Source organism: Anabrus simplex, chromosome 1 (assembly GCF_040414725.1).
Source record: "Anabrus simplex isolate iqAnaSimp1 chromosome 1, ASM4041472v1, whole genome shotgun sequence".
Taxonomy (NCBI): domain Eukaryota; kingdom Metazoa; phylum Arthropoda; class Insecta; order Orthoptera; family Tettigoniidae; genus Anabrus; species Anabrus simplex.
In genome coordinates this window covers 867,117,316-867,386,818 of record NC_090265.1, presented here as the reverse complement: position 1 = coordinate 867,386,818, position 269,503 = coordinate 867,117,316, and the positions used below count along the sequence as shown (strand labels likewise).

At 38.5% G+C, this 269,503-nt stretch overlaps 1 protein-coding gene across 5 annotated transcripts; it reads right to left on the bottom strand.

Moving 5' to 3' along the window:
- Nucleotides 1-53,209: 53,209 nt before the first annotated feature.
- CycK (cyclin K) lies at nucleotides 53,210-268,484 on the bottom strand. 5 transcript variants are annotated; one of them, XR_010858551.2, is made up of 9 exons: nucleotides 268,051-268,484; nucleotides 267,666-267,797; nucleotides 229,907-230,012; nucleotides 183,914-183,971; nucleotides 164,864-165,036; nucleotides 149,450-149,614; nucleotides 148,521-148,641; nucleotides 102,815-102,900; nucleotides 72,487-72,548 (listed from the first exon to the last, which is right to left on the bottom strand). XR_010858551.2 is itself a non-coding variant. In XM_067136494.2 (8 exons), exons 1-7 carry the CDS (start codon nucleotides 268,267-268,269, stop codon nucleotides 102,848-102,850), a joined length of 906 nt encoding a protein of 301 aa, XP_066992595.2. In that variant the 5' UTR covers nucleotides 268,270-268,484; the 3' UTR covers nucleotides 72,075-72,548; nucleotides 102,815-102,847. The 5 variants fall into 5 exon arrangements, 3 of the variants coding, with proteins under 3 accessions (XP_066992595.2, XP_066992594.1, XP_066992593.2); XR_010858552.2 differs by lacking the exons at nucleotides 102,815-102,900; nucleotides 148,521-148,641 and adding an exon at nucleotides 53,210-55,109 and having other exon boundaries at nucleotides 72,357-72,548; XM_067136494.2 differs by lacking the exon at nucleotides 148,521-148,641 and having other exon boundaries at nucleotides 72,075-72,548.
- Between the last annotated feature and the right edge of the window lie 1,019 nt (nucleotides 268,485-269,503).

The window sequence follows — 269,503 nt, the reverse complement described above, 5'->3', positions numbered from 1 at the left end:
AAATGAAACTGTATTGGGCACAGTTAAGAAGATTGGACGGGCTCTGAACATAAGAGGTGAAAGAAGAGATGGTGAACGCGTGTCATCATCTCCCAAAATTCCCGCACCAACAACACAGCGGGATTATAGTGAAGCTGGTAAGGCGGGTGGAGAAAGATCTGTTCATGGAACTACGACGAGTGAAGAGAAACCTCTCCACCAGGCATGCAGATCTTCCAAGAGAGTGTCATCTACATCAGCAAGAGTCTGTCACTGCAGAAAAGGAAACTGCTAGCCCAGGCCCGAGTCATCCGCAGAGTGAAGGACTACGCGTACATATGGGTAAGAAATGGAGTCTTTCAAATGTGTAAAACTCAGGGTTCCAAAGTAGTTGTTATTAACAACCAGGATGACCTAAATAAGCTGTAAATTAATGCATGACACTAAGCTTAATGGTAAAAATCAAAACTTGATCAACTGAGTCCATTCAGGCCAATGAATATCAATTTGTGGCCCTAACAGACCTGGCTGGACTCTACTGTGTTCGATAGTGAGGTCTGCAGTGAGCAGTACAGAGTGTACAGGGCTGGCCATAGCACTAGGAGGGGCAGGGGTGTGCACACTGCTGTTAAGAAGATTAACTGCGTTCAAGGACGAGCAGGTCACAAATACGGTAGTTGTGAAGGGCTCTTACAGAAAGTTGTCATTCAAAGAAAGGTATGGTATATCAGTAATGCGTATGTACCACCTTCCTCAAAATCAACTGTCTATAGTGAAATATTTGGATGGCTGGCTAGATTCTTATTACGAGCTACACAACAGTAACATCGCTGTCGGAAATTTCAACATACCATCAATTAGTAACATGAACAGTGATTTAGCACAAATACGCAAAGTCAGCAGTTAAGAAATATTACTAATCTTCATAATCTGTTCTTATGTAATTCAGTTCCAAACTATAACGGAAAAAATTTAGACTTGGTAACGACTAATCAAAATAATTCAAATACTGAATGCACAAAGAGCACAGTCCGGCTACTGCCAGAGGATGTACACCACCCGACCCTAGAAATAGAGCTAGGAACTATATTGCATTGGGCCAAACCTAACAATACTCCCTGGACTTCATATAATTTTTAAAAAGCGAATTACGAACGGCTGTTCATAAGGCTTAGAGACACGAATTGGAGCTCTCTCTACGAGTGCACTGAAGTTGATACTGCAGTAGACTGTTTTTAAGGCAACCTTTATTCAGCTATAAACGAATCAGTTCTCACACACACACACACACACACACACACACACACACACACACACACACACACACACACACACACACACACACACACACACACACACACACACACACACACACACACACACACACACACACACACACACACACACACACACACACACACACACACACACACACACACACACACACACACACACACACACACACACACACACACACACACACACACACACACACACACACACACACACACACACACACACACACACAAAATTTTGGTTTGCCGATAGCATAATTCGAAAATTGAAAGAAAAAGAATAATACAGAAAGCGGAAACACATTACGGAACATTATGTTAGTCAATATAAAATGCTGAGAGCTCAAATTAAATCTGAAATTAAATTCACACACAAAGGTACACTGAGACAGTGGAACAAGGTATCAATAATGACACTAGATCTTTTTGGGCGTACATTAAAAATAGGAGAAGGAAAAGTAGGAATTGCGACACAAATATGAAAACAATGTATTAAATACGAAGGATGAAATTGCAGAAGGTTTTGCGGCCTACTTCCGATCAGTATATTCCCCGCATAAGGCACAATATCGCATACCTAACGCTCCAACTTTCTGTAATGATACATTGCACATTAACAACTTTGCTTTAGAAGAGGTTGAAATAGCACTTAAAAAGCTGAAACCTAAAGCATCTGCAGGACCAGGCCAAGTACCACCGTATGTGATACATTTTTTTTGCTAGTTGTTTTACGTCGCACCGACACAGATAGGTCTTACGGCGACGATGGGACAGGAGAGGGCTAGGGGTGGGAAGGAAGCGGCCGTGGCCTTAATTAAGGTACAGCTCCAGCATTTGCCTGGTGTGAAAATGGGAAACCATGGAAAACCATCTTCAGGGCTGCCGACAGTGGGGTTCGAACCCACTATCTCCCGAATACTGGGTACTGGCCGCACTTAAGCGACTGCAGCTATCGAGCTCGGTGTATGTGATACAAGGTTGTTAAGATGTTCTTAAGCACCCACTTCTATTCATTTATAATTTGATTATCAGAATATCCATATTTCCATCCGTCTGAAAGTTATCAAGAGTGTGCCCTATACTTAAATCAGGAAATCCCACATTAATAAACAACTACCAGCCTATTTCTATATTATCTGCAATAGCAAAAGTTTTTCAAATTTATATTATATAACAACATATCTAAAGACCACCGGGCGAGTTGGCCGTGCGACTATGAGCTTGCGTCCGGGAGATAGTGGGTTCGAATCCCACTGTCGGCAGCCCTGAAGATGGTTTTCCACGTGGTTTCCCATTTTCACACCAGGTTGTACCTTAATTAAGGCCATGGCCACTTCCTTCCAACTTCTAGGCCTTTCCCATCCCATCGTTGCCATAAGATCTATCTGTGCGACGTAAAGCCACTAGCAAAAAAAAACATATATCTAAAACCTCTTATATCCGACAAACAACATGATTTCCTTTCACAACGTTCCAAAGTCACAAACTTGGTTAACTCCACTCAGCGAGTATCCACAGAACATGACATGGTGGACAAAATTAATCACGATGCCCTACCAAGTAAGTTAAACCTATTCGGTTTCTCGAAACAACTGTTGCATTTTTTCAGTTCCTATCTGGGTGATAGGAAGCAGTTTGTTTCTTTCCAGAAACATTTTTCTTGGGAATACTCTGTAAATTCAGGAATAATTCAGGGGTCAAATTTAGGTCCTTTAGTTTTTCTTGCATTTATCAATGATTGGCCTGAACAAGTGAAATATTCCAGCTGTCTGCTTTACGTGAATGATTTCAAAGAGTTCAAAGCCACAGAAAATACGAATGATTGTAAACAGCTTCAGCTAGACTTGAAAAGTGTATTAGAGTGGGCGACTGAAAATGTACTTAAATGCAGAAAAATGTGTTTTATACAATTTTGTAAGAAAAATGCGTATCGATGTCGCTCACCAGAAGGAAAACTCCTATCCACTACACTTACAAGCCAGGTGACAGTGATTTACAATCGGTTTGCGAGATGAAAAACCTCAGAGTTTTATTTGACCTCAAGCTTACTTTTAATTACTATCAAAGGGTAGAGAAGGCTCCACCCATTCAATACCATTAACTTGTATGGTGTCTTATACAATTGATAGTGATCAATTGTCAATACGGACCATAATGAAATCATAACCTATGATTACTTTCAATTTGCATATATTTTATTTTATGAAATACTTCCTCTCATGCAGAGGCTGCCTTGTAACAAAGTATACTTTTACATTTATTTTTAGAAGAGAAATAGATATACTTGAGAAATTTTGATCGTAACCTAATTGTAACGATTATTTTGTAGAATTATCAGTGAACCCCTTAAGGCTATGATGGCAATCTCCCGTAACGTTGTAAATGGCAGAGACATCTGTTTCCAGAAATTGGCAGCAAAAATGGGAATTGTTCCCCTAGCTCCAATCATCAGACTCACTATGTCAATTTCCTCTAGCTGGTATTTCTCCCTATAGTAAGGAATTGTTGGTAGCTGAGTCATACAAGACCCTGGGATTCATTATCAGGAATATAAAACCCTCAAAAACACACAAAACTTGCATTCATCTGTTCAATACCATAGTAAGACATAAAATAGAATATGCCACCATTGTTTGGAGCCCTAGGTGTCAATCATATGTCTTTTATATTGAAAAATTGAAAAAAATATTTTTAAATACTTACAATATAAAAAAACTGGCTGCTATCTTTATATGGTACTCTATAGTGATCATCATCATCAATGTCCCACTCCAGTTGCCCGGGTGTGGTTAACAAGCCTCTTCCACTCCTTTCTGTCCTTCCACTTTGCCTGCTCCATTACTTCTGCCTCATACAATCCAGCTTCTCTAATGTCCTTCCAAATCTGATCCATTCACTTTCCTCTCTATCTTCCAACTGGTCTTTTTCCCTTAACTTCTCCAATTCCCTTCTTGCTACCCATTCCTTTCCCATTCTTTTTACATGTCCGAACCATGTCAGTCTTGCTTTCTGTATGTTCTGTATTAACGGTTCCATATTTAGCTGTTCTCTGATTTAAATTTATGGATTCTATCTCTTCTTGTCTTTTTAACTGATGTTCTTAAAAATTTCATTTCTACTGCTTGGATTTTACTATGTTGTCTCTTATTACTATTAATTACCAGCGTTCCTAGTCCGTATGTTACAATTGGTATGAAATACTGTTTATACAGTATAATGAAATACTGTTTATACAGTATAATGAAACACGTTTTATGATTTCATCCATCAATATAATAAACAATAATGGCGACAGTGCACTTCCTTGCTTGAGACCTTTTTTGTATAAAATGTTTGTCACCATTCCCACTTGTACACTGCTTTTACTCTCATGATACAACATTTTTACCTTGTTAATTAATGATTTTGGTACATTCCTTTTTCATAGGCATTCCCATACACGTTTTCTCTTAACTGTATCATAAGCTTTTTCCAAATCCAAAAATACGATGATGATTTCCTTGTTCCTTTCCAGGTGTTTTTGCAGTATCATTCGCACTGTAAATATCAAGTCTATTGTTGATCTATTTGGTCTAAAGCCATTATTGTTCATCCTCTAACTGTGTTTCTATTATATTCCTTAGTCTTTTGTCTATGACTTTCTCCATTATTTTTAGCCCATGCGATATTAGGGTTATACCTCTATAATTTTCACATTTCTTCCCATTTCCTTTTTTGAATAATGGTACAGTGCTACGTTGTTCCCAATCTTCAGGTATCCTTTCATCCTTCCATATGGCATTGAGGGCTCGGTATAACCACTGTAGTCCACTACTTCCTGCTGCCTTAATTATCAGCATTGAATTAGTCTTTTCCACTTGCTTTACCTTTGGTCATTGCTTTCACTGCCCTTTCAAGTTCCAACCATGTTATCGGGTTCTCTTCTTTTACTCCATCTATTATTTCCATTTTCATATCTCCTTCCTCCTCCGAGCAGTCAACCTCATTATAGTTTTTGAAAATATTTAGCCATCACGTTCTGAAGACCCTTTTCGTCATGTACTATGGATCCATCTTCTCTCTGTAATGGCTTGATTTTTCTTGATTTATTTTCAATTTTATTACTCTGTATAATAGTTTCTGATTTCCTTGACTATCCATTTTGTTCGTAAACTCTCCCCAATATTTCTCCTTTTCCTCCTTGATACTCCTCTTTACTTGTAGTTTCTATCTTTTGTTTTCCCATGTAAGCTTTCTATCTTTTTCTCATCCCTCTAATACGTTATTTGCTTTTCCTTATTCATTTCTTTCTTCACCTTCTTCCTTTCTTTCATTTCTTTTTTTATTTTGTCTGTCCACCACCGGGTCTCCTTTCCCTTAACTCTTGCTTTGGTTTCCCGCATACCTCAATTGCTGCTTCTACAAATGTCTGTTGTAAATTATCCCACTCTTCTTCTCCACTTGGTATTGGTGTTAGGCAACTTCCTTTTTATACAAACTTGGAATGCCATTCTTTTATCCTCCTCCAATTCCCAAATCCTGATCTTTGGTTTCTTCTTCAGTACAATTTTTGGGGATTTTTACTTGTTTTAACCCTGGAAACGGCAATCGTCGCGATCGCGACTCATTTCCGTTACTCAACTGGCAGAGTCGCTATCGAGATGCATTACGCCAGCGCTGACTAATTTCGAGATAGCGCCTTGACATTCAACATCTTTATGACATATCTTGCATCATGTTGAAGAGGAAACTGTACTCTATAATACAGCACAATTCTGAAGTAGTTTAGTGTGACAGAGTGTGCGGTATGCACGCGGAAAAAACGAGAACGCTTTGCAGACGGTCATTCTGTTGTGCTTGCTATGGTTGTCCGATGTGCATTAGCTTTCGTGGCGCAAAATGAGTGAATTGTCAGGGAAGTAGTGAAATTCGTAAATGTTTGTTTGATCTGGACGGCGAAGGTGATAGTGACGTATTTTTAGAAGGAAATGACGATGATTTTGACAATAATTCGTCAGGTAGTGGCGAGTTATATGAGCCTAGGCTAAGTGATTTCGACACTTATATTGACGATGATGTGGAACACCATGAACCAGCCACTGATGATGATAATGATAATGATGGTAATTCATCTGACCAAACAGAACCGAAGTGGACAAGAGTTTATCCTCCAGAGCCAAAAATAAAAGTGGAAGAGAAGTTCAAAGTTCGAAACGCGGGTGTACAAAATTGCCCTCCGGGAAACAGTCCTCCTCTAACATATTTCTATTTGTTTTTCTCTAATGCTGTCTGGAATCATTTAGTGACTGAAACTAATAAATACGCACAGAAAATTATTCGAAATAAAACGAATTCCGGAAATATGGGTCCGTATTCTCGTCCGCAAAGATGGGTTGACATTACACTATCAATAATAAAAAAAGTCATTTCTCTAGTTATAAATATGGGTCTGAATCCTAATAACAATATTGCAAAATAGTGGTGCACTTCAAAATCGCAAATATTTCCATATTTTTCTAAAGTCATGTCACTAAAACGCTTCGACTGGAAAGAAATATTCTATAACCTGTTGGTAATGGTAATTTTTGATGCCTACATACTCTAGTTTGAACACAGACAAACCCTTGAACATGAGGAATTTATGGTTACTATTGTCGAAGGTCTTGAAGATGAAGAAACTCTTCAAAACATTCCACCTGGACCTTCAGGAGATATGGGACATCAGCTGGTACGCCTCCCAGGGAAGAAATTGCGGTTGTACCCTGTCTGTTCGACTGCAGAGAAAAGTCACATACCACTTCTGGTGCCTAGGATGTAATTGTGGTGTCCATAAATAGTACTACCATAAATTAAAACATTTTTGGAGGCCTATGAAAGCAGGAAGAAAGAGGAGCCACTCCGAAGGTAGCGAGGAGGAATCTGACTAAGTAGACTCACATTTTGGTGCGATGTGCTTGTGTTATTTCAGTTCTCTTTGACTTTACAATACTTCAATGTAGTGAAACCTTTCTACATATTTTAATCAGCATAAAATTGTGCAAATTTTGTATATAGTAAAATCTTCATATAATGTTACTTTTTACATACACGCTGCCCAGAACTTTCGGATTATTTTGGAATACTTAGCGTGTGTTGAATACTTCGCCCATACTGCTTCAGGATACTAAATTAGTAAGTTTAATTTCCTACTATAGTAATCTTCGTCCTTTTCTGAATAAAATGACATGTTATACATGAAAATAAATTGGAAAAAAATATTTTTATGAATTTTTTAAAAGTTGCCTGCAAAACTCGCCTAAATGCTTGCCGCTTGAAGGTAAACCGCTTGCCGGTTCCAGGGTTAATTCAACAATTAATAATCTATGATCACTTTCCGTACTTTCACTGGGGATTATCTTCATATTCATGACATATCTTCCCCATTCTCGGTCTGTTATTATAAAATCGATGAGTGTTCCATATTGTCCATCCCAACTATATCGGCTGATCTTATGGATATTCCTCTTCATAAACCATGTGTTCTTTATTATCAGGTTATTTCTGATACAAAAGTCCAACAGTTCCTCCCCATCTTCATTTCTATCGCCATACCCATGTGGGCCCAGAACATTTTCGTATCCCATACTATCAGTTCCCACATGGGCATTCAGATTTCCCATTATCATGATCCTATCTCCAACAATATATGTTTCCAGTTTATTGAGGAAATCATCTTTTTCTTCCATGCTACATCCTGTCTGTGGAGCATACATCTGTGCTGTCTTCAGTAGTTCCTTCTTTACATGTATGTGCATTATTAATATTCTTTCATTTACATACTCAACTTCAGCTATTGATTCAACATTCTCATTCACTATAAATCCCACTCCATTTCTTTTCTCTTAACTGTTACCCATCCAGTACAAGGTGTACCCCTTTCTTAGTTTCTTCATTCCTTTCCCTTTCCATTTTACTTCACTTAATCCTAAGATGTCCAGTTTTTGTCTCTCCATTAGGTCAATCAATTCATTTTCCTTCCCATTCATTGTTAAAATATTTATTGTTCCAAATCGGGTTTCATTCTCTGATCTAACACTTGCAAGGACATAAGCATTATCATCATACTGTGCAACTGTAACCAGAGACTTGTCAATTCCATTTTCATCTTTAAACTTCCAACCGAGCCCTGTATTATAGTTGAAAGCAAGTACAAGTTTACTCATCTGTTGATCTGAGGATTTTCTATCGGGGTTTACTCCCTTAGCCTTTAAAGATCCCTCTTCTCCACAAGGCAGTGGTTTTCTATTCTAATTTTCCCCAGAGAGGATGGGTTGCCTTATCCACCATCTTTGCCATTCCGAAGGTCTCGTTCTCTGCCTAAGATTATGTTAAGGTCTTCACCCGTAACTCTGGGCTTGAGTTCCATGTTATACCCCGCGAGACTGGGTCCCTGACTGAACTTAGCTCTCCTTCACACATCCTACTGATGTGGAGAATACCCACCCCTGCAATGTGGATGTGCCAGACAAGAATTACTCAAGTGACCCTATTTCCCTTGAGCCAGGTTGATGGTTCTGTATGATGCCACAACTGATAGTAATATAGTGATATCCTTTTAAATTTCAGAGTGGAGAGTTTAGAAATTTGCATACAGAAGGATGCAGTAAAACTTTCCTGAATTACTGTCTCTCTTAAATTTCCACATACCTTGCTTCAATTCCAGAAATAACATAACATTTTAAAATGAAAAAACTGTGACGTGTGTCCATGATAACTTGCCGGTGAACAGACGCTGTAATATTTTCAAGTGCCATTCAGAAAAATAATGGCCTTGACTTCAGTCTGCCAATGCAAAACTTTCCAACTGAACTTCATTGCGCCATTGTATGAATTCATAGGGGAAATCGTAAGGTGAAGTTCTCTAATATTATGCTTGTACGTGAATTACTTCATTTCTTTTGTCATTTTACTTTGTCATGTGTTTTTTAACCATATTAATATAAGGCTCTTTAGATTTTAGAGAAATACTTTGATATGTTATATTAATATTATAGGTGATTAGATATAGTTTAGATATAAGTACTGCCATGTTAATTGTAGTTTATAGTTTTATAGTTGCCACGGTAATTGAGACACCAAGTCCTGTAGTGTGCAAATAAACAAAGGTAAAGCCACTGGATCACTATGGATCCAGCAGGTAGAGAAGATTCTTGGAGAACTTAATGCCATACTTATTAACCTATTCACATACCATTTAACTGAACTTATTTATACCTTGGTGTACCATTTATTTTTATTACTTTACATGATATTATCACCGACACTGAAAAAGCATGTTTTACAGCAACTTAATGAGAGGAAATATCCAAACTACTGTCAGATATTATTTGTGATGCCTTTATGTGTATGGTAGATCATAAAACAGTCATATACGTGCAGTACACCGTGCACCGATGGCATTCAAATAAAGATTCCTTCCTCAGACCCCGTGTCACAAAGACTTTGCATCTCCATGAAGGGACAATCTTCTTCATTGTTGGGGGTATTTTAGTTGGAAAGTGTCCCCAGTGCCTCCCCTGAAGTGTCAGTGGTGTATTCCCAGGGCTTGGACGTCCTCATTTTGGATAGTCAAGCAAGGTCATACTTGCCAACAGCTGTTCGGCCAAATTGATCCGGAAGCTGGTAAAGCCTACTCGCTTCTTGTCAGGGTTGAGGAGGTGATGAATGATTTTGGAATTCAGAAGTGTCATTTCTAGCATGTAGAAGTATATTTTTTTGTATCCCTTTACATACTTCCTCATCAAGGGGAATGATGTGAGTCTCTGGTCATGGGAATCAACACCACCCATTCCACAGTAGTAGTCAACAACAAGATTGGGTCCAAACTTCTTTTTTCCATCATACTTTACCCCTTCAAGGTATTCTGACCTTCATTTCATCCACAGAACAGGAAACCAGTGTTCCTTTTCATATGACATTACCCTGATACAAGTTCGTGTGATAGTGACGTGAGCGCTGGTAGGGGTGAACAAAGTGCTGTTTTGCCATCAGATATGTCACTGAATACAAGCTGATACAAGACATTTACTTGCATAAGCATTTGTCTCATTGGTTAGATATTTCCAAAAGTCTGCTGTTAAAAATTTGTTTACAACTTGCAGTTTGTTTGGGCAGTGTCCTAGCTGGCTTTGAACAACACTACTTATTTCACCAGTTGCGATGCATGAATGATACTCTGGAGTATTACTTATGTGCTCCAAGTTCCATTCCCTATCATGTAAAATATGATTAGAAGCCGTTGGTGGGGCATCAGTTGTAGGGCTATAATTCAGTGACATATTTGACGGTAAAACAGCACTTTGTTCACCCCTAGCAGCGCTCACGTCACTATCACACGAACTACTGTAACTACTTTCATTTCCACTAAATTCTCCATTGCTTATTTCTATATCAATGTCCCTTTCTTCTAAAAATTCCCTTATAATCACTTTGTCACTCAACTTAGAGGCAGCCATGATTTCGCTTACGATGAGGTTGCTAAGATACAGGTTATTCTTTCCAAGGAATAACTGCACTGAAGTGTTTATCGAATACATCAATGGAATAAAACAGTGGTTCCATCTGTCAAGAGGTTACCTTACTAACATCAATGGAATAAAACAGTGCTTCCATCTGTCAAGAGGTTACCTTACTAATATCAAATCCTTTCACAAAGGAAACTGGCTTGGAGCGGGTCCGGAAATAAACACTACGCGCGGACAGAGAGATCCGTCTTTGTACTGGAGTGCAGTCGAGAGCCGGGACGGAGAAATCCGTCAAAGTACGTCAAGTGGTTAACAGAAGTAATTACAGTTTAAATATTCAAAATAGATCCTTCCTACTACAGTTTAAATATTCAAAATAGATCCTTCCTAACATCCCTTATAGAAGTAAACCACAATGAGACCACGAAATGGACTGAGGATTGCAAGATAGAGTTCAGCAAGAAAATGAAGGATTACTGGGTCAAAAGTAAAGCTCAAGGTACCAAGAAGAAAACAGCAGCCAACCCACCATCAAGAACACCAGAAGCAGCAAACATTGACATCAACACAGCTAAAACATGAGCACCGTAGTCCTAAAAGAACTTAAAAAATAAATAATAATGGCATGTGGCGTGGTGTATGTCTTTCAAGTTGACACCATATCGGCAACCTGTGCTTCTATCTTCATAGGGAGGGCCCTACATATGGTGAATTCTAATGACAGCACCTATACCCAGCCCCCTGAACCATCGGAATTAACCAGTGAAGATTAAAATCCCCAACCCAGCTGAGAATTGAACCTGGGAGCTCCTGAAGCCAAAGCCAGTAAGCTAACCATTTAGCCATGAAGCCGAACAGCTAATAGTAACATGTCAGCAAATACCGGTATAAATGGCAGTCATATGAAGTTTAAAGAAAATGGAAGGTTATATAGGAACTTCAAGGCAGAAACAGTGTGACAGTACATATATCACACCCTCACACTGTATTTAGAAGTGAGAGATATTATTGTCACTATTTGATTTTTTATTATTATTATTACCAGTATTTCAGTTGTATATTTTGTCATGAATATGTGTAAGCTGGGAGGTCTCCATATGTGGTCTGAGTAATTTGTTTTGTACAAACTGATGGGAAAATCATTGCTATCATAACTCAAGGAAATTGTATGACTCATGTGTATATCTCGAAGTCTGATGAGGTGGACTTGTTATTGTAGTAGAAAACTTCTGATGTCTCATACTACAGACATTTCGATAAATTATTTTTATTAATTTAATTCATTCCAATTATTTTATTTTTTCAGTAATTTTATTTATGATTATTTTATTGACATTAAGTTGCAAATGGCTGCCCAATGTGGAGCTGAATGATTGGTACATCTGTTAGACTTACAGGCATAGGTGCACTTGTCAGTTGTGGATGGAATTCTAAAAACTATGTCAGTGAAGTGTTTTATATGTACGTGATATGTATTTTGGAGTATGGAGAAATGTTTTAGCAAGTCGAGTACTATAAAATTGAGAAATAGAGGGTTGTTAAAGTTGCTGGTACTAAGAATCAGGATAAGAGAAGTCAAAAGAATTCCACCACATTGAGTCTATCGAATTTAAGTGAGAGTAGCGAAATGGCTGATAGTAGGAAAGATCAGTTGGCAACAACAGGTGAGGAACCGAGTAACCCATCTCAAATTCAGAATATAGGGGATCAAGGCGAGGCTTCAATGTTCAGTATGCTTAAATCGCTACTTGATAGTAAGAGTGAAGAGTTGAAGAGTGAACTGAGTTGTTTAAGTAATGAAATATACAGTAAGATGAATAGTCAGAATAAGGAGTTAAATTCAGTGAGTGTGGAATTAAATGTTGTTAACAGTAAGATTGATAGAGTGTTGAACTATCCAGTACAGTTGAATTGTCCAGTAAGATTGATAGTCAGAGTAAAGTGTTGAAGAGTGAATTAAATTCAGTTAGTACGGAACTATCCAGTAAGATTAATAGTCAAAGTAAGGAGTTAAATTCAGTGAGTGTGGAATTGTTTTGTAAAATTGGTAGTTTAAGCAGTGCTGTGAATGGTAGAATAGATGAATTAAACCAGAAGTTTGACCATCAAAGTAGGGAAATTCAGGAAGTCAGGAGTAAGGTAGAATCTCAATGCTTGGAACTGACTGAGAAAATTGAATGCTGAGTTAATGTAGTTCAGAAGGAATTTGTTGAAAACAGTAAGGAATGTGATAAGAGAATAAAAATAGTGTAAGATAAAGTTGAAGAAATAGATAGAATTAAAACCAATCAGAATGTCTGAGTGAAGCGAATAGATGAAAAGACTGAGAAATTGGAGAAAGACCTCAAGTCAGTAGAAGGGAATGCCAGAATGGTAGTGGAAGAAGGAATTAAATAATGTCATGTGAAGTTAAGGCAAGAGATCAGTCAAATCCAAGTAGGTAGCTGTATTTGTAGTAGGTACGTACCTTGTACGAAGGACTCTGAATTACCCAAATTTAATGGTCGACAGTTTAATCCAATGGAATCCTTGAAAACGGTGGAGAAACGGTTTTCCAAGATTCTTGACAATGGTTTAATTGAGTGCAGTATGGTTGATGAAATGGTGGATTTGGTGGATTTGTTGGAGAAGCAAGATCTTGGTTTCAAGTTTATAGACATGGTACTTCGAGTTTGGAGGAATTTAGTTCTAAATTTTGGAGTGAAGCTATTCAGGGAAGGGAAAGAGATCGTGTTCTATTTGGCAAATATAGACCTCAGAAAGGTGTGTCTATGACAGAGTATTTCTTGGCGCATGTTCTGATCAGCCAGAATATTGAAAGTCTAGCATCGGAGAGAGATACAGTCCGCCAGATGTTGAGGCATTTTCCTGAGAAGGTCGGATTAGCTGCATGTATGCAGAATATGCTTTTAGAGAGGTTTGATGCTGTGGAAGGGCAGAGGAGGACTAGGCAAAGTGAAGGTAGGAATTATGGGGATAATGGGAGACAAGGTAATCAGATAGGGGGAGATAGGAATAATAAGAATTTCAATCATTCTAGTCAAGAGAATCAGGGTGTTAATTCCGGAAGGGGAAACAGACACTCTAATCAGGGAGTTAATCACCAGGAATATTATGGCTAAAGACCGAATCAAGGGGAATTGGAAAGTAGGGGGCGTACAGATCAAAGACCTCCAGATCAAGTGCAGAGACATGATAATAGTGAAGAGGCCATGTCAAGTAATTTAAACTGGAATCAGACTTCTTAGTTGGGTCAGATGGACAATCCGATACCGAAATTCCTATTCACGCGATGAAACAGGTAAGGTACAATGTAGACGTGAAAGAGGAATTATTGTATGACTCTGTGTTTTGTGGTCGGGGAGATTTTGAGAATAGGGGGTGTGGTGAAAGTAAGGAAGATGTGTCGGATGGCTTACTTTGTGCTAGTGGTGATGGTAATAGCAGTGTTACGATCAATAATCTTGTGGAAGTTTCTGAAACTGAAGTTTTCCGTGAGTGAAGAGTTTTTACAGAATATACATCAGAATGAGGATGTTTTTGTTGATTTAAGTGTACGGGAGGAGATTAAGGTTACGACGATTATGTGTGAAAATGGTGACTTTGAGATTAATGAAACTTCTAGTAAGAGAGTCGAGAGTAGCAGTGTTATTGGCATGAAAGTGGTGCGAGTAGGAGCTGATATGAAAGGCAGTGAAGATGGATTAATTGTTGGGGCATTAAGTAGTAATGATAGCGATTTCAAAGTGAAGTCTGGTAATAATCTCAGCAATCAAGAGCGTGAGTAAGAATGGAAGTGTGCGTGAGATGAAAGAAAGTCTATTCAAACGAATGTGTAACGTTTTATTTAAGGCTGAGAGTTGTGTGAATGATTTGAATGACTTGCTGAATGATATCGATGTGGAATGTGTGAAAAAGTATGTGATCTATTTGCTTGCATTAATTATGGGTTTGTGGAAGAGAAAAAGTAGTGAGATTCATGTGCATTTAAGAAATAAGGATTTTTTTAATGTGAACTTTGTTATGAATATTCTGTATGAAACTTTGTATGATTCTTGTGTGACTGGATGGGATGAATGTTTGTGTGTGAGCTAGATTGGATTCTAGATGTATTTAGTTTTTATTACGGTATGTATTCCTCGTCTATCGATGCTGATGTTAAGTTTATATATAGTTTTTTCATTTATATCAGGGTCAGTATACTGTAGTCAGTAGAATAGACAAGTGTGCTTATCGACTTCTAACTTCTGACGATAAGGTCCTTGGGACTTATTATATCCATTGTCTTTGCAGATATAAGAGATAGGATCTGCACCTTGGATGTAAATATTATCAATTATGAATTTAGTGTTCAGTAGTAAGAAATTGTGTTCAAGGAGATATGAAACAATCAGAGTTGTTTGTATATAGCCATATTATTATTAATGTTTGGACAAATGGTATATCGCGTGTGCGAATACAATGAAGTAGACACACTGTATACACCATTATTACAGTTTTATGGTGAATCATAATATGTGATATATCGATTCATCAAGGGGGCGTTATGTGATAGTACATATATCACACCCTCACACTGTATTTAGAAGTGAGAAATATTATTGTCAGTATTTGATTTTTTATTATTATTATCATCAGTATTTCAATTTTATATCTTGTCATTAATATTTGTAAGGGGATGTGGTATGAGTAATTTTTGTACAAACTGATGGAGGAAAATCATTGCTATCATCCACGGTATGCACTAGCCATGCGTCTTGGTGAGTGTGCTCTTTACCAACTGATGAGCCCAACTTAGCAGACTGGGGCGAAACGCTGGCAAATTTATAATGTCCAATAACAGACCAATTATATTGGTATTGCTATCATAACTCAGGAAATTCATATGACTCATGTGTATATCCCAAAGTCTGATGAGGTGGACTTGTTATTGTAGTCGAAAACTTCCGATGACTCATGTGAAACACCCCAGAGGTTGATGATCTTGTAATTGCCTTGTGACACTGGAAGAAGTTCAGGGCGCGGTCTTGACTAGAGGATCTACTCATGATTGGCTGGCCAGGATCAATCTAGATGTATCATCTGAGAGGAAGGGGGACGCGGAGGTCTATATAAGCTTGTGTGATCACAGCAGAAGTGAACTGGATATACAGTACTGGAGTGACACTGCTGCACTATACTGGACTGGACTTCAAATGTTCGTGGAACGTAGTCTTATTATGTTTGTGGAACGTGACTGACCTACAACTGTGGAGTCCTTAAGCACTTGGTATTGTATCACTTGTGGCGGTTTGGTATTATATGTTGGTGATAGCTGTGAAGTGATATATCTTGGACTTTTCAGAATTTACATTTTAGAATGACAAGGGTGTGTTGCTCAAGTGAATGTATCTTTAAAACAAGTGTTAAGAGTCAGTGAACACAGTATTATGAGGTACAGTATCTTTGTGATATAATAAGTGCCAATTATGAGTGTACCGGGCGGTACACCTCCACGCCGCTAATTTAAAATGTGCGCCAATTGAAACTCCTCTGCTGGAGGAAGTCTGAACTTTATCGACGGTATTAATTTTCAAGTTTCTCGGAAGATGTCACTACGTGGAAAGTTTGGAGTTTTTGAACTGTGCCACTTTTGATGTATTTTTGTTTTACCGGTAGTAAGAAGTGTGAACTTTCTCTTCTAGAGGACACTACTGAAGATCAACAATAGTGCACCCTAGTGCGGAGTGAAAGAACTGTTTTTTTTTTTTTTTTTTGGAGAAATTTTTATTTCAAAAGTTTGTTTCTTGTTAAATTTCTTTCTGTTATTGTTTAAGTTGGCTGTATACCCCTCTCTTTCCCCTTGTTTTGTATTTAGCCAATCCCGAATTTCTTTTATTAATTTCTGACCAATCGGATGTATTTTCCCCCAACTTGAATATGTTGCTGTATCCTACCCAATAAAGTGTTTGTGGGAGGGTGTTCTCATTCCCCTAACGCCTCGAACTTTCCGCGAGAGTATATAAACTGCTGATTTTAGGGTCTCCGGGCCACTTCTGTTCCATCTTTTCGTGTGTAAAGTACATAGCAGGGGGCGGGAAGCGCCTCTTTCTCCGGCAGCGGTCAACAACAAGGTAATGGCCATTTATTACTTCTTTTCTTGCTTACTCAGCAGTTTAACTCTCGGGGCGGGTCCGAAGTTTTCCCACTATGTAACCTTGCGTAAAATGTAAAGAAACTTGTATCTATTCTAGCTTTTAAACTACATATTGGGATAGAGAGTGCTTAACCCTCTCGAGCTCCCACTCATATTGTTTTGAGGTGAACTTATTTTCTCAACCTATTCTTCCTTAACATTATGTAAAATTGTTTCCTTCTTAAGTCACCTCTTTAGTATGGGATTAGCCCTTGTATTAACGGCCTAGTGCCAAGTAGGTTTTAAACAAAGCGTATTTGGAGCGCAAGATCGCCTCCTCTCAAATTGTTATTTTAGAGGTCATTGTAATTACCCTTTTTCATTTAATTGACCTCAGTAGGTTGGGTAGGTTACCCCTGTGTCTATGTCCTGAGAGGACAACTTGAAGGTGGAGTTTGGTGTGGCCTTTGAGAGGCTTAAAGTTTGAGAGCGTGTGGCTCTTTCTTGAAAATTAAGTGTTGTATGCCTCGAGGAGGCTTTTCTGTGTAATTTGGAGCAAGTGATCTTGAACATGAATGGGGTTTTCTGCCCCTCTGGTAAAACTTATTTTGGAGTAAAGCTGGGCTAATTGCCCTAGAAGTGTGAATTCGGGGCTCGAAGCCCAAATACTGTAAATACTGTAATTGCACCTTTTGTTGCCTTGCTACTCTGTACCTGCCGTACTTGTTATTTCTTAATTATGAAAAGAAAATATAACCTTGTTAAATTTTAAATTAATTTTACTTTCGTAGCTTGAGACCTGTTCACCACCCCGCACCTTCTTTCACGCATAACTACCGCAAAAACACGGTAACAATGAGAATCTGCAAGTGGTGTTGATACAGAGACAGTGACGGGTACTTATCTACATATATGTGCATTGTTCAACGGACTAACTGCAAATGGTGGCTTAGTTCTCGCTTTTGTTTTCCCACTGTTTTCATTGTTGTTGTTGTAAATATGGAGTAAATTTTGTGTGTGTATTACATGTATATTTTGGTGTGTTGATGAGGTGCTCATGCACAGATTTTATTGAGAATGTAGTTAGTTATTTTAGAATCAGTGGAGTTATGGATGAACCTAGAGGTCTGTAGCAGATGTACCAGTACACAGCTTTTATGTACATGCCCTGGGAGAGAAAGAAATATTATCATGCTCTACCAAAATTCGAGCGATCCATTCTGTTGAACTTTGGTACCCATACTATGGACATTTCAATCAATTATTTTTATTAATTTAATTTTTAAATTATTTTGAGTAATTTTATTTATGATTATTATATTATTATTATTAACATAAAGTTGCAACAGGTTCCAGAAAGGATATTCTAGGGACCTTTAATGAACAAGGGGAGTGTATATATGAGAACTTACAGACGACAGAAGTATTCAGTCAGCAGTATGTAAACATAGTTGGGTGTAAGGATAATGTCAAAGTAGAGGAGGTACTGGTAAAGTACTGAAATTTACCTATGATAAAGTTATTTACAAAAAAAAAAAAAAAATACAAAAGTTGAAAGCTAAAAAAGCAGCTGGAATTGATACATTTTCTGGTGATGTACTAAGGGCAATGGGTTGGGATATAGTGCAGTATTCAAAATACACTGCAAAAAAAAAAAGTACACCCTCATAGAGATTTCCAATTCATTCAAGATTTATTTTTGAAACAGTGCATATGGAGTACATTAAATGATTACATTTACAGATCAATAGCTCACGTGGTACTGAGGTACCAGGTGTCGATCCATGCTGAAACACCCATATTAGTATGTGGCGTATCCTCCACAGGCGTCAATGCAGGCGCTGATTCTGGCATCCATTCAATCATACAGATGGTGAATACTGTCTTGGACTATATTATTCCATGCCTGTTCGACCTGTTCACATAGTTCTGCAAGAGTTGTGGGTTAACGAGTTGCACTGTCAGTTGTCTCATCATATCCCAGATGTGCTCGATGGGAGATAAGTCCGGAGATCATGCTGGAAGTTGCTGCACGTCTTACAGAGCACGTTGAGTTTCATGCACAGTGTGTGGGCGAACATTATCCTGTTGGAACAACACATCACCTTCCCGTTGCAAGAATGGCAAAAGAACGGGTCTTACAACATTCTGCATGTACCGAGCGCTGGTCAGCATTCCCTCCACAAACACCAAAGGTGAACGGGAGTTGTAGCTTATCGCAGCCCAGACCTTTAGGCCTGGGGTGGGGCCAGTGCGTCTAGGACGAATCCACTCTACGAGACAGAGCTCGCCAGGTCTACGTCGTACGCGCAAAGACCATCACTTGCATGCAGGCATAATCTGCTTTCATCGCTGAAGACCATGGCCCGCCATTCCACCTTCCAAGTGATTCTCTGACGGCACCAGTCGAGCCGTGCACATCGATGATGTGGTGTGAGTGGAAGACAGGCTAGAAGTGTACATACCCCTAGTCCCACTGCTAGTAACCTGTTGGCAATAGTTCGTGCTGACACTTCTGGGCTCACAAACCCTCTTATCTGTGCTGTGGTAGCTGTACAATCTGCCACCGCTGCCCTTACAGTATAACAATCTTGGTGTACGTCTGTGCTGTGTGGACATCCAGAACCTCGTCTACGGGTGTGAGAATGTTCACGTGACCATTGCAACCAGCATCGTTGCACAACTGTCGCAGCATGTCCAACTTGTGTGGCAATTCTCTGAAAGGACCATCCCGCCACTCGGAAGGCTGCACTTTGACCCCTGTCAAACTTGCTCAGTTGGCTGTAGGAAGCATGAGTGTGTCTCCGTGGCATGGCGCCCGTTTGCTTCACACATTTACATAATACTGACCCTTATGGCTGTAAACATTCCCTATTAAAGAGTACAAACAGATGCCACTCTGGCAGCTATGTCACTACGCTATCTATTGGCGGACGACGTTGAAACCATTATCAGTACATCTACTATCCCCCAGGTGCCAATTGCCATCATCGGATTAAAATCAATGTTGTCTTTCCAGGTGTACTTTTTTTTTTTTCTTCCCCAGCAGTGTATATACTTGATTACTGTTTTCATGAAAGAGCTATACCGAACGAATGAAGAGTTGCTATAGTAGCCACAGTGTACAAAGGAAAGGGTGATAAACATAAAACAGATAATTACAGGTCAGTCAGCTTGATATGTGTTGCATGTAAGCACTGAGAAATCATTCTTTCTGATTATATTAGACATGTTTGAAAAATTACTAACTGGTTTGATAGAAGACAGTTCGGGTTTCAGAAAGGTTATTCCAATGTAGATCAATTTGTAGGATCGCAGCAAGATATAGCAGATATTTTAGATTCAGGAAGTCAAAAGGACCTTATCACAATTGACCTTATTCAAGGCTTTTGATAGGGTAGATCATGGGAGACTGCTCACGAAAATGAGGGTTGTTCGACTACACAAAAAGACTGGTTGAATGGGTGGCTACATTTCTAGAAAATAGAACTCAAGAGAATTAGAGTATGTGACACAACAAAAGCCCAAAAGCTTATCATCATGACTTCGACAATGTTGGGAGATGGACAGCAGATAATGGTGTGATTGTAAACGGGATGGAAAATCAGATTGTAAGTTGCACCAAGAGGAAGAGTCCTCTTAGTAGTTATTGTATTGATGGGGTGAAAGTACCTCACGGGGACCACTGTAAGTGATGATGATGTCACCCATTCAGTCTAATTCGAGCATCAGTGATTCTATGAATTAGCACTCTCCAAGTTGTCCTGTTCCACACTGCCTTCCTTAGTTGTTCCTGGGTAAGGGTGGTGTCTGTTTTAATGGTGTCTAACCAATGAGTCCTCTGGCGACCTGGTCTTCTTGTACCACTGATCATTCCTAGCATGATTGCTTTTTCCAATGCATCTGATCACATAACGTGGCCAAAGTATGCTAGTCTCAGCTTCATAATCTTACCAAGCAATGACATACAGGGCTTAATACACTCTAAAACGGCCTTATTGGTGATTTTTGCAGTCATTGGTATTCCTAAGAGTCTTTGCCAACACCAGAGGTCAAAAGCATCGATCTTCCTTTTGTCTCCGTGTTTCAGCGCCCAGCTCTCACATCTATACATGAACAGTGGGAGTATAATCGAATTGACTAATCTGTACTTGGTAGCCAAACTGATATCTTTGCTCTTCCAGATCGGGGACATAAGTCATCATAGCGATTCATCCAAGCAAAATCCCTCTTTTGATATCAAAACTACAATCTCCATTTTGACTGATTTTGGCTCTTAAGAAGATGAAATCCCCCACACACTCTATCTCCTCCCCATTTAGCTTTAGACAAACTGTACCACACTCATCCGTAGTCATAACTTTGGTCTTTTTAATATTGAGATAGAGGCCCATTTTTTTACTTTCATCTTTGAGGTAGGAAATTAAAAGCTTTAGATCTTCTGTTTCTGCCAGCATGGTTGTATCATTAACATATCTCAAACTGTTTATAGTTCTTCCTCCAATCTTTACACCAATATTGAGTTCCTCTAAATTTAACTTTAGCATAATTATTTCTGCATACAGATTGAAAAGGAATGGTGAAAGATTTCAGCCTTGACGGACACCTTTCCAATTTTAATCAATAAAACACATGTAGACTGTTTTCTGGTATTAACGTGCTTTCTCCATGATCCACCGCAGATTAGCAATATGATCACGGGTGCCACAACTTCGTCAGAAACCAGCTTGAACATCAGGTAACTGAGCTTCAAGCTTGGGTGCAAAGTGTTTCTGTATGATTTTTAGAAGAACTTTGCCAGCGTGTGGAATCAAAGCTATAGTACGACAATTAGCAATAATAATATAAGCAAATATCTTCACTGGGGTAATCACATTAACGAGGTTGTAAATGAAGGTTATAGATCTGTTCATAGTATAGTGATTACTTGGATTTGATTATTTGGACTTGGAAGACGGCGAGGAATTGTATATGTTTATGGACAGTTCCCATTTTGTTGTTTTCATAAATTGTGTGTTCAACGCCTTTCGATGTAATGATAACCTATTAATTTCCCCTTGGGGCTGTCTCTCACTTCTGCATAATCCTAGAAGTATTCACTTTTAGTACAGGCACCTACCTCAGAAGTGTTTTTGAGGAGGCTGCCTACTAAGGGTGCGCTGCACTAGGATAATTATCTTAAATGTATTTTCTGTATTTCCTATGAATAGCCTTCTAACGGTATTATATTACCTAAATTTTATTCCTTCTGACAGTTTTTGTGGCCGTTCTTGAACAGCAATGAACAGAAAACAGTAAAACAACAGAAGTCCTTGTGATATAAATTTTGTCTTGTTATCATTTAATTTTGTCCTGTTATCATGTTGGGTAAACAAAAACATTTAAAGAACTGAAGTGTTTATGCAAAGTAATTGTATGAAGCTTTCTTATTTAAAAATTATTACACCTTTAGGCATATGAAGAAATGGACTATGAAGAAGATTTATGGTATTTACATTTCCTGATTTAAATTGTATTTTTCTGTAAATTATAGAAAGGGATTTGGAACTTTTATTCATGACTTGTGAGGCAGGGTGTGCCACGTGTAAGTGGCCCTTTCCTGTCGTTTTGTAATATCTGTTAATATGTAATATGCAATTCCAAAAGTACAAGTGTTTTATTGGCCGGTATATTAGAATTTTTAATTGGTGAATGTGGCAAACTGGTGTGTTGCTATTGGTCATTTCTAATCACTGTATTTCCTGTTTGTGGCTCCTTGCGTGTGCGAATCACTTTGTCCACGTCTTTGAATTTGGATCACTACAGCGGGCGGGCGCGTTCAGCGTCCGTCCCGCAATGGGTCTTCAGCCGGCCAAGGTAAGCGCTTTGTTTTTCCCTTATGTTATTTAAATGCATTCTTATGTTTCGGACAATTCCCCCTTAATGTAAATTCAGTAATTATGTAGAATTTCATCTCGTGTGCCGGAGTTTCCTCTAGGTTTCCACATTTACCAAAATAGAGCATTTATATGACTTAGCAATTATACTAGTCCGCAACGTGTTGTTTTCAGAGGCAGACCTTCTTTCCTAAGTCTAGTTGTAATTGTAAGTAACTGTAACACCTTCATGAATTGTGTAATTAATTTTGTTTCGCTCGAGGTTGCCTCCTTTCAATCTGTAAATTCTGAAACTCTACCGTATGTCAAAGTTTGTTTGTGACCGAAGAGCTTAATTGTTTCCCTTACACATCTTTTGTGTGTATCTCAAGTATCAGTTAATCCGCAGTTCATTCATTTGTTCATTTATTATTGTATGTTCATTTTCTCAATAATTATTTGTCTGTTGGGTGTATTATTGTAAGTCTTTTCTCCCCGTAACGTCATACGTTCCCATTGACCTCGTAAGGCCCTTGCACCTTCCACTCTCCTGTCTTAGTTGTCATTTTTAGGCCTGTAAATGTTCCCTATATTTGATTTAATATTGCGTATCGAAAGATACTCGTCACGTTTCCATGTTTTGATGTGAATACACCGCCACTGCATTATTTATAATTTCCTTAGTCATTATTAAGTATTATATTATTTACTACTGGTATTACTTTATTATTATTATTATTATTATTATTATTATTATGTGTAAGCGTAATTGTCCCGATTACGGTTACAGTTTTATGTAATTTAAACGTTACACCATGTGTGAAATGTTCCGACCTAAAGTTGTATAAAGTAGAATCAGTGAATTGGAATCTTTTGGGTAATCATTGTAATTATTGTCTATTTCCGATTTTTAAAAGGTGTACCTTTGTGGATCATTTGAGCTTTCATTTCAATTTAATTTTAAGTAAACTAAATTAATTTTGAATCATCACTGACTTTGCTTCTTCAGCAATGCCAATACCTTCCACCGCCTGGATATGGTTCCCAGCCACCTTCCACTTATCCTTTCTTAGCCGTCATGTTTGTTAACCTGTTTGTTTTGATTTTAATTTCGTGCTATTTATTATCATTCCTCCTTGCGTCAAAATGTGTTTCTGTGTAACGATGCGTTTGCACAGTGGTAGCAGATATAATTATTATTGTTATTATAAACTATTACTTGTAACCTTACTTATTAGGAGGTTACACATAGGTTTATGAGAGTATTTAAGGGTTGTAGTAAGGATGTAAAGGAGAAGGTGTACAAGTCTTGAGTGTCTGTCTGTTAGGTCATCAGCCCAGAGGCTGGTTGGATCCTCAAATAGCACCACCAAAAGTTATGCGGTTATAAGGAAACCGCAAAAACCAATGGCAGCACCAAAATGAGGCGTACTAGGCAAGATGACGAGTGAGGTATGTTGCCATTGCTTTCCTCACTGGGTCAGAAAGTGCTATTGCAGCACGACTGACCCTACAAGTAACACCTTTCATAACACTCAGATGCACTAGTCGTGCTCTGAATGTCATTACTCAGCACCATCCATACCCCTGCAGCTTCCATATTGTTACAGCCATGGATGAGACTGGGACTTCGGTGAAAGCTACACTTTACTCTGGCCTGTGCCAAGAGATGGATACAAAAGTACTGTATCCATCAAGAAATGGCAGCAGGCAAAAGTCTTGAGTAAGACCCCATTTAAAGTACGGTTCCAGTGTATTGGACCTATACCAGGATTACGTGACACGAGAACTGGAAAAGATCCAAAGGAAAACAGCATGATTTTTCTGGGTGATTTCTAACAAAAGAGTAGTTTTATGAAAATGTTGCAACTTTGGGCTCGGAAGACTCGGAAGTAAGAAGCAGAGCTGCTCGATTAAGTGGAATGTGATATAGACTTATTATTATAATTAATCCTCTCCATAGAGAAAGCTTCTTGGCACGCTGCAGCAAGGTGAGTTTCACACTGAAACTCCCTATACCTTTGCTTTCTATTACTTGCCCTTTATTGAACACCGTATTAAAATCAGCTGCCCCTTTTCTCTAGGCTTCATGTTCCGCTTGAACTGAGGAATCTTGGTCCTACACATCATCTAGGACCTACATGTCCACTGAAACCCACCTTTCGACGTGCTAGTACAATCTCAAGCTATGAAAACTATGCCACCAACTGCGCTCAGATTATTTCTCAGTGCCGCATTTCATTACGAATCAAGTATCTATCAAGATTTTAACGTGATATTTTATATAAACTATTTTAAATGTGTGTCGTTATACGAATATTACCAGTGTGTGTATATTGTTGCTATATGTGAATTCATTCTTTTGCTTGGTTTTATGAAAGGCTGATGATGACATTGAAAACATGTCAAAACTGGTACCTTCATAATAAAAACAATGTTGTAGTATAATTTGTAACAGTTTTGTATGTATTGAAAAAGTGGAATTCCTTATAGTAGAATCAATTTTGTGATTCTCAGTTCAATATGGAACAGCTATGAAGTTTTATATGATACAGCTTACCAGGCAAAATCAAAGACCCACTATTACATGGGACTTAAAATCAAGGTTGCTAAACTGGGCAAAGATACTGATTTTCTTAAGCAATGTATAGTATACAACTTAACACCTAATTTCCTTAAAAAACAAAAACAAAAAAATCATTGGAATAGCTCCCAACATTAGAAGACTCAAATGAAAGTCAACAAAATTTGGCTAAAAAATGAAATTAAGCTTTTGTACAAGAAGAAATCATTTTTAAACAACTGACTCTCCGAGACTTGCCATGAAGCAGCTTGCTGTTTACCGGCGCCCAATGGAACTTGTTTCAGACCCAAGTTAATAATAGATAATTGAGGTCCTACCTATAAAACAGCTTACTCTTGAGATGAAGCTTAATACACTCAAGAATAATCAGCATTTAATAACAACATTGCAAGAGTAACTAAAAAACCCTCTATCCCTTACCGCTTCATTAATCAATTTCATCCCCTGGTAGTTAACTTATCAAAAACACAATTAAATGATGAGGAAAATGCAATCATTGCAAAAGGCCCTAGACACAACTGGCCCAATTTATATAAAGTCAACACAGCATCCAACTTAGTCATAGAATCAGAAGTTACCATTAATAAAATGCCTTTAGATTTACAAAAGGAAGTAAGACTAGACGTAAAAAGGGAATTGAGTAAAATAAAGTTCCTTCATTGAATTGCAACAAGTCCTTAAGCTTAAGGGGAAAATCAAGGATAATGGCCTCATCATCACCAAAGCGGACAAAGGGAATATGACCGTCATTATGGACAAAGACAAGTACATAAATAAAACAAAGATCTTTTTTAACAATAGTTTTTTTCTATAGTTAAGAAAGATCCTACCCAGCAAATCTAATGCCATTTGAAACAAACCCTAAAAAAACCCTTGTTTCTTTTCACTGATCAGGAAAAAGCAAAACTTTACAACATGAATCCAGGTCTGCCCACCGCTAAAGCTTTCCCTAAGATCCACAAGGCCGGTGCCCCCATCTGCCCCATTATTAATTATAGGCCTAGCCTACTTTATAAACTTTGTCAGTTCATTCAGAAATTCTTAAAGAACTGAAGTTTTTTGTCAAATAAATCTGTAAAAAATACTATAGAGCTGATTAAGAAATTAGATAACTTTGAAATACAACCCCATTATTCCATCCACTCGATCGACATTACTAATATGTATCCAAGTATTAATATCAAAAAATTAATTCCCATCATTGAAAGGAATCTAAATACACACAGATCCCTAAGCAAACTTGAGATCCAAGACTTTATGAAGATCCTGAAATTAGTAGTCAATAATAACGTCTTTATCTTTGGCAGCATCATATATCAATACGATTCCCTGGCAATGAGGTCATCAGCTTTGGGGTTCTTAGCAGAATTATATCTAGTTTTTTTTAAGAATATACAATAATTTTCAACGATGACACTTTTGCCAATATTCTATTTTGGTCTAGATACGTCAATGATACATTGGTAATACTAGATGACAGAACTACTAGTGTTACCTCTACTCTTGACAACCTCAACAATATAGATCCAGATATTAGATTCACTCTCGAGTCGGAATCCAACAAACAAATTAACTTTCTAGACATCACGATAAGCTGGGTCCCATCCTCTCTAACATACAGTATATAGAAAACCCACACAAACTGCTACAACTATACAACTATAAGACAGGATTCTACACATCCATACACACAAAAATGTGCTACTTATAATAGCATGGTCGACCACGCATTTAAAATACCAATGTCAAAAACAAATTTAAAGAAAAATTAGACACCATCCGTTCCACAGCCAAATTTAATGGATAGACTGTTTCATAGAAAGAATAATAAATAAAGTCAAGCATTGACTAAAAACAATGTAAGAAAAAGAAAAACCCAACCCTATTACATATCCTACCTTCACTTTCAACGAAAACATTTACAGTGTCATCAACATTTTTAAGAAACATAATATCAAGATATCCTTTCATACCAATAATAGGAATGTGGAAATAATACATAACTCTAACACAGTAAACAAAAATAACACCTTCTCAAGGTCATGGGTATACCGGTTTAGTTGCAATAACTGCAATTCCTCGTACACAGGGCAGACCAGATGCAACTTCAAAATTAGGTACATGGAACACGTCAATACTATTAAATACAATAGGTTTTCGGCAGTGGGCCAACATACGCAAGACATGAAACATAATTTTACCACTATAGACCAAGACTTGGAGATCTCAGGACCTTAGGAAAAGGCCCTCTCCTAAATGTCACCAAAAATTGCTTCATACACCTCAATCAGTTTTTCAACCCCAATTTAAACCTAAATGAAATTTCTAAGAAACCCAAGGTTTCTTTACGACTTTCTTATTACGGTTTTTAAAGGTATTAAGTTTTCGTGTAAGCGTTCGATCTTCCACGCATTACATAACACCCTCTCATGCCATAGTCCCTACCGCATTGACCTCCAGACCCGACCCCAACACCTCCTCCGTAGCTGGTTCCTCCTCAAGCCCCACCCTTTCCTTCCTCCCCTCTCCCTCTACTCTATCCTCACAAAACCAGCTCCAGTTGTCAACTCCTCTCCACAGAGTAACCTTCTTGGCATCCTGTGGCAAGGTGAGTCTCACACTATAACTCTCTATACCTTTGCTTCATATGACTTGCCCTTAATTGAACACCATATTAAAATCAGCTCCCCCTTTTCTCTAGGCTTCACGTTCCGCTTGAATTGAGGAACCTCGGTCCTACACATCATCCTAGGACCTACATGTACACTGAAACCTGCCTTTCGACGTGCTAGTACAATCTCAAGCTATGCACACCTCCTCTTCAAGGCTTCTGTAGAACCTCATCCACCCCACTCCTCAGTCACACCTCACATCCAGCTTTGCTCCACACGTTGCAGCAAGAGGTGATTCCCATACAACATATTTATTTATATTCTTCCCCCTAGCATAACTCGTTCTAATTTCGGCTATTATTTATTCAGACCAACTTTGCGGTCCGCACTGAACTGCGAACTTCCAGGAACTACCAATATATTTAGACATCCATAAGCAACAATCATCAGCATTCAAGAGTTTTTAAACAGGAGAGCCCTTCTAATATCATGTGTCGCATTCATGTGTATTGAATATGTTCGTGTACATAACTCAAATATTTTTAACATCTTGAGAAGACACCTTGACTTCAGCTCAACTGAACTTTTAATTGAATGCAACATATTTAAGGAACCAGCATTAATCAAATTTCTATGCGCCAACTTTAACCAGCATTTTATGAATCTCTATCAAAAACAACTCTTAACATAGTGCAATGCATTTCTTGAACCTTAATTTGATGCACACATGGTATGTACATATCATTTTAATGTCGTTGACACTGCACTGTATCTTAAATCGATTGAACTTTTAACATAATGTTTTTATGTAACCAGTCTCAACTTGAATTGTATGGATTGTGGATACAATTTTAAGGCCATTGTGTCTGTACATTGTTTATTTTATTCGGTGTATTTGTATGATTTGCTTTATGGCTGATGATGACCTACAGTTAAGTCGAAACTAGTCCCTGAACGAAGATGTAATGCAAACATGGCATAGTTTATATTGAAAAGGTGGACCTTAAAAATAAAATATTTAACTATTATTGTAAAGCAGATTGTAATGTAGTATTTATTGATATGACCAATAATAATATAAATATTTGAGAATTAAAGTTTAGGCCATCTCCTAAACTACCATTTCACTCAGCGTGAATAAAATGATTTATAGCCTAGATTGTAGTGGCTCGTCCCCTGATTTTACATACCGATTTTCAATAAATTCTTTTCAGCTGTTTTCTCGTGGTGCATGTACGTACACACACAAATTACGGAAAAGTAAAAAGTGAATTTCCTTGTTACCATGGACATGACCGATACAGAAATACCATTCTTTTCAAATTCTGAGCAATGTACAGACAAAACTCTTATTTTATATTATACAGTATATAGATGGTATCCTATTGTTTTGCTTGATGTATTTTTTATTATTATTTTATATCATTATGATGCAATGGGTAAAGTTCCCTGGATTATTTATTTAATGTCATTACCACAGCTTCTGATACGAGTAGCAGCTGGCTTCTCGACAAGGGAGAGTGTAAGTCTATAAACTCAGTAAGCTACTTGAGTGAACACTGAAAATTTATTGTGATAATGATGATTACAAATTTCCTATTCTTTTGACCCTGCACTATACTGTGTTCTACTGCAAGTATTCCTGCACAGTTGCATATCTATATTCTTTAATGGCATCAATTCTTTCCATACTGTGTTCAGTGGAGGCAATGGTGAGTGACCACTATCAAGCTGATCTTGGATGCTCATGTTTCCATCTCTGAACTGTGTTGTCTACATACTTTTTGCTAGTTGCTTTACGTCGCACCGACACAGATAGGTCTTGTGGCGATGATAGGACAGGGAAGGAAGCGGCCGTGGCCTTAATTAAGGTACAGCCCCAGCATTTGCCTGGTGTGAAAATGGGAAACCATGGAAAACCATTTTCAGGGCTGCCGACAGTGGGGTTCGAACCTACTATCTCCCGAATACTGGACGCACTTAAGCGACTTCAGCTATCGAGCTCGGTGTCTACATACTAACAGTGCTAGTGCCCATGTACACATCTCTAATGCATGCCGAAGTCTGTGATTAATTTCTGTAGCAGGATGTCCTCTTGGACAAGAATTCAATGGCAGCATGTTGCCAAAATGAAACACCACTGCTATTTCAGTGCTCATGCTATCATGGCTAATGATATCAGAATACCTCAAAGACACAGATGTTACGCGTGCAGGGTTTTGGGTAAGCAGTCGAAGGAGAATAAGGGTAAGGCCACACAGAAAGCGTTTTGAAGCAGCAAGCATTAACAAGCGGTCCTGAGCAGTTGAGCGTGAAAAATCAAGCCGGCGGTTAATTGTGGTCATGGCCAGACAGAGAGCAGAACCGGCTCTACTGCTCACATGCTTACTGCCCAACGCTGCTTCAAGTCAGATCACTTTGTTTCTTGCTGCTCAACTGTAAGCATGTTGTCCTGAGCTCACAGAGGAATTGAATTCATCAGTTTTTAAACAATCATACTCTGGGATGTATCTCACAAATATTTTAAAGACGTGAATGTTACCTGACTCAAGTTGTTAATGATATTTAGGACAACGGATAATAATGATAATGCATTTTCTACCTTTATATGAAACTATACTATGCACCTTTCAGTTAACCAAAAATGCAATAATTTCTGTAGTGATGTAATGTTATTTTCTTATAGACTTCGTTTCCTCTCTTAATGGTTTAAAGTTTAATTTCCTTACTTTCTAGGAAGTTCCACACAAATATGATTTAATATATCCATTTTCTAATATATGGAACTACTTTAATGATATAATATCTGTACTTTCTTACTTTATACAAAACTATGCTTCTCTCAATCAATAAAATACTAGTTGACCTGTGTAGAAACCATAACTTAATCTCAAAATCTACATGTTTTAACCCTCTTAGTGCCGGCTCCCTTACTGCCGTGGTTGCTAAGATTGCCACAGAGAAAATGCCTATTATGCACCACCGAAGATAAAAGCATATCCTATTCTAACTTTTCAAGATATCTCATTGTAGTTTACATTTCCTTGTAGCTAAGGGATCCCTCTCTTCACTCACTGCATTAACATCATGAAAATAATTCATACTGCTGAGTAAAAAAATGAAATTTTTTTTCATGCAATTTTTGAAACAAATTTAAAGTTGAATCTCATTATATCCTAGTATTTCGATTGTACTCACCTAAGTTTGGTATTCCTGTGCACATTGATGCATTGTTTACTATTTTGTAAAATATAAATGTTTTAAGAATAATAGTTCTTCTAAAAATAGATATAAATACCGACTTGGTCTGGCATCAGGAGGAGGTGCACGTTCAGGGCCAGGCGTCTCAAGAAATGCAGGAGCGTGTTGAAATTGTACATTGTGATCGGACTGGATTTCACTGATATCGGGAATCTGGTCATTATCGTCATTACTGTCCCCGTCAACACCATTCATTATTCCCGTCACTATCATTACCATCTGAATCGGAAATTTCATGCATCAGTATCACACGAGTAGGACGGGTGACATCACCACTATCGCCATTGTTTGAAACGTTACCGGTATTATCACCACTCTCAGTATCATCTGAATCATCGCCTGATTCGATAGAATCAGAATCATCACTCAATTAATTAACATACTCTACCAAATTATCGTCAATTTCAAACACAATAGGAGGACTAGTCGCCATTATTACGAACACATGGTCTACGCGCCAAACAGCTGAAATAGAAAAATCATAACATCAACACAACATGCCACACAGAGATTCTGGTGGTAGATTTAGAAACTATGTAGTATCTACTACAGAGTGATGCCAACTGGAGCCGCCATCTTTCAGATGTGTGCAAACTATTATAACTTACATTGACAATTGCAACATGGAGCGCGATGGCGCTCCTGGCACTTTTCGCTAGCCTACAGAGGAGCGCAATCACGCTCCCCGGCACTCTAAGAGTTATGAGAAAACCTCAAAAACTCAAAACATGGAAACACCCCGACTACACTAAAGGAGAATGGCAACTGGATCACATCTGCATGGACAAATACCACCACAAAGAGATATAACGTTAAAGTTCCCTGAGGAATAGACACAGGTTCAGATCACTACGTAGTTAAAATTAAATTCACTCCCCAGAGGAGACAACCAAAGCAAGTCCCTAAAACAAAACAAAATCAATCAACAATGAAAATTACCAAAAAGCAACTGCAAAAATAAAAATCACAGATAAACTTGAAGACTTAGTACACAACCTTAAACAAATTGCAGAAGACCTGGCTCCAATTAAACTACATAAAAAACACCAATGGTGGAACAGCAAATGTGATGAAACAGCAGAGAAAAGCCATCAGGCATGGCTATTACATCAGTCCCAAAAATCAGAAATATTCAATCAAAATCTAGTAAAACAGAGAAACGAAACTACCCAAATCTTAACACCAACACCCCAATAAAAACACCACCAGAGGACATCAATCCCCCCCACAATAAAGGAAGTCTACCAAGCACTGAATAAGTTAAAAAACTACAAAGCGCCACGAGAAGATAAGACCTTTGCGGAAATCTCGAAATATGCAGGAAGATCAGCAAAAGTTGCCCTCCATCACCAACTTGTCTCTAACTGGATTAAAGAAGAACTACCAGAACACTGGACAACAGCCCTCATTCAACCACTGCACAAAAAAGGAGACAAAACTGACCCCAATAACTATAGGGGAATCTTGCTTCTAGGCATAACATACAAAATCTTTGAGAAAGAACTAGAAGAATATCAAGGAGGTTTCAGACGCTGGAGGAGCTGTCCTGATGCGATCATGAGTCTGAAGTTGATAATGGACTATAACAGGAGAAGAAACAGAGATATGGTGATAACATTTGTATATTTCAAGAAAGCTTACGGGTGGATCCACAGAGAATCTCTGTTTAAAATTTTAAGACACTTTGGACTACACCCCAAATTAATAAACATGATAAAACTGACTCTCACTAACACCAAATCGAAAGTGAAGTTTAGGTGTGAAATATCAGAGTCATTTGAAATTAAAACTGGATTATGGCTGAGAGATGGGCTCTCACCACTATTATTTAACTGTGCTCTAGAAATGGTAATGAGGGAATGGTTTAGGAAATCTCCCTCAAAAATAAAGACTGGCCAAAAAATCAAAACAAATCACCTGGGTTTCGCTGATAATTTAGCGTTACTAGCAGTTGACATAAAAGAAGCAAAAACCCAGATATCAGAACTTCAAAACATTACAAATAAAATTGACCTCAAAAATAAATTGAAAAACAAATTATGCCCCAAAAACCAACACAACTAAAAGAAGTTACCATAAATGGTAATAAAATCAAAATAGTAACTCAATTTAAATATCTTGGAGAAGTAATAACTAGGACCTGGATTTTTAGGTGGCATAAACCTTCACTTTAGGTTTTTTGAATTCTTAAAATAGGTTATTTTAGGTTTTTTTGTTTTCATAGTTCTGTAAAATTTATTTATGTACTTATTTCACAAAAGTTTACATTGTCATATTCATAAAAATACACTGTACTGTTTCCTTTGTAAGTTATTTTTTGGCATTGCAGTAAATAACAACGTACATACCCAAATTGTCTGGCGTAAATCATTTCCTGTTGTCACGCAACACAGTTTTATATGACGAAAAAGTTCTTTCAACGGAACATGACGTCATTGGAGCGTAGTACATAGATGCTAATGAATTAGGTAGGGTAATTTTCCTGAATACTTTTCACCCTGTAATACTGAATTGTTGACTTTCATATCTTCAAAACCAGGATTGCGTTGAAGAATCTTCTGCAGCTTCGAAGAACATGCCACTCCCAATGGCCCAGGTATTTCTCTTCTGGAAACACTGCCAATGATATCTAGGGAATCTTTGAGTGGTAAGGTTGCACCATCCAACTGGAGAATAGCTTCTGGTATAAAACAATATAATATATGCTAGGGAAGCGACGAGGGTCGGGCACTCGAGCGATTTCTTGGCCTTTGCGATGCAGGAAGCTTCTCTTTCATCCAAGTCATTGACAACATTTTTAATTTCTTCTTGGTGCTCAGCATAGTAAATAGCAGCAGACAGCCAAGTTCCCCAGCGGGTAAGTATCGGCTCAGGTGGAAGAGGTGTTGTTGGTAGTTTCTCTTTGAACACCTGTATACATGTTGGGGCTTTGAGGAAAACTTTCTTGCCTGAAGAAACCACGCTGTTGACGTCACTGAAGTTGCTTCTAATCTCCTCCGCAAGGCGGTGCAGGCCGTGGGCCAAGCACGTAACGTGTAGCATGCTTGGGTAGAAGGACTGTAGAACCTGCCCTGCCTTCAACATGTAGGCAGCACTGTCTGTCACTAACAAAACGAACTTACTATCTTGATTTTCTGCTGGCCACAATATGCATGAAGCATCCCTCACAGCGCAGGCTATTGTGCTGTTGTTAGTTTGTTCTATTCATTTACAAAGAATTAGATGAACGTTACCTGGTTCATTTTGTTCCAGCTTACCTGCTACCACATTCACAATGAAGCGACCGCAACTGTCAGATGTTTCATCGACAGAACACCAAATATAGTGATTGCCTATATCTTCTCTTATTTCATCTAATGTCTTCTGGTAAACAGGATGCAAATAATTCTTCCTTAAAGTGGATTCATTAGGTATACTGCGGCCGCTGATGTCTCCTAAGAATGTTTTCATGGTCAGGTTACTTAGCACGTTCCATGGGACGTTTGCAGACACCAACGCCTGACATAGGCGAAAGTTAAAGTATCTTCAGGCTTGCCAACAGTGGAAGAAATAAACGTTTGCTTCCTGTTGTTGCTGGACTTATTTCTCCTCGCTATGCTAGCCATGTGAGCAGCTGCAGATTTATGCTGCTCAAAATGGGATTTCTGCTCACATTTAACCTGAAATGAAGAATCCAAATCCTAAGTACTCTTCAGTAAGCGAGCTAGGGTATTGCAATGCAGGTTTTAGATCAGTTACGGGAAACTTACTTCTTTGGAGCATGCCTGACAGAAGACTACTTGACCGTCTGTAGTGAAGTGTCAATCTGTAGCAATCCATTTTCTCAATAAGTGTGATTTAGGCATTGTTTTGCTATACAGCAATTATGGTTAGAAAATACTGCAGGAACCAGTCACCACACACTCTGCCGGCTGTACTCTATGGACGACTTGATACGAAACTCTTTACGTTCCTCCTGACCTATCAGACGCATCAAGGAGCCACCAGATGTCACATATGTAGTGGGAAGCATGAGATGTGCTGCATTTAACGGTAGTAAAATGAACTACCTCCGTCCTACTGCTTGTAATTGCGGGGAAATAATTTTACAATGCAGGGAAAATAACATTCTTTATTTGAAGAAGTTAAAACAGCTATTTAGGTTATTTTAAGTGACAACCCCTCATTTAGGTTTTTTTAGGTGCAATGAAATTCACACATTCTGCTCCAGAAAGTGTGAAACGAACAAATATATCAAAATCTGTTAATTAAATAGCGAGGAAAAAAATAGGATAAAACCTAAAAATCCGGGCCCTAATAATAACATATAACCTAAATGAAAAAATCTCAATCCAGACAAGAACAAATAGATTAGCTAAAGTACAAATATTACCATGGGATATCTACAAAAAGAAATGTCCACCAATAAATGCAAAAATAAAACACTACAACACAGTTATAAAACCAGAAGCTACATATGTAGCAGAAACACTTTTTCACCTGTATAAACAATCAAAGACTGACAGACTTCAGAAAATTGAAAGAAGGATTGGAAGGAACTGCATCAACAAAAAATCCCAGAAAGATGGACAGTGGCGGATAATACCTAACAGTCATGTACAAAGGCCTAGAACCCATCACAGATACTATGCGTAAGACGAGACTGGATTCTTTGGACATATCAAGAGGATGCAGAATTCGAGACTTCTGAAACAATTAGTACAACACAATCTCGTCTCAAAAAATACCACGACAGGATGTAAATGGATCAGAGAAGTAAGAGAGGATCTGAAGGAAATAGGCCTTACAACAGAAGACACCACAAATAAGATAAAATTGAATACAAAACTAAAGAATACAAACCTCAGCTTTACCCTTAAGCGAAACAAACCAACACCACGAATATTTTCAACTGAGGAAAGGGCTCAAAGATAGTGTTACTATTTTATTTATCTCAAGATAACAACAACCTCTCCTTTGCTATTATTTAGTTCCATTCTCTGCAACCTAGATTTCAGTTTATGTAATAATTTATCAAATGTCTCTACAGACATTTGCAAGTATTAAAAAAATCGTTCACTGTAGTTATATAATCATTTACACAAGTTATGAAATTCGCAGAGTGCTTCCCGTCGTAAATTAATTTCATGAGTCCAGTCCCTGTCTATCAATCAGATCAATCCACACTGGAGAACCCTCACTTAGCAATAATAATCTTGTAAATCGTGATAGCACTGGCAGCACGTTGTTTGTACAAATTGCTGTTGCAATACTGCTTTCTGACCGGTCAATGTTCCAACGCTGCTTTCCTGCTTGCTCTCGCTCGTTACTGCTCCAAGCTTAAACCTGTGTTCTGTGTGGCCTTAGCCTAATAAAATGAAAGACAGGCACATGGATAGGAATGTATATTAGGGTAAACACAATAAGATATGAGGAGGAGTTCAGAAAGAATAAGATTATTCTATCCTCCACTGATGAAGGCTGCAGCTAAAAATTTTGGGCCCGTATTTTTCTTTTATTCTTATTCTATCCTCCACCAACGACGGCTGCAGGTGAGTTTTCATCTCACAAGGGAAGTGCCTGTTTACGTTGTAAGTCGCTGTTCTCCAAATGTTTCGTATATGAATACATATTTCACATCTGTTAGCTTTCTTACCTGAGCCTTTATATTGAAGTTTTGGTTGTGGTGGAAAGCACTACATAACATGGAGAAGACCGTAGTTGTTTTTCATGTAATCAAAAGATTGCCCCAAACACTGGATTCAATATGTCTTGTTTGCCACAACCATTCCAATTAAAGTTTTCATTTCACAAGGGAAGTGTCTGGTTAAGTGGTAAGTCAATCTTCTCCATTTCCTATATGTATATACAGTATATATTTCACTTCTGTTAGCTTTCTTACCTGAGCATTTATGTTGAAGTTGTGGTGGAATTAACATAGAGAAGACCTAAATGAAACATCAATGCTCTGAAGGATGATGCAAAGTAACTGAATTGAAACTAATTAGAAGCATTCTTCACAATACACAATACAGATGCAGGAAAGTTGTCTATTACACATCCTGTTGCAGAAATTGTCACAGAGATGTTGAGAAATCTCCACCAAAAGCTATGGATTACTGAGAGGATACTTAAAATAAAATAAAATAAAATAAAATAAAATAAAATAAAATAAAATAAAATAAAATAAAATAAAATAAAAAAAACCAGGAATAAAGGACATGGAAAAATAATGACAATTATGTAGACAGCTTAAAAATATATTAGAATACAATAGTTTTAACATATAGCCTAAGATGTGGAACAAATAACCTCATACAATGTACATGATTGTTGTAATACAGGCCTATGACTTTTCATCTCTTATTGTCTATATAACACCATGGCAATTTATCAACAACCAAAGAATAGAAAGGAACCTAAGAGAGAAAGAAGAACACACATGGGGGTGCTGATAAAAGTGATGAATACAACCAAAGAATAGAAAGGAACCTAAAAGAGAAAGAAGAACACACATGGGGGTGCTGATAAAAGTGATGAACACATCATTCTATGAGATAGCCTAAAAATATGTATTACAAACTAACATGAAAATAAAACATACAAGATATGAACACTGAATTATCCTCAACATTCTCCTGCAATATTCATACACCGGTAGTTGTTTTACATGTGGTCAAAAGATTGCCTCAAACAATGGATTCAATTTGTCTTGTTTGCCAACCATTCCAATTAGAGTTTTCATCTCACAAGGGAAGTGTTTGAACCAGGAAATCACACATTGTGCTGAAAATTTGCACATACGCTGGGCGAGCTTTGGTGAATGCAGTTTCGTATGAGAACAAGTCTCTTGCACCTTCATTTTAGACTATAGTGCCCCCACGGTAAAGTATCTATACCATTTTCTAGAATTTTTATTTTGTTGTCGTGTGGACCGAGTGTGATTTTAATTACTTCGATGGTATAAATTTCATGTTTTTCGGTTCTAAATACATTCATTGTCCGATATTCTTCTTGGTTACTGAATAATAATAATAATAATAATAAAAATCTGTATAATCTTTTAATGTATTTCTCTTTTTAACTACATAGGTTTTAATCCCTTAGATTTTTTCAGTGTTCTAACTTCAAACGCAACCAATACGCCATCTACTACTTCAATTCGAAACTATAAGAAATAAGCCATCTCTCGGTTTGTACAGGAACTACTTAAGAGTTACACAGATATCTCAATTCATATATGTACCGGGATGTACACCTCTATGCCGCACATTGAAATCTTGCGCCTAAAAGAACTCCTCTACTGGAGGAAACACCTCGTCAGCTTGTTGCCTGCGTGATCAACATTGCTGTAGTAGGCCTTTGTTACTGAATTAATTGTTTTTCTGTATTGAATTCCATTGTCAATCGTTCCCTTCTGATAACAAAGAATCCTATTTACCAAGTTTACATAAGCTTCAGTTGGAGCATCTTCAGTTCTTGAAGCAAGATTGACAGCATAAGTTAAGGTCTGATCCTGTTGCTAATGTCAGGTAGATCAGACTACCGATCATTTCACAATAAGTTTCAGCATCAGCAGCTAGTGGTGACTCACCAGGTTTCCATTCACCTTCAATTGGTAATGAAATCAGTTTCAAACATATCCAGTACTCTCTTCACATATGCAATTTTGTTAACCTTGATGCCATCATCAAATCAATTTGCAGGCCCAGATAGCAGTCCATCTCTCTTTATAAACATATGCTATTTGCTTTATGTCGCACCGACACAGATAGGTCTTATGGCGTCTTTATATACAGACCCACACACAGCTGCCTCGGCAATCATGGCTAGGCATCTTCCCTTGAAGGCAAACCTCTTCCACAACTCAGCCATCATCCCTAGTATGGTACTTCTCTCACCCACTAACAATCTTTAGATGGTGACAAAGTTCACAATATTTTTCCACGACGTAATTGGATACTGGAACGTATAATCTACACCACCACCCAGCCCTAACGCACACAAAATACCTTGTTGACCGGTCAGAACAGGCTACAGACAGCCAGGAGCTGAATTTGTGCCTCTTAAACTTATGAAAGGAAGTAGAAAAGGCATCTACCCACAATAAAAGATTGGGATCACAAGAATAAGGTTTATTAACATAACATGAAATTCAAATGAATATGCAAACAGAAGAAGAAGTAGGGGATACAGAGAAAAAGGTACTCACATTTACAGACGTAAAGAGTACTGTACACATAGTCACATATTTTTTCCAATCACAGAATTCTGCTTTGCAAACATCAACGAGGATGCAACAGAGGCGTTATGAAATGTGATAACAACTGTGATCAAAATAGATCTTATAAATTAACTCTTGCCGCAAAGCATTTCTTTCTACAGAGTGAGAAGTTGGACACACGTGAAAGAAACAAACATTACTTTAAAAGCCACACAATCAAAGCATTCAGTAATGCAAGATTTGAACTCCAATCATACGTTCAAAGACACGAACAAAACAATTATCTCCAAAGAGACAGCATCCCCAGATACAAAAACACCGAGAAGTAGGTCCGACAAAGAAAACAAAACAAATCCCTTTGTTGGTCAGTTTCATTGTAGCACGATAAACGCATTTTATAATGCAATGTACTAGACCTATATTCGCTTTCCATCTCGGCATGACAGGTTATCATAGATTTGATGTAGATAACAAAAAATTCACTGGAAAACTATTAATTTTTGTATCGTTGCACGTTCAGCGAATGCTAGCTGAAGTTGTTGATAGCTTGTGCGGTAGCTCCCAACAAAGGGATTCTCAAATGTCACAGGACAAAGAAATAATGACTTCACAAAGACAAAGGGAGTCATTTTTCTACAAATTCACTGCCCAAGTTCATGTATATTACTCAGTATAGACAGCAGTCAATAGTGAAACTGTTCATTACCCTACAGAATATCTGAATTCTTTAGATACTACCAGCTTGTTATGTAATCTACACCCGCTGAAGTTATGCAATGGGACTTGATTGGTAGTGAAAATTTTGAAAAACTGTTTGGTTGAAGCTACTAATTTAACTGGCTGTGGCACAGGAGAAGTGGTCTTAATGGCGAGAATCCCTGTGATTCCTTCAGATTTGCCTTTTGATTTCAAATGAATCCAATTCCCAGTAAGAGTCTGCTTTCACATGACAAACAACGCACAGAGTCAGACACTTAGTGTGGCTGGAGTTGCTTTTCTCTTGGACAGCTTAAAGGTCCCTTTTGCGTATTACACCAAAATAAAATCTTTTCATGTCCATTACTGGAAAAAAAACGGTTAACATTGTATAGAAGGAAATCTTATAAATCCTCGGTTAAAAGTAACCTATTGCCTTAAATTCATAACTGCTCCCATGCGAAGCCTGGGCGGGTAGCTAGTTAGTTATAAATCTCAAATCATGGCTACAATTCTTGTAACTGGTGATTAACTGGCTTTAACCCATTATTAATCCATTCATCATCATCATTTTCCAACTCCAGTTTCCCAGGTGTGGTGTATAAGCACTCCAGTACATCTTCCCATTTGAGACCTCTCTCCTCCACATCTGATTTCACTGTGTCTATCCAGCGTTTCCTTGGCCTTTTTCCTTGGACAGTTATGTCCATTCCTGTTGCCTGAATTATGCTGTAGTCATTGTTTAGTAGAGTGTACGTCTCTAGACCAAATGTGAGAATCAACACTAAGTAGGTGTGGTACAGGGTTGTTTTGGCTTCTTGTGGTATTTTGCAGTCCCAGAGTAGATTTCTGTCTTGACTGTAAGTTTGATGCTTTCTGTGTCCTGCTGAGTATTTCTTGCTTGACAGTATTGTCTTTGAAGATTGTGCGTCTGAGGTACTTGAAGCGAGAAAGTGATTCTGATTTTGCTCCTTCCCAAAATAGGTTTCAGTTTGTTCTATTCCTGTTGATGGTCATTTCTACAATATTTGTTTTACTTATCTTCATCTCAAATTTACTGAACATATTATTCCACATAGTCAGTTTTTTCTGTACTTTAGCTTCTGTTTCACCCCATAACAGCACATCATCAGCAAATACCAGAGTATATGGTCTGCTGTCCATTCTCTTGATAGATTTTATGATCTTGTCCATTACTATTATCAACAAGAGTGGTTGATAGGGCACTTCCTTGTCAGGCACCTCTCTTTGTCTCAAACCATTTTGATCGAGCATTGTCTATCTGAACACAGCTGTAGTAATTCTGGCATAGCATCTTTACTTTGTAAGTCAGGTACTTTGGCACCTAAAGGTCTTCCAGACATTCCCAGATCTTGTTCTGAGGGACACTGTCATAAGCCTTTTCAATGTCCAAAACTGTAACCACAAGATTCTTTCCACGTTCCCAGTACTTTTCTGTAAAATGAGATCCACAGTACTTTGATCTTTCTCAAATCCGTGTTGTTCTTCCTCAAGCAAACTACCAGTCTCATTTTGATGATCTTTTCCAACAGCTTCAGTGTGTGTGACAACAACGTTATGCCCCTATGGTTCCCAATTTCTGTCTGTTGCCCTTTTTAAAAAGTGGGATGATGATTCCTTTTCTCCAATCTTCTAGAATTTTATTTTCCTCCCAGATCACCAAAAGCACTCTATATAGCCAATTTAAACCTGGTATTCCAGCTGCCTTTATCATATCTGAGGTGACATCATCAAGCCTGAGGACTTTCCGTTTCGCATGTTCTTTAGCGCTGTTTCGATTTCAAGCCATGTTAATGGCTACTTTTTCTTGATTTCATCTATTCTACAGTTGTTGGTGGTGGTGTCATCTTCATCTGCATTTAATGCTGAAGTACCTCTTCATTTCATCTCTGATCCCTTTGTATCAAACTACCATCATTTGTTTCCAGGGCAAGAATGTTTCCATATTCACTTCCGTTACTTTTTACTACCTTATATACCGTATTTACATGAATCTAATGCGCCATCGAATGTAATGCGCACCCCAATTTTAAAAATTAAAATCATAAAAGAAAGAGTTTGTTGGTGCATCACTGGTAGGGTCAATTTATTTTATACAACAATGGATATATACATGAACTATCAAAACAACAATTTTAAGTGGGCAATTGTTAAGTGACACAGTCATTATTGACTAATGTCATCATTAATGTATCCTCAGAGGATTCTACATCAGAAACAGATTAATTTCCTCTTTTCCCATCATCCTCAGGGTCTTTCCGGAATACACCATCTTCACTGCCGTCCAGAGTATTTGAAATGCAGCATTCCTTGGACGATTTTACGATCATTGGTGCTTTGATGCTCTTCCAGGCAGCCGAAACCCAGTGTGCAATAATGTGGGCTGCAGCACACTTAATTTTTTCTGTCAGAGTCAGCTCATGGCTTGATTCGCAAAACCATTTTTCGTATTGTTTCTAAACGTAACCTTTCAAAGGTTTATTTATACTAACGTCCAGGGGTTGTAACATAGAAGTCATTCCTCCAGGAATAATAACAAGGTCACTGGTTCGGTTGTGGATCATCTGTTTTAAGTTGTCAGTGAGATGACCACAAAATGCATCAAGACAAAGCATTGATGGTAGTTTGGAAAGCCCACAAGGACGGAGTCCCCATACGTTTTGGAGCCAGTCAAGCTTTAATGTTTCAGTCATCCATCCATACCTTCTCTTGATTTCGAACAATGACGTCATCAGGGGACAACTTTTCATTTTTAGGGGTCTTGGGGCTTATTTTCCGCTAGAAGATTAAGAAAGGGGGAAGTCTGTGCCCATCTGCTGTAAGTGCCAGCATTACAGTTACGTGCTATTTTTCACATCCTGATGTTTTGATGGTAACTTCTTTTGCCCCCTTCTCATCAATTGTGTAATTACCTGGTATATCAAACCAAACTGGTGTCTCATCAGCATTTCCCATCAAAAAATTCTAATCTTTCTGCAGTGTGATGACATACCACTGAAATTCTTTTTTTTCTCTCAAAATCCTGTGGAAGCTATTGACGTACTGTTGTATGGCGTTGTAGAGATAAGCCTACCCGTTTCATAAAAGCGGTCAGTCCATCCACAGCTAGCCTTAAACTCTAACATCCGTATATTAAGAACAGCAGTCGCCTCTTTTGCTTAGTTTCTTATGGTGTCAATAGTCACAGGCTGCCCATTCTTCCTCCTTTCACAGATGAGTTCCAAAACTTTTATACTTCAATTGTCGTAGGTAAGACATCGTAATTGGTGTAAAACCTTCAATTAGTATGTTTAATATATTTTAATTATTGTTTATTTAATGCTAAATTATCTTTTATTAAGGTTAAACATGACGAGTACCGTATATGGTTTCTCTGTAAATATGTAATATAAAATTGTATAACCTCAAATACGTATGGTTTAACCTCAAAATCTAGATAGTCGAAAGCGGTAGAAAATTCCATAATATTCGTATGTTAGACTTATTGTACTATATTTGGTATGTATGAAAGGATCTGGAAACTTACTGTAAGGTTTTATTATCTAGATACATGCAGAGACATTACGAATGTTGTAGATATTTCCATAGGTGTTTGTAAATACTGAAGGAAAGTTTGAGTACCCATTCAACTAGCTGGTCAATCAATATTTCAAGTGTGTTTCATTAGAGTGTTGTAAGAACTCTTCCAGAAGTCGATCATTCTAGATGGTTGATCGAGTAGTATAAATATCGAGCTGTCAGTCAGTGAAGTCGCTTCTAAGTTCGCAGTTCTTAGTTCTTGGGACTCCGGCAAGTGATGACTGGGAGTGACTGTTGGGCTCCGAGGTGGAGTCTGAGTATTGGACTCAAGTGAGTGAGGCGGTGAATTCAAGAGAGAGTATGTTATAGTGCGCGCATCAGTGTTGTTGATATCTGTACTTGTCAGAATCGACTTCAGGGTAACTTACTCCACTACTGAGTTTTGTATATAGTGTCATTTGCTACTGTGTATAATTGTGTGTTGTGATGTACAGTGTAAATAAAGTAGTTTATACAAGGAAGTGAACGTGTTCTGTGTGATATTTATTTACGTCAAATAAAATCGCATCGCAGAACAATACAATGTCAAAATGTCTTCCTTTGCGACAGCCAGCGACTTTCTTTCCATTAGCGATAGTTTCAAATAATGCCAATTTCTGTTTCTTCAATAAGCAAACGTTACTCTCAGCTACATTGAACTCTCGTCCCGCCCTCCTTTTACCATATTTTTCAACATAAAGAATTACTTTATGCTTGAAAGTAGCATCATACAATCTTCTCTGCTTGCCTTCAATTTCGTGACTACCTAATACAAACGTACTACGCACTAATAGGCCAACAATAATGTAACAAAGTTGAGAATTAGAACAATGCACTGTGACATAAGGAACAATAAATTTCAATGATGTTGTTGGTGAATGACAAATTCATGTTTGTACTCGAATGTAATTACCTACTGAATCTTATGCGCACCCCATTTTGAATACTGCATACGGTAAGAAAAAGTGCACATTAGATTCGCATGAATACGGTAGTAGCTTCCTACTTCCTTGGCAGTCTTCCTCTATCCTGGTAGTAAAGTCATCCCAGCACTTTTTCTTATCTTCTTGGATTAGTCGTTCTACAGCAAACTTCTTGGTCTGATATTCCTGAGCTCACCCTTCACTTTCTACCTCATTTCTTCTATTACTCATTTTTTGTTTTACTTGATCTAATTTTCTTTTTAGCATATTTATTTTCTTTTACAGTTGACTTAACCCTATCGTTCCACCCAAGTGTTTCCTTCTCTATCGGTTTTGCATTTGTTTTCCCCACATATTTCCTCTGCTTCCTTTACAAGAGTTCCTTTGAACAAGGTCCATTCTTCTTCTACCCCTCTGATCTCAGTTTTGGGTAATTTTGTTGTTATCCCTTCTTGGTATTTCTCTTTTTTCTCTGAGTCCTTCAACAACCAGGTCTTGATCTTTGGCATTATCCATTATCTACATTAAATAAAAGAACCAAGTCCTCACTGAAGAACATATAAGGATTGGTGCTACTCTCCCGCAAAATTACAATTTCCAAGGTATTCAAACAAGCATCTGTACCAACATTTCAACGATTGTTCCAACCCATATAAACTTCAAAATTACTTCCATACACAACTTGCTCAATCTTCATAAACCTATAGCTGTTTCATGTGCCATTCAAAAATGCAGTTTTAACATCAAATTAATACTCTAGTTTCCTTGAATAGCAACACAAAGGACAGCTATCATCGTTTCAAATCGAGCAACTGGGCTGAAAGTTTCAGTATAATTGATTTCTAGCTGCTGACTAAATCCTTTTGCAACTAGTCTTGCCTTGTAATGGATTACTTCACTGTTGTTAGTTAACTTTGTTGCAAATAACCATTGAGTATGGTACTGATATAATAAATAAAATAGTTTCCAGGTCCCAATCTTATGGTGTAATTCCATTCCATTGTTCATCACAGCTTTTCACTACTCAGCATCTTCACATTTCACTGCTTCATGATAATCTCTTGGTGTTTCTCTCAGCAGCAGCAGAGCCTGAACAATGATGAGTTACATACCAAGATGAAAATAAAACATACTAAATATAAATATTGAATTATCCTCAATAAAAAGAACTAAATAGCTCTTGCTTACAGGAAAGTCAAAGAGCAATGGATCTCAAATCAAAGTAAGGTTACAGAAGAACTGAAAGGGACATGGGATCGACAGTGTATCAAAGGGAAAAGGAAATATGGCATTCATCTAAAGTGAGTCAAATAAGCTGAATTATGATAACATAGCCCCTGTCAAAACAGATAAATAACCATTGGAAACTAAAGACATATACAGGGCGTATCATAATTAATAGCGCAAATTAAAACAACTATAAGTACGACTAAGCAAATGTCGTGGGATAATCACCTAATAGCGTGTGGGGCCTCCTCTGGCCCTGCGAACTGCAGTGAGACGTCGTGGAAGTGAGTCGACAAGTCCCTGGTAGTCCTCTGGACGCAGCTGACACCAAATTTTTTGCAGAGCGACCGCCAATGCTGGTCTGTTCGTGGGTGCAGGATCCATTGCACGGAGCCTGCGCTCCAGGACATCCCAGATATGCTCGATAGGGTTCATATCGGGGCTCCTGGGTGGCTATGGCAGTCATTGGACCTCCGCTGCATGTTCCTGGAACCATACCCGGGTGACGTGAGAGCGATGTGCCGGCGCATTATCATCTCGAAACACCGCAGAACTGTCTGGTCGCTGGAAGGCCAAAAATGGGAGGAGATGGTCTCCGAGCAGCTCAACATACCACGTACCATTCAAAGTCTCTTCCAGAATAACTAGGGGGCCCATTCCATACCAGGAAAATGCACCCCACACCATAACAGAGACACCGGCACCCTGGATCACACCTTCGAGGCAGGTGGGATCCATCGCTTCATGTGGTCTGCGCCATACACGTTGCCTCCCATCGGCATGGTGCAGTTGAAATCGTGATTCGTCCGACCATGTCACGTTACACCATTGTTCCAGTGTCCATCCCTGGTGACTGGTGACAAATGCGCGTCGTCGTGCCCGATGACGTTGGGTTAACAGTGGCACCTGTGTGCGGCAGCAGCTCCCATACCCCATAGAACCCATGTTCCTACGGATTGTCCACTGGGAGACGTGTCTAGCACGGCCTGTGTTGAATTGAACCATGATTTGTTGCACGGTTGCCTGTCTGTCACTATTGACAATCAGTCTCAGATGTCGCGGTCACAGTCATCGAGGGTGGCTGGACGACCGGTCGTTCGTCTGTTGTGGACGGTGACACCCGCATTCAACGATTCACGATACACGCTGGACACGGTTGATCATGTGAAGTCAAATTGCCGCACCACTTCCGAAATCGCACTTCCCATCCGTCAGGCACCGACCACCATACCCCGTTCAAACGGTGTCAGCTCACGACGACATTCCATGTTACACCTGTCACATGCACAGCCACTGTTCACAAGGTCTCCTATACAACTGCCGCTGGCACAGGGGGCGTGTGGTGCGCAGACAACACACCTGCGCATCAGTGCTCCGCTATCCCATGACATTTGCTCAGTTAGTGTACATGATACTAGAAGCAAAAAAGTCTTAGTAAACATGGCTCTGCAAATGAGCGGTTTGAGAGATAATTTAGAATTTTTGGTTACCAGCCACCACTGACTTGATTGTGTGTAAACGTCATCCTAGTTAGGAAGAGGTACAAATACAACATTAAGATACTTTGGTAGAAGTGCAGTTGTTTTTAACAAACAAGAAAACATGCATGGTAGAGCACCGGCACATTTTACTGCTATTGTGAGAAGACATCTAACACGTTGATATGGCCAGAGATGGACTGGGTGTGCAGGATCTGTACCGTGGCCTTCAACATCACCTGATGTGAAACCTTGGTATTTTTGTGTTTAGGGCCACCTTAAAGTTATTGTGTATGAAACTCCGGTTATCACGGTTGAAGAATTGGAGTACAGACTTGTAAATGCTTGTCAAGAATTTCAAAGTTATCCAGGCATGTTTGAAAATTTGAAACTCAATGCAGCGAAGAGTAAGTACATTGAACAGTTATTGTAACATGTAACTGCAACATACTAAGTAAGACTGTTTTCTTGTTCATTAAAAACAATTGCACTTCTACTAAAGTATCAAATAACTTTTCTTAAAGTTGTGTGGTACCTTTTCCTAACTACGATGATGTTTACACGCAATCAAGTCAGTGGTGGCTAATTACCACAAATTATAAATTATCTCGAAAATGGCTCATTTGCGGACCCAAGTTTACTAATACTGTTTTGCTTCTAGTATTGTGTACTTACAGTTGTTTCAATTTGTGCTATTATTATACACCCTGTATAAACATATAGGAACAAGAAAAGCAACACATAATGGGACAAACACAATGGCAGGTCAAGGTAGGAAGAGGCAGACACATAGAAACACAAAAGGACAAGGACGATCTCCACATCTTCAAATAGATAGTCTCTCTCCTCATCAATCCCAGTTCTTCTACATCCATCTCTTCTCAGCCCCTGAAGAGCTTGTGTCTGCTTTCCAGTTCCATCAGGAGGGTGGGCATCATCACTCATTGAGGGGCCATCCTGATAGATCTTTAGAATTGTGTTCATCCAACACCTCCTAGATAATAAGGCCTCACAACAGCGCTGTGACGTCACGCTAAGGAAGCGATCGCAATCCAAAGAAACACAAAGCATGGTCACACACAAACATAATTTTAATACTTTTAGCTTTTGGAATAACTTATTTACCAACAAATAAAGTTTAAATTTTAAAGGACATTGAATTATATTGCCGTTATTACCGTATCTTGGAGACTCTGTCATTAAAGATAAACAACACACTGTTTTAAATCACGGCAGCATTTTACAATGTTAACTTACTTCAGGCTGACTTGCTAACACACAGAACTGAAATTCACAAACATATTTCAATTTAAATAGGCACTGAATAGACAGTAAATGATTTTAAAATAAAAAGAGAACACATAAAATTAGTTTAGGCCTAACATGTAGACTGTACTACAAAAATATGATACACTAACTTAACATTTATTTACAGACTTCCATTTTGCAAAAATAACAAATTTTCTTAACTTGTATCGTCTTTTGTGCATGCAATGACTATGTTTATTTTTAAGTTAAAGTAAGTTTATAATAGTAGTAAATTTAGAAAGACACTGAGTTAATAATATTAAGGAAGCAGAACATAACATTCACCTGGTCTGTAGGTAGGCCTAGGTCCAAATTATAACACATTGGCATTAAAGTTAATAAGATATACATCATCATATATCAAGCATGCTAGTAATGCAAAAAGACTTCAATACTTTTGCCTATTACATGAGTACTGTACATACCTATTTTGAGAAAATGACAGACTTTCTTGAATTTGTACAATGTTTTATGGATTCATTAGTTTTGTTCCTGCAGTAGTTATTTATTAGAATAGTTGTACACTTCCAAATAATGTTGTAATACAAATATTCTGAAGTGTGCTCCCTACATTCATTCCTGTCACCTATACATTCATCAGCTGAGAGAACAATTTCCAGGGTCACATCACTTACATACTTCTTATGGTTATTTAAGCTAAGAAATTTTCTCTCACTTTCTGGCCTCAACATCTTTTTTATGATGACATGTGTATGTCACTAAGTGTACAGCTGTTTCTGCAGGATATTTCAAATTACACCTATTGAGGCTGTCAATAACATTATGATGACTATTTCTAACAGTAACATCTTTCAAAACTAAGAAATCTGCACAGTAATTACAATTTAATTTCTTGAGAAGAGAATGACAATAACCTGCTATGTATGTTAAAACACTTGCAACACCAGATTTGCTGTCAAGATCTGAGCCACCGGGCGAGTTGGCCGTGCGTGTAGAGGCGCGCGGCTGTGAGCTTGCATCCGGGAGATAGTAGGTCCGAATCCCACTATCGGCAGCCCTGAAAATGGTTTTCCGTGGTTTCCCATTTTCACACCAGGCAAATGCTGGGGCTGTACCTTAATTAAGGCCACGGTCGCTTCCTTCCAACTCCTAGGCCTTTCCTATCCCATCGTCGCCATAAGACCTATATGTGTCGGTGCGACGTAAAGCCCCTAGCAAAAAAAAACAAAAACAAAGATATCTGAGTCTGTTACATTGAGCTCGCCTGTAAATGTTTGAAATGAGAAAACTGCACAATAATTATGATGTAACAGTATATCTTCATCAACAATATCATTTACAACAATTTTCCTACCATTAGAAATGGGCAGTTCAATTGAATTCAAGATTCTGATTTTTTCTCAATTTCAAACACCTGTCTAACAGAAATATGGTAGTGGCCACCTGCAAGTTGCCTGTATTCACCAAATCGTGCCTCCAATGCATCTGTCTGAAACTTTCCAGGAAGAAAATATGACCATTTCAGTACTTCAGAACAAAACTCTGTTAGCTGTATAAGGCAGCAAGTTGTTTGAGTAAGAGCCCTATGCGTTTGACTAGACAATTTGCCACATTTCAGACCTAGATTATCACAGTGATCTAACCACTGAATAAACTTCATTAAAAAACCCTTCCGTTCATCACCAGGTTTGCTGGCGAGAGGTTGTTGAAATTTATCATTAAGTCTTACACCTTTGAAAGAGGTCTTTACATTAACAATACGCCACCAGGTAGTGATTACTTTTACAAATTCAACTGTGCCCTCATATGATGTTAAATTGTGCTTTTCCCCTACAACTAGTAAAGCATTTACTATATGGTCATTAAACAACCGACACACATATTTCACATTTTGTCTTTCAAAACTTGAAGGCCACAGAGCTTTGACAGTCAAACCATGCCCATGCTTACAAGGTCATTCCCTTCAGCCTCAAACAAGTCCTGTATAGGTTTGAAAAATGCAACTTTAACTTTAGAAAAATCATCAAAGTCAGGATACACAAATTCCAAACCATCAGTTTTCTGGTTGAGCCAATTATTTCTGATGCATTTAAATAAATGCACAGTGTCAATGAGATAAAAAAAAGAGACTTGTTAGGATTTCCAGGATTAAAATACTCAGTTTTAAGTTGAGGTGGATTTGAAAATTTTGACATTGCTTTGGTGTTGAGAGCATTATTATCAGTCACAACAGCCAGAACATTAAATCCCATAGATTCCAAACCAACAATAACCTTTAGCATGATACTGTGTAAATCATCACCTGATAACTTGGACACAGGGAGAATATGAACTACTTCCTTCTTTGATGATAAAATGCTCTGGATCATAAATACATGTGCTGATGTAGCAACATTAGTAGTGTTAGCACATGAGCCTACAATGTTCCCTCCCTTGAAGTCCATGTATGGTTTAATGTTAATTTCATCTACCATCAATGTTACAAATTTGTCATTCTGTTGAAAACCCTGAACTTTCTGTTTTATGTATTCCAGAAAATATGTAGGGTTCTGTTCTAATATTGGGCTACCATTCAGACTGGAACATACTCTGTTCAAAGTATTAACATGTGGAAAAATTAAATTACTTCTATGTCTCATAAATTTGTAAGCATGAGGAGAAATCGGTTGGAAGATTGAACAAATAACAAGAAAATCATTATCATACTCCCTTTTGTGTTTAGGAACTAAGGAAAGTTTTAACTGTGATTTTATTAAATTAAACATGGGGTCTTCCTCAGTGATCAATTCACCCACTAGGCCTAGAATTAACTTATTTGTTATATCTTTCTGCACACTGTTACACTCATTCCCTGTAATGTAGCTATGGAATTTTGTAACTAAAGAATGTACTTCATTTGTGTTGGTAATTTTGTCTACATTAGAAAATTTACACTGCAATAAAACCCCTTTAGAATACACTTTTGAGGTCATGTCCTCTTCAATTATTACATATGCTATGCAATGTGGTTGCTTTAATGTATCCATGTACAGAAAATTTACTTGCATTTCCTTCACCACAGTACACCAACCATCAGGTAACATCAACATGTTTATTTTACTTTTCAGTTGTGTTAGACTGTGGACTGAAATTCTGTCTGTATGAGGCATGACTGTTGATACTATCTTCAATTGCTCTGTTTATTGATTCCCTCTCTATTCTACTTCTCTTTTTGTCCGGTTCTTCTCTTGAACTGGCAGAATGTGAAGATAAATATGATGGACAGTTGGGAAAGATACAGGGGACTGCATTCTCTGACAGTTGTGGTCTTGGAAGAGGAGCAGTTAAAGTTTTTCCTGTCTTTGAATCAGTAGCAGTTACTTCCCACAAAACATCACTGGCTTTGAAATGTCTGTGGCATACCTATAAAATAAGATACCACTGTGAGCCAACTTCATGCATTTACAGAGTGAATAGACCTACATATGTAGGCATGTAGTTTAATGTATATAATAAATCTAATTTGAGTAATAATAATAATGTATCCCTTGATTGTAAGCTAACATAACCTCATATCTTACGAGAGTAAACATACCTATATATCACCAGTTGCTGCGTGTAGTTTAATACCTAATAGGCCTATGTGCATTATGATTATGTGAGAATGTAAAAGTAACAGTTACTCACCACTGAGTAATTAGTAACTTGGTAACCTTGTCTTGGAATTGCACGTAACCATCTCTGCTGCATAACCTCATCTTTCGCGAACTTAAACACATGCACTTTGTTATCATTATCGTAATTTCCCTTGCAGTTGGGCACACAACACTTTAGCACCATTGTACACAATGATTCGCAACTGGTACAATTAAAATAATTAAAACACTTCTACATAATTGCACCGACACATGGCTACACTCATTACTTTCTTAACACTGAGAAGGTTCAAGCTTGCCTCCCGGTGCTGATGTCACAGTAGACATCTGGAACAGTTGTGAGGCCTTATTATCTAGGTGGTGTTGGTTCAACCTATTATGTGTTCTTTTCCTTGTTCCTATCTCTCTGTATATGACTGGATTTGACACTTGCTTGTTCCTTTCCAATATCATTTTTCCATTGGAATCCTTTTCTCCGTTTGTGTTTGTCTGTGTTCCTGATTTTTTTACCACCTTTATTTAAATGTCTTACCATTTCTTCCCTTTTCCTGTACTTCTCCAGCTTTTGCTGAAGACCTGTCAGGATGGCCCCTCAATGAGTGGTGATGCCCACCCTCCTGATGAAGCTGGGAAGCAGAAATGAGCTTGTCAGGGGCTGAGAAGAAATGGGTATAGAAGAAATGTGATTGATGGAGAACCCATCTATTCAAAGGCAGCAGAGTATGAAGATGTGGAAATAATCCTGTTGTGTTTTTATGTTTGTCCCTGTATCCTCTTTCTGTTGCTACCTCTTCCTACACTGACTTACCATTACATTCGTCCTATTGTGTGTTCTCTTTCATATAAGCACTGGAGACTGTATATTAAAACGGTATTAAAGGACTTCAAATACTAACACATATGTAGAGTCGCTGAAATAAAAGAATGAGTGCATGGTATTGTATGTTTCCCACAATTAATATTTTATCACACTTAATTATACTTATTATCAAAATATAATTCAACTCTCAGGTACATACAGACCAAGTGGATACGTCACGATCATTACATTTACACATTCAATTGATTCTGAGAGAAGTGCACCTGTGAGGAACTTACACAACACTATGTGTTCATTAATTTTTTAAGGACCTGTACTTCTGACGTACTTCCTGGAGACAAAAGATGAATTTGAGACAGCAATGAAATCATTCCCCTGTAAAACACACCCAAGTAATGATAATCTTCCAATATAGTCTAAGCAATCTTCTGAATGAACCATACTCTAGACTTGTTTCATCCATCTAGCTTCAAGGTGCCTAGGCGCGTGATTCTTTGATTCGGTTATATCAACGTAACAAGATACAATTGGTAGAGAAAAATAAGCTTAGATCCTGAAGTATCCAAGACATTACTGCATATCATAGAAGTGATTGCAAAAAATGTCAGTAACCACCTCACAGTGAAACTAATTTTGATTTCTGCCAGGGTGTTTACATTGAATGTTATTGATCTTCTCAGAATACATAATCAGGGAAAATCAAAGTATCCTGCCGTTGGTCTTGTTGTTTTGGTCATCAGTCGACAGACTAGTTTGATGCAGTCATCCATATCACACAGTCCTCCTTTCTTTCCTTTAATATTTGTTTAACGCTGCATTAACTATATATATTTTCGGCAATGATGGAATAGGAATAGAGAAACATCAGGTGTTGCCTTATGGTACAGCTCCGGCATTTAGCTTGTGTTAAAATGGAAATCGACAGAAAACTACCTACAGGGCTACCAATGGTAAGATTCGAGCCTACAATTTCCTGAATGCACACTTATAGCTACTGTACACAACCTGTACAACACACGCAACCTGCTTGGTCCACCCTATCCTGTGCTTAATCTCTTCATCTTTATGCAACTATTGAATCTACTAAAAAAACTGTTTATCACATTCATCACATCTTGGTGTCCTATGACTATTCTTATTCTTATAAACCAGCTGAACAAGTCCTGAATGTCTGAAGATGTTTCCAATCAATCTCTCTCTTCTTCTAGCACATTTTGCCAACAAGCTTCCTCTCTCAAATTTGATTCAATATTTGTGATCCAATTTACCTGTCTCCTTTTAAAATTATTTTGTAACAACACATAAGTGGTGCCTATTCTACTTCTTTCAGCACTAGTTATTCTTCATGTTCCACTTCTTTATAATCCCACACTCCACGAAAATCTTCAGAAATACAGGGTGCATACGGCACGTGAGAACAAATTAGAGGCAGTACAAAAAACAATCATATCTGACAAGTAATTAAATATATTGATGCAGAACTTGTACACAGATTCAGTAAAGGTTGAAGTACAGGTTTATTTGAAGTAACAGCCTTTACCCGCAATAATGGCTTCAATGTGGGACCAGAAGGCTTGACATGCATGAATCACAGGCAAGTTAGGTGACCATCAACCAGTCCAGTGTCATCACAGATTTGTGCAGCATAGGTACACAGTCCAGCTGGAACATATATGGCCTTCCATTGCATACGCTATTTAGGTAAGGTAAGGTGTGCGCGCACACGTACTGATATGAACTTCCATTTCCTCATAGCATATGACTTTTATAGAATGTTATAAAGTACCACAATGGGCAGAGTGCCGTCGGACACCTGGAGATCTCTGGCAATAACCCCCCTGAACGTTCATGAGTTCTCATCAACATTAATGTTCTACACTTGCTGTATTAACCGATGTCCTACTGTAAAAAGACCGTGAATGCATTTTGTGCTTGGCTACATGCAACGTCTCTGCTGAAGGCTACCAACTCCTTCTGAACTTTGTTTACAAATGCCTTGTTGACTTTCAGACACCACAGAATCTCAATATTGCTGTGCTTTGAATGTATCACAACAATCGCAGCATGCCTTTTCACCTCTTGTGTTAGCTGATGCTCTGAAAAGATAGAAGTACAGCAATTACTTTGCACATAACTGCAGGTTCACAATTTCATGTTATCAAATACCTTACACATCCTATTGTGGCATGTGTTAGCAGAAAAGCATCACTACCAGTTCCTCACTAAGGCAGCCAGGAATCGACTCCCAACCAATGCATGTGGAATTTTTGAACCGGAAAGTCATGTCTCTGTGGGTTTGATTCCATGTAAAACTACAGGTCTCAGCTATGATTATATATTTAAAAAATAGCAAGCTAGCTTATCTTTGTAATGTAGCAATATCTATGTTTGAGTTGAGCCAATTTATTTTCCTCCTGCCTTGGTCTAGTCTACAATTTATATCCATACATCACCCATCTTTAGTTATTACACAAACAAGCTAGCGATATTCATCTACTTCCTTTGATAATTTTCTATTCTGATATTTCTTGCAGCACACGACTCCATTTGACTACATCCCTTTATTTTTGACACATTTATTTAAATCTCCCCACCACAATTTTTATTCCCGTCTTCAAGAATGTATTCGTACTATTCAGCAATTTCTCCCAATTCTCTGCTCTCAGATAAGGTAATAACATCATCTGACAATCTGGACCTTTTGAACACCTCCAGTAGAACTGCAATTCTTTTTCTACATTTCTCACAGATTTCCTTTACTGCCTGTTTTATATAAACAGACAGCAACCCAACCTCACCCACTTCTGGATAGTTGTTTCTCTTTCATGTCCCTCGATCCTTATCACTGCAGTGGGATTATTTTCAGAGTTGGGAAGTAATGGATTAAAAGTAACCGAATTACTTGTAATTAATACTTTTTGAGTTTTTTTTATTTGTAATCATTACTTCATATAAAATGCAATTTTTATTCATAATTTACTTCTTGAAATACAACTGTAATCACTCAAGCTCTTTAGGACTTGTCAATTATGAAATTACCAGCATTTCTTTCAGTGAAATTAAATTTTTATATACGTAATAGCCAAAGGCAGAATTGTAATCATTACATCATAGTAATCATTATATTCTAGTGATCATTACATTATAGTAATAGACATACATTGCATGGAAGCACACACGGAAAAGATAACCTTTTCAGTTCTTCTATAGCATAACAAGTAGCTTCAGCGGTGCTACATGAAGTTCTTTCTTACCTCTCTAGGACTTCTACAATATCCATCACTGCTGGGGATGTTCTTAAAACTAAATACAGTACAGGCATTCCTTCAATTGCACCTGTCGAGCATCTCTTCAACAAATTTAAAGGTGTACTTTAGTTTAACGATGAGAGTTTGAAGAACCAATTATTTTATAAAGTAACAGACAAATTATTTGAAATGCTACATGTCACTAACTAAAATAATAATAATAATCAGGCCTATGGAAAAAACATTTAAAAAGTTCCAAAGTTACATGCTCTGTCTCAATTAGTGATGAAGGCCACTTACATTGTCTATGTTTAAAAAAAAAAAAAAAAAAAAAAAAAAAAAAAAAAAAAAAACACACACTTGGTATCATTGCAGCCCCATGCAAAAAGAATGTCGATGATATTTCTTGCAGCACACGACTCCATTTGACTACATCCCTTTATTTTTGACACATTTATTTTAATCTCCCCACCACCATTTTTATTAATTAAGGCACAACCCCAGCATTTGCCTGGTGTGAAAATGGGAAACCACGGAAAACCATCTTCAGGCTGCCGACAGTGGAATTCGAACGCACTATCTCCCAAATGGTAGCTCACAGCTGCACAACGCTAACAGCACGGCCACTTGCTCGATCAATTGAAAAAAAAAAAGTAATTTGATGTAAATACAATACTGCTAAGACTATCTTAAATTATTCATTCGTATATAAACAATGTACACTGCCGGAAAAAAAAAAATAGTACACCTGAAAAGACGACATCGATTTTGATCCAACAACGGCAGATGCCACCTGGGGGATAGTAAATGTACTGAAAATGGTTTCAACGTCGTCCGCCAACAGATGGTGTAGTGACATAGCTGCCAGAGCACCATCTGTGTGTACCCTTTAATAGGGAATGTTTACATCTATAAGGCGCAGTGCAATGTAAACGTGTGAAGCAAACAGGCTCCATGCCACGGAGATGCACTCATGCTTCCTACAGTCAACTGAGCGAGTTTGACAGGGGTCAAAATGCGGCCTTCCGAGTGGTGCGGGATGGCCCTTTAGGAAACTGCCACACAAGTTGGACGTGCTGCATCAGTTGTGCAACAATGCAGGTTGCAATGGTCACGTGAACATTCTCACACCCGTAGACGAGGTTCTGGATGTCCACACAGCACGGAGGTCCCCCAACATCGTCGTATTGTAAGGGCAGCACTGGCAGATCGTACAGCTACCACAACACAGATAAGAGGGTTTGTAAGCACAGAAGTGTCAAGACGAACTGTTGCCAACCAGTTACTAGCAGTGGGACTACGAGCACGCACACCTCTAGCCCGTCTTCCACTTACGCCACAGCATCGATATGCACGGTTCAACTGGTGCCGTCAGAGGATCACTTAGAAGATGGAATGGCGGGCCGCGGTCTTCAGCGATGAAAGCAGATTCTGCCTACACGCAAGTGATGGTCTTTTGTGCTTATGACGTAGACTTGGCGAGCGCTGTCTCGTAGAGTGCATTTGTCCAAGATACGCTGGCCCCAACCCAGGTCTTACGGTCTGGGGTGCAATAAGCTACAACTCTTGTTCACCTTTGGTGTTTGTGGAGGGAACGCTGACCAGCGCTCGGTACGTGCAGAATGTTGTAAGACCCGTTCTTTTGCCATTCTTGCAACAGGAAGGTGATGTGTAGTTCCAACAGGATAATGCTCACCCACACATTGTGCATGAAACTCAACGTTCTCTGCAAGACGTGCAGAAACTTCCTTCGCCAGCACGATCTCCGGACTTGTCTCTCATCGAGCACGTGAGGGATATGATGGGACAACAACTGACACGTGGGACTCGTCAACCCACAACTCTTGCAGAACTATGTGAACGAGTCCAACAGGCGTGGAATAATGTATCCCAAGACAGTATTCGCCATGTCTATGATAGAAAGGATGCCAGAATAAGAGCGTGCATTGCCGCCTGTGGAGGATACACCACGTACTAATATGGGTGTTCCAGCATGGATCGAACCTGCTACCTCAGTACCACTTGAGCTATTGATCTGTGTAATCATTTCATGCACTCCATACGCACGGTTTCAACACTAAATTTTGAGTGAATTGGAAAACTTTAAGAGGGTGTACTAATTTTTTTTTTTCTTCTGGCAGTGTATATTTTGAGTTTTGCTGAATTTTAGCACTGATCTGCTCCAGGAATGAAGTTATATTATTTTGCAAAAATATGTTACTCCAAAAACAGCACAAATGTCATTGAACTATTTTACCAGTATAATGTAGTTTGTGAAATTGTTATTGTAAGTTTACTGCAACCACAGTTCATTGATAAATACAACAAGACAAACAAACAAACAAACAAACAAACAAACAAACAAACAAACAAACAAACAAACTAATAATAATAATAGTAATAATAATGTGGTGGTGATGATTATTGTTTTAAGAGGAAGCACAACTAGGCAACCATCCTCTATATAACATTAATCAGACAGAAAAATGGAAGGAATCCGACACTTCGAAAAATGAAGGTATCGGCCAAAGAAAGACAAGGGCCACGAAGGGCGTGAAAATGAAAGACTCCCTAGCCCTCGGAAACCTAATAGCGTCGGGGTCGGAAAAGAACGAGTTGACCAAGTGAGGTCGAATAAGACAGATGAAGGTAAGGAGCCTGGCACAAGTAAGTGGAAGAAATGTCATGATTCAGCTAAGGGCCCCGTGGTCGCCAACACATGCTCCAAATTTTAGAGCCCCTGGGGCCCCTATTAGTCACCTTTTACAACAGGCAGGGGATACCGTGGCTGTTAATCTACCGCCCCCACTCATAGGGGGAATAATAACAAAAATAATCCTGAAAATAAGCTATGCATAGTTCTGAATTTTGTTAACACCGTAATAATTGTTCACTGAATAAATACCACATTGAAGAGACAGTAATAATAAGAAGAAGAATAACAACAATCACCACATCAATAAATGCTTTCATGCCTGAAACACTTGGGGGAGACCACGATGCAATTCTTGCCCTTTTAGTCCAGGGTGTTGCTTTCTCTTATTTGTGTTTCCCTGAATACAAGTTTCATTTTTAATTATCTCAAAAATCTCATCATCACTCTAGTGGATCAGTATCTTGATAAAAATGTGATGGTAATATAGGGCCCGGTAGAATATTATATACTGGAATCTTAGTTGATGGGCTAGTATAAAAATTACTCACGTCAGTCCAGGCAGCGCTGAGTGTATGTGCACTATCGTCTGTACGATCACTTGTGTCGCTCTAGCATTCACTGCTGCTGCTGGAAGAAATCTCGGGAGATTGACCTTCACTGTCACTAAAATGACAATTCTGACACTTTGCTGCCACTTCCATTAACTATCTCATCACTTGTGATTTGTTTTAACTATTTTGCCAAAAACGCAGAGGAAAAAACAGAAAATGTAAACCACAATATTTGTAATCATGCACGGTCAACAAACTCAGCTGATAACTCTCAAAGAAATGTGCCTAATGTAATAGTAATGCCATCATCCAGCTTTAAAATGTTTGGAAGTGCAGCTGTGTCATCTGTTGACTATTTGTGTAACTAGTTGAACTCAGAAAGCCGGTAACATTTAAAAGTATTATGCAAGCCCATATATGAGTTTCCACCTGTGATGATATAGGCAGGTATATATGGGTTTTCGCCCGGATAAGGTTAAGATAAATTTGGATGTATTTACAGAGAAAATTAATTACATTTTATAAACAGTCCACAACATACGCATTCCACTACTTTTTGTGAGTGCAGGCCAAATAAACAGAAGTTTCATCAACGTAAGTGCCAGTACTTTGAATTGAACGAGGATGTCTTGGTTCATGTAGATGCTCGTATACAAGTGTGATTTCTGTGCTCTAGCAACAAAAGGTGAGCAAAGATTTGCAAAGAAGGCAATGCATATGTAAAGCATCACCAGAAAATGCTATTGCAGGGAAAAATTGTTGTCACCTTAATATGAACAGTCCTAGATGTCCTCTTGGAATGACCGTTTGGCTGCCCAGTGTCTGAGTGCTGCATGTTTGCCATCTCTTTTCAAAAATCAACAGTAGTTGGCCAACACTGGTACATCCCACCACCTCTGGTATCTTCTTTCTGCTTCCTTGATGTCTTGTTGAAACCTATCTTCCCTCTATTCACTAACAGCTCCAAGATTTTACAGAAAGTGATTGAGATGGGAATGAAAGAAGTGCAGTTTCAAGCTCATTCCACTTCCTAACTCTTTCATGTGATCCAACATCGTTTTCAATATTGTTTTGAACGGTTCATCCTTTACATTTCCTGGGAACTTCATCATAACGTCCCTCATTGAAATCCATGCTGCAAGTTCCATGGCATTCAAAGTCTGTTCAAAGTTTTGGTCTTTCAGAAGATTTCAAATTTGTAGCCCATCAGAAATGCCTTCCTTGACTTTTGCATCTGATAAATGTGGAAACTTGCATACTGAAAACAGGAGCTACTTTTGTCCAAGACCTAAGCAAATGTTTCACGATCCCCAATTTGATGTATAGCAGTGGTAAAATAACTTTTTTGTGGGTCAACTATGGCAGCATTTGTAACATTTCTTACACCCGGTGTCAACACTAGTTTCTTGGGCCAGGTAGGTGAAGACCAGTGTTTATTTCTAACTCTGCTGTCTCATTCACATAAATGAAGAACAAGTTTAGTGTAGCCTGCTTCTTTTTCTAACAGAATACCACACCCTTCATGTCACCACACACATCCCACCTGTGTTGAAGATATTTGTCCAATAACGGACCAACTATATTGGTATTATATTTGATTTTGTTGAAATAGTTTGTACTGTGATGTAATTTTCTTTTAGTGAAATGGAATGTGTCACAGGTATCAAACCTCAAATGTTTCTGTTATGAAGTAGTACAGCCTTTAAGTTCCTTTGAGAGAAATCCACAAACAGTCTCCAATCTTCCAGCTTGTAATCACTCCTCAGCTGTTCTATCAGTCCTGGAATATCACAGCAGGTCAGATCTTCTTCTTATAATGATGATGATGATGATTGTTGTTTAAAGGGGGCTAACAGCTAGGTCATCGACCCCGATCATCTTTCTTGAAATGCTTCCTCAACTCCTTACCTCTACATCTATATGAAGAAAAGGTAGTTTCAGGCGCAAGAAGATTTTCTTTTCTTTCAATCATGACCCTAGCAGTTCACTTTTTTCCTTTGTGAGACCGAGATCTTGTATCAGATTACTCAACTCCAGCTAGTTAAACAATTGTGAACTTACTGCTTTACTGGATGCTGAAAAAATCCAAATCAACTTGCTCGTTATCAGGATTTGAGGAAGCTTCAGAGTCAGGTAAACTGGTAGGAGGTGAAAGTATTGAAATTTTTGGTCCATAAGGAACTTTAAAATTTGGGTACAAAATACTGTCCTTATTTTTCTTATTACATCCAGCTACTTTACAAAGGCAAAAGTATCAGTCACTGGCATGGTTTTGGGGCTCGCGCCAAACCATCCCTATCCCGAATGAAAGGGTGTAAGGTTTCCAATGGCTCCACTGTCGTAGGTTTTCAAGACACGTTTTACAAATTACGTGGGAAGCCCACACCTTGACCAAGTCTCCTAATTTTACTTTACAATACCTATGCATTTTTTTAAAAATTAAAATAATTGGACCAATTACAGACTGCTTGGAACCTAAGACCATTTGTTTTTCTTTTCTTCCCAGAACTTCTTCATACGTTGATTTATTGCCTGCCTCTGTTTCTCCAAGGTTGATGTTGAATTTACAAAAGCAAAAAATCCCCAGATGTGATCCGTCACCAGAAGTCTACCCTGATAGTCATGGTTAAAATATGCATAATATAAACGTTTCAAAAATGCAGTTATAGGTCTACTCTGCCCCTTTATTACATAACCCCATACATGCAACAGAATGGGTCTGGCTTATTCACACATCTTTTTTCTAATTCCCGACACATTTACCATTTTTACAATACAACACAACATTAGCAACAGGTCAAACTTCTACCACACTCAGAATGCAACTGACTGCCCCTAGACTAAGCCACAAAATTCAATGGAGGGGACAAATTTGGTGGAGGGGGGTTGATCGACAAATGCACATAACAATAATAAAGCAAACCGCAGCCACACTAACAAGAGCTGATTTGCAAAGCAGCACGAAGCGCAATATCACATTTTCAGACAGTAAACGGTAATTAACACTAAAACTAGATATGATACAGGGAAAAAAAGCAGCATTTCTGAAATCAGGAGACCTTATTTAGTTAAAATCATTCATCAGATGCAATGCCACAAAAATCAGGCTGGGGAGTGTAGTCTTCCAGTCTGTTGAAACATGAAATGTAATGCTATAACATACCAGTAAAAAATGAACAATTCCCACAGGAGGTTACACTGATGGAAAATATCCCTGGAATGTTGATCAGGTTAACATGTTAACCACCACAATGTTAAGAAAAATGCCAGCACATTATGTACGTCAGGGTGACTAAAGTAATTCAGAGGATTCAGAGAGTGATTTCAGTACTGTGTCGTGGCATGCTGTTAGCGGTACTCACCTAAAGAACTTTGAATTTATGTGTATCCACTTTCATTTTATCAGAAAAAAAACCACCCTTACCTCACTATACAAGATAATCACTTTTAAACCAGAAATACTCATGGGAACTCTCATATATATATATATATATATATATATATATATGATCAGTGGTAATCCTGTATAGTGATGTTCTAAATGTTGTTTTATGTAGTTCTATGTTGTGACAGTGGATGTTGTTGACACACGTGCACGCTCACGCACACACCCACACACACACAAACACACACGCATTGGAAGAGGGTGTGTAAATGTTGTCCAATTTTATGAAGGTAGATGTTGTGGGCATGTTTCATGCATATATATGTAGAAAATTTTGAAAGTATATTTATATTTTCTAATTCTTGGTGATGAGTGGTAATCCTGTATAGTGATGTTCTAAATGTTGTTTTATGTAGTTCTATGTTGTGACAGTGGATGTTGTTGACACACGTGCACGCTCACGCACACCCACACACACACAAACACACACGCATTGGAAGAGGGGGGGGTGCACCCATGTCGAGTAAGTGTACCTGCTAAAACTTAAGAAATATTTGGCTGATGGACCACCTGCTATACATTATCATCAGCAAATCCTATTCTAATAGAAGGGGTGAGGGCGAGTACCTGGCACCTTAAAACTGGGACTACTTGGCTAAGGTATGGCAACCCTGACAGGAAAGTTTCTGGCCCTCCAGGTTGGGTGCTGCACATAGGGTTAACGGCTCTATTGCGGGGGGGGGGGGGGGAAGATTGTAACGAATATCTTACATTTGCCTCGGATGAATAAGAATGTATATCAAAATATGACAACCCGGCAATGGAAATCGGCTTTACGAATAGGAACTTGGAATGTAAGAACCCTGCATAAACCTGGCTCCTTCAAAATCATCAGTCAACGGTTGGAGAAGTACGGAGTGGGAACTGCTGCAATTCAAGAGCCTAGATTATTAGGTAATGGTATACAGGACATGGAGAAGTATACACTTTTTAAGAGTGGTAAAGAAACTGGACCCCACAAATTTGGTACTGCATTTTGTGTCCAAAATTCACTAGTATCGTCAGTGCTGTGAACATGTGAATGAAAGACTATGCTATTTGAGGGTACATTCTAAATGGTTTAACATATCACTGGTGAACTGCCATGCCCCCACAAATGACAAGGATGATCACGTTAAAGACTCCTTTTATGAGGATTTGTTAGAACTGTGGAATAAATTACCCAAACATGATGTCAAAATGATTTTGGGTGATATCAATGCAAAAGTTGGAAAGGAAGAAATTTTTGTGCCAACAATAGGAAGGGAAAATCTGCATGACGAAAGCAAAGATAATGCCATTAGACTAATTAATTTTGCTACATCCACAAACATGAATGTGCAGAGTACCACTTTCCCAAATAAACAAATATCTGTACATAAGGAAACATGGTATTCATGTGACGGTAAGACTGCCAATCAGATAAACCATGTACTAATTGATAACAGGCATAGAAGCACCATAACTGATATCAGAGCTTACCGAGGAGCTGAGATAAAATCTGATCACAATATGATAATTGCTTCTGTTAAAACTGAAAACCTCTTGTAAGTCACAGACTGAGAAAAGATGCAAAGTTAACACTGAGAAACTGAAGCAGGAGGATGAAAGATTAAAGTATAATGTGGAAATTACAAACAGATTTGATATTCTGGGAGAAGATCCTATAGAAGACATTGATGAAACAAATTATGAAGTTTGTGACGAATGTTGAATAATATGGAACAAATCATGATAACAGTAGCAATGAAAGTGATACCAAAAGGTGTTAGTAAGAAAAAGAAATAGTTCGATGAGGCATGTCAAGATGCAGTTAATAAAGTGGCAATATGGCATAATAAGTGGCTGTAGTCTAATAAGAATGTAGATGTTGAGGAACTATACAGAAAAAACAGAAAGAATGTAGTAAATTAATTTGTAGAAAGAAAAAAGTCTACCTGAGACAACAAATAGCATCAATCCAAGATGACTACAGAAACAGGAACATTCTCAAGATGTATGGAACTGTCAACACAATTAAAAGGGGATTTCAACCAAGATCGAGTATTATGAGAGATAAGTCTGGAAATTTAATTGCCAATCAGGACAAATTATTAAATTACTGTAAGCAATACTTCGATTCCTTGCTGAATTGTGCTAATCCAGAAACCTGTTTTGGTAAACCACCTAGTTCCCCATCAGAAGAACAAATACCAGAGCCATCATATCAAGACGTATTACAAAGTATTATAAATCTAAAAAACAATAAAGATGCTTGATGATGATGCCTTTTGTTTAAAGGGGCCAAAAAAAAAATAAAGCTTCAGGTAGTGACAACATTCCTGCTGAGTTTATAAAATATGGTGGAGAAAGATTACATAAATCTATATATACATTGCTCAGAATTTGAAAAGAATGGTATTTCTGTATCGGTCATGTCCACGGTAACTAGGAAATACACTTTTTACTTTTCCATAATTTCTGTCTGTATGTATGTACACGCATCACTAGAAAACGGCTAAAGAGAATTTAATGAAAATCGGTATGCAAAGTCGGGAAATAAGTCACTACAATCTAAGCCATAAATCATTTTATTACGCTGATAGAAATGGTAGTTTAGGGGAAGGCCTAAAATTTAATTTTCAAATATTTATGTTATTAGCGATCCTATCTTAATAAAAATTGGTATGCGAAGTTGAGGAATAAGTCGCTATAATCTAGGCTATAAATAATTTTATTCACGCTGAGCAAAATGGTAGATTAGGGGAAGGCCTAAAATTTAATTCTTAAATATTTACTTATTAGTGGTCCTATCTCATTGAAAACTGGTATACAAAGTCGGAGAATGAGTCACTACAATCTAGGTTATAAGACAGTTTGTTCACACTGAATGAAATGGTAGTTTAGGGGAAGGCCTAAAATTTAATTCTCAAATATTTATATTATTATTAGTCGTATCGATAAATACTACATAACCAACATTATATAGAATTAAATGTCCGACCACTTATGTCTTATACATTTTTTCTGTACCAACTATGATAACACAAATATTCATGAATTTGTATTTGTGTTGCTAAGTCCATATCCACACCGAGCCATGAGAAAATGAGAGAAATGGGCTAACAGAATTTGATGAAAGTCGGTATATAGAGTAAGGGAATACGAAAATACAGTCCAAGATATAAACAATTTTATTCAACCTCAATGAAATTGCAGTTTAGGGGAAGGCGCCTAAAATTTAATTTTTAAATACCTATATATTTGGTCCTATCGAAAAGTACTACATAACAAAAGTTACAGAGAATACAATTTCCGATCATTTATGTTATATTCAGTTTTACCATACCGACTATGATAAGAGTGGTATTTCGGAGTCGGAAGAAAACTAAATGTGAAGGCCTACAATATCGAAAGCACATAACATTGATCAATAATAAGATAACATTGACCATTGTTTGTTGTGATGTTATTTGTCTCATATGCTGCCTCTCAACTCCGATACATGGGATTACTGCTGAGTACCGAGTATAATAGCCTGACTGAATATTGGCGGGAAATAGCCGGGGAGTTAGAAAACTTTCTTCCTTAGCATGCCATTCCTCTGGTTCATACATTTTCTGATACAGCTGGTACGTTACAGACCGGTTCTTCATAGTATTCCAGTTATTCGATCCCTATCCTGACGTGCTGTTTGAATGAGCAGTGTGCATACTTAAGGCAGAGGCTGACTTAGTAGTTGTAGTAGTAGAAGTAATAGTAATAGTAGTAGTATGGCCTGGTCTAGAATAACAATTTAGGTCTATTCCAAATTATAGCACCACAATTCACTAAATAACTCAAAATTCAATACTGAAAAGAGCCGTTCCTTAAGAAAAGTGTCTTCCTCTTCACTTTTATAAAATTCTACTTTCATTTTATTCCAAATTATCAGTGAAGAAAAATTTGCATCCAAGTCAAATAGATTTTTCCGCCGCCAGTGTAGTGAATTGATATTTTCCGACTCATCGGGTACTCCTAGGAAATAAGTAAAAGGACGTATCTTTTGCCCTGCGAATCTCCATTATTCGATCCTCTCACCGCCCAAAAAAAAAGATGAAGAGTGTTCACGAATCATGGCTGTCTGCAGCTTGGTCATTCCAGCTCTGGAACTTTGGATTGTTAGATCGGCAGTGAAGTGAAGTGAAGAACTTCAAAATTATCATGGTATATCTCTTGTAAACACGGCCTAAAAAATTCTGTCTTTTATTCTTTTACAGCGTTTAAAACCATTTGCTGAAAATGTTATTGGGAACTATCAGAATGATTTTCGTAGTAACAGATCCACTACAGACAACATATTTGAAATTAAGACTATTAATGACAGAACACAAGGAGGCGGTTCATTACCTCTTTATAGATTTCTTCAAGGCATATGATTCAATCTACAGAGAAGGGCTGTGGAACATCATGATGGAGTTTGGCTTTCCCATAAAATTAATTAACATCTGCAAACTGTGTATGGATGTGTTTTGCTCAAGGGCAGAAAACCAAGTTCCTTCCAGAATAAAACTGGTCTGAGACAAGGGGATGCACTATCTCCTATTCAACACTGTAATGGAGGAGATTATCAGAAAATTAGCTCTTGTACCTGCTGGCATCATAATGGTAGACAACATAAAGTCCTTGCATATGCGCATGATATTGTTCTTATTGGCCGCAATGAATTAGAAATTAGGCAGTTATTTGTGGAACTAGAGGAAATGGCAGCAAAAATTGGCTCACGGGTAAATGATAAAAAGACACATTACATGGTTGTACAGAGACCGAATCATGAGGAGGTTGACAGATTGCCTTTGAAAATTGGGAAATATATATTTAAAGGAGTAGAGGAGTTTAAAATCCTTGGTGTATTAATCGATGAGCAAAACCAAAGGCAACAGGAACACCAAGCTAGAATTAAGAATGCAAAGAAGGCATTTCACTCTATGAGCCCTATATTAGGCTCCAAGTTTTTAACAAGGAATGCAAAAATGGTTATCTACAATACAATCATTCGACCAGTACTTCTGTATGGTTCCGAGACATGGAGTATAACCAAGAAAAAGCAGCAGCAGTTGCAAGTCTTTGAGAATAAAGTTTATAGAAAAATATTTGGCCCATTTTTCGATCCTATCTCACAAAGCTGGCATAAAAGATCTAATTATGAGATTTACACCCTCTCTCAACAACACATTATAATGGGTGTGACAGAATCCAACAGACTGCGCTGGGCTGGACATGTGTTGAGGATGCAGGATAATATAGCACCAGTAGATCTATACAAGGGATCTCTTAATGGGAGAAGACCTTCAAGAAGACCCCGAAGCACCTGGAAGAAGGAGATCAACAAGGTATGCTGGACCCTCCAAATTAATAACTGGGAAGAGCAGGCGCAAGATCGAAAAAGATGGAAGAGGATCGTGAGATTGGCATGGGAACTTCACATCTCTCAGAAGCCTACAGAGTGAGTGAGTAATTCTTGGTCTGTCATTTGAGGAGAGTATAACCTAGCCAGCATATCCTCATACCATTTCAGTTCAACAGGTCGTCAGGTTAGGTAAGCAAGTCAAGATATCGTCAGGCTATGACCCAACCTGGTAGATGTATTAGTCTCATGTTATGTTTATATTGTGTATAATAAAGTACACTGGTGACCAATCAGTTACTTAAAATTGAATTCTGCAGTACTGTGTTAATTAAGGAAACGTAAATGTATTGGGGAGTTCAGACGCCTGTGATGCCGCTTGGGTGCTGTGGCAGTTTAACATTCATATTTTAATAATAATGAATTTATGAGAGTTGCCGTGAATGTTTCTGATTTAAAAATGAATGTTCTGAGTTCATGAGTCGTTGTCATGTTGTGATCACGTTGTGGAGCTAGTGATTGAAGTGTACCAGTTCAGTCTTTGTCTTTTCCAGTAAGAATTATTTATTTGTTAAGCGGTTTCATTAACAGTCCATCTGTCCTTTGATAACATGGTTTTCCAAATCATTAATAACAAACTGCACCGTAACCAATTCCGCATTAAAATGTTAACATTTTAAGCAAATAAGATACAAGACTTCATTTGACACTTGCTTCTTTTTTCAATAATATTACCCCACTGTGATCCGTTTCTCCTTTTGTGCCTGTCCTGTATTCCTACTTTTTTACCACCTGTATTTATCTTTTTCTTATGTTTCTTCCCTTTTCCTTTATTTATCTGGCTTTCTTCTTCCCCTACACTTCCTACATGAAAACTGAAGATCTTTCCCAGATGACCCCTCAATGAGCATTGATACCTGTCCTCATTGATACCTGCCCTCCTGATGAGGCTGGGAAGCAGAAACAAGCTAGTTGGGGGCTGAGCAGAGAGGTAGAACATGTGCAAGTGATTTATTCATTGGATTACTGTACTTATATAATTTAATGCTAGATTTCTCCTTGTCTTTTAACCATGTAGGGGTTTTTTCCTTTACTACTGTGAGGTTATGTTTGCCAGTATATGGCGCTGTCTTCTGAGTTACCGAAGTGCAGTATTTGAATAAATGCACCTTGTTGGATATATTTCAGAAATATAGTTTTAAAATAGGTTTAAACTGTGAAACAAAATCTAAGTGACTGCATGCATGAGTAGGTCACATAATGTTTTGTGATATGACAAAGGTTGACATTTCTGAACTACGAATTGGCAGCGGTTAATTCAAAATCACATCATTCAAAATCCAATTTAATGAGGTTTCACTGTAGCTGCTTTAGTTTTCCACAAATTTTACTGTAAATCTTTCAATTTCTATACTGTTATTTTTTCTCTTCAATCTGCCAATCTACTTTGAACTATAATCTAGCATCGATGGACAAAGTTCCTAGCTTTCTGTACCCAAGATTGCAGAACTGATCAGAACTGCGTTTGGTGTAATTTTTTTAATGATGGGAAAATCCAAAGCATAGCATGGCATTTATGTCAGCATGTAAAGGAACAGAAGCAAATACAGCAGAGACAATATGCGACACTTACGGATTTGGCCTTGTTAAAATGGGAGACAATTCGCAAGTGGCGCTCTCAGTGACTTGACCTGAAAATTAGTGCTAAATTCAAATATCAATGGAAATTCATATACGAAAATGGATAAATAAATTACGTCTAGAAAGAAAGTGTTATTGAGATATTAACTTCGAAGTTGCTAAAGCAATTCTGGATAAATGAGTGAAGAATTATTTTAAAGGTTATTATTTAAAGACTGAAATTAGACATATAAACAAGATGTGAAATGGACTGCTGTGAAATGGCTTGATCTTTCATTTATGCATTACTTTTTTTTTTGCTTTAGCATTCCTGCCTGAACTTTTACGGTTAGATTTGCCTTTTTTTCTCATTTAAAAAACATTTTATAACCACATTAAGACACTTGTCAATAAAAATATCGGCACATTCCATACACACATGATGCAATGAATTAACATTTAAAAGCTGGACAATTTTCCTCTTAACATGAAGCCTACTAACAGAAAGAAAATCTATAAAATTAGCCTCAAAAACATTCAAAACTTCCCTATCAGCAATACTTGCTATTACACTAGGATAAAGCAAATTTGCATCATCATACTGCTTCAACAAAATGTGTACATTTCTTAAGTCACCCATAGTTTGTTCAGTGCTTGACAACACATTACGACATTCCAAATGGGGTAACTTGGAGCACAACCAGCCACATACGTATGCATTTTCCTGAATTAAATCAAACCCACAGCTCACACCTACAGCAACACATCGGTATTGAAGGTTAACTGCTGCACTATACAATAATTTATGCATATTATATTTTAAGCCGGTTAAAATATGGGTCGAGCAGGTCAGAAGATTATGAAGTACTATAAAAATCTCTTTGTCACTGGAAGAATATATATGAAAACACAATATTACTTACATTTTCTTGTCACGAGGGAAACGAAAGAAAGACCACGCATTCTTCTCTACTTCATAGTTATTGCAGCCAAACACAGCAAATACCTTTCCCCTCATGTTGAGAGGAGATATCAAGGAATGACACACGCTACTATTTAATTATGTCAACTCGCTGAAAACGCATAAATAACACCAAAAACTTCACACACAAATACACGTGCTCTTATGACAGAATCAGTAGTTCTCAGGTCAAGCCGCTAGAGAGAGCTCTAATAGCTGTACCTCGATATCTCGCTGAGTGTTGCGTATTTTCTCTACTGTATTTGACGGAAGTAAACACCCTGATGTTGTACAGCTATGTAAAATTCTTTCGTCACGCTATCCTCCCATACAAGTAAGCACTTTGCTATTTAAGAGTGACTTTAATGGTGTTACCTGTCAGCCAGAGGAGAACATGAAAATTGATATGCAAATTGTCCACTAGACACTAATTCAAAATATTTATAATTCGGTAGCCAGGATCATTCAATATTTTTATAACTTTGCAACTAGTCTTCTGTGATAAGTATTAGAAGCTTCCTTGTGTATGACTGTAACACAGACAATTTCTTTGCAATTTGGTTACTTTTTATTTTTCTGAACATGTTCAATAAAGATTTTATTTCTATGTTTCCACTCATGTCTAGTAATCATATTAATACTCTTCTTCAGAATATACCAGTGTTTTTCCATTTAATGACAGATGGACTTTTCAAAATTTGATTCTCCATTATTAGCTCTTTATGGTTTATATAGCTCACTGTACATAATTCCTCTTCGTTTTTAATTTTAAAGACCAGCTGCACTAAGAATAGTTTTGACAAGTAAACTGAAAACATAAGTTATGAGGTTAATCAGGCTTGGAAAGAAAACCAGGATGACTTACCAAGGCAAGATGCACAAGTAAAGTAATATGAATCAAAAGAAAACAGATAGGTACACGCTACAGTGGAAGGATGGGACTCATCAGGAAAGGGAGAACTAGCACAAGCAAGTCACTGAATTTTCATTGCATGTTGATACTCATGATTATGTAGAACTACAGACCTATATTAAATTGATATTACATTTGTACAGATGCAAACAAGCATTTAAATGCATTTTAAAAAGTAAAAGAAGTTTGTACAGATAGCTCACTTTGATTCACAAGACAGAAATTAAAAATTCTGTCCCCAAATATGAAATTAATAGGAATTAAAGGATCCTAAAAATTTCCTAATTTTACCAATTACAGAAATCACAGTTACAAGTCCTTAATAATTTTCATTATTCAATTGCTGAATGTGTTGAAGGTTTCAGAGATTGCTGTTTTAATTATCACCGTTAAAGAGTATGACAATGACAACAACAAAAATAATATGACTTCAACAATTAGTGCACAACTGACTAATTCAGAATGTTTTATAAGCAAAAAATTAACTGAATTATTCATGAAGAACGACTTTATACTAGGCTTACACTGCAACAGATATATCTTCAGTAGTATCCTGGTAACATACAGTACATAATATTAGTGAAAAATATCTGGTACTAACTTACAGTGTTTTCTTTTGTAGTATTTACACCACCTCATTTGCCCGATACTCCTTATTTTTTTGTTAGAACTCTGTTCCAAGAACTATCTTGCATCCCTGACAATGGGCTGTATTTACACGGGTAAGTTCTTTTTTGTTGCAACCTTACTCTTTCCTGATGTTTCAAGTACTGGCTGCAGATTCTCTTCAAAGGGAACTGAAAGCAAGAAGAGAACAACATAACAGGACTACTTTAATTTCAATACTAAAACTTTTAAGCATATACAGTTCAATACAAAGCAATAAAACAGAATGGATCACATCATTAGTCTCAGTATTACAAAAGGAATAATGAGGGAAATATTTCTTCAGCATAATTATATTTAGGCTCTTTTGAGAAAGTGAATTATTAAATTTGAGAATATACAATCTAATGCTAACACTTAGAAAAAAATTTTTTTTTTCCAAATCTCAGATATAAAGGACAGTTATATTTTGATGGTTTTAAATTTGTGATAAGAAGCAATGGAAGTATTATAAGTACATTAAGAATACACTGTTCTGTAGACTGATGAAAAATGGGAAAGAGGACGTCTGGAAGTGATACAAATATAACAAAGAAAGGGAAGCTTACAAAGAAGTTACAACAAAACAAGCAATATGTAATAAGGATAATAAGTGCTGCACTGAATGAATAAGGAGACAGAGATTCTCATTACCAATAAAACAAGCAACAGGTAGTAAACACAATAAGTACTGCACTGGATGAATAAGGAGGCAAAGATTCTCATAACCATCAGGTGGAGGAAGTGGATCGTCCAGAGGAAAATTGAAGGCACATGCGGACGATATCACGGTAGGGGGATCTTCATCAGAGGTTTAGACTCAGTACAGATTCGTGGTTCCAAACAGCTATGAGTAATGCTCAAGTCAGTCGTTGATTGCCAGTATTCTTGGAGAACACAACACAAGAAGAAGAATAGGAGAAATACAAGTGAGAAGAGGATATGGTATCTCACCCAAGGATAATAATGGTAAATGCTAAGAATAGTACCTTCAGAAATACAATTATAATTATTATGCATAGCAACTGAAAAACATAATGACTATAAAACTTGCTTGACTAGCATAAATATGCATTTTCCAAAGTAGCAATAATTGCATGTACAAACATAGACACAGCACAGTGCAGCATGGGGTGGAGCAGGGCCATTTCAAGTGAATGCACAAAACACATAATGAAGTGTGAAGCGGTTCACAGTTGACAATACGACACTGCCAAATGTACAGTAGTTCTCTGAATCAGTGGTAAGAATTTTGGCTTCCTGGTCCCAACATTGCACCAGGTTCAAACCCGTCAGAGGCAGTGGATTTTTGAAGGGTGGAAACAAGACTCGTTTGGCACTCCATCTCGAACAATGTCTGCAGATAAAAGATCTCTGTGACATATTTGTAACAACAAAATTAATTACAACTTAGCCATAGATCATCCAACAAAGATCTGGTTTATTCTGCCATCTGGTAGGTAAAATGGAACATCAAAATCAACATGCATGTAGCCTAAATGGCATTCTATTAAAATGTATACACATGATAGCTGAGACCATTATTACTTAAAACGGAAAACTTGGAAAGAGCTGGGCGAGTGACTGTATTTATGAGGCATCTCATCATTTCTTGCCTGTGCTGAGGAGGAATAAATTACAACTTTGAACAATACACAAGAATGTCAACATCTACATATGATTATATCCTTAGTAAAGTTCAGGAAGCTTTGGAGAAATAAACAAGAAATTGAAGAAAACCAACCTGTGCAGAGGAGAGGCTACTTCTGTTGTGATTATGCTTGTTATGATTGCTAAATTGGTGGTCTGACAAACACTTCCACAAAACAAGCTAGATTGTTTCAAAATGAACCACACCACACTGCACTTCCCCACCTCAAGTCACTGCATGTTTCTTGTGTCTCAGAGCTCTACATTGTTTTGATAAGCCCACTCCGCCCCATGCCACTGTCTATATGTTTGTACTCCACAAAGTTCCATCAAATTTTGTTTTAAACTAGTAAAAAGAGAAACTGTGAGAGGCATATCATATTAATTTATATTTTCCAATTACCCAAAGCTCTCAGTCTGCCATTTAACAAATCATTGCAAATCATGGATAGCTAATACACTTATTCGCAACACAATGGCAGCATTAAAACCCTGTGGGCGGGGACCGTATAATACAACCACAGTATCCACTGCCTGTTGCAAATGGTGACTAAAAAGCGACCCCAAGTGCTCTCAACTTAGAAGCATGCATTGGCGGACAAAGGGTGGTGTTGGTGGTGATCACTGTAAGTGTTGGACATTTCCTATTTTCATTTCTGATTAGTATTAAAGAGAGGATGGTCGCCTAGTTGTACTTCCTTTCCAATAATCGCCACCACCAAGGCAACACTGAACAGAGGGATGCAATCCACTGTTCAATACGGCACACTTTCTTTGCCATTGGTCAGTGCACTAGCAGATAACATGGTTAGTGATCATAAAGGACAATGCTGGACAACATGGTTTCTATTGAAAGAGAGAATCACAGACGTTGGGTAACAGTGTGTGCAAAGAATCCACCGTAATGGAAAGATATGTACAATTGGGCTGAAAGCTGGAAAAATAGCATTACATCAACGGAGGAGATGAGTTCCCAAGGACAGCGACAATGTCAACCAATATCTTGCAAGTAGAATGGGTTATCCTCGACAACAAGTGCATCACATTCACAGACATGGTAACAGTCACTTCATGATCCCTCAAGAACGAGTACCTACTGTTGGGAATGAATCCTCCAGGTGGGTTCCCAGATGTCTAATCGAAGTGCAAAGTCTAACGCATGTGAATGTGAGCAATAATCTCCTGCAGCACCACAACTAGAATCCAGTGGGCTTTATGTCACGGACTGTGACTGAGAATAGGACATGGCTCCTTTAACATGGATCAGAGACTAAAACCTAATCAATGCAATGGAAACATACTTGCAGGCCATTTCCAAAGAAATTTCGAACAGCATCCTCGATCAGCAAGCAGCAAGATAACCATGATATTTCGGGACACAGAGGTATCATCCTCTTACTAGCGGGAACGGTGGACCACTGTCGCCAGTATCACATATGTGGCAACTCTACTTAATTACATTATGTTGTGCAGTTCAAAAGAAACATCCAAAGAAATGGACGAAAAAGGTGTTCTGCCAACAAAACCACCAGTCAATGCCATTGCTGAGCTGGGATTCCAAATGCATCATCATCCACCTTACTTCACTGAGTTGGCCCCATTGATTATCACCAGTTCAGGGCTATGAAGGCATCGATGCACGGGAACAAATATCACTGATTTTGAAAACCTACAAGCAGCTGTCCACATGCGAGTGTGACATTCCAAAAATATGATTCCACGAGGATCTGGAGATTTTTATCCATTATACACCATCACATATGTGACAACCTTACATAAACTGCAAATGATGTTTGTATGATAATTGGCTAGCAGAATTCAAACTGAAAAGTTAGTAATTGAACCACTACTCACAAAATGTACTCACTTTGATTAGCAAGTAAACGCACTTATGTTCAAATCACAGATATGGAAATCTGCACCTGTTAAATAGGTAAGGCAAAAAATATTTCACCCATAGCATTTTACAAAAATAAGATGACTGCAATAATACTTATCCACCTACTTGCTGGTGCTATTTGAGGATCCAACCACCCTCCGTGATGAAGACTTCACTCAGTAGTATTGTTACGTGACAGCCCTGTGGTAGCCCCTTTGGGTACTTCCTGGAAGGAGCTAGTGAGTCACACAACCCGGGAGCTCCAAGCCGGCCTTTCCATGTTTTTGGCTGGTTTCCCCGTGTGTTTCTGGAAGACGCAATGAGAATGCTCCGTCTCTAGGCACATCGCGAATACTCCGGTACACATCACCCAAGATATAAAAAAGGAGGCTAGTCACAGACAATCAGTCAGTGTTAGTGTGGGAGTCCATGGCAGACCCAGTGTTGGCTGTCGCTAGTGTCCCATTGGAGACTGAACGAGGAGTGGTTGTTGTTGCATCAGTGTCCAGTGAGCAGCTGGACTGAAGATGGCGTACGGAACAGAAGACTGTGTACTGCCTTAGAGTACTCTCTCTCTGTGTGTGTGTGCGCGCGCGCGCACGCGCGCTCTCTCTTCAGCAGACTGAGGACCATCGTACAGCCAGTGACTGGAGCAACTATCGTGAATGTAATTGGAACAATGTTAATCGTTGTTGTTGTGAGGAGTACTGTCCTGCTGTTTAACACTGTTGAGCTGTTCCTGTTTAGTTGTTCACTGTGTTTAACTGTGTGAATTATTAGACTGTCTCTGTCTGGAGTCAGACCAGGAACAGTCATCGCGTGTTGCACGGCGAGAAGCCCTGTGTTCGAATGTAGGATGTGTGTGTGTATGTGTGTGCATGTGCATGCACACATGTTACTGGGAAATCCTGAAATAAATTAGAGTAATAAAACAGACTGTGTTTCATATCAAATCGTGAATACATGCGCCTGACCTTGACTTGTGATTGGATACCTCTACAGAAACATGCGAGCCAGTTATTACACCCTATTCCTGTGCCTGTGTAGCTATACCAGACAACATATCAACAGCCGCATGTTTTCACAATTTGATATGTACGCAAGCAACAACATCTTGTACAGAAAGCTAGCCTAACCAGAAAGAGATTAGCCATTCAGAGAAAGTTTCAAACAGATGGAGATGAAATAAAAAACAGATGGAGATGAAATAAAAATTTTGAACTGTAGATGCACACTGTTTTTTAAGAGAAACTTATTTTATGTAAAAAAAATTCTGTTTATGTAACGTTAAATATTTTATTTAGTTGACGAGTCTTGTATTTTAATTATAACTTATTTCTTCTTCTTCTTCTTAGCGTGCCTGTCCGCCTCGGACGTTGGCGATCAACATGGCTATTCGGGCTTTATCCATTGAAATTCGGAACAGTTCTGCAGATGTTTTGTTGAACCAGGTTTTAAGGTTGCCGAGCCAGGAAATTCTTCTTCGCCCAGGAGATCTTTTTCCTTCTATTTTCCCTTGCAGGATAAGTTGAAGCAGCTCATACCTTTTCTGATTCCTCATGATGTGTCCAAAATATTGTAGTTTACGGCACTTGATGGTGTTGATCAGCTCTGGTCTCTTGTTAGCTCGGCGTAGAACCTCAACGTTGGTAACTTTACGATTCCATGATATTTTCAAAATTCGTCTGTATAGCCAGAGTTCAAATGCTTCCAGTCTAGCAGTGGTGGCTTTTGTAAGCGTCCATGTTTCCACACCGTAAAAGAGAACTGAAAACACATAGCACCTAAGGAGCCGCATTTTGGTATCCATGGTAAGGTCGTGATTCTTGAAGGTTGAGCTCATTGAATTGAAAACACTTCTCGCTTTTCCAATACGACACTTTATCTCTTGCGAATTGTCCCATGCTTCGTTAATGATGGTACCCAGGTACGAATACTGTGAAACTCTCTCTATACTTGCTCCATTGAGGAACAGATTCACGCCTCGGATGTTCTTCTTACTGATGATCATCAATTTTGTTTTATTAGTGTTGATGTCCAGACCATATCTCTTGCTTGTTTCAGAAATTTTGTTCATCAACTTCTGTAGCCCTTCCATCGTATCTGCAAAGACAATTGTGTCATCTGCGTAACGCAAATTGTTGAGTTTGACACCATTCACTGAAATTCCTTCCTCCACATCAAATAGGGCTTCTTTGAATACGTGCTCAGAATACAGGTTGAAGAGTATCGGTGATATTATACATCCTTGTCTGACCCCTCGGCGTATTCTCACTTGCTCAGATTGGTCTTGATCTATTTTCATGACTGCAGATTGGTTCCAGTATAAATTTGCTATTATTCTTAGATCTTTCCCATCAATTCCTGTTTTCTTGAGTACGTCTATCAGGTGTTCATGAATCACGCGATCAAACGCCTTTTGATAATCAATGAGGCATGCAAATACATTACAGTTGATATCCCTACATTTTTGGAACAGTACCTGAACACTAAATATTGCTTCTCTAGTGCCAACTGCCTTCAAAAACCCAAACTGGTTGGACGCTATCTGTTCTTCACAAATACTGTATATCCGCTTGTGTATCACTTTAAGAAATAATTTTAGCAGATGGCTCATTAAACTGATGGTACGATAGTCCCTACATTCTTTGGCATTTGATTTCTTAGGTAAAGCAATAAATTCTGATTTTAACCATTCTGGAGGGATTTTACCTGATGAGTAAATTATTCTGATTTGCGTCGTATATTTTTATATACGTACTTAACTTCCCGCAACCATGACAAATTCTAGACCTTCAAAACATTTTCCACTCTACTTTGGCGTTCGACCGCAGCACATGACCTTGAATGTGCCGCGCTGATCACCAGGAGCTGGCGGCTTTCTACTACAAATCTATTCGTCTGCGACTTCTAGTTATTTTTGATCTTCGTATATTAGTTGATAGTGTTGTGACTTTGTGCATACAGAATGTGGTGTCGTGTCTTTGTGCCTATCAAAGTGTGAAACTGACCTCCAATATTCATAAACATTGTACATCTTTTTATGGCTGATGATGACCTGGACTAAGGTCGAAACCGGTCCCATTTACATAGGAATGTGATTACTGCATTCCCTTCTTTTAAGTATTGAATAGGTTGAACCTCCTTTTCAATTATTTAATTTTTAACATGATGAGTAAATGTCGTTGAATATTTTTGTGATCATTTTTATTTTTTCCTCACTGAGCAGTTTGAGAAATTCTGCTTGTATGCCATCTGGCCCAGCTGCTTTCCCTTCCTTCATCTGTTGTATTCCCGCTTCCACTTACTAGGATATCTGGTCCTGTTGTGTCTGATATCTCTGGTTCCTCTCTCCTCATGTCATCTTGGAATAACTGTTCCAGATATTTCTCCCATTTTCTCTTTTTTTCTTCCTTGTCGATTATGAGGTTACCACTACTATCTACAAGCTTTGCACAGTTTGATTTGCGATATTTTTTTGTTGCCTCTCTGACCTTCCGGTGAACATTAAAATCGTCATGTCTACTCTGATAAAACTCTATTTCTGCACATAATTCAGTTTTCTCTTTCTCTTTGGCTTCTCTAATTTTCCTTCTGATTGTATTTTGAACCGCTCTGTTTTCCATCAAATTACCTCTTCTCTTCCTTCGTTCTTCCATTAGGTCCAGAATCTCATTTGTCATCCACGTTTTCCTCTTTCTAAAGTCCGGTCTCAAATGCTCTTCCTTTACTCCTTTTATCACTTCTTGTAGGTGTGCGAGTTTTTCATTAACATCGTCACAATTGTCAATCAATTTATTGTTTAGAGCTGTCTTGACTGTCTGCTGTATGGTAGCATCTTTCAATTTTCTCAAGTCATATTTCCGTGCTGTTTTGGGGACAACATATTTCATTCTGATCTTAAAATTTCCAACCACTGGGACATGGTCTGATTGTATGTCTGCTCCTGGATATGTTCTGACAGATGTACAACCATTTCTGTATCTTTTGTTCACCATCATGAAATCAATCTAATTCCTCACAATGTGTCCTGGTGTGTCCATGGGCGATTTCCATGTGTATAACTTGCATGGTGGTAGTTTAAACCATGTATTCATAACCACTAGCTGATTTGTTTCTGCAAATAGTTCCAACTCATCTCCTCGAGCATTCCTGTCTCCTAGACTAAAGGGTCCGATGGCGTTTGATGTTCTTCCCGCCCCAAGTTTTGCATTAAAGTCGCCCATGACTATGTTGAGGTCTTCTCTTTTTAGCTTGTTCAGGATATGGTTTATGCTATTATAGAAATTTTCGACTTCCTCATCTGGTTTGTCTGCAGTAGGAGCGTGGACTTGAATAATATTTAAGTCAACTGGCCTTGCTTTGATTTGAACTAACATAACACGTGATGAGACTGGAATAACGTTGTCAACACACTTGGCTATTCTTTTATTCAGTATGATTCCTACCCCATGTTCATGCATCCCATTGTCTGTACCCGAGTAGCAAACTCGGTGCTCGTCTATGTTGATGGTTCCAGATCCTGGCCATCGCATTTCGCTTACTCCTAGAATATCTATTTTCATTCTTGTCATCTCCTTTATTGCATTGTGGATCTTTCCCGCCTGGTTCATCGTCTTCACATTCCAAGTTCCAATCTTGACTCTATCTTGATATTTCAGTCTTTCTATTGCTGTGCTTGTATCTGCCCCTCCCGGAGATCCGATTGAGGAGCTTACTCCGGATACTAATTTATCTGCAAGCATAGCCATGGTGATTACTAGGGAAAATTAATTGAGGTGGTTTCCCGTTGCCTTCCTCAATGCGCAGTAACCACGTCACATCGTAACATCCAAGGATGCTAGGACGCGAGGCAGCTGTATGCTGATACAAGGTCAATGTATTGATCTTCTTATCATCATTAATGATATAGCTGCTGCCACTATATCATGTCCTCAGTTGATCCGCGGGTGCGAACACCACTCTCTCACGAGAGCCCCTATCAGCCATTGGGACGCGCCGTGTCGGGGTTGAGGACTTCCCCATCCAGATCCGTCTTCCACAGAGTACAGAAAAGCCCCTACTCAGTTCAGAGCTCTTCCCCTGTACAAGCTGCATCTGAAGTAATGTAATTTTAAACGTTTCATGTAGATGACATTTCTTGTATTTTAATTAAAACTTGCTTACAGTGTATTGTGAGGAGATAAGTTATCAAGTTCACAAATTGTTTGGTCGCTGATGAAGAGAATAAGTGAGGTTCTCAAAACATGTACGGCATTTTAGTAATATGGATTAAACAAATGGATGAAAACAATAACGGTATAAGTAGCATTTCGATCATTAGAGAAAAAGGCATTTAAACATCTTAACACTCATACAAAGTCGGGTATGGAATCAGTGGTACATATAAGTTAGGAAACTTGTTTAGAAGTGTTATAGGCAGGTACATTCAGGGAAATGGGGTGGCCTAGGGAGCGGTGTTAAGCGAACAGGGAACTGAAAATCAAGTAGGGATGACATAAAAAATGTTAGTGCTGAACTGTAAAAGCATTGTAAACAAAGGAATCGAATTAAGTAATTTAATAGATATATACTTACCAGATATTGTAATAGGAGTTGAATCAGGGCTGAGAAATATTATAATGGATGAAGAAATATTCTCACAGAACTGGAGTGTGTATCGTAGAGATAGGATAGGAATGGCAGGAGGGGGAGTATTCATTCTGGTGAAAGAAGAATGTGTAAGCTACGAAAAAGTTAAGGATGAAAAACATGAAATTCTGGGTGTAAGGCTCATCTCTATAGATAATAGGCAACTTGATGTCTTTGGAGTGTACAGACCAGGAAAGGGTAGGTCTGACGCTGATTCAGAATTATTTGATAAGATAATCAGCTATGTTGGAAATGATATGGAAAGGAATGTAATAGTAGCAGGTAATCTCAATTTACCAAATGTCAATTGGGAAGGTAATGCAAATGACAGGAAGCATGAACAACAAATGGCAAATAAGTTAATATGGGAAGGGCAGCTGAGCCAGAAAGTGATGGAACCAACTAGAGGGAAGAATATTTTGGAAGTGGTGCTGATAAAACCAGATGAGCTCTATACAGAAACCGAAGTAATGGATGGTATTAGTGATCACGAAGCTGTTTTTGTCATAGTTAAAAATAAATGTGAAAGAAAGGAAGGTATTAAAATTAGGACTATTAGGCAGTACCATATGGCTGATAAAACAGGCATGAGGGAGTTTTTAAAAAGTAACTATGATAGCTGAAAAATTGTAAAAATGTAAACAGACTCTGGGATGGGTTTAAAGCAATTGTTGAGGAATGTGAAAATAGGCTTGTACCTTTTAAAAGCAGTAACGAATGGTGAAGATCCACTATATTATATCCGAGAAGTAAAGAGATTAAGAAGGAGCTGCAGGTTGGAAAGAAATAGTTTTAGAAATGGCTGTGGAAGTAAGGAGAAATTGAAGGAACTTAACTAGGAAATTAAATCTGGCAAAGAAGTCAGCTAAGGATAACATGATGGCAAGCATAATTGGCAGCCATACAAATTTTAGTGAAAAATGGAAGGGTATGTATAGGTGCTTAAAGGCAGAAACAGGTTCAAAGAAGGACATTCCAGGAATCATTAATGAACAAGGAGTGTGTGTATGCGAGGATATTCAAAAGGCAGAAGTATTCAGTCAGCAGTATGTAAAGATTGTTGGTTACAAGGATAATGTCCAGAGAGAGGAGGTGACTAATACTAAAGAAGTATTATAATTTATGTCATGATAACAATGACATTTACAGTAAGATACAAAAGTTGAAAACTAGAAAAGCAGCTGGAATTGATAAGATTTCTGGGGATATACTAAAGGCAAATGGGTTGGGATATAGTACCATATCTGAAATATTTATTTGATTATTGTTTGGTTGAAGGAGCTATACCAAATGAATGGAGAGTTACTATAGTAGCCCCTGTGTATAAAGGAAAGGGTGATAGACATAAAGCTAAAAATTACAGGCCAGTAAGTTTGACATGCATTGCATGTAAGCTTTGGGAAGGCATCATTTCTGATTATATTAAACATGTTTGCAAAATTAATAACTGGTTTGATAGAAGGCAGTTTGCGTTCAGGAAAGGTTATTCCACTGAAACTCAGCTTGTAGGATTTCAGCAAGATATAGCAGATATCCTGGATTCAGGCGGCCAAATGGACTGTATTGCGATTGACCTATCTAAGGCATTTGATAGGGTAGATGATGGAAGACTACTGGCAAAAATGAGTGCTATTGGACTAGGAAAAAGAGAGACTGAATGGGTGGCTATATTTCTAGAAAATAGAACTCAGAGAATTAGTGTAGGTGAAGCTTTATCTGACCCTGTAATAATTAAGAGGGGAATTCCTCAAGGCACTATTATTGGACCTTTATGTTTTCTTATATATATCAATGATATGTGTAAAGAAGTGGAATAACAGATAAGGCTGTTTGCAGATGATGTTATTTTGTACAGAGTACTAAATAAGTTACAAGATTGTGAGCGGCAGCAGGGTGACCTCGATAGTGTTGTGAGATGGACGGTGGGCAATGGTATGATGATAAACGGGGTTAAAAGTCAGGTTGTGAGTTTCAGAAATAGGAAAAGTCCTCTCAGTTTTAATTACTGCGTTGATGGGGTGAAAGTTCCTTTTGGGGATCATTGTAAGTACCTAGGTGTTAATATAAGAAAAGACCTTCATTGGGGCAAACACATAAATATGATTGTTAATGTACCGGGCGGTACACCTCCACGCCGCTAATTCAAACATTGCGCCAGTTGAAACTCCTCTACTGGAGGAAGCCTGAACTTTAACAACCATGTTAATTCTAAAGTTTCTCTGAAGATGTCGCTATTGTAAATTTTGAAGAGTTCTGAACTGTGTCTTTTTCGATTTATATTTGTTTGCTCTGTAGTAAGAAGTGTGAACATTCTCTTCTAGATGGCACTACTGAAGAACTACAATTGTGCACCCTAGTGCGAAGTGAAGGAACTGTTTCTTGAGAAATTTTGTGTTGATAAGTTTGTTCTTTGTTAAATTTCTTTCAGTCATTTTTTGGGTTGGCAGTATAACCCTTCTCTTTCCGCTTGTTTTGAATTTAGCCAATCTCGAATTTCTCTAATTAATTTTTGACCAATAACGTATGTCTTCTCCGATATGGATATGTTGCTTGATCCTAGCCAATAAAATTGAGGGGGGTGTGGGGTCTCATTCTTGAAAGGTCTCAAATGTTCCACGAGGGTATTTAAACTGCTGATTTTCTGGTCTCCGGGCCACTTCAGTAACATCTTTCCTAGTGTGATTATGTAGCAGGGGGCGGGAAGCACCTCTTCCTTCGGGCAGCAGTTCTTCCATAAGTTAATGGCCTTTTAATAACTTCATTTCTTGCTAGCTCAGCAGTTTAACCCTCGGGGCAGGTTCGAAACTTTTATCATGTAACCTTCCTTTAAAATGTAAAAGTTACTTGGTATAAATTCCGTCTCTTTAACTACAAATCGAGGTAGAGAGTGCCTAACCCTCTCGAGCTCCCTCTCATATTGTTTTGAGGTGACTACGTTTTCATAACCGTTTTTCTTCGCTTCACAATGTAATAAAGTTTTCCTATCGTGTCACCTTCGTAGTATGGGATTAGCCCTTGCATAAGCGGCCTAAGAGCCAAATAGGTTTTAAAAAGGTGTATTAGGAGTGCAAGGTACGCCTCCACTCAAGTTGGTATTTTGGGGCCATGTAATTGTCCTGTTTCTTTACTGAATAGGCCTCAGTAGGTTGGGTATTTTTACCCCTGTTCTTGTGTGCCTGGAGGGCAGCTTAAAGGTGGAGTTTGGTGTGGCCTTTGAATAGGCTTGAATTTGGAGAGCGGGTTGCTCTTTCTTAAAGTTGATTTTCTGTGTGCCTCGAGGAGGCCTTACTGGGTAACTGGGAGCGAGTGCTTCTTGGCTTGACTGGGGTTTTCTGCCCCTTTGTTGAACATAGTAGATAGGTAAAGTTGAGCTTATACCTCAAGGTTCATGAGTATTGGGCTCGAAGCCCAAATCTTGTAACAACTGTAATTGTACCTTCTTAATTTATCGATCTGCTATGTGGAACCTGTTATATTCTGTGATTTATTTATCTTGAAAAGAAAATATAACCTTTGTTAAAGTTTTAAATTAACTTTCATTTCGTAAGTTGAGACCTATTCATCCCAGCACCTTCTTTCACCTCTGCTGTTCCACAAATACCCCGGAACAGTTAATAAAGGGTACAGATCTCTGCACGTGGTTATGAGGGCATTTAGGGGTTGTAGTAAGGATGTAAAGAAGAGGGCATATAAGTCTCTGGTAAGACCCCAACTAGAGTATGGTTCCAGTGTATGGGACCCTCACCGGGATTACTTGATTCAAGAATTGGGAAAAATCCAAAGAAAAGCAGCTCGATTTTTTCTGGGTGATTTTCGACAAAAGAGTAGCGTTACAAAAATGTTGCAAAGTTTGGGCTGGGAAGACTTGGGAGAAAGGAGACGAGCTGCTCGATTAAGTGGTATGTTCCGAGCTGTCAGTGGAGAGATGGCGTGGGAGGACATCAGTAGACGAATAAATTTGAGTGGTGTCTTTAAAAGTAGGAAAGATCACAATATGAAGATAAATTTGAAATTCAAGAGAACAAATTGGGGCAAATATTCGTTTATAGGTAGGGGAGTTAGGGATTGGAATAACTTACCAAGGGAAATGTTCAATAAGTTTCCAATTTCTTTGCTATCATTTAAGAAAAGGCTAGGGAAAAAATAGATAGGGAATCTGCCACCTGGGCGACTGCCCTAAATGCAGATCAGTACTGACTGAAAACAACAAAAAAAAATTGCACGTTTAATGGACCGCTATCACTTGTAACTCTTTGCTGGTGAAAGGATACATCCTTCTGGAGTTACATCCTGCACTTAACTCATTATTTTTTAAATGTCACTTATACCGTTATGGTTTTCATCCATTCATAATAACCTTTCATAGTACTGACAAGGAGGACATCAATCTTTACCAGTGATTTTCAGTGGTATATTTCATTTAAGCCAATACAGACCAAAATCAAACCATAATAGTTAAAATACTAAATTGCTGTTTGACAACCGTTAATATGTGCATGACATCCCACAGAACAGTCGACCGTTGGTCGTCACAGATGATTTGATGTTTGCAATTGAAGCAAAATTCCACAAAGACAGATGGTACACAATTTCGTCACTCTCTGCATTGGGTGGCTTTCGTCACGAGCATCGTCATTCTGTGACAAAGGCATACAAAAATTTGTCCACCATAATGACAAGTGTGTTTTAAGATGTGCAGAACCCAAATAAAATAAAACGTTTTTCAAAATAATTTGTTTCTTTGAAAGAAAATTGTCGGTACTTAAACAAGTCCCTCGTAAATCAGTACTCTTTAGTCAAACCTTCCTAGCCTTACTTTCTTCTAACATCTAATTTAATAGAAAAAGTAAATCACTTGATAATAACAGCAATATTTGAAAGAGAAATAACCATATTATGCTTCAATTGAGCCAATCTAGATATTGTGCTCCTTCATATCTGCTCGAGTCGCATATATACTAAAAGCCACTATAGACCTAAAAATCTGTATCGAATAATGGCGTATGTAATGTGCTTGGCTCATGTATACCATTGAGAAGCAAGAACTATAAGATGAAGTTATGCAAATGTAAGTAGTTTTGTGATGCACATAAAAATAATAATTTCAAAATTGTTTCCCTCAAAAAGGCAGGTATTGTTACATATTAGTCTGTTAATCCTGCAAAAATGTTTACACCAACTGTTCCCATGAGCAACACCTTCACCATTCATCACAGAGACTAGCTGCATAAGAAATGTAGCATCACAAACAACTTCAGTACCCCAGCCTGACTAACTGGGGAATATAACTAGAAGCTGGTATGTATTATGCAGAACATTAAAACAAAATTGTTGCCATAATAAATTTTCTAGAAAGATGAAGAACGTTCAACAGTTAAGAGAGTTGAGCAATTAATATATAGTCTACCAGTCACATTGTGTGATGTGGAATAGATTTTTAGCATACAAATATTGTTTTTCTGTTCGTTGGAGTTGTTCTTATCATTAACTGCGACTATATACATAATGGTTCACTGGTGGTGGTGGTGGTGGTGGTTAGTGTTTTAAGAGGAAATAAAACTGGACAACCATCCTCTATTAACACTAATCAGACGCAAAATGGAAAGTATTGCCAAACGAAAGGCAAAAGCCATGAAAATGCAAGACTCTCTAGGTCTTGCAAACCAAATACTGTCGCAACTGGAAAAGAACACGAGTTGACAAAGGAAGCTCGCATAGGATATATGAAAGTGAGGAGCGTGGCACAAGTAGAAGCAATTTCAGGAATCAGCTATTGACTCCCTGGATGCCAACCAAGCTCCAAAGTTAAGGGCCTCTGTGGCCCCATTTACTCACCTTTTATGACAGGCAGGGGATACCGTTAATGATATTCTACCACCCCCACCCAAAGGGGGTTAATGGTTTATTGTAATAAAGCCAAAAATATAAAATGATGTTGTCTCTATTATGTTTTATAGCAAGCATAGGACTACTTAGTCAGGTTTATGGAGGTTTTCTTCTTTTTGTCAGCCCAATGCCCAATACTGTTTCATCCTTTCTGAACGTAATTTTTTTTCTGCTTCTGGAATCACTCTTCCTATTCTCTGCTTGTTGATTTTTGTCTGTAATCTAGTGTGTTTATCTTTCAATATTTTGAGTGTATTGGTTTTGTATTTTAAATCTATTGTAATATGCAACTCTCTCACATCTTCTTTAAGTTCTGTGATCCATCTAATATTATTCTTACTCTTTTATTATTTTTCTATTATTTTTCTGCTGATTCTATTTTCTGGTGAATGTATTATTGGATAGCCTAAGAATGATATTCGTTTCTTTTTCATCATGCTAGTCACAGTTCTATTTCTTTATTTCTTTATAAAAAGTCTCATTGGAAGCTAATCTCCAGACTCCGTTTACTTGATAATTTTTATTTAAACAGATCCTCACTATTCTCCTTTCTAACTTGAGTACTCTATGTATTGCAACTGTGTTTGTTGTTTTGAATAATGTTTCACTTTCATATGTAATTTGTGGCTGGGTGACTGTTATATAGTGTTTCAATTTGGTTGCTATTGAGAGAGAATTTTTATTATATGTATTCTTGGTAACATGCTGTGCTGTAACCAGTTTCTCTATTCTATTTTGCCATGCTGGTTTCTCGTTCAGGTTATGTGTGATTATTTCACCTAAATATTTAAATTTTTCTACAATTTCTATTTCTTGGTTTCCCAGGTTAATTTTGTTTGCAAGCAGAAGTTGAGTTAGCATAATTTCTGTTTTTTCAAATGAAATTTTCAAACCAATATTTTGAGCTATTTCCCGTAAAGATTTTATTTCTTGTTTTGTTTCCTGAATATCATTGGCCAGAAGAGCTAGAACATCAGCAAATCCTAGACAGTTCAAATGTATGTTATCCTTCTGGGTTCCAATTTTTACATTCTTCGAGTTGTTCTTGTACCGTTCCCTCATAACTTACTCTAGTGCACAGTTAAAAAGAAGAGGCGACAATCCGTCACCCTGTCTTAAACCAGTTGTTACCAAGAATGGTTCAGAAAGTTCTCCTCTGAACTTAATTTTAGAAATTGTATTAGAGTAAGTTCAATCAATTTGACTAGCTTTGGGTGAAGTCCAAAATGTCTTAAAATTTTTAATAATGATGGTCTGTGGATGGAGTTGTACAGTAAGCTTTCTCGAAATCTATAAATGTTATTGAAAGGGGCTTGTTTTGTTTTCTGTAATATGCCATGACTAGCTTCAAAGTTATTATTTGTTCAGAGTAGCTTCTCCAAGGTCTGAAGCCTCCCTGGTATTCACCTAACTCTTGATCAAGTTGTTCTTTAATCCAATTATATAGTATCATAGAGAAAATCTTATACGTGCAGTCAAGGACGGAAATACCTCTATAGTTGTCTAGATTACTTCTTTCATCTTTCTTACGAATTGGATTAATTATAGCTGTTGTCCAGTGTTCCGAGAATTTTTCTTATATCCAAATATTTTGTAATATCATATGGAGGGATGTCTGAGTTGCACTGCTGGCATATTCCACATCTCTGCAAAAACGTGGTCTTCTCCACACGCTTTGTAGTTCTTCATTTCTTTAAGCACTGTTTCAACTTCTTTTGCTGTAGGTGGGTTTATATTTTCTGGTTTTGTTTTTATCGCAGTATATGTATCAATTAATAACAGCTTTTCAGGTTCGTCACTGTTCAACAGCTTGTTAAATGCTTCTGTTATGATTCCTGTGTTTTCCTTTTCGTTATGCGCTATTTTTCCATCTTTATTTTTCAACAATAAGGTGGGGGGGGGGTGTATTTTTGCAATTGTTTACCAAAGGCTTTGTAATAATCTCTAGAATTGGTTTTGTAATAATTTTCCTCAATAGAGTTTATTAAATCTTGTTTATATTTTCTCTTAATTCTTCTAATAGTTTGGGTGAATTCTTTTCTGACATTCTTGAGGTTCATGGTATTTTCTTCTGTTTTGTGGGCTTGAAATTTCAACCAACCTTGATGTCTTTTTTCATGCATTCTATCACAATCAGAGGTCCACCAGGCATGTTTTTTCCTTGGATTTAATGGAGCTAGATCTTCTGCATTCAGTTTAAGAATTGGTATTAGGTCATCTAATTTGTCTGTTAGTCTTGTGATTCCTGTTCTTTGCTGATACTGGGCATTCTGGATTAAGTGATGAGGGTCGTATGTCCTTTTCTCTCCAACTCTATTTTGTTTTTTCTTCTTAATGGAGTAAATTTAATCTTGATTTTAATTAAGTAATGATCTGAACCAGTGTCCGTTCCCCTTAGAACTTTGACATTGTGGATTTCCTTGTGAAAGAATTTGTCCATACATACATGGTATCCTTTTGTCCAGTCAGGATATTTCCAAGTTTTAAGTTTGTGTGGTTTTCTTTTAAAATACATAGATTTGGAGATTAGTCCATGGGTTCTGTAAACTTCTATGAGTCTTTGGCCATTCTGTTAGTATATTTATGAGGAGCCCACTTTCCTACTATGTCTCGATATTTCTTTTCCTCGCCCAGTTAAGCATTGATGTTATTCATATTTATTGCCTGATCAAGGAGATCCCAGTAATTATAGACTTCTTGCAGAGTTTTTGCTAGGAAATTTTTTTCATTGGTAGGGGCATGAGCATTTATCATGGTGTAAAGTTTGTTTGTGGTTTGTAAAGTTAGAATTGCAATTCTCGGTGAGATGGCTTTAAAATCAATTACGGAATCTATTATTTTCAAATTTACTATAAATCCTGTACCAAATTGGGGGCAATGTTTCATGACCCTTTGGCCTGCCTTTCCAGTGTACACTCTATAACCTTGAGATTCAAACGGATCTACTGTTAAATTTCTCATTTCTTGGAGACCTACCACAAGAATATTTTGCCTATCTAATTCATCTGCGAAGTTCTTGAGTTTTCCGGTTTTCAGTAAGGAGTTTATATTGTAGGTCACAATGTAGTTAATATGCTTGATTCTATGTGTGTATGTTTGGTTATATTTATGTATTTTTGAGTGTTCATATTCATTCTTGTCTTTTAGGCGACTACCCTCCGAATCCAATGTAGTCTTCTCCTTCCTTAAGGGGTTGGACGGTGGAATTCTTTTACTAAAAAACTTTTCCATATCTGACTATCAAAGGTTTTCAACCTTAAGTGGAGCAAGTTCCGATTTACAACTACAGTTGTTAGCCCCACAGGATATTTATTCAGCCGCCACTAACATGTGAAACAGATGCTGTTGGGGTACCGCCACTAACATGTGGAACCGTCGTATCCTTTATTGCCTCAAGATGTTTATTTTCTGGCTGTAATTTTACGGCTTTAAGCCAACCCTCCTCTTTTTTCTGGGCTTGGGCCCGGCAACTGCAACTACTGAGCTACTCAATCCACCCAGCAGATACTGCAGGCATAGATGTTGTCTCTATATGAATATAAATTGTTTCAAACTTTAAATTACAATGTTCTAATAGCCATTTCTTATTGTATGTATGTCTAACACTTGTCCTGTTGCTCTAAGGGGTCGGGTATGAAATGAGATGAATCTTCGTAGCAAGTTTTTAAGACCAGATGGCCTTCTTGACATCAACCTCATCACAGGAGTTAACGAGATGAAATGCACGACTTGATATATAGTAGTAGGAAGGGAGAGGGTGAAACCTGGTGCCGACACAGCCTACTCCTGTCGAATAGCACCAGGGGGTCTGCTCAAGGCTTAACGTCTCCATCCATTAAATAAGTACGAACCACCATTAATAGCATCACATGCCCCCAGTCCACATGAACACAGCAGAAAGGTTTGGAATTGAATACAGGCTTTTGGCATGCAATCTACTGATTAGAAATTGTATACCACCACCGCTCCTACCCTGCTGGTCAACATTCTGATGGTGAAAATGTTCAACAGGACTCGAATTGACTAACCACAGTGCCAGATCACACAGATGTGACGCCTTAACGATCATGGCCACCAGGCAGGCTAATAGTCAATTATTATTGTTTACGCATTATAATCATTGTGTTTTCTGTTAAAAATTCAACCACACATTTGTCGTGCTGGTATGTTAGCCTGGGAGAGCTGTGTTGGTACTGATCATACAGTAAAGATAAAGTCAAAATTCATGGAACTTCACAGCACTTAGTTTTAGTAATTACCATTTCCCTCCCATACTCCAAATGCTTTTGCATATTACATTTAAAATGGACTCCCCTGTTGATCCAGACCTGTTCTTCTCCTACTTGAAATTCTACCCTTTCCTTAATTATCCTTTGTTTCTAATATTGTTTTGGCAATATGAGATATAACCAAGATTTCTTCAATATTTTTAAATATTGTCTTATCTCCTTTCTTGCCCACCTCGTGGCCAAGATTGTTAAAGTGTTAAGTCTTTAAAAAGTCTGACACTGTGGTTAGCAGGTTTGACTTCTGTTTGGGGAAAAATATGTCGCCATCACTATGTTGGTCGACAGACGAGGAGAGGTGGTGGTTTACAATTTCTAATCACTAGATTACACGCCAAAAGCCTGGGTTCAATTCCAAATCTCTCCGCAGTATTCGTATGGAGTGAGGGCATATGGATTACACGCCAAAAGCCTGGGTTCAATTCCAAATCTCTCCGCAGTATTCATATGGAGTGAGGGCATATGTTGCTGTTTATGGTATAATTCATGCACATATTCAGCCCCCAGAAATTTTCGTCAGCTGGGTGGCAGGAATGAGTAGCCGGGCGGAGAATACTACGCAAAAAGTAAACATGCTAAAATTTCAGTTTTAATCCTCCCAGTATTGACAATAATATCAGACAGGTATACATTAACTGCAAAATAGAACTATTTTAGTGTTATTATCACGAAGAAGATATCTGATTATTTCGAACTTCTAGCATTCTACTGCTCGCTCTTTTTATATTTGATTTACAAGTTGCTTTACATCACACCGACTCAGATACGTCTTATGGCGACAATGGGATAGTAAGGAGCTAGGAGTGGGAAGGAAGTGACCGTGGCCTTAATTACAGTACAGCCCCAACATTTGCCTCATGCAAAAATGGGAAACCACGGAAAACCGTTTTAAGGGCTGCCAAAAGTGGGGTTCGACTACTGCTCGTTCATAATCATATAGGCCTAACACTAGGGCTTACCACGCGGGTGCTGTGGAGTGCCATACGGGTTTTGTGACGTCATGCGGAATCGAATGCACGCATGCGATTCCACGTTAATCCAGACAACTACTCGAGTACTACTCTACATGACAGTCAAGCTAAACATTTAACCTCCGATGTAATTGAAGCAATTATACTGATAAAAGTGATTTATCGTGTAAATAAACAGTTTTACAGTATGTACAAATTAATTTGGAGCAACCAGTGATTCAAATATGTATAAATATTATGTAATTAGCATTCACCTAGGTTATGTTAGCCGGGCGGCCCGTAAAAACGGCAGGGCGGTGCGCCCATCAAAAAGGTCCTAGGGAGAACACTGTTCAGATCACAGACGGGCATCCAATAAAAAGACTTGCACCAGGCCACTCCAGAGGCCACACATCAGTAAGTCACCTTTCTTAAAGAAGGTATTATAATTCCCTTTTAATAATTTTCTGGCACCTATTTTTCTTCTCATGCAATTTTGAGCCATCTGTATGCTCAATGAAATCCTGAAGGACCTGCTGCTATTCTCAGTTTGATTGGAACTTGACCTTTTCTCTTGTTTTTAATTTCTTTCCTCTCACTCGCTAGAGAAATAATGTTTCAAGTTCTTCGCTGGTTAGATATGGGCCCTACACCATTTTATTCAATTATTGCATACTCTTCCATTTAACAAGTTCTAAAAATCTGTCCATCAGCTTTGTCATCACAAACCTAGTATCTGTTCTCTACATTTGTGAGGAGGAGGGAGAAAGACTTCCTACAGAAAGACTTCTCCAGACATAGAAACCACACCCAAACCCGAAGGTGCAACAGCCCTAAGAGCCATGGCCTACCAAACAACCGCCGTTCAACCCAAACGCCTGCAGATTATGAGGTGTCGTGTGGTCAGCACAACAAATCTTCTCGGCAGTTATTCTTGGCTTCCTAGACCGAGGCCGCCATCTCACGGTCAGAGAGCTCCTCAATTATAATCACGTAGACTGAGTGGACCTCAAATCAGCACTCAGGTCCAGGTGAAAATCTCTGACCTGGCCGGGAATCAAACCCGGGACCTCCAGGTAAGAGGCGCGCATGCTACCCCTACACTGTGAGGCCGGCAGGCATGGAAACTGTATACAGATTTAATGCTGAATTGTTACTGAACTCTTAACACAAAGATGACAGTACTATTCTAGCCGATACAGAGGATGACTTACAAACTGTTCTGAATGCAGTTAACAAAGGATACAGTAGTTTCAGTTTATAAAGTTTAATACAACACAAAATCTTTACCAACCTGCAGCTAACTCTAATGAGGTTGCTCCTTCCATCACAGTCAATGGTGAGACCCTATACAAAATAAAACACTTTCCTTACCTTGGCAGCCACCTCGACAAGTGCTAGGATGGACAATGACATAAAGTAATGCCTCACAAGTGCTAGTGACCATTTGGTCGTCTCCTTAAAAGTATGTTCAACAACCATGACAGAGGTGTTCATAGTGATTTGCTTTTAGACATGGAACTTGGAATTCATGTAGAAGACATTCATCTTATCGTAGTTTATTAGCTTCATTAGCCCTGTATTGATAGTACCTTTATTGATTAGGTGGGAAATCCAGCTTTATAATTGTGATTGACATTCGTCTTAGATGAATGCTTAAGAGAAAAATGGCAGGACGTCATACAAACTGAAACTAATTTTTTCTTAAACTCACTAAATACCATTGAGATTGAATGAAAATGAAAAATGAGTAGGTATACGCTATACAGACAATATGAAAGAGGATTCTAATTTCTTTCGAATTAAAATAAAATTTAAAAAGTTTAGTATAGAAATACCACATGGATTGAAAGGAAATGAAAGCTGACTAACAGGTTGTATACATGGAATATAAAAGAGGATTCTAATATTAAAGAAAATGAAAAACAAAATGTTCAGCACAGATGGAACTCAAAGTTTGCTTTAAATTCCTCACAATATTTGATCCCAAAGAGTGGCATGCTGATGATCTCAACAAAACTTGATCATTTTTGTGAACATCTCTTTAAATGATTCCCATTTTTTCCTTTATTTTATTCATACTCTCTGAACAAATTAAGTGGGAAATAATTTTAAAATAAAACAAAACTATTTATTCAACATAGGAATTTGAAAATGAATTTTAAAATAAAACAAAAATATTGTATTACGTCACAAATGCATCAAAAAGGAACGTATGCTCCCTGAGTAACAGTAACAGCACACTTAATATTTACATATCCTTGATTAATCCACTCTCACACATAAAGCAAATGATGAGATCAGCAGTAGTCACGCGGTCGGCTACTATGAGTTCATTTCTCAAAAGTTCTGTCTTAGGCCAGAGAGATCGGCGCACTCTGTGAGGATGTTGGCCCCGGTGAAATTGGCATCATAAGAACACACTGGAGAGTCTTCCCTCTTGAAGAGGTAAGAGTGCGCAGATCTTCCACGACCTGTCCTCAGCCTACACAAAACAACGGCCTCTCTCTGTGAAGGCCGGAAAGAGGACTGCTACGCGGTAGTTTTCTTCTTAATTGCTCTCTGCCTGTTGGGAGTTCGGATAGCTAGCCTTGCCAATTCCTAGGACATCAAGATGGTTTGACATAGCTGAGAACAAATATCACTAGCTGGTACATTCACAGGTCTACGGGGTTAAAAGTACCGCTTCTTTTGCTGCTTCATCCACAAGTTAATTTATTCTAACGTGGCTTCGAAGCTATGCAAAAGTGATTCTTGTGCCAACATCACACAATCTGGCTGGAGGGTCACAAATCTGCTGTACCAATGGGTGCTGCAGGAAAAAAGGGTCAATAGACTGCAGAGAACTTGACGAGTTGGTACACACAAGAAAGTGGTTACTTTTGTCACCCAGTGCAAACTGCAGAACTAAGGTAGCAAAAAGCTCCACAGTATACACATTACAAACACTAGACACAGACACACTTCATGTGAACATTATCGGAGACGAAAGAACAACCCACATTTTCTCAGATTCTGGAACCATCCCTGAAGACATGTCGTGCGGCCGGATACTGGTGAACGAAGTCCTGGAAATACTTCCTATGAACAAAGACATCTGTGTTCATCTTGGATCCATGGAGTAGATCGAGCCGTATATCTGGTAGTGAAACTAACCACGGAGGTACTTCGCTAGCAGTCCGCTCAAGACAACCGCCGACAGCTACATTGAATTAATGACACAAGCTATCAATTTGAATCCCAACTGGCCATGTGGCATTTGACTGGCTTTGGTACCTCTGGTGATATTGCCTACAAAAAGATGTAGTGACATTTCATGAATTTTGGTACCGTACGTGAGGAGTATTTGCTGCCTCCTTATTTGTAAAGGTGGAGCTCCCGCCTCAGCGAGTAGGCAGGGAATGGAGCTAGTACAGAAAGCTCCCACTGCCAGTCAAACTCCATTATGGTGAACACCATCTAAAAGGTTCAGCAAAATGGAGACCCAGGAGCCTGCTGATGTCTATCACTGGTAAGACACTGTTTAGCAAGAGGAGTTCAGGTTCAGAATGCACAAGCCGATGTCGACAGAAGTGTACAACTGAGGTTTTCTCAGCTGAAAATTGAAAGCCACGTTGCAGGGCCCAATTGTCTACTCAGTTAATGGCTTCCTTTAGCTGCTCTCAGCAACCGCCATCCTTCTGGAGCTGTAATGTAGAGCTAAATCGTCTACATACAGCGTTGGAACAACTGCGGGCCCAGCAGTGGAAACTATGCTCTTGATGGCAATTGCAAACAGCGTGACACTCATACAGATCCCTGTGGAACTCCATTTTCTTGAACATAATAATGAGAAAAAGCATTCCCTACTTGGACTCAAAGAAGATGGAGGGGCATGAGGTTCTCAATAAACTAGGGTTGGGCACTATGTCCCTGTTTCGGCACAAGGTGCCGGTGCACAGTTATGTTCCGCTGTTCCAGAGCACCGAGTGTCAATTGTTCCGAAACATTCTCAAGCGAGCCGGAGACACTGACTCGCTGTCCCATCAGAAGCGCCACTATGCACTGCCCTTCGCCTACTAGCTGAACTGTGCAGCGGGCGCACGGGACGCGGGACTGTAACTGCGCAGTGTAGAGAGAACTTCGAGAGGCAACATTACGTGCTCCGCGCCAGTGGGAACTGGGAGTGTGCCTGTACGAAACGTGCTGTGTGGTGTGTGCCTGTGTGTAGTTATGGCCATGTACAGCATAAAGCTGCAGGGAACGTGAACGAACAGTCGGAACACTGAAATTCGCGCCCAATAATCACATTAAAGGCTGTTTTAGGTTAAGATATTTCCAGTCAATATAAAATACACATAGCACGTTTACAATGGCAGTGCAGTTGTTTAAAACTAACCAATTCAAGAATATTTTTACCAGTTGAATGTATTGGCCTGTATTGTGAGTAATTAGTGAGTAATTAATATCTCGAAAATATCCCTCAACACTTCCTCGGGGATTGACGTTAAACATTAATTTGGACCTTAAGGAAACTTTTAAGCCCAAGAAAAATATGGGTCGTCGCTTTGGAATTAAAAATATAACTGGATGAATACATTGTTGTACTTTCGTGCTGTTAGGCCGGGCGCACATTGAGAAGCAGTTGGCCGCAGAGCAGGAAAGAGCAGAGCAGAACAGCGCAAAGCTTACGAAATTGCAAAGTGGATGTGAACGCACATTGCCACGCAGGGTCTCGTCGGTTTTCAGAAATAACATGTTTTCTTTAGACTCTGTGATACTGGGGCATCCAGTATAAAGAGGCTCTTTTTTTCTTTTTCTTCAAGCATTCGCGATTTTTCTCATTTTGTTAGTCATCTTCACAATTTCCCTTGTGCTCATGGCAACGCGGTTATTCAGCTTAAGACAATCGCAATAAAAACAACCACCTTCACCAGTTTACAAGACTGAACAATATTTCTATGTTACCGATGCTCGGCGTTCATATGGACTAAGCAAAGAATTTAATTCATGATTACTTTTTATATCTTTTACGTCGCACCGACACAGATAGGTCTTATGGCAATGATGGAATAGGAATGGGAAGGAAGCGACCGAGGCTTTAATTAAGGTACAACCCCCCCCCCAGCATTAGCCTGGTGTGAAAATGGGAAACCACAGAAAACTATCTTCACGGTTGCCGACAGTGGGGTTCGAACCCCCTATCTCCTGAATGCAAGCTCATAGCAAGGCGATCCTAACCGCACGACCAACTTGCATGGTAAATTCATTAATAGGATCACAGTGGGGGAGAGGGAAAAATATGTATTTACAAATGTACTGCTATATTTTCATCTAGTTGTCACAAGACACAAGATACTAAAATCAATCAACATTGACAATCTGTTGTGAACGCGTTTGCATTTATATTTGACAAGACATGATAAATGATTTTCGGTATTTATCTCTTCACATAAATGTGATGATGGATGACGGCGACGGAGTCGGCGATGATGCTCTCCATAATCAGCATTAGATCTTTGTCTTAAATTCTATATGTTGCGAGAACTTGGGTCACGGATTGTTTCATAGATATATGAGGATTACATTCTTTTGTTTGCTGTTTGTTTAATGTCGCACTAACATATCGAAGGTTTTCGGCGACGGAAGAAGGGTGGAAGATTGGGAAGGTAGCGGGCGTGGCCTTAATGAAGGTACAGCCCCAGCATTTGCCTAGTGTGAAAATAGGAAACCACGGAAAACCATCTTCAGGGCTGCCGACAGTGGGGTTCGAACCCACTATCTCCCGAATGCAAGCTCACAGAGGCGCGACCCTAACCGCACGGCCACTTGCTCGGTGGATTACATTTTAGGCCTTTCTCTAAACTATCTTGTTACGCAGCGTGAATAAAATTATTTATAGCCTAGACTGTAGTGCCTTATTCCCCGAATTTACATACCGATTTTCATTAAATTCTGTTCAGCCATTTTCTCACGAACATACATACATACATACATACATACATACATACATACATACATACTGCATTGCAGTCCACATGATTCACATAGTACCTACAAAACATGGTGAGACTGAATGGCTGTGGTAATTTTCTCCTCCATTTCTTAACTAACTGCGTGACACGTGCGCAGGAAACTGTATTTCGAAGACTGCGCGTGGTAGGCGGAAGTAGGTGCAGAACCGGCCTGCTCTGCTCTGTCCTGCCCTGTCTGTCAACTTGCGATGGTGCAATGATTTGTGTGGATTACAAAAATCTGCTCTGCGCTGCACTGCTTTAGCTGCTTCGCCTGCATTCCCTCTCAACTTACATTTACTTTCTTCAATATCTCGAAAATTTCCCTCAACACTTTCTCAGGGATTGATGTTAAAAATTAGTTTTGGACTTTAAGGAAACTTTTAAGCCCAAGAAAAACACGGGTCATCGCTTTGGAATTAAAGATATAACTGGATGAAAAAATGCTGACACTCCAACACAGGGCGGCACACAGCTGGTATCGCCAGGCGGACAGCCAAGGCCAACTAATCTATCTAGTGCGGCCTTGGCACAGCACGTTCCGTTCAGGCACATTCCAGCTGAAGCGGAGCATGTCCTGTTGCCTCTCGAAGTTCTCTCTAGGACGCAGTTACAGTCCTGTGTCCTGTGTCCCGTGTCTCGGCACTCTGTACCGAAACACTCCACCTCAAGCTCCTAATGTTGCGGAACAAGTGAATGTTCCGGTCTGCCCAACCCTACAATAAACATTAGTAAATTTCCCTGAAATTCCCACTGTTAGTGTGGAAATTATCCCATATCGCCAAGTAGTGTCATAAGCCCTTTCAAGGTCAAAAAATATGGCGACTAGGTGTTCCTTCCAGAGAAAGGCCTCTCCAGTCTGACCAGGTGACTGGTGGCAGACCAATGAGAGCGAAAACCACACTGGTAGTTTATAACGAGACCTGTCTCTTTAACGGCCAACCCAAGTCGCCGGTTCACCATCCTCTCAAATAGCTTACATGGGCCATTCGTAACACATATTGGCCTGGGAATTGGTATCACAATTCCCTCATGCTATTGAGATGCAAACACTCCCTCACTTCATATTCTATTGAACAGGGTTAGGATATCCTTGAGACATCGGTCACTCAAATGTTTCAGGCATTTGATGGTGGATTTTGTCCAGTCCAGGAACAGTGACTCCATGAAAGGTACGTTATAGGAAGAGGAAACACTAGAGGTAAAGGAGAGATGGTGCACCTCTGCTTCGTGCTTAAAAGGCAGAAATGCAGGGTCGTATCTGCAAAAGGTGATGCAATGTGATGTGCAATGGCTGAAGGAATTGCAATCAAATGTCCACTGATGGAGATTCTCGGGACTGAGGGCAAGTTCTTCACTTCGACAATATGCTACAGTATTGTCCACACTTGTAATGACGGAGTAGGAGCCATCATGGAAGACACATACTTTTCCCACGTACCGTTCTTACTTTCTCGAAACAAAAAACGGACCTTAGCATGCAGACTCTTAAATGTAATATGGCTGGCCATCATGGAATTCCACCGATGGAACAAATATGGTCATCAACAGATTACAGCGTACCATCGGCTATCACTGAACGTTTTGAAAATTCTGGCCAATTTGCCTGCCGAAGTAACTAGTGCTTGCGTACTTCGGACTGTCTTTGTTTCAAGAGCATTAGAAGTATCGGGAAGTGATCACTATCAGAGAGGTTATCGTGTACTTGCCACAATATCAGGGGAACTAGCACACAGCTGCACAAGGTAACATTCAGGTGGGAGAATGTGTCATGTGCACTGCTGAAATGTGTCAGTTTTTCAGTGTTAAGCACAATAATAATTATTAAATTAATGCTGTATGGTCCACCTTTTTCAATACTATATTATGCAATATTATTGAATTACATTACTAAACTCATTCTAAGATTATAGTCTGGCAGAAAGCACACCTTAGGACAAAGTATACCATACAAAGTGTCATTCTCATCACCATCATCATCATCATCAACAATGTCCCACTCCAGTCACCCGGGTGTGGTTAAAGTGTCATACTACAGTAAATAAATTAGGAAACATTTTGTACCAAAAATGGAGTTTTCAGTTACATACACATTAAATGTGATAAACTTCATTATTAGGTATCCGCACTGATGCTATCTAATTTAAGTCAAGAACTTTCCACCTTTCTATGCATACAATTTATTACGTTGTCATGGATGACTTTTGATCACAATGACATGTTTCGTTTCCTATTAAGAAACATCTTCAGCGTAGTTGTATATAAATTGTCAAGATACACATTGAATTAAAAACACATGGTGAATTGATAAAAAGTTTGTAAACACACATGATATTCCGTGGTGGATGAAACTATGTCTATATATTGTGCTATTCTACTCTCTCTGTTTGAAAGTAGACTGAAAAGCAGGGGAAACTCCTTGAAAATATAGCTCAATATGGATTTCCTGAATTATATGACTCCGGTGATAATGGATGTTACGGGAGTAAAAAAAAAAAAAAAGAGTGAAAGTAAGAAACTGACTAGTGTGTTAAGTAATACTGAAGAATTTTGATCGCATAAATTAATTCTAACAAGATGTCAGGTCCTCACTTCCCTGCTGGTCTCATTAGAATGTGTACTGCCTCGCCTTCCTGTTGACTGACAGCTAACGTCAGGTGACTGGTCAGGAGCTGGCTTGGAGGGTGTGGCAAGAATGGGAGAAATGTTATGGTATAATGAAATTTATCATGTGTAATTCAGCCAACCATGCAAAAAAAAAAAAAAAATCTTGTCCAGTGTATAGGCCTACACAGCAGACTGGAATCATACAATGTGCCAAGAAAACAGGGACACCATATCAGGTCAGAGAGATGAACTACAAAGAATTTCATTACTTTCAAGAAATTAAGTGAGGAAATGAGTAGCAAGTACACAGTAAATTATAAAGGCAAATCAGTCAAATGGAATGAAATGAGTGTTTTAGTTTAAAAGGGCCAGAAGTATACTGTATTCTACTTGAGTTTGAAGACTTGAATTGCATTCAAATTAGACGCCGACAAGGGGGAGAGGGGGAAGGTCAACTGGAACACTCCTAATTACTCCTGTCTATAGACAAAAATGGTGTATCTCGGTTCAAAAGAAGAAAGACCTAATGTTGTTATGTGATGGAAATATACTTAATGTCTATCATGCTTTTTACCAATCACAGCCAGTTTCACAGAAAGGATGTAATATTTCCAATGAGGGAAGTGACTCAGTTGAAAATGGATGGAGTGTAAACATGGATGAAGAATGTAGCCTAACTACACTTTATAAAAACAAGTAATTAAGTTTAGTAGGTATTCGTTCTAATCAATTATTAATTACCGTGTGTTTATTTTATGTAGACTACACCAATATCTCTGTATTGTGGTCCTTGTTTTAAGTTCCATTCTGATAAAAGACTTTAAATTCATATAATACTATTTATTCTTTTTTTCATAAATAATACACCCTTTAAAACACTTTATTTAAATCCCATGTCCCAACTCAGTACTGTGCATTCCCTACTTTACTGTATGACTGACTAACTGATGTACCCGTGCTTCACTATGGGATTCTCAGAAAGAACTGACTTTGTGGTTTTCCTAACTGAAGTCAATATGGATCATTACAAAGACATCAGTAGGAATGTGGCGATTAAAAGCAATGTTATCATATAAAATACTCCATCAAATGAAAAACCGCACATTTTCTCACTTTTAACGAACAGTACTACGGTACCAATATATGATTGCCAGCGTTTCACCCCAGAGTGCATTGGCACTGCCGGTGGCTCCAAGTAGCCTATGCAGTGGCCTCCACGGTATGCACTAGCCATGCGTAGGTGTGCTATTTACCAACTGATGAGCCCAACTTAGCACATCCAGCCATCTGTTTACAGGGGCACATTCCCAATATAGAGCCATATTTTTTCCATGGGTTTGCAATTGGCACCATTTTTTGATATCCTCAGACCTTAGGATCATTCTAATGTCTTAGGAGATCTTGACATGTTTGACATCGTTGATACCCAACTCTGATACACATAGTTTTTTGTAGAATTCTAAGTCTACTAAACAATAACGAAGAACTAATTTAAAAAGCAAAAGGTCCACATTACAAAAAATTATTTGTAATCACCTGATACCTCTGCCTTTGAAATTTCATCCTTGGCTATTTCTTCGCTGCCTTCAGCTGGGTCTTCTTATGTCTTTTGTGCACAATTTCTGAAACCAAAATCCACCACAGATGTTAATACCATGTGATGTCATGAATTAGAAAAATAATGAAAACCCTTCTTTCTTGATTATCTTCACGTCAAATAATTCTACAATTCATTTCCAAAAATGAATCTTCAACTCTACTTTATTGTGTCTTTTAGAAAACAGCAACTTAATATATTTCTTTTCCTATTTTTCTCTAGATTTTGTTAAATTAACAAGCTTAATAAAATTCAAGCCTCATGAATATAATGGTCCCTCTCGTCTCACTGTTTCCTGTCTTCACTTATGATAGTGAAATAAGAAAACTAGTTCAAAGAAATAACAAAGAAAACAATATATAAAGAACATAGTTCTCAAATTAATGATAAATGCAGATGAACTGCTCCATCTTGACTATGTTTATCTAAAGAAGATAATGCACCATTATTTCTCATGTTAATTTTCACAAAAAATTTATTCTGAGCAAAAAATCTGCAAGAATGAGGAATGATCTCTACATGCATTTTACCGACTATTTAACTCACCAAATATCATTAAGGTACAGTTAGAAAATGTACTATCATTTACAGCAGGACTAAAGGATTGAGTACCGAGATCAATAGCTGCAGTCGCTTAAGTGCGGCCAGTATCCAGTATTCGGGAGATAGTGGGTTCAGACCCAACTGTCGGAAGCCCTGAAGATGGTTTTCCATGGTTTCCCATTTTCACACCAGACAAAAGCAGAGGCTGTACCTTAATTAAGGCCAAGGACACTTCGTTCCCACTCCTATCCATCTCCTGACCCATCGTCACCATAAGACCTATCTGTGCCAGTGTGACGTAAAGCAACTTGTAAAAAAAAAAGAAGAAGAAGAAGAAGAAGATTGAGTTATAAGACTACTCACAACTTATAAAATTTCTGATTAAATGTGGCAATTTTTGCTTTAAAGAAGTTGAAACAAGGGTCTGATAATTCTAATACTGAAACTAATAAAATTCAAACTTGACTTACACACGCATTATTTAAATGTATCTATCTAGGTTCATTAGATCTCTATGGATAATTCTATGATAGCAATCAAACACAGCAAATGAAAGTATACAAGTTTATGAAAATTAATTATAATATATTTCAGTAAAGAGAAAGACTGTGTTTAATTATAACATGCTCCATAAAATAAATTATGCAGACTCTAGAAATGTTAATTCTTATTGAAGTACAGTAGCCAAAGATGATGTGATGCCACTGGAGAGACCAGTTACAGGTCTTGGTACTTTATGCCCATGACTTGTGCATCTGGGTGTGTGATGATTATGATAGTGAGATGAGGAGAGGGTGTACAGCTCTTTGGCTGAATAGTCATCATAGAGGCTTTCGGCTCAGAGGGGTCCGGGTTCGATTCCCAGCCGGGACAGAGATTTTAACCACAAATGGTTAATTCCCTTGTCTAGGGGACTGGATGTTTATGTTGTTTCCAACACCCCTGGGAACTCATCCACTACACATAAAATGTCCACCACCATAACAACACGCAGTTTCCTATACACGGCAAATGCCGCCCACCCTCAAGGGCTACACCACGTTAGCAACAGCCACATGATATTATTATTATAAAAAGAGGATGAAACCTTATATAACATCAAGTGGTCTGTTGATCCCATCTGACGTACAAATCGACATAAACAGCATCATATTCCCTCACTCAATATGAGCTGTGCAGAGAAGTTTGAAATTTAACCCACGCTTTTGGCACACAATCTAGTGATTAGAAAATACCACCACTTCCACCCTGCCAGCCAACATTGTGATGGTGGATTTTTTTTCCATGAACAGGACATGAACAAGCTAAACACAGTGTCAAACCATAGACTTGACACCGTAATAATCATGCCCAACAAGCATGCTCTGTGATTAGTTTAAAACCTGAAAGATACAGCTGAATGTTAAAATTACCTGCCAGCCAACATCCACCGACGGGATGCGAACCAGTTAACCACAGTGTCAGACCATGAAGACTTGACACCTTAATCATCATGACCAACAAGCATGCTCTGTGATTAGTTTAAAACCTTAAAGATATAGCTGAATGTTAAAATTATTTACAGGCACACTTAAAAGATAAACTAAGATACTTCTTGTGGGGTGAAATATATTTCTGTGATACTCCTTGTTAGCAATACAGGAAAACGTATGTGTATCACAAATTCTGGGCATAAGAATTTGAGCATGAGCAGCTTGAACTGAGACACCCACAATTATGCATTTATTTTGTGTAGGATTTCTTGTTCTACCTTCTGTCAATAATATTTTTACATTGTTTGTCCTTGACTTTTCAGGATTAAAACATGATCAACTTAAAAGCTATTTCTACAAATATTCCTTAATAAATCAAAATCTTTCTGCTGCAATCTACAAATTATATCTTAATAATCTATGGGGACTTTAGCATCTGTCACAGATATAAGATTTTTTTAATTATAGAAAGGTACCGTGCATCAAAGAAAGGTTAAATGACGAGATCATAAAATCTATCCACAACAAACTACCAATAAGAACAAGGAGTAACAAAGTATATATTGTGTAACCAACCTGAAGATAATTCACCAAACAATAGTGAACAGTACAGTAAGAGGTGGTAATATGAAGAAATCAGGACAAATGTTCCATAAACAGATGTGGATGAAATCTTTATGATGCTTGGTGTATTTTACCACATAAGAAGAAAGGGGTCAAAATACATCAACTTACAGAGTGAGAAATGTTATTTTGTTTTGACTGAACAAACGCTAATATCATATATATATATATCAACAGTATATTCAATACCTGGGAGAAGCTGACAAAAAAAAATTGTTGTGAAGAAAGCGAGACATTCAGTCATGTGCTATTTTGTAACACTTGTCACCACAGCATATGTTCTTACATCTCTATATCCCATCGAAAAGCTGAATGGAAAATGTATGAAGAAGTACATTGTGTATCTGAGAATAACAGTCATCGAAGAGCAGATATTGTGGCAATCAACAGAAAAACAAGAAGAACCCCTGTTCTGGACTCAAGACATGATAAAAGTAGATATTCTGAAGGAATCATTGTAGATGGTAGCCAAGATTATGGTCTGGAAAATTCAAAATCTCATTTATATTACAGTAGAATAGAATATTCTCAGAATATTCCTGGAAGAAGAACAGCATGGGATCAGAGCCAATAGAACAACACCAGATCTGATCTCATCATAAAAATGTTAATGAAACAACACTGAGAGAGGGGGAAAGACCTAACTATAGTATTCTTAGACCTAGAAAAGGCATATGATAAGATGCCTAAACCAGTAATATGAAAGTGCCTAAGAGAACTGGGAATGCCTGAATATCTCTAGGCAAGGTTCAGATGCTGTACTGTAACTGTAGCAGTTGTGTGCATGTTAGGGATGGCCATTTAGAATGGTTTAATACCACACAGGGTGTCCAACAAGGGAGCACACACTCACCATTCCTATTCATTACTTTCATGGACAACATTCTTAAAAACCTGAAAAGAGAACGAGATGGAGAACTACACACACTGGTGTTTGCTGATGATGTAGCCACCTGGGGAGAGACAGGGGTAGAGGTACAAACTAGACTGGATGAATGGGTAACCAAGCTCAAACAGTATCACAGCACAAAAAAACTGTTGCTCTGAAAATGAATGATACTGGCTGCCACATCAAGGTTGAAGGTGAAAACATTCAATGTGTACAGGGATTCAAATACCTAGGCAGCATGATTTCCAGCTGGGGTACTGCAGATTAAAAAACAGTAAACAGAGTTGCTAGAAGTTCCAACTTCTACGTAAAACAAGGTGCCCATGAAAACCAAGATATATCATAATTTGTTCCCATTCTCACATACAGTCTAGAAACATGTACAGTGAAAGCGAGAGAAGTTAGTAAACTGCAGGCAAGTGAAATGAAGTTTCTATGAACTATTCTCCAAAACACTTGCAGGACAATGTAAGGAATTATGGCATCAAAATAGAACTGAAAGTGGACTCGACAGAAGCAAAGCTAAGGACTTCAAGGCTAACATGGCATGGACATGTAAAGTGAATGCCCGATGCGAGAACAACCACGTGCAAGCCTGGAAAGGATTGGAAGTCTGTGGTGAGAGAGGAGGCATTTCTGGACAGACAACGATGGCGAAGACTCGTCCTACCCGGCACGCTGGAGGGGTTCCTATGATGAAGATGATGATAATAATAATAATAATAATAATAATAATAATAATAATAATAATAATGTTATTGTTTTTAATGTCCCATTAACTATATTTAACGGTTTTTGGAGATGCCTCCTTTCCAGATGCCAGAGGTCTATGACAAACATTAGGAATGTGCAGATTCACTCCCCTTTCCCCCAGTTTGCAAGCCAAGTCCACAGCAGTGTGCCTGGGGTTTGATTTGCTTTTTCTGAGAAGAAAATGTTCATGAGTTGGCATTGTTTTATTCTTCCTGCCACAGTTTGCTTTTCCTTTGATGCAATTGAGCCAGTCTGTTTGTGCCACTGAATAATTCTTTATAGTGCCTACACTGACACCAAATTTAGTAGCTAACTCTCTTTGTGTTATGGAAGTATTCTGAGATAATACTACAATCACACTACGCTTCCTGGGAGTTGTATGCATTGAAGATATGGGTACTAGTAATCACATAAGGAAACATCCCAGTTCACCAAAAGTAGCACACACAAAACTACATACCCCTTTAACCTAAAACAATTGTCACGTAGATTAATTACCAACGAATAACAGTGCAAAGAATACATCGAGAGTATGGGACCTAAGAATAAGCAATATGTAGAGCACACAGTTGCCAATCACTGGGAAAATTGTGAAAAATACCTTTATCTAATTAATTTCAATAGTACTGTACAAACCAATACCAGTTTCAGGCCATGATGATGATGATGACGACGATGATGCTTGTTGTTTAAAGGGGCCTAACTTCTAGGTCATCGGCCCCTAAAGGTATGAAATGAAATGACAAATTAAAAGTTCGAAATCATCCACTGACCAAAATAAAAAATGTCATGAAGAATGAATGGATGGATATGAATTAAAAACAATCAGTGGATCCGACCCAAAAACTATCATAAAAAATAGTATTACTGACCAAGGTACCACTTCTAAAGCACAATCGTGATGATGATGATGATGCTTATTGTCTAAAGGGGCCCAATCTCCAGGTCAACGGCCCCTCATAATGGTACATGTCGCTAGTAAAGTAGAACCATGGTATTTGTCATGTTGGGGTACTAATCAAAAGTAGCGTAGACTCACGGTGTTCCACATATGATGGTACAACTCACAAGTATTGTATGTCGTACAGGTAACGAAGACCTATGGTGTTTCTCACATAATGGCGCCACTCACAGGCAACGCAAACCGATGGTGTTCCTCACCTACATGTACTAATCAGGGGCGCCGGTATTCCCGTGGTGTTCCTCATATAGTGGGTACTAATCACAGGCAACGCAGGCCCACGGTGTCACTCATATAGTGGTACTAATCACAGGCAACTCCCAGACCCGTGGATTTTCCCACAATGGCACTAATCACGGGTACTGGAAACCTACAGTGAACCCCTCTCTGCTGCTACTAATCACAAACCTATTGTGTACCTAATATAGTGGTACTATTTAAAGTTGGCGACCACGGGGCCCTTAGCTGAGTCCTGGCATTGCTTCCACTTACTTGTGCCAGGCTCCTCACTTTAATATATCCTGTCCGACCTCCCTTGGTCAACTCTTGTTCTTTTCCGACCCCGACGCTATTAGGTTTGCGAGGGCTAGGGAGGCTTTCATTTTCACGCCCTTCGTGGCCCTTGTCTCCCTTTACCGATATCTTCATTTTTCGAAGTGTCGGACCTCTTCCTCTTTTTTCCTCGGTTTAGTGTTATATAGAAGATATTTACCCATTTGTACTTCCTCTAATAGCAATAATCACCACCACCACCACCACCACCACCCTCTAATAAACGTTCCCCAACCTTTTCTTTATCATCTCCCATTCATCTATCAATTACTACGGCAAGTTGTGTCGAGTTGAACCTCACATTGCAATTTTCTTTTATTATTTCTTCCTATTTTTAATATATTTTTATTTGGCTTTATTCTTTTTAATGTTTTAAATTATTCTCAAACTTATATATCTACTTTGAATTTGACAAAATTAAATCCTACACTGTTTTCCTAAGACTTCAATTACGTCACCTTTTACTCTTCGGCCTGAGAAACAAATGCCTACAAGACCTGTCTAGCAACGACCCTACATAAGTGCATACTTGACCTGCTTGTGAACTTCAACTATATTTGTTTTTGGTGCAAGACAATGATGTTCTGTTTACTCTCTTGACTGCGATCATTGTGTTTTGGACATTAACTGAATTGCTACGATATGAATCAATGTTAATTTTTTGCCTGTGTTCAATGTATTAGTTGTTTTAAGATCTTTATATCTTGCCCTACTTTACTATTTGGCTGATGATGACACTTGTAATGTGTCGAAACCGGTCCCAATAAACAAGTTGTGACTTCTTTTTAGTTCAACTTACAACGAAGTATTGAAAGGTGGATCCTTCTAAAATTGTACATCTTCTTATAGTGGTACTACTCGCAAGTAAAGGCGACCCGTGGTGTTCCCCGCGTGATGGTACTAATCAAAAGTAGTTTCATGGTTCTAATACAATCATCCCTTGGTCGCCTCTCACGACAGGCAGGGGATACCATGGATGTATTCTTCGTCTGCATCACCCACCCACAGGGGGCAGACAGAGAGAAAAAAGAAGGGATCTGTCACTTCGAAAAATGAAGTAACAGACGAAGAAAGGCAAGGGCCACGAAGGGCGTGAAAATAAGACTCCCTAGGCCTCGAATGCTCTAATACCGTCGGGGTCGGAAAAGAACAAGAGTTGACCAAGGGAGGTCGGGCAGGATAGATGAAAGTGAGGAGCCTGGCACAAGTAAGTGGAAGCAATGCCAGGACTCAGCTAAGGGCCCCATGGTTGCCAAGCCACACTCCCAAGTTGAGAGCCCCATGGCCCCTTTCAGTCACCTCTTACGACAGGCAGGGGATACCGTGGGTGTATTCATCTGCGTCGCCCACCCACAGGGGGGCAGTTTCAGGCCAGATCTACTGTCTATACATCTCTCACCATGTAACTGAACCATCCTCTGATTACAGTGCACAGTGCAGCTTAGCTCACTTGCAGTCTGAGAGGTGACACTGTTACACAAGCCTCGACTACAGAGAACACAATAACAACCATTTCAGTTTGACAGGGCTTGGATAACCGGTATCTGTAATGTTGAGCTGTATCTAAGAACTGTAGCTGCAGGTGTTGACTGATGCGCTTCTAAGGTATGTGTATGACAAAATGCTCAAGTGAAGACACACATGCTCATAGACCTGCCTGAGTGACAATAATATGGGAGGATCACTGCATCCCTCAGATCGCCCACAGGGACCCCTAAGCAACATCAGTGCAAATTTGAGTAATGGTGGATTATGCTACATAATGCATCACTGCATCATTTTGCAGATAATTTGAGTGCAACTGGCTTACAAGCCTGTGTCCTTGTAGCAAGTGTTCCATCAAACCCACAACTTCTACATGTAAGGGTGGCCTTACATAATGAAAGATCACATTGACAGGGCATAATGCTATTCTTAATGATGATACAAGCTTTTGTCCTGTATGCAATGACCATTACAATTGTGTCTTATGACCAGTGGTGGCTCGTGCATTAAACACTAGGGGGGGGCTGCATGTATAATTACTGAATTTTACCTTATTTATAGATGAGCTGCATTCGACGAGACTTGTAGGTTGAAAACATGTTGATAACCTTCTCATTGAAATTTGGTATATTTCTCATCAAAGTAGTTTCCATTGACAGCATTGCCAGAGCTGTCAGTCTTTCTTCACACATAGTGCTGTGGAGGTACGTTTTTATCCTCTTCATGGCTGAGAAACATCTTTCTGGTTCACTCGTGGTAGTTGGCAGAGTTGCAGCAATGCGAAGAAGTTTCACTACTTCTGAAAGTGACGACTGAAGATTGTTCGAGATGATGACTTGAAGCAGCTGGATAGCACCAGACAGTGATCTGAATTCCTCTCTGGAGTATAAAACAGATAGCTCAGTTTGTAGTTTTTCTTTGTCAAAAGTAGGAAAAAGTCAGGAAAATTTGATTTGAAGGAAGAAAAATTTGATGGCATCACCAGAGTTGACACTTGGAGATGATTTGTAAATTGAAACCGGCTATTTGCCTGGATTATGAAGACATCACAGACTTCCTTAGCTGCAGACACTCTTGTTGCAGTTTCCTGAACATGGCGTCGTTTGTTTACATTTCCAATTTCAGAATTTTCGTTGGAGTCCAGTATTGTATTTCTCACATCATTAACAGTTTTAACAAAGTTTGAAACATGGCAATGAATTTTTGCTACATCTGCCTGCTGATTTTGAAGTTGATTGTATAAAATATCAACATGAGGCATGATATGATGAAAGAATTTCAGGCAGAAGTTGAACTCTTCATCCTGAAGGTACTTGTACAAAGCCGATGCTTTTCTGATTGTGATGTCACTTGAAGACACAGATTCCACCAGTAGTTCAAAGCAATCTATTAAAGCATCTTTTTTCTCAAATACAGTACTGACTGTTCTCGATTTAAAATTCCATCTTGTGGCCCAGCAGCAGGTATCCGTTTAGCCACACAAGAATCTAAAACAGACACTCTTTGGGGTGACCGGGAAAAGAATGCTGGTATTGAAGACAAATTTGCAAAAACTATTTTTGCTTTCATGTTCGTGTTTTGCTTAGCATCTCTTTCCATTATCAACCTTAACTCTCGTCTGCACGCCACTGACGGCACCACTCATAACAGAAGTGCCATCGTATGTCTGGGCAATGAGTTTATTCTTCTTAACTTTCAGAATAACGCCAAGCTGGGAAAGAATACATTCTGAAATAGCCTCTGCATTCTGACCAGAAGCATTAAAAAATCTCCAAAACCGTTCTGCAGCATTACCTTGCGAATCACAGTACCTTAGCACAAGAACAAGCTGAAATCCATCTGACACATCCGTCGTCTCGTCAGCCATGATTGCTAAAAATTCAGATTCAGATACCTCTTCCAAAATAGCCTCTCTGCATACCTCCAGCATACACTGCAACAATATTCTTCCTGGATCATTTTCGATGTTCCTTTGAAACACGAAGCACTTAAAAACAGAGTCTAGTTCACTCGTGTATTTAATTAAATTCAGAAATATACCAGGATTCTCAGTCTGGTCTCTCGTCGTGTCCTCTCAACGCCAGTTCGTTTGACCCACAACACTTAATACAGTTTATTTTTCTGGATAGTACTTGCTGATTTTTGCTTATTTCATTGTTATGACACTGTACAGATTCCACGTAGGCCTTACTTAACCCCTTGGAGGTCACGGCGCAATATATTGAGTGTAGCGGTAAGTGCCGCTGTGGTTATGGCGCAATATATAGCGTGTCGGAATTTGAAGTGATATATCTTCGTAACTGTATGTCTTTGGACAACAATTGAAAAACGGATAGCTTCCCACATCTGTTGCCTATTTTCTGAAGTCGTTAGGTTATTGTTATCATCACGGGGAGCGCTGGAAATGAAATGTTTTTAGTGGATGTCTTCAGCTTTAGCGAGTCAATTGCAAAGAGTTGTAAATGCCTGCGCCAAGCTGATTGCTTACAAGCGACGATACAGTTCGTGAAATTCTTATGAATGATAGTGATTGTTCAGTATTTGAAGACAGTGATGAAGACAATGTAGGAGGTATATCTGGAAATAATTCAAGTGGTGAAGACTTAAATGAAAGTGAGGATGAGGTCTTTACAGCCGCCACGTCCAAAGCAAACGAAGGTATATAAAGGTAAATAAATTCTTATAAATGATGAAGGTGATTGTTCAGTATTTGAAGACAGTGATGAAGACAATGTAGGAGGTATATCTGGAAATAATTCAAGTGGTGAAGACTTAAATGAAAGCGAGGATGAGGTCTTACAGCTGCCACGTCCGAAGCAAATTAAGGTAAATAAATGTAAAAAGGTAAATAAAGCGCCTTATGCCCCCAAACGAACCAGGAAGAAGACCACCTTCAAGAGTGTGCCATGTGTGTGCTCACACATCAAGAAGGGGGAAAAGGAACACAAGGACTATCTACCATTGTAAGGAGTGCAACAAAACTCTTTGCCCTGTACCTTGTTTTGAGGATTATCATACCAAAAACATTACTAAAAATGATGCTTCACAATTTTTGTGCTTAAACTAGTTGCCTGATGTCTTGTTAACATACTGTGTTAAATTCATTTGTTTCATTAATATATAATGCCTCTTGAGGGTCGTTTTACAAACATGTGCAAAAACCTAAATTTTGGGGTGTGCAGTGGGCTAAGAAACCTGACTCTCAAAGGGTTAAACCCTGGCATACATCTACGGAACCTTGAAGAGGTAAGCCTAGCACACTGTTCACATGTTTTTCTGATTTTTCATGTTTCTTTATTTTATCACTAAGACTCTTCAGATCACAAACTCCTACATCAACCCACGCACTGTTTGCTCCTTCACCGGCACTACCAAAAATAAGGCACGGGAAACAATAAAAGTGCATTTTGAACTTCGCACCCACACAACCATTCGTGTTTACTATAACATCTGGATTGAAAATTGTTGTGTACTCTCTGTCACGGCTCTTACCAGTCTGGGAGATTTTCAATTCTGGGGTAGGTTTTCCTCAAGCTTTAATATCACACTTTTCATTTAGGGTTAAACTGTTAAGTTTGATAGTTTTTAAAACTGCACTGAGTTAACAATACTCATGTTGTTAGAACTTCTACTATCACGATCAGTGGACAACAAATAAGACACACTGGTCTGCAATGCATGCAGACCGCTAGAGCGGGGTTGGCAGGCACCTTATAGCGCACACGGAGGGGGAAGCGGATTCAAAGCCTTATGGCCAGATAACGGAGCCATGTCCTGGCAGTCCCAAGAGAGGGAAGTGGAATCATATGACATTATCGTGTGAAGAGAAGCATTCAATTATTGCACTACTCCGGAGTTGAAAATCAAGGAACTCGCAGAACGGACTGGCAATATTTCCCTATTGAATATGTAATGTTGCTTCGTGTAAATTACGTGTGAAGAACCGGGGGGGGGGGGGGGGGGGGGCTGCAGTCCTGCAGAACAGCCACTAAATCCGTCACTGCTTATGACATACTAAGGAGAGGGAGCAAGCCAACCTTATTGTCAAGGGGCACAAGGAGCCAACCTCAGGTATGGTCTGGGGAGATATCGGCTTTAATGTGAAATCACAACTGCAAATTATTTAGGGCAATATGATTGCTCGACAGTAAGTTGACAAGGTAATAGTTCCAGAGGTTGTCCCTCTGACAGCAAACACTGCAAATGAGATGTTTCAGTAGAATAATGCCCATACTGCCTGGCTCCATGGCTCCATGGCTAACTGGCTAGCGTCCTGGCCTTTGGTCACAGGGGTCCCAGATTTGATCCCCGACAAGGGCGGGAATTTTAACCATCATTGGTTAATTCCGCTGGCACGGGGGCTCGGTGTATGCGTCGTCTTCATCAGCATTTCATCCTCATCATGATGTGCAAGTTGCCTACGGGAGTCATATCAAAAGACCTGCACCTGGTGAGCCGAACATGTCTTCAGACACTCCTAGCACTAAAAGCCATATGTTTTATTTCTATTCATGCCCATAGTCGCACAGCATTAACTTCCAGAGACACTATCCATGATCTCACAACCTTGCAAGAGCCTGCCATTTCCCCAGACCAAAGACCTACTGGACATGAGGGCATAAACAGTGATTGAAGTTGTCCAAGATGACGCTGCATCAGCCACATCTCAGGGTGTGAGAAGGGGGAAGGCAGTGCTGTGGTTTTAACAATGTGACGGTTAGCAGGAACTGACAATTAAAAGGATAACCAATGCTTTACTGTACTGAGATGGAGCAGCTCCCTGAAAGAGGGTTTCCTTCCTCTTTATTTCTTTAGATCTGATGTATTCCAAATCATCTTTGAGTTGGCACAAAAAGCAGTTTTGAGTTTTAACAGAGAAACTTCAATAAATCAGGCAGTTCTAGGTATTCTATGAAATAAACTATATTATTTAATACTAAGATATAAATTACTTTTGATTATTACGCTTTCTACAGTCTGCTGATAAAAACACGTACAAAATCAGACATTTCAGATTGTGAGTCTTTCAGAAAATCTACTAGAGATTTCATCTTGGCAGTAATACTCTACTCGTCATAAGTTGCCACGCTATATATATATATGCTATATAAAAGTGTTACATCAAAAACTTGTTCTTTTCCTAAAATATTCTGATGGTCGTTCTTATTTTTCAAGAAAAGAAATGAAAATTTGTACCAAAATATGGTCCAAACACATCAAGGTTAATTTGAATGTAATTTAAAGGAATTCTAGATTTTTAAACATTTTATACTGTCTTGCTGTGGTAGAGCAAACAAACAAAAATAGAACAGAAAAGAAGCAAAAGAAGAAATGATGCATTAGATGGGTGCAGTAGCGAAGGTATTTATTTACTCAAATATGTGCATGAGTGAACAAAACTAACAAACAAAATATAAATGTTTACACTTCATCAATAAAGCAGTGCCAATCAAACACAAGCCCGTTCAAGACACTGGTTGGAAGGTTTACTCATTACAAACCCTTCAGTAAAATAAATACAATGAGCATTTGTGCCTGGGCAAGCATTTCGTAACATCTTCCCAGATATTAGACATGATGATATACCTTATAAGGAATCCTTTCATGGTCCTGCATCACTCTCTGGTATCCGTTTATGTACTGTATTTACTATTTTTAGTAGCTACCTCTGTGGAGCCATGGTAGAGTGTTGGCCTCCGGATCCCAAGATAGCGGGTTCAAACCCGGGAGAGGTAGTCGGATTTTTGAAGGGAGGAAAAAAAACCACTCGACACTCCATGTCGTACGATGTCGGCATGTAAAAGATGTCTGGTGATACATTTGGTATTTACCCGACAAAATAATTAAATCTCAGCCATAGACGCCCAAGAGAGATCCGGTTTACTCTGTCTGCCATCTAGTGGGCCTAGAGTAAAACGGAACATCGAAATTGACGAGCAGGCGGCCAGATGGCATTAAATCGAAATGTCTGCACACGGTAGCTGAGGCCATACGATTATTATTATTACTATTTTTAGTGTGGGTTACTGTAGTCATGTCCTAGTTTGTGAACTATGGGCAAACCAAGCAACTTGGCCGTGCGGTTATGGGCGCGCAGCTGTGAGCTTGCATCCAGGAGATAGTGGGATTGAATCTCACTGTCGGCAGTCCTGAAGATGGTTTTTCGTGGATTCCCATTTTCACACCAGGCAAATGCTAGGGCTTTACCTTAATTAAGGCCACGACTGCTTCCTTCTAACTCCTAGGCCTTTCCTATCCCGTCATCGCCATAAGACCTATTTGTGTCGGTGCAACGTAAAAGCCACTAGCAAAAGGAAAAAACTATGGGCAATGACCGAGTGGCCTAGCAAAAGGTCCTGAGAATTGGGATACCACCTTCTATGGAATGAGAATGGGCATCTCGGGCATATTCTGAGTCATGGCCTTCCTTGTGCTCATGCGGCAAGGACTGTACAATCTGCCAGAGGTCCCTAATCTGTTAGAGGAGAGATTCTCATTGGGATTATGTGTAAGTAGGGTAACATCTTCCTTCACAGAGTTTATACCGAGCACGCTCAGAACATTTTAAGCAACCTTCGCACCTATGAGAGTAATGGAGGCCCACTCCCATTTCACAGGCGAGGGACTCCTTGGAAACAACCTGGCAACAAAATGGAATTCGATAGGGAGCTATCAATATTGAGGCTTATGAAAGAAAGAAAGAAAGAAAGAAAGAAAGAAAGAACAAAATTAAAACTGGCAGAGTCAGCAAAGAAGATGTGTCTTGATATGTTTCTTTTTTTTTTTTTGCTAGGGGCTTTACGTCGCGCCGACACAGATATGTCTTATGGCGACGATGGGATAGGAAAGGCCTAGGAGTTGGAAGGAAGCGGCCGTGGCCTTAATTAAGGTACAGCCCCAGCATTTGCCTGGTGTGAAAATGGGAAACCACGGAAAACCATTTTCAGGGCTGCCGATAGTGGGATTCGAACCTACTATCTCCCGGATGCAAGCTCACAGCCGCGCGCCTCTACGCGCACGGCCAACTCGCCCGGTCTTGATATGTTAGGAGTTCACAAATAATATAAAGGTTGGATGTTTCCACCTAATCAATACTGTGTATAATGGTAAATATATGTATTAATGTTCTAAAAATACATCACAGGACTAGTTTCGATCTATATAGATCATCAGCTGATACATCATATTACTAATAACTAAAATAGCATTTCACTGCTGTTAAAATGTCACTCTTCTTGTCTTAAAATACTATAGTAAATTCACAATATAATCCTTCTGTTGTTCTAAATCACCATAGTAAAATAGGTCACTAAAACTGTTTGCACCAGTCAAACACTTGTGAAGCACAATTATTCCATCTTAGGTCTAGTTGTGGAGCGATGTGTAATGCCCTACTTGCTAGTTGTTGATGCTTTTTGAGTAGTTTTGACTAGGAGGGAACATCTCAGATTTTGTTGATCGGTTTTCTATAACTTGTGTAAATGTAAATTGTAGAATAACAAGTCTATTGCATGAAATATGGTAGATGTATGATGTCTGAAAACAGAAAAAGAAAAACAGTATTGGATAACTCCCCGTCAAATGTGAATGTGAATGAAAAGAATACTAGTTTTGAGACTTATTCCCTCGAGCCTCCGTGGGTTTGCTTCCTGTGGCCTTCTTGGTGGTGTACTGCATGCTGTCTCTCGTTTGTGGTGAACTATTGCTTGGAGTGTGGAAAGGGAGAGTAATGGGGGTAGAAGGAGAGTGAGGGGTTGTGGTCTGGAGAGACTAGACTGGTCTAGATTTGTAGATGACATCTTTGCCATATCAGACTAACACTTTTCTAAAGGCAATGCCACCTTAGAACTAAACAACCTAGATCAGGGATGGCGAACCTATGCCACGCGTGTCACTAGATGACACACGGACACGATTTCGGTGGCACACCACATGAACATAATAGTTTATATATATGTCTCGTACTACAGACCATGCATATCTTACAGTGTTTCACGTGTAAGAAATAAATATCGAAAATCTACATACTAGTTCCATTCGGACAACACTGCTACACTGATAGGTCCAAAAGTCAAGTGAGATAGTGTTGTTTTCTGGTGGTTTTGTATACGGACATCCCAAATCTGTTTTCGGTGCCGAAAAAAACAGAAACTTAACAAAGGTGGTGACCGTATTTTTCAAGAACTCTGGCCAAGGGAATTTGGACCGTTAAAAAGATGTGTTGCCTGTGTTCAAAAACAGTTGTATCCCACACATTTAATGTAAAGCGCAATTTTGAGACTGGTCATTCTAATGTTTGTTCCATTTCAAATGAAGAAAGAAGAGAGTTCGTTTCACAAAATATACAACATTACACAAACAAACTAGTTCTTTTGTATCATCTTTCCGGCCAAGGAATAATATCAGTGCGGCTGTTTCTATCTGTCTCACTGCATAGTACAGTATGCATGGGAAAGACTTCTGACGGTGAGTTGTTGAAAGAAAGTTTCTTATTGACGTCCGACACATCATTTGAAAACTTCCCTAACAAACAACTAATAATTAACTCATTGCGGACCGTGGACGGCGTAAGACGTTTAAGCTTGCTCCTATGCTGCGGGCCGCGGACGGCGTAAGACGTTTAATGTTCCGCGCGAAGCAATGCTGTTTATATTCGTCATCTATGCAGTCTTACACCTTGTCAGTGTTACTGGTTGTAGCAGGAAGTTGGTTTACCTTTTTGAGATAACCCTGGCGTTGAGTGGGCTCATGTTATCTTTGCTGTTTTAGCGGGAATATCTCAGCACTTCCTCGCGCATCAAGTCGGTACTTGAGATTCCAATGCAGTGCGTGTCGTTCTTACCGAGTGTAGTATAATGGCTTACAAAACAAAGTTTCTTACGGAAGATAAATTATTAGATATTGTTCACAATGATTATTCTGGTGATGAACTTATTCCTCAAATAAACTCAGATAGTGAAAGTGAGAGTGACGAGGAAATTCCGATTCCCGAATCCGATAGGCCTATAGAGGAAGGTGAAGTGCCTGATACATATAATCCTAGTTATTGTCCACCTGTTCCACCATTTACAGAGAATTCAGTTATAAATGTTCAAATAGAAAATAAGCAGGATATTTTGAGTTACGTGAATATTTTCATGAATGACGAATTTTATCAGTATGTGTGTGAGCAGACCAATCTATACGCGAGTCGGGCGCCCCGGCCTTTCACAAAGAATTCGATTATGCAATCGTGGAAACCGATTAGTCCAAACTCCTGATATAAAAATATACTGGAACGAAGACCCTGTTTTTCATACTCCGATATTTTCTAAAACAATGTTCCGAATACGCTTCCTTCATATCCTTTCATTTCTTCACTTCAGTAACAGTAATCATTATGCCGAAAATACAGACAGGCTGTATAAAATTAGATGTATTTTGAAACCTGTGATACCAGATATCATACCCTAAATATTTACTAGAGGTAAGCACGAAGTATCATTTTTCTAACATTCATAATTTAGGAGTAATTGTAAATTTTATTAAGTGATGCACGTCAAGAGGGCCGGGCATGAAAATGGCTGGTCCAGGCATTTAAGTGTCCCGCTCAGAAGCAGGTACTGAACGTGTTAACAAGATTAAAGGAATGCCACCCAGCTGAACTGCTGTCAAGGATTGAATAATAAAAACGAGTGAAGACGTTTCGGAGTAGTTGAAAGCTAATTTGGATAACTCCCACATACATGCAGTATGTTTTGATGAAAGCATGAATGTGACCTTACAAACAAGGATAGCAGTTTTTTTTTTTTAATTTCCTTATGGAAATGTGATGAGGGAGAAATTAGTTTAATTGTTGAGCGTACAAACTACAACATGGGAAGATAATGAAGCAATGGAGGAAGTGAAGTCCATTTGCAATATTAGTACTTTAGATTTTTATATCTAATTTTTTTTTACAATTTGTTTTATGTCGCACCAACACAGATAGGACTTGTGGCAACGATGGGATAGGCTTACAAGTGGGTAGGAAACCACCGCGGCCCCACGGAACATGCAATCAAATGTATTTACAAGATATATTGCACCCGTTATGCAAATATGTATAATAAATAAATAAATAAATAACTCAATAAATGAATGAATAAATAAATAGTGTATTATGAAATATAATTGGGAAATTGAAAGGAAGTTGCAGTGTGTGTGCGCGCGCGCGTGTAGACATCCCTTTATGGAAATGGAAAACAACAAGTGGCACAGTCAACAGATGAGAATAATAAACCAGAGTTAAAATGGCACACTAGTTGGAAAAGATTCGGCATCCCTGACCTAGATCAACATATAAAATTTACAATGGAAACTGAAACAAACGGCACTTTAAATTACCTTTATGTAACTAATGCTAGAGATGACAACAATTTATCGTATAACATTTACAAGAAACCAAAACAAACCTCAAACACTGTAAAGATAAACTCCACTCATCCCAACCCCCAAAAAAGAGCTGTACATTACAGTATGATTCAGACAGCTTTTAATATTCCATTGTCTGTTGAAGAGAAGAAAGAAATACAATTCACACAATAGCTAAGAATAGCGGTTATAACAGAATTTATTTTTAAAAAATGTAGAAAGTTAAACACAACAACAAATTTAACCTAATTAAAGGAAAAATACCTAAAAATGAGTATGCATCTTCTACTTTTAATGACACTAGTATATACCATATCACCATTTATTTTTAAAAATGTAACTTGAAATTAGCATTGAAAACCTCTAACAATAATTCTTCTATTTTCCATAACTCCAAAACAGTCATAAAACCAACAAATACAATCAATCAGGCATTTATAGACTAAAATGTATCAACTGAAAAGCTAGCTGCATAGGACAAACAGATAGAAATTTCAGTACCAACTACACCGAACACATGAATGCAATTACATATAACTGCTTTTCTGCAATGGGTCAACATATGGTCGATTACAAACAAAATTTTTCCAACATCGGACAAGACATGGAAATTCTAAAAATTATATCAAAAAGTACCCTACTCAATATCACCAAAGAATGTTTTGGACCAATACACTAATCCCAACCATAATCTCAATGAAATAACCAAAAAATCAAATGATTTATATAATGACATCATCCCCTAACTAAAAACTTTTATTTTGATAAAATTGTTAATCAACACCGAAAGCACGTGCTCCGATCTCTCCAGACCACACCCCCTCACTCTCCTTCTACCCCCTCTACTCTCCCTTCCCACACTCCAAGCAATAGCTCGCCACAAACAAGAGAAAGCGCGCAGTACACCACCAACTAGGCTGCACGAAGCAAGCCCACAAACACTCGAAGGATTAAGTCTCAAAATTAGTATTTCTTTCACTCACATTCACATTTGATGGGATATTATCCAATACTATTTTCTCTTTTATTTTTTCCAGACATCATACATTTACCATATTTCACGCAAGAGACACAACTTGTTATTGTACAGTTCACATGTACACAAGCTATAGAAAATCGATCAACAAAATCTCAGATGTTCTCTCCTAGCCAAAATTACTCAAAAAGCAACAATAACTAGCAAGTGTCCATAACACACTGCTCCACAACTAGACCCAAGATAGAATAACTGTGCTTAACATTTGACTGGTGCATACAATTTTAGTAGCCGGCCCCGTGGTGTAGGGGTAGCGTGCCTGAATCTTACCCGGAGGCCACGGGTTCAATTCCCGGCCAGGACAGGGACCTGGACCTGAGGGCTGGTTCGAGGTCCACTCAGCCTATGTGATTAGAATTGAGGAGCTATCTGACGGTGAGATAGAAGCCCCGGTCTAGAAAGCCAAGAATAACGGCTGAGAGGATTCGTCGTGCTGACCTGCAAGTCCACGAAGACTCCAGGGAGTAAGTCTCAAAACTAGTATTCCTTTCACTCACGTTCACATTTGATGGGATATTATCCAATACTATTTTCTCTTTTATTTTTTCAGACATCATACATTTAACTTCGGGCTGAGCAGCGGTCACTTGGCAGGCCAAGGCCCTTCAAGGGCTGTAGTGCCATGGGGTTTGGTTTGATACAATTTTAGTGACCTATTTTATTATGACATTAATTTAGAACAGAAGTATTAGACTGTTAATTTACTATAGTATTTTAACTTTACAAAGGAAATTTTATTTGTCCTCCTATTCAGTACATACATATCTCCATCTTTAGATGGAGTAATATTAATCATACATGTTTCAACTCGTTTGAGCCATTTTCAGTGAACAAAAGGTTAATTTTTTTTTACATAATTGATGCTAAAAGAATATGTTAAAACATAATTAAGAAGAGAGTGAAAATGAATGAAACATCATGGAATTAAAATAATAAGCAATTATGGCGAGGTTGTGGACCTCTTAGTCTAGATGTGTAGTGTGTTACAATTACAGTAAAATATAGTCAAGAGGGCAGTGAAAAATGGAGAAATTATATTAGAGAATAAAACAAATGCCACGTAAAATGTATGTGACTCATAGTGGAAACCGCCAATGAAGTTCAAATCTGTAATGGAAAAATGAGTGTGTATGAGAAACTTGGCGAATAAGTAAAAACTAAGTGTGAAGAAAATTTTAAACTTGCTTATTAAATAGTTGCCCTCTAGAATGGCCTGACCTCAGTTTAGCGGCCACGCTTCCACTGATCATGTCTGTTGCAGGCTGAGCTGTGTTTACGAGGATGGGTGGAGTGAAGGGAGAAGGAGAGGGAGGTGTTGAGTTGGTGGGGAGAGGGGAAGGGAAGAGTGGTGTTGAGTTGGAGAGATGGTGGCAGGGTTTAAAAAAAAAAATAGAAATGCTGACAAATATAATATGGAATGAACGTTTCAAGTAGAATGTTCTTTTTTTTCTTCACTGATTTCATTTAAACTATAAGATAGGTTCCTAAACTTATCTATATGGATGTGGATGCTCAAGAGAATGTTGAGCAAGGTGCCTTTTTGCTCATAATGCAAGATCGTAGGATCTCTATTGTTGTATATTTGTGACTGGATTCTTTACGATGTTCACTCATAGCTGAAAAACGATTATGTTCGAGAGTGTTGCAATGTTCAGCATATCTTATGACAAAACTGCAGCCTTTTTGATCGACATAGCTGGAATTACAGGATTGGCATTCTAATTTGTAAACTCAGAAGTTCAAGTATCTACGAGGGTAATCCCAAAAATAAGGTCTCCTACATTTTTATAAATACAGAACTCTGTTCGTGTGGCTGTTGTTCACAATATTGTGAAGAGTGTTTCCCATGCTCGCATATAAACATGCGCACACCGCGCTGAGGCACTCAGTCTTGGCTTGGCAGCCGTTTAGAATGGAGCTTCTGTTAGATGTTACCGCCAAGTGCATGGATGTCAAAAATGTTCGTAAGTGGTGTAGAGAGTAGGCAGCCAGTCAGGCTGAAATTCACGGCGAACAAAGGAGCAGGAGACCGTCAATTTCCATCGAGACAGTTGTGAAGGTTAGCAAATCATGCATGAAGATCGGCAGATCACCCTGGATGATCTCTGCACTTTGGTTCCTGAGGTTTCCCAAAGCGCCGCTCACAGAATTTTAAAGGAAAAGTTGAAATACCGGAAGATGTGCGCAAAATGGGTGCCAGCCCCAATGACAAGGTGAAAGTTGAAGTTCACAACTTCCTGAACAGCATGGCGGCGAGCTGGTATGACATGGGCAAAAAAAACTGTCACAATGTCTACAAAAATGCATTGACCGAAATGGTGATTATGTAGAAAAATAGCTATATGTTCAAGCTGTAAAATGATGTAAACCATCGTAGAAATAAACAGGTCTATGTATTTATTTAAAAAAAAATAGGAGACCTATATCTGGGATTACCTTCGTATTATTATTATTGTTGTTGTTGTTGTTGTTGACAGTGTGCTGATTGAAAATAAGTCGAGTTGGTGTGGGAGGTTCTAAATGCTATTTTAAAGTTGTGTTTTTTCAAGACATTTACCAAATTTCTAATGCTACTACTATTCAATGTGAAAGTAGAAAACTTCTCATTAGAAGTGGAATCTTTTTCTGGGGTAGTCTTAGGTCTTACAATTCGGGTAATCCTTCTAATTGTGATAGTTTAATTTCCACCACAGCTAAATCAGAATTAGCCATTAATAAGTTACCCATGAGCATACAAGAAGAGGTCCGATATGAAGTCAAACGTAAACTATCTTTAATCCTTAATCAACAACAAACTATTAAACCCAACACTGAATACATAGCTAACATCCATAAACTAAAGAAAAAAGTCAAAACACAATGACTTAATAACAGCAAAAGCCGACAAAGGGAACGCTACTGTTATCATGGATAAAAGTGACTATATTAATAAACCACATACGTTTTTTACAGAAAACAACTTCATAACACCTACAGGAGGTCCATCAAATAAAATACAAGGAGACCTGAAAACCATCATTAAGAATGTTTTGTTATTTGTTTAATGACCTTGAAAAATCCAAAATGATTGACATGAATCCGAAACTTCCCACAACGAAAGCGTTACCCAAGATCCATAAGCCGACGTCCCCATAAGACCCGTTATCAATTTCAGAATTAATCTGACCTAAAAATATCTCAGTTCATTCACAAATTTCTTAAATCACACTATCCTTTTCAAGCCAATACATCAGTGAAAAATTCCATCGAATTTTGCAATAAAAAGTACTTTAATTATATTAATCAATCAATCAATACTGATCTGCATTTAGGGCAGTCGCCCAGGTGGCAGATTCCCTATCTGTTGCTTTCCTAGCCTTTTCCTAAATGATTTCAAAGAAATTGGAAATTTATTGAACGTCTCCCTTGGTAAGTTATTCCAATCCATAACTCCCCTTCCTATAAATGAATATTACTTAACATTTAATTATTTAACATGTATGCTAACTTGCCCATTAATAACACCGTACAATTAATTAAGAACAATCCTTCCAAATTCAGTAAATTAGGTATAGGTGAAATAGAAGAATTTATTCAGATTCTGAAATTCACATTGAATAACAGTTTCTTCACTTTCAATGTCATTTACCAACAGATGGGACTTCCCATGGGTTCACCGGCTTCACGGATCCTTGTGGATATTTACATCGATCATTTAGAACATTCTCAGATCATTGGTAAGATTAACGTCATTCAACATTGGGCGCACTATGTGGATGACACATTTGCTAATTTAGACTCTCGTACTAACAGCAACACAGTACTTGAACGTCTCATCTCCACTGATCCACATATAAAATTCACCAGAGAGTCAGAAAACAATAATACCCTCAATTACCTGGATTTAACTATTATGCACAACTACAACAACACTTTATCCTTTAATATATATAGAAAACCCACCCACACCATCAATACCATCCAACAAATTTCTATCACCCAGACATACATAAGAAAGCAGCTTATTTTCAGCTATGAGTGAACATCATAAAGAATCCAGTCACAAATATACTACAATAGAGATTATAAGATCTTGCATTATGAGCAAAAAGGCACCTTGCTCAACATTCTCAAGAGCATTCACATCGATATAGATCAGTTTAGGAACCCTTCTTATAATTTAAATGAAAACAATGGGGGAAAAAAAAAAAAAAAAAAAAAAAAACGAACATTCTACATGAAACATTCATTCCATATTATATTTGTCAGCATTTCTATTTTTTTTTTTAAACCCTCCCTCCATCTCTCCAACTCAACACCACTCCTCCCTTCCCCTCTCCCCACCAACTCAGCACCTCCCTCTCCTTCTCCCTTCACTCCTCCCATCCTCGAAAACACAGCTCAACCCGCAACAGACATGATCAGTGAAAGCAAGGCCATTCGAGAGGGCAACTGTTTGATAAGTAAGTTTAAAATTTTCTTCACATTTATTTTTTACTTATTAGCCCAAGTTTCTCATACACACTCATTTTTCCATTACAGATTTGAACTTCATTGGCAGTTTCCACTATGAGTCACATACATTTTACCTGGCATTTGTTTTATTCTCAAACATAGTTTCTCCATTTTTCACTGCCCTCTTGACTATCTGTGATTGTGACTCAGTGAAGTCAAACTGTCATTTTAAATTTTAGCACAGTGAATTCGTCCTCGTATTTTAACCCCTTGAAGGTCACAGCGCAATATATTGCGTGTAGCGGTAAGTGCCGCTGTGGTTACGGCGCAATATATTGCATGTTGGAATTTGATGTGATATATCTTCGTAACTGTATGTCCTTGGACAACGATTCAAAAACAGATAGCTCCCGACATCTGTTAGCTCTGAAGTCGTTAGGTTATTGTTATCATCACGGGGAGCGCTGGAAATGAAATGTTTTTAAGCGGATGTCTTCAGCTTTAACGAGTCAATTACAAACAGTTGAAAATGGCTGCACCAAGTCGAGCTGACTTGCTTACAAGCGACGATGCAGTTCGTGAAATTCTTATGAATGATGAAAGTGATTGTTCAGTATTTGAAGACAGTGATGAAGACGATGTAGGATGTATTACTGGAAATAATTCAAGTGGTGACGACTTAAATGAAAGTGAGGATGAAGTCTTAGAGCCACCACGCTCGAAGGGAACGAAGGTAAATAAAGTGCCTAGTAATCACAGAGTTTGGGAAGACGAGGCTATAACTAACCAATTCACGCCAACCGCTTTTAACTTTGATGACAGTAATTCAGGAATTCAGGATGTTTCACTGACAAAACATTCTTCAGGAATTGACATTTTCAAAAAATTGTTTCCAGTGACATTAGTACAGAAAATAGCTGCAGAAACTAGTTTATATCAGTCACAATTTATGAATAGGAAGCCCAGCATTTCACCCCAAGCTCGAGCACAGAAATGGAATGATGTCACGGTTGATGAAATGTATGTTTCTAGGAATTAGTTTGCTTATGGGCCATGTAAACAAGCATAAAATAGATGAGTACTGGTCTACAGATCCTCTTATTCACACACCCATCTTTTCCCAGTTGACGTTTTGTAACCACTACAAAGCAATCCTACAGTTTCTTCACTTCAGTGATAATTCCTTACAAATTCAAGGTGATCGACTGTACAAACTTAGGCCTGTTATGTAACATATAAAAGAGATTTTCCCATTTCTTTTCATCCATTTCAAGATGTCTGTATTGACAGAAGTCTTGTTTTGTTCAAGGGCCGGTTGTCTTTCAAACAATACATACCTTCGAAACGGAACAGATTTGGCCTGAAATTATTTGTGTTATGTGACTGTGCTACCGAGTATATCTTAGATATTATCTTGTACACTGGAGCTACTACAGAACTTATTGATTGCAAACCTTGGGTTTTCTTTGACAGTAGTTATGACAATGATGAATCCCTATTTGAATATGGGCCATACCCTATATATTGACAATTATTACACAAGCCCAGAGCTATTTGAGACTCTACACTCGCAAAAACACATGCTTGTGGAACAGTAAGGAAAAATCGAAAAGGCCTGCCAACTGCTTCTAGAAAACAAACGAGAGGAAATGGAGGAAAAGCATACGTCCAACATTCTTTCTGTCAGATGCATGGATAGGAGGGAAGTTGGCATGCACACAACTACACATTCAAGTGGAATGGTTCATACGGGGAAAACAGATCACAGCATGGGAGAACAACGAAAGATACCAGGTGCTTACAAGAAGAAAATGGGGCCTGTTGATAGATCCGACCAGATGATTACTACTGTCCAGTCCACTCGCAGGTCAATCAAATGGTACAAGAAATTGTTTTTCCATTTCTTGGAAGTGATAATACTGAATTGCTTCTTTATTGAGAGGATTCTGAAAGGACACAAGGGGTCACTGAAATTGTTTCGAATGGAAGTTGTTCGTTCACTAACTGAAGCAGGGCCTACAAGAACTTCATCTATTTCTGGTGGTCGTCCGTCTAGCAGAGATAATCCGACAAGTCTAACTTTTTTTTTTGCTCGTTGCTTTACGTTGCGCCGACACAGATAGGTCTTATGGCGACAATGGGACAGGGAAGGGCTGGGAGTGGGAAGGAAGCAGCCATGGCCTTACTTAAGGTACAGCCCCAGCATTTGCCTGGTGTGAAAATGGGAAACCACAGAAAACCATTTTCAGTACTGCCAACAGTGCGGTTCGAACCTACTATCTCCCGAATACTGGATACTGGCCGCACTTAAGCGAAACCAGGAAGAAGACCACCTTCAAGAGTGTGCCATGTGTGTGCTCACACATCAAGAAGGGAGAAAAGGAACACAAGGACTATCTACCATTGTAAGGAGTGCAACAAAACTCTTTGCCCTGTACCTTGTTTTGAAGATTATCATACAAAACAACATTACTAAGAATGATGTTTCACAATTTTTGTGCTTAAACTAGTTGTTTGATGTCTTGTTAACATACTGTGTTAAATTCATTCTTTTCATTAAAATATAAAGCCTTTTGAGGGTTGTTTTACAAACATGTGCAAGAACCTAAATTTTGGGGTGTACAGTGGGCTAAGAAACCTGATTCCCAAAGGGTTAATTGCAATACACTGCACGTCTAGACTAAGAGGTCCACAACCTCGTCATAATCGCTTATTGTTTTCATTCCATCATGTCTCATTCATTTTCACTCTCTTCTTCATTATGTTTTAACATCAATTATGTAAAAAATATGTAACCTTTTGTTCACTGAAAATGGCTCAAACAAGCCGAAACATGTATGACTAATATTACTCCATGTAAAGATGGAGATATGTACGTATTGAACAGGAGGACAAATAAAATTTCCTTTGTAAAGTGAAAACCGTCATTACAGAATGATTTTAATATCTTGTAATACTACTGTATTTTAAAACAAGAAGAGTGACATATTAACAGCAATGAATTGATATTTTAGATATTAGTAATATGACGAATCAGCTGAAGATGATCTATATACACTGACAGAAAAAAAATATCCAAACACCAAGAAGGGATTGTGCTAGATTAACACGTTTGTACATCTGAAAGATGACGTTGATTCAAATTTCCTGCAAATCATATTAGCGTGGCGCTAATAGCGGCCCCATGACATTGCACATCAGGTTTGCTTTAAATATGGGCTGTACTGTGCAAGAGCATTAGTTACCTGTGAGAAATGAGAAGGTTAGAGATATAGTAAAAGAATGATGATGATGATGATGATGATGATGATGCTGCTGCTTGTTGTTTAAAGGGGCCTAACATCCAGGTCATCGGCCCCTAATGGTACGAAATGGAATGACAAATTAAAAGTCCAAAATCCTCCACTGACCAGAATTCAAAACGTGAGGACGAAGAAGGATTGGATGGACATGAATTTAAAACAATCAGTGGATCCAACCTGCAATGTCTCGCATTCACAGAAACTGACGTGAAACAACAGTATTACTGACCAAGGGACTGCGTCTATAGCATAATACTGAATCGATGATGCTTTTAGCCTAAAGGGGTCCAAAATCCAAGCCATCGGCCCCTCATAATTATCGCTACGAAAGTAGAACCATGGTATTTGACATGTTGTGGTACTAATCAAAAGTAGCATAGATTCGCGGCATTCCACACAGTATGGTACTACTCACAGGTAATGAAATTCGCACATGGAATACAGACCTATGGTGTTTCGCACATTGTGGCGCCATTTACAGGCAACGCAAACCTATGGTGTTCATCAGATACGTGTACTAACCACAGGGACCTGCACTATCCCATGGTGTTCCTCATATAGTGGGTACTAATCATAAGCAAGCCAGAACCATGGTGTCGTTCCTAAAGTGATACTAATCACAGGTACTCTAGAAGCCGGCAACGCACACTGTTGTTACTAATCACAAACCTATTTGGCACCTAACATAGTGGTACTATTTGCAAGTAAAAGCGACCCATGGTGTTCCCCGCGCGGTGGTACTAATCACAAGTAGTTTTGTGGTTCTAATACAATCATCCCTTGGTCGCCCCTTACATGTAAAAAAAGAGCCACTACAGAACATGATAGAGGCATCTAGACATAATTGGTATGGACACATGAAGAGAACGACAGAGTAAAGGATAATCAGGATGAACGAAATGGAGATAACAGGAAAATAGCCATAAGGAAGACCAAGAGACAGGTGGGTAAAAGGAGTAGAAGAGTGTGTACAAACAAGAGGAAAGGTCTGGGCAAGAGTGAAGAGGGAGAAGTGATATTGTTACAGTGTCAGCGATTTCCTTAAGACAATTCTAAAAAGCAATTGTAATTTTACTGATTACTTGTTGAAAAATACAGCCGAAATTTGTTAAGATGACCCTGAAGGGATCGCCAATCAACAGTTGCTATAGGTGATAGCCGCACAAACTTTATTTTTTGTTGCTCAAAATGGTTTTCGGCTTTACACTTAATATACATGGTTAATTAACAGAATTCCGTTAAAACTTTTAAAAATGTACCGGTAACTGAAATTACAGTAGTACTGTATTACTGTGTTTACTGTACAGTGTTAGTGAAGTGGGGCTGCGAGGAATTTCACTGGCTTCCACTTGAGGTGTAGGTCCATTGATCGGCACATTATTTGTTCTTTGCTTCTTAAACCATCTATGTAAAGATTCTTCAATATCTTTGTGCTCAGATGATATGGACGCTTGATTTACAAATAATTTTCTTTGAGGAGAGACTGTATTTTTTCTCTGTCCTTCCAAATTGTAGAAATCATTCAGTGTGATACACCCAATTCCTCCCTACGGTGATATTTGTTTCCCCACTTTCTAATCACCACATTATGTGTGACTTTTTTCATTGAACACTTTTGTTTTGTTTTCTTTTGCAACAGCTTCACAGTGATGCTTGCCTTGATGTTTAAACAGACAAACTTATTTGTAATCTACTAACAAGCATTACACTGTTGTCAGCAATCCACAAATAAGTAACAAACAAAAATCAACATTGGGCGTTATAGCGATACATTTATCTGAAAATGTGATCAAAATACGTTGTTATATACAACAGGCTATGACGTAATAAGCAAAGTCGTACCAAGCAATTTTTTAAATACAATGTTTATGTACGATTTAGACGGGACCGATAAATTTTACCATTATATTCAATACATCGTTAAAAGTGATGTCGCAATAAACAGTTTTGACTGTCATTTGTAATTGATTAAAATATTTCTCAGCAGTAATTCAGTCCATTTTTTTTTCTTTTTCTTTTACTCATCCCACAACTGCTCATTATTGTCCTTGTAACCTGGCACACAACCCTTTATAAACAACAAACCACGCCTCCGTCACAGCAATAAGAATGTACTTAAAGAATATAGAACTCATTAAAATGCTGTGCTGACTAACAATTAAAGAACAAACTAAACAAAATCATTATGCTGTCAAAGGGCCATACCGAGTATTGTGAAATTGGGAGATATCTTGCCAAATCTAGCCATTTTGAAGAGGGCCATAAAGGTAAAATTTATTTATCATCATTATTATTCAAAAATCTGGAGGTTTTTGAATGGTGAGGTGGCAATCCAGTAGATTCAGCCCTTGAAAAATGTGTAGTAAACAATAAGCAATGACCTTCAGATTACCTTCATTTTATTCTGTGTGGAGGTCTGAAGCTTTACTGTTAATCAAGGGAATGTCACACGAACATTCACAGATTCATAAATGTTAAAAATAAACTGAACTTCGGCATGCCATGCAAGGTATTGCATTAGCAACTAAATCACGTACCAACTGGCATGCAACAGTTTCGGCCTGATGCCGTGGTGCCAACTGCAGACAACGGCAAGTACACAGGCATGCGGAGAAGTAATCACACTTTCTTTTCTATACACTAATGGGAAAGGATTGCAACAACTAGAGATGTATTTCATTGATCAGTATACCAGGCAAGATGTTTACTGGTATTTTTGAACAGGGTGTGATCAATGGTTGAGAGTAAGTTGGATAAAAACCTGTGTGGTTTCGGACTACAGAGAGGCTGTCAGGACCAGATTTTCAGTATGCGCCAGGTAACTGAAATTTAAAAAAAAATACATATATACATATATATATTAAATACCATTTGGAGTTCTGTATTCGCATTAACCTCGACCACCTTCCAATACTTTTCCTTCATTTTTTTAAAACTTAAAGGTATTCAAGCACAGATTTGTCATCAGGTACTATAAATCACTTAACTTCCGCCTTCCTCAAATTATATGATTTTTTCAATTTTTGTCTTTTTGGTTCTAATTGAGGTATGGAGTTTGTTTTGGCCTAAGAACACTCAGTGGATCGAGCTCTTTCATTTCAGCTCTTAACTATTCAAATTGGTTAATTCTTAGGAAAGTTATGATAGCACATTCAATTTGACGTCTCATTTCTTCAACATTTTTTCTCATTGAAGCAATCATATCTTTCGTTCTAATTGAGGTATGCAGTTCGTTTTGGTCTAAAAACACTCCGTAGATCAAGTGCTTTTGTTTGAGGTAATAACTACTTAAACTGATAGGTTCTGAGAAAAGTTACAAGTACATTTGTCTCCATGACGAAGATCTTTGAAGGACTTCGTGGCATTGTTCCAAGGAACGTTTAATTCAATTTCTTTGTGTGATGTATTTTCAAGAGGGGCTGCCTGGCCGAGGCAGTAAAAGCGTGCTCGGTTTGCCCAGAAGGACGTGGGTTCGGATCCCCGTCAGGAAGTCGTAAAATTTAAGAAACGAGATTTCCACTTACGGAGTTGCATATGGCCCTGAGGTTCACTCAGCCTACACAAAAAATGAGTACCAGGTTAATTCCTAGGGGCAAAGGCAGCCGGGCGTAGAGCTAACCACTCTACCCAATCACGTGCCGAGGTTAACAATGGTGGAAGCTTTTACCTTCCACTTCTCCAAGGGCCTTCATGGCCTGTACGGAGTGACTTTGCTTTGCTTTTACTTTTTTATGTATTTTTAAGTGTTTTGTTGACATAATATTACATTCTATTACCAAAGTAGATCATGTGCTTTATTTCATTAACTCAACACTTTGCAAAATACATCCGTGAGGATAGTAACGAACAACACCATACTTTGTACATTGCGGGCGGAGCCAGCAGGAAACTGCTAGTAGTCTCTTAAAACCAAACTTGAGGTAACTGAAAAGTCCTACGAGAGGAATAGACAGTCATGTTTATGTTTGGAGCATCTACGCAGGGCATATGACAGAATATCGAGGGGAAAATATGTTCACCATACAGGGGGACCATGGGATTAAGGGTAGATTATTAAAAGCTATCAAAGGAATTTATGTTGACAATGGGCTGCAGTGAGGTAGGAGAAGTTCTTGGTTTAAGGTAGTTACAGGGGTTAGATAAGGCTGTAATCTTTCACCTTTGATGTTCATAATTTACTGTACATGGATCATCTAATGAAAGGTATAAAGAGGCAAAGAGGGATTCAATTAGGTGGAAAAAGTAGTAAGCAGTTTTGCCTATGCCCACAACTTGGTCTTAATGGCAAATATTACTGAAAGCCTGCAGTCTAATATCTTATAACTTGAAAAAAGCTGGAATAAGTATAATATGAAAATTAGCCTTTCCAAGACTAGTCATGTCAGAAGGTAAGAAACCTAAGAGAATTGAATGCGAGGTTCTGAATATAAAGCTGAAACAGGTAGATCATTTCAAGTATTTAGGATGTGTATTCTCCCAGGATGGCAGTATAGTGAGTGAGATTGAATGAAGATGCAGCAAAGCTAATGCAGTGAGCTTGCAGTGTTGTAATCAACAGTATTCTGTAAGAAACAAGTCAGCTCCTGGACGAAATTATCTTTACACCAGTCTCTTTTCAGACAAAAGTTGCTTTAAGGAAGTGAAAGCTGGGTGAACCTGGGATATCTTATTTATTAATTAGAAGTAACAGACATGAAAGTAGTGTGTATGATCGCCGGTACGAACAAGTGTGAACAATGGCAGCAGCGTTCTCTGAATGAGAAGGCTAAATTAGGAATGAACTCAACTGATGACGCCGTTATGTGAGGTGAAGGGGGGAACATAGAAGGCTAAATTAGGAATGAACTCAACTGATGACGCCGTTATGTGAGGTGAAGGGGGGAACATAGGTTACCTAGGAGAATAAAATGGACTCAGTCATGGAGGGTGAGAAAAGTAGAGGGAGACCAAGAAGTCAATGGTTAGACTCAGTTTCTAACTATTTAAAAATAAGAGGTATAGAGCTAAATGAGGCCACAGAAATAGTTACAGAGAATTGTAGTGGCATTTAATAAATTCACAGAGGCTTGCAGAATGAATGCTAAAAGGCATAACAGTCTACATACATCACTATGTATGTAGTTACTCTACACCTCTGAAGGACATTTTAGTTATACTGTATCTTTTTCCTGGTTGCTTTATCCTCATTCCTGTCCATTTTTAATTAATTTTCCAGAAATATGGATTAACCTTGCATGAAGCTTAGTGCACAAAAAGCATGAATAAGAGATAATTAAATGTACTCAGGCTGATGAGTTATATTCATTTCCCCTTATATAGATCCAGACATGTTAAGACAAATACGGAATGGTTTCTCTCTCCATCACTCCCAACCCACTGCTGTGCTCCAGACAAAATCATGTTGTTCTTAACCAAAAGTTTCTAAATTATAATACTCCCAAAACAGGTTTTGATTCCAAAATCAAATATAACCCTATTATAAGAAAATCACAGGGTTTTGTGTTTTAAGAACATGTAGTTTAGGAAATACTATATCATTTCTGCAATCTCAAACAATTTGTCTTTATCTGAAGCATAAGGAAGTCTATAGTTAGATGAATATTAGTTTTTTTTGTTTGCTCCTATTCTTCCTAGTTTTATCACTTTATTATTCAATGTAAATTTTTAGAACGCATTTCTCTTACAGAATTATGAACTTGTATCTCTCATATATTGGGACAATGAAGGTCAAGAGTGTGCACAATCGGCAGACAATGAACATACTGGCGGAGTGGCGGCAATATGGGTGGGCCTTGTTACAAGAAAAACAGTAGCGCCAGTGAATTTTGAGGCTCGCGATAAGCTTCCTTCTAGAAGAAGCTGATTACCAATGGACCAGGCCTCCAAAATGATCTAGAAGTGGAAACTACTAGAATCATCTGCGGGCTTATACAAAGAGCGATGCTAACGAAATTAAGCCAATCTTGAGCGAGTCGGTGTTGTGTCAGTCGTGAGTTACGAGTCCTTTAGCGATTCAAGGTCTTGATTATACAGCACACTGGGAAGTAAACTGTTCCAGAATGAGGCTGCACGGCAAAAGGTTTATTGTGGAACAGGAGTTTGATGTGCTGGAGGTCCGTGTTATTACCCAAGTGCGTATTACAGTTGTGAGTAAAAGGTGTGTTGCGGGGAAAATTCAAATGCGAGTGAACTTATAAATAACTGATAGTAGTAGTTATTAATTTCAAGGTTACTAAAACATGCTATCTTTTCCTGTAGCAATTTTAGTTTTAAGGACCCCAATAACCTGCCACAATAAGATCACAAATAAACTTCAATAAATTTTAATTTTCATCAATTAATTTTCTACAGCTCAATACAAAGTCCACTGACAAAAACACACTTTTTCCTGATTTTACAGCAATGTAATTTGAGAGTTCCTTCTAAACTTTTCTTCCTCTTCATTCTTTCACGATTTAAAATAAGTGACAAGATAGTGAAAAATGTTGATCAGAGTGAAAATATATATTCAAAGTTTTTTCCATTCTTTTTTCTGTTCTACTTTTAATATGAACCGTCTACAGAATGGTTTTCAAATTTTGTCCCTGCAATTTGTTTTTCTCTTCGGAATTATTATGGCTTCTGAACACAGCAAATCAAATCTATCCTTCATTCTACAATTATCAGCTAATAGTTGTATTTCATAATTTAAAAAGTATGTACAAGGCACAATACCAGAGGATGAAAGAATACAATTCACAAAGTCATTCAAATATGAATTATTTATTTAGATTGGTAACATACAACAGCATTGCTCTGAAAGAAGGACACATACTGTATATGAAAAAAAAAAAAAAGAAGAGTGAAAACAACAGAATACCCTGTAAGGAAAGAAAGATGAAAATACCACTTTAACCAGGTTTCAAAGCTGAATTCATTTCTATCTGGAAAGCAAAATGTTAATCCATTTTATGAAAATTTAATTATATGACAATTGGTACAAAATTAAATAATTATTTTTAACTTGCAATAATGCTGGTCAATGCAAGGTAGCAAAGACTTCACAGAGGACAATTTTAAAATCAAATACATATTTTATGTGAATTACAAAATATGAAGCCAATTCAATCCATTTACATCCATACAAACTACACTCAAAGGACAGTACTCATAGGTTAGGATTATACACCACGGCACCACTGCAGATACACAGCATTCAGCAGCTGGCGAATGAATATAAGTGTCTCACCTGGACATTAGGCCACTCACAGTAAGATGATGTCACCTTACGGAATGGGTGTCCGAAAAAAGGGACATTCTATTTCTGAAGGCCTCCGTGGCTCAGACGGCAGTGCGTCGGCCTCTCACCACTGTATACAGAGGTTCAAATCCCGGTCCCTCCATGTGAGATTTGTGCTGGACAAAGCGGAGGCAGGACAGGTTTTTCTCCAGGTACTCTGGTTTTCCCTGTCATCTTTCATTCCAGCAACACCCTCCATATTATCATTTCATCGCATTTATCAGTCATTAATAATCACCTTGGGAATGGCAACTCCATTGTAATAATAGCCTATATATGGTTCATTCATTACATTCCTGACCTCGTCAAAGACTGGAAAAACAGGTTGTAGGTTTTCATTCATCTATTTCTGAAGCTATGCAAATATCCAATATTCCACGTTACAGCGATCAATCACACCAGCTGAAAGACTGTGACCAGCAGTGTCTTGGGAGAATGGCCAAAGGCAACTGACGAGTCACACTGGTTTGAATTTCTGCCATTTATTAAATGGTCTGTTTAAAAGTTACATAGTTGTTTAAAATACCTTGGGCATGTTTTGATCTGACTTAGAGGTCATCATCAGCAAAATAACAAAGAAAAAAGACATATGACAGAATTCAATGCCGCACCTACTAGACGCATATGCGGCAGATCAGTGAGGCCGCCATTAGCATCCAAACACGACCCAGGAGAATGACCTGGATACTTCCACGTCATTCTATTCAATGCCTTGCCTTGGATCATGATTCTGCTATGTGGACCATGGAGGTATGAAGGTATATGACAGAGAGAAGAGTCCACATATCAATAGTTTGAGCTGATGGTCAGCTTCGAGTATGGAACAGACCACGTACGGCGATGGATCCCAGTTGTTAACAAAGCACTGTGCAGGCTGGCAGTGTATGTATGAAGAGTGTACTTGTGGCATGAATTGGGTCTATTGATCTGCCTAAACCAGTCCATGAAAGCTCACCACTATGTTCAGCTGTTGGGTGACCATTTGCATCCCTACTCTAGCTTCACGTGCACCCATAACAATGGGTTATTTCCAGCAGGATAATGCACACATGCATAGGTCAGCCAATATCAGGAATGGTCTGTTTAATATTTTGGAGAATTCCAAAAACTGGCATGATCCCAACTGCCACCCAATTTGAACTCAACCAAGTTTTTATAGGGCCATTGGGAGAGGTCATTTTGTGTCCGTGATTCGCCACCTAAATATACAGGAAGTTATGGGTAGCTACAGAAACAACATGGATCAATATCTTTCCAGTGGTCAGCCTCACACACGATGAGTCAGTCGCACCAAGCTGCTGCATTGAACTGTTCTACAATATAACATGGGCCAATCAAATTACTTCTGTCCTCTGCATGTAATATTTAACTGGGCAGCGTGTTTCAAACTACAGTAACTGGATGTACTAAACCAGACTAGGACTAACCGAAATAGCATCATTTCACATATAACAATGGATTCAATATTTATATATGTTTATGAACAGTAATATACTAAAAACATTCTATGCAGTTTACAGCATTTTTGAAAAATGAAGAAAAAATTGCCATAAGCTTGAGATATATTTGTGAGTAACACTTGAGTGAATGGCTGGATTGAAGAGAAAATAAAACTGTGCTTTAAAGCTGATGCCAAACTAGTAACAGACAAGCTGTGACAAGGAGGGTATTTTGTGCAGAATCTTCCAAAATTAATTACTGGTTAAGAGGATCAAACTTTTTGCCTCGTGTACTAATTCATTGGTCTCTTTCATATAAATGCACAGGAAAACAATTTCTGCATGGAGCAAAATAAATCTTGAATTCAACTCCAATCAACTAAACAACCAGATTATAGGCATGGAGAGTTGGTCAGATCTATTTATTCTATCCAGTTTACATTTATTTACAATTTAACATAAACTTCAATTGGGAACTAAAGAATATTCCTCAAATCTAATATATTAATAACAAAATAAAAATAAATAAATAGCAAAATAAAAATCTAGTCTAGGAATGACAGTTGATCTCTTCCTATTCACAACCCCTTAATTGATGGCTGAAAGCTGATATAAAATATTGGAAGACTTATTAAGGTCCAGCACAACACACTTAACTGGTTTACAACAGTTCATTTTATTTCATAATCTTGATTAAATCTTTTCACTGTCAAGAAAGGTTCCTCATAACATTTTCTTGTTAACATTCTGACTCAGGATGATCATAAGAAGTTGTTACCATTTGACAACATTTAATTTCATAATGAAACGTAAAAAAACTTCCATGTGCATGAAAACCGGAGTAGTTCAGGTCATCTGCAATCCATAAATTAGACAGCAATGCTCACTTATTAAGTAACCATTAGGCATCAATAACTGTTTTACAAAATAAATTACATAGTTACTTCACATGCACCAATCTTCAATGAAAGAAACACTTCCTGTTGCATTTTTAACAACTGTCCAGCTATGACGACCTCCCTTCTCAGAGCATTATTTCTGGACACCTTGTTCTCACTAGCAAATGACTAAGCATAAATCTCAACAAGATATTTGCATGGAACTATGTAATAGGCAACCAATAAAAGAAGATATAATAATGAACTACAGTACTACTCCAGTTTAGAAGTCTCTACCATGTTGCACAATTCATATATAGAACAAATTACTTCCTAAAACAGCGAATCTTATTTGAAAAATTAAGTTCCCCGAAGGAAACTATAATTAAATTTCATCGATTGTGAACGTTAAAATATCCAAGCTCTTTACGCTTTTCTCAGTCATGAAATAACCATCATTTCACCCAGTGTGGCAGTAGGCTTGTCAGTTGGATTGCCACACATTTTGAAGGTGCTGATGGCATGTGCACCATTGAAATAGCACTGTATACCTGCTCTTGTCTGTCATTGCATTGTCTTACAAAGGAGACTTGCAGCAGTGTCCCAACAGTGCACTAGCCGCTAGCGACTAGGAAAGGTGTGGCAATACAACTGACAAGCCCACTGCCACACTGGGACTGAACACTGGTAATTTCATGATTGATGAAGATTATTGCTTAAAGAGGCCTAATATCTAGGCCATCGGCTATTTCATGGTTGAAAAAGTATGAAGATTTCAAATATAATTATAATTGATGACTATACACAATATACCACACACAAATACTCACAATATTCACCCCTTGTCTTGTCACAATTCTTGACGCAATCTTGCCACTTATCTTTTCCCACACACCACTTTTCTAGCAGTACAGAGCCTGCTGCCTTCACAAAATGTTCTTTTTAATGACTCGATACGTTAACGAGGATTTGAGAAAAATCTTCCTCCTATATAACATTCTACATGTGATAGTCCAGTAGATTAAGATTCAGGCTTCCTGACAGTCAATCGACACCAGCACAGAAGTTTAGCACACTGCACTCTAGCCAGCATTATGTCAACACTGCCTTCTGGGGGGGCACTAAGTCTTGTTGGAATATCCAGTGTATACCCATTCACTAAGTGGTGTTTACAGGCTTCACAACCTTTTCTGAATATTGCTTCGGTAGTGTGCTGACACAATTTCACACCCCTTTTTCAGAAATACTATGATATCGCACCCTTACTGACAGAACTCGCATAAAACAGTGACCATTTCTAGCCCTATTATCAACAGGGTAAGTCTTGTATTATTTAATAGTTCGTTATTAAAATTTGCTTATAATTTAGGGGGGTCACACCAAGTCAAATATCTCCACCAAATTCCAGTCAAATATCTCCACCGAATTCTTGTTTAACTGTGTTTGTGTCTCTTTCACTCCTGATCCCATGTTGACTGTACGATGAATTCACAACTAAGTATTTATTTATTTTCCACTTAGTTGATACAATGATTGCCTGAGCAATTGCATTATGGTAAACACCATTGCAGGTGACCTAACCTATTATACAGACCTAAATAAGAGAGAGAGAACTTATGGCATATTAGGTAGTAATCAAGATATATGATAAAACTGCAACGCCTGGGCTAATTCGGAAGACCATCAATGTCAAACTATAATTTTATTCAACACACATGACAGTAAAAATTCTGTACAATATTCTATTGTATTTTACAGTATATCATTCTGTTACAGCTATCCTAAGCGAATTTTCTCTCGTACAATAAAATTTGATTCTGATTTTCAAAATTCTGTAGAAATGAAATGGTAATGAGATTACATCAGATTTTCAAATTCAGTTTCTTTCATCAAATCACCTCTGTAAACACCGTTTGTTCACTGTCGAAAGAGGACAGTCTCAAGATCAATAAATCCCAAATGTAAAAACAGCCATATGGTAAATATGCAAGAGAAGCAGCAAATAGAAGTATGAATGCAATTTATAAAATTTCAATTAAGCATGAAAATCTCCATGACTGAGGAAGCATACAACCAGTGGAATCCCATTAGTACATTCCTCAGTAACACGTTTTCTTGTATATAAGGTCGAATTATAAAAGTCCTGGTCCAAAATGTACTAAATATAAATAAAATGTAGTTTTAGTAAGCAGGAGCGGGTAAACATGCTAAGTTCAAATTTTGAAGACTTCATTCAATATTTTAGCCAATTCTTGCACATTTATCAGTCTAGTTGGATCTGCAGCCAATGACATACAAGTGACCTTAGTGACACGATGAGTGTTAATGAGACAGATAATGCTTAATTATCCTTGCAAACAGCAGGCATCCTGTATTTTATTTTGTAAATACTGAAGCACGTCCTGGGGCAAAGATAAAATTCTCGTTTTATGTCCTGCATGTTCGATTTTGTCCGCTGGTATTCAGAATCCTGAGTCCAGAGAAATGCCACTGCCTGTTTACCTTCACATTGTATGGCACAGTAAAACCTTGATGCATCGTTTCTCAAGGGGGAGGGGGGAAATGAATATGGACGCAGGAAAACAATAAAACATTTTTAAGAAGGGGTAAAGCAAAATAATAAAATACAGGTATTGTATTTGGACATTTTAATGTAAATTTCACAATAGGTATAAAAAATTGCAACCACAATATACACAATGAAAAATAAAAAGTGAGATTTTTACAGCATTTCTTTTCACTTTTCTTTTAATGATGTAATAACTGCAAACCTCTACAGTCAGTTCTCTTATTGCAAATTAATGCTATTACATGGATATTATGGCAATAACCTTCATTTTCGGCAAAATACTTATTTAAAACTGAAAGTTTTTAGACTGTTTTGTTCTTTACTCTACACCCGTATGGTAAAGATTTTGTAGACCCTTTGCAGATGATAGAAGAGAAATCCAAAACAATGGGGCTCGGACGATATCACAGAGGTTGAAATTCAACACGGCGTGGCTCAGACGATGTTACAGAGGGCTACGCTAAGTCTGCCAACTTAGGAACTAGTGACAAGGCCTTGACGAGACCAGGCTAGTGAAAAGACAATTGATCTGGCAGCAACAAAGCGGTTAACAGGCCTCTAGCACCCTACACACTCCAGGTATGACGCGATTAATCAACTGTGTCTAATTAAAAAGTCTGTGAATTTACCTTTGTCACTAGTTATCTCTTATACGTCCAGGAGGAAGAACTCACACCCAGCATACGGCATGATGATTTTAAACTGAGCGATCTTCTTATTTTCATCAAAGGTGGCATTCTTGTGGGCACAAATGACGTGAGGTTTATCGAAACAATAGAAAACTAGTCTTCAATACGGCTGACCTAAGCCACCAATAGCAAGTAGCAACACTGAAAATGGTGACGGATCTAAGTTTTTTTTACAGTGATCCCATTTTTTAATTCTTCTAAATAAGTAAGAATACTTTAGGGCCCAATTAGGGGTCGAGCAGAAGCATTGGCACCAAGAGGCTCGTAGGCGTGGTTATATAGTGTAGTTGCGCATGAATAACCTGCGCACTGCACTCCAGCCTACATGATCCTCATTCAAGACTAGCAACTTGGAATCGCTCTTACATTCTCATGTAACAGATTGCCGAAACTCTATTCAAAAACCTTTTCCATACATATTTTTCACACAAATGATCAGTGCAGGAAAATTGTGGCCAAGGGCAAATATTCTTTAGACGACTGATGCAATAAACCGATAGTTTGAAGAACGATTAGTTTATAAGGAACCTTTTAGGGCCAAATAAATTTAACAAATAAATACGTAAAATGACAGTTCTGGGAACAATGCATCAAGGTTCTACTGTATTTGAGAGATTGGCATTCGTTTACTGATAAATGCTCTTTAAAGCATCAACCTTCTAATGTCATACAGACATTGGTTACGCTCATAAAGTTTTATGAGTTTTAAACACTATTTCTATTTCACTCAAACAGTATGAATCTGCATGTAACTGCAAACAACTTTGAAAACTTCTTAACAGCTGACCGCTGCACATGTTCGATTGTCGTTGGTCAGATCGTGTCACTTTTAGCTAGGGTTTAGTGAATGATTTAACTTGGCACGTCAATGCAGTCAAGAGCTCATCGTCAGTTTAGCATCATGTGGTCTCGACAGTGTCATCAAAGATTACCTACTTCCATTCATTCAGTGATAAAAGCTTGCTGTATAGTGCTGTTGGCGAATTTTAACTTGGCATTATCTATGTGTTTGCAATGGAGAGAAAGAAAGTGTGCAAACAACAAACTGGAAAGAAACTGAAAATCATGCAAGAAGTCAATCATAATCCAAACATGAACCATGTGGATTTAGTGCGGAAGTTATTCCTCTACCATTCTTAGAATACTATTATTAGTATATGTATACTGATTGAAACAGCTTTTGAAGAAGGGAAAAGTGCTAAAACAAGTAATGTAATTGCCAGGGTCAGTTTCCAACAATAGAAGTTCTTTTAAATTGGTTAGTAAAAGCATGAGCTTCAAACGTGCCATTAGATGGTACTATGGTACTATGTACGACATAACGAATTTACTAAATAAGATTGACAGTACAAATTGAAAATCAAAACCAACAAAGCAATCAGCCATACATAAGTATTTCAAACCAATGTAAATATGTGTGTTTCAATGTGAGGTAAGATGTATTATTAGATTCAAAGTTCATATATTGCAAATTTCATGTTTTTGTTATCAAGTTTTTCCTATCTATGACATCCATATCATTGGGTCTCTTCAAAAACATACTAACAAGATTCCACTGTAGTAAATTTCAGAAACCAAATGGGAAATTTCCTGTAAAATTTCTCATTCTAAGCGTACAAAGTTTAACCATTAGAGTTAAAACAGAATATCTCAAGTTTACAAAAGTGCCAGAAACCCTGAATTCTTTAAATAATTAAACATACATAATCATCGCAGAATAATGCAGTCAGTTCTAGTCAGGAATGTTTATAATGTTCAGACCCAGAATGTAAATGGATTGTATTCATAAATTATACAAGGTAAAGTAAGAAGTGCAAAATCCTTTTGACTTTTATTCAGAACTTTTAATACAAAACTCGAATGGAATTTGGTGACTGAAAGATGCAACAATTATATAAAGCAAGCAACAGGGCACACTGATGAAGTACTCAACTTATGAGGTAAGAGACAAGGTTATACCAACAGTGATGAAGGTTTAAAGGAAAATGGAAAACGGTATTTTCCAGCTAAATCAGCGCAACAATCGCTGTACAATTTTAAAAAATATTTCTTCCCCAAACAGACTTCCAATATGTACAAGCAAGTACTGAATGTTCTGACTGTAAATTTGCAGACTGAAGTCTTATATCTCAATAACCTAATTACATCCTGCTTACATACCAAAGCTTTTGAACAATCTAAAAAAAAAAAGTAATCTAATGAACTGCTTCCATAAATACAACAATTCTTTTATGGTAAATAAATATGACTAATGTCTAGAAATTAACCAGTCTCAGAACTGGATATCACATTCTGTAATATGAAATTAAATCTTATCAGATTTAAATGGAGCAGCTATTAGGTTTATTTTCATTCTAATAGACAACATACCTTATGTACTACTGTTGAACTTAATTTGAGCAAAATGGTACTTCAAATTTATTGCTGGTAACTGATTTTATATTGTTTACACCATAATTAACTGCTTAATTAATCTGCTAAAAAAACTGATATTTAAAAAAGACTATATGAATGCAATTCATAAAATTTCAATTAAGCATGAAAATCTCCATGACTGAGGAAGCATACAACCAAATACAGTGGAATCCCATTAGTACATTCCTCAGTAACACGATTTCCTGTATATGAGGTTGAATTATAAAAGTCCTGGTCCAAAATGTACTAAATATAAATAAAAATAAGCAAAATAGGATAGATTTGCCATTACAATTTAAAAAAAAGGATCTGATGTTTATTTGATTAAAGGAGTTATATGCCCAAGTATGAATTCCACTCAGCGGAATTACATGTTTAATAATTTAGAATTAATAATACAAACTAAGTACAATACTTCAACTGTACTGAATTTGATATAAATAGCCTGATTGATAAAAGGCACTCTCGGTGAATCAGGATGCTCCCAGTCATAATAAAGGATTAACTATGAGAATAAATCATAAACAAAAATATTTGATAAATATGCGCTTGATAATGGCGAGATAATTTTATACCACAATTAACATGGTATACACCAAGAAAATCAATAGCAGTTACTGTAGATGATCAGGAAGACAAGATAAACAGCCAAGAACTGTAGTCTATACCAATATGGACTTCTATAAAAATAACCTATACCCACTAATTACGATACAAACACTAGCAAATAAACAAATGACAAGATTTCTTCCCCACACTGCAAAATGATATTGTAGTGGCACAAATTCATCCATTTGAGTAGTATAAATCTTGAAATTTTATCAATCCTTAGCAGTCCTTGTAAAATACCTGATGCAGAACACCTGAAATAGTCAAATTACTAAATACAGTACTGTAAATATACTGACTGAATGTAACAACGGTTTTTGTTTTATTGGGATGTGCGTATGGATGATCTTGATAGAAACAAAAGGTTTCATTTCCTTCAAGATGGAGGCAACTAATATGAATAACAGTATCTGCCCATCACCTAAGACGTTCAAACAATCAATTATAAAAGGTTCAAACAAAAAAGCTCTGCCCTAAAGAGTCCAACTTCAGCAACTGTTTGGAATAGCGGATATTACTTAAAATTTTGCTGGAATAACTATGATTGACTAACACTTTTATAAAGTATAAAAGTTTTAACTGTTCTAAAAGGGTTTCTTTGAGATGATCAGAAATTTTAAACAAGACATACTGTAGTAGTACAGAAGATGTAAGTTTGCCATAGGAAGTAATCTTTACGAGTACAATACTTCACACAACAGGCAATCAAATTATCATCTAGTACTGAGAAAAAGTCTTGCCTCTTAAACTCTATTTTGCAAAGCTACGAGTCTAAATATTGATGTGATAGCCAGCACAGCCAGTCCTAGAGAAAATATTTGCTTGTAGATTCTTGGAGAATGAAGTTATCACATATAGATTTGTCTCCTAATCTTATACCTTTCAATCCAAACTGACAGGTCTGCAATGCTTCAAAAGGATTTACTTCCAGTAGTATATCATCAAATGAGCAAACTTCTATGCGGCTTAAAAAAATTCCAATCTGTTCTGTTTACTGTCAAGACTGAAGTATGGAATAAAGCATTTAGTCTGGTATATGAAATATCAAAATACGCACATATCCTGATTATTAAAAACTGGACGCACGTCATGCAAAGGAATGTAGTGTCAAATTACTTTTTAGAGTGATATGTCATTATATGTGATTACTAGGAGATCCTACAGGCAAGTGGCTGCCTGCATTACTGCTGCCCACCCAGTGGGTACATGAAGCTTACGGAATACTACGGATACAAGCAGCCTGATCCTTATTTGGAAGAAATTGAAACAAACAAAATGCTAAAACTGAAAGAGTAATGAAGGGGAGAATGCAATATCCTTTTGAATGACTTCCCTCAATATTAACTAAAATTGTTTTCATTAACATATATAGTTACTTGAATTCCGGTCATTAACAAAATATTGTAACAGCAATATAAAGTAAAACCTCGTTAATTCGAAGTCGTTGGGACCCAAAAATCGGACTTCGAATTACGCGATTTCGAATTAAACGCCAACACGTACTACAGAAATGCCAACTCTTGCGACGTCACAATATATTCTAAGACCCGTCACTGCATGCAATTAACCTTGATTTACAGTTTAAAGCTCTCAAATGCCACGGAAAAAACGATTTCCAAAAATGTATCCAAGAGGGTGCATTTACAGAATTCAAATAATGCACATGGATAACTCACCGGCAAACATAACCTCACGTAAGGAAATCAAAAGAAAGAAAACATGGTTCAAAGATGAGGAGAAATCTATACTGGTTCCCCAATGCAAGTGCTTTATTCATTGGATTACTGTACTGAATGCAATTTAGATGCCTTGTGCTTGCACAGAATGTACCCGATGTCCTTAAAACATCGCAGCTTATCAAACTTTCCTATGACGAGGGGAGAAAGACTCTTGCTTCCGTCCACATTACAACAGTACAGTGACTGCACTTGTACGATTTCCCGCCATGGCACTTCTAAGACCCATTAATGCATGCAATCATCTTGATTCTCAGTTTAAACTTTTCAAATGCCATGGAAAGTACTATTTCAGAAATTTATCCAACAAGGTGCATTTACATTATTCAAATAATGCACTTGTATGAAACAATGACAAACATAACCTCGCGCAATGAAAGGATGAAAAATATGATTAAAAGACGAGGAAAAATTATGCTGGCTCCCCTGTGCAAATGCTTTATATTTTGGATTACTGTACTGCCTGCATTTTTAGATGCCCTGTACTGGCATGGAAACTGCCTGACGCTCTTAAAACATTGTGGCTTTTCGAACTTTCCTATGACAGGGGAAGGAAATTTCTCGCTTCCGTGTGCACTGCATAGCAACACAGTAATTTCCCGGCTGGCAATTCTCTCCTTTAAAACTCTAAGTCTGTTTACCTCAGCATTAAAAAAAATAAAACAAACAAACAATGCAGTTTCATCGGCATTGACAATATTGTTTGGTGCGTACGAATTGATTGTAGGCTATAAGTCACGCTTTTTCGCCAACTGTCGGCATCGCCAGTGTTCGCGGATTCTACCTCTCCGCACACTGCCTGCTATGTGATATTGTGGCGTTCCTAAAAACACCGAACACAAAATAATTACGATTCCACTCGAACATAGCAGATATGAAGCACACTGTAGACACGCCGAAGTAGGTGAAAGTGCACAAAGTTACCCCTTCACGTTCCGGAAAATGCGTTCTTTAACGACGCAGAGAAATTTTGAATTTAGGTTACTCTGTAGAATACTATCTTTTTCAAACTGTTAAGGCAGTTTCGAATTAAAAGTCTGAATTTCGGTAACGGGACAGACATTGTTCTTCGAATTACAAATTATCCTTATTTCCAATTATAAGATTTAAGTAACATGCAAAAACGTACCTCATGTTTCTGGGATCAAGAGCTGCTTCGAATTAGGCAAGATTTCGAATTAACCGATTTCAAATTATCGAGGTTCTACTGTACTTGTCTATAGTATCAAAAATACTTGGAATGCATTATTATTTTCTTGAGTGAGGAATTTTACATCAGATCTAGTCAGAATTTTGGAAAAAACATACGATATATAAAATGTTCATTACAGAGAAAGTTAACATAAAATTACCAGTACAATTCAATGCTTGTGTAACAGACTAGAAATTACAATCAACAATTCAGTCAGGTATTTAACGAGGAGGGTAGAACTGAGGTGCAGCAGCTGGTGGATAGTTCGGAGCAGGAATTTTTGAGGCTGGGTATAAGGGTGGACAAGAAGGAACTGGTGTTGAATAGGTGGGAGGATACCCAGAGACTTGTGTAGGAACTCCAGACACTGGTGGAGGATGCTGGTATGATCCATACCGCTGAATTTTATCCCTTGTCTTTGTAGAGTTGCTGGGCAGCTGGCTATCGGTGATGCCATCGTTCAAGCCACCAGGTGTGTGCCCCCGGCTCTCGATCTTGCTCAGCTTGACAGGAATAGCTGTGCAAGGAATAATCAGTAAGCATGCTACATTCATTTTTAACAGGGGTGCATTACTATTCTTAGTTTACAAACTCAAATTAAAGACCATGTAAAAACACTCCCATTCATCTCTTGCTTAGGCACTTTTCTTCAACTTCAAAAACAGAAAAAATATCACCTTAATAGTCTTACTCAATGAAGAGAAGCCTTCCAATCAATCAGTGTCCAATATCTTGTTTCTGTTCTTCATCTTCTTCTGTTACAGTGTTAGGTACATGGATATCTTTACTCCAACAGAATAAACTAAGACATTGTTACAAGAAATTCAAGATGCAAAACATCCAATTATAATTCTGTAATGAAGATGACGAATTCCAAGCTCGTATGCAGATAATTTTGCATCAACTTTCACAAAAAGAAATCGTCAAAATTTCTTGGAATAGATCAATAAACCTACAGTCCATATTTTACAGTTACATTATTTTGGTAAGGTATGGTAAATTATGATGATTATTATTATTATTATTATTATTATTGATAATGTACAGATCAACTTCATTATCCACTGGAACTAGAATGTTGCTGAGAGTTTCAGATCTTTTATATTGTCTCATGGCAGCACTATTATAATAGTTCTTCCATTCAAGCCTTCTTTCTTGCTGATTATTGTTTATATGAAGAATTTATTACATAAGAAATGTGAAATAAAATACCAATAACAGACCAGCAGAAGCAGACTAAAAGATCAATATCTTACAAGTAACATGATGACCAACATAATGGTAGATACAAAAATGTATCCTCCTAACATAATGAAGATACTTACCAGAAGTCGCAGGAGACATAGGTAAACCAGCAGGGGAAACAGGCTGTGATAAGCGTTCTCTCTTTGCAGGTGGAGGTCCATCAGTTGGTGGGGGTGGTGGAGGAGAGTCTGGAGATACTGAAGGCTGTGGCTGGGAGTAGAGGTCAAGCACCTGGTGACAGATATCTAGAAAGAAGAATTTTTCAGATGTTTTACATTTTCATATACTTTACTCCAAAAATGTGCCAAGCTCATGTTGTGCAGTTAAACAGCAATTTGTTACTTTATACAATGTATAAACCCAGAAGGCTACCATATCTGAAATCACAGCATGTGCACATAAACACACCTACCTAAGCCCAGATTCCTGACACGAGGTTGGGGATGAGGAGAGATGAAATTAGATGGCAAGTTTTTAAGGCTGGGTGCCCTTTCTGATGCAAACCTTAGGTGAGGAGGTAATGAAGATGAATGATTGAAAATGAAATTGGGTAAGGAGATAAAACGAACCTGCTGTGGCCTATGAACAAGAACTGTTCCAGCATTTGCATGGAAGTGAAAATGAGAAACCAAAGAAAACCATTCTCAGGTCAGGCGACGGGGTTCAAAAGCCACTTACCTACCAAACGTATAGCTTTGCTTTATAGGAATAGTGCATTACCACATGCAGCCACTCCACTCGAATGAGATCACAGCATACTTTTATCAAATTTACCTTACAGTATTAAAAGAGTCTTAACTAGTCCTGTATGCAGTGGGGGAGGAAGGTGCGGGGGTGGGGCGGGGCGGGTCTTTTTAACCGATGTTCTTAAAAATGTAATTTCTACTGCTTGGATCTAACTACAGTATCTTGTCTCTTATTAGTTAACACCGTTTCTAGTCCGTATTTTACAACTGGTATGAAATACTGTTTATTTGGTTCTCTTGGATACTTTGTCATCCCATAAAAGCTCTCTGACTTGATAAAATTCTGTACCTTTACTTAGAATGTTATTAATTTAGGGTTAATTTCATTACTTCCATTAATAATCCTACCCAGATATGTAAACTGTTCTACAATCTCTAACCATTCTCTGTGTATGTTCACTTGACTTCTCTTTCTCTTTTTTCCACAGTGCATGCCTACACTTTTCTTTTTACTAACTACCATTCTAAACTCCAGATTTTCATTCCAAATGTCCAGTCTCCTTTGTTCTTCCTTTTCTCCCTTTCCCCAAATCACCAAATCATCTGCAAATACCAAAGCATTCACCTTCATCACTGCTGATACTCCGTTTTACACATTTTATGATTTCATCCATCAATATAATAAACAATAATGGCGACAGTGCACTACCTTGGTTGAGACTTTTTTTTTTAATAAAATGTTTCCAAGTCACCACTCCCCACTTGTACACTGCTTTTATTCTCATGATACAACCTTTTTATCATGTTAATTAATGATTTTGGTACATTCCTTTTCATTAAGCACTCCCATACATGTTTTCTTCTAACTGTAGCATAAGCTTTTTCCAAATCCAAAAAATACAAAGATGATATCCTTGTTCCTTTCCAGATGTTTTTCCATTATCGTTCGCACTGTAAATATCAAGTCTATTGTACCTATTTGGTCTAAAGCCACTTTGTTCTTCCTCTAACTGTGTTTCTATTATATCCCTCAGTCTTTTGTCCATGACTTTCTCCATTATTTTTAGCTCATGTGATAGTAGGGTTATACCTCTATAATTTTCACATTTCTTCCTATTTTCTTTTTTGAACAGTGGTACAAGGCTTCCTTGTTGCCAATCTTCAGTTATTCTTTCATCCTTCCATATGGCATTGAGGGCTCTGTATAGCCACTGTAGTATAATGCTTCCTGCTGCCTTAATCATATCAGCAATGAATTCATCTTTTCCACTTGCTTTACCTTTGGTCATTGCTTTCACTGCCCTTTCAAGTTCCAACCATGTTATCGGGTTCTCTTCTTTTTCTCCATCTATTATTTCAATTTTCTTATCTCCTTCTTCCTCCGAGCAGTCATCCTCATTATGAAGTTTTTCAAAATACTTCGCTATCACCTTCTGAAGAACCTTTTCGTCATGCACTATGGATCCATCTTCCCTCTCTAATGCCTTGATTTTTTCCTCTATTTATTCTTTTTTATTTTATTACTCTGTATAATAGTTTCTGATTTCCTCTACTATCTTGCTCAATTTTGTTGGTAAAATTCCCCCAACATTTCTCCTTTTCTTCCTTGATACACCTCTTTAACTTGTAGTTTCAATCTTTTGTGTTCCACATGTAATCTTTCTATCTTATTCTCATCCCTCTGATACGTTATTTGCTTTTCCTTTTCCATTTCTTTCTTCACCTTGTTCCTTTCTTTTATTTCTTTTTTTATTTTGCCTGTTCACCACCATGTCTCCTTCCCCTTAAACTTTGCTTTTGTTTTCACGCATACCTCAATTGCTGCTTCCATAAATGTCTGTCTTAAATTGTCCCACTCTTCTTCTCCACTTTGTATTTCCTTGTTAGGCAAATTCCTTTTTATACAAACTTGGAATGCAATTCTTTTATCCTCCTCCTCCTCTAATTCCCAAATCCTGATCTTTGGTTTCTTCTTCAATACAATTTTAGGGATTTTTACTTGTTTTAATTCAACAATTAATAATCTATGATCACCTTCCATACATTCACTGGGGATGATCTTCGTATTCATGACGTATCTTCTCTATTCTCGGTCTGATATTATAAAATCAATGATTGTTCCATACTGTCCATCCCAACTATATCGGATGATCTTATAGCTATTTCTCTTCATAAACCATGTATTCTTTATTATCAGGTTATTTCTGATACAAAAGTCGAACAATTTCTCCCCATACCCATGTGGGCCCAGAACATTCTCATATCCCATTCTATCAGTTCCCACATGGGCATTCAGATCTCCCATTATCATGACCCCATCTCCAACAATATGTGTTCTAGTTTATTGAGGAAATCATCTTTTTCCTCCATGCTACATCCTGTCTGTGGAGCATACACCTGTACTATTTTTAGTAGTTCCTTTTTTACATGTATGTGCATTGTTATAATTCTTTCATTTACATACTCAACCTCAGCTATTGGTTCAGATTCACTACAAATCCCACTCTATTTCTTTTCTCTTTACTATTACCCGTCCAGTAGAATGTGTACCCCTTTCTTAGTTTCTTCATTCCTTTCCTTTTCCATTTTATTTCACTTAATTCCAGGATGTAGAGTTTTCATCTCTCCATTAGGTCATTCAATTCATTTTCCTTCCCATTCATTGTTAAAATATTTATTGTTCCAAATTGGGTTTTGTTTTCTGATCTAACACTTGCACGAACAACAGCATTACCATAATACTGTATAGCTGTAGTCAGAGACTTTTCAATTCCATTTCCATTTTTAAACTTCTATCCAAGGCTTGTATTATAGTTGAAAGTAAGTACAAATTTACTCATCTGCTGACCTGCTAAGCCTAACGCAATTCAGGATTTTTTTTTCCGGGTTTACTCCTTTAGCCTTTGAAGATCCCTCTTCTCCATAAGGCAGTCGTTTCCTCTTCTAATTTTCCCCTGAGAGAATGGGTGGCCTCATCCACCATCTTCTTCATTCAGAAGGTCTCCTTCTCTACCTAAGATGCTGTTAAGGTTTTCACCCGTAACCCTGGGCATGTGTTCCACATTATACCCCGTGAGACTGGGTCCCTGCCTGAACTTAGCTCTCCTTCACGCCGCCCTACTGAACGGGAAGATATCCCCCCCCCAACGTGGATGCGCCAGACAAGAATTTCTCAAGTGAAAGATAGGGAAGATGACCCTATCCCCCTTGAGCCGGGTTAATGGTTGTGTATGATGCCACAACCAGTGGTACTGTCAGAAATTTAAGAATGGCAGGAGGGCCATTGGTTGTGGCATCATACACAGCCATTAACCCGGCTCAAAGGAGATAGGGCCATCTTCTCTATCCTTCACTTGAGTAATTCTTGTCTGGCACATCCACGTTGCGGGGGTTGGTATCCTCCCCATCAGTAGGGCGGTGTGAAGGAGAGCTAAGTTCAGGCAGGGACCCAGTCTCACGGGGTGTAATGTGGAACACATGCCCAGGGTTACGGGTGAAGACCTTAACAGCATCTTAGGTAGAGAAGACCTTCTGAATGAAGAAGATAGTGGATGAGGCCACCCATACTCTCCGGGGAAAATTAGAAGAGGAAACGACTGCCTTAAGGAGAAGAGGGATCTTCAAAGGCTAAAGGAGTAAACCCCGAAAAAAAATCTGAAATGCGTTAGGCTTAGCAGGTCAGCAGATGAGTAAATTTGTACTTGCTTTCAACTATAATACAAGCCTTGGATAGAAGTTTAAAAATGGAAATGAAATTGACAAGTCTCTGACTATAGCTGCACAGTATTAGGGTACCATAATGCTGATTGTCGTGCAAGTGTTAGATCAGAGAACAAAACCCAATTTGGAATAATAAATATTTTAACAATGAATGAGAAGGAAAATGGGTTGACTGACCTAATGGAGAGATGAAAACTCTGCATCCTGGGATTATGTGAAGTAAAATGGAAAGGGAAAGGAATGAAGAAACTAAGAAAGGGATACACATTGTACTGGACGGATAACAGTAAAGAGAAAAGAAATGGAGTGGGATTTGTAGTTAATAAGAATGTTGAACCAATAGCTGAAGTTGAGTATGTAAATGAAAGAATTATAATAATGCACATACATGTAGAGCTAATGGCTTTACGTCGCACTGTCACAGGTAGATCTTATGGCGACGATGGGATAGGAAAGGCCTAGGAGTTGGAAGGAAGCAGCTTTGGCCTTCATTAAGGTACAGCCCCAGCATTTGCCCGGTGTTAAAATGGGAAACCACAGAAAAACCATCTTCAGTGCTGCCGACATTGGGATTCAAACCCACATACATGTAAACAAGGAACTACTGAAGATAGTACAGGTGTATGCTCCACAGGCAGGATGTAGCGTGGAAGAGAAAGAAGATTTCCTCAATGAACTGGAAACGCATATGTTGGAGATAGGATCATGATAATGGGAGATCTGAATGCCCATGAGAAACTGATTGAATAGGATATGAGAATGTTCTGGGCCCACATGGGTATGGCGATGGAAATGAAGATGGAGAGAAACTGTTGGACTTTTGTATCAGAAATAACCTGATAATAAAGAATACATGGTTTATGAAGAGGAACAGCTATAAGATCAGCCGATATAGTTGGGATGGAAAGTATGGAACAATCATCGATTTTATAATGACAGACCAAGAATGGGGAAGATGCGTCATGAATCAGAAGATAATCCCCAGTGAAAGTACGAAAGGTGATCATAGATTATTAACTGTTGAATTAAAACAAGTAAAAATCCCAAAAATTGTATTGAAGAAGAAACCAAAGATCAGGATTTGGGAATTAGAGGAGGAGGATAAAAAAAAGGGTATTCCAAGATTGTATAAAAAGGAAGTTGCCTAACAAGAAAATAAAAAGTGGAGCAGAAGTGGGACAATTTAAGACAGACGTTTGTGGAAGCAGCAATTGAGGTATGCGGGAAAACAAAAGCAAAGGTTAAGGGAAAGGAGACACAGTGGTGAACAGACAAAATAAATAAAATAAATAAATAAAAAAAGAAATAAAAGAAAGGAACAAGGTGAAGAAAGAAATGGAAAAGGAAAAGCAAAAAATGTATCAGAGGGATCAGAATAAGATAGAAAGGTTACATGTGGAATACAAGAGATTGAAACTACAAGTAAAGAGGTGTATCAACGAAGAAAAGGAGAAATATTTGGGGAGTTTACCAACAAAATTGAGCAAGATAGCCAAGGAAATCAGAAACTATTATACAGAGTAATAAAATCAAAAAGAATAAATAGAGGAAAAAATCAAGGCATTAGAGAGGGAAGATGGATCCATAGTGCATGACGAAAAGGTTCTTCAGAAGGTGATGGCGAAGTATTTTGAAAAACTTCATAATGAGGATGACTGCTCGGAGGAAGAAGGAGATAAGAAAATTGAAATAATAGATGGAGAAAATGAAGAGAACCCGATAACATGGTTGGAACTTGAAAGGGTAGTAAAAGCAATGACCAAAGGTAAAGCAAGTGGAAAAGATGAATTCATTGCTGATATGATTAAGGCAGCAGGAAGCATTATACTACAGTGGCTATACAGAGCCCTCAATGCCATATGGAAGGATGAAAGAATAACTGAAGATTGGCAACAAGGAAGCCTTGTACCACTGTTCAAAAAAGAAAATAGGAAGAAATGTGAAAATTATAGAGGTATAACCCTACTATCACATGGGCTAAAAATAATGGAGAAAGTCATAGACAAAAGACAGAGGGATAAAATAGAAACACAGTTAGAGGAAGAACAAAGTGGCTTTAGACCACATAGATACAAGAGACTTGATATTTACAGTGCGAACAATAATGGAAAAACATCTGGAAAGGAACAAGAAAATCATTTTCATATTTTTGGATATGGAAAAAGCTTATGATACAGTTAAGAGAAAACATGCATGGGAATGCCTACTGAAAAGGATTGTACCAAAATCATTAATTAACATGATAAAAATGTTGTATCATGAGAGTGAAAGCAGTGTACAAGTGGGGAGTGGTGACTTGGAAACATTTTATTTAAAAAAAAGTCTCAACCAAGGTAGTGCACTGTCGCCATTATTGTTTATTATATTGATGGATGAAATCATAAAATGTGTAAAACGGAGTATCAGCAGTGATGAAGTGAATGCTTTGGTATTTGCAGATGATGTGGTGATTTGGGGAAAGGGAGAAAAGGAAGAACAAAGGAGACTGGACACTTGGAATGAAAATCTGAAGGAGTTTAGAATGGTAATTAGTAAACAGAAAACTGTAATCATGCAATGTGGAAAAGAGAAAAAGAGAAGCCAAGTGAACATAGACAGAGAATGGTTAGAGAATATAGAACAGTTTACATATCAGGTTAGGGTTATTAATGGAAGTAATGAAATCAACCCTAAATTAATAACAGACTAAGTAAAGGTACAACATTTTATCATCAAGTCAGAGAGCTTTTATGGGATGACAAAGTACCCAAAAGAACGAAATTAACAATATATAAACAGTACAATAGAAGTCCCCTATAGCGAGAATTCATAACAGCGAAAAATTTACTCGCTATAGCAAACTATCGTTATATCAGAATTTTTGTAAAAGTCGGGAAAACCCCTATTCACATTAAAATTGGTATGAAACGGCAATCAGTTTGTTCACTTGCGTTTTCACGGATGATACACTACGGCTTACTTGTTTGTTATTTTTCAAAATCCGATACTACGTGAAAGTGTGTTTAATTTCATCTAATGCAATACAATCCCCACTTTATCCCTCAAAAAAATTAAATCAGGCTTAGAAAGTACTTTGCAAAATCATATGAATGCCTTTCTTGTACAGTACACATTTTTAGACTATCTTTGTCTTCACGCCAACGCCGAACACTGGCTTAAGTTATGCCGTATTTATTTACAGCTGCATAATTATTATTTATTTCCATGGATGTAATAACCATTAACTTAAAACTGGCATTGTGTTATCGAAGAGAACCCGTTGAAAATTTGCCGGCAATATATAATCCACACGTCTCTACAATACGACGATCCATCAGGAAAATATTTTGCTGTCTATAAAACCGTTACTTTTAATCAGCGTCAGCTACAACCGGGCGCTACACGCACGTCGCGCTTGCTGGGTTCGGCCAAGTTCGGCGGCTAGTGATGTATAAGGCCTATTCACGGGCGTTGAAGGTCAACGAACGAGTTCATTGCGCCGTGGTATGGTCATTCCGCCCTTGCGTTTTTCGAGCATATACCTCACAATTTAATCTTCGACTTCTTTAAAGCGTCCTTATTGTGGACCACTGAATGCATTTTTTGTATAGTATGCATTTTTTAGCTATCTTTGTCTTCATGCTAACACTGAATATTGGCTTTAGTTAGGCCTATGCCGTAATTTCTTGCGGCTGTACAATTATTCTACATTTACGAGTGTTTAATGAACATTAACTGAAAATTGGCTGGCAATACCCGTTCAACGTATCTTAAAAGATACGACGATCCATCGCGAAAATATCCCTCCTGTCTATGAAACTTAATATTACTAAGTGTCAGGTACAGTAGACGCATTATAACTTTGCCACTGAGCCGTGGCATTTCTAAGAATTTGAAAGCTCGAGGGTTTTGATGCCATTCTGCAGATTTCAGGAACGTTTTTGTAAAGGTTAATAGAACGTCACTCTCTTATCACTATTTCCCGAGAACCAATGACGTTACACAGAAGCACTGAACAACCGGTTGCCCCGGGTAGCAATGTATAATAAAGAGGCGGTCGTTTATTGTCAGAAAGTTTTGTGTGTGCGCGCGCGCGGGGGTAAAAGGAAGCAGCGTGGTTACTGCGGTAGTTGCCAGTGGTGTTCATTACTGTTAGGCCGCGAATGCAAGACGACCCTTGATTTTTCCCCATGAGATTTTGAGAAATAAACGTCGTCTTGGATACAGAGAAATACGGTATCAATCCAGAGGCTTCCGTGGCAAACATTTCAGTTTTCTTCTTCAAGCGGCGTCGGCTAACCTAACCGTATATGTATCATGAAAACATTTCGAACACAGTAGAGAAATGAGAACTTCCTCGCTATAAATTTACATGATAATAGCCTTTCCATAATTTAACCATACGTGAGAAAACAAACTAGCCTCTGAAATCAATGATGCATTCTTACTTATTTGCAGTATTTAGCATTAAAATTAAGAGGTCGTTTATTCAGCGTTTATTGTTAACGAGTGAACAACTGTTATCGGACACGTTACTTACGCACTTATTACAAAAATATGTTCTCTTTTATTGCGAATTTTCCTACAGAACAGCAGTCGATGGGTATTACTAATCGACTCCGATATCGCCTTCGAATGTCAACGAGAGCGCTCACTAGTGGACATAGCGAGGAAATGATGCCGAAAGTGATTGATTGTATGCAACATAATCACTGGGGTGCATAAATATCGGTAACGGAAAAACTCTCATGCGCTTAATCGCTCTTAATAACAGATCAGATGCGTCAGCGATAGGGCTGTAACCGAAGGATAATACACAGTTTAATATAGAACTTTTGAAGGGAGAGACAAAACTTGTCGTTATAGCGGGGTTACAATAGAGTAAAATAATATATTATTATTGGTCCACCTTTTCAATACAAAATGAAAATTATATAGGGACTAGTTTCGACCTAGTAATAGGTCATCATCAGCCTGAAGTAAGTCAAAGATCGAAGAAAACATAAACAATGTAAACACAAGTACAGTCTCTTTAAAGGTACATACCAAGTGGGAAGTTGAGTAGAGATATATTAAAAATAATAACTCATCCAAATTGACAAAGCACTGAGCGGAATTTATGTAAAGTTCGGTGCGCCGTATATTATAAAAGACCACTGTGCACTAAATGATGCAATAAAGAAGAATAGTAGGTTGAATGCTGGCTTCTTCATAGCTGTTGTATAATCGAAGAAGATTACGTCGTGTTTTATAAGGTATTGATAGACGTCAAAATACATGGATGTTGGAAGGCTCTTCAGTTTTTTTGAACATGGCAATAGTTGCGTGTGGAGGCTTAGGAAACCAGAGAAGCGTTATATTATGTTAAAAAATAGAGATCCTTAAAAAAGTCCCGTGCGTTGTATAAATTGTGGAAATGGAAATCGAAAAAACTTGGTTCTTAAGCGATAATGTTGTTCATTCAGAGATCGATTGAAAATAAAGAATCGTAACATAGTCTTCTCAAGATGTTCATAAACCAGAATTAATAGACGATGCGAAGTATGATGCTAGGAGAAAGCTCTTCTGCTTCTGGAATCTTGAAGGACGATGGATGTTTCACGAGGTGGAGCAACATATATGGAGTTAAATAAAGGTGGAAATAAATTCGCAGTTCAATGCGGACCATAAATTTGATTCTGAATAAAAGACAGTAAGATTTTTTTTTTTTTTAATAAATATGTCAAAAGGAAAACTCAAGCGTGATGTGATGAGCTGAAGAGAGAAACGGAGGTAGGAAAGGATCAAAGGAAATTTTGAGGAGGTGAAGGAAGGAAAATAAGGGTCTGAGTTTTTTTTTTTTTTTTTTTTTTTTTAGCTGAAGAGTGAAACGGAGGTAGGTAAGGATCAACGGATTTTTTTTTTTTTTATCTGGAGAGAAACGAAGGTAGGTAAGGATCAAAGGATTTTTTTATTTAGCTGAAGAGAGAAACGAAGGTAGGTTCTCGTTATATACCGTACTCGCTATAGCGGACTTCTACTATATTTCATACCAATTGTAACATACGGACTAGAAACACTCGTAGAAATGAAATTTTTAAAAACATCGGTTAAAAAGACAAGAAGAGATAGAATTCAATTAAAATCAGAGATGAGCTAAATATAGAACCGTTAGTATAGAAAATACAGAAAGCAAGACTGAGATGGTGGTTTTTTTTTTTTGCTTTTTTTTTTTTTTTTTCTTTACGTCACACAGACACAGATAGATCTTACGGTGACGATGGGATAGGAAAGGCTTAGGAGTTGGAAGGAAGCGGCCGTGGCCTTAATTAAGGTACAGCTCTAGCATTTGCCTGGTGTGAAAATAGAAAACCACAGAAAACCATCTTTAGAGCTGCCGACAGTGGAGTTCGAACCCACTATCTCCCTAATACTGGATACTGGCCGCACTTAAGCGACTGCAGCTATCGAGCTCGGTCTGAGATGGTTCGGACATGTAAAAAGAATGGGAAACGAACGGGTAGCAAGAAGAGAATTGGAAATACACCAGTTGGAAGACCGAGAAGAAGGTGGTTGGATGATATTTGGAAGGACATCAGAGAAGCTGGATTGGATGTGGCAGAAGTAATGGTGCAGTAAAGTGGAAGGACAGAAAGGAGTGAACGAGGCTTGTTAACCACACCCAGGCGACTGGAGAGGGACATTGATGATGATGATGATGATGATGACCGGGAATCGAACCCGGGCCTCCGGGACGGCAGCTAATACCATTAACCATTACGCTATGGAGGCGGACTCTTTGTATATTAACAATTACCTCAGTTTCTTCACAAGACAACTGCCTCCATAGCAAAGGAGACTGTGTTTCATAATGTATCTCTCTTAATTTTTGACTTCACCACCAGCAGGGCCAGCTGGTAGACCTTCAGAATAAACATACCCACCCACAGATTACCACAGTCCCCTTTGACTCGTCATTCATGAACAAACTGATGGAATCAAGCCAATTATGCACAATTATTCTTTATTTTGCGGGTTTAATGACCATTTACTTACAATTGGCATCATAATACCGAACAGAACCCGTTGAAAATTTGCCGGCAATACCTATTCCATGTATCTCTACAATATGGCGATCCGCCAGGAAAATATTCTTGCTATCTATAAAACTGTTACGGTAGTTTCACTCAGCATCAGATATAACCGGCTACCGCTACACGCACGTCTCGCTTGCTGGGTTCGGCCAACTTCAGCGGCTAGCGATGTATAGGCCTAATCGCGGACGCTGAAAGTCAACGAACAAGTTTATTGCGCTACGGTATGGCCATTCGACCCTTGCGTTTTTCGAACACATACCTCACAATTTCATTTTCGACTTCTTTAAAGCGACCTTGTTGCGGACCACTGAATGCACTTTTTGTTCAGTACACATTTTTTAGCTATCTTTGTTTTCACGCTGACGCCAAATATTGGCTTTACTTAGGCCTATGCCATATTTTCTTGAGGCTGCACAATTATTCTACATTTCCGAGTGTTTAATAACAATTAACTTAAAATTGGCATCATAATACGGTATCTGTGTGCCATTTTTCTTGCCTGGTTGGCTTTTCTACTGTTGTTTATAAGTTTCATTTCCGTATTGATAGATATTACTTTACAAAAAACAATATAAATATGAGTCTCCACCTTATCAATACAAAATTAATTTACATTAAGCTGGTAAATATAGTCAAGACTAGTTTCGACCCCTAGGGGGTCATCTTCAGTTGACATGCATTAAAAATGTATTTTTTACAAAAACATCACATGTAGTGGTAAAAGCTTAAATTAATTTGAACCGATCATAAATGTCAACCCCATTTATTCCAAAACAATGTACATGTAGCACCACATATCAATAACATTAATGTAATGTGTTTTTAACCAGGCATATATGGCATACATATACCACTGTTTTAGTTATATGTCCATTTTAACAGCATTATTTAATGCCTATACTAAGCAATAGTTTTTATTTAAAATTTTTAACCCTATTCCAAGACTCAATCAAGGATAACAGGCTTTATAAACTGATTTTAGCATCTAAGATATATGCCAGTAAGGTGTTACATTGATATTTCAGTCAAAAGTGTTCAAACCAATGTCCTACATTTTCATATGACTAATCAATAGCCAATTTGTGTAATTTATGAACCAACTTTAAATGTATATTGTTAAACTTGCCACTGTTGATTTGCACAAATGTATGTATATTCCACATTGTATAACCCATAAAATTGGATGGTAGTAGCATAAAAAATAACATGTGACTTCATGGATGATGCACACTAGTTAATCAACTACCTTCACACTGTGTGCTAAAAACTCAAAATTGGACACATACAATAGCCCAAATGTACCAGACATACCAACATTTATGATCGGTTCAAATTAATTTAAGCTTTTACCACTACATGTGATGTTTTTGTAAAAAATACATTTTTAATGCATGTCAACTGAAGATGACCCCCTAGGGGTCGAAACTAGTCTTGACTATATTTACCAGCTTAATGTAAATTAATTTTGTATTGATAAGGTGGAGACTCATATTTATATTGTTTTTTGTAAAGTAATATCTATCAATACGGAAATGAAACTTATAAACAACAGTAGAAAAGCCAACCAGGCAAGAAAAATGGCACACAGATACCAAAATCTGAAAATTAAGATCACAAATCATAATACGGTATCGACGAGAACCCATTGACAATTTGCCGCCAATACCTGTTCCACGTATCTTTACGACTATCCATCACGAAAATGTTCCTGCTGTCTATAAAACTTAATTTTACAACGAGCCGGGTACATTAGACATGTTATAACTCTGCTACCGAGTAGCCGAGGCCTTTCTAAGAATTCGAAGTCTCGCATGTTTTGATGCCATTCTGCCGATTTGAGAAACGTTTTTGTAGAGGCTAGTAGAATGTGATTCTTTCTTCACTATTGCCTGAGATCCAGTGACGTTACACACAGGTACCGTACAACCGGCTGTCACGGCTAGCGATGTATAATAAAAAGGCGGTCGTTTATTGTCAACGAATTTTGTGTGTGCGTGCGCGTGCGGGGTGGAAAGAAGAGGTGTGGTTACCACGCTAGTTGCCTGTGGTATTCATTCCTGATAGGCCGCGAATGGAAGACAACCCTTGATTTTTTTGCATAAAATTCTGAGGGATAAAACGTTGTCTTGGATTCGGAGAAATATGGTATCACTCCAGAGTTTCCTTCTTCAAATGGCGTCACCTAACCTAACCGTATACGGTATGTGTCGTGAAAACATATTTGAAACGCATGTAGAGCTGATTTATCCTCGCTAAAAATTTGCATGTGAATAGTCTTTCCAAAATTTAGCCCGACGCGAGAAAATATGAACTATCCTCTGAAATCAGCAATGTAGGCCTACTCTGCCATATCTGGAGGTGTATCACATTTTTAATTTCAGTATATAACATTAAAATTAAGAGATCGTTTACTTCAGCAGTTATTTTTAATGAGTTGACAACTGCTGTCGGCCACGTTATTTACGCATTTATTACGAAAACTTATCCTCTTTCATTTCGAATTTTCGACCCCAACATCGCCTTCAAATGTCGACGAGAGAGCTCGCAAATGCACAAATGAGAAAACTATACCGTACCAAAGATGATCGATCGCATTTTGCGGCAAACGTTCCAGTTTCCTCATTCAAACAGCGTCACCTATCCTAACTTTACCGTACTATACGTATGATGAAAACATACTTAAGTGCCAGTAGAGAAATGATAACCTTTTCGCTATAAATTTACATGATAATAACCTTTCCGTAATATAACCAGACGCGAGAAAATATAAACTAACCTCTGAAATCAATTACACACTCTGCCATATCTCGAGGTGTATCCCATTTTTACTTGAAGCGATCGTTTACTCAGCCTTTATTTTTAACGCGTTTAGAACTGTTATTGGAGACGTTATTTACGCACGTATTACAAAAATATGTTCTCTTTCAATTCGAATTTTCTTTACAGAACAGCAGTCGACGGGTATTACTAATCAACTCTGACATCGCCTTCGAATGTCGACGAGAGAACATGCTAGTGGACATAGCGAGAAAACGATTCCGTAGATATTCGATTTCATGCAACACATTCGGGGCATAAATATCGATAACAAAAAAATATTGCGCGCTTAATCGCTCGTAATAACGGATGCGCCAATGATAGGGCTCTGGCTGTAACCGAAGGATAATACACAGTTTAATATCGGAATTTTGAAGGGACAGAAAATAGTTGTCGGTATAACGGGGTTCTCGTTATATGCCATACTCGCTATAGCGGACTTCTACTGTAACTGTGAAAAGAATTGTTTGAATATTGCAATGTGATGGTTTAGAATGATGTATCTTCAGACAATGATAGAAATGTTGAAATCACAGGGCGACGGCGAGTGCTATGATAGTGAACTTAGTGAAAGTGATGTAGGCAGTGGCAGTGATGTTCAGCTTAGATCAGTAGACTTCACATCCATAAATATTGTGTTGATTGTGACTGTTAAGATTTAGATCTATGTATTATCACTTCAAATGTATTGGAATAGGCCTGTTCAGAATTATTACTTGATTCATAGCAATTCTCAGACATAACTACAATACCCTGACTGAACTTCACTACAGAGGCTTTAAAAAATAATAATTCAAAAAATAAAAATCAGGCATGCTTGTCTTACAACAAGATGCAAGAGTTCGAACGTCAATACAGAATGAAGTTCGTAACCTGTAATACAAGCTTGTAGTTGAACAATGACTGCTGATACGATTATAGGCATGAAATCTCCAGTTATGCATGGATTCTGAATCACAGGTATCCGAATTCTCATTTTTAAAATCCTAAATTGCATTATCCGAGATCTGAACCACGGCCAACTTCCAAAGGCTTAACTAACTTGTATTCATTTTACATTTTACATACTGTATTTCTGCATTTAAATTAAGAAAACAGTCTACAAACCAGTAACAAATTGTTGGTTACTTCTCAATAACTTCACTGCAGGTACTATCACAACAATGTACCATTCGAGTGGTTACAGCATGCTCGTTCCTTTCAAAATTTCCCATACCTTCAAGTAAATCCATGGTCACATCCTCAACGAACATATCCCACCAGCGGAGATGTTTTGCTGTACGACCTGTCCAATCAACAACTTCAAATTTGCTCAGCTTTCCAGCCAAATACATAAGCGCAACGGCAATAATTTCTGGCTCCCATTGTAAACATAAAGTTGTGCAAAGACTAAAACAGGACAAGAAAAGACAACACATTACAAAGCATGACGGAACAAACAGATTATCAACTTACAATCTATAGTATGTACAACAATAGTATGTTAACAACTCTCAGAACAAGAGCTCAGATAAGTATATGCTTTTCCAAAATATGTACTTATGTGCTTAAAAAGTGGAAAATTGTGATTCAGTTTACAAAATAAGTTCTTTAAACTTTTACTATTTTACTACACAGAAATATAGTTCAAACATTCATATACCAGCCCACAGTACAAATATTCTCTAAGACACATCCCATTCTGCTTGCAGCGTTTTCCGAATCCTATAAAACTCCATGCGGCTGCGTGATACAAAAGCATACATGTGCTATTTGCAAATTTATAACTGTTACATTTTACAGTCTTCTTCTTCTTCTTCTTAAGATGCCCTCTCTGAGCGGAGGTTGGCGATCCACGTAACTGGCTCTGATCTTGACAGCACAGAATGGAATACCACTTCTGAAGTACAGCAGTGCCATCTTCGAAGTTCTTTCAGCCATGAATTTCTTCTTCTCCCAACAGATCTCTTCCCCTATATCTTTCCTTCGATAATCAGCTGTAATAACTGATACCTCTCACCTCTCATGATATGTCCTAGGTATTGTGTTTTCCTCTGTTTTATGGTGAGCAGTAGTTCCTTTTGCTTTTACATCTGACGAAGGACCTCGGCATCTGAGATTTTCATTACCCAGGATATCCGCAAGAGACGGCGATACAGGAACATTTCGAAGGCATCAATACGTTTTTCTATGATTGGATCCAGAGTCCAGCTTTCACATCCATATAGGACAACAGAAAATATATAGCAGCGGATCATACGAATTCGTAGATGCAGACTGAGATCTGACCTCACAAAGAATTTCTTCATGATAATGAATTGTATCCCGGCCTGCTCGATTCTAGATAATGGTACCCAGATACTTGCTCAACTATTTTATCTTTTATTGTGAGATTTGTCCGAATTGTCTTCTTAGAGAACACCATCAGTTTCGTCTTTGAGGGGTTAACATATAATCCAAACTCTTCACTGTGCTGAACTAAGGAGTTTATCATGCACTGAAGGGCAGGCATGCCATCAGCTATGACAACAGTATCATCTGCATATCTGATGTTGCTGATGATTTTCCCGTTAATTTTGATCCCACCATAGTCTGCCAATATTGCTTTAAAGATTGCCTCTGAGTAAATGTTAAACAACAGAGGTGACAGTACACAACCCTGGCGTACGCCCTTGCTGATCGAAGCAGTTTCAGAAGTTCCTTGATCAGTTTTGACATTTGCAAACTGATTCCAGTACAGGTTACTGATTATACGTAAGTCACCGGAGTCAATACCTGTTGATCTCAGAATCTTTATCAGCTTATTGTGCCCGACACAATCAAAAGCTTTCTTATAGTCTATAAAACATGCATAGACATCAACATTCATATCTCTGCACCTCTGTAACAACACATTTAATGAAAAGAATGCCTCACGTGTACAAACACCAGTTCGGAAACCGAACTGATTCTGATCCATGAGGGATTCACATTTATTGTATATTCTAGCGTGAATGCTTCGCAAGAATATTTTGAGTACGTGAGACATTAAACTTATCATATTATAATCATCGCACTGAGACGAGTTAGGCTTCTTCGGTAGTGGTACGAAGGTTGATTTCAGCCAGTCTGATGGTAATTCTCCTGATACACATATTTGATTGAATAATGATAAGATATTGAGACTGGTAGATTCGTGTTCTGTTATTACTTTGACAACATCAGCGTACACACCGTCAGGTCCAGTTGCATTACCATTCTTTTGAAGTTTCACGGCATGTACAACTTCACTTTTTGTTACTTCAGGGCTATTTTCATTTATAGGTTATAAACTTCATGGTTCTGATCCGTATTGAATTGCAAGTACAATGTAATTATTAAATTAATGTAGTAATGGTCCACCTTTCAATACTATTATATGTAATATTCTAAATTACATTAATTAGGGCCTAGTTTCGGCCTGGGCTGGCCATCTTCAGCCTTAATGTAAAACACCTAATAACTAAACAAATGTACATGCACACAATTGACATAAAAACAAATGAAAACAAATATATACAAAGTGACATAAAAAACTGGGATGGAATATGAATAAATTTGAAAATGAACTAGGTTCTAAAATCTTGAGTATGTTCATCATTGAGAATAATTTCAAGTATTAAGTATTAATTTATATACACAGAACTGTTAGTTCTAATACTGCTGATCATTTCAATAGGAACTGGTAAATGTTGATCCAGTAGTTTGTCATCAAATCTATATGTGTGGTGTTAGCTATATGTAATCCATTGGACACTGCCGTAAATAACCACTAGCTGACAGGGAACTGTTAGATGTTGTTTCATCTTCAATCAAAATAATAAATGAGATGCTCTCATGGTGCTTGTTAAATCTTGCTGAAATGTTGTTGGACATTGTCAGGACAGCACATTAAGATGTGGTTAACACAGATCATTGTGTCTGGTATAAAATTTTTGCGATTCATTGCGGTGCCCATGAAGTTAACCTGATAAATTAGATAAAATTAAATTAATGAATTGAATGAGAGAATGTGTTAGTTAGATGGCATAGGTTATATGAGACTTACCTCTCAATACAGCATGAGGTGTGTGGTCCATTGTTGAGTGTGCTTCAGACTAACTGTTGTGAAATTCAAATGAAAAGGAAGGAGAGGGGAGGGGAAGGTCAGAGGAGAGGGGTTGGGGAAGGGGGTGGGGGAGGGGGGGTTAAGGTGGGGCTGAAGGATGTGGGAAAAAGGATGGTTGTTGAGGAAATGTGCTGTGAATATTATGAAAAACTGAATTATGACTTGTTGGTTTGACATTGCTGAAAATGGGAATTAGAAGGTCAAAAAGGATATTTGGTTTTTCTGAAATTTCATTAAGATTATGATTTGGGTTGAAATATTGGTCTAAATGTATGAAGCAGCTTTCGGTAATGTTAAGGAGGGGTCCTTTACTGATGATTTTGAGAATTTCCATATCTTGTTTTATGTCTGTGAATTTGTGCTTATAGTCATGCATATGCTGTCCTACAGCTGAAAATTTATTGTATTTCAGGGCATTGACGTGTTCTGAGTACCTTATCTTAAAATTTCTCCCGGTCTGTCCGACGTAAGAAGAATTACAGCTGTTGCAAGTGTTCCTGTATACTCCTGATTTTGAATAACTATTGAACTTGTTTATGGATGTGGCATTATGTAAGATTTGTGCATTCCTATTCTTTGTTTTGAAAGCTACTTTTACATCGTGCTTTTTAAAGATGTTGGTGACTTGGTAGATTTGTTCGGTGAAGGTAAAGATAGAAAGAGAGGAGTTGTTTTTCTTATCTTTTTTCAAGGTGGTAGAAGGGCGGTATTTATATTTATTGATTATTTTTTCTATAAAGAACCTGCTGTATCCATTGGATTTAGCTATATGACGAATAGTGTTCAACTCTTTTTTGAGGTCTCTTTTAGACATTGGAACATTGAAGGCTCGGTATACCATGCTGTTGTATGCTGCTCGTTTGTGAATTTGGGGGTGTGAAGAATCTTGACGGATTGTGGTGACTGTTTGGGTGGGTTTTCTGAAGATCTTATATCATAAGTAACTTGGGTGTCTGGTAATAGTTGGGTCTAGAAAATTTATTTTCTGTTCACCACAACTTTACTTTCGAATGCTCACTGGAACCTATTTCAAGCCCAAGTTGACAATAGATTATCTATTGAATTATCAAAGAAACAACATACCCTAGAGAAAAAGCTGCATAAGTTAATGAACTCTAAACTCAACAACAACCATACTAAAGAAACCAACAAAAACACCAGGCCTAACATGCCCAACCAATTTCACCCTCTGATCATAAATTTGTCCAAAGTACCACTGACTGAAGACGAAAATTCCATTTTAGCCAAGGGCCCTAAACACAATTGGCCTAATTTTAACACACTGAACACAGCCATCACTACAACAGTAGAAGCAGAATTAGCCATTAATAAATTACCAGCAGATAAACAAGACGAAGTAAGATTTGAAGTAAAAAGAAAATTAAACTCTGTTCTCAACCCAGATAACAGTAACTCCCATAATTCACCCCTTACTCATGGCAACAATAGCTACAAAGATTCTATCATCGCACAAAAGCAAATACGTGCTCTAAAAAAGAAAATCAATGATAATAATCTCATAATTACGAAAGCAGATAAAGGCAACACTACCGTCATAATGGACAAGAACGAATATGTAAGCAAAACAAATCAATTTTTTAAAGATAGCTCATTCTCTACAATAATGAAAGACCCTACTGCAAGAATCCAACATCAACTTAAGCAGACCCTCAAGAATACTTCATATCTTTTAACAGATCAAGAAAAAACTAAATTAATTAATATGAACCCAGGTTTACTCACCGCCAAAGCCCTCCCCAAAATATACAAAACCGGCATCCCCATTCGCCCGATCATTAACTATAGACCAAGTCCCTTATACAAGGCATCGCAATTCATTCAAAGATTTTTAAGAAAAAAATATCATTTCTTATCGAACAAATCCGTCAAAAACACTAAAGAACTAATCGATAAATTGAAAAAATTTAACATTCAATCCAATCATTCTCTCCACTCATTCGATATTGTAAACATGTATCCTAGCATACAAACCTCCAAAATATACCCCATCATTCAAAACAATTTAAGCAAATACAGCGGATTAAGTATACTAGAAATACAGGATTTCATGTCTATGCTTAAGTTAGTTATTAGCAACAACTATTTCACTTTCGATAATGTTATTTATCAACAAGAAGAATTGGCTATGGGATCACCAGCCTCGGGTATCTTAGCTGAGATCTACCTGGATTTTTTACAACACACCAAAATGGATGGTAATAATAACTTTAACAACATCCTTTTCTGGGCAAGATTCGTAGACGACACCATAGTAATTATGGATGAGAGCATTACAAATGCAGCTACCACTCTCATTAATCTAAATAACATTGACCCACATATAAAATTCACACTTGAATCCGAAATTGAACAGAAAATAAATTTTCTAGACCTAACTATTACCAGACACCCAAGTTACTTAAGATATAAGATCTTCAGAAAACCCACCCAAACAGTCACCACAATCCGTCAAGATTCTTCACACCCCCAAATTCACAAACGAGCAGCATACAACAGCATGGTATACCGAGCCTTCAATGTTCCAATGTCTAAAAGAGACCTCAAAAATGAGTTGAACACTATTCGTCATATAGCTAAATCCAATGGATACAGCAGGTTCTTTATAGAAAAAATAATCAATAAATATAAATACCGCCCTTCTACCACCTTGAAAAAAAGATAAGAAAAACAACTCCTCTCTTTCTATCTTTACCTTCACCGAACAAATCTACCAAGTCACCAACATCTTTAAAAAGCACGATGTAAAAGTAGCTTTCAAAACAAAGAATAGGAATGCACAAATCTTACATAATGCCACATCCATAAACAAGTTCAATAGTTATTCAAAATCAGGAGTATACAGGATCACTTGCAACAGCTGTAATTCTTCTTACGTCGGACAGACCGGGAGAAATTTTAAGATAAGGTACTCAGAACATGTCAATGCCCTGAAATACAATAAATTTTCAGCTGTAGGACAGCATATATATCCAAATATCCTTTTTGACCTTCTAATTCCCATTTTCAGCAATGTCAAACCAACAAGTCATAATTCAGTTTTTCACAATATTCACAGCACATTTCCTCAACAACCATCCTTTTTCCCACATCCTTCAGCCCCACCTTAACCCCCCCTCCCCCAACCCCTCTCCTTCTGACCTTCCCCTCCCCACTCCTTCCTTTTCGTTTGAATTTCACAACAGTTAGTCTGAAACACACTCAACAATGGACCACACACCTCATGCTGTATTGAGAGGTAAGTCTCATATAACCTATGCCATCTAACTAACACATTCTCTCATTCAATTCATTAATTTAATTTTATCTAATTTATCAGGTTAACTTCATGGGCACCGCAATGAATTGCAAAAATTTTATACCAGACACAATGATCTGTGTTAACCACATCTTCATGTGCTGTCCTGACAATGTCCAACAACATTTCAGCAAGATTTAACAAGCACCATGAGAGCATCTCATTTATTATTTTGATTGAAGATGAAACAACATCTAACAGTTCCCTGTCAGCTAGTGGTTATTTACGGCAGTGTCCAATGGATTACATATAGCTAACACCATACATATAGATTTGATGACAAACTACAGGATCAACATTTACCAGTTCCTATTGAAATGATCAGCAGTATTAGAACTAACAGTTCTGTGTATATAAATTAATACTTAATACTTGAAATTATTCTCAATGATGAACATACTCAAGATTTTAGAACCTAGTTCATTTTCAAATTTATTTATATTCCATCCCAGTTTTTAATGTCACTTTGTATATATTTGTTTTCATTTGTTTTTATGTCAATTGTGTGCATGTACATTTGTTTAGTTATTAGGTGTTTTACATTAAGGCTGAAGATGGCCAGCCCAGGCCGAAACTAGTCCCTAATTAATGTAATTTAGAGTATTACATATTATAGTATTGAAAGGTGGACCATTACTACATTAATTTAATAATTACATTGTATTTTCATTTATTCTCTCGTCAGGTGAGGGAGGATCATTTCCATCAACTTTGAAGAGATTTTCTATATACTTCTCCCATCATTTGAGTTTCCCTTCCACACCCAAGATGATTTAATTATTGGCATCTCTCAAAATTTGACTATATCGTCTCCGTTGCAAACCACCAACTTCTTTCACTTTCTTATGCAAGTGAAAGTAGTCGTGCTTCTCTTGAAGGATCCCAATTTCTTTACACCTGTTTGTCGTCCATAATTCTCGGGCTTCTCTACAATTTCTGAGTACAGCTTTGTTTAGAGTTTTGTATTGAATGTGATCTGTATTTTTGTGTTTTCTCCTTTCATCCATAAGTTCTAGAATTTCATCTGTCATCCACCTCTGTCTTTTGATGTTGTCGCAGTGTCCAATTTCAGTTTCCTGGATTTCAATCACACTATCTTTAATGGCGTTCCATGTGGATTCTACCTCTGATGATTCATTATATGTTATTAATTCCATCTTTTCCAATGCAGTTCCAACATTAGTTCTTACTTTGGGATCCAATAGTTTCCTAATATCTATATGCTTGGATGGTTTAACAATACTTTTAATTTTTCTAAAACGTATCATTTTAAGGTCCATTACAACTGGATTGTTGTCACTATTTACATCAGCACCTGGATACGTCTTAACGGATGTCACATATTTCTTTAGTTGTTGCTTTACCAAGATGAAATCAATTTGATTTCTTACGATCTTTTCGTCGTTATCGGTGGGTGATACCCTTGTGTAAAGCCGCCGAAGAAGTAGTTTGAAGAATGTGTTACAGACATGTTACAGACCTTGGACAGCTAAAATGACCAATATAGACGTTTTGCACCGTATGAACAAAGAACCAGAAATTCTCACTACCATCAAGAGAAGGAAACTAGAATACTTTGAGGACATCATGGCTCGGCAACCTGAGCCAGTGGTTTGGGGTGACAAAGCTTACTCTGTTCAGAACAGCTATGAACAAACAACAGATCATGCTACTGATCGCCAACGTTCTGCGAGGACATGGCACATGAAGAAGAAGAAGAAGTTACAGACAAACAAACTGTGCTCCATACAGAACTGAACAAGTCTGTCTCCTCTTATGTTACGATCACCAAGACCATGTCTGACTACAGTATTACCTTCAATGCCAGCCCCTACTTTTGAGTTAAAATCACCCATGACCAATGTTATTTCTCCATTCTTAATTATTTTTATAGCTTCCTCTAAGGTGTCATAGAATGCTTCTACTTCATCATCATCATCTTTATCAGCAGTTGGTGCATGGACCTGAATAACCTTCATGATCCGATGTGATGTTTGTAACCTCAGCAACATTACTCTATCCGTAAGTGGTACAAAATCTAGAACGGAATTTGCGATCATTGATGAAATAAACACAGCAACTCCATATCTGTGATTGGTGTCAGTTCCTCCCGAGAAGTACCTATATCCTTCCTTTGTGTTCTGAATTCCTGATCCAGTCCTCTTACTTCACTCAATCCAAGGATGTTTACTTTCAATCTACATCTTTCTGCATCCACATTTACTAGTATTCCACTCATATACAAACTGTGTACATTCCAAGTACCAACTCGTAATTTCTTGTCATAGATTTTGATTTTTCTAGCACTGTCAAGGACACAATCTTTCACAACTATGTTTGCAGCATTCCCCCCTACGGAGATCCGATCGGGGGAATCAAAACTCCGGATACTAATTTCCGAGCCATGTTATGTGAATTTATAGGGATGTCCTTCAGGACCTTTAATGCAGTGGTTTCCCATTGCCTTCTGCATTCTACTGCCATTGACGAACACTTGGTTCCTCCGCCGTTAGGGGCAATTTCTTGCCCCTTGGACAATAGAGTGCCTAGACCTACACCCGCTCATCCACTCTCAAGGAGACTGTTGGCATCTGCTGTCAGGGATCTCCTTATACCGGGAGATATTCGGTCCCCTTCTAGTCGCCTTTTACGACAAGCAGAGGTTATCGTGGGCGAATTCTAACCCGCAGACCACACCTTTAAAATATGAACTGTAGAGTAGACACTATCAATAAAATATTCTACAATATGAATTTTGATTAGTAGTATCACTACACAAGACATGACAATTTAAATTCTTTTAAGTTATGTTTAATACTGGATACAAGGGATGTAGCTTTATATGTCTTCAGCAATCCTCAGTATTATCTGAAATGCAACACACTATTACGTGACATAAATTTTTGGCGACGAAATACCTAGCATCCTTCGGAATACGACATAGCATATGTGCATTATTCTTATACAAAGCCGGTTCCTCACAAAAAAAAAAAAGAATCCTGTGATGTAGTTATCATACCATCTCCTTTAATAGGCTTATCAGGATGATTTTGAGACCAATGAATACAAAGAACTTTCGTTCCTTTAACGAATTTATTGCAGATAGGACAGTTTTATTAATTCACACGATGGAAACAACCACGAATCAGCAGCACTAGTAAGAACTTAAACTTCCACTTCAGAGATGCCAGCGTAAACTCTGAAACCTCAAATGACATATCTCACAGAGAAGTAATTCAATGAATATAACGTCACATTATTTCCCACACAGACGTCAGGCAATTGTTCGTTATCTTCTGTCTGACACACACAATAACAAAGAATAACTTAAACACTGAATATCATACTGGAAATACACGACGCATGAATACTAACACAAGATGACTTCCATTCCTTAGTTGGAGTAAAGGACACCTAGGTCGAAAAGGTCAAGGAGAAATTTTACAATCAACGACAAACCAGAAACTAAAACAAGATGGCTGCCGTCTTGTGCATAACTAAACTTAAGAATTTAGTGGAAACATTATCATTAAAAAAACTCAGCCACGGAAGACAACACTATCACGCATGTAAAACACTTGAACAAACTTTGCAATCAGTCGATGAACCCCAAATAAAGCACAATTTGGTTGATTTCAATACAGAAATTACTTGTCTGAAATCAGTGGTCTAATCCACAGCCTCTCAGTATGCAATATTGAATAAATAAATTTATAAACTACCTGGAAAAGAAAACACGGAAACAGAATTATACATGAAAAAGAATAACTAAAATTAGTTTTGGCAGACTGAAGAGCCTAAGAGTTATAAATTAACTGATGCAAAACTGAAAAGGGATGGCTTCAGACATCATAAACTATTTTCAAATTGTAACGAGCGAAAAAAAAAAGGAAAAAAAAAAAAAAGGTTACTTCAGAACCTTTCACAGTACTAATTGATTTGTCTTCTTTTGCTACTAGAGTACCTAAATATGCTCAACTGATGTAGAAAGTAAATTAAATATACCCCGGGCACACCTACACAAACATGAACAGTTTGCTGTTTTCAAAAAAGCTATCCAAAAGAGTAGTGCTGGATAAACACATTCAGGACAATCCTGAGATGTATCAAAGAGAGCTTCATATCAGTTTTACCACAATTTGTTTTACGTCGCATCGCCACAGATAGGTCTTACGGCGACAATGGGATAGGAAAGGGTTAGGAGTGGGAAAATAACAACCGTGTCCTTAATTAAGTTCAGCCCCAGCATTTGCCTGGTGCAAAAATGGGAAACCACAGAAAACTACTTTTAGGGCTGCTGACAGTGGGGTTTGAACCCACTATCTCCTGAATGCAAGCTCACAGCTGTGCAACCCTAAACGTAGTACGGCCAATTCACTTTGCTCAGTTTTACCTATAACATGTCAACTCTCTCCATTTGTAAATTAACAATTACCTCCATTTCATTACAACACTACAACTGTCAGGAGAGGATTAGACCTAAAATCCTTCCTTGCCACTCTGTTGATTCACAACCTTGAAAAACATCTAAACTTGGATCCTTTATATGCGTACAGGCCTACACGCACTAAAATTTGCTATTTGTTTTTCATTAGCAATTTACATTTATATTAAAAAATATAAAAAATACAACAGTATTTTCATGTGCAGAACATATAGAACATTTACACCCCAAAATACACAAGACTGCACATTTTCCAAATGAAACATACACAAAGAACATACCACTATTTCCACCAGCTGACTGTCAATTAGTGCACAATAAAAGCATTTCTTATGCTCTTCGGTACCACACACAAAACAGGTTATACTGGAGCGTTTCACTTGTCTCTACTATACATGTACACAGAGAAGCAACAAAGTGTTTTGATTTCATGAATGAATTTATGCTTATGAAAAAAAAAAGAGAGAAAGGTCATTCCAAATGTGAAAGGTCAAAGCTTCTTTCTACACTCCCGCATTACAATTCACAACAAGCGCTTCTTTCTACACTCCAGCATTACAATTCACAACAAGCGCATCTTCAAGTTTTCAAAAAGAAGGCTCTGCCTATTTTCAGCTTGTATCACAAAAACCTTCTCATCACATTGGATGAGGTTACTGGTGTATATTTAAAACATACTGTTTGATAGTGAAAATTCTTCTTTGTTTGGCTTTGGATCTCCATTGTCACTAAGGACACTACCTATCTGCACAAGTTTGCTGTACCCTGGACACTTTGATACGACATTCCTTAATTTTGCCAAAAGTTGTTTCCTGGACTCGTCAGGAGAATTTTCAAGCTTCTCATTCAAGAATGAGCTGCAGAGCTGACGAAAGTAGTACATCTTTCTTTTCAAGTTACGTGATTGTGAAACTTAAGAAAGCAATGTTAGATTTAATGTATACTTTTTTTTTTTTTTTTTTTTTTTTTTTTTTACAAGTTGCTTTACATCACGACACAGATAGGTCTTGTGGTGACAATGGGACAAGAAAAGGCTACGAGTCGGAAGGAATCGGCCATGCTTTAATTAAGGTACAGCTCCAGTATTTGCCTGGTGAGAAAATGGGAAACCACAGAAAACCATCTTCAGGGCTGCCGACAGTGGGGTTCGAACCCACTGTATCCCGATTACTGGATACTGGTTGCACTTAAGCAAGTGCACTTTGAGTTCAGTACCAAGTCTCCTTGACCCCCCACACATAGGTTCTAAAGACTCCCTAATGCAAAAGTATCAACTTTGTTTAGCTTTCTGAGGGCTGACTTTATAAGTTCTTAAGGAAGTTCAACCGTCAATACAGATTCAACAATGAGATTCATAGTCTAATGACTTTATAAGCTCAAAAATGTCCGTATAACAGCCATGCTGCATCCAGCCAAGTACCCCACCTGATGCACACTGGTTGCAGAAGTAGAGACAAAGCAGTAGCATCAGAATAAATTTATGTTAAGTTCTTCAGTCTGCCAAAACTAATTTTGAGTTATAAATTTATAAACTACCTGAAAAATAGAACATATAGTAACAGCCTTATACTTGAAAAAGAAACATGACATCACAATCAGTAGAAGTAAAGATAAACTATCTTACAAGATATACAGGAAACAAAATCAAATATCACACACAACAGATCAGATACACATGAAACAATTCTCCCTTCAACATTCATATAATTCATCACACTTGTTTATAGTATCACCCCTTCACAATCACTGACAAGTTTACACAACATAAACAATATTGTACACACATACATATACATACAGGGTGGTCGGAAACAACGTGAACCTAGCGTTAGAGCGTTGGTCATACTAACAAGTAATTTGGAAAAATTACGTCGACATCTCGCGTCGTTGTAATTTTATAAGCTGCTGAAGTTGGTCAATCAGATCGCTTTGCGGGTGAATTCAAGTGGGTTTTACGAGGCGGTGTTGCTAAATCCACATGTGGCCTGGTCAGGCTTGAGAGCCATTACATGTTATAATTCTCATGTTAGGTCTGTATTGAAATACACATAAATACAAAGCATGTTACAAGTTTTATTTTTAATATTCACCTATTCAATACAAATTGTACCAGACCACATGTAGATTTAGCAACACCGCCTCGTAAAACTCATTTGAATTCACCCGCAAAGCAAGCTGATCGACTAACTTCAGCAGCTTATAAAATTACAACGGCACGAGATGTCGACGTAATTTTATCAAATTACTTGTTAGTATGACCAATGCAATAATGATAGGTTCACGTTGTTTCTAATCACACTGTGTGTGTATATGTATGTGTGTACAATATTGTACTGAATAGGTGGATATTAAAATAACACTTGTAACATACTTTGTATTTACTTGAGAGCCGTGTCGAGAAATGAGCATCAAATACTAACACCGTGGTTTTCAGCCAATGCCACCATAGCATCCTTGCTGTGGGCCAAGCCTATCAGCAGGGTGGTCCAAGTCCCTTCCCTGGAGAAGTTTATTTCTTCTACTGGCGTTCTGCAGATTTAGCAACACCGCATCGCAAAACTCATCTGAAGTCGCCTGCACAGCTATAGGATCGGCTAACTTCAGCAGCTGATAAAATTATAGCGGCGCGAGGTTACTATTTTGTTCCAATTATTTATCAGTATGACCAACCCTCTAATGCTCATACACCCGGTACACGTTGTTTCCGACTACCCAGTATGTAGTATACGCATGTTTCTAAGTGATTTGATAGAATCTGAGCCGGTTCTTGTAGAACAAAACATGTAATTCCGTTATTAATGTGCTCTTTTACAAGCACGTTATAGTATTCTAAATGTTATATTTTGTGCTTTGACAGACTGAAAAACTTACTTCTATTATTGCATATCAGTCTGCCAAACCCACTGAAATATATGCACCAACCGACCCTACGAGCGAACTTTTCACATTATTCATAACAGCGACTGGCTGCAGAAGGAATGGCATGACTAGCACCACTCATACCTCAGTCACTTTCATACTGTCAAAGTCAAGGATGAGACCAAGACTGGTCAATGAAAGTAACAAATCTGTTCTAGCCCATACCGAAAGACATCGCACACAGTAAATGCTAGGTCTCACCAGCAAAGGCAGACTTGATCTTGAATGCAGCAAAATTACTGACTTTAAAAAAATTTCCCATCTAATCCAAGTGCAAGCTACTGTTCACGTTCGCTTCAGTTTCCATACCTTATGCTGACACTTTCTTCGTCCACAACTATTGCATTCTATATCTATTAGACCTACAGTACTGTAGCATAACCTGTTGATGAAAATGAAGCATTAAAATTCACACAAGTCACCTTGACGGCATCTACTTAGAACTCTTGCATTTCGGCAGATGAGGCTGTACACTATCATTATTACGGGTCTCTCCTAATATTATTTACCCTCATATAACCTCCATGAGCTAGTTTTGGACTTCACAAGATGTGACATGAGATAAGATAGAAACAGAAGTACAAGATACAGTACATAGATTAAGTGCTGTGTACAGGAGAATAAAAGGATGAGAAAAATATATATATGCAAGCTTGGTTAAAATTTAAAAGAAAAAAAACTCAATATTGGAAAGGGATTTAATTTTTAGGTATCAAATGGAATTGAGTCTTATCTTCACAGAAGGTAAACACAGTGATAATTGCAAATCTATTAAAAATCAATTAAATACTCTATTCACATATTGTAAATGTCAAGATGACTGATCGTCTGTGTTACTGGAAATCCAGTGTCCAGTGAGAAGTGAACCAGATCTGTGCTTATCATAAAGAAATACTTCATTCGAATAACTGCTGAGAGCCTATACTGTTTTCTTTTTGTTGCTTTATTTGAACAAAGTATTTCTGTGGAAAATACTTTCAAAATCATTAGCATATTCACTATTTATTCAGCAACAGATGCAATGTAAGATACACTGCTAGGCTTACTGATGACAACAGCTATCTTAACAAAAATAACAAAGATGATCAAATAAACTATAGTTCAATATAGATGAGAAGGTGCAAATCTTGATATGTGCAGATGTGTAGTAGTATGCATGATGTGATAAGCTCTGAGGCTGTTTCAGGACCTAAATTTTAGAATGACAATTTAATTGGCTTATGACTGGTCACAATTCAAATTTGGTTGTGAAATAGATTCCTCCTGTTGATAAAATTCTAATGACATTCAAGTCAATGAGAAATATTTTAAATGAAGTATGAATTTGGGGGTCATACTGAAAGTAATGAACAAAATGGTTTCATAATTCATCATCATCTTCATTTCCCGTCTCTAGCTACCCGGGTCGGGTTGTGAATCAAGGACCTCCCTCACTGCCTGTCTCTCCACCAATCTTCTCCTTTTTTAAGTACATCTTCTGGTTTTCCTTCCGTCTTCTCTATGCACTCCCACACTAAATCTGTCCATCTCTTTTGGGGTCTTCCTCGTGGTCTCTTTCCTGTTAACTTCACTGAAGAAAGTCTTTTTGGCAGTCTCTTTTCTTCCATTCTCATCATATGCCCATACCACTTCAGCTTTGTTGTTTCTATCCTGTCTTGAAGTTTCAAGATTCCTGTCCTTTTCCTTATCTCTTCATTACTAATTATATCCTTTCTGGTCTTGGACTCGATACTTCTTAGGAATTTCATCTCCGCTACCTGTATTCTACTCTCCTCTCGTTTTGTTGTAGTCCACGATCCAGCTGCATAAATTAGTATGGGTTCATAATAGATTGAATATAATATTTTCTTACATTTCTTCGGGACATCTTGGTTCCACAAAACACCGCTTACAATCTGGAAGAAGCTAATATATAAGTAATAATAATAACAACGTAAACGTTTCCACCTTTTCAATACTAAAATATATTCACAAAATTATAAATTACACGGTACTAGTTTCGACCCATCTAGGGGTCATCATCAGCCGTATTGGAGCAAAGATCACTTTTGGCGAAATCCTAAGAAAATGTTATGTTAAAGAATAACAAGTGAAATGAGATGTTATTATGGTAATAGTTAATAATACAAGGAATATTCCTTATTACTTATATATTATTCTCAGTTCAATACGGACCAAAAACATGAAATTCATAACCATTACTGGAAGAAGCTGTTGGCTTGTTTAATTCTTTTCCCAATTTCCTCGGTTATCTTTCCATCTTCTGTGATTATACTTCCCAAGTACCTGAAACTTTTAACCACTTCCAGAATTTTACCATTCAGTTTTATCTTTCCTCTTCCTTCCTGCCTTCCTTCCCCTTGTTAACACTATTGTTTTACTTTTCTCTGTGCTTACTTTCATCCCAATTTTTTCTATTTTCTGATTCCATACATCTACTTGTTTTTGCACTTCCATTTCATCCTCACCTCATATCAGTATATCATCTGCAAACAACATGGCTTTTGTTGCCTGTCTTCCCAATCTCTGTTTAATGTTCTTATGAATTTCATCCATGACTATGATGAATAGTACACTCCCCTGTCAGAGACCAGTTTCAACTTGGAACCATTTTGTCTTCCCTTTTCTCATTATAAACCGGAAACAAAACCGCAGAGCATGGAATAGCACAGTCAGCTAGGACTGTGCAATCATTCAGAAAGTCTTGGGTATCCAGATGGGAATAATCTGATTGAATTTATTAAAAGTGAGGAAACCATATGTGTCGTCCAGTTGCAAAACCCTTTATGTCCATTTTTTCTCAAAACGAGTTATCACCGCCATTGTATGCAGCTCATCAAAATACACAATCCAATAATGTAATACGTGAGCAAAGGCCATTTAATCCATACATTTAAAGGTGACAAATAACGGAACTGCTGCAGAAGTCGTTATGTCCAATATGTGTTATGCGCAAAGTTCATTATGTCCCAGGACCCTGTAAGAGGATCATACTTAAACGAACAAAGTCAGGCAACTGTGTGATAAGAGGTGAAGTAAACTATAACAGCGATTGTGGTGAAACAAAAAGCATATTGAAGCATGGGAAACCCTTTTCTGCCAGTGTGCCAGCACCAGTGGAGGAAGGGGTTCCTCTTAAGAAAGAAAAGCTCAATGAAGTGAACACACTGCTGACCAAACAATACGGGAAAGAGTGGATAAGGAACGATGACTTCACGTTCTACAAGACACTGTTTGACCAATGGCAAACTTTAAACGGTGAAATGCCAGACTATGACATTGATGTGCGAGATTTTGTTGAGGACAATAACAGATTGTTAATATAACTGTACAAAATATTAAAGAACTTATAAAACGTTTTGAATGAATGATGGTTTCCTGATGTAATCATAAGATCAAAGAGTAGGGATTAGATACCTAACCCTAGAATTATTACCACTCATGCTATTTTCATAGTGAACTACTTTCAAACATAACTAGTAAAGAATATTCACCATAAATCTGCACACACTATTCCATATACTGCTGCACATATCTTTTATCTCAACAAAACTGCTGCAAAACTCATTATGTCCAAATGTTTTTTGCAAAATATATGGGTTCTATAAGTTATATTTTGTGGAGATATTGCAGTATGACAAAGATGAACGCTTACTGTTTAATCCAATGAGTGCTACGCCCGCCTATAGATGCGCTGACACGGCCGGTCCACCAGTGCTACGCCCGTCTATAGACGGTGCACGAGAATTTTAATTTTTTGAGTTCCCCGGTTCACTTTCGAGTGCGAATTTGATCCCTGACATGTTCTGCTATCTGTTGGGCATTATGTAGAACTAACTGATCAGAGATTACAGCTTCAGGAAGTAACTTACAGACCTTTTTGTAGAAGTCTGTGGAGTTCATCTGTGATGTAAACAAACATGGTGGAACAACAATTCAGTTTCTCTTGCAGCGATGTTATTTCTGATCACAGAATCTTTCAGTTATTAACCACAGCCGAAAGTGATGATGGAGATAATCATTTTAAGAAATTGTTAAGCGATTTTAAAAGTGAGAGTGATAGAGAGAGTGCCGAAAATATTGTATGTGAGAAAGAAACAGAGCCTCCTCCTAAATGAAAGAAGAAAAACATGGTGTGTACAAAAGCTATTTTATCGCTAATTTTGTGGCAGATGGATAACTTTTCTTCACCAGAGTTTCAGGTAACTGTGACAGGCTCTGCGGGCCAAGTAGTGTTTGATCACAACCCAGAAATCATTGATTTTTAGAAACTTTTGTGGCAGTGGAGTTGGTGCAGATAGTTGAACAAATTGGCATCACAAACAACCAATAGAAAACATTTAACTATCACCACATTCCAGGTCTGGAAAGTATTTTAAAATATCAACTTATATACTTCTCAGAAGTTACATGTATTAGTTGCCTGCAGATTTTAGGAAATAATATTATTTTGGGCTCTTTACTTTGTATAAAGATAATGCACGCATGGGCACATGAGTGTAATTTTGTTTTCTCTCAAAATAATATTTAACATAAGTGCAGAATTTTCCATTTGCATTTTGATTTATAAACAACCAACATTTATAAACATTTTAAGCTAATCACCCCAGTGATAAGTTAAAAATTGAGGCTTCTACAAAAAAATTTACATACGAATGAAAAAACTCAGCACTGAGGTACCAAACAGTCAACTGGTAACTCAGCACTTAAAAGGTAAATTACAAATTTTCAGATTCCTATCTTTGTTGCATAACAAATGACAGTATTTTGTGCTTCCTGAAAAATTTGTTTGCCTGCACATAACGGGTTTTGCAACTGGACGACTCATATATACAAACATTTTACAAGCTCGATCTTACATTCTATGATAAATACCCTGGAAAGGTAAATCCCTCAACATGATAATGCACTCTGCTCTGTATACTAGGAAAACAAACTGGGAACATGGGGTAGGAAGAAGTTCTGCTACACCCTAACCATAGTACCAACGTGACACACTCTATGATCTTTTTTGGTTTTGAGAAGGAACAGACATGAAGCCAACACTACAAGATTACAAAGAACATACAGAAAGCAGTGCATCAGTGACTATGGGCTGGTGGAATAAATTCTAGTTCAGAAAAAGTTGTTGCTCAATAGTTTCAGGATGACTTTTGTATCTTAACCATTTCTCTTACTTTTAAAATGGAACTTAATAATGCAAACTAATGTCACATTTTGAACCAAATTTGGATCTTTATGCCAGATCACAAAAACTAGACATCAAACACAGTCATGGAACACGAAGAAATGTAACCTAATTTTGGTATACTTTATATTTTTAGCACAAGTTCAATTGAATGAACCGGAAATACTGCCCTCAAGTTTTGCTCCTTTTTTTTTTTTTTTTTTTTTTTTTTAACAATGCATCTTACTAACACCTACTTGTAATAAGGATGAGGGCAGGGGTGATTTCAATGCTGAAAGAGAGAAAATGCCTTACCTATCATTTACAAAAGTCCATGCCATCTGAACCATCTTCTGAAGCTTGTTCTTATCTCCTGAAATTAGAAATTCCTTCCTGAATATTATAAAAGAACAAATCAACACATAACAAAATTCACAATATATGCATTCATTCACTACAGACTGCCATACCACCCAGTGTTCAGTCAGAACATACCTGGACAACTCAAAACATTCAACTTCTCTTACCTTACAAAGACTTGAAGTATAATGAAGTGATGTAGTGAAATAATAATAAATACCACTATCACTGACTACACTTATCTATATATATTTACAGTCAACATAAATACACAAGAACCTAGTTTATCCGGCCCTCATTAATCCGAATCTCCGGTTTATCTGCATCGAAAATAATAAAAATTTATTTTTACTTCTACAGTATTTCTTTTACGGGGTCGATTCTTCTTGAATGTCTTTTCCGCCAAGGACAGTTAAGGACAGGGATTAGAAGTAAGTAGGCTGCAGTGTATCAAAGGTACCGTCCTGGCATTAGCCTGGAATTGAGAATGGGAAACCGTGGACTCTTCTGAGTTTCTTGACACATTTGCATGCATTCCTGGATGCTCGGACGTAAACAACGTAAATGACTGGAGAAAAATTACTGTAATTCAGGCTACGCCATAATGAAAGGTGAATAAATTATTGCCTCTTGTTCCTGCGCAGGTAATGACGAGAGTGATGGTAAATTCGAAAATGAAACCGGCGCTCCATCAGAAGAAACAATGACTTACGGATATGCAACAATGCAACTGGACAAACTGATGGCCTATTTAGAATCCCAGACTGAAAACACACCGGCAGAATTGATCCTTGGATGTTAGCAAAACGTCTTCATGATCGTGCTGCGCACAAACGCTACACAAATGTAAAACAGAAAAAGGCTCACACATTATTTTAGTGCATAAAACAGTCGTAAATGTAAGAAAAGTGGTCTAATATTTTTCTGTACAATTGTAAAAGGAATTACTGTACAACTTATGTTAATATATTACACAACATGTACTGTATTTTTTTTAGTTTTTCCGGATTATCGAGATTTTCGGTCATCCGGATCAGTTCCAGTCCCATTTAATCCGGATAAATGAGGTTCTTGCGTACAGTAACACTTGAAATACTGTATATACGCAGTAATTTACAATTTCCCTGCAAAGCGGTATCAATATGGTACGACTTATATACAATAGCTCACTACAACAACAACTCATCACAGCACTCTTAATAAACCACGATTTATCTGCCAATGCAATATCAACAACACAACTCCATAACAACTCACTACTTTCAGTATCAAAACAACTGAACCACAACACCAACTCACATCTTGGTACAACTCAACTCAACTTTCCTCAACACTCTTCATATATATACTGGCTAGGAATCTAGATAATTCTGCTTTCTTACAACACAGTATTACTACACGATGCCTGGAAGATCCTATAACAATATCAGAAAAACCTTTGTAAGTCCCTGTTCTAGAACTGTCTTGAAACTATGGAACATAACGTAAAGATATCTACAAACATCTAGATTATTATACAACACGTCCTTTGTACATGAAGATTCCAGTGCTCACTTACATTAACACGCGCACACTGGGGGGTTTTCATGAGCAACTTGGGAATGACAGATGGTTATTTACAAGTAATGAAAATGAAATGGCGTATGGCTTTTAGTGCCAGGAGTGTCCGAGGACATGTTCAGCTCGCCGGCGTAAGTCTTTCGATTTGACGTCTGTAGGCGACCTGCGTGTCGTGATGAGGATGAAATGGTGATGAAGACAACACATACACCCAGTCCCCGTGCTAGAGAAATTAACTAATGATGGTTAAAATTCCCGACCCTGCCGGGAATCAAACTCAGGACCCCTGTGACCAAAGGCCAGCACGCTAACCATTTAGCCATGGAGCCGGACTTTACAAGTAATAAATATGATGTAAGCAGGAAGCAGGTAGGGACCCTCTTTGGAGGCAGCCGTATTCAGGGACTGGGGCCCCTGCCTATTTGAGTCCCAGAGCACACTGACCCAGTGTGTAACATCTGGTAAGTGTCCCAGCTCAGGGTTAGGAGTGAAGACCTCAACGGCAAAAGGTGGACTTTGGTACCGAAGAGATGGCGGAAGAGGCAACCCAGGACTCGGGGATAAATAAGAGTACAATCTAAAGAGGCCCATGGCTTTGGGTAGATGAGGCTCTTTAGGAGGGTTGATGGTCCCTTGGTGGAGGTAATACTACAAAAGTCCATCTAGCAGAGTGTCTGCACTCCATCTTAGGGGCAGCTGCAAAAGGCATCTGTTTCCCCATGTTAGGGGTGGCCTGAAAGAATCCCGGCAGTAGGTATATAATGCCTTTGGATGTGGCGAGCACATCCTACTAATAGCCTATACAATGATCGAGAGAGAGACGAGATCTCGGAAACTGTTAGGGCCTTCAAAATCGACACACAGTTCCTGGTGTTGTCTTGGAAGAACTGTGAACAGTGGGCATCCAACGACGACAATTGCAACCATAAATGTCTTGACCCTTAGCGGCAATTAACATTAAAAATTAAATAATTGAAGTTCAACCAATTCAATACATAAAAGAAAGAAATGTAGTAATTACATTCTTATTTAAATGAGACCGGTTTCGACCCTAGTCTAGGTCATCGTCAGCCGTAAAAACAAATAGGCGAAATCACACAATGTTTATGAATATTGGAGAAATGGGTCAGTTTCACACTCTGTCAGGCACAAAGTCACAACACTATCAAATAATATATGAAGATTATAAATAAACTTGAAGTCGCAGACGAATAGATTTGTAGAAGCAAACCGCCAGTTCCCAGTGATCAGCGCGGCACATTCAAGGTCATGCGCTGCGGTCTCGAACGCCAAAGTAGAGTGGAGAATGTCTTGAAGGTCCAATATTTGTCTCGGTTGCGGGAAGTTAAGTACGTACATAAAAAATATACGACGCAAATCAGTATAATTGAATGAGAACTTGTGCTCCTGCTAAGTTCTTGGAGAACAGTTGACTTGAAAAAACAATTGTAAATAGAAAAAAATGTAGTACAAAGCGCAATATCGGAAAACAAATGAAAACTTATATGCACAGTGCGCTATTTTTTAAATTGAAAAAATTATTAGGACATGATTGAAGTAGTCGAAGTTGGCGCAAGACAATAGTTAAAATTTGAAAGAGGAGAACCGAAATGAAGGTCGATTGTTGTTTTTTTTTTAAATAGAGAAGGTAGAATAAATTAACAGAGGAAGAGCGATAGTGAAAACAGAGAAAAAATAAAAGAGATTGAAGTTAGATGGTATTGAGGAAGGATAAGATAGGGAAAATGAAGGAGGGGTAGTTTAGGGTGGGTTAGGAGGGTGGGTTATTGGAGGTAGAAAATGTGGGTGGGAACTTTGTAAGGCATGGAAAATAGAATTGGGGTTTTGGAATTTGGAATTTTTGAGAAGAAGAATTAGGAAGTCAAAAAGGATATTGGGTTTTTCAGAAATGTCGTTTAAATTGAAATTAGGGTTGAAGTACTGGTCAAGGTGGATAAAGCAATTTTCATTTAAATAAGAATGTAATTACTACATTTCTTTCTTTTATGTATTGAATTGGTTGAACTTCAATTATTTAATTTTTAATGTTAATAATTTCAATACGGAACAATGAAATTTTTATCCTTAGCGGCAAGACAGAAGAAGTAATAGAATAGACAGAAAAGGACATTGCAGTGTCGGGATTGAATGAAACTAAGTGGATGGGAAAGGGACAGAAGAGATTGAGGAAGGGGTTTCCGTTGTTTTGGAGGGGAGAAGCAAACTGCAACAGTGGAGTAAGTTTTATTGTGAGGGAAGACCTGGTACAGTACATAAAGAAGGTCTACCAGGTAAATAACAAAATCATGAAAATTAGACTTGGCTTTGAGAGTGGAGTGCAAGATTTTATATATATATATGCACCTCAGGCAGGAAATGTCAGGGACAGTCTAGAGGAGTTCGAGGAACTGGAGAGATGCATTGAAAACAAAGAATGAGTGATAATGGGAGACATGAATGCCCATATAGGAACAAACAGGCAAGGTAAAGAAGAAATAATTGGTCCTTTCAGTTACAGAAATAAAAATGCAGGACAGCTACTACTAGATTTTTGTGAGAGGAATGGATTAATAGTTGGCAATAACTTACATGGTTCGGAAAGAACAGCCAAAATATAATTAAAAATGAATGGGGACAAAGGAAAACAAAAACAATGATCTGATTTTACTTGAGAGAGAGAAATGCAGACAACTGGAACATGAGACAGTTCTGTCAAGACAAGATTTTGAAGGAGACCATAAAATTGTAGTAGCTAAGACCTGGGTAAAATTAAAAGAGAGAAGAGAAAGAAAAATGTAAATTAAATGAAAAGGGAGCACAAGAGAAGTTCCAAGAACAGAAAAAGCAAATTTCTAAAGGAGAGGTTGGCAGTGTTGAAGAGGAATGGGTCAAGTTAAAACAAGGAATGGTAAAAAGTGCAGAAGATAAATGTGGTAGAGTATCACAGGGAAAAAGAAGGAAAAGGGGACACCCCCTGGCAAAATAACGAAGTACCCATAGGGGATGCTGTGAAAGAAAAACAAAAAGCATGGAGAAGCTGGATAGGAGGCAGAAATACGGAAAGTGAGCATAAGTACCGTGAAGTAAAGCAAGCATATCAGAAGATCGTACAGGAAGAGAAACAGAAGTGCTAGGAAAACTTCACTGAAATCTTGCAAGAGGATGTTAAAGAAAGTGGTGTATGGACTGGTTAAAAGCAAAGTAAACAGGAGAGAGGATACAAAATTTCTAAGGACAGATACAAGACAAATTTTGACACAAACGTAAGATATTCTCCTGCAATGGGAGGAGTATTTTATTAAATTACTTAATATCAAATTCAAAGAACTGGAGGAATAAGAGAAACAAGAAGAAGAAGTAGAATGAGAAGAAGAAGAAGTGGTGAAAGAAAACCAAAATGAAGATATAACAATATTGGAACTGTTCCACTGTTGCATCCTGAGCCAAGGAGGATGCAGATCTGTCCTGCAATGCCATTCGAATGAGGAGTTGGTCTGGGTAGTGCGACCAGACACATCTCGTTGTGTTCTACAGCCTTCTGTGAACCATTCTGTACACACCCGTTGCATTACCGACACACTTCATCCCACAGGAGCAGCAATTTCCCGAATGGATGCATCACGTTCTCTCATGGCAATAATGTGCCCTCTCTCAAACTCACTCATTTGATGGTACGGTTGTCGCATACGTCTGTGAGGCATCCTGCATGTCTGCTCAAGTCACACTGATCCATTACCTTTGGTTTATAGCGACAAGAGCCATAGGCACATTTTACCAGCCAGCGGTGGTGCGCCGAGATATCGATGTGGACCTTAAACCTGAGGGCCAAGATGGTTCAAATGCTAATCATTTCTTCAGAACATACTAATGCACATGTCCTGTGAATATGAACTTCCTATCTCTAGCCTTTCAAGATGTTCTGGTTTTTATGAACATGAGTGTAGATATTGAAAAGACATACAACAGTGTGCCACGGCAACTGGTCTGGGATGCATTCATAAGAAAGAAGATAGGCAGAGCAGAAGTACAAAGATCAAAGCCATGTATGAAAAGTGTATAATTAATGTGAAGACTAAGACAGAACAAACAAACTGGTTCAATCTACAAACAGGACTTCGAAAAGGAAGTATTATCCCCTCTCCCTCTATTCTTCATCAGTCATGGATGAAATCCACAAGAGTGTACTACCAAAAAATGGGAAACAAAGAGACAAAGGCCTTACTCTTTGCAGACGACATAATAATATGGGGAGGAGATGAAATGGAAGTACAAGAACAAGTTACTGTATGGAATCGTGAGATAGAGGAATATGAAATGAAAATAAGTGTGAAGAATAAGACAGTAGTGATGACGAGAGGTAATAGAGAAGGAAGAGGGAATATGGAAGTAAATGGAAGACAATTAGAAGTTGTGAAAAGCTTCAAATATCTGGGAAGTATACTTGCAGATGGGAGAATAAATGAAGAAACTGGAAAGAGAATCCAACAAGCCAATGGGTTTTATCAATGTGTGAGAGGTATAGTGTGGAACTGGGACATCCCAGAGAAATGCAAGAAAATTCTTTTTTTTTTTTTGCTAGTTGCTTTACGTCGCACCGACACAGATAGGTCTTATGGCGACGATAGGACAGGGAAGGGCTAGGAGTTGGAAGGAAGCGGCCGTGGCCTTAATTAAGGTACAGCCCCAGCATTTGCCTGGTGTGAAAATGGGAAACCACGGAAAACCATTTTCAGGGCTGCCGACAGTGCGGTTCGAACCTACTATCTCCCGAATACTGGATACTGCCCGCACTTAAGCGACTGCAGCTATCGAGCTCGGTAGAAAATTCTGTGCTCAATGTATTACACACCAATTTTGACATACGCAGTGGGCACATGGACAACAACCAAAATGTTATGAAAGCAGAATCCAAACAACTGAGATGAAATTCCTGAGAGGAATAATTGGGAAGACATGAAGGAATAAAATCAGAAACATAGAAATCAGAGAGAGAATTGGATTCTCTAAACTGAAAGACAAGAGAAGAGGCCAGTATTCTGAAATGGTATGGACACATGATGAGAATAGAAAAGGAGAGAGTTCCAAAGCAAATATTTATGGAGAAAATAATAGTAGGAAGACAACAGGGAAGGCCCAGAGAGAGGTGGACGGATATACGGTGAAGGAGAGTATAGAGAAGAGAGGAGCAAAAGTAGAAGAAATATTGGAGGAAGGAAGGGAATGGTGGAGAGATAGAAATCTGTGGAGGTCCTTGATGCACAACCCGACCCTGAAGACTGGAAATGGGAAACAAAAATGAATAATGAAACATCATGTAACGTTAACCTAACTCCCCTTGAGTAACATACACAACCAGAAGTTTCCTGAATGTTTTTTTTTTTTTTTTTCCTAGTTGTTTTACGTCGCACCGACACAGATAGGTCTTATGGCGACGATGGGACAGGGAAGGGCTAGGAGTGGGAAGGAAGCGGCCGTGGCCTTAATTAAGGTACAGCCCCAGCATTTGCCTGGTGTGAAAATGGGAAACCACGGAAAACCATTCTCAGGGCTGCCGACAGTGGGGTTCGAACCTACTATCTCCCGAATACTGGACACTGGCCGCACTTAAGCGACTGCAGCTATCGAGCTCGGTTTTCCTGAATGACTGAATACATAAAGGGTTATTTACAACCAATAAATGTAACCCGACCTGTAACACATTGCCTATTTATACCATGATTAAAACTTAAATGCAAAACCTAGCCTATAACACATGAAAAGTTGTCTTCAGTTATACACATAACCTAACTTGTGTTGACTATCAATGTTGTATCTTATTTTTACTATCCTTACTCTTACCTTCCAATTGTTGAATATAAAACCATCATCTCTTAGGCCTATCTCTCACTTTAATTTCTACAACTATGTACTAAATGTAAGCAGCAACTTAATGCAAGCAGCAACACAAGCAAAGATCAAATGTCAGAACCACTCAGCTAAAGCAAGTTGATTGCTTTACTTACTTAGGGAGTATCACAGTTAACAGTGAAACCATGGCTTAAGTGGTTATGTAGCGCAAACATATTTACGAAATGTCACTAATATTTTTCCCAAATGGAACATAATTGCTTTTACACAAATGAAGTGAAAAATGTGTGGTAAATTAAGAAATACCGTCGTTACTAGAGAAATATGTATATGTATTCACGGGCTGTAGACAGGACTCCCTTATGTTGTATTCCGCTGCTCGTGCCATCTTTTGTTTCTTTCTTGAGGTCCAGGGCTAGTACCGAAGAATGGGAGTGCTATGTCTGTGAATTCCATATCACTAGCGCGGGCAGTTCGAACAGCAATTATAGAATGATCCCTGGACCAATAAATATATTACTTTTTTGTTGAAAGGAAAATAGCATGATCCCTGGACCAATAAATATATAATTTAATGAACGAGTTAGGGCACAAAACGAATGAGCAACATGAAAAAAATGACACCTAATTAATTCAAACAACTTCAGTGAGCAAAGACATCACACAAGAAAGTGTTAGACGAACAAAACACATACGGAAGCGTTGCAACGTAGCAGAAAAAATAGTTGTAAGGTAGTAAAGTATGTATCCATATTATTCTCTACACGTAAAAATATTTCGTACTATTTCCTCATTTACCGCAGATTTTAGACTTTATTTGTGTAAAAGAAATTATTATGTTCTATTTGGGACAAATATTACAGTGATATTTCATAGATATGATTGGGCTATGTAACCCGATCAGCGTTTTCTACCACCACTGTTTGCGATGAATGTTGAAATACAGTACATCGACCATGTTACAAAGGATGAAGAAGTACTGCAGATCAGTGGCTTGCCAAGCCTTCACATAATCAAATCAACTTATTTGTTACCTTAAATAATTAGGAAAGTCAACATTTATTCTCTTAAACCTTGGTCACATGAATCATTTATAACCCTTGTCAAGGGGATATGTTTTTGCTTGTGAGCGTAATTACTTTTTGTAAAAATATTTTTATTCTTAACACACATGAAAATGCAAATATGTAAGTACTATAAGGTTTAGTAAGTCATTCATACCCGATTTCAGGAGGTCAGCTTGTAGGTATGCATATAATCTTGAAAAAATAAATCCTTAACTGCTGGTTATAATGCAGAAATGGCACGAGGCACAACACAAAGTAGTCTCGATTAAGATCACTAAAAAATAGAGCTGTAATTCACTTTCTACCCTACTTCATAATTCACTATGACTACTGCTATAAATATTGAACTGGCAATTTCACTAATAAACATGTACAGGAGCAATCTAACTAGTATTCATGATACAATTTTAGATACATGATGTTGAGTCTTCCCAGACACATTAGAAACTTTCACTTGTGATACATTTCAAAGCATGTATTTGGGTGTAAGAATAGCTTTGCTGTGTAAATTTTACAATAATAGTCTCTTTCCTTACTTTTTGGTCCTTTCAGACAACACAGGCCACAGAACCCCTTTTTCATCGTTCGTGTCTGCTCTGTCACTTAGATTATTTTTGCACTCACTTGCAACGATTTCACTTTCCTTGCTTTCCCAATCATTTCCAGATATTCATCATCTTACTTGACTTAATTCCTGTATCTCCTAAGTGGATCATAGGGCATCAATGAACTTCCACCACCAGACTCTGTTCTGCGCCATCGTCCCGATCTCGATCCACGTCTTCCCTCCTTTCTCCATCCCTTCTGCTATTACACTCCTCCTCGATGTGTTCCTTGGTCTGCCTCTTCTCCTGCTACCTTGTAGGTCCCATTCCAGTGCTTGTCTTGCTATGTTGTCTTTATCTCGCCGTATTTATGCCTGATCCACTTCCATCATTTCCTACGACGCATCTCAATATCAATGGGTGTTTGGGTTCTTCTCCATAGCTCTTCATTGGAGATTACTTGTGGCCACCATATCCTCAACTTCTGTTCATAAATGTTTGAAGTCTGCTAATCAGTTGTTAGTCTTCCATGTTTCACATCCATAGAGTAGTACTGATTTGACATTTGTATTGAAGATGCGTAGTTTGGTATAGGTGTTAAGTTCCCTTGATTTCCAGATTGGTCTCAGCATTGCAAATGCTCCTTTAGCCTTATTTATTCTATTTCCTATATCCTCTATAGTTCCTCCCTCAGGGGTGACTATACTTCCCAGGTAGCAAAACTGCTTGATTTGCTCAATCTCTTGGTTTCCTAAAAATAATAGTGCCTTGTTTTGGTTATTATAGCGCATCTCCTTGGTTTTCGTTCCATTTATTTTCAATCCCACCACTGATGCTTCGGTTTTTAAATAATTCAGCTTCGCTTCCATATCCTTAGAACTGCTGGCTAGCAAACACAAGTTATCCGCGAAGTCCAAGTCCTCCAACCTGCCTATCAGTCCCCATTGAATTCCTCTTCGGCGATTCATTGCCTTCTTCATCATAAGATCCAGCACCATCAGAAATAGTATAGGTGACAGCAAACATCCTTGCTTAACTCCTGTGTTTACAGGGATGGGCTCAGACAACATCCCCTGATGTAAAACTTGACATGTATAGTTCTCCTACATTTTTTGGGTTATATTTATAATTTTCTTTGGAATTCCAAACTCTTTCATGGCTTTCCACATCTTCTTCCTCATTATATTATCAAACGCCTTTTCAAAGTCTACAAATAGTAGATACAGTGACGATTGCATCTCCATGGATTGTTCTATAACTATGCGCAGTATGTTGATCTGGTCTGTACAGGAATAACCTTCTCTAAAATCCTGCTTGTACTTTCCTCAGCCTTGAGTTAACTCGCTTTTTCATCCTTTCTAAAATTACTCGTGAGAGTACCTTAGGTGGTATCAAAAGGAGGGTAATCCCTCTCCAGTTATCACATTCTAATAAATCTCCTTTCTTCGGAAGCTTAATCAACATTCCTTTCTTCCAATCTGGGGGATCTTCTTCCCAAATCTTCTCAAAAAGTGGAAACAGAATTTCGACTGAAGTACCCACATCCACTTTCAAGGCCTCCGGTGTGATATTGTCCATGCCTGCTGCTTTGTCATTCTTTAGTTGTTTAATGGCCTTTTGGATCTCTGTTCTTCATGGTGGTTCTGTACTGATAGCAACATCTTCCTGCTCTTCTTCTGCCATCACCTCTGTCTCCTCTTCCTCAGTTGTTTCACGATTCAAGATCTCCAGAAAGTGTTTTCTCCATCTTTCTAGCTGTTCCTTTTGTGTGGACAATAATCTCCCATCTTTGGCTTTCACTGGCTTGTCAAATTTATAAAACTTTCCTGTTAGTCTCCTGGTAATGTGGTAAAGGGTCTTACTATCATTGTTTTGTGCTGCCATCTCAGCTTGTGTTGCAAGATTATTGATAGATGCTCATTTGTCACGTCGAAATTTCCTCTTCACTATTTTGTTAAGTTCATTAAAATCAGTTCTAGCTTGTACCTTCTCTTCTACTTCTTGTGTTCTTGTGGAATTGAGTCTTTTCTTACATTCCTTCCTTTGATTCACAGCTTCCCATGTCTCAGATGTAATCCATTCCTTTCTCTCTCCCTTTTGCCTAAGACCTTTTCACAGGTATTAATGTAGGTACTCTCTATGCTCTTCCAATTATGTTAATATCTTGTCGTTCTTCCTCTCTTAACTGTTGGAATCGGTTACTCAATTCTAGTGAAAAATATTGTTGCATCTCCTTATCCTTCAGTTTATCCCAGTTATACTTTAAACTCCTCTTCTGATGTATGTGCCTAGTACAAAGTGATGGTCACTTCCCAAATCTGCCTCCCTCTTGTTTCCCCACATCCAACAGGGAGGTTCGCCATGTCTTGCTGATAGTGAAATGGTCGATCTGATTCTCCGTTCTATGGTCAGGGGAAATCCACGTCACTTTATGGCAACTCTTATGAGAGAAGATAGTGCCTCCTATCACCAGCCTGTGGTTACTACTAAATTCAATAAGTCGTTTACCATTCTCATTTCTATTACCTATACCATGTTTTCCCCATTATATTTTCTACTCCTTGGTTATCATTGCCAACTTTCGAATTCAGGTCTCCCATCATGACCATAATATCCCTTTTCTTTGCCTTTAACAGGGTTCGATGTAGCTGACCATAAAATTGTTCCTTTTCTTCTTCTTCTCCTGACTCTGTTGGTGCATAAAACTGCACCACTGTAATTGGTCTAACTCTTGATGCAAATCGAGCTACTACAATCCTTTCTGAGACTGGGTACCATTCTATCAAACTCTTCCTTGTCTTTTGAGTGATCAGTAATCCAACACCCCCTCTGTGTTCTTCTCTTTCCGAGTACAGCAGCGTGTCCCCTTTGTGGGTCTTTATCTCACAGAACCCAGTCCATCTCGTCTCACTCAAGCCTAGTATGTCCAACCTGTATTGCTTCATCTACCCAGATACTTCAGCCAATCTTCCTGCCTGCCACATTGTCTGTACATTTCACATTCCAATTCTCGTGTCCGATTTCATGCTAAAGGTCAAATCCATTTTATCCATCTGGCATCTATTTATTGATGTTTCTGTAATAGGTTAATCTCGGGCGTGTAGGTTATTGGCCTTCAACACCCAAAGCCTGGTGAAGGGGCTGCCTTCTAAGTAGCCAGGCCTACTGATTTTCTGTCGGGGTTTCTTCCCTTAGCTGTTTAAGTTCCCACTTCAAACTACAAGGCAGCAGTTCCTGCTCTATTTTCCCCAAATAGGAGGGTTGCCTCTTCCGTCAGTTCCACTGTTCCAAAGTCCCTCTTCTCCGCCTTCACTGCTGTTATCGCAATGTGCTAGTGTGTCCGGTGCAATCCAACCAGATCAGAGGGGGCGAGACCCCAGCTAACAAACACAATGACAGTAAATTACAAGACGTTAAGCAGCACATCTCATCTTTCCCAGCATACGAATCGCACTACACAAGAAGGAAAAGTAGTCGTCTGTATCTACCACCCCACCTAAATTTGCAAATGTACAAGTTGTATTGTGAGAACACATGCGACCCGGTATCCCGTCCAATATATGAAAGAGAGTTCCATAAAATGAACATTTCTTTTAAGAAACCCAAAGTAGACGTGCCACAAATGTGATCTCTCTCTCTCTCTCTCACACACACACACACACACACTCACTCACTCACTCTCTCTTACTTTCTTACTTTTTATATAATGTATGTCTTAACCTTACTGGATTTGGTATCTGTATTTTCATTTTTTTTTTAAGTTTCTTGTTTAGTTTAATACTTTAATATTATAAAAATGTAGTCACTGTTTTCATAAATCTGCATTGTATTATAAGAAGACGCTGCATAAAGGGGCTTTTCAGTCTCAGTGGCATGTAAATCATGATCAATAAATTCAATTCAATTCAATTATCTCTCTCTCTCTCTTGAGGAAGACCAAGAAGAGAAGTTAAAACTGGAAGAACTCACTTCATCATAAAGAAGAAGTTGCAGCTTATTTAGCAAAGGACAAAGACAAACAGCTGTGCAAAGAAGACCTTACAGCCAGTGCTACTCTGTCGATATGCAACAGTATTTACCACCACCATTTCTTCAGACATCTGTTTCTTTTTACAAACAACAATTGTTGACCTTTAATCTCACTATGCATGAAACAAACAAGAAAGATGTAACAAGCATTTCATTCTAAACAGTGTTATCTCTACAAACAAAAACTCTGGTTTACATTCATACTGTGAAGGTGAATGTCTAATTACTTGAGGGTTGAGGTCTCTGGCAACATAAGCAGCCACCCCCCCACAGCCTTTCCCCTCGCGGTCATTTCATAGAAGGACGTACCCGTCTATGTCAACAGCTGAACTGGGGCATTTGCTGCTCAGCCACGTTTCAGACATAAGAATTGCATGGAACTGGCGCAAAGAAAACAGGTTATGCATTTCATCCATGCGTGTTTGGGAGACTGCACATTACAGTGACAAACATTCAGAGCTCTTGGAAATTGTTCCACGGTTTCCTTCAAGATAGTAGCGGCTGAAAGAGGACCTGGGTTTGCTCTAGCAGCAATGTGAGTAAAGGTAGACTGCAGTTTCCTATCTATCATCCCCATAACTGGAGCCAGCTGAAACGTTCTGAAGTTTCAGATCATCAAACTTCCCCACGAGGACTTTCTGGATTTTGGGGGCCTGTACAGAACTTAATTTATCCACTGCACAAAGGATACTGATGGTAATCGTTTCAGCCGGCGTAATGTAAAGTGGATACATTATACCATGGATTGGGGTGTAATGTACTTCAAAACAACAATGAAAAAAGAGGACTCTTTTAGAACCTTGGACCTCAATAGAAGAGGACGCATAGAAGAAGTGCTCAGACCAAGTAGGTGTTACAATGGCAAAATTCCCATTTCTAAGGAGAAGAAAAAGGACATCTTAGAAGTGCTTCCTCTTATTCCAAGTGCTTTCCATCAGTTCTACAACGATATGCAAACGTCCAGTATTGCAGACATTTATCCAGATGGGGAAGGAAACGAGGATGAAGACTGAGCTACAAACAAACATTAGGCAGTAATTCAGTGATAGCTGATGAAGGAAAGCCAGTTTATAGATCAGAGCTTACCGAATGCCTCAAGACAATTACTGACAGCATTTTATTAGCATCATTTTAATGCTTTTAATTTTGTAACACTTGTTTTATCTCTTGCTTGAAATTAGTGCAATTTGTTTACATATTAAATTTTATGTACTTTTAGCTATTCTGAACCTGAAAACATGAATGGTCCAAACAGCATAAGTGAGAAACTGTAGGTAATAAAACTAGAATAAGTCAACAGTTTTCTAAAATGTTTCATTAAAATCAATTTTAATTTATTTTACAGCATTTAGACCAAGAACCCAACATTTTTAAACACTTACATGCTTTGTAGTAGGTATAGTACTTGAATAATAAAAATAAATGCTTCTACTGAAAAGTTACATTTTCTGACTTATACTCTTTTGCCTGAGCATGCTAGTAAAATTATACTTCAGCTCCTGAAATACTCCTACCTACTGTGATTTGTTTACTGCATGTGTACTTTATAGTCTTGCTATAAGTCAGAGCAGAATGCTCAGGTGGGTGGTTAAAGAGAGACAAGTAAACAAACTGTAAACAAAGTTGTGTCTTCCACCTGAGATAAAATTCACTATACAAAAAAAAAAACACAGGGGTAAGTCGTATTCTTAATAGAACGTTGAGTAGAGCACTGCATATTTGGAGGTAAATTGGAAACTGCATAGTGTCGGGTGAATAAAGAAGTGTTAAGTGAACTGCCTGTGACTGACCTCTCTCTATATATGTCAATACATTCTCTTTCTGAGTGTAAAGAGGGATAATCATATTTTACAGACACTTTCATATGCACATTTCTTCCCCCCACCCCCACTTGTTTAATATCACACCAACACATCAAAGGTTTCCGGCGATGGAAGGATGGGAAAAGGCTAGGACTGAGACTGATCGATCTGCACACTGCTTCTTCCTGTCTAGGATTCAAATGACGCCTCACTTTGCCGGATGAACTGAAGTATTAAACTCAAATGACAGCACTGACGACCCACATTACTTTCAGCATGGTATCTACTTTCTAGAATGCTAGGCTGGAAGTGAATGTCTTTAAAAAACCTAGGGATTTAGCTGACGGAGCGGAAACGCAGTCTGTCTGTTATGTTTTGGTACAGAATACTATGGCTCAACTTAGCGAGACTTAAGCAAGTGTTGGGGATGTAACTTCAAACACCATATTTAGTAACATTCAACTGTTTAATTATATGTATCGACACAAATATTAACAAGACTAAGTAAAAATTTCCCAAACATACCAGCCACCAAAAGGACTGGCCTTTTGAGGAGGAAAGGTAATTCATATCCGGAATGAACACATACACAGATAGCCATAGTGTTCATAAAGGCATAAATTACATCACTATGAACTCAACACTTTTAGTACTCTAGCTCATTCTCCAGCAAAACACACAACTTCTTGATGGGTCGTTTTATGGTATCGAAGTTTACTTTCACAGTGGTGTCTCGTCCTACGTTGTCTTCATCGGGACAAACTGACTATTATGCCCATTCGCCACTGCAGATGCGGTAGGTTGTCATCTTTAATGAAGACAAGATCTTCAATGCGAAGACGAGAATGTACAAGGGTAATCTCAAAAATACGGTCTTGTATTTTTTTTTATAAATACATAGAGCTATTTTCTACAATGGTTTACGTCATTTTACAGCTTGAATATTTAGTTATTTTTGTAAATATTCACCATTTCGGTTGATGTATTTTTGTAGACCCTGAGTTTTTGTATGCCCATGTCATACCAGCTCGCCGCCGTGCTATTCAGGAGGTTGTGAACCTCATCTTTCACCTCGTCGTCGGTGCTAAATCCCTTTCTAGCCAAATGTTCTTTTGTCTTAGGGAACAAGCGATAGTCACTGGGCACCAAATTGCTACTATAGGGTGAGTGGGTGATGACGTTCCACTGAACCCATTGCAGGAGAGCAATGGATTGCCAGGCGAGCTTTGCCATGGAGAAAGTTTAAGCCCTTTCTCAACATACCTCTTCTCCCGTTCTGAATTGCCGTCTGAGTTTTTTCAGGGTCTCACAGTACCTGTCAGCTTTAATTGTGGTCCCAGCAAGCATAAAGTCGACCAACAATACCCCTTTTAGATCTCAAACCACAGATGTCATGACTTTACCGGCAGACTGTGTTTGCTTGAATTTCCGCAGCTTTGGCGAAGAGGGATGCCGCCACAGGCGTGATTATTGCTTGGTCTCAGGTGCAAAGTGGAACGCCCAGGTTTCGTCACCCATGAAAACTGAGTCCAAAAAGTTGTCCTGTTCGGCTGCAAAACGTTGAAGAAATGCACGGGAAGAATCAACTCGTTGCTGCATGTGGTCTACAGTCAGCATGCGTTGCACACATCTTGCGCACACCTTCCGGTATTTAAACTATTCCGTTAAAATTCTGTGAGGGACGCTTTGGGAAACCTCAGGAACCAGAGTGCAGAGATCATCCAGGGTGACCCGCCGAACCTTCAAGCATGATTTGCTCAACCTTCACGACTGCCTCGACAGTCTCCCGCTCCTTTGTTCATCGTGAATTTCAGTCTGACCGCCTGCAAATTCTCTACACCACTTATGAACGGGTAGCAACGGAAAACTACCTCAATCCTCATTTCCCTAGTACGCCTCTTCAGCGACGCCTGGGCCACATGACTGCTAATGGCGTAGCTGTAGATGTTCAAACCAGCCTCCGGGCTGAACGCTCAACATACAGGCACGACTCACCATACACTTCCGTTGATTAGCGATGGATTTCAATCGTTCAGTACATTTGTGTTAAAAAATCGAATAACTGTGCGCACTTCGCGGTAACATCCAACGGGAGCTCCATTCTCAACATCTGCCAAGCCAAGACTAAGTGGTTCAGTGCGGGGTGCGCATGTTTATATGCGAGCGCGGGAAACATTTCACAATATTGTGACCAACAGCCACACAAACAGAGTTCTGTATTTATAAAAAAAATAGGAGACTTTATTTTTGGGATTACCTTCGTATCTCAGTCCACTTGTGGCTTTGTTGCAGTGTTAATATATTCCATGTGCAATTTTTTCCAGAAGTCCTGGGTCATCTTTTGCAGATGTTGCCATCAGGAAAGTCTATTTATGGAATAGTGAATAAGGTCATGATCAGGGAGTGCTGTAATCTCCTCACTAATCAGGAAGTGAGATGGAGTTAACCCCTCAGCGCCGACCTCTATACGTGGTATAGACCCTCTTTTCTTCCGTAGCCGCCGACCTCTATACGTCGTATAGACCCATACATGGTTTCACATTTACGACTATAGCGTGAAGAGTTTTGTAGTTATTGATATGCAAATTGTTTTGTTTCCAAGAAGACATTTTCAGGTTTATCAGTGTTGTAAATAAGAATTTAAAATTGTTATAATGTAGTTGTTTTTGCAAGGTTAATTATTTGTCAAGTAAGTCTGAGCACTAATTTCTGCTTTTTTTTAAAAAGTCTGTTTGTTTCATTCTTTCCCACAGAAGAAAATAAAGAAATGATGATCTGAGAAGTTTGTCTTTTGGCGTGATATTCTTTGCTCTATTTGTACATTGGGAGTGCGGTTTATTTATTATATTCGTCTTTATTTCTCAGCTCGTAATATTTTCGTAACTCTCCACGAGCGCTCTGTGTAGGCAACAGCAAGTGCTGCTTTCTGTCATACGATACGAGAGCCAGTTGTTCATGGTACATATCTCGCTTGAAAGACTATGTCTCGACCTTTCATCTGAAATATGTATCGAGTTGATTTGTTTCGTATCCAGTAAGTGTTATTCCCCTCATTCAGTTTCGTCCTGCTGCTTTCAGTCTCGCTGCAGCTTTATCAGTCCGTGTGGCGCGCCGCGCTCAGCCGTGGTTTGACTGACAGTAACGTGCGTGGAATATTGTATAATTCAGATGAACGTTTAGTCGGAAGTAGTAATGACAGTATTAGCAGCACTGATAATGAAATCGATGATGTAGCAGTGGTAAATGATGAGAGTGACGATGAGGAGGAAACAGTACTTGGAAATTTCGTGTAGGAGACTACTGATAATTATACATGTCAAAGGGAATTTTTCAACAGTGAATTATGATTCCTAACTCTCTAATAATATTCACACATGTCACAGAGACAAATATTGAGCAATTAGGGGTACCTTATCGGAGCAGCTGGTGAAAGGTTTGTTTACAAAATACGCTCGCTCGGGCGGGGAAAGAAATATTCAGGGCCGGCGCGCATCAGATAATACAGTTCCAAGGTTGCAGAAAATACATTTTATCAGGAAATTAGCACCGAAGAGTGAGAAATCCAAACCTCAGAGACGTATTGTGTGTTAAAAACACGACGAAAAGAAGACATCAGTGTACTGCTGCCAGGAGTGTGACTTGGGTCCCTGTCTCGAAGAGTGCTTCAAACTCTATCACTCGGAACTAAATTACTAAGGAAATGTGAAACAATTATGTAATTATCTGCACGTATTTAGTTCTGTCATAAGGAATTCCAAGTCTCGTGAATATCGGGCTACTCTTATAATTGTAGTAACGTTGTAAGTGAATCAATGTATTTCAGTCGCGCGTAGTTGAAATCTCATCCGGCCGCGGGGTAGGAAGCTCTTTAAATGGCTGCGACGCTGAGGGGTTAAACAAGATAAGTATGTACGATCAGCGCTGAGTCTTGTTAGAAGATGACAATTCAGACAACCTTCTATTTGGGAAAAAAGGGTAGTTAATTCTTCAAAGCTAAGCACCGTGCTAACTATAGTTCTTCGCAGATGGTACTCGAAAGATTTCACCACGGACTCCCAAACTCTGCAGAAATGTGCTGATGGAGGGATGAAATGCCAGACGATCCCCTTTGTGACAATGTTTCTTTCTTGATCAGAATCTTGCAGTTCTTTTAGCTCCTTCACACCACCGACGAAGTTCGTGCCATTGTCGCTGTAGATATTTGATGGACATCCTCTGTGTGACATGAAACGTCACAGTGCTGCCATGAATGCATCTGTCATAAGGTCGGAGACAACTTCCAAATGTACACCTTTTGTGGCAAGCCAAGTGAAGATTGCAACGTAGCCTTGCCCATTCAATTGCTTCGCAGTGTTCAGTGGTGGTGATTTTTGTTTTAAGACGAAGTACGAGGTAATCATCCTCTCTGAACAAATTAGTGGAAAATAAATTTAAAATAAGAACAAAATTATTTATTCAACAAAGGAATTTGGAAAAGCAGTACAAAATAAAATAAAAAATAATTTAATTAGGCCATAAAATTACTAACGAATCAAAAGAGAATGTACATTCCCAGAGTAACAGTACACTTGTAATTTATATACCCTTGATTAATCCACTGTCGCACATAAAGCGGATGACGACATCAGCAGTAGTCGCGCCATCGACTAGTATGCGTTCAAGCGTTTCCTGCAGACCGAGATTCCGTCTTAGGCCAGAGAAATCGGCGCACTCTGTGAGGATGTGGGCCATGGTGAAGTCAGCACCACAAGAATACACTGGGGGGTCTTCCCTCTTTAGGAGATAAGAGTGGGTAGACTGTAAATGACCTATCCTCAGCCTCTCTCCGTGAAAGCCGGAAAGAGGACCGCCACACGGTAGTTGTCTTCTTAATTGATCTCAAATTGTTGGGAGTTTGGATAGCTAGTCGCTCAGATTCCTAGGATGTTAAGATGGTTCGACGTAGCTGAGAACAAATATCTTTAGCAGGTACACTGACAGGTCTTGGAGGTAAAAGTACCGCTTCCTTTGCAGCTTCATCTGCAAGTTCGTTTCCCGCAATCCCAACGTGGCTTGGAAGCCACGCGAAAGTGATTCTGGTGCCAGCATCATTTAACCTGGCTAAAAAGTCATGAATCTGCTGCACCAGTGGGTGTTGCGAGAAACAGCAAGCATGAATGAATGCACCCTTTAACTTACTGAATTCTTGGAATCCAATATCTCCCTCTTAATGATGATATCAGGAGTTGAGGTCCAGCGTGGAGTAATATTTGATGTTCACTTAAAATAATAAGTTTCATGAGGTGATGCTGGGGAGGTAATTTAAGTTGATGTTTAGCTTCATAAGAGATACATGATGCATTGTACAGTCTTCCTCCAACCCGAAGATAGCCATGTTGGTCCAGTGTCAGGCATAAATTCTTAATTTTGCCAGCTGAGTGAATGTCCTTTCCTTGCTCGAGGTATCAGATTTCTTCATGATAACATATTGCTTGAAAAATCTTGATACAAACATTGAGGGCATTCCTTATCCCTTGAGGCCTTAATGGGGACGTGTCGCGTTCGAGTTTTCTCTTGCAGTTTGAAGCAAATCTGAGGCAATAGCTAATTGTCCTGAGTAGCTGGTTCAACAAAGAGAATGTGTTCAGAAACGAGTCATTATGCTGCATAATAACAAGCGAAGTTAATATTCTTTGATCTGGAATCTTGTTAGAGTTGGAGTTAGTTTCTCGTTTTGGCCAGCTGAGGGATCTAAGCACAGCCAGGCTGGACCGTGCCACCACAGCATGTTGTTCTTGATGTCTGTTGGTTCAATGCTTCACGAGACAAGATCTGCTGGGTTATCGTGCGAGTTAACATGAGATTAATGATTCGAAGGAGCAATCTCTTGAATTTCTGAAACCCTATTTGCTACAAACGTCTTCCATTTAGTGAGGCACGCATTTAACCACACTAGCACAATTGTAGAGTTAGTCCAAAGCTGTATCTTAGTGAGTGGCAGATGTAGAGAGGCAAGCGTTTTCTTCAGGAGATGTGAGAGCAGTAAACTCACCACACAATTCTAGTCTGGGAATTGGGACTTTCTTTAAAGGTGCAACTCTCGATTTTGCGCACAACAATCTGATACGTATGTCACCATTGTATACAAATCACATTTAATACAGGCACCATAAACTAATGTGACGTATCGCAGAAACCATGTATGTCTATGGACTTTATTTTCCCTTCAGCGAGAATATACCTTGGAATCTCGATGGTGTTGAGCAGAGGAATCTGATTATTTAACTTCAACCACATATAAAGAAAGTTTACTGTTAAAGGGTCATCCCATACTGACCTTTTCTGACAGAGGAATTGCATGAAAACCTTGAAGCTGATTACTACAGGACCTATAAATCCGACTGGGTTGAAAATCGAGGATATCGTTGAGAGCACCATTATCTTTGTGAAAGTCGTATCACTCTAACTCTTGTTTTGCATTACAGTTTGTTTGAAACATGTCTGTGGATGAATGCCAAGTCAACATTTAGGTCTTTACAATGTCACTAATGTTAGTTAACGAGTGCTTAGTTTCTCGTAACCTTTCTGGGATGGTGTTCAATAATTCAGGGTTATTGGAACATCATTTTCGCAAAGGAAACTCTGCACAACAGAGAAGCTGTTGTAACTCTATTCACAGCTCCAGGGCTTCTTCTAAGGTATCTGCCCCAGAAAGACAGTCATCAACATAGAAGTCACGCTTGAGGATCGCAGCCACTCTTGGGAATTTGGACGCTTCGAGTGCTAACTGCTAGAGACATCTTGTGGACAAAATGTTAAAAGCATATATTTTAGATTATCTTCAGGATGTTATCTCCACAGGATGCATTGTAAGTGTCGATGTTTAGGATGAACCATCTGGTGGTATATCTTTTCTATATCAGGCTGTTGTCAGTCCTCCTTGATCTGTCAAATACAACTCTTATTTTAGTAGTACTGCTAGAATGCTTGATAACAGCATGAGGAGGCATATAATATCTTCCTCCTTCTACGGGTTCTGACTGAAGTTCCGTCATGTGTCCAAGGGTCTGGTACTCTCTCATGAAGGTGATGTAAATTCGACGAAGGTCGTCTTGAGCTTGTAGTTTCCTTTCTAAGAGATGAAAACGTTGATTGGCAATCTGCTTTGAGTTTCCAAGTTCAACTCTCTCTTAATGGGCAACTCTACAACAAATCTTCCAGTTTCATCTCTTCTTGTGATATCCTTGAAATGGGCTTCACATTCCTTCTCTTCAGCCAAGCGTATGACATGGTTCAATTCCTCGAGGCTCTACTGAATTTGTATTTTTAAGTTGAGATCAGACCTGATGAAGAACGATTTGGTTGGTGTCTCGTCATCCCTTTCATAACTGAGTTGTGAATATTCTCCACTGAAAATCCATCCTAGCTGTGTATTCTGTAGGTACGGGTTCCCTCGTCGGCTTTTTCTTCCGGGTTTCAGGAGCTGTAAGAAAAACTATGCACCAATCAGTCTGTTGGAAGCCAGAAGGGAGCGAAACTCAGGATCAGTGACAGTGATATCTTGTGAAATGTTCCAGTCCTTGTAATTGATATGAGACAAGTATACTGTATTGCCAATTATTCTGGGAAGAACAATACAATCCATACTGAAGTGATAATCATTAACTGTTGAGTGAACCTCAATATTCACTGTTGTGTTTGCTTGTGATGCGAGTTCACCAAAGGCTTGCAGTGTTATAGTGTTGGTCTTCTTCTTCTCCTTCAGTCTCAATTGTTGGACCACGTGTTCGGATATAAAATTACTCTGCGAACCAGTGTCCAGTAAGGCATGAACTAAATGGAACCTTCCTTGACAGTCCTTGATCCTTACTAAAGCCGTACTCAGAAGTCTCTGATTTTTGGACGTTCTTCTTAGAGAATGATAAGATGATTGTTGTAGATTGTTGTTTTGATGTGCAAGAGATGATATATGGTCAGCCTCATGATGCAACAATGTGTGGTAATATTTGTTACGTAATCTGCATGATGTTCTTGATGTACATGCCTTTCAAGTGTGGAACGAGCTCAGGCAATTGCTGCATAGATTGTTATCCTCTACTACTTTGAACCTTTCATCACAGTGTAATTTAAGAAAATCTGGGCACCTAAAAAGCTGATGTTGATCTGAGCAAATGCAACATTGTAATGTATGACTGTTGAGCTGCGATTTTTGACCTTGAACTCGTCTGATGATTTTGCGATAGACTGTGGGAGGGGTTGGAGGCACAAAGTTGGAATGTCTCACAACGTCTCTCCAACAACTTAACAAGTTCTTTAAACTCTATAGCTTTGAGATGAGAATGTTTATTTTCGAATTCTAGCCTCAATTTCTTGTCCACTCACGACAGTAAGAGCTTGTTTAGGAGAAGATCTAGAATGATTATCTTAGTATCTACTGCGTTCAGGGCATCAATGCTACCTCGGAATTTATTTACAAGTTGGTGTATGTCTGTTTCGGCTGAACATATTTTACCCGGTGATTCTAGGATCTGATTAATATATTCAGCAGCTATTAATTTGGGTGAGATACCTACTCGTGAGAAGGTCATAAGCTACAATAAAATTGGAGTCTGAAATGTCAATATTTCTAATAGCGTCCTTGGTTTCTCTTTTAAGCAAGAATTACATGTAGTGAAACTTGTCAACATTTGAAAGATCATTGTTGTCAGCCATCAGGTTCTGAAAAGTGTCCCTGAAGTGAAGCCAAATTGTTAATGTGCCGTAAATGTAGGGAACTTGATTTCTGGCAATTTTATTTGAAAGAGAACCTACTTTGTCAGCTAAATGTGAAGTCTGGGAAATGATACCCTTTCTAAGCTTAGCTTCCAGAAGATCGCTAATATTTTCTAATTCCTGGTGGTAATCCATATGTGAATCAATATTTTCGTCATCAGTTTGAATGTGTTCGAAAACTTCCTTAACAGGAAGTAGCCTTTTCAGTTTTACTTCGATTTAAGTTGTATCTGCTGTATCAAGTTCAAAGCTCACAAAGCTTTGCATGCATGTTAAACCAGCTTTAAGAACGGATCTTTTCTTGATTAGAGCTCTCTTTGTATCAGGATCCAATGTTGCATTCGTGTAGAGATTAATATTTACGAAAGACTAGTGTTGTCTTGCTGTTTCAATTCCATCTAATTTGCGCCTTCTAAATTATGCGGCACGAATGTAACTGTGTTGGAATTTCCGTGCCATGGATATTAGTTCAAATATGTCACACTAGATGACACTACTTGTCATTATAATGATGTGTGATTAGTTGTTTTGTATAGGTCACTTATTCTCTTTGGTACAGGAGATGCCATCATTGCAGTATCCAAGGCAATGCATTGAAAAAACACAAAAACATGTTTAACAAAATTGAAGCAGTAAGTAATAATATTTCAGTAGATACCTTGTAAATGCCAAAACTTGCCAGGTTCGTGGAATTTGCTGTTGAAATCAGTATCCAGGCCGGACGACCAACGTTGGGAATGTAACTTCAAACACCATATTTATCAACATTCAACTGTTTCATTATATGTACCAACACAAATATTAACAAGACTAAGCAAAAATTTCCCGAACAGCAAGTGATGTTATAGGAGAGAAAGATCATTTGTCCAAGACAGTGTGTGAATGTACTGACAATACCAAAAAAGCGCAACAAACAAGTGACCAGTTGTGAGGGAAAAGGGGAGAAGAGTACATTTGTGAAGATAAAGCAGAAACAAGAAATGTTAGGCATGGAAAAAAGAGTGCCAGGAATCTAGGACTGGAATATGTAACAAGTAGAAGGAACACTTATGAGAAAAATCGTGCCTATCCAAACCCATGCAGAATGAGCAGTAATGCCAACCTTCAAGGAAGGCAATTTGTAATGCAGCCATTAGGGCACAGGAGGGGAGCAGTAGAATTTTTTTTCCGAGATCTTACATATCATTGAAAATTCAATGAACAACAGATAATTCAAGCAGATATTCAAAGACTCGCACATAAAGAGTGTATGATTCTTACCTGCTAAAGAAACAGGTGATCTGCAGTACATATACGAGTAGAGGTTGAAGTATCATTTCTTTTTCTTTTTTTTTTTTTAGTACTGTAGTTGCTCCCTTAGTCCCTTAGCAGCTTGTAGTTCCTGTTTGGTAAACGTACACTGGTGACATGCTTTTTCTTTTGATATCATGTGCATCCTCTGCACTAACAGAGCACTTAACAGTTCGGAGTTCATATTAGCATGGAATTCAGTCTTGTTCTTCCTCACCATGCGCATCTGAAAAATCGCGGCTACAAACATTACAAAACACGTGTGAATGAGATTTTGAGGAACGCAGTAAACAGGGCCATTCTTTCGAGTATTCCTCCCTAAATTTTTTAACTGTTTTTGGTTTATTACTAGTCACAGTAACGTCATCACAGGAATTTTCCTGCACAAGAAATCGCTTCATTTTTTCAAACCTTTCACATTTCATAAAACACGATTCAATTAGCATATATCCTGGAAGAGCAATATATGTAAATTTGGCAACCAAAATTGCAATAAATACTTCAACAGTCACGCACACAGTATCACAATGAAACGGAGTTTGTCACCATTTTGCCACCAAAACGAAGACAAAAGAACTCGCACACTTGCATGGAAGTCTGATTATGTGACGAACAAAGACAACTCCGCAAGATACACCACTTCACAGGTGCCTATTTTTACGGTACTGGAAGCACGCACTGAGTTTGGCGAGTGAAAACTCGAAATATTCTTAAACGAGGGACAGGAAAGGAGTATAAATTATTATTGAGAAATCCGAAAATAATATTCTGAGAATTCAAGCTGTAATGGCGTTCCTTGTGTATCCTCTTGAACACTTCATATATTGGATTTAAAAATCAACAAAAAATCGTAATTTGTGGTGTGTGATTCGTAAAAGCATAATTATGATGGGTGATTCATAATTCTTATGATTGAATCATAATAGTTGGCATCTCTCAATGAAGTGTTTTAAGGATATTTGAAGCGTTGCCTATGCTATAATACAAAGCCCTGAGATACACTCATGGAAACGGGCGACATCCTAGTTCACCATCCAGCCGCTAGGATCGCGTTCTTGCCCCCTTGTATTCGCATGGCCGTATATGTCAATAAGTAAATTATATCCTAAATAAAAAGAACTGAATGTTTCTGCGAATATTGACAGTACTTTTTTTTATAGAGCAGTGCTGCATTGGCTTGGATAGTACATTGAAGTCTCAAATCTTTCCTTTTGAGGGGCTTCTTATCAAGTTTCAAAATTTTCTCTGTTCTACTTGAGTCACTCAAAGCAATGTTGTCTAATAGAGGTCTCAGAAATGTTCATAGTAGAAAAAGAGGTGGTTTGTCTTTACACTTTCTACATTTAATTTCATTGCTGAACTTGTCTTTCGGAAAAAAAAAACTTACACTTTTGGTAACTATCTTCGAGGCAGATACTGCGTAGCGGAAGTGACAAATTCCGTCGACCACTGCAGAAGTGCCACAGACGATTTTCACTATCTGAGGGATCCTTGATCTTTAAACGAATAAGGCACAATGTTGGACTTTGAGTAGCTGGAGAAGAGATATGTTCTAGACAGCTTTTATAGTCTGTTTGTTCTTTTGCCACACGAACCATAATGTCATTGTATTTCACTTGGCGCCTTAGCCGAAGAAGAGCTTGATGTCATCGCTTGTTAGGTTCCTCGTCAATGCATAATGCAAATGTATACTTATGAGGTATTTTACGCAGGCCACAGTGGATTGGGTAGTCATGATCTATGCTGATACATTTCCCTCATGAATTTTTTTTACTTTTACTTTTTCTGAATGCATTTGAATTTTCTTTCTCTGAATGCATTTGAATTTTCATATGACAGGAAATAATTAACAAACTGAGGCGTTCATCTTCAGTACTAAAAGATGCTCGTTTGTTCTCATTCCTGGAATATGTCCCATGTTAGGTGTTGCAGACGTCATGCGCATCGAACAATTTCATAAAATACTCCATAAAACAAATGGTTTATTTTAAACTTTATTTGATGCTCTTGTGACAAACCACCTTCATACTTTTCAAACCAGAGACTGTTTCAAGGGAAAATACAATATTTATAGCTGTTGCCACATTCATTTTCTCCAAATTTCTAGGGCAAATTATTTTTCTGCTTGGTTTCCAAATTTAAGATTTCTGAGTTTGAAGAGGCCTCTCAAACAATCACCGGTCACGGTAGCATTGTTTACAAAAAAGTCCAGTGACAAATTTTGGGATCCCCCGATTCTTAACGTACTGTAACTCAGATCAAAACTTAGGAACAGAGGCCTAATTTCATCAGCTTGAAGTCGTATCCCATGCGTAATACTTCCTCTGTATAAAGTTTCGAACACTGAACATTCACCGGAAACTTGTGAAACTAAATTCCACTACCTTTAATTTCTCGTGAATAAACCATGACTGGAACTGAGAATGCTTAACATGAGAACAATACATTCACAACCAACTCAGTTAATCAACACGTTTAAAAGGCGCGAACCTGGTAGACAGAGGGCAAGAAAGCGATCCTAGCGGCCTGGCATTGAACTTCAGTGTGACCACTTCAATTGCGTTTTATGGGCTCTATTTCCAGGCAACAATTTGAAGTCACATAAGGTAAAATAATTTTTAAGGAATATTGGGCAATAGGCGATTATAACAACTGACTTGCATGCAAAGGTGGTTTGATTGAAACATATAACTAAAAGTCAGGGTTGGCATATTATAAACCCAAGTGTTCAAAAGTGTTTAAAACATCACTTTTAGAAGGCAATGAACTGGCAGGAAAAAAAAAAAGCCCTAGTACCTAAATGAGAACAAACCTCTGTTAGCTCAATCAAAGAAAAAGATAATCACACACACACACACAAAAAAAAAAAAAAAAAACCTGGAAAAATAGAAGAAAAACAATATTGTCAATTGGTTTTAAATCTCCACTTGTGTTTGACAACACATTTCAACATTAGTTATGTCAAGAACATGAAAATGATATATGAGGGTCAAATAAGCCCCCATATGAATAACCTCTTTACCAAAGACTTATGTTAGAGGAAGAACATCCATTTTAGTTTTGGACATATTTTTAAGTTAGATAGAATAGGAATGACAAGTTTTAATTGTGTTTAAAACACCATTAGTTTATGTTACTCACATTTATCTATTGTTCACAGTTTTAAAATTATTATCCTGGCATGTTAGTCTTAAGAGAATATTAACGTTCATATATTATACTACATATGGTTAAAAAGGTCCCAAACCTTGACCCAAAGGTTGTCTACAGGCTGGAGATGCCCAAGTAATGGGTGAAACATGTACCTGATAAGTCTACATAAATTCATGTAGATTCAAACTGCATTAAACGTGGAAAGTATTGAATAGGTGGTTTTATTAAATTATCCTTGCGATTTTATGCCTAAATAGCTGGGAGTTAGATAACTTTCTTCTTTAGCATGCCATTCCTCTGGTTCATACATTTTCCGATACTGCTGGTACGTAACACATTGGTACATCATAGTTATTCGATCCCTACTCTGAGGCGCTGACTGGAATGAGCAGCGTCCACACATAACGGAATAATAGCAGAGGAGTGTTCACGGCTCGCGGCTTGATCATTCCAGCACTAGGACTTCGGACTGTAAGATCGGCAGTGTAGTACTCTTCGTTAAGACCCGGTTTCTTCAACTGTGTGTTAAATTTTACTTAAATATTAACTAACAATTGTTATTAATTTAACACTTTGTTTAAAAGTACCCTGTTTCACGAACACATTTCCACACATTTGTTACAAAACTATTGTTAAAGACAAATTAACACATTTTCGTGAGATTTCTGAATGCATTTGGCAGTGAGCATCTTTTGTTTCTTTACATAAAGCGCTTCTAGTGGTGTACTGAAATAGTATTTTGTCACACAGACACATGGTTGTCATTATTGTAGGTTATGGTTAGCGGAGACCGATAAGACTTAAACATGTCAAGTAAGAGGCAACAAAAGCATTATTATGATGAGAGATTTAATTTAATTTTAATTTAAAATTATGCGAATGTACTTAAGAAATGAAAAATGGACTGTTATATCACAACATTCGATATAGACTATTCTTATATTCTTATCACCGGGAAAATGTGATAACTGATATAATAATAATAATAATAATAATAATAATAATAATAATAATAAGCATTATATCTAACACGTAGAGGCCAGACCCTGCGGTCAACCGATTTCAATGTATCTGTGGGGAGACACTCAACGGTAACTTGTAAGGGTTTAAGTCAATACGCTTTCGTTTTTCAAAAAAAGAGGTCATTATCCAGAATCCGCTTTGCACAAAGCGTACGTGGTAGAACACTAAAAGGTGAACAAATTTTACTTAAACATGTCAGGTCCGCAACCTAAGAACTTCTGAAAAATTGATGAATCCCCCGATTCCAATGCAAGGCATATACTTGGGAGTTACATCACAGCAAAACGGAGTGGTGGCCAAGTGGTCACCGTACTTGTCTGCGATCCTCGCAGACGTGAATTCGAGTCTCGTCGCAGCTATAATTGTTGAACAAAATAAATTATTATGTCCGCGTCTGTGGTGTAGTGGTTAGTGTGATTAGCTGCCACCCCTGGAGACCCGGGTTTGATTTCCGGCTCTGCCACGAAATTTGAAAAGAAGTATGAGGGCTGGAACGGGATCCACTCAGCCTCGGGTGGTCAACAGAGCAGAGGTGGGTCGATTCCCTTCTCAGCCATCCTGGAAGTGGTTTTCCGTGGTTTCCCACTTCTCCTCCTAACTTAAGGCCACGGCCACCTCCTTGTCTATGCCTCCCAATCTTCCCATCCCCCCGCAAGAGCCCTGTTCAGCATAGCACGCGAGGCCGCCTAGGCGAGGTACTGGTCATCCTCCCCAGTTGTATCCCCAACCGAAATTCTAAAGCTCCAGGACACTGCCCTTGAGGCGGTGGAGGTGGGATCACTTGCTGAGACTGAGGGAAAAACCAACCCTGAAGGGTAAACAGATAAAGAAGAAGACGAATAAATTAATATTTCAGGGAACGTTAAGATAAGAATTGCAGTACACTTTATTTTCTACCTGAAATTAATAAAGGCCTAAACATTCTCAGTTACTGCTGGATTTCTTTCTCTCTCTCTCTCTCTCTCTCTCTCTCTCTCTCTATATATATATATATATATATATATATATATATATATTAATTTGAGGTAGAAAATAAAGTTCCACTGCAATTTGATTATTCATTTTTTCGCATTTTTACCTTCACATTCCCTGAAATAATGATTTAATTTGTATAAGAAAGTACGTCTATGGCGAGACTCAATCTCACGTCGTCGCGGTTTGGAGACAACTGCGATGACCACTCAGCCACTGCTCCACTTGTCTGGTCTTGCAACTCTTCAAGTATATATGCATTGCATTAGAATCGGGAGATTCATAAATTTTTCGGAAATTATTAGGTTGCAGACCTGACAAGTTTGAGCAAAATGTGTTCGCATTTTAGTGTTCTATCACCTCCATGTGGTCCGAAGCAGATCCTGCCTCATGATATTTGTCCTCACTATTGGAAACTCTAACCTATTTTCAATATCGTCTAGTACCTTGTTCATTATGGCTTTGGTAATTAGAAATATATCTTCTGGCAACTCTAAAAAGTCTTTATTTCTTAGTATGGGTCATCCTTGCCTTCTTCGGTTTATAAATAGACTTCATACAGCAGTAAAGCTTCAAACGTCTTCTACATGCCTCCATTTTGAAATTTTAGCACCTGTTAAGAAGTTTAACACAGGGCTGCTGCCAGGTTAATTTAACACAAGTATTAAAAATTTGTTAGAGTTAACAATTCTTGATGAGACGACCCTTTTGTTAAATTACGTGTTAAGTCTCCTTAACAGCAAATTTAACACTTAACATTCGTTGAAGAAACCGGGCCTAAGATAGAGAAAATGTGTGTTTCTTCATTTGATCGAGTATTTCATGATAGCATCGCTTTTAATCGCGACATCCCTACTGGCGTCATTATAATGACCTACATTGATTTCAGTTGGGAAAACCACAAAGATAGTCCTTGAGGATGTAAAGAAAGCAGATGGAGAGCGAGTGTCTGCCATTATAATGAAAAATCCCCAACTTGATTGTGACTGACGGTAGGCAAGAGGGCCTACCATTACAGTGAAAATTCCCTAACCCAGTGTTCACATAAGAAAAGACATTTGATGACTTTCCCGTCACGTTTCTAGGGTAACTTTAAGAGCTAATACAATCTTACGCACCACCTAACTTAGAATTCTGTACACAATGTAGAATTCCATAGCGAAGCATGGGTACGTAGGTGGTTTGAAAAGTTCTCGGAATGTAAGAATTAAGTATCTTACCTCGGTGGAACTGCTTTTATTTTTCAACATAGTCTCCCTGTAGAATAATGCATTTGGTCCAGCAATGTTCCAATGCCTTGATCCCATCTCGAAAATGAGATTCCTCCAGGCCTGCAAAATACCTCTCCAATTCGGCTGTCAGTTCTTCCCTTGCAGAAAATCTCCATCCACTGAGGAAAATTTTCAGCTTGGGGAATAGATGAAAGTCTGATGGTGCCAAATCAGGTGAATAAGGTGGATGTGGCAACAATTCGTACCCCAGTTCATGAAGTTTTGCCATGGCAATAACACTTGTGTGCGGCGGAACGTTGTCCTGATGAAAGATTACCTTTTTCCTTGCCAAACCAGGCCTTGTTTCGCGTATCTTTTCCTGTAGTTGGTCTAGGAGGTTTGCATAGTATTGCCCCGTAACTGTTTGGCCAGTAGGAAGATAATCTATCAGCAGAATGCCTTTTGCATCCCACAAAAATGAGGCCATGACCTTTACGGCCGAATGCACTGCCTTTGCTTTCTTTGGTGGTGGTGAATCAGCATGTTTCCACTGCTTTGACTGCTGTTTTGTCTCTGGGGTATAGTAGTGGACCCAAGTTTCATCTGTAATCACAAACCAGCGCAAAAAATCTTATTGGCTGCACTGAAAACGCGCCAGACTTTGTTTGGATATTTCCAATCTGGTGCGTTTATTGTCCAATGTCAAGAGCCACGGCACCCATCTTGCGGATAATTTCTTCATACCCAATTCTTCGGTTAAAATATAATATACCCATTCAGAAGACATCCCCACAGCTTCAGCACTTTCAGTCGACAATCCTCCATGACCATTTTATGCACTTTTGCGGTAAATTCTGGGGTAGTATCACTTTTTGGCCGTCCACTACGCGGATCATCATCCAAGCTCTCCCGACCAAATTTAAACTCGCTGGTCCACTTGGCAACAGTTGAAAATGAAGGAGCAGAGTCCCCCAGTGTGTTCTGAAAGTCTGCATGAATTTCCTTTGCTTTCACACCTTTCTTTACAAAGTACTGAATCACTGCTCGAATCTCAGTTTTTTTCCATTGTCACAAATCACTATGCGGGAACAACAACAGAGTTGTCACTACCACACTCTGCAGCTAGAGCACTGACGCGCCACATGTTCACTCACAAAGGATGTGTGATTATTGCACGGGAACCTCGTTCCTCTAGCACTGACATCTAGCGGTGATTCCAAAAACTTTTCAAACCGTCCTCATACATCAGCTAGTAAAATGCAAGTTGAAAAGTATACCACATGGTACTGAATTTTCTATTGTACCAGCGAGTTATTAAAACACCAAACACTACCACTATTCTGCTGACTGGTTGTTCACTGCATGAAAAACGCAAACAAGTTTTGCAGCCTTCTTTGTTCCTAAACTTAAGATGGAGAAAAGGGGTTCAATTCCTAGCTGATGAAGCTACTGCACTGTGTATCTGATCCTTCCTGTATGCTTGCCAGGGACCCACCAGCCCACCCCAAGAAGTATTCTTACTGATATAGAAGAAAAGGTAGACAGCATAAAACAGGGAAATACTACCATTTTCTTTGCTGCTATTGGCTGGCTGTGATGAAAGCAATATTCGTATTGTCGCTGCACGGCTGCCACATTTGGAAAAAAATAAGAAAACCACAAAGTCTGAAACTGTTATTGTATGAGTTACTTGCAATCGATCTATATTCGGTGCAAGTGTGTTTGTCACTTTGTAGGAGAGTACAGGTCAATCCCTGTCAAGGAAACAGTGAGCCCTGCGCGGCTGTAGTTTAATCTGGTTTAGGAATCGTAACATTATAATTACACAGTACATATATTTAATTTTTGTGATGTTTAGCCAAATTGTTTATGGTTCCCGGATTTTCTGTTTTCCTGTGTTGTAAGTTTTTTTCCTGTTGTCCCTCAAAAAATGGAATAATTAAGGTTCTACTGTAATAAGTATTAAGGTTAGTGTGTGACCTAACTGAACTTTAAAGTGACCCTGTTACTTACAGCGCTTTCTGGTACACCAGAATTTAACCAGTCACTAACAGTAACCATCAGGGGTTGTTAGAGTGGTCTAAGGGACCCTAGAGGCAACATGATTTATAATGATGTTCCTCCACACCACCGTTACTGTACTATATATTGGTTACATTGGCAACCAGGTCAAATTATAAGCCATCAAGGTACCAATTGGAAGGCTGAGTGAGGAGAGAGTGAGAGAGCAGATGTGATGTCAGTGTTGTTACAATGGCAACTACAGAGTTTGTGGAGTTGGTCTGAAACAGATCTCTGTTAAGTCCCCATAGAAATGCGTTAGATATTTCGAGGTCCAGGCTTTGGGATATATAGGAAAATTCAGAATCTCTAGATACAAGCTAATGTAGTCCTAGAGCTGTCGTCTCTGTATAACGCGAGTGCACTCCGCAACTCCCACCGCGTGAAAGGCATGTTGTAGGAAAAAGAAATAAAAGAAAGAAAGGCAAAAGAAATACAGTATCGATTAGGTGGCTTTTTAGATTAATTTGTTGTTGTAGGAATGCAAAACACTAGAGGTGAAAGAGAGACGGTGTGCATCTGCTTCACGCTTTATTGGTAGAAATGCAGAGTCGTATCTCTCAGACTGGACGTATATGTGAAATGTAACAAGATGTGGTCTGCAATGACTGAAAGAATCTTAACTGTGTCTCCATTAATGAAGATTCCGGGGACTGAGGGCACATTCCGTACTCCGACAATAAGGCCGAGTTTTGTCCACACTTGTGATGACGGAGTATGTGCCGACATGGAAGAGACATACTTTTCCCATGTCGCTTTCTTAGTTTCTCGAATCAAAAAATAGGCCTTCGCATGCAGACACTTAAATGTGATGTGAATGGTCCTCGTAGGATTCTGATGATAATGCTTAAAAGCCCGTCAGTGATCAAGTTTGGCTGCTGCAATTTTGTCGGTCCACCATGGGACCTATTTCCGGCAATGAACACCGGACGACGAGGAAGGAATTGTTTCCTCTGCAGCAGCCGAAATTCCAGCAGTAATGGAAGAAACGTGGTCGTAAACAGACTCCAGCATATCATCGGCCATCACTGCGCGTTTGGAAAATTCTGCCCAATTTGGCCACCGAAGTAAAAACCGCTTGGATATTTTGGACTGTCTTTGATTCAAGAGAGATAGAAGCATCCGAAAGTGGTCACGATGACAGATGTTGTCGTGTACTTGCCATTGTAGCAGGGGAACAAGCGCACGGCTGCACAAAGTGGCATCCAGTTGTGAAAATGTGCCATGTGCGCTGCTGAAATGTGTCAGTTTCCCTGATTTTAGCACACAAAGATCAAACTGGTTGATCAATCGCTCAAGCAACCTCCCCCTAGCACAGGAAGACTGAGAACCCCAGAGTGTGTTACGGGCCTTCACGTCTCCTAGCATGAGAAAAAAAAGGAGTTAACTGAGCGATCAGATCATGTAGTGCATGCATCTGGAGTTGGTAATCTGGTGGGATGTACAGGTTGCACACCGTTGTCATTACTGGCAACGAGTGTGAACTGCAACTGCATCTGGCCGAGTATTGAGCGGTACAGTTGAAATTGAAATAATTGATAAAGAGATTCAACCTATTCAATACAAAAGAATAAGAAATGTAGTGAATTACATTCCCATTTAATAATAAGTAGAAATGGTACCGGTTTCGACCCTAGTCCAGGTCATCATCAGCCGATTAAAACATGAAAAACAATGCATAGGAAAAGGAAATTAAAGATCAAGTACACCCCGGATCAGTAGAAGAGGCAATATAAAAATGAACGGGGGTAGACACTGTAAAACTCAGAAGAAGTAAAATGCAAGTCACACAAAAGAAAACAGTGCGCAATTCTCTGAGCGGCAGCATGGCACACGCAGCGCTAGGCAAAGTCCCACAATGTTTACGAATAGCGGAGAACGGTTAAATGAGCCAGTTTTTAAACACTGTTAGGCACAAAGTCACTTTCATTTTTATATCGCCTCTTCTACTGATCCGGGGTGTACTTGCTCTTTAATTACCTTTTCCTATGAATTGTTTTTCATGTTTTAATCGGCTGATGATGACCTGGACTAGGGTCGAAACCGGTACCATTTCTACTTATTATTAAATGGGAATGTAATTCACTACATTTCTTATTCTTTTGTATTGAATAGGTTGAATTTCTTTATCAATTATTTCAATTTCAACTGTAATATTCTTCAATACGGAACAATGAAATTTTTAACTTTAAATTGAGCGGTACTTCGTCACTGAAGATGTTGGTCGAAGTAGGGTACAAACACCCCCAGTCGCAATGCCATCTGCAGCTACTCTGTCTTTAGAATGAAGATGATATCCTCCCATAGTCATGTCGTGTCCAGGTCTCAAACGAGATTCCTGTAGACAGACTATGGAGGCCACAGAGATGGATATCAATTGACTAACTCAGCTCGGCGACAGTGATTACTAGGGCACTGTAATAGTGCCATTGTGTGGATAGGTAGCGCAACAAAATTAGGACAATTCCTTGCCCTTCGTTCGGTTCACTACCTGCCAGTTTCCGCCGTTCTTGTCGGTATCGTCGTCACCATCCACGATGACCTTAGAAGAGGGAGAGCTGTGGCTGGGCACTCCGCGGATGGTGATCTCTTTGATTGCTATGTAGCTGAGAACAAATATCTTTAGCAGGTACATTGATAGGTCTTGGAGGTAAAAGTACCACTTCCTTTGCAGCTTCACCCAAGGGTTCATTTCCCGCAATCCCAACATGACTTGGAAGCCACGCGAAAGTGATTCTGGTGTCAGCATCACTTACCCTGGCTAGAAGGTCATGAATCTGCTGCACCAGTGGGTGTTGCAAGAAACAGGTTTCAATGGACAGCAGAGAATTTAATGAGCCTACACATAAGAAAATGGTTTCTTTCATCACCCAGAGCAACCAACATTTCCTCCTATTTTAGAACCATCCGTGAAGATATGTCTCACGGCCAGATACTTGTGAACAAAGTCCTGGAAATACCTCTGATAAACAGAAGAATCTGTGTTCACCTTGGGTCGATGGAGTAGATCTAGATGTATATCCGGTATATTCAGTCTCAATCATCTCCTTAGAAGAGGGAACTCCACGGACGGGGATCTCATTGATTGATTGCGAGCGGCGGACCTTCTTCCTGGCAGAACTTAGTTCCCCAGAAAGTGATAGAGTAGAGGGACATCGTGTTTCCTCACTCTTGCCCACCGTTTTCGACCATTCTGGAGGTGGGCTGGCACATGACTTGCCAGGCTTTTTCGGAGATCCTGGGACCCCCAATCTCGTTGGCGAAGGTTTCTTCTCCAAACATGTAGGGTAGCATTTAGGCTTCCCTTTCTCCTTTTCGGACCAGTTGAAGGATGGCTGGAACGTGATTTTCCAGCCTTCGTTGAGGCAGTCTTTTCCCCCGCCTTTGTGAGGGAGGACTTCCCGGCCAAATGTGTCTGGGAAGAGTTCTTCCGAGACGTCTTCAGCAATGACGCACTTGCTGAATGTTGAACCTGAGGTTTCACGATTTCTTGCTGGGTACTTGATGTTGCTTGCAGAATTGATGGTAGGACAGAGGGTACAAAACTTACGGGAGATATGCGTACACTAGCGGTCTTCTCTGCAAAGGAGACTGAGAATTCCGGAAGAGCCACCGATTTATACTTCTTCCGTACCTCTTGATAAGAATTTATGCAGAGACTTAATCTTCTGCATCTTTTTCTCCTGCTTAAATGTAGGGCATTCATTGGACCGAACGGCGTGCTCTCCAGTGCAGTTGACGTACACTAGTGATGATGTGAACTAAGCAACAGCATGCACCCTTTTTCCACACACCTCGCATACGGCTGATCTCTGGCAGCGTGGTGAGGTGTGGCCAAACCGCTGGCAGTAGTAGCACTTCATAGAAGGAAATATGGCCGAACAGCAAGTGTGTACCTGGATACCTTAATATGTTCGGGCAGTTTCTCAAGATCGAAAGTTAAGATGAAAGCCTCTGTGTCAGAGGTTGTCACCTACGCACCTCTTAAGACGTTTAAAGTTGGATACACCTTTACGAGCAAGGCTCCGGATAAGATCAGCATTAAAGGCCTTTATCAAGTGCCTATGAAAGATAACTCCTTTGCAGGAGTTAAGGGACTTGTAGCTCTCAATATTAACTGGCACTGGCCTGAACATTGTGGCTTCCAATAACTTTTTATTCTGCACAAGCGTACTAATCTTAATGAGTATGCTACCATCCCGCAATTTCCTCATTTTGTCTACTTCACGAACACAACCTTCCACAGCATTGCTTATCAGGAAAGGGTTCTCTTGAAGAAAGCTCTGTCCATCAATTCTGGTTGCAACCAGAAATCATGGCAGATGCTCTTCAGAAACTTCCTCACTAGACAGGTCAACATGATTGAAATGCTTACGTTTCCTAACTGAACAATTAGAGGACGCAGTTTAGGCCTGAAGCCTTCCGAGAATCAAAACCAAACTGAAAAACCATGCATAGTGCCATGAGTACCTGGGATATAAAAGGTCGATCTACGGCAGAGCCCAGATGTACCGAAGGCAAGACTATATACTCCTGAGGATGCCCAGTATCTGGAGGGGGGTCGCTAGGAATTACTCTCCCAGTAGCCATGCATCACCTCACAACGACCCGAAACTTGTGATTGGGGAGGATCGCTCAGAACTACTCTCCCATGCATCAACTCACCATGACCCGAAACTTGTGATTGGGGGAGGGTTAAACCTCCATAGAACTTAACTACCCGAGGCAGAGGGGTTGGCTAGACAGGAAGAGGAATGAAATTCAAGAAGGTGAGAATAGAAGGATAGAAATAGTAATGAAGAATAAAGAGCACAGGCAACTCGCAGGACACCCACCTTCTTAGTCTTGCCCTACACTGAGGCCAATACAGCATGGGTAACCCTAAGCTGGCACAGCCCTCGGGATCAACAAGCACACAAGCCCCCACACCGACGTCAAGGCCCTGGTATCCCTAGAAGGGGACTCATTTTCTACAACTCCATATATTACATTAATCATCGGCAACACACAGGAACAGTACGTACCAGCAAATCACATAAAACTCTTATTTTTACATGAAATGTTCAAAATGTCCTTCCGTTGACATTGATATATGAATCAACCCGCCGTCACACTAAAAATCCTGGATGTAATGAATTATTCCTGGAGTACTGCATATGGTCTCTTGGTTATGTCTGGTTATGCTGTATTCTTAGGTTCACCACCAGTATTGTGCGTTCCATTTCATCGAAGGTAATGTTGACAAACAACTCACACCACTGATAATCACTACTGGGGGAAGCGATCACTCCTGCAGTTGACAATGACCCAAGTGTCAGTGTAAGACAAGTAGCTGCAGTAAGTAATGTTGACCAATTGTGATTAGTATTCAGTTCTTGCTTGGTTGTTATGGATTTGAACATTGTAATGGGTGAAGTCCTGTAAGTTCAAAGTTCAATAAATACAAATAATGTTGACCACATGACTGCCTGGAGTGTGTTATATGAGAACCTGTGGTATGCATAACATTTACAGCATGTGCAGGCACTATCAGCAGCTGATTTTCCTGCATGGGTACACTTCTGTGAATAGTTGTATCAACCCTGATTTTAGTACAACTGTGCTATTCACGGATGAGGCGTCCTTTCAACGTGACCAAATTGTAAATTCGTTCAATCAGCACGCATGGGCTGACGTGAATGCTCTGGCAACTGTTGAAGCACCTCATCAACAAAGATTTTTTGTCAATGTTTGGACCAGCATTGTTACTGACAGTTTGACAATGGTTATGCAGTTGCACTTCCTCTTAAAATGATAATCACCACAACCTTACTGACTGTTCATTAGGGCTTCATGTTCTTCCAACCAGGCTCAATGGACAAACTCACCGTGCTTTCTTAGAGAACACTCTACATGTACTTCATGCACGATGGAGCTTCTCCTCATTTCAGTGTTAATGCCTAATGGCTTCTAAATAACAAATTCTGTGACAGATGGATTGGTAGAAGTGGACCAACTTCTTGGCCTCCACGCTCTTCTGACCTAAACCCATTAGACTTATTTGTGGGGGTATTTGAAAGCTCTTGTGTAACAAAGCCCGGTATAAGATGCAGAGTCTCCGTGCCCGTACTGTAGAAGGCTGTAAAACCATAACACAATACTCCAAGGATACATCAGTGCATCTGAGATTCAATGCGACAGCAGGCTGATGATGTATCAATGCTAACGGAGGGCATTTTTAACATTTCATGTAAGAATAACCCACGTGGTTTGCTAGTACATTTTGTTCCTGCGAGTTTCCCCTGACTGTACTATGTAGAGTTGTAGAAAATAAGTTCTAACACAGAAATAAAGCGTTTCCAGGCCATATAACATAACATAACCATGTCCATATGACATAATTTCTTCTTCTACGTGCGAGGAATGTGTCCTGAAGGTTTGATCATACCATATTGTCACACCCTGTACAAGGAAATACACATCATTTTCCATAATTTCCAGCGCTACCACCACTGTCAATGGCTGAAATTTCTTTCATGTGACATTCCTAGAAATTCGTAACCACACACAGCAAAAAAAAAAAAAAAACCACTAAACAATGTGAGGCCAATGGCTAACATGATACAGAGCCCCAACTACGGAGATGCTCTCTGTTAAACATCCCTGACATGTTAGACCAATGTTTGTCACTAACCAGGACGTGTGAACCAATAAAGAAAAACTGTAAAGAAATCAATGGTAAATACCGCTCCGCCCTCAACCAAGATTCTGGGGTTGTGCAGTTCATTGGATGTAGGTACACCAATGTGAACTCTGCAGGTAGAGCAATTAGGTATTAACTATGTGGGCCATACAGAGAAATAATACCCACAGTATCAAATGTAGCCTATAGCTTACATGAACATCAGTTTGAAACTACTGATTACAAATTTATTCCCCAATTTTTACTCTAAATTCCTACCTTTGGTCATTGAAATGGCCCCAATATACAACAGTTTTCTTACTGTCTTCTTATTATTATAAATATTTGATTATTATTATGATTGTTATTATTAGTATTTTTATAATCTTCCAGTGAATGTGGATTAAAGTTAAGAACATTGGAAGTTTACGGTAACGTAAAATTAAAGAAATCATACCTCCAGTCATCATACGTCCAAGTACGTCAGTAAATGAAATAACTCGCTCAGTTGAATAAATAACAGATAACGAATTGAAGGTAATGGTGAATTTGCAAGCTCAGAACGCCATGGTATTTCATTAGGCGACGGTCGGCAACGGAATGTTATAGTACGAGGAGCTAATATTGAATAAATATTGTATTTTCTTCTGCAGAAGATAAACAGATATCAATAGATGGCATGGAACCTCAATGACGAAAATGTGTAGCGGAGGCCACGGAATGTGTTGAATCAAACAGGCCAAGCTCAATTCATATACGATAGTCATACATTGTCTATCTATTATGATATAACGTGTAACAAACACGTTCAACATGCTGCTCAAGGTTTAAATCGAAGTGGGAATTCATCTTTATTTATATCGCGATCTTAAGTGATCAAAATAAACTTCCCCGGAACCACCTACTATCAAGTGAATAAGTGCCACTCACATAGACAGCATATAACAGCACAAATTCACTTATTCCGGATGTACACAGACTGGACTATATAACAGACTGCCGGAATGTTAAGAATTTTATATCACAGCAATCACTTGTAACATAATTTTAACTTACCTTATGTATCATTACAGTAATGTATTTTATAATTTGTTAAAATGAGTTTTAGATGTTTTAAGAATATGTATATAATTGTTTAATTTGTACTTAAGGCTGATGATGGCACATAGATGCCGAAACTAGTATCATTTGACATGTGATTGAATCACAATAAAACATCATTGTATTGAATAGGTGGACCTTGAAAGAATTTTAATTACTGTATTATGCTATAATTCGAGAATTGAGACCCATATTGAGATAGTCGATCGGTACGTCTAGTTATGAAGGCGAAGGATTGTTAAACATGTTCCTCTGCCAAGATCAGTGATATCAAGGGCGCTCTGTATCAAAGAGGTTATGCATTTAATGTCAAAATCATCTGGAAGGGAGATTACAAGCTAATGATAACGATTTGAATGTGTTACCATAATTTACTTCTCTAGAATAAAGGGTGGCTAAAGTAGCAAAGACATATGATTGAATAATAGCTACGGCTGATTCTAATATTATTAAAAGTATTTGAGCAAGATTTATTAAATTCAAACAGAATTTTATTATTGTATCTTAAAATTGGATTTTGTTTTGAGGAAACAACAGGGACAATAAAAAAATCTAAAAATGTCATCGGAAGTATCGCACACGATTAGGAAGAAGCGAGATAAAAGACCAATTATAATTGTAAAAATATTGTATGAATAGCAGAGAAAAGGGAAAAGATATATCTATTCTCTCAAGATACAAGGGAGTGTTAACTCAGTATATCGTAAATGCCATTTATGCATATGACATTGTACTAATCTTTCATTACAAGTTTCAGGTATTACGATGTCGCCACAAACGAAGAAAATTTATTTCATGACGTCAAGTCACCAGATGAAAATGTGCTAATTGGTGGTCCCAAAAGGCCCGAAAAATGTTGACACGGATGCCAATTGATAAAATCTAAGGTCCGATATATGGGAGACGTCCTCTTCCCGAAGCCACCAGTTCGATAAGTACCCAAAAATAAATGTCTTTCGTCTATTCTGCTATGCAGATGCTGAAATGAAATGTCGCATGGCTTTTAGTGCCGGGATATCCCAGGAAGGGTTTGGCTCGCCAGGTGCAGGTCTTTCTATTTGACTCCCTTAGGCGACCTGCGCGTCGTGATGAGGATGAAATTATGAAGACAACACATACACCCAGCCTCCGTGCCACTGGAATTAACCAATTAAGGTTAAAATCCCCGAGCCGGCCGGGAATCGAACCCGGGACCCTCTGAACCGAAGGCCAGTACGCTGACCGTTCAGCCAACGAGTCGGACATGATAGTTGCTGATAACTTAAGATGTTAAGCCCTGTAAAACAATAATTATCAACATGCATAACTGTATGGCACATCTATAAAGTAAATGTGAAGGTCTGTGAATAATTGTGATAGTGATGGTGATAGCTGCTCTTAGGGGCAGAACCTTGAGGTTTTCGCTGCATTATTATTACTTTCAATTTTTTTACGATAATTATTCTAGATGTAATGGGGCCAACTGCGGAATTATCAGCCACGTTTATCGATTTATAACCAACATAATATAAGTATTATTAGAAATGCAGGTTATTGGTACGTTTTGTAGAGTTTATTATTTCCAGAACTGTAAAAATATTTTACAAACAACTATTTTGGACAAACATTCTTTATCTTTCTTTCGTTCTTAACTTGTTTACCCATGCAGATGCTTAAATTAGTGTAGAAATGATTCGTGGTGTCAAAAGTGTGACATGTATAGGTAAAACAACTTGAATGATACCGTATGATTGTCTATCATTATTCTGTAACGGACGGGAAATGTGTTTTCATCATGAACAATCCAGGAAAATTGTAATTTGTCGTCTAATATATATCTGAGTTCAAGCGGTTAATAGTAGACATTGCGCAGGGGATTTTAGTCATGGTTTCTGCATTTTGCTAAGATAATGTCATCATAAGTGAACTTCGGTGCGTGATTTATTATGTAGATATGGTTTATTTGAAGGTGACTATAAGATGATTGGCATGTGTGTAAAATTAGAGTTATGAATATCAGATTTTTACGCCGTATGCATAACTTTTGCGAATAAGATGACAGTATTATCACACTGATATTGATTTTTGAATATGCAAGGACAAGGTAATCTTCGAGAATAACGTGCTTGAGTATTTGGAAAATGAATTGAGAATGTATGGAGCATGATGTGCATATAAAATCAGAAGGGTTTTGAATAGGATTGTCGAGATAAAGTGAATAATTAGTGTGTTGTTTGATGGTTAGTGATTCATTGGGGTTGTGCATTAAACAGTGTGATGCAGTCTTCGAAAAGATCCCAGTGAGATATTTATTGGGGTGAGAATAGGTGTTCGTCATGCATATGAATTTAATGGTGGTAATGAATGAATACTTAAGCACGAATGCGATTTTTTGTGATAAGGTTTTCGAAGAATACTAGAGTTGCTTATGTGACTGTCGTCAAAGATGCGATAACCAAGAACTGGTGTGAATGAATTACGCAAGGATGTGAAGGGATGAAATAGAATCTTCAATAATAAAGGACAACATGTAGGTGAAAACACGTTGCAGATGAGAAGTGTAGATATTGTTCTGAACAATGCATATTTAGATTTCCTGCTAAATAATATTCTTTAGGTAGATCACACCAAGTGCAGATTTTCAGGATTGTTCGTGGAGAATACCAGAGGCTGCAGAGTCATTAGAAGTTTGGAATAATAATAATAATTATTATTATTGATGTCCTTATTTTCAGGAATTTGTTGTCCAGACAAATTTCGCAGAATTTCGAAGGAGGCTGTTTTTCTAAGTTGTTACGTAACTTTAGTAATGAAAGGGATCATAATGTAGTTCATCTCCAGGTACAAGTGACAACGTTGAGAACATATCACTGGAGCATCCAAGCTGTTTTTATTTAGATTTTCTGAATTAGGCGATGATTTAACCCGATGAGTGCTACGCCCGCCTACAGACGGCCTGACACGGCCGGTCCACCAGTGCTACGCCCGTCTATAGACGGTGCGTGAGAATTTTAATTTTTTTTAGTTTCCTGGTTCACTTTCGAGTGCGAATTTGATCTCTGACATGTTCTGCTATCTGTTGGGCATTATGTAGAACTAACTTATCAGAGATTATAGTTACAGAGCTTTTTGTAAACGTCTGTGGAATTCATCTGTGATGTAAACAAACATGGCGGAACAACGATTTATTTGCTCTTGCAGCGATGTCATTTCGGATCACAGAATCTTTCAGTTATTAACCACAGCGGAAAGTGATAATGGAGATCATCATTTTAAGAAATTGTTAAGCGATTATGAAAGTGAGATTGATAGAGTGCCGAAAATATTGTATGTGAGAGAAACAGAGCCTCCTTCTAAATGAAAGAAGAAAGACACGGTGAGTACAACAGCTATTTTATCGCTAATTTCGTGGCGGATGGATTACTTTTCTTCACCAGAGTTTCAGATAACTGTGACAGGCTCTGAGGGCCAAGAAGTGTTTGATAACTCGAAAATCATTGACTTTCTAGAAGCTTTTGTGCCAGTGGAGTTGGTGCAGATAGTTGAACAAATTGGCATCACAAAAAACCAGTAGAAAACATTTTAACTATCACCACATTCCAGGTTTGAAAGTATTTTAAAATATCAACTTATACACTTCTATGAAGTTACATGTATTAGTGGCCTACAGATTTTAGGAAATAATATTATTTTGGGCTCTTTACTTTGTATAAAGATAATGCACGCATGGGCACATAAGTGTAATTTTGCTTTCTCTCAAAATAATATTGAACGTAAGTGTAGCATTTTCCATTTGCATTTAGATTTATAAACAAACATCATTTATAAACATTTTAAGCTAATCACCCCACTGATAAGTTAAAAATTGAGGCTTCTACAATTTTTTTACATACGAATGAAAGAACTCAGCACTGAGGTACCAAACAGTCAACTGGTAACTCAGCACTTAAAAGGTTAAAAGATAACGGTATACTGAAAGACACGCATTTTTGGGGTTAGTGAACACGAGTGCTAATGAATAAATTTCTTTAATTTCATTTTATAAGACAAAAGATACTTGATGTGAATAATGAATTTATAACTTAATTAAGCCTTTAGCGTCTCGTATGTTTTTTTGTTTTATTGGAATTTTAAGATCGATAGCGAAGCCAACACGTTGTATTTATGCTACGAATAGAATTTAATGCGGTGACGTGATGACCAACAAACGTTTAGGGACTTTGGACAGTTATATTTAGTCACGATACTCAACTTCAAAATAGACGTCCATTTATGTTGCTTTTCAAAAGTTGTAACTATCTTTTCATGATATGATATTCATTAAACGGAATATCCTTCCAAGCGAAGAATCATTCTTCGATTTCTCATTAGTAGGTTAAGTTTAGTATCATAGTACGGTATAGTTTTAAGTAATTATTGGATATACATCCTCATACGTCAGTCGGACTTCGAAAATCTAAACAGTGACAGCCTGTGACCAGACTCAACGAACTCGCACGTCCCTTGAGTGAAGTTCCTTGTATCTCCGTATGACACCAGCCAAGGCATATCACTAACAACTTGAACCCTGAATCAGAACACGTGAAAAGTCACAGCATTAGTATTATTACTACACTTATCGAACAAATCTATAACTCCACACGAGTAGCCAGAGCTGTCGGCAGCACTGAAGATGGTTTTCGATTTACACACCAGGCAAATACTGGGGCTGTACCTTAATCAATGCCGTGGTCAATTCCTTCCCACTCCCAGCTTCCTGCCCCATCATCTCCATAAGACCTGTCTGTGTTGGTGCGACATAAAGCAAATTGGTAGAGAAAAAAATTGCAAAGAGTAAATAACAGAATGTACAGCAGTAATAAATTAATGAACTGAAAAATATGATAAATAATTTACCTTTAAGGCATTTTGCATATTTCAGGAGATAGCTGTATGGGTGTTCGACTTGCAGATCAAATTTAATGGTCTGAAGAAGAATTCTTTCTAAGGTCATAACTTCTTCCTGAGAAAAAAAAAGAAAGAAAAAAAGAGAACAATAAGCAAATTACCTATAGAGATAATCCAATGTGCAATTACTGTAACAGTATTATTACTAAAATAATGAAAACTGATCTTGAGAGATAAGCAAACTGATGGCCACGCCCTTATTATAAAATCAAAATGACTGGCCTCCTAATCTATTAATGTGAATAATATTTAATTACTTTCATCTACTGTTTTAGATGCAAACAGGGTTTGGGTCACGATTTAAAATTGTCAACCATCAAGTGAACTTTATCTTCCCAATTTTATTGAAAAAGAAAATTCAATACATGATATTCCAGGTCAGAGAGTACAAACAGAATCTAACAATCCCCAGTGAATTTTTCAGCAGAGTTTATATACTGAAAACATATCTGCTAGTAAAACTCTGGCCAGTAGACAGAAGGTCGCAGTTCTTATGATAATTTAAAAACTAATGGTCTTATTGACAGACAATGTTTGATTTCAAAACAGAATAAGTTCCTCTTTTGCCTTTGTGGCAGAAATTCAAATCATTTTGCTTATCACAATGCAAAAGTTAGTATCATAATGGCAAACATTACTATCCAGCCCTCAAGCTTAATAACATTATAATTTAGGTTAAATGATGCAAATTTTACCTGGAATTGTTTATAGAGGAGAAAGGTGTTCAGTACAATTACCAGGGATCCACCAACCAGCCCGCAGAAATATATTTACTTTTATAGCATAATATAATGATGCACGTGCACGCAGGGACCCTCTTTGGAGGCAGCCCTGCCCAGGGAGTGGCGCCCCTGCCTATGCGAGTCCCAGAGCACATTGACCCGATGTGTATCATATGGTAAGAGTCCCAGCTCAGGGTTATGAGTGAAAATCTCAAATGGAATCTACAGTGGAGAAGATGGACTTTGGAACAGTGGGATTGCGTAAGCAGCAGCCCAGTACTCAGGGAATAGTATGAGTACACAATTCTACATTTTCCCACATTAAGGACAGCTGCAAGGGCATCTGTTCCACATGCAAGGGGCGGAATGAATAATTGTTTGCAGTAGCTCTAAAATGTCTTTGGGAGTCGTAACCCCCAACCGTTAAAATTTCAAAATGACAGCATCTAGAAGACGCAAGTTTGAAGCCAGACTGCTGTATGAAAACTATCTATAAACTGAAGAAGGTAAAGAATGACCCATACTAAGAAAAAAAGAAATGCCTTTTCAGTTTTGTCAGAAGAAAGTTTTCTTCAAAAATAGGTACCTAATTACCAATGACATAATGAACAAGATACTAAAAGAAATTGAAAGTAGGTTAGAGTTTTGCCACAGATTACAATTTATTAGTGTCTTCAGTGTAGGAGTAGCTTATAGATCTTATGTTTCAGACACTTGTCATGTAATTGTAGGCAACTCCACTCATGAGTGCAAGACAAAAGTGTTTAGAATTGTGCAAAGAGTTTCTGCTGAATTGACAAGGCATTATATTACATTCCCCACAGTAAAAAGATTGTCCGAAAATCATTCAAGATATCTATCAATTATCACATTTTCCCGGTGATGCAAGAGCCTTGGATTCCACTCATATAAGCATATATTGAATGTTGTGATATAACTGTCGGTTCTTTTCTTTTTCAAGCACTATCTATGAAAGAGAAAAGAAAAAAATGTGCACAAAACAAATGAAGGAAGAGAGAGGAAATATAATGAAAAAGATCAAGAGAAGATAAAGAATAGGTAGAAAGATTACTTCGATATTCTTGAAAGAGAGAAAAGATGCAGAAGAGAGTGCAGTGGTAAATGAGGATGACTAAGGTTAAGTGATAAGGAGATTCCCACTTAAGTATTGGAAAGTAAGAATCTCCATATAACTTAGCCTCAGTTGTGCTGAGCCAATACGGGACAAAAGTATGAGATTTATAAGCTGAAATGCGGATGATCCAGAAACTGAGAGTGATATTGCAATGGTAGGGGTGGAAATGGCTGTTAAACAAATGAAAACAGGAAAAGCAGCAGGGATGGATGAAATATGTGTGGAAATAATAAAGGCAACAGTCCTATTGGTCCACGTTAGTTATATAGGCTGCTAAGGTGTATGCGGAGGAAAAAGCTAGCACCAGATGATTTGTGTAAAGATTTAATAATACCAGTATTTAAGAAAGATGATAGGAAGGTATGCGACTATTATCGAGGAATTATACTGTTGTCACAAGTAGCTAAAATACTGGAGAGAATAATAGAAAGGAGGATGAGAGGAAGGGTGGAAAGAAATTTAGAAAAAGAGCAGTATGGCTTTTGACAGCGCAGGTCAATGATAGACCCTATGCTTACCATGAGATTACTGATAGAAAAACAGTGGAAATATGGAAAAGATATGGTGATGGTATTCCTTGATCTAGTAAAAGAATACGATAGTGTTAATAGTCAAAAGGTACAGAAAATCCTGGAAAGAGAAGGATGTAGAAAGCAATCAAGGGAATTAAAGAAAGCAATGTATAAAAAATTTAGCGGCCAGTTGCAGCAATAGCAGCGAACAAAGACTAAAAATGAAACTGATGACACAAAGGAATATAGTGTAAAACAAAAGCACTTCAAGGATCTTATGTCTTGCTTTTATTTTGATTTTGACTATGATGGTATCTGGTAAGACCAAAACTAGTCTCAGCAAATATATGTAACTTTTTAAAGGTTACAACGAACAGTATTGAGTACGTGGAAACCTTTAGCTTTTGTTTTACACTATATTGCTCTTCAATATGGATTAATATGATATTTATTACCTATGAACATAAAGGAAGCGTGAGAAAAGCAACGGAAAATATACTGAACTCTGGAAGACCATGTATTTGCCTTTAACCCTTTGAGTGCCGGCTGAAATTCCTTAGTACGGTGTTAAAAGTGCCAGGCCCAGTTTCCTAAATATGCAGAGGTTTGGATAAGTGTTCATAATGTTTTAACTACTGAAGTCACATGAATCCTTTTTCGGAAGGTGTTCCACATTCCATTCTCCCATTTAGCATTCCAAAACTTTAAATATAATTAATGATGAGTATGTGAAAAATCTATAATTTTTTAATTTTTTCTGATCTCTCTTTTTTCAGTTTGAGAGCCCAAAAATGGCACTAAATATGATATTTAAGTCTTATACTCAAATTGAAAACAGAATATTTAATAATTGACAGAAATGCAACATTTCATCCATCTGATTGTGTTCTTTTAGAATCAGCCAATAAATTAGCAAAGTACCGTACTACATTGTATGAAAGAACACTATGAAAAAAAAAAAGACAGCTTACTAACTACAAGAAGAGAATGAAACAAACCACAATCACATTCCACCATTCACATTACACAAAAGTTTTCAAAATTCACATTTATTATGCTCTGCGATGCAGGCTGAATGCAATCCATTTTGGCAACGTACACAGACAGTAACAGTCCTTTTCTTCGTTTTGTCATTGCAGCAAACTTTACACAGCCTTGTTTGCCTGATAGGAAGTTTTATGACACCAAAAGATAATGAAGGGCTCGCATTTGTTGAATGAGAAGCATTTGCACAGTTACTTTCCCTCCATACATCAAACCACTCATTTGCAAATTCCTCATTTACAGAATTGTTGAAAGATAATCGTGACATTCTCGTAACACCTACGGTATGGTTATGTATGTACAAAATGTAAGAATTTAGTTTCTTGCCATTATATTGAAAGTTACCTCTTTCCAATATTTTAGGGTCCTTCTTCTGTCCAAATAATTATACAGCATCTGGTCTGATGAATCAATTTCAATTGGCTGTACGTCCCACAGACAGATAGGTCTTACGACGATGGGATAAGAAGGGACTAGGAGTGGGAAGAAAGCGGCCGTGGCCTTAATTGAGGTACAGTCCCAGCATCTGCCTGGTGCGAAAATGGGAAACCATCTTCAGGACTGCCGACAGTGGGGTTCGAATCCACTATCTCCCAAATACTGGATACTGGCTGCGTTTAAGCGACAGCAGCTATCGAGCTCGGTGGTCTGATGAATCGATACTTATTGAGTTATTATACTTATTATAGATCATCACAACGTCTGATTTTATCACTATCTGACGATTTCTTTTTGATGGAGTTTCAGAAATTGCAGCTGAGGAAATGGTAGAAAGGAGGAGAACTTCATTTTTCTGTGTTTTCTTTTCTCTGAAGCCACAGAGAAGCACAAAGGCCTTCCGAAAGAAACAAATGTCCCCAAAATTGAATTTCTATAGAATCTGAAGAGGTAGAGATTTTCTGTTTTGTCTGATTGCGCCAGTTATGTACGTTCCAAGTGAGTATAAATTCTCAGCTAGCGGAATGGATGTGAAGAAATTAAAACAGAAAACATGGTACCCTTTGTTCAAGTAGTTGCCTGCAGAGAGATTTTTTACAGCAGTGAAAGCAAGACGATAATTTCTAATTTTTTCTTTGTCTTCTACACTTTTTTTTTTTTTGCTAGGGGCTTTACGTCGCACCGACACAGATAGGTCTTATGGCGACGATGGGATGGGAAAGGCCTAGGAGTTGGAAGGAAGCGGCCGTGGCCTTGGTTAAGGTACAGCCCCAGCATTTGCCTGGTGTGAAAATGGGAAACCACGGAAAACCATCTTCAGGGCTGCCGATAGTGGGATTCGAACCTACTATCTCCCGGATGCAAGCTCACAGCTCTACACTTTTTATACCATGATATGGATAGAAACCAAGACAGAAACCCACAAGAGAATCGGATACCATCCAGAATTTGATTCCCCATGTTTATTTGGGAGATACTGTAATAACTGGGTATGTGATTTAATCCAATCAAAGACTCATCGATACTAAGCCGCTGATGTGGAATGTAAAAGTGACTGAAGGTCAGATTTGCATGGTTTACTATGGGCTGAAATTTTGCACATGGATCATTTTGTCCCCTTCAAATTTGGCTCATAATAAGCATTTTATTATGTGTTCTTAATGGCTAATAGCATTCTTTCATTGGGAGTGCAGTGTAAAGTTTTATTTGTGAGTAGCTGTGTTCTACATCAGAAAGCAGTCTGACCAGTTTTGGAAGAGGGCAGAGTATTGATTTTTTCCACCTTAGTGATCGACAGCACACGTTAGTCATGTGGCAAGCCACGAAATTTTCAAGGTTCCTTCTGTATAAACTGAAGTGCACATCAAACTCGCAAGGAATCTAGTAATTTCTAGAATCATTACAGCCTATCACAGTACGTAAAGTTAAAAAATTAAACGTCAAGAAAGTGTGCCCACCTCCACAGCTGTGAATATATTATAATCGGTACAAGTGAATAAGACCTTTCTCTTATATTGTGACCGCGGACAGCCGCAGATTTTCTTGAGCTCACGTTACATGTCTTCGCCACAATATTTATAAGACGTTATTAACCTGATAAACTTTCTAACGCCATTTGTGTCAGTTTCAGCTACCATTGAACTTCAAGTTAGAAGAGGACCTCGACAATTCATAGTCATGCATACACCATGATGTTTCGCCTACTTTCAAGAGGAGTAAATAATTCAGCTTCGAAAATGGACTATGCTGTCATCATGTCGTGCTAAATGTAGGCACCTTCTAGCGTGAAGCAGAAAGCGACCGAGACGAGTAACATGTGAGCTGATAGCACCATCCAGGAGGAGATCTAGTCTCATCACATTTTTTTTTCTTTACACTGCCCCAACACGAATATATCTTATGGTGACGATGGGATGGGAAAGGCCTAGGAATGGGAAGGAAGTGGCCGTGGCCTTAAGGTACAGCCCCAGCATTTGCCTGATGTTAAAATGAAAAACCACAGAAAACCATCTTCAGGGTTGCCGACAGTGGGGTTCAAACCCACCATGCCCTGATTACTGGATACTGGCAGCACTTAAGCAACTGCAGCTATCAAGCTCGGTCATCACAAATTTAAGTACAATTTTGTAATAATATTACTGTATCTATGTAGAAGTAATATGACCCTCATTAGCTTAATACACTGACTGACAGAGCAAATGCAACACCAAGAAGGAGTGGTTCGAAAGGGATGAAAGTTGGGGAAAAAACAGAGACGGCACGGACGAATAATTGATGTTTATTTCAAACCGGTATGCAGTTTACACAATGCGCACGGCATCGACTCAGTAGGATGTAGGACCACCGCAAGCGGCAATGCACGCAGAAACACGTCGAGGTACAGAGTCAATAAGAGTGCGGATGGTGTCCTGAGGGATGGTTCTCCATTCTCTGTCAACCATTTGCCACAGTTGGTCGTCCGTACGAGGCTGGGGCAGAGTTTGCAAACGGCGTCCAATGAGATCCCACACGTGTTCGATTGGTGAGAGATCCGGAGAGTACGCTGGCCACGGAAGCATCTGTACACCTCGTAGAGCCTGTTGGGAGATGCGAGCAGTGTGTGGGCGGGCATTATCCTGCTGAAACAGAGCATTGGGCAGCCCCTGAAGGTACGGGAGTGCCACCGACCGCAGCACATGCTGCACGTAGCGGTGGGCATTTAACGTGCCTTGAATACGCACTAGAGGTGACGTGGAATCATACGCAATAGCGCCCCAAACCATGATGCCGCGTTGTCTAGCGGTAGGGCGCTCCACAGTTACTGCCGGATTTGACCTTTCTCCACGCCGACGCCACACTCGTCTGCGGTGACTATCACTGACAGAACAGAAGCGTGACTCATCGGAGAACACGACGTTCCGCCATTCCCTCATCCAAGTCGCTCTAGCCCGGCGCCATGCCAGCCGTGCACGTCTATGCTGTGGAGTCAATGGTAGTCTTCTGAGCGGACGCCGGGAGTGCAGGCCTCCTTCAACCAATCGACGGGAAATTGTTCTGGTCGATATTGGAACAGCCAGGGTGTCTTGCACTTGCTGAAGAATGGCGGTTGACGTGGCGTGCGGGGCTGCCACCGCTTGGCGGCGGATGCGCCGATCCTCGCGTGCTGACGTCACTCGGGCTGCGCCTGGACCCCTCGCACGTGCCACATGTCCCTGCGCCAACCATCTTCGCCACAGGCGCTGCACCGTGGACACATCCCTATGGGTATCGGCTGCAATTTGACGAAGCGACCAACCTGCCCTTCTCAGCCCGATCACCATACCCCTCGTAAAGTCGTCTGTCTGCTGGAAATGCCTCCGTTGACGGCGGCCTGGCATTCTTAGCTATACACGTGTCCTGTGGCACACGACAACACGTTCTACAATGACTGTCGGCTGAGAAATCACGGTACGAAGTGGGCCATTCGCCAACGCCGTGTCCCATTTATCGTTCGCTACGTGCGCAGCACAGCGGCGCATTTCACATCATGAGCATACCTCAGTGACGTCAGTCTACCCTGCAATTGGCATAAAGTTCTGACCACTCCTTTTTGGTGTTGCATTTGCTCTGTCAGTCAGTGTATTTCAATCAGACTAGTGCAATTCTGCAATATTTTCATACTTCATTCTTTTGGTGTCATGGTAGTGTTGGTACATTGAGTGTGAATGTAATTTTGGGTTCTATTAGTATAGTTTGTTCTCGAATGTCTTCCGAGATTATTCCGAATCCCATGCACGTGTTTAAACTTGACATTGAAAAGTAATGGACCTCTCGGATAAAAGATAATCTAATTAATTGATTTAGGAACTTATGTGGGACAGAATTTGCATTATGTCTGATATGATGAATTTCAGTCTGCATTTCATCTTATGCATTTCCATGGATTTATGCAGGATAGAGTCTTCGAATTCAAAGCTTAATTCAGTTTAATTCAGATTAACAGTCATGAGTGATAAAGAATATTTGATGTTTCTGCGAGGTAGTTAATGTGTGCTCTGTTGATGAATTATGAGCCTGGAATATGGCAATTCTGTAGGATTAATTTATGGATTATTTGAAGATGCATGTGTCTTGGATTACCATGCGTTAAATGAATTTTTGGAGCATGTGTTATGTGATATTTATGAGATTTAGGGATAATAATAAAAAATTTATCGTGACTCATTGACCATGTGTCCAGTCACATTGATGTTTAACCATGAAAAGAGTGCGTGATACTGTTAACCAGTTCTTCTAAATATCAGATTGCTGAATTTACATCTGATCAACGTTGCAGTATTCATGTTATTTTCTATAATAAGTGAGTGCCAATCTTCAATCACGTGTCACTGAATGTTGGACAGTATGATTTGCCCGATACCGTCATCTGACCAATCCATTGCTAGGATTATGATAAAAAATTAAATCTAAAAATCAAATTCTAGGACTCATTTGTAAATAATGTAAATAAATGCTGTGTATCATGTGTGTGAAAGTGAATGAATGCACTAGTTAGAAAAATTATTTTCTGTGATTTATTGAACTGTGGTTCTAACCTGACCGCATGTTCACGACGGTGGGCTCAGGTTATTTCGGTGTTGCTGTGCTGATTTATTGTGCAGAATCAATGACGTTTAGCGAATTTTATTCTATATTTAAGTAAAGCTCTACATTAACGTGCTATTAAAAATGTATAGGCTCGCACTATTTCAACCTCGTACAAACAAAGTTTTAAGGAAAATATATGTAAATGTAAAAATTCCAAGGCATGTATAATGTTAATTCATTAATGTCTTAAATTATTTTCAATTTCATTTTGAAGAATTTTCATGAAAAACGTGCTTCTTTAATGATAATGTTGGTGGCGTCTTAAATAATCATAACTGTTGAAATTACGTTAATATTTTGAGAAAGTAATCCATTCAAGTTTTTTTAAATAAAAATTATTTCAATATTACAGGAGCTTTCCAGCAATTAAGAATAGAATGATAATGCAAATATCTCAGCTTTATTTATGTGATTTTTACCACGCCTTTCCTATTTAAATTATTTTGTAATTAGGATAAAATTCAGTGTAATTCTCAAATTGTAAACGGGCTATCGCGATAGTCAATTTCCTTACATAAAATCAGCTTCATGGTCCGTATCGCACTTCAATAGATTCACAATTAAGTATTTAATTTATTTTCCACCTAGTCGATACAATGATTGCTTAAGGCAATTTTTAATGGTCAAAAGTGGTACATGTTTCGTATATTATCAACATCTTCAGCCACATAACACTGTTTAGATGAGAAATATATAAAATTGACAAAGTAATGCTTTAGAGGAAGTGTCCTTAAAATTAACATAAGATTGACAAGATTAAAACAAACAAATAATCTTGTCAATCTTATGTTAATTTTAAGGACACTTCCTCTAAAGCATTACTTTGTCAATTTTATATATTTCTCATCTAAACAGTGTTATGTGGCTGAAGATGTTGATAATATACGAAACATGTACCACTTTTGACCATTAAAAATTGCCTTAAGCAATCATTGTATCGACTAGGTGGAAAATAAATTAAATACTTAATTGTGAGTCAATTTCCTGTTAAGATGAGGTTCATCCTCACTAATTATAATATTTTTCCTCGAGCCATGTGAAGGCTAACTGTTATTTTTATTCACTTTCCAGTGTAATTCAGACTTCGTTGTGGGAGGACCAAGAAGTCAGAATGTTATCACAGTCTTATGGGAGGAAATTTTTAAAAAATCAAGAGTTATTTGTAAATTTTGTTTTTATTATTATTCGCTGGAGTGCTACTGTAAATAAATGTCAGAATTTGTTTTAAACTGTTTATTTATACATTGTCATCAGGATAGGAAGGGTGGGAGGGGGAGTGTTCATTCTGTGAAAGAAGAATTTGTAAGCTACGAAAAAGTTAAAGATGAGAGACATGAAATTCTAGGTGTAAGGCTCATTTCTAAAGATAATAGGCAACTTGATATATTTGGAGTGTACAGATCGGGAAAGGGTAGCACTGACGCGGATTCGGAATTATTTGATAGGATAGTCAGCTATGTGGGAAACGACATGGAAAGAAATGTGATTGTAGCGGAAGATCTGAATTTGCCAGATGTCAATTGGGAAGGAAATGCAAACGACAGGAAGCATGACCAACAAATGGCAAATAAGTTAATATGGGAAGGACAGCTGATTCAGAAAGTGATGGAACCAACCAGAAGGAAAAATATCCTGGATGTCGTGCTGATAAAACCAGATGAGCTCTATAGGGAAACTGAAGTAATAGATGGTATTAGTGATCATGAAGCTGTTTTTGTGGTAGTTAAAAATAAATGTGATAGAAAGGAAGGTCTTAAAAGTAGGACTGTTAGGCAGTACCATATGGCTGATAAAGCAGGCATGAGGCAGTTTCTAAAAAGTAATTATGATCGGTGGAAAACGGTAAATAAAAATGTAAACAGACTCTGGGATGGGTTTAAAGAAATTGTTGAGGAATGCGAAAACAGGTTTGTACCATTAAGGGTGGTAAGGAATGGTAAAGACCCACCTTATTATAATAGAGAAATAAAGAGACTAAGAAGGAGGTGCAGACTGGAAAGAAATAGAGTTAGAAATGGCTGTGGAAGTAAGGAGAAATTGAAGGAACTTACTAAAAAATTGAATCTAGCACAGAAGGCAGCTAAGGATAACATGATGGCAAGCATAATTGGCAGTCATACGAATTTTAGTGAAAAATGGAAGGGTATGTATAGGTATTTTAAGCCAGAAACAGGTTCCAAGAAGGACATTCCAGGAATAATTAATGAACAAGGGGAGTGTGTATGTGAGGATCTTCAAAAGGCAGAAGTATTCAGTCAGCAGTATGTAAAGATTGTTGGTTACAAGGAAAATGTCGAGACAGAGGAGGAGACTAAGGCCAAAGAAGTAATAAAATTTACATATGATAACAATGACATTTACAATAAGATACAAAAGTTGAAAACTAGAAAAGCGGCTGGAATTGATCAGATTTCTGGGGATATACTAAAGACAATGGGTTGGGATATAGTACCATATCAGAAGTACTTATTTGATTATTGTTTGGTCGGAGGAGCTATACCAGATGAATGGAGAGTTGCTATTGTAGCCCCTGTGTGTAAAGGAAAGGGTGATAGACATAAAGCTGAAAATTACAGGCCAGTAAGTTTGACATGCATTGTATGTAAGCTTTGGGAAGGCATTCTTTCCGATTATATTACACATGTTTGCAAAATTAATAACTGGTTCGAGAGAAGGCAATTCGGTTTTAGGAAAGACTATTCCACTGAAGCTCAACTTGTAGGATTCCAGCAAGATATAGCAGATATCTTGGATTCTGGAGGTCAAATGGACTGTATTGCGATTGACCTGTCTAAAGCATTTGATAGGGTGGATCATGGGAGACTACTGGCAAAAATGAGTGCAATTGGACTAGACAAAAGAGTGACTGAATGGGTTGCTATATTTCTAGAAAATAGATCTCAGAGAATTAGGGTAGGTGAAGCTTTATCTGACCCTGTAATAATTAAGAGGGGAATTCCTCAAGGCAGTATTATCAGACCTTTATGTTTTCTTATATATATAAATGATATGAGTAAAGGAGTGGAATCGGAGGTAAGGCTTTTTGCGGATGATGGTATTCTCTATAGAGTGATAAATAAGTTACAAGATTGTGAGCAACTGCAGCGTGACCTCGAAAATGTTGTGAGATGGACAGCAGGCAATGGTATAATGATAAACGGGGTTAAAAGTCAGGTTGTGAGTTTCACAAATAGGAAAAGTCCTCTCAGTTTTAATTACTGCGTTGATGGGCTGAAAGTTCCTTTTGGGGATCATTGTAAGTATCTAGGTGTTAATATAAGGAAAGATCTTCATTGGGGTAATCACATAAACGGGATTGTTAATAAAGAGTACAGATCTCTGCACATGGTTATGAGGGTGTTTAGGGGTTGTAGTAAGGATGTAAAGGAGAGGGCATATAAGTCTCTGGTAAGACCCCAACTAGAGTATGGTTCCAGTGTATGGGACCCTCACCAGGATTACCCGATTCAAGAACTGGAAGAAATCCAAAGAAAAGCAGCTCGATTTGTTCTGGGTGATTTCCGACAAAAGAGTAGCGTTACAAAAATGTTGCAATGTTTGGGTTGGGAAGAATTGAGAGAAAGAAGAAGAGCTGCTCGACTAAGTGGTATGTAATACCAATATAAATGGTCCGTTATTGGACATTATAAATTTTCCAGCTAGCTCATTCTTGGTTGCCAGCGTTTCGCCCTCATGTGCTAGGGTGGGCTCATCAGTTGGTACCTAGCACACTTACCAATACGCTGGCTAGTACATACCGTGGAGGCCACTACGTAGGCTAACTGGAGCCACCGGCAGTGCCAATGCACTAAGAGACTTTGTCTCATCACTAAAAATTGATGCCTGCTTGGCCATCAGATGATATAGATGTTGATTCCCATAGGGAATCTGAAATATTTGTCCTGAATGAGCAAATTTATAATACCAATATAAATGGTCCGTTATTGGACATTATAAATTTTCCAGCTAGCTCATTCTTGGTTGCCAGCGTTTCGCCCTCATGTGCTAGGGTGGGCTCATCAGTTGGTACCTAGCACACTTACCAATACGCTGGCTAGTACATACCGTGGAGGCCACTACGTAGGCTAACTGGAGCCACCGGCAGTGCCAATGCACTAAGAGACTTTGTCTCATCACTAAAAATTGATGCCTGCTTGGCCATCAGATGATATAGATGTTGATTCCCATAGGGAATCTGAAATATTTGTCCTGAATGAGCAAATTTATAATACCAATATAAATGGTCCGTTATTGGACATTATAAATTTTCCAGCTAGCTCATTCTTGGTTGCCAGCGTTTCGCCCTCATGTGCTAGGGTGGGCTCATCAGTTGGTACCTAGCACACTTACCAATACGCTGGCTAGTACATACCGTGGAGGCCACTACGTAGGCTAACTGGAGCCACCGGCAGTGCCAATGCACTAAGAGACTTTGTCTCATCACTAAAAATTGATGCCTGCTTGGCCATCAGATGATATAGATGTTGATTCCCATAGGGAATCTGAAATATTTGTCCTGAATGAGCAAATTTATAATACCAATATAAATGGTCCGTTATTGGACATTATAAATTTTCCAGCTAGCTCATTCTTGGTTGCCAGCGTTTCGCCCTCATGTGCTAGGGTGGGCTCATCAGTTGGTACCTAGCACACTTACCAATACGCTGGCTAGTACATACCGTGGAGGCCACTACGTAGGCTAACTGGAGCCACCGGCAGTGCCAATGCACTAAGAGACTTTGTCTCATCACTAAAAATTGATGCCTGCTTGGCCATCAGATGATATAGATGTTGATTCCCATAGGGAATCTGAAATATTTGTCCTGAATGAGCAAATTTATAATACCAATATAAATGGTCCGTTATTGGACATTATAAATTTTCCAGCTAGCTCATTCTTGGTTGCCAGCGTTTCGCCCTCATGTGCTAGGGTGGGCTCATCAGTTGGTACCTAGCACACTTACCAATACGCTGGCCAATGTCCAATAACGGACCATTTATATTGGTATTATAAATTTGCTCATTCAGGACAAATATTTCAGATTCCCTATGGGAATCAACATCTATATCATCTGATGGCCAAGCAGGCATCAATTTTTAGTGATGAGACAAAGTCTCTTAGTGCATTGGCACTGCCGGTGGCTCCAGTTAGCCTACGTAGTGGCCTCCACGGTATGTACTAGCCAGCGTATTGGTAAGTGTGCTAGGTACCAACTGATGAGCCCACCCTAGCACATGAGGGCGAAACGCTGGCAACCAAGAATGAGCTAGCTGGAAAATTTATAATGTCCAATAACGGACCATTTATATTGGTATTATAAATTTGCTCATTCAGGACAAATATTTCAGATTCCCTATGGGAATCAACATCTATATCATCTGATGGCCAAGCAGGCATCAATTTTTAGTGATGAGACAAAGTCTCTTAGTGCATTGGCACTGCCGGTGGCTCCAGTTAGCCTACGTAGTGGCCTCCACGGTATGTACTAGCCAGCGTATTGGTAAGTGTGCTAGGTACCAACTGATGAGCCCACCCTAGCACATGAGGGCGAAACGCTGGCAACCAAGAATGAGCTAGCTGGAAAATTTATAATGTCCAATAACGGACCATTTATATTGGTATTATAAATTTGCTCATTCAGGACAAATATTTCAGATTCCCTATGGGAATCAACATCTATATCATCTGATGGCCAAGCAGGCATCAATTTTTAGTGATGAGACAAAGTCTCTTAGTGCATTGGCACTGCCGGTGGCTCCAGTTAGCCTACGTAGTGGCCTCCACGGTATGTACTAGCCAGCGTATTGGTAAGTGTGCTAGGTACCAACTGATGAGCCCACCCTAGCACATGAGGGCGAAACGCTGGCAACCAAGAATGAGCTAGCTGGAAAATTTATAATGTCCAATAACGGACCATTTATATTGGTATTATAAATTTGCTCATTCAGGACAAATATTTCAGATTCCCTATGGGAATCAACATCTATATCATAAGTGGTATGTTCCGAGCTGTCAGCGGAGAGTTGGTGTGGAACGACATTAGTAGACGAATAAGTTTGAATGGCGTTTATAAAAGTAGGAAAGATCACAATATGAAGATAAAGTTGGAATTCAAGAGGACAAACTGGAGCAAATATTCATTTATAGGAAGGGGAGTTAGGGATTGGAATAACTTACCAAGGGAGACGTTCAATAAATTTCCAATTTCTTTGAAATCATTTAGGAAAAGGCTAGGAAAGCAACAGATAGGGAATCTGCCACCTGGGCGACTGCCCTAAATGCAGATCAGTATTGATTGATTGACCTTTAAACTGCCCCTAAAATAAACGAAGCCAGTAATCGAACGGTCCACCACCGAGACCCTTGTTCACCGGCTGAACCTACCCGGGAAATAGGGGGCAATATGAAGGGTCACCAGGTGGAGAAAGTTTAGAATTATCTACCATGTGAAATACGTGAGAATAAGTTGAAATCTTCATTAATGAAGCTCTCGGAAATCCAAAAGGAAAACTTCATGCAATCTTTATTGATTATTCTAAGGCTTTTGATACGATCAATAGAGTTATCATATTAGAGAAGTTGCGTAAGATCATCGGGCCTAGTCGTTATCTACTTCCAACCATTAAGAATCTCCTTACAGCAAACTGGGTAGAGATTAGTGATGGCATCACCAAGTCATATCCGATACTTCAAACCATCGGCGTCCTTCAAGGCGACCCCCTAAGCCCATTACTTTTCATTGCCACCACAGCTGACACTGTACAAAGAGTAGATTCAGAAAATGTCAATATTCTCATGTATGCAGATGACATGGTTCTGACGTCAACTTCTCAGTTGGATTTGCAGACTACTTTTAATAAAGTTAAGAAGTGGGCAGAAGAGAACCAGCTGAGGTTAAATGAAAATAAGACTGTCTCTTTGACCTTCAGAAAAGGAGGAAAACTGGGAACATTCTTAACCAATGACCAGCAATTGAAGTCAGTCACAAATTTTAAGTACCTAGGAGTCACTTTTCAAACACCGGGGAACGCGTTCTCTTTACATGTAAAAGACTGACTAAATGCTGCCATAAAATCCATTAACGACATCAGATCTTTGAGCCGTCTCTCACTTTCAAGTGCCATCGAGTTATTTCATGTTAAGGTTAGTCCTGTAGCCACCAATGGATTAGAAAATATATAGATATATCTTGGAAAGGGGCAACTACATAGTACAGAGAAGGTGAAAGCATTCTATTTAAAGAAAGTACTTTGCCTATCAAAGTACACTCCATCACGCCTTGTATACCGACTGTCGAGGGAATTATTCTTTGTGGAAGAGCTGCGTTTGAAACTACTGCTCCCGGCCACCCCAGCATATAAGGAACTCCTACAAGAAATTCAACAAGAAAGGGACAGCATATGGTGGGACTTTTACCAATGTGATGCGATGATCAACTGCAACTGGACTCGAGAAGGCTATGAGTTGAGACACGTTGTGACCAGACACTCAGTCCATGGGTTTCACCAACGCCTGTGTATTAAAGCGAGTTTCCATGAGCCAAGTCCGGACTGCAGGTGCAAAAGATGCGGCAAACTTTGTGAACGCTATCACGTACTTAAGTGTAAACTGAAAATAGAATCCTTAACAAAATTCTGTACAGACAATTGCTCATAAGAATTTTGTCCATGTACATTTATGCGCAATACAACATTTATAAGTTGAAATCTATTGCGAGAAAACATTTGTGTGTACCTTGGTGTTGGCATGGAACCTTTCACTGACCAGGAACTAAATATGGATGGTTTGCAAATTATCACAAATGAAGGCTACATGGAAAGAAGGGGCTCATGAACATTTTACTAACTTTTCAGTAGAAGCATTTTAAACTTCAAAACCTTGTAGAACCTGTTCTTTTATCTATTTGGAAGTCCAGTAATACACAAATCTTGGTATATTCATTGTAAATGTGTAACTTATTTTCATTATGGAATTTTAACACGCAATAAGGTACGAAAAAATTAGAATATTCTGTAACTACGTACATCTGTGGGAAAAAGGGGGCTCATTGCACTGAACTACTGTCTGAAGTCTCTGTATTATTGTTTATCATCATTATTATTAAACTAACACGAGCAATATATAAACTACAATAGGTACATTTTTCAAGTCTTAAACAAGTACAAAATCACATTTTACATATAATAATTTTAGCAGACGTCCATTACTTTACATAGCACAGGCTACAGTTCATCATCCATGAGGAATTTTGGAGAAATACTCCCTTGCCTCATCATCACAGAATCTCATTAATTGTTGCAAGTCTTTGAACTTCTCAGCAGATATGGGCAAAGCTCCTAGGGAAGAAAAGCACTGTATTATATTTCATTGTGGTAAGTTAGGGTAATTAAGTGAAGGTGAGAATTCATAAGCTTCGTCTGGCAGGTCAAATTGGTCTTCAGGATGATTGGATGCATCATGTCTCTTCCGTTTCACTGCTATGGAAACGAATTCCCAAGCACCATTGTAAGTTGTCCGGAAGCTCAACAACAGTCCTCTCTGAATCTTGATCTCTGTTACTGGCTGGGATGGAAATGGTGACTTCTTTGCATACCTCTCATCTAAGAAGTTCTTCCAACCCCTAAACATTGTGTGGTCAACTGTTACAACGTCGAACTGTGAGGGCTTTAGACGAGCCGTTTTGATGATAGAGATCCAGTCACTAGGAACAATTGCCTGGGCTTTCGAATTCACCAAACCCATGTTCTTACCATTCTCAAGATATGAATGACCTCTCACAGGGAACGTTACAGTGATGGACTCCAGTTTTTTTCTTAATGTTCACCAAGTTGTAGAGGAACCGAAAGAAAGTGTGAAGTTCTTCAGTTGTCCACTACATGAATCGCAGAACATACTGAGGTTCTTTACATTTGAATCTAAATGGTTGTAGATAAAGTGATGCAACAAGGAGCATACATCATCACTTGTCACTTCCCTTTTTGCCTTCTTGCTCCGGATACACATAAAAAACACTTTGGGAAGTGGACAGTACATGGACGTTAAATGCATACACAGACAATTGTCGCCTGTAGTAGACAATATTCATTGAGATTTAGGAACAGCCAAGTTTCTCCCATAGACGAAGCAAATTGCCTCAAATTCACATTGTCTTTTCGCTTTCTCCTTATCTCCTCTTTTTCTCAAATAAAATGCTTCTGCTTTTTTTCTAACGAACAGCGTTGATTAATGTCAGCCGACGTAATTCATTGTCCAATCTGTTAACCCCTTTCAAGCTAGATTTTAGTTTCTTCTCTGCTTCTATACTTTTCTTTTTAGCAATATACTCGTCGCATATGCTACAGGTATCAGTCCTAGGATAACCGAAGGCAATACTGAAATCCTTACAGAATGAGCTCCTGCAAGTCTCATAGCTTACCTACTTGGATGTTTTTCTTTTAACATTTTAAACATCTTGTTAATATTTAGATCTTCTGGTAGGTACAGTTTGGATGAATCATCTAAGCTGTAGTGGCTTTGACGGCCTTTGAAAGAATTTATGTGCTAATGTACACTACTTACACTGTCAAAGCTAAGTTTATGGTGGTGTTATCCTTGTTTCCCTCTCATATCCATTGGTGCTGAACCTGTGTATTGTAAGGATTTCACAAGATACTCAATTTTTCTTTCTTATGACATGTATTGCCATAAAGGCTTTGCGGCATACATCAAATTCTTTCACAACTTCTGTGTCATCTTCCCTAACTGGACCACGAACCTTGTATGTTGCACTGTAATGTACAGCTGATTCACTAGTTGCAGGTCTGTTTACAGGTAGAACAGAAATTAATCCACAGAGGTACATATTCTGTTCGTGTGATTCAAGAAGATTGAATGATTGTAAAATCTTGTATCTTGTTTCTTCCAGAACAGTCTGAAAACAGTGCTGCTTGCAATTACAGTCATTCCCCATTTCATGGGACTGCAGTTTTAGCTTTTTATTAGCTACAGGCAGTCTACCATATGAATTACGTTTCTTTGTTTTTTGTACCATAATGTCTCACTTGCCCCAGTTAAGAAACACAGTAGTAGTCTACAACCACTTGTCCCCACGCACACACAAATACTGTGTAGCTAACCTCCTGCTGCTTGTACACCGAGAGCGGGAAGAATACAATAAGCGCCTTCTTCCCTTGCAGATATGTCGATGAGGCCCTTCTTTCCCTGTGTGCTCTTTTTCCTTCAGCTCATATCTCTGCAGGGAGCTCCTTTTACAGATGAAGTTAGTCACTAGAAAGTTCAAATAAAACCCAACAGATGGAATGAGAACTGCGATTTTTCCAAAAAAAAAAAAATGCAATGAGCCCCTTCTTTCCCTGTACCCTTCAAATGCCTTCTTCTCTAGCAATGTTACTGGTGGTACTGGTTTCCACAGTTTTGCTCTGGATTTCGGCATAAGATTGTAATCGGAAATGAGGAACTGTTGAGCATAGCGGTTTGTTTCTGTCACAAGAATATTGAAGAATGAAGTAGTAAAAAACAAGGAAAAATATGACGATGGCTTTGAATCTGGTGGGGGACAATGCTTAGGACCCTGTACTTCCATGAAAAGCATTGTAAACTGAGGTGGATTATCCTCACCTACCTTTAATTCCTTCCAGTCAGCAATGTTTTCGTCATCACTATCACTGATATTATGACTAGACGGGAATTTGCCTATTTTATTCCTGTGTTCAGAAACGTAGACTTTTGAGGTATAAATCTGTTTTAGTGTCTTTTTAGCTATATTTTGTTGGTTTTATTGTTCCTATAAATTCCTATTTCAGGGGTTTGTGCCTATTTGGAGTATAATTGCTTATTTCATGCCTTTTGACTGTATTTTAAAACAGCCGATTTTCTTCCAGTGCATTACATTGTAGCTAGTGTGCTCGACAGGATTATCTTCTCTTTTCTCAATATCTGTTTACCCCACAAACAAAAGTGGGAATTCTCAGAAGTCACCAGAAATACTTATAGGGAAATTTCCATCAGGAGAAACAAGGAACAATTTGACCTCGAAGCCTTCAACCCCTCCAACCTCCGAGGACATATACGAGAACGAGTCAACGTCGAACTATGTTGCACAACCCATATGCCCTGTACCTCCCTTTCGATGCGAACTGTTGTAGTGTATGCTTTATGTTCAGAACGTGTTGTGATTTATTGTGAAGTGGGAGAAGAAGAAGTGTGTTTGCGGCATTGCCCAAAGAAAAATTGTTGAAGTCCTACTGGCTGGAGCATTGGATCACAGGAGATCCCAATTTCACTACGGATCTGTCAAGTTTGCTGTAAGAAGGTAAAGTTCGTTTGTTCCTTTTATCTTTTTTGTGATTGAGAACATTACATTGTAGCATATATAGGCCTATTAATTTATGTATTGCGGTAAATTGTTTTTCTGCAATGCTGTATTAGTCGTGAACTTTCAATAATTTATATTGCTAAAATGTAAATTATCTTTTAATTACTGAACGAGGAGTTGAATGCCGGTGGTCTCTTGTCAGAGAATGGATGAAAATTAAATCGGTGTTTTGAACTGCGATTCATTTCTTGTAAAAATAGAGATTTACAACTGAAATGAATTTTTAAAACTCCCTTTAAAAAATCGTGAATTCTATTACACTTCCGCTAAGCCATCGCGAAACACAGGTTGCAGAAACAATGTAGCCCAGCTAGGATGATGCCACACCGTGTTTTATGAGGTTGCCAAGACTATCTTTACAAGAGCAGACCAGCGAAAAGACCGTTGGTCTGGATTGGTGAGGTCCGGTAAGTAACCATTGTGCTTGGTGGTAGGAAGAGTAAAGATAGTCTGAGGGACGTAAGCTCCCAGGTTAACAAGCCTCTAGCATCCCCTCTAGAGTCTTGCTAAATTGTGACAAAAATAAAATTATGGGCACATGTCATGACAATATCAAATTACGTGAATTTCAATTTTCAACGAGGGTGGCGGCCTTGTGGGCACACATGATGCAGGATCTATTGCAGGAAACAGAAAATAGTCTTCATGACAGCTGACTTACCTGACCAAAGCCGGCGAATAGAAACAAAAAAAATGTTCACAAATCTGAGAATTATAGTGCCTCCGTTTTCATTCTTCTAATACCAATGTAAATGGTCCATTATTGGGCATCATAAATTTTCCAGCTAACTCATTCCTGGTTGCCAGCGTTTCGCCCTCGTGTGCTAGGTTGGACTCATCAGTTGGTGCCTAGCACACCTACCAAGATGCCGACTAGTGCATACCGTGGAGACCACTGCGTAGGCTACTTGGAGCCACCGGCAGTGCCAATGTACTATGAGAAACTTTGTCTCTCCACCAAAAATTGATGCCTGCTTGGTTACCAGATGATATAGATGTTGATTCCCATACGCCTACGCAGTGGTCTCCACGGTATGCACTAGCTAGCGTCTTGCTAGATGTGCTAGGCACCAACTGATGAGCCCAACCTAGCACACAAGGGCAAAATGCTGGCAACCAGGAATGAGTTAGCTGGAAAATTTATAATGTCCAATAACAGACCATTTATATTGGTATTATAAATATACTAATTTGGGACAAATATTTCAGATTCCCTATGGGAATCAACATATATATCATTCATTCTATTATGTAAGAATACTGCTAAGGCCAGCTTGGTGGGTACATGGCAAGCAAAAAGGACGGATCTCTCCTTTATGCTACTACGGTATCGCCTCACGTCTTTTTTAATTATATTTTTCACCCAGTGAACTCGACACGACACTGCCAATTATAACCGGAAATCCTTTAGGACATATTTCCACGTAAATCACTGATTCCCTTGCTCCTACTTTAAAGTTTTGTACTTCTAGAAACATCATCTCTAATAGACTTTTTAAAGAAACAAATGCATGATATATACTACACATTGTTGCCAATTAGCCCAACTGTAGAAATTTAAGATAAAGGGACAATGTAATTTATGTCAATTTTATTATTTTTTCAGATCAAATGTGAGAAAAATACCACATACATCAACTTAGAAATACTGCGATGCATCTGATACGAGTACAGAAATCTGTTAACACAGCCTTTCTACCAATCCATTTTGGGCAGCGACCAACAACCATCTTCAGACCTATGCACTGCCATGTAGGGAGCTAATATTCTCCTGCATAAACCGGAGCATCTTCAAATTTCAACAAGCTGCTGGGAGCAATCACCAAGTTGGAGACATTTAGGACTGTGAAAAAAGTCAGGGGAAGTTTTGACCGAACCTCTAGGAAGGGAGCTGCTGTCAGCGAAATAAAACGAGATGAAGTGACTTCATTGAAGTTTTGTCCAATCACTTCATGTGATGTTGAGAGATCTTTCTCTTAGTACAAAAACATTATGCATGAAAAGAGAACGAGATTGTTACTGGAAAACATTGAAACATTGCTTGTAAATTCCTTTTATAGTAATTGAGTGTTATTGAATTATAAGTAATTTTTTCATGCCTATTTTGTTGCCTTTTTTACAGATTTATGCCTATTTAAATGTTTATTTTGGCTCATTTAAGAGCCTATATGCCTGCCTATTTTAAGTGTTTTTAGTGCCTTCTCGTCTCTAATTATGACCGTTTGCACCATTATCATTTTCCTGATATGATGTTCCTGAGTCATTATCACGTTCACTATTAACAAACTCACTTTCATTCTTCAAAGTCTGAGAAAACTTTCCTTCCTCCGAGGATTCACTTAAAACAGCGCTAATTTCTTGTTCTTCAAGCCGAGCACATTTACTGCTGGACGCCGCCATGTTGTATGTCAGTCAGCTGTCACTCACTCCAAAGAAAATAACTACAGACTCTTCCAAGTGGCCAAATGAGGAAGCTAAAGAACCCTGCTATTGAGAAAGCCATCTAGCGATTACAGAAGGAACTATGTCAAGTTAAATGAAGTGTTGATTATATCATCGCCACTGACAAATAGCGCCACTTATTTTCTCCTGCCTTCTATACTGATACAGATGAACCACTTGCAACAACTAAAATGCACATACAATAGAATGCTCTATCAACACTCGGTAGTCCAAAGAACATTGGCGGGCTCATTGTTGAGTTAATCAATTTTTTTGGTAGCCACAACTATTGTCTTGTCTGGTAACAGCAGAAAACAAACTGATCTCTAGCCCCAGCATTCGATTCTCCATTCCAGTGGTTTATGGGGTCAAAATGTAGGCATGCCTGGTAACTGATCAACACAATTTGATGCATTTTATTCAAATAGGTTTTTTAGGGAATAGTTTTGTGATAAAAGTTGTCCTCTTCTGGGGTAACTTCGGCCATGTCAAGAATATACAGGAAAACATTACGCGGCCATGGATATTGTAATTACAATCCTGTTTACTTCAAAAACGCTTTAGAAGAGATTAATAAAGGCACAATAACAATAAACTGGGAAGTTTGTCCTGACAGGGAGGGGAAAGACGGTTCCCATTTTCAATGATAATTTTTTTTACAAGTTGCTTTTCGTCGCACTGACATAGATAGGTCTGGAAAATTCTAAATTCCCATGGAGGGAATTAGATATTTTTCACCAATACAGCATGTCAAAAACATATCAGATGTAAGGCTTTTCAAGAGCAAACGCCTGAAAAGCCTTAACTTTTAACTGTAATGTAAAACTTTCACACAATATATAGTATTGAAAAGGTGGAACTTATTGTCCTCCTTTTCTTTCCATACAATTGGGCTTTATGATTTTCGTACCTTTTGTTTATTATTTTTTGTACCATTACAAATATTTATGCAATTCAACATGTAATTTGTAATATTATACAATGCTTGAACGCTTGGGCTAAACAAAATAGTTTCTCCTTTGGGGAAAATGTGAATTTGATCACTACACATCTGTTTCACCATGAATTGTTTTAATTTGTTTGCGATTGTTGATACCGGGCATTCAGCAGGTTTTTAAAAAACATTCACGGTGGCTGAAGTAACACTACATCAAAGAAAACTTTGTTTCTTGAGTTATTTTTATGGCAGCCAAAGTTACACCAAAACATGGGTAACTCCGGCCAGTCTTTCGATAATCATAATTCATTACAGAATAATAATTAGAATTATGTTCATATTTAAAAATGAAGAACAAATATGACAGAAATTACATTTTATTTTTCAGAAAATTAGAGGAAATGGTTTCACATTTTAATTTTAAAAATATATGAGAAAGTGGCCGAAAGTACCTATTTTGTCGAAATTTTTGACTGTGCTTTGTTAATGGTCATTGCAAAAGCAAGACATAATGGGAAGTGCCTCCTTCCAAATTTGAAAGGCATGTTACTGTCAGGAGATAAATTACCTGATTCTTGGAAGCACCTGTATTGACTTCTAATTTTATAATTTCATCATAAATTTCTCTATCATACGCACTCCGTTTACTAAACCAAAAGCCACGTGCGTATTTCTTATAAGCATTACAATTCTACCAACATTCAATTTTAATACATGTGGAGGGATTCCAGATGACATAATGGAATGTACGTATTCTATGAGTATCACTGGCCTGAATTTTACTCGCATCCAGGGGTCGAAAAACACCGAGCGCCCAGCCGCCATGGCGCCTGAAAATTTTTACTTGGCGCCTGAAGTTTCAAATTCGGTTTTGAAAATTTACTTTTTGAAATCCGAAGTTTCCTTACATGTACATTCCCACCACTTTACAAAGTAACAAGTCGTGTGGCGTTTCACGTTTTTTCTGTAATTCATATATTCTAATATGTGCAATAAACATTTTCAGTGCTTTTGGCAGAGTCTTGAATTCTGTAATTGCTCTTCGTACCTTGGAACTGGACGTTTCAGTTCTGCGCGGGAGCTGCCTAGCGGTCATGGGAGACATCGTTTTAACCCGTCAAACAAGTATCCTTTCATGTGGACATGTCGTAACCACCGCCGTCTCAATCTCTATATACTGCCTGCTCTGTGCCGCGAGAATTGCGTTTACAGCGACATTGCAGATGGCAGCACTTACCACACCCGGAGCACATGTTGGTTAAATGAGAGTTGGTCCGTAACACCAATATAAAATGAAAACTAATCCTTAACATGTTACTAATTGAGATGATAATGCACATACAGAAACTAACATTTCACATTTGAGCTTGGCTTAAGATATAGAAACGTAAAATTTATAAAATCTTACCAGTTACAGTAGTTATATCAGGATCATCCCACGCTGCATGATACACACAAATTTCAGAATTTTCTCGGCACGAGTAACGGGGTACCTTTTCAGTCCTTTTCTTAATGTTATTTACCAGCAGTGGACGCGGAAAGATTCTATCACTATTTCGCTGACCTTTCGTTCATGACCAGTTTTCAGGATACGTTTTATAGCACATAATGCAGTGCGTGCGTTCGTCATATCATTAAATCCACCACCCAATCTCACTGAACTAAATAGAGCTTCTATTGCGTCTCCAGAAAATCATCTAGTGAGAATATAAAATAACCGATTTTGTAACAGATAAGGCACACATTCCACTATAGATTTCACAGTTAACGAGACAGCATCTGCCGTTTCATTAGTCAGACACTTCAGTTTTTCACGTTTTGATTCCAACCGAATTACTTTAACGTACTCGATGAAATTATCATTCAACCATTGTAAGTATTTTATCTGCTGGTGAACAGAAATGCAAACAATCTGGATTGTTTTGCCGAAAGGCATTACAGTAATCATTTCTGAAATAAAAGGGATAGATCGAAGAGTTCTAAGCCTTTAACGAGGAAGTAGGCAGCAGGACTAGAGAACTTCTTTGAAAGTCGAATTACAAGAAAACACAACAGTTTATTCGTGAGAGCAGGAGATTTTACAATATCTGTGCCGCGTACACCTTCATCATTGACCACGCAAACGAACTTGTCACTGGTTTGGTCGTAGAGGAGCCGTACTTAATTATGCCATTTTTATATGCAATCACTGTTACACTCCTCTCTGTTGGTCTGATAGTTTTTACATTCAGCTCAAAGTCTTTCCTTCACTAATTGGGAAATCCCGACAAACACTGTCAACATTTTCCATTTAGGCTACTTGTCCAGAGTACTTGGTGACGGAGCTGACACTATACCAGGAGCATATTCGTAACCGTTTGGGATACTATTCCCCACGCCACAGGATTTTCCGCGTGATTTATTCTGACTGCCCGTATTTTGTCTGGCGAAAATTATGGATTTGATTTTAAAAAGCGTTAGTTTTTCCTTTATATATGGCTGCTTACTTTATTCAGTCGATCAATTTCTGGGTTGTCTTCGGATTGTCTCTGTAGTCTTTTAACTTCATTATGGTTAGTCATCAGCTGTTATAGCAGTCTCAGAATTCTTGATCGGAGCATCTAATGTCTGATTTTCTGATCACTGCTGTCATTCTTACTGGTTGGAATATCGACTTGGATTGATACATCGTTGTTCAAATTAATTTCGTACTCATCATCCAATGTATTTCCTGCGGTTGAAGAGCTTGTTTCATCACAGATTTCTTCCGAAGAAATATCTTGTCGCTGGCTGGTCTTTCGTGGAACTATTTTTCTGGTTTGAAGATAATGGGGATAATTCGAAGACCGACTAGGCACGCTCTCTGGCTTCAATAAATATATATATATATATATATATATATATTTTTTTGGTTTTATCTTCTATCTCCATCTCTAAAATTATGGCTACAAACACTAGAATAATCGGATGAAATTCGTTGATTACTCTTGGTTGATCCTTGCCTTGATATAGCGTTAAGCCATTTTTCCCTAAGTTGTTTATTAGGGGGGATAACAAGAATCCTCACACCTGAAGAATTTGGATTTCCTGCCTTTATGTACAGAGAGGAACACAACAATTAATCATTTTACAACCAGAGACACAAACATAAATGCTCGATGCAAACGCACTGGAACACAATAACGTAGGTACGGAGATAAGTTGGGTGCGTTAGCTGGCGCCCCTAGCGGAGGTTCGTGACACTAAGAGCTCACGCTGAGAAGCATGTTAACCGCATATCATAGAGCAGGCAGTATATAGGATTGAGACGGCGGTGGTCGTAACACATCAAGTTCCATTACAGATGATCAGCTGTCGGTATCCGAGTACAAAGATCAGACCAGAGTTGTGGAAAAATGTAGAGAACTACTACGTTAAATAATTCCACAAACACTACATTACCGCCTTCCTTCCCGTGATAGCCGTTCCTAAACTATTGCCCAAAGCAGTGCTGATAAATTCCCGTGGAATTCATTCTTTGCATTTAGAACATACGGAATGACGTGTTTATCAATTCTTGTATTTTCACCGAACAATATTTATGCTTTTAATTTAATTACATCTTGGTATTGAACGGTTTGCACTTTAGAAATACGGTTGTTTTTATTCCTGTGCGTTTATGGAAAATTGATAACGTAGCATCAGACATCGAAGCCCGCGAACTCGGAAGCCATTTAACGCTGGTGTATTTTACGTTTCTGTGCTATACTTGAGAAAAGCGGCAAAATGAAAGGAACAAAGCCGCACAAATTGACTGATGCGAGTAAAGAACAGTGTACGCTTTCAGATTTCTTCGTAAGTAGGGCCCGTAAATGCAACACAAAGTGATACAGAAGCGAGCGAATGTGAGAAAACACATGTAAGTACGACAATGACAAGCGTGAAATTTATGGTGTTCAAGACAATGATAGGTCAAGCATTAAAAATACGTCGAAATTTCAATTTTCAGGCAAACGCAAATCTCAGCACTTTTAGCGAAGTACGTAACGAAAATTAATGTTAATATGTTACAGCATATGAATGCATTATTCATGGCATCTTATCATATTGCAAAAAATAGCAGACCCTACACTGATTTTGAAGGTTTGGTTACATTGTTACGCAAGTTAAATGTTACTGATTCAGAGAAGTATGTGAATGATACACAATAAGGAGAATCGTAGCTTGAATTACTACCGTGGCTGTGCTATGAAGAAGGAATTGCGAAGAGTAAATTATGCAGTAACTTTCGTAGTATTGCCGACAAACATTCTAAAGTTGTATCCGGATTTTCAGGACCATTTAAACTGGAAACGTTTAAAACATACGAAAAATCCTATCCTCACTCGAAGTGTCAGGAGGCTGAAAAAATTGCATAACAGCCCCAAAGGGCCTTGGCCTACCAAGCGACCACTGCTCAGCCCGGAGGCCTGCAGATTATGAGGTGTCGTGCGGTCAGCACGACGAATCCTCTCGGCCGTTATCCTTGGTTTTCATGCCCGGGGCCGTCATCTCACCGTCAGGTAGCTCCTCAATTGTAATCATGTAGGCTGAGTGGACCTCAAACCAGCCCTCAGGTAAAAATCCCTAATCTGGCCGGGAATCTAACCCGGGGCATTCGGGTAAAAGGCAGGCACGCCACCACTACACCGCGGGGCCGGCAGGAGGCTGAAAGTTTCATAGCAAGTCCCGAATGTGAACTTTTAGCGAAGTGCGTAAAGAAAATGAATGCTAATATGTTGCAGCATATGAATGCATTGTTCATGGCATCTTATCATACTGCAAAAAAGAAAAACAGACCCTACACTGATTTTGAAGGTTTGTTTGCATTGTTAAGCAAATTGAATGTTACTGATTCAGAGGAGTATGTGAATGATACACAATGCAGATAACTTATTTTATACATTGCCTCAGATCTTCGTGAAGATTTTATATGTGACATTAAGGAAAGTTCATGTCAGTATCTTACTCGATGGATCAACAGATAAATCGGATGATGAGGAGCTGATACTTTACATTCCTTTCTTTTAAATAAGGTGACTTTCTATTTTGTCATTGGAGAATGAACAAGCAATAGCTATATGGAAGCTCTAGAAACAGAATTGCTTCAGTTAGGGGTTGGAGAACTCTTTACAGTACAAAACTAATAGGTATAGGGACTGATGGAGCACCAGGTGTGATTGGTGTCCGTAATGGTATGGTTACAAAAATATCTGAAAAAAATTGAGAACTCGAGCTCATTGTTCTTCACTCACTGAAAAATGTGAAACTTAAAAATCATTGATGAAATTGATTCTATACTCAGGAAACTATATAATGTTTTATCGACATTCGCCAAAACGACTTCGCGAAGTGAAAAATATGTCGGAGTTGCTGGAATGTGTAATATCTAAATTGGAGTATATTTACACCAAGTTAGTAGGGCAGCAAGCAAATTATATGCTTTGCATGCAGTTGTCAAAGACTGGGAATGCCTAGTGGTGCATTTAGAGAATATTTCTGAAAGGAAAAGTGAAGACGGAATCACGGCTAAAGGTCTTCTAAAGAAGATCAAGGACTTCAAATTTATCATAATTCACTTCTTGTATGACATCTGAGTATATTCAAAAGACTTTGTACCCCCTGTGGGTGGGGGACGCAGACGAATAATACACCCACGGTATCCCCTGCCTGTCGTGAGAGGCGACTAAAAGGGGCGACCAACGGATGATTGAATTAGAACCATGAAACTACTTTTGATTCGTACCATCATGCGGGGAACACCATGGGTTGCCTGTACTTGCGAGTAGTACCACTAAATTAGGTACGAAATAGGTTTGTGATTAGTAGCAGTAAAGAGGCTGGCCTGGGGGTTTCCAGTACCTGTGCGTCGTACCCATATGAGCAACACCGCGGGTCTAGGCGTATAGCGGCACCGTGGGTATGCGTTGCCTGTGATTAGTACCAAATATGTGAGGAACACCACGGGATAGTGCGAGTGCCTGTGGTTAGTACACCTAGGTGAGGAACCTTATCGGTCTGCGTTGACAATGAGTGGCACCATTGTGTGAGAAACACCATAGGTCTGCGTTTCCTATACGAAGTGCAATCCTTGTGAGTAGTACCATCTTGTGTGGAACACCGTGAGTCTTCTCTACTTTTAATTCGTACCCCAACATGACAAATACCATGGTTCTACTTTACTCGCGACATGTACCATTCTGTGGGGCCTTAGACATGGATTTTGCACCCTTTTAGACATCAAGCATCATTGTGCTTTATAAGTGGTCCCTTGGTCAGTAATAGTATTATTTATGATCTTTCTTGAGTCTGATCCACTGGTTTTTTTTTTTTGTTGGGTTCATGTCCATCCATTCATTCTTCATGACATTTTTAATTTTATTTTGGTCAGTGGATGAATTTGAACTTTTTGTTATTTCATTTCGTACCATTAGGGGCCGATGACCTCGATGTTAGGCCCTTTTAAACAACAAGCATCATCATTACAACTTTTATTATAATTTGGATCCGCCTAGTAATAATAAATAATAAAATAATATTAATAATAAAAATAATAAAATAATAATATAATAAAAGTTGTAATCTTGGTTCAATACGGACAAACAATGAAATTGATTAATTTAAGCATCATCATCATCATCATCATCATCATCATCATCATCATCATCAAAAGACTTTCACTTGTATTTCTGAGGCATGTTCTGATTTTAAGTCAGACAAGAGTGCATGCAAATAATGCAATTAATTCATTGCAGCAACTTTACAACACCAAGGGCCCAATGGCAGAAAAGTTTTTCCTGCTATAACACTTTCAGGAGTTTTCAGTGGAATACAGTTATCGGGTGTGTCGAATAAGAATTTCTCGAGCAACAAGGAACATATTTTGGCAAGTGGGATTACCTTTCTGAAAGATACATTTCTTCAAAATAAGGACATTCAAAGTGCCACTGGTGTTATTGACAGATATTTCTGACAATCACGAAAGCAACTGGAAAATTATGGCAATAGTGAAATACAGTTTCTTGCCATTCACTTTTCAAAACACCTTCAAATTGAAGAGAACAACGTAGAAGACATACTGAGCGAGTGGTACGAGTTCAAAGTAGTCGGGAAAGGTCTTCCACTGAATGATCTACTTGAAAAATCGCGGACTGTGAAAGGACGATTTCCGATTTTAAGAAAGCTCCTTTCACGCCAGGCAAATACTGTTCCTTAATTAAGGCCACGGCCACTTCCTTCCCATTCCTGGGCCTTTCCTACCCCATCGTTGCCATAAGACCTATCTGTGTCGGTGTGACGCAAAACAAATTATGAATAGCTTAATATATAGTGGCAACAACACCTGTATCGACTCATGTGAGCGAGGGTTCTGCACAATGACTATGATTAAACACAAACTGCGAACCAAGCTTGCCAAGAAAAACTTATGTGATCTCATGATAATATCTTTGAATGGACCATCTTTAAAGGACTTTGATGCAACAAAATGTATTGATTGTTGGTTTTTTGGTGGGAAATCAAACAGCCGCGTGTAGTGTAATTTTAAAAGACGCTGACCTTGAAGGTGACTGGTGAGTATTTGTGTTAGTATCTCTTAAAATATAAATTTCCATTGTTATATGGACGTAAGGTCACATTTCAAAAACAATACGTAGCTTTATCCTAGTCTAACCTATGGTTTTCATAATGTATATTTGCAAAAAATGTGCTGGCTCCTGATAAAAAGAGGCTATTTTCTTCTACCCCTGCTCGCATCTATTGCAATGCACAAGTCTCTGATGCATATGTTAATATAGGGACAGAGTATTATCGGCACACTTTCTGGATATATTTACACCCTAGTGCTGAATCGGTCGACCTCGGCAATCTTCGAGATTCGTACTGGCAACCTTTGAAACACAAACTATGAATCGCCTATGCATCGCTGTGCGACATCTGGCGTACACTTTACGTACTAGTACGTTTACACAGCAAAGCCAAACTATATAATTCATGCTAGGAACAAGATTTGCATCGAGAAATGTTATATAATGTGTGTGTGACACAGTTGTTGGCTTAAGATAATAACGGTTCAGAAACTTCATATAGATCAGTCATATTCTTGATTCAATTCAGATTTCATTTTCATTCAGTTGGCAGCACTACCGGAACTGGGAGAGCTCCCTCCTTACTTCTCACCCCTGTACACAAATATATCCAGAAAAAGTGTGCCGATAATACATCTTGTACATTATCTCTTTACATTTCATAGCTACTTCACTGTTCCACACCAAGTTTCTTACATTCTGGTAGAACGTATTTCCCAATTATCAATCAATCAATACTGATCTGCATTTAGGGCAGTCGCCCAGGTGGCAGATTCCCTATCTGTTGCTTTCCTAGCCTTTTCCAAAATGATTTCAAATAAATTGGAAATTTATTGAACATCTCCCTTGGTAAGTTATTCCAATCCCTAACTCCCCTTCCTATAAATAAATATTTGCCCCAGTTTGTCCTCTTGAATTCCAACTTTATCTTCATATTGTGATCTTTCCTACTTTTATAAACGCCGTTCAAACTTATTCGTCTACTAATGTCATTCCACGCCATCTCTCCACTTACAGCTCGGAACATACCACTTAAATGGTAATTCTAAATTCCCATGGAGGGAATTAGATACTTTTCCACCAATAGAGCATATCAAAAATCAGATGTTGGCTTTTCAGGCGTTTGCTCTATTAACCAGCATTTCGTCTTAGGTCTGACACTAGACTCGTCAGAGTGGGATGTGTCAGACCCTACCCACTGATGCTGGGGTGTATGCAGGTGAATTTATCAGAAGCCTCTTATGTGGCACAGTCTGATAACTGCATACGGGAGATAAAACTCCACAATGGAATTAATGCCCGCCTAGCAATTCCAAATGGTCCCATTTGCCCGCCTAGCAATTCCAAATGGGACCATTTGGAATTGCTAGGCGGGCATTAATTCCATTGTGGAGTTTTATCTCCCGTATGCAGTTATCAGACTGTGCCACATAAGAGGCTTCTGATAAGTTCACCTGCATACACCCCAGCATCAGTGGGTAGGGTCTGACACATCCCACTCTGATGAGTCTAGTGTCAGACCTAAGACAAAATGCTGGTTAATAGAGCAAACGCCTGAAAAGCCAACATCTGATTTTTTTTTACATACCACTTAGTCGAGCAGCTCCTCTTCTTTCTCTCAATTCTTCCCAACCCAAACATTGCAACATTTTTGTAACGCTACTCTTTTGTCGGAAATTACTCGGAACAAATCGAGCTGCTTTTCTTTGGATTTTTTCCAGTTCTTGAATCAGGTAATCCTGGTGAGGGTCCCATACACTGGAACCATACTCTAGTTGGGGTCTTACCAGACACTTATATGCCCTCTCCTTTACATCCTTACTACAACCCCTAAACACCCTCATAACCATGTGCAGAGATCGGTACCCTTTATTTACAATCCCATTTATGTGATTACCCCAATGAAGATCTTTCCTTATATTAACACCTAGATACTTACAATGATCCCCAAAAGGAACTTTCAGCCCATCAACGCAGTAATTAAAACTGAGAGGACTTTTCCTATTTGTGAAACTCACAACCTGACTTTTAACCTCGTTTATCAACATACCATTGTCTGCTGTCCATCTCACAACATTTTCGAGGTCATGTTGCAGTTGCTCACAATCTTGTAACTTATTTATCACTCTATAGAGAATAACATTATCCGCAAAAAGCCTTACCTCAGATTCCACTCCTTTACTCATATCATTTATATATATAAGAAAACATAAAGGTCCGATAACACTGCCCTGAGGAACTCCCCTCTCAACTATTACAGGGTCAGACAAAGCTTCACCTACTCTAACTCTCTGAGATCTATTTTCTAGAAATATAGCAACCCATTCAGTCACTCTTTTGTCTAGTCCAATTGCACTCATTTTTGCCAGTAGTCTCCCATGATCCACCCTATCAAATGCTTTAGACAGGTCAATCGCGATACAGTCAATTTGACCTCCAGAATCCAAGATATCTGCTATATCTTGCTGGAATCCTACAAGTTGAGCTTCAGTGGAATAATCTTTCCTAAAACCGAATTGCCTTCTATCGAACCAGTTATTAATTTCACAAACATGTCTAATATAATCAGAAAGAATGCCTTCCCAAAGCTTACATACAATGCATGTCAAACTTACTGGCCTGTAATTTTCAGCTTTATGTCTATCACCCTTTCCTTTATACACCGGGGCTACTATAGCAACTCTCCATTCATCTGGTATAGCTCCTCCGACCAAACAATAATCAAATAAGTACCTCAGATATGGTACTATATCCCAACCTATTGTCTTTAGTATATCCCCAGAAATCTGATCAATTCCAGCCGCTTTTCTAGTTTTCAACTTTTGTATCTTATTGTAAATGTCATTGTTATCATATGTAAATTTTATTACTTCTTTGGCCTTAGTCTCCTCCTCTATCTCGACATTATCCTTAAAACAAACTATCTTTACATGCTGCTGACTGAATACTTCTGCCTTTTGAAGATCTTCACATACACACTCCCCTTGTTCTTTAATTATTCCTGGAATGTCCTTCTTGGAACCTGTTTCTGCCTTAAAATACCTATACATACCCTTCCATTTTTCACTAAAATTTGTATGACTGCCAATTATACTTGCCATCATGTTATCCTTAGCTGCCTTCTTTGCTAGATTCAATTTTCTAGTAAGTTTTCTAGTAAAGCAACTAGCAAAGAAAACAAAAGATATAGATATTGAAAGGCTTACTGTCTACTTTAAAAACAACCACTTAATTCTAAATCCTCATAAAACACAAAGTAATATCATAGGAAACTAAATATTGAGAAATATACTTTGAAAATCGTGTGAAGAAGAGCAAAACAGTGATGACAAGACGAGAAAGAGAAGAAAAAGGAATCGTTAGTATCAGGAAACAAAACCTTGAGGTTGTTATGTGACTTGAAATAATGCAATATGCAAGGTTGGATAAGGAGATCAGCAGAAAGGTATGAAATCTGCGTCAGCATCATCAGACAACAGAGTATAAAATGCTGGTATAGTCATCATTGATCTGATCTTCAATAGGAAAGTAGCTGGTAGTGAGGTTCCTATTATCGGTGTCATAAAGAAACGCAGACTTCAGTGGTATGAGCACATAATGAGAATGAACAGGGAAAGATCTGCCAGAAAATATTTTGACCTTAATCTCGTAGGAAGAAGACCACAGGGAAGACAAGAAAACGTTGGATAGAGACTGTAAGATCAGATGTCGAGGAGAGAGGATACAAATGGGAGGATGTACTGGATCAGAAGATGTATGAAGACAGAAGGAGATGGCGAGCGCTTGTACACCACACCCAGGAAACTGGAGTTGGGAAATGATGATGATGAGCCATCATTGAAGGAAGTAATTGCTCTGTTATAGTAAGCTGAAGAATTTTATACAATTGCTGAAAACGTGACTTACCAATGAATCGTTACTTATGAAGTCATTGGGAACCCTTATTACAGCCATTTCTATTTCACTCTTAATTTCATTATTTCCTAATTGTAGTAGCCATAGTGCAAATTCCTTTTCAGAATGCTTTGCAAGCACGTTTGTTTTCAAGAGCAACACTGTAATTTTTAGTCATATTTGAACATTCTGGATACATGCCTGAATTAGCTGAGATGAAGTTCCTGAAGAGTATGGTAGGGAAGACAATGAGAGAAAGTACAAAATGTTGAGGTCAGAAAAGAAATAGGGTAGAAAAACATTGATAAGATGGAGAAAAATAAATTGAGATGGTTTGGACAAGATATGAGGATGAAGGAGGCAAAGATACCAAAATAAGTGTTGGAGGCTAAGACAAAAAGAAAGAAAGCAAGATGGAGAGTCTCTGTCAAGAACAGCAAAAGAAGACCGGAATGGAATACAATTAATTACTGAAGAGGAGTGGTGGAGGGAGATGCAATGGTGGAGAAGTATCATCAACTCCCCAACCTGGCAGGAACTGGACAAGTGGAATGAAAATTATGATCACGGATCATTGTCCATAAGTTCAGCAGTTACTACCACTGCCACTGGCTGAAATTTAATGGGAAATGACATCATTCCTAGAAACAAACACACACGGACTTTCCTTACAAACCCCAACAAATCTAATGAATAAATAACAGTCAATCAACAGCTACTTCAAACAACAAATGTACACCTGCCTCAATCTCCCAAGGGATAATTAATTGACGTGTGCTGCTGTCCACCCAGGCCATCGGACCTAACCTGAAGCCTTATGTCTCAGACCCCCTTTCCTTGCCACCAGCCCAATTCTAGCTGAACCTAATCAATTCAAATGTTGCATCCGGGAGATAGTAGGTTCGAATCCCACTATCGGCAGCCCTGAAGATGGTTTTCCGTGGTTTCCCATTTTCACACAAGGCAAATGCTGGGGCTGTACCTTAATTAAGGCCACGGCCGCTTCCTTCCAACTCCTAGGCCTTTCCTATCCTATCGTCGCCATAAGACCTATCTGTGTCGGTGCGACGTAAAGCCCGTAGCAAAAAAAAAAAAATCAGTTCAAATGAATGGTTTTGTCAGTAGTCTTAATTTATCATTTTGCCACTATCAAACATACAATGCGGTGCTGTGTTGCTAGAGACTCACTTTACAACTGTCACTAATTCCTAAGTTGGCAGCTTTGTGCAGAACAGTCACATCATCCAAAAGTCATAGTGAAGTTAGATTTGTGCTTTTCAAGCAGTGCCTGCAGGATTTAATCTTGAGGGTCGCATAGTAAAATTTTGCCTCATGTGGATTAAGCCCAGTTTTATGGCCTTAAAGGTCTATAGCAATGGCTCCAGGAAAAACCAATCATCAAAATTAACCAACAACGTTCCAAAAGAAAACAGAACCCAACCCTAACCTAACCATGTAACTGGGAAAGCTTTCTGGTAAATCACAATCTAACCCTGCATCCATTATGAATAACAGTTACGTTCATCAACACCATGGTTAATAATAAAACTTCACAGATATGTGAAGACACAGATAGGCCCTATGTCTTATTGCCGGGCTGAGTGGCTCAGACAGTTGAGGCGCTGGCCTTCTGACTCCAAATTGGCAGGTTCGATCCTGGCTCATTCCGGTGGTATCTGAAGGTGCTCAAATACGTCAGTCTAATGTCAGTAGATTTACTGGCATGTAAAATAGGAACTCCTGCAGGACAAAATTCCGCACCTCGGCGTCTTCGAAAATTGTTGAGAAAGTAGTTACTGGGATGTAAAAGTGGTGGTGGTGGTGATTACTGTTTTAAGAGGAAGTACAACTAGGCAACCATCCTCTATATAACACTAATCAAACAGAAAAATGGAAGGGATCCGACACTTTGAAACATGAAGGTATAAGCCAAAGTAAGACAAGACCCACAAAGGGCATGAAAATAAAAGACTCCCTAGGCCTCAAGTGCTCTAAAACTGTCAGGGTCAAAAAATAACAAGAGTTGACCAAGTGAGGTCGGATATAATAGATGAAAGTGAGGAGCCTGCCACAAGTAAGTGGAAGCAATGCCTGGACTCAGCTAAGGGTCCCATGGTCGCCAACCCACGTTCCAAACTTCAGAGCCCCTGGGGCCCTTTCAGTCGCCTCTTACGACAGGCGGGGGATACCACAGGAGTTATTCTACTGCCCCCACCCACAAGGGGAAATAGCAGGATGTGAAAACAATAACACTGTTACTATAGAGAATGTTATTTGTTTTAATATCCCACTAAGTACATTTTAATAGTTTTCAGAGGCGCAGAGGTGCCGAGGATTTTTCCAGCAGGAATTCTTTCACGTGCCAGTAAATCTTCAAACACGAGGCTGACGTATTTAAGACCCCTTCAAATACCACTGGATTAGAGCCAGGATTGAAAGTGTCAATAAACAAAGGTTAGTGTACAATGAATTCATTCTACTGGCAGCCATACAAAACAATCAGCGCGCCAGGCAGAAAACAACGGAGTGGGAGCATGGGGTGGGCGTGGGAAGATAGCACAACTTTAATGATGTTACAATGACAACTAGACGATGATTGCCCACTTGTATTTCCTCTTAAAATATCACCACCACCACCACCACCACACAAGGACAACTACCATTTAGGTTAATTATTTTCAAAATGTAAAATGGAAGTCAGATTTACTGATGCAGACACACTTATTAAGCTAATGGAGAGCATAGTTTACAGCACAAGGTACCTATATACATATTCAACTTCCTGTACATCCAACAGCGCTGCAATACTGAATTCAAAAGGCCTGATCATATCATGCCAATCACTCGGGGTAATTTTGCGTAGAACTAATTAGTATAGGGCAAGATCACGAAGCAATCCCAGGAGTATCCACTCAAAACCACTGAAGCACAAGTCAATTTACTGAACACATCGACACAAAGTATAGAAAACTCCTTCCATATAATGTTGTAGAGTACTATTACAAAATTTCACATACTTACCTTGGGATCTTCTCCAAAGGTTTGAAACTTCTGATCAGTAAGCAATGATCGAGCAGTTTTAATAATGTCTTTGCATTTCTTAGGGGTTTCTTCAACTTTCCCAGCAAGAAATAAACAACAGCACGCTGTCACCTAAGGATAAATTAATAGCATGGCATTACAAAATTCTGGGCTATGTTGTATTGATTTATAGGTAGACCTACCGTCTCTGAAGTAACCTCTATGATGAAAACACTCAGAACAAAAACGAAAGTGAAAATATGCATTCATAGTTTGAGCAAGGAAAAAACATTTTTGGTTTCAGTGCTCCTTATTTTGACAGCTAACAAAGATGATTAATAAAATGCAGTTTCATTGCCGCGTTATTATAGACTGTATTACTTACATATCGCGGAAAATGTCTAAAAGAATGGAACATATAGAACCGGTGGAAGTACACAACACCAGTGGCCATTGTGTTGTATCCTAGGTCCATTTTTGTACCAGTGTCGATGATAAACCTCGCTCCTTCTCTCCTGTATCTACATTCAGTATCGTAGTCAATTCCATCCTGAACTGATGGGGTATTTCGAAGTTCCTTCCTTTCATAATACCAACAAGGCATATCTCTGAGTACTACACTTTAGTTCACAAAAGCTTCGGCTAAAATAGACCCTCTTTCTTACTTTAAAAATTAAAAGTTTCACGATATACAATGACATGCGAAATACAACATGATCAAAGTTATAGTAGCCCTGCACAAACACACACAAACGAACTAGAAATACACTGTCTGTCGCACTCTGGTAGCAAAGAGAATGTCTGCTGTCTGGTAGTCCGTACCCCACCGCCGTCTCGATCCTCTTATACTGCCTGCTCTATGCCACTAGTTTAACACATGAAGACGCGACTACCAATATTTCTCCAAGTCGCCGTAAGAGTGCAGCAGTAGACACACAATATTCGCTATCACTGAGGGTGTAGCACTGTGTTATTGGTGCATGAATGTGTGTGAAAACCTGAGTTATTTCGTACGATGAGTAAATGTGTCTGGTCACTTCCGTTCTTACAAGATATATATTGTATAGAACTGTGAAATGAATTAATCATGTTATGATTAAAGATATTTCAAAAGTGATTTTAAGGTGTTGGGACTTGGTTCTTTTCATTCGTGCAAGGTATATTTTTCATAGAACTGAAACTTCAGATTCTTTCCCCAAAATATTCAACTGTTACGTACCATTTTGCCAATCTCGGCAAGGCTGTTCGCAGCCAGGAAAGATACGACCCCATGAAATACCGTCTAGAAGGGAATTAAGAGAAAAGCGGCTGTCGGCTTTATCTAGGCAAGGGCCTAATAAAGGAAGTAATTGGATATCCGCAGATTACTCTCGCATGTGTGCCTTTACACCTTATTTCAGAAGGTGATGGAACCTCCGCGGCTCAGGCGGCAGCACGCCGGCCTCTCACCGCTAGGTGCTGTGGTTCAAATCCCGATCACTCCATGTGAGATTTGTGCTGGACAAAGCGGAGGCGGGACAGCTTTTTCTCCGAATACTCCGGTTTTCCCTGTCATATTTCATTCCACCAACACTCTCGAATATCATTTCATTTCATCTGTCATTCATTAATAATGGCCCCAGAGGGGTGCGACAGGCTTCGGCAGCCGGCACAATTCCTATCCTCGGTGCTAGATGGGGCTTCATTTATTCTATTCCTGACCCGGTCGAATGACTGAAAACAGGCTGCGGATTTTTTTTCTACAGAAGGTGATTAAAGCCGTGGAGGATAGTGGATTCCTTGTGATAAGAATTGCGACGGACAATCACAAAACAAACGTCTTCATGTTTAGACATTTG

Excerpts from the sequence above, each read along its gene's own strand:
- CycK (XM_067136492.2), bottom strand. The coding sequence starts at position 268,269 with ATGCCTTGTTGGTATTATGAAAGGAAGGAACTTCGAAATACCCCATCA. Across the intron at positions 230,013-267,665 it reads CCTTTGGAGAAGATCCCAAG|GAAGAAGTTATGACCTTAGA; the intron begins GTAAGTATGTGA and ends TTTTTTTCTCAG. Across the intron at positions 148,642-149,449 it reads TATGTCTCCTGCGACTTCTG|CTATTCCTGTCAAGCTGAGC; the intron begins GTAAGTATCTTC and ends TTCCTTGCACAG.